Consider the following 288,358-nt stretch of genomic DNA (forward strand, 5'->3'; position numbering starts at 1 on the left):
TTGCACCACATTTTGTAGTCTAATGTACAGTAACTCTATAACCTTAAGATGTTAAGCCCAAACTGTTGATTAAATAAACTACTGCACAAATACCTGAGAACATAAAATTGGATGCGTTAAAAGGCAACGTACATTTTATCAAAAGTCTTCGGCCATGTTCTGCAGATCTAGTCCAGTGCTGTAATGATAGCTGATTTGTTGCATGTTATCAAGGGTTTCTCAGTCTGGGTGGGTTTGCACCATCTGAGACCCTGCTGCTCATACTGGTGATAGACTATTAGCAAACAGGCTGGAGGGGACAGATCAACAAAGTTGCTGTATGCAGATGATGTGGCATTGCAGACAGATACTGAGGCAAGAACTTCAGCAAAGGATAGGGGAGTGGACAGCAAAAACCAAAGGAACATGGGATGAAACTGAGTAGAGATAAGACAGTTGAGGTAGCAGCAAATGGGGGAAATCAGAAGAAGTTGAGAATTGAGACAGAAGGGAAAATAGTGGAACAGGCTAACAGCTTCATGTATCTGGTAGGGGTGATTGAGGAGAAGAGAAGTCTGAATGAGGAGGTCAAAACTAGAATCAGAGGGGCCGTAGCCAACTGGCACAGAGTGTCAGGGGTAGTGTATGGATGAAGTATGCTGAAAAGTAAGATGTACAAAATAGTGGCATAACCAGTATTATACCATGACCCCCCCAAAACGTGCACGCTGATTGGCCAGCGTGCACATTGTAAATTGAGTTATACTAATAGAAAAAGGTCCGGTCGCCCGGACTTTTTTCCATTAGTATAACTCTACTTTAAACATTGTTAAATGGGTTTAACATAGCGAGACAGCTTTAAAATAAGCAACGGAGATCTCCGTTGCTTAGTTTAAAGCTGTCTCGCTATGCTAAACCCATTTAACATAGCAGGTTTAAAAGCAACAGAGAAAGCAAGATCTCCGTTGCTTTTTGCCTGTTCTATGTTAAATGGGTTTAACATAGCGAGACAGTTTAAAATAAGCAACGTCTCCATTGCTTATTACTGTCTCACTATGTTAAACCCATTTAACATAGCGAAACAGTAAAAAGCAACGGAGATCTTGCGTTCTCCGTTGCTCATCTGATGTACTGCGCAGGCGCGGTACATCAGAACTGCCGGATGCCAGACATCTGCGGAAGGGCAGTAAACAGGCATTATACTATGCCATTATTTAAGAAAAGTAATAGTTTCTTTTCTTAAATAATGTCATGGTATAATAGCAATAACCCACTTCTGGGTGTGGGTAACGCTGTATTTACCCACGGTTGGCTTTGTTTGGTCCCTTGGGCTTCGCCCTCGGGACCAAACCACGCCAACCATGGGTAAATCCAGCATAACCCACACCCAGGAGTGGGTTATTGCTATACTACTGCATAGTACAGAAACCTGGGCAGTAAAAACATAGCAGTTGAGGCAGCTAGAGGTGATGAAGATAAAGTGCCTGAGATGTGTGGTAGGACGTACACTGTGACAGATGAAGAAATGAGGATATCGTAGCAGAAGACAAAGTAGCTCCAACTGCAGAAAAGGTGAAAGAGAACACATTATGGTGGTTTGGGCACATTTGCTGAAAAGCAGAAGACAATTTGGTGAAGAAGATTTGGAAAAAGACAGGAAGAAGGCAAGAGAAAACAAGGGCATCCAGCAAAGAAGTGGATGGATTGTGTGAGAGATGAACTGTAACTGTTAGGCATGAGTGCCAAAGAAGGTGGGAGAGTGGCATTGAATAAAGACAGATGGTAACAGTTAACACAATACCTAAAGACCATGTAGAAAGTGGAAAAAAAGGGGGCGGTTAATGATGATGATGTCAATGGTCAGACAGAAATGAAAGAGAATTATCAATTGTTGCATAGTGCAATCAAGTGATAATTCCTGATGTGTTACCATTTATTTAGGCATACAGGAAACTGTTGTATTTCTTGAACCAGAAAGTCATACAGGTAGGAGAAGCTAATGCATTGTGCAAGTGCTAGAAAAAGGGTTTATACAGAAATCATTACACAACCAAGCAATTCAGATTTAGGTTAGGTAAGGGGAAGCAAAGTAGAGGTGGACGGGGTGGGTGGTATGGCAGTGTGTGTGTGTGTGTGTGTGTGTGTGTGTGTGTGTGTGTGTGTGTGTGTGTGTGTGTGTGTGTGTGTGTGTGTGTGTGTGTGTGTGTGTGTGTGTGTAAATTCATCACAGGAGTCACTGGCTACAAACTTCTAACCAAGCAAAACTAAACATTATCACATCTCAATCTACCCATTTCTTCTCTACTTCTATCTTCCTCCTTTTTATCCTATCCATTCTCTTTCTGCTAGCATTATCCAAGCTAATCAACTCAACCTCCAGCCATCATCTTCTAAACTATTACCTTACTTTCCTCTTCTATATCATGGTTCACTAAGCCTACAATGGTTGAAGAGGTGGGGAACTGTGAATAACTAGCTTTTCATCAAAAAGGAAAGATAATTAAATTATTTTAATTATTTCAAGTTCTGCTTAAATATTTAAGTTGCACTTATAGTGACCTGTGCGGTGATGCTTCTTTGTACATTTCTGCTCTGTTACATGTTTTAGCCAAAAAAAGTTTTCTGATTGCATTTCTTAGTTTGTTGTGGGACCTTAGTCTGGTATTTTAATTAGTAGTTGTGGGAAGACTGTTTTTCTACATTTTTCTGTACTTCTATTTCCACAACTAGAATTACTTGTAAAAGCTGTTTGCATTTTAAACCCAGCTAGGCCATAGTCCTGTAGTTTAATTCATAGTTGTGACAGGGACTGTGTACTACTACTTCCAGATTTCAGCCTTAATCATCTATTACTGAATTTCTCCATAAACAGTGTTAATATTACATTTCTACATAGTCTGGTGCCTTAAACTTTAGTAGAAGTTCAAATAGTGACAGAATTGTCTCTTCTCCAGTTTGTGGTTCGGTGCTTTAATATTCTCCTTATCATTTAGCTGCTTAAATTTGCATTCTGTATCTGCCATATCCCCCGCTAGCACATTAAGCTAAAGTTTCCTAAAGAGTTATAATATTGCATATATTTGCATTTATTTCATTAAATGCTTCCCTAGCTTGTCTGTTTGTTCCTTGAAAAACTTTCCCAACCCTCCCATCCTTTTGCTATGATTGTTTTATACAGTGGTGTCTCTCATCTCCATCCCTTATGGTAATCTGATTTCCAAACTTCCTCCCCTCTTTCATTGCTATTGTCTGTTGTATAAGCTATTTATGTACTCTTCCCACACATTGTTTTCCACAGATCCATAATACTGAGTCCCCACCCAGCAAACCAGTATTGCTCTTGAGTAAACCTCCTTTATTATGCACTGTCTCCTGCTCATTTCCTAGACCTCAGCAAAGCTTGGAGTCCTGGCCTGCATTCCAGAAGTGTTTTACATGTATCCACTGCCATCCAGGTAGAGTTAGGTACCTTTGATTGCTAAATTGTACTTACTTAAGTTATTTTGAGTGGTCGCTATTGTTTCCTGCTTTTATGTCTATACATTTCCCTGAATTTTTTTGGAAAAAAAATACTGTTCCTCTCACTGTTACTGCTGTAAGACTGTCTTGAAATTGATTTCAGCAAGGGATTTCCAGCTATCTGTTTAATTTGTTTTTGGTAGCATTGCACTTGTGGGTCTCTTGTACTGTGTTTTAACAATGGGAGGGTTAGATTTTACTCATCTTGCAGCAGAAGGTATTTGCCTGGTCTATCTGAGTTGGGAAAAACACAAAAGGCCTCATATTGTAGTCATTTTATTGGCCACAGGGTTCATTGGGCAGTTTTCTGTTCATCCTGTGCCACTATAAATTGTGCACTTTTGAGTGGGTTAGCAGTGCCCTGTACAGTAGCAAGCACCTAGAAAATAAATTTCTCCTGTAGAATGGTCCATAAAACTGCACCCTATAAAGCAGCAATATAGAGCAAATACCTTGTGTGCTGACAACCTTAGAGCAGCTAGATGGACATCAAATAGTAACACTTACAGATTTAGTAGAATTCAGTATTGTGTAAACATTAAAGTTAGTATAATTTATACTGTTTAGCATAATCTGCCCCAACAAAGCACCCTTATTACTATACACCAACAAAGCACTCCTAATAGCCTTCTAACCCCAATACACCACCCCCTTGTAGCTCACCAATGAAAGGACTGGACAGTATGGATATGCAGTTTCCTAACTTCTCTGTAGCCAGCTTGGCTGATATGGGCACCTTCAGACAATGTAGCAATTGTCTCATGTTTACTGATGATGACTTATTCCTTATAGAAGCAGACACAGTATGCAAGAGGTGTACTTACATAATGACACTGGAGGCTAACCTCTTGCATACAAATGCATATCAGGTGTTGGAAATTATTCATAGAGCACCAACCTCACATAGAACACACCATACACATAGACAGCAAAGACTGCCAAGACCACTTGTTGTTAACACTATGCCTTAGCAAGCCCAAAGGAACTCAAAAAAGAACACCAAACACCACACATACTGTCACTGTCAGTAGAGCCTCAAACACTAAGCACCTCCTAAGGCAAGAAAACACACTTTACAGGACTCTTATCATAGGGGACTCCATTGTAAGATATACTGATGCCCCTCTAACCAGGCTGAACAAGGAGAAGATAACTGTTAGTTGCTTATCTGGAGCCAGGATCAACTAATCATGCACACATGCACACAAGTCATTACATCACAGGTACCAGAATGATTCCATCATAGTCCATGAAGATGTAAATTACCTGAGATGTACTTATCTGAACTATGTGACGTGAGAGACATTTTGGAGCTTTCAGACTGGTATGACTCTACCATTGAGCAGCATATTACCATCACTAAGGATGAAGCCACAATATGAGCAGAAAATGATTGATTTCAACAACTGGCTGTATTTCTAGTGTCATTGTAAGGGGATCCAATATTTGTTAGCTTGGGAGGACCTGGTTAACAGACTACATTGCCTTGCCAGGATGGCCTGCACCTTTCTCCTCTAGGCTTTTAAAGACTGGCTAAAACTTTTCCTACTCCCATAATGCCTTTTTTATACAATGCCAAATTGACAAATCTACCGACATAGCAAAATCAACTCAAATGAAACTCATGGTGTTACTGTTCAATGCAAGAGCCTAAATAAAAAAAACACACCCCCTCCAAGCCCTCCTCACACTCGAAAATATAGACATTTTTGCAGTTACCGAGACATAGTTTAAAGCATCAGAAACTATCCTGGCAGTGCAAGGTTTCAGTGCCTTCCACACTTTTAGAACAGTAGCTGCACAGACAAGTGTTAAAGGTGGAGCTGTCTCAATATAAATCAATAACAAGTATACTTCTAGGGTGGTCAAACAGGATGACTTGTTGGAGTTTCTTCACATGCAGATCACCATAGACAAAATCCCTTACCATATCCTAGCCAAATACGGGTCACCCTCTATATCCCAAGAAGCTCACAATGCATACTTGGACCTACTGGGGACATTTACCATACAACCTAACACCCTACTCATGGGAGACTTTAATTACCCCTCTAGGCTAGGAATCCTACACAACCTCAAATCTGCAGGCACAAAGATTCCTGGACTTCATAAATACAAACACCCTTGACCAAACAGTGAACACACCCACTAGAGGATCTAACATAATGGACATCATGCTCACAAATATGGGGGAATGGTGCCCCCCAATATCTCGTCCTCTCTGGTAAGGTCTTACCATATAGCTGTATCCTTCAAAATCAAAATTAACTCAATAATATCATTAAAACCAGTAATAGTTGGGAACTATTACAAGACAAATTACCTTCTATTAAGTGATAGTTTGTCAAAATTCAATGCCCCTTCTAACCCTGAGAGCACAGCAGCCCAAGCTGAATTTCTCTCAGAAATTCTGTGCAACCATACCAATGGCTGAATAAAGGCTGCTGTACACAGCAGAAGTAAGCCCAGGACTAGCCCTTGAAACAAACCACCTAGGTGACATCCCAAATTAAACAGGATATACACCAAAAGAAAAAAAATGGCAAAAATCAGGAAGGCTAATTCCTATAAAGATAAAAACTTTCTCATTAAAATAAATAGGCAACTAAGAAGGCTAATTAGGTCAAGCAAAGCTGTCTCTTAGGTTAAGATAGCCTCCCAGGTGAACGATAACCATAAGACCTTCTACAGCTAAGTCAGAAACCTCAAAGGCACCACATAGCAATGTGCTGAAATAGTGGTTAATGGTGCTACATTCATCCAGTCTGGAGGTATAGTAAACCTGTTAGTGGACAAATTTCAGTTCCAACTTTACCCCCCTCTAACCCCCAACAATCCCCACAAAGATGCCATCAGATGTAACCCATCCAACTATAACTAGGACACATCTACTGGTTGCACTCACTAACGCCATGGAAACTGCCTCAACGGGCCTAAATAACGGGTCAATATTAGTTCACCAAAATGGCTGAAGTTCGAACACCATATATTCGAATTTCAAGCCACGAATTGCACAAACATCGAAGTCTTAGAACAGTGATTTTTTTTCCCAGAGAAAAAAATCGTTCCAACACACACAACACAAGCACACCAAAAAAACATCAATCCACACACATACACTTAAAATCCTACATCTAACCCTACACTAAAATGTACATACACTACTACTGATCCACTTACCTTAACCCAAACCCTAACCCTAAGGTCTGGTACTATTGCACACTCACCTGACCCGCGCCCTAACCCTAACTCACCTATCCCACCCTAACCCTAAAGCCTGTCACTATCGCACACCCACTTCACTCATGCCCTAACCCTAACTCACCTAACCCATGCCCTAACCCTAACATCCACACAATTGCACACTTACCTGAACCCGACCCATAACTTCCCACCACAGTCCTGATAATTGGGAAACCACAGAAATGGCCCAGCGAATTCTTTCCCTGAGAAATAATTTGGTGTTCTGTGGCTTCACGATAATCAGTGTTTGAACTTTACAGTTCGAACATCTGGTATTCAGTCGTCAGCCATTTCGAAGGACTGATATAGACCCTAAATAACATGCCAGGATGCCTCCTGAACAGTCAGAAATATGACTTAGCAGAACCCCTGGAGTCATTGTTTAACTATAGTCTTAAAACGACTTTGTGCCACATGAATGGAGGACTGTGATGTTCATCCCTCTTTATAATGGAGGACCTTCAACAGATCCTGGAAACTACTGACCCATTAGTTGGACTAGTCTTATTTGAAAAGTCATGGAAAGAATTATCATTGAAATTATCAACAAAGATGTAGCAGATCATCAGTCACTGGATCCATCCCAGTTTGGCTTTGTCAAATGAAGGTCATCCTTACTGAATCTTGTGGTCTTCTTTGAAAAGATCACTAAGGCAATGGATGAGGGGAAAATGGTACATACTGCCTACATACAGCTGTATTTCATGCAATACCCCATTCAGGCATTGTCGATAACTTATGGAATCATGTATAAACCCCTTTATAACATGCAGGAGGTTAGAATTGGTGAGGCCACTTCCATAAAGAGGCTGGTCAACAGTGGAATACCCCATGGTTCTGTGCTAGGCCCACTCCTCTTTGTCATCTAATTCTCAGATATCAAAACCAATGTCAAAGGCCACTGGTTAACCAAGTTTGCAGATGATTGCAAACTGGAAGCAGTCATTGAATCCCTTCAAGAAGAGAACACCCTTCAGGAAGGACTAACACAGACAAATGCTTGGTGCCAAAAACATGTCTTAAATCTCAGTACCGAGAAATGCATTATAGCACCTTTCAGGAAGTCTGCCATCCCTGGTAACTATGTCCTCAATAAAATCCCTTAAAAGTTGATTCATTAGTCAGGGATTGGGGAACTCATGTCGATAGTAAACTAGCCTTTGACCAATATGTGTTCGAGATAGTAAGAAAATCCTTCTACATTTTTCAACTTATAAACAATGGCATGGCATCTAGGTCCAGAGAAGTCATCATACCACTGTACTAGGCCGTCATCAGACCCATCCTAGAGTATAATGCTCTCTTTCGTATGTACAGGAGTAGACAGATGCAGCAAATGGAATGTCCACAAAGTTTCCTTACAAAAAGAATACAGGGAGTAAATACAATATCCTACACTGATTGCCTCAAAGTCCTGTCTCTTTACTTGGTATTATACAGACTTCTGAGATGTGATCTTTGCCTGGCGTACAAGGCATCCCTGGACCCCATTTTGCTGAACCATTTGCACAACATAAAACAAACAACATCAGAACTACTAGATTAAAATAGCTAAATTTTGCTTGCAACAAAAATAGGACATGTTGGAGAGACAGATATGTGTCTCAGAGATTTTTCATTCTCTGGAGCATGTTCAGCATCCATGTTAAGCACAGTTCTTCCCTATCCATATTTAAGCTCAACTTGGACCATTAGATGGGTAATCAGAAACCTACCCCTGGTCTGGCACCTATGTCTCTCAAATCAAATTTGTGGGTCACATCTGGGTTATACGGTTAGGCTTATAAGAGCCCTAGTGGTCGTTAGTCTAGCATACACCTATGAACCTGTGAAAGCATTGACTTAGTATAGACCTCTGAACCTATGATAGATTACTAAATAGAGGAAACCCCCTAAGCTAAATGACCAAGCACCAACACAAAATGTGATGTTTTTGTATTTTAGAACAGGAACTATTTAGTTTCGGTTGGACCATCTTGTTATTGGGATTAAAAACACTTAAAGAACATTTCTTTTCTATCTTCTGACCTGCTACAAGACACTGTGATGGTCTGAAGAATGTTATTATGTGCATTGGTCTCTGTTCCTTTATGGTTTTGAATTTTGTAAGTTTCTTTATAGGTCCAGCATGAAGTCTTGTTCTTTCTTTCACAACAGGGAAAGAAAAATAGGGAGCACTTGTAGATGGGCATATTTTACCACTTAGCCAAGCAAAAATACTTGATGATAACAAGGAAAGAATAAAGGTGTGCTCCATGTAAAAAGGGAGAGTAATACTTACAAGGAATATAAACCATTTTTAGATCACATGGGGATATTCCAACTTCCATAGTCGATAAGGACCTAGACAGAGCTGAAGTACTAGTTGTATTTATTATTTTACTTATTTATTTGTTTTTTACCAGAAAAGTCCAACTGGGTAATACCCATGTTCATTGGAGGCTCAGGGAGAAAAGCTCCATTTGCTTACATTGCATTATACTAAGTGGCAACCAAACACAAAAGCAATTACTAGAAAATGGAAATCAAAATCTAAACCAACTATAATAGAAGTAGTGAATATAGTAACAGAAATAAAACAACTGGAAATGGGATCTTTAGTAAAGGGTTGAGGCAAACTACCTAGGAAAAAAATGGGAATTGGGGGAACAATACATACAGGGGAGGCATGAGGTTTAAAAGAAGGCAGGACTTAAATGAGCTATGTAATGCTTGACTGAAAATGACTGGGTAGATTATAACTGATATGTAATGTTTGCAACTGGGAGTATGTCAGTATGATTTGTGATGTAAAATGCTTGCAACTAGGATTGTGTTAGTGTGGTTTGTTTTCATTTATATACTGTAAATGTATGATTACCTATGTCATAAGTGATGGTTTAATAAAGACGTTTCTTCTTTAAAAAAGGCAGGAATTGAATAATTCATGTAATGTTGCTTGGTTTATATTATATATAGCATTATATGTGAAGTATAATGTTTGTAAACATAAACTTGTTCATATAGTTTGATTACTTTTATATAAATGTAAATTTGCCTATGTCTTAAGTGATAATTCAATAAAGGTGCTAAAAACAGAGTAGTTACATTTCTATTTACATTTATACACAAACAGTAGTTTTATCTCTATTAATATTTATATACAAACAGTAGCTACATTTCTAGTTACATTTATACACAAACAGTAGTTGCAGTTATACATATACATTCTAAAATTTTACAGAGGTGGAAGTAACTAAAGAGAAAGCACACATGCAACTTAGTGGATTATACGGGCAACAGTTATGTATAAAAATTGTTTTTGTCATTTCAGTAAAAAGTTGAGAATATTATGTATAAGGTGAATATTTGAATAGTATTGTACAGTGAAAAAGTTTTACCCTGTGATGAGCATGTACAGGACCAGGATTGGTTAAGATGTTGTTTAAGCAGTGGTTTAAACCTCCCGAGTTTGTCAGTTTTATTTGCATGGGGATACTATTACATTAGCAAAGTATTGGGAGTAGAGCGAGTCTCCTGCAACAAGATGACACTGATTTCAGGGAAAAGCCATGGAATGCAGAAAAAAGAAGATTCTAGATGTAGTCCTAAAGAAGGGGGATAGACACAATTGAATCAAGACGAAAGAATCACAGATGAATAGTGACCATGTAAGAAAATGGCTTACTTGTACACTGATCTGGGGGCATACAGGCAGACAATTACAAGTGAAAAACATTTGTTCAAACATAGTAATACAAGCTAAAAAAGGATATAGAGTGACAAAAGTCAGTATTACAATTTGGGTCTATATTGAATGTTCGAACATTCAAAATTCCGAATCTCATATGGTCGACACCATATGATCGGACTTTTGAATGTTTGAACATTGTAACAGAGATCTCTGTACAGCACGAAATGGGAAGATTTCCCTTTTCTGCACTGTAGTGCGATCTTGGAGTTGATATATTTAAAGAGTGGGGGGTGTAGGGGTGCTGGGGGGGCTTGCCCCACTGCTTAGAGTGTTCAGGTAGGTATTTTTTTGTAATTTATTTATTTTTTATTAGATATTTGAACTTTTGCAAGTTCAATCGTATGGTGTCGACCATATGGTGGTCGAACTTTCAAACGTTCGCGTATCTAATATAGACCCTTACATTTGAAGGGGAGTATCTTGTTTTGTTTTCTACTTACACTTGTTAATCAGGAAGGTACACTGGTCCAAAGACCCTTTTCTAGTAGAACTCAAGGCATACAGACAGAAAACATTTGGTCGCAAGCAGTAAAACATGATTAAAAGAGACAAAGAGTGATAAAAGCCAATATCACACTTTTAAACAGCGAATGAGCTATAGTATTATAATGTCATCAAATACAGTAATAATAATCATCAAATATTAGTGAATCATAAGCTAAGCTTTGCTAAACTACAGTAAAAATCAAACAAGAAAAAATAAATTACCATTTGAATTAGATTTCAGTAGGTATAGCACATCACAATTAATGGCATGAAATACGTAAGAAGAGGTACAATATGTAAATCAATTGAGAAGACGGGCCAGTAGAATTTCAAAAACAGCGATAATCTGAATGACTGAATGAAATATAGTAGAGGGAACAGTGAGTTTACAACCAGCTAGGTAATGTTGGGCCAAGAGATACTGATGTATGGGGGACAAGTGCAGAAGTCAGCTAAGATAATCAAATTGGACTCATTGTGATGTTTGTTTGAGGTGGTTTTAAATAATTCTTTCTTGAGGAGATGTTGTCTGTTTGATTTTTAATTGATGGGCTTCCATGATGTGAGTTAAAGTTTAAAAAATTAGTTTTCTAGTGTGGATAGAGTATATGGATACCTAATCAGGAGGTAGTCCTCATGGTTTCTTGGGTTGTAGGATTTATTACAAAAGTGTAACAGGTTACTTAAGGAATGACAATAGCTGCTGTTGATAAGTCTGAATGTGAGAGTGTTGAGGAGAATTGGAATTTTGTCATGAACTGGTAGTTACTTTTAGTGATAACTGTACAGCAGTGCTCCTTATAGAGGGTTAGCTGAATGAATCTAAGAAGTAGCAGCCACTTCAAGCTAATCAGAGTTGTACAATTATACTCTTTACACAGGCTTAGCTGAATGACTCTGAGGATTTTGTTCTGTTTTCAATAGGATATCTTGGTTATGTGCTGGGTAGCACATTGGCATAGCAGAAAGCATTTTTCATTTCACAGCAAGAAGTTCCCAGGTTTGATTTTCAGCTGGGATGCCTAGCGTGGGTTTCCTCTGGGTGCTTCAGTTTCCTCCCACATTCCAAAGACATGCAGTACATGGACTGGACACTCTAAATCGGCCTTAGTTGTGAGTGTGCATGCAATTGTGTGATGTGGAATAACTATCCTGACAGGACAAGCCACCTGGTGGTGTAAACCTTGGCTCTAGATAATTTATTGATGTGACACCCCAATCCCATGTGCAAAAAAGGGGATCTGGATGTATGGATGGAGCTAGGTTTTCTGCTGAATTCAGGGCATATACTGACAAACAGTATTCTAGCCTGGGAAGTAATACCTTTATGTCAATGGCTTGTCTAGCTTCCTTTGTTAGTAGGTAGAGATTATGTAGACCACGAACTTGGGATGAGGACTTTTTATTACTATCATTCAATGTGGGGGAGGGAAGATACGGGGGGGGGGGGCAAAAGTTAACCTAAGGTATTTCTTAAGTGTAACAACTGGGAAGAAGTGTCGCAGCAAGTCATAAAACTTGGAGGTACGATTCATGACAATCTTTTGTTGGTAAAAAATAATAACTGTACTTTTATTTATATTGAATATGATCTTGTTTACTACTAAAGAGTTCTTCCATTAATGTTCAAATTCATTTTTGAGGGCCATGTTTTTGTTGTGAAGTGATCTGTTCTAGTAATGAGTGTGTCATCAGCATAGATTAGGCTGTTAAGATAGTAGAGGTTGCAGGGAAGGCCATTGATTAAAGAGGGAGAATATCAAGTAAAAAAGTGATGAGTGCACCATGGACTGTAGCACAAACTCCAATTGAATGAATTCCAACGAAATCTTCTTGCTGAGCAAAATCCACATTTATTGTTAAAAATAAAGAAACTGCAGAAAATTGTGAGCGCTTTCGCGTTGTTATCCAACGCTTCATCAGACATAAAAACAGTTAAAAGATGGCTCATTATAAACACCTGCATATCATGACATCATAGCACTCTTGAAGGAACCAACATATAAAAAGACACAATCATAAAAAACAAGATAAGAATTAAAAATACATAACATCACTTGTAATAGCGTAAGTTGCATGATGCTTAATGTTTCAAAGGTCTGGAAGCTAAGAACGGCTTAATAGTAAGCCTATCATTAAGCCCAAATCTATGGGCTTGTAGCTTCAAGATCCATTTGCCTTCCCTCTCTTCAACCCTATTCTTGATGTTACCTAATCTACCATCAGTACTAACCATTTCAAGAACCAGGAACCTGAACATGTGTGTATCACCTTGCTCCACAACATGTTTCGCCAGTGCATTCAAAATATTTCTTTTCGCTATGGCGTATATATGCTCTCTAATACGTTCGCGTAGCGATCTAGTCGTCATCCCTACATAAAATTTCTGACAGAGTTGGCAATCAGCTAAATATACTAAATTCATAGATTTGCAAGTGGCAAAATGTTTAAATGTGTATGTCCTCTTAGTCTCAGGGTGTATATAAATATTGGTATTAGCGATGTGTCTACATTGGTTGCAAGTATGACAGGCAAAAGTGCCTGTTTTGTGACTCTTCTGAGCTGGAGTTTGTGTCCTATCATAACAAAGTAACCTGTTCAATGAAAGCATGTTCTTGTATGCTACTCTGGGTTTTGTATCTACCAGGGAACTAATGTTTTCATCTATCATGAGCAGATTCCAATGTTTGTTGAAAATATCAAGGACATGATTATTTCTATTGGTGTACGGAATAACAATCCTATTGGTGCTGGATGTATGTCTGGTCCTCGGTTGAATAGGTTGAGCGCTGGATCTTTTTATTAACGGAGCCCCCTCATTGGTTCTAGTAGAATCACCTTCAGAAATAGCCTCAAATACTACTTTCTTATCATAGCCCCTGGATATGAAATCCCTAGCTAAACATGCTTTCTGTTTATGATACGCTGTTTGTTTGGATGTCAATCTAGAAACCCTAGTGGTTTGATTCTTGATGATGTTTCTGTATATATGTTGAGGGTGCATGCTCTCACGATGTAACAGATTGTTCTTTCAGCAAGTCTTTCTAAAGAGTTCAGTATCAAAGCCATGAGTACTCTTGATGATCTTAACATCTAAAAAATCAATGTTGTCTGTAGACTGAGTGCAATCAAAGCTAAGGAATTCTTTGGAGGCATTAAGATATGTAACAAAACTTAAAAGTTGTTCAACAGTTCCTCCCCATAGGAGAAACACATCATCCACAAATCTATTGTAAAACTTTAAATGATTGATGAATTCAGAGTCACCATTCAACACAAATGTGTATTCCCAATGTGCCAACACCAAATTGGCATAGGCGTCGGCACATGGGGTACCCATCGCTACTCCTTTGATTTGTAAAAAATAATTATTCTGATAACATAAGACATTGTTCTCAAGAATGATCTCAAGTAGTGACATACATCTGTTAATCATGTGAGGTGTTAACTTATTGTGTACAAGCATAGCTCTGACAAATTCCAAACCTTTGTCGTTGGGAATAGATGTAAACAAAGATTTCACATCGAGGGTGACTAATATATAATCACGATGAAAAGAGGGTGAATGACTGAAAATTGCCAAATTATCTAAAAAATTAGTTGTGTCCTTCAGAATGTGTTTAACTTCAGAGACGATAGGTTTCAATATTTTATCAAGGTAAATAGATAAAGGTTCAGTGAGCCAACCTCGACTGGACACAATGGGGCGCAAAGGTGGATCAGAGGCGTCCATGTGTATTTTAGGGAGACCCCTGAAAGATGGAACCAAAGGCTTATCAATCAAGAAATAGGAATACAGCTCTTTATCAATAATGCCTGTCAGCATCAGATCATAAAGCATAGCATGTACATCTTTTATGAGATTGTTCAAACTGTAGTTGGGTAAAGGTAAATATGTATCATTGTCAGAAAGCATCAATTGCATCTTATCAACATACTGAGAGCTGTCCATAACAACAACAGCGCCCCCTTTGTCCGCTTGTCTAATGACAATAATGTTGTTGTTTCTTAAGCTGTCAAGAGCATGTTTCTCATTCAATGTTAAATTAAAAAATTGTGGTTTCGCATTTACATCATTATATAATTTAAACAAGTCTTTTTCTACAGCCTGCTCAAATGCTTCCAAAAGTGGATGCTGCTGAGGTATGAATGTAGATGGCTTTTTAAAGGATGTATGAATATTCATGGGTTGTTCCTCTTGCTGTCCATAAAACAGTTTTAGAGCTAAATGTCTTGTAAATAGCCTAACATCCACAATGATGTCCGTAACATCATTGCAACTTGATGGAATGAAACCAAGTCCCTTGTTAAGGACAGAAATCTCAAATGCATTTAAAGTATAATTTGATATATTGACAACCAAGTTGTCTACTAATGCGTCATCATTAAGAAAACAAGAATCAATTAAGTTTTCGATCTCCATACCTTCTTTGTTGACGGCATGTTGTCTTCTACATTTTTCCTCTTGGTTGCTCTTCCTTGCGGTGACCAAGTCCTTTTCTCGTGTGGTCTGTAAGGCAAGGGAAAAGAAGGTAAACCATCACCCAGGCCGAATAATTCCTCCTCGGCTTGGATAACAAACGAATCAATGGAGAGCTGTTTGCTTCATAGATCATGCCCTCTATTTCTTAGTGAACTATCATTTCCAGGATGTATAGCTACATCAGAATTGGAGTCAACATGTACTTGTGCCTCTATTACAACAGTATTAGAACGAGAAACTGTTGTATCGTCATGTGTATCCAATACAGGAGCCATGCCTAGATTCACGCTAGCAGCGTCTTCTGATGACGTCTTCAATGTAGGAGTATCCAGGGCAACTCCGCAAGATTGCTCAATGGTTATGGATGACTTCTGCGAATTGTCCGATGTCTTGTACGAGTTGTCAGTTCTCAAGTGTGTGTTGTCCTTGGGCCAAGAAAAGACCTGAGATTTGCTAAAATCGAGAAAGTCCCTCTGTAGTTTGCGTTTCTTATCATGCAGACATTTGATGTCTAAAGAAGAGACCATGTGTTTCAAATCATTGAACAATGTATTTAGATGCTCCATGCTTAATAACTCAGTTAGCTCCTTTTGTATAGCCTTAATTTCTTTTTTTAATTCACAAATGCATGTGTCATAATGTTCAATTAGAATACGTATATATGAAAAGCTAGTCTCTAAGTTGCATTTCTGCCACCTAGCTAAAAGTCCCGGTTGAGAGTCGCCGAATGTTGGCATTTTGAGAACTCTCAAGCCTCTCGGGACTAATTTAAACTTGAGACAAGCTTCCATATGCAATCTCTGCCATTGCGTGTTACGTAATTTATGGAGCTTGTTCTCAAGTTTTCTAGTGACCAGCGTTATCTCCATGTTGTTCCTCGAAGTTTGCGCCGCATCTCCGGCTCCATTGAAGTCTGAAATAGTCAATTTAAGTAATGGGTTGACATCGAAGTCAACAATTCCATCCAGATTAAAGGGTTCAACAGCTTCAAAGTTCAATGCTTGTTCATTAGGCATAACGGCCATGTCCTGGCAGAGATGTAACTACGAAACAGTAATGAAACAAAGAAAAACAACGCTGCCAGATAAAGCACTCTCCTTAGGTAAAACAGTATCAAGTAAAAAAGTGATGAGTGCACCATGGACTGTAGCACAAACTCCAATTGAATGAATTCCAACGAAATCTTCTTGCTGAGCAAAATCCACATTTATTGTTAAAAATAAAGAAACTGCAGAAAATTGTGAGCGCTTTCGCGTTTTTATCCAACGCTTCATCAGACATAAAAACAGTTAAAAGATGGCTCATTATAAACACCTGCATATCATGACATCATAGCACTCTTAAAGGAACCAACATATAAAAAGACACAATCATAAAAAACAAAATAAGAATTAAAAATACATAACATCACTTGTAATAGCATAGGTTGCATGATGCGTAATGTTTCAAAGGTCTGGAAGCTAAGAACGGCTTAATAGTAAGCCTATCATTAAGCCCAAATCTATGGGCTTGTAGCTTCAAGATCCATTTGCCTTCCCTCTCTTCAACCCTATTCTTGATGTTACCTAATCTACCATCAGTACTAACCATTTCAAGAACCAGGAACCTGGCATATACTGACAAACAGTATTCTAGCCTGGGAAGTAATACCTTTATGTCAATGGCTTGTCTAGCTTCCTTTGTTAGTAGGTAGAGATTATGTAGACCACGAACTTGGGATGAGGACTTTTTATTACTATCATTCAATGTGGGGGAGGGAAGATACGGGGGGGGGCAAAAGTTAACCTAAGGTATTTCTTAAGTGTAACAACTGGGAAGAAGTGTCGCAGCAGGTCATAAAACTTGGAGGTACGATTCATGCTAATCTTTTGTTGGTAAAAAATAATAACTGTACTTTTATTTATATTGAATATGATCTTGTTTACTACTAAAGAGTTCTTCCATTAATGTTCAAATTCATTTTTGAGGGCCATGTTTTTGTTGTGAAGTGATCTGTTCTAGTAATGAGTGTGTCATCAGCATAGATTAGGCTGTTAAGATAGTAGAGGTTGCAGAGAAGGCCATTGATTAAAGAGGGAGAATAGTAAAGGACTGAGAACACAGCCTTGGAGGATGCCGGATTAAGTTTACACAAACTATAGTTGGGAGCTTACAATCCTTGGGAAAATCAGAGACAAGGAAACAAAAGCTGAAATACAGGGTTATAGGGAAATGCAGTGTTACAAAGATACAAAAGTTTAGTGCCTACACAGTGCTCACTTATTGCCTCTTCTCACATCTTATCACACAGATCAGTAGTTCAGTGAAATGATATGAATGTATACAGATCTCCCTCCTATGTTCTCAAATAGGAAGCCACCTTCTAGCTTGAAGCAGACTACTGTTAGCAATAATTCTTCTAAACAGAAGTAAAGCTATGTTGCAAAACTAGGCATGTTACATGAAGATCACTGTCCTGTTACTGTTAAGGTTGGATTTTTATGGAAAATGTTACAAGTGTACCTTTCATCTGTTCCTCATCATGGTGAACAGTACTACTCATTTTGAGTCTTTAACAATTTCCTGTTCTACACTGAAACGGTGTCCCATGTATTCCTAAAGATTTTTTTTTATCAATACTCATGATAAATTACACTGAAGTGTATCAGCTTAACAAAAGAACTTATTACAGCAAGTATAAAATAGCACATTTTAGGCATGCTGTGATCTTCCTAGTTAAAGTTGTTAGAATGTGTTCCACATTATGAGAAGTAGTAGTCCACATTCTGGATATTGGAGGTTGAGGGGTATGGTTAAAGAATACCTCTCATATGTCCCTTTATTTATTTATTTTCTGGTAAATCACTTAATATTACAGTCAGTCAATAATGCCAAACACTAAAGGTTCCTAGTTATTGTTGGAAAAATGCAAGTAATGCAAAACTTGTTGTTCCATTAGTTTTTAAACTGTCTCTGATTTTGACCCATTGTTCTCACCATAACTTTGTTTAACCTTTGTCCAGATTTCTCGAGCAAACAAGATAAAAATGCCATATATGTCGATGTCGTAGTGTACTGGCTCACCAGATGCACAGTAGCAAGTGCTGCCGTAGCTGGTTGATGTCAAACAGTACTAATGAATATTCATTATGATGTGGTTCTCACCCATATGAATATTCATTCTTCATCTAGTACACTTCAACATTGCAGTAAGGAAATGTATGTTGGGGTAAAGATATACACAAGCCATTCTACTGTAGCCACATGAATTAAATAGTCCAAAAAGCTAAATGTTTAGTTAATGTTTTAATACGTGCATCTATTTAAAAGAAAAGGCTTCTGGAGAGAAAGAGAAAACAAAAATGCAGTCATATTATAATGGACAAATGAAATCTGTATAAGGTGCCACTTATAAATGCACATAAAGCAGTAATGTGGGATATCACAGTAGAACAGTGGCAATTATTGCTGTGCTGTTCCTTAGTTTAGTGTTCTTCTGGGGTACTGTGTGTTTTTAGTGTGCATGTTCTCCCTGTATCTTCATTGGTCTTTTATGGGTGCTTTCACACCTCGGAGACAAGCTAGCTACAAGTCAGTTTTCAGTCATGCTACCACGTATTATTCTATATACAGACAGGTTAGATTCTGTGGATCCCTTCTGTACCAGCACTTTTTCTATTAACTCTAGTTTTTGCAGGGCATGTTTAATACACTTGGGGGGGTGCGAGCTATTAATCCTCCTCATTCCTTTGCAAGCTTGTTGTTCCAGAAGCTCATATACCTGCAGTTATGGCTTAAAAGATGGGGGAAAACAATAATAAATACATGAATGACTGCAACCATGTACTCCAAGAAACAGTTTTTGGGCAAAAGTGTAATTCTTTACTGTCCTATCCACTTATACTAGCTAGGCAGCAATTTTAATACATTTAACCAGGATTGGTAGTGAAAAGAAAACATATGCAAGGGTGCAGGATAGTAAAGGAAGGTCGGCTTTTAGGGAAAAGAAATGGCATGTTTGAAAGTGCAGTACAATACGGGGGCAAACAGTAATATAGGAAGACTGAGATATGAAGCAGCGTATGTGACAGGGTTAGCAAGAAAGATGTAGGCAGGACCTTTTTCTGCTTCAGAATCAACCTGTTCAAGTCCTTGACATGCCTAAGAAAGATAGTTGCGAGGCTAAGTTACATTACAGCTTTTGGTAGAACAAGCTTGCAAAGGAATGACGAGGATTAATAGCCCCCCACCCCCCCCCAAGTTTGTTAAACATGCCCTGCAAAAACTAGGGTTAATAGAAAAAGTACTGGTACAGAAGGAATCCACAGAAGCTAACCTGCTGGTATGTAGAATAATACCTAGTAGCATGACCATACCTTTCAACCTCTTAGTGCAATAAATCTGGACAAAGTCAGAAAGAATGGTGGGGAAAGGCCCAAAAATAGTGGCAGAATTTAAATATTGTTCCTCTAAATGTAGAAAGTTGCTAGTATACAAGGTTTTGTATTATTACGCGTTTTCTGAAGGATATAAAGTCTGAAACTCAAATGTCTGTCTTTATTTAGTATTATTTAGTAACTTCAATAGTCAATAATTTACCAGAAAACCACAAATTTTATGAGGAACAGACAGGTATTATTGCATGACTAATAACTGACTTGTAGCTAGCTTGTCTCTGAGGTGTGGAAGCATCCATGAAAGACCAATGAAGATACAGGGAGAACATGCACACTAAAAACACATAGTACCTCAGAAGGGCACTAAACCAAGGAACAGCACAACAATTGCCACTATACTACTGTGCTATGAGTGACGCATACATATATCATTTGTCCATTATAATATGACTGCTACTTTCTTTTCTCTTTCTCTCCAGAAGCCTTTTCTTTTAATTAGATGTACATATTAAAAAATTAGCTACACATTTAGCTGTTTAGACTATTTAATTCATGTGGCTACGGTAGAATGGCTAGTCATAGTTCTCAACCTTCCATCTCCATAGCCGGCCTTAGGCATAGGCCAACTAGGCGTCCGCCTAGGGCACCGCTCTAGTAGGAGCACTTTTCCAGTACTTATTTGGTGTAGATAGACCAGGATGGGGGCACGGTGTGGTGTGGTGGGGGGCGCCGTGGAGCCCTTTTGCCTAGGGCACCAGTCAGGGTTACCAGATGTCCCTATTTGGGCGGGACTGTCCCTAGATCAGCAGCCTGATCCTGCATCCCGCCCTGCCGGTTTAAATCCCGGGCAGCCTCCGCTTTGTTTTTTTTTTTTGATTGGCCCGTATACCGGCATACGGGCCAATCAAAAATCGCTAAACACGGAGCTTCTTGTGTTTAATGCGGAAGTTCCGCATTAAACGAAACTCTGTGTTTAGCGATTTTTGATTGGCCCGTATGCTGGTTTTTTTTTTTTTTTTCAGTCCCTACCTGGCCAGTCGGAAATCTGGCAACCCTGGCACCAGTTGACCTAAGGCCGCCAAAATGAGGAACACTGGTCCTCATAATGTGGAACAAATAGGCAAAATGTGGAACATGTACTAATGGCTTACTCACAACTTCACCGAGGAAGGCCATATGGTGGTTAAAATATGCTGGTTTTACTTATACATAAGATCTTTTAATGAATTAATACGATTTATTTGTAATTACCATGGATTTCACTTAAAAAAATCCAAACACTGAATGTGTTACAGACCCTTTCAATGTGGAACATGAACTTTTTAAGACCCCAAATGAGGTACGTTCCTCGTAACGAGGTACAGTTGAGAGGCATGAGCCTCGTTTATCTTTACTCCAACATACTTTTCCGTATTGCGATGTTGAAGCGTACTAGATGGAGAATGAATTATTCACACGGGTGAGAAGGAACGACATTATAATGAATATTCATTAGTACAGTTTGACGTCAACCAGCTGGGGCGGGGTTCGGGTAGTGTTTGCTACCGCGCATCTGGTGAGCTAGTACACTACAACATCGCCAAAAAAATGTAGTGACCTAAAACAGTTGTTGTAACGTAACGTCCGGGACTCTATCTCTCTTTGTTTTTCCTCCAGCCTCTATGATTTCCGGAAGTTATGTCATTATTTTCAAACACTTGGTAGGAGTGAAGAATGAGAAGTTGATATGGAGAGTGTAATTGAAAGCACAGAAAGAGATACAAAGAAAGAAAAACAACCTGAATGTGAGAGTTGCTCATCGATACAGGGGGCTGTAGAAAAATCTGAAGCAGCTGCGGTGAGTGAATGGTTGAATTAAACAGATGCCACTGAGTAAGGTATTAAACTATAAGTTATATTCTGTCTTGTCACTGTCAGTGCTTTGGTGGCTTCAGGGTGAGTACAGATCTGATGAATCGTTAGTACTATACGCTTACTCTCAATTCTGCACCATACTATTCATTAATTGTATGCATACCTAGCAATTGTCCCTGATTCTGACTCAAAATTTAGCAGTGTTTCTCTTATTCACTCCTAAAACTGGTGACTTTTGGAGAAAACGTGGTGGATTTCACTTAAATAATGACAATTAATTAAAACTGTGGACCTCTTTTACTTCAGAAAATATGTATTAATTCACGTCTTCTTATTCTGTTAATGTATTAAACTAGTAATATTAATGTTTTAAAAAGTGTCCCAACTGTTTCTGGATTTGACCCTGATTCTGCTGAGATTTGTCCCACGTTCGTTGAGAGCTGTGGCTTTAAGCCAACTAGTTGACCACCTTTTAAGGAAGATGAAATAGTAGTCCTCACCAATGAAGGTGTTTGGGGACATACAAAATGTTCATTAGCTACTGCAGTGTAATGGCCATAATAAATAATATTGCACATTTCCCTTCAGAGGAAATCGTTGCTTTTATTTGTATTGAAGTGTTTAATTGCTTATGCTTCACCATATAATAGGTCTGCTATTGTTATAAAGACTTGGACTTAATTTGCATGCTGCAGTTGGGTGTAGAATGAGTTGTTACGCTGTCCTTACCTGTACTGTATACACGTGTCTTGAGGCACGCGAATGTGAGCTATGTAGAAACCCTTGAAATATGCTTATGCGTGTAAAACTGTTGATTTTGGACTTGTGATTTTTTACCTTGGTTGTGGCTGAGAAAGGGCTTATACTGCTACACACCCAATAACATGTGCATGGCTGAGAAAGGGCTTACATTGCTACACCCCCCATAACATGTGCATGGCTGTGTGCATACTGGAATGAACTTGATGGTTAAAAACACACACTCATATACGTATATACACAGTCACACACTCTCACTAATTTGCACACTATCTCAAACTCTTGTATCTGCAGATAAAACTATATATGATCAAGTGGATGATGTTGTGTACATTATACTATGCAGCTATTTTTTTTGAGTGAAAATGGGTCATAAGTACAAGTTGTGATGGTGCATCTCACCATACTCCTGTACTGAATATTACTTTGTCACTTGTAAAACTTTTGCATACAGAGAATTGACCAATAAGCATGACTCTGAATTGTCAGATACTGTTAGTTCTAAGACTGGGAAACTTTCTTTGATCTAATTTATAAGGAGACTTCTTGAAATCTTGATTTTTGATGACAGCACATTATCTTTCAAGACTGAAAACTATGGACTGTCCTGCTGAAGAAGAAGACGATAAACGTTTCTGGAAAAATGTATTTATTTATTTATTGTGGGATTTATTTGGCAGCATGACATTAAGCTGTATTTGTAGGAATCCTAGGAATTTTAAGGATGCTGAATGCTGCAACCATTACTGCTTGCCAGGTCCTACCCTAGACTTTATTTTCCTTCTCATGGAGGTCTGTGCCATTCATGTCTGTGGTAAATTTATGAATAACTATCCAAGTCTGGTTTGAAGGAAGATTGTCACACTGCTTTACCTGCAGGGGGAATCTATTTCAGAGGTAAGGTAGATGCTGAGTAACAAAAATCTCTCTCACTTGTTTTATTGATCTACAGAACTAGGTTTCTTGTTCTGGTATGTGTGGGACTGTTTGATTTATGAAGGTACAAGTTATCCAGAACTACTAGATCCCTGGTTGCTGACCCTTTGAGGACCCTATAAGACAGAGAAAAGTGTGCTTCTAGTCTTTTCCAGTAGTTTAGGTATTAGCCTGTCAAGGATTGACATAATAGTTAGGGTTTTACCTTGCTGATACAGTGTTCACATTTTGATTCTGACCACTGGCTCTTGGCTAGGCATGTAATAGTCTGCAGACTGATTGGCCCTATTTTTCAGGAACTTCTGGAATCTTTGCAGTTGTTTGGTATGTCTGGTGATGTGTATCCCAAATGGAGTATTGTGCTTTATAATTGGTCTAATCAGTGTTTAATACTAGTGGAAAAATACCTTTTTTGATCTGTATGATATTCCCTTGGTGATCAGCTGTGGCAAGCAGAAGGACTTTTTGGCAATTGTTGCTACATGGAGGTCAAAGGAGAAGGAATTATGAACATAGGCTCCTGGGTCTCTAAATTTTAATTTTGAAGTGGGGCGTTGTTAATGCTGGTTATTGTGGTAATGGTTTGCTGCCAAATGCAACATTGTTGCATTTTGTATCATTTAGTTTAAACCCATTTTCCACACACAAGGCTTTTAAGTGTAAGTTCCTGCTAGAAAGCGTCTGTGTTGGATGGGGTTTTGACAGTTACTCCCGGTTTGTATATCTTGGTTTTCATTCTTTCAGTTAGAGGAGAGTTGTGTGGGTCACCACTGGTCAACTTCATGTACTCTGATGCTGCCCCTGCCACCCACACCTTATGTGTTCTGGCTTTCTTTTAGCCAATTTGGTATCCATCTTACTATACAAGATCGATTTGTAATGCATATAGTTTAATTATGTTAGTATGGTGTTAAATGCCTTTGCCAAATCAAGGTAAGTTATGTGTACAGTATTTACATTGTCAAAGAAGTTAATCAGGTTCATTTGAAAGGATTCACCTTTTATGAAACCAGATTGTTGTGAATCTAGCCTGATGAGATTTTTAATGTCCATGTTAATCAAGTCTGTTATAATGTGTGCACATCTCCTTACAAATGAGATTCCTAAGGCTGATGGGCCTATAGTTTCTGTAGTCGAGAGTAAGCCCATTAGAGTGGCATCATTAGTGCTGTATGCCAAGCTTCCGTGACTAAGCCGGTCAGGTTAAATAGCTTGTGTAGAGGCTCCACCAGAGCATGCTTGTTGCTGTATATCAGGCAGCTAGGTATTTTAGCTGGTCCCATGGAGAACATGCTCTTTGGTTATTATGGCATTGGGACTGAGAGCTGCAGGGATCGTAGGGCTTTGGATAGTTCTTATGGGTGAAATTTTCACTGACTATTGCTAGAACATTGGTGTTGTCAACCAGTTCAGAGTAGTTTTTTCTTGTTAGTATGACTTTGGTATATTGAGTGTTGTATCTTAGTTTTATAACATAACATAACCAAAGAAGGTTTTGTAATTGTCCTTGGCTTGAGGTGCCAGCCTGAGTTCATGGGGTGCCTTTTCTAGATCTATCCGTTTAAAAAATGTTTTAATAAACATCTTTATTAAAATATTGTGACACAATCTTATATTTATATAAATGAAAAAGAAACATTGACATCACTTTAGTTGCAAATATTATACATCACAGCCAGCATTGAAACAATTGTAGTTGCATACATTGTGCATCACTTGTCAACTATCCAGTCATTGTCAGTTAAGCATTATATGGCTCACCCAAATCATGCCTCTTAAACCTTGTTCCTTCTCTGCATATATTGTTCCAACAATTCTTATTTTTTTCTCTGTAGTTTGTTCTGTCCCTTTTCCAAAGATTTCAATTTCAGTTGTTGTATTTCTGTTACTATATTTAATACTTCTAGTAAAGCTGGTCTAGACTTTGATTTCTGTTTTCTAGTAATTGCTTATTTGTCAGCCACAATTTATTACACTCAGCAAGGCTTTACTTTGTCTAGGAATTCCGATTGTATCTCGTAGCTCAAAAATATTATCTCCCCCAGTCAATTCAGTCTGCTCACCCAGCGTCTCCGACAGAGCAGTTTGCAGGGAATCCCTGAAGTCGGCCAGCTCATTACACACTCAAAAAATATGTTCCCGCCACTTCTTTCTTGCCCATCACATCGCCAGCATTTGCTATCCAGCTGAGGAAAAATTCTTTGGAGTCTACTTTGGGTATAAAAATACCTCTGTACAAGCAAGGATCCCAAGTCTTACAGACTATGTTGTATATTTGGGAGATATACTTGTATCCCCACATTGTCTCTGTGTGAATTGCTTATCCAGTCTTTCTTCCCAATCCTTTCTAAGCTTCTTTGATTAATTCTTATAATTATCATGCAATATTTTATATGCTCTACTAATTGTTCCTTTTTTTTAATGGTAGCTTCTGTTTTAGATTCTATTAAAAACTGTGCCAGTGCTGGCCTTTCATTTAGGCCCCATTCTTAGTAAATTCCTAATATTTTCTTGACTTGGGGGATCCGCTGTACACTCTTGATTTTTATCCCTTTTATTATAGATTTTATGTATGTTGATGGACCACCTGGGTGGCTTTCTTTTAAATTTCCCATATTATCTGGATCTGGATGGGACTGACAGTTTGTGGGTATAAAACTGTTTTGTGAATCTGTCTGTTGAGGCAGTGCCTGGGGTGATGGTATACATGAATTTTGAGAATTTGTCATATAATTTGAAGATATCTGTGTGCCTGAAGTCTTTGAAGACTGTTAAATTGGTTTCAGCGGGTTTATTTAGATAATTTGAGAGAGGATAATATCTGTCATATATATTTCTTAGTGGAGTGGAACCAAACAGTCCTGGGGTTGTTTATAGCAGTGTTTCTGGTAAAATGTCTAGTAGCAGTAGTAGGAAAGTTGTTTTGTTATCTTCAATGAAAGGCAAGAATTGCAAGGTAAAAACATGTATTACAAAAGTGAAGTTAGTCGGTGTGTTATTCTGATTGTGTAACCATTGTCCTCCTTGGTGTTTTCAGTCAGCAGGCTCACTGTTTTCCCCTTTCTTTTCGTAACACAAAGAAAAAGATTTTTTTGTTTGCAACAGAATAAATTCTTACAGGGACTGTAAAAGACCCAAATGTTTTATAGGATCATTCTGTAGGGACGAACATTTACTGAAAGACAAGAAAATGTATTATAGGTTGTAAGTGCTCTTTAAAAGGGGTTAATATTGAGAGTAATGTTTGACGATTAAGGTTGAATTTGTGTTATGCACAATATTTGATAGAAGAGTGCATAATAGTGTAGAAACTGGAAAGTCCAAGCCATAGGTTTTTTAGTCATTACCTAGCTCTTATTTTGGAATTTATTTATGATATTAGAAGTCAGTGTGTGCACATTTGTATTAGAAGTGAGCTTATCCAACATTCAGGAAGGCCAGGTAGTAATTATTAATATTGTACTCTGAAGTTATTCAGCAGAAAAAAAATTAATTCCTTTCTTTATAAGTGCTTCTGTTGTGTAATGGTAATTGTACTTGTTTCATCTAGTTCCTGTTTTGTGAGTGAATGGTAAAATATTGACCGTGTGCACAAAAGATCTCTGTGAGGAGAGAAAAAGCTAATTTCCCAAGGGAAATCGAATCTGCTCCAAGTTACAGCACAACGACATGAAAATTACAGAACCAACTGATATCGCCAACATCCTGGAAGATAGGTTCAGTGCTAACTTTACCCCCCTCTCATCCTCTAAAGGGCCCATATCTAAACAGGAAGAATGCAGAGTCCCTGTAATCACATCAATGTGAAAAGCTGCATTCTCTAAAACCAAAAACACAGCATCCAGGGGACCGGACAACATCCCAGGTTGCGTTTTACACGAACTTCAGAATAAACTGGCTCCCCACCTAAGCACCATGTTCAAGTCATAGTCTCACATCTGGCTTTGTGCCCACTGAATGGCGCACAGCAACAGTTATCCCACTCCACAAAGGGGGAGCCACCACTGATCCTGGTAACTATCGCCCTATTAGCCTGACGAGCCTGGTCTGCAAGGCCAAGGAACGTATCATCATGGAACTCATAAACAAAGACATTGGTAACCTCCAGACTCTGGACCCCATGTGGTTCGGGTTTGTGAAAGGCAGATCATGCCTTCTGAACCTGATCAACTTCTTTGAAGCAGTCACCAAAGCCGTAGAAGAGGGTAAGGTGGTTCACACAGCCTATCTTGACCTCGCCTAGCTTTCAACACCATTCCCCATTTTGGCGTTATAGCTAAACTAGGTATAAATCCCTACGTCACAAGATGGGTTGCCAACTGGCTCACTGACGGATCCCACACTGTAAAAGTTGCAGACTCCAAATCTGACTTCAAACCAATGACAAGTTGAGTACCACAGGGTTCAGTCCTGGGACCTCTCCCGTTTGGTATATACTTCACTGAAGTACAGGCTAACACAGAAGGCCTCTGGCTAATGAAGTTCGCAGATGACTGCAAACTAGGAGCCATAGTCGAGTTCCCAAATGATGTGGACGTCCTACAGAAGAACCTCACTGAGACAGATGCTTGGTGTCAGAGGCATGGCCTCAAGCTCAATGCCAAAAAGTGCATTGTCATCCCCTTTGGTAAAAACTCTGTACCCATGAACTACCATGTAAACGGCAGTCTACTTAACACCGAATGTGTGATGAGGGACCTTGAGACTCAGGTGGACAGTAGTCTCTCGTTTGATAATCACATCGCCACAGTAGTCAGGAAATCCTATGTGGCACACCTCATCACAAAAGGGTTCTCATCCAGGAAAAAAGAGGTCATTGTTCCCCTCTACTCGACACTCATTAAACCCGTTATAGAGTACAATGCCCCTTTTGGAATGTACCTCACAAGACATCTGCAGCAGCTGGAAAGGCCACAGAAGTACCTCACAAAGAGGATTACTGGCCTCAAACAGATGTCCTATACTGACCGTCTCAAAAAAATCCAGCTTTACTCTGTAGCAGATTGCCTACTCCGAGGAGATCTCTGCCTAACATATAAAGATATGTTAAACCCAGAGCTGTTGGACATGCTACACCTGAAGAAATCCCAATCCCTCCGAGCTACATGCTCTAGGGACCTAAACCTTGCCACCACAATAAACAGGACATGCTGGAGGGATAGATTCCTGTCCCAGAGACTTCCCATACTCTGGAACAAGCTACCCATCTATGTTGAGCAACGTTCCTCATTAGCACTCTTCAAGAAAAATCTTGATGAGTGGATGGGAAATAGCAAATACACCCCAGGGATCACGTCTGTGGCTCTGCTCGACAGGGGCACAGGAAATTAACTTTCTTGGGTGGTGTAAGCCAGGGAACCATGTTGGCTAGGCTTACTTAAGCCCTTGGGCTGATAGCCTAGTACCTACTTATGAACCTGCTAGATCTGGTCCCCAATCCTGTTCTCAAGGTAAAGGGCAGGAACTGATCTGAGCAGCAGGTGTTCAGAAATTTTAGACACCACAACAAATTTACCTAAGAGGTGGTCCAGTACTACTTTAACATGTAGAGCTATTTCCATCCATGTGAAATAAAGTGAAAGGTTTATCCCAGCTCCCAGTCACAGACATATAACCAAGCCAGACATAGCAGGATCCAGGGCATAAGGGCCTTAATCAGGTAACAAGAGAATTGGAAGTTATCCTGGAGGGGCAGGATATCCCTGATTTTGCCCAGCGATGACTTCCAGAGCTGACCCAGTGGAGGAGCAATTTACATGAGGACTGACTGCAAAAATACTGTCCAAATTCAGTAATGGGATGTGAAATGTAGTGGAGAATGCGGCCAGCTTCTTCTTTTTGTACTGTTTTGTCGCAGGAGAAGAGAGTTGGTATGCCATGTTCCCAGATGAAGCAGACAGAACTGACCCCTGAGGAGTGACCCACCCCTACCACATCCTTAGTAGGTCTCCAGCATCAGAATAGGAAGAATGGGTTGACTATGGAAAGGAGGAGAAGAAACTCTCCTTGAGGGTAGGAGACCTACATGTCCCACCCCCCCACTCCTCATCCCAGCAGGGAGCCATGTAACAGACCACTTGCTGACAGAAGAATGTGAAGACTTCTGCAGAAAATGGCTGCATGGCAGAGTAAGGCAGCATGTGGATTGTTGTGCATTCCGGTAGCACTGACTACTAAAGGCCACAGTAGAAACTACGTCATCAGAAATGTAAAAAGCCAAATGTAATAACAAGCCCTAAAGGACATTGTCTGATGTCACATCCCATATCTTCTTGAAAACTGTTTTTTGTTTACTAATTTTAAAGAATATTGTGAGTTAAGATGGTTGGATGATGAGATACATACATTGTGCTGGTTGATGTTCAAGGCTTTGCTGAAGATTAATTTCAATCCCTTAGTCAGATGACTCTATACTGAAGTCTCTTGGAGGAATATTTGATCAATTATGTTCACATAAGTGTGTTGACAGCACCAAGATGTCTATCAGAGAGAGTTCAGTGTTGCTTAATCCCTGACTTGCCAAGTTAAAACAATATTGAGGATAATATACCCATTTAGGAATTGTAATGATTTGTAAGGTTACATAGTGAGGAAGCCTGAAGTGTTATTGGCAGCAGTAACAGAACATCAAAAATATAAGATAACAAAGCTCACCCAAATGTTTTTGTCAGAGGGTTTGCCCCCCCCCACCTCTAATCTCTAAGTATAGCAACTTTGAGACCTCATCACTTTGGAATACACTGAAAAGCTGGACTTCCTTATAGACTTTTGCACTGGTGGTCTAAACTGGTACAATTTCAAAGCTAGTATATTTAGAGATGGGGGATATGGGGGCACAGCACCTCTACAAAAAAGTATTTCTTTAAGTCACATCCATTATATAGATTGTCATGTAACACGTATTACTGTTTGTAGTTCTAGATTCCATTTGCTACTTATTCCCAATAGTTTTTGACAGTTACTGGCATAAAGGGATAAAGCCGTAGGTATGCTACAGGCAACTCAAATTCAGATAGCACCTTGGGTGACTGTAGAAATTAGTGGGGTTGGATGGTAGTGAGCAGCCATTGCAGAGTCATCCTTCCTGATAGGGGGGAGGGTGGCAGCGCTGGCTTGCTGCATGTGTGACTTCTAGTGGGACTGTGTGTTCACTCTGTAGAGCTTGAGTTTAGCAAGCCTACCCTGCAGTCTGCAAGTGGCACCGTAAGCCAGAGAGAATTCAGCATGCAGGGGCACACTTTCCTTCAGTGGGCAGCTATGTTAGAGCTCAGAAGAGCTCCCACAGGGGGTTTGGGATGCTTCAGAGAGACAGGAATAGCTTACCCTGCAGGACTATTAAGCTGACCTGCTTCCTACCACCATCCTCACCACAGAGCAGATTGGGGATTGCTAAGCTGGAGTGAGTGAGCAATGAGGTTGTCCCCTCACCTGGGAACAAAGGGCTGATTGAAGCCAATGGTTCCTCTGTCCGTACCAGGTCCTGCAATTTTGGGGGGGGGTGGGATTAAAAAATAAACTTTCTATCTCTTTTTAACTTTGCTTTTGCATACATATGGATGAAAAAACAAATATCAGGTGATACATGCTACACAAGAAATTGTTTGCATTAACAGCTTGTCTCTAATTCTGCAGATCTGACAGTTCTGTTTTATCAACTAATCATCTACCCTACAAACAAATTGCTAGTAGGCCAAAGCAATGAGTAGAACTAAAGGGAGGAGTGATAAAAGTTATAAACAGTGGGAGCACAGTGATTTGTTGGGGAAACTGTCACTTTTTTAGTTTGTTTCTATAAAACAACTATATCAGGTTGTTCTTATATACAGATGTGATTTTAGGACTGATTGTTTTTATGTTCATGTTTAACTTGCAAGCTTCCTTCCTTGTCTGTTAAAGTCAAGGGGAGTAACTGTTTCATTGAGTAAATGTCTACAGTCTGCTCTAATACTACATGTACAAAAGGAGAAACTTTATGCTTTTTTGCCTTGCCTGGCTAGATAGGAAGGTAACAGAACATACTTACTGTGGTTGGCTGTCTGTATCACTGTTAGCAACAGAAAACGTGACAAGATTGTTCCTACGGCCTCTGTGACTCATTCCACTAGCACAGTTTGTACCTCTAACTTTTTTGCCATAACAATGCCTTGGGTAGCATCTGTGTTACGGCTGTCTGATAATACTTAAAACACCTTTGCAAAGCTGTACAAGTTGGAATTCACCCGCAGGTCCTGGTTTTCCTTTGCAGCAACTGTTATGGAAGACATAATCTGATAGGGGACCATCCTCCATAACAGCAGGACTGATGTCACTGATGTTAAGACTGCTTGGCAGATGAACCTTTCTCGGACTGTCTTGTGCCCTCCCCTTTCCCATCATGCCCAGTGGATACCTATCTTCACATATTTTCTTTACCATTCTTTTGTTCACTAAGGGAAAACTGCATTGTGTTGAATTGTTGTGAGTACAATTTATTCCATTTTTTGCTTTTCTCTTCACTTGGATTGAGACTTTTGACCATATTTCCCCTGTCAGATTGTTCTTTTGTCTTTTAATTTGGGCATAACCCCCCCCCCACACACACACACACACACACACAGACGCACACAATTAACAGCATCTCACAAGTCACTCCACGGGTGGCCTGCTGTAGAGTAGTTCTGTTTGTGGAGTATGTTTATTGTATAGGTGAGACTCTCAACCTTCAAAGATGTAAGTTGAGTAAGGATTTTAATAGAGCTGCTGTTAGACACTGCAGATATGATCTACTGACTCATCTCATTGCCAAATCTTTGTCAGCTGAAGTAGAATCAAGAGAACTGCCTGATGCCTCTTTCTATAGGAGATCTAAGGTATCCTCGACTACAGAAGATTGCTTTTTCCTTTCCTAAAATTATAAGGAAGACTGTCCAGGGTGGACTGAAATGTTGTCAAGAGCCCACATATTTGCCTGTTGTTGTTGTCGAGCTTAGGACTAAGGGGATTTCTCCCACTCAGCCATGTATTTCCAGAACAGTTACACAGAAGTCTGACTTGCCTGTCATCAGTTATTACAGGTTTGGAAGAGGCTACTGTTTCAGCCGTTGACTGGTGCTTATTCCACTGCTGTCTATATCCTGGGGCAGCAGGGATTATTTGGGACCCTTCACCCCAGCCCATCTTTCTTGTTTGTTGGTGTTGTAGCTATAGCCAGTGCTACAGTTTTGCCAGACGTTCACCTTGTGACTGCTAGTTCTAGTGCAGCAAGGGTCTGCTCTGGTGTCAGTCTTTTATGTGACACTCTTGTTTCCAGCATTGATAATTGTCCACCCCTGTGATGTTAAAGGTTTATGCAGATGGTCAGGTGTCCCTGCAGTTGTGCCACTGGCCTTAGTGACAGTTTTGTTTGTGACAGGAATATCTAGATTAATGCTGGATGCTGGGCTCCTATAACTGATGTCTTGTTGGCCTTAATTGGTATTGGTGATAATAGCTATTCCCTCTGACTCCTCAGTTGTCAAAGGTCATCATGCTGGTATGGCTTCTAGATACCATGGTATGGAATTTTTGGTGCTGTCTGACTTGTCTGCGGCTGTACACACACTAGATAGATCTGCTTTGAGGGATGCATTGTCTCAAGCAGTATTAAAAATTCATTGTTTATAGTCTTAATAGGTCTCATTTTTTACATCAGCTTGTGTATGTAAGTGTGAGAAATTTTATGTAGACAGTAGTTGCTCAAGCTTGTAACAATTCTGGTATAAGTAGCAATGAGTGGAACTTTTGAAAGTCAACATTTTGTGACCAGCTAAACAAGAAAGTAAATCAATTCTGCAGTACAAAAATAAAAGTAACACAAGCCTGAGATCTTCTTTCAAAGTCTGTCAACTTCAGATATGCATGTAGTCGACAGTCACTTTAGTGATGAGGTGCCTCCACTACACACAGTTCTCTTGCCAAGTCTAATTGAACAGCACTTCCCTTGTCATTTGATTACAGCACAAGCAGGTAACGGTTTGCAGTAACAAAACAATTTGCTTGGTCTCTCTCAGCGTTGCTGCAGACCATCATTCCAGATAGAATAACTTGGGGCCGATGGCTCATGCCAAGGAGTCAAAAGGTCTTCCTTTTCCTCACCACTTTTATATGAAATGAGTTTTTCAATCTTCTCACTCATTTGAGGTACACTTCTCCCAACATTTCTTTTTTCCCCCAAACACTCATCCAGAGTGCACTCATGTAGTCTGTTGGACTCTAATTTCTGCAGTGTTCATTTTGACCACTGTTTACAGAGGTAGCTCCCTTTCCAGCAAGTTCTGTAACTGTCTAACAGGTGAGGGCTTAGAAAACAGCTAAATACCATATCCTAATCAAGTCCTAACAACTGTAAAAGTGCAAAAAAAATCCCTAACGTTTCAGGATCTTATTTGCGTATCTGTTCTTTACTTTTTTTGTTAGTATTACCTGCCAAGCACCTCCAGGTAGCAGCTTCAAAATAGGTTATACTAGGCTTTGACTGATTGAAAAGGGGCCATAGCTTCCGTTCAATTCACTGCTGAATTGGTAAATAAATGTCCCTCACTATTGGACCTACAGACCTGCAGACTTCTTCAGTAAGGTAGTTGGTCCTCAGACCTTGTGTAGTCTCTTCTTCAAAAGTAGTTAACAAAAAAAATCATATTTGGAGTTTTCAAGTCTGATAAAGGATGAGTACAAGGGAGTTGTAACCTCTTTTGCTCTTGAGGTGATGCCCTTGCTAATCAGGCAAGCAATGTAGAATAACTTACCACAGTAGTTGAGGTCACAGTCAACTTGTGTTCCCTGGTCTGCCACTACAGAATTGGCACTTAGGATATTATTATTATTGTTTATTTTATAGTCAGTAAGAACAGTGTTTTTTTTTTTTAAGGGAATGATGATGCATTTTTTAGCATTTAGTTTAGGACCATGGCTTTGGCACCAATCACTGGGCGGTGTAAGCCTCTTTGAAGAATGCTGATGCTAGGGGATTCAGTGATGGCACCTAATTTGCAGTCATCTGCAAACTTGGTTAGCCACAGCCCCTCTGTTTTGGCCTGTTGTTCTCAGAAGTATATGTCAAACAAGAGGGGGCCTAACACTGACCCTTGGGGGCCCCCCACTGGTGACAAATCAGCTGGTAAAGTTGAAATCTCCCACTTTGAGTGTTGTCTATCTGTGAGCCAGTTTGCAAACCGTCTGACAACATACGAGTTGATATTCAACTGGATTAGTTTGTCAATGATACCCAAATGTGGAACTGTGAAGGCCTTGGCTAAGTCAAGATAGGCTGTGTGCACAGCTTTGCCTTCGACTATGGCTCTGGTCACATTCTCAAAGAAGTCTACCAGGTTTAGCAAATACAATCTACCCTTGACAAAACTGAACTGGAATGGATCTAGGGTTTGGAGGTCACCTGTAGCCTTATTTACGAGATCCATGATGATGCATTCCATTACTTTACAGATGAGGCTGGTTAAACTTATTGGTCTATAGTTACCCAGGTCTGTTGCTAAGCCGCCCTTGTAGAGGGGGATAACAGTCACTGTTATCCATTCATTGGGAACAAAGCCAGTACTCGGGCTGTGGTTGTATAGGGTGCATAGTGGAGTAGCTATCTCTTGTTTAAGAACATTAAGAACACAGCCCGGAATGCTATCTGGTCCCATGAAAGCTGTGTTCTTAGTACTGGAGAGAGCGTTGATGACTTGCTCTTTGGAGGTGCAGGGAGGAGGTGATGTTGGAAGACATGGTTTGTGGTATGCTTGGGGGGGCAGGGGTGTATATGTCTTGTGTGTATTACAGGTTTGTATGAATTTATGGGCATTTCTATTTACGTGTTATAGATATTTGAGCACACACACACACACACACACACACACACACACACACACACAGAAACAAACACACACACACACACACACCATACGAGGCCTAAGGGCACAAACATACACTGCGGTGCAGGTTGTCACTCTTGCAGCCACAGTATTTTCCTGGAAACATATGAGGATATTTAATTTCTTTTATATTAGAACAGCAGTAACACAAGTGAGTCAAAGACTTCTGGTTCTTTCACATGTGCATCCATACTAGGTGTGTCCCACACTATGCTGGTGTCACTAGACCAGCTTCCATACCTACACCACCTCCTGATGTGGGCATTCCCTCCCTTTCCCTGGGCATGGGTAAGCAACTCCACTATGACCCTGAGGCTTTTCTGCATATGTGTTCATTCCTTGTGGCCTTTCTGTCCATGACAGTTACCCATACCTTTTGTGCGAGGAGGACCATATTGGCCACGTTGCAGTGCACCTGTTATAAATTTGTATTCATGCCACCTACAGCATTCCTTCCCCACATCATTTCATAGCACAGCAAGTCGTAAAAGGCTTGGCTGCCCTGCTATTCTCCTGGTATACTTGCTGTGAGCTTTTAATGTCAGTAGGAGCAACTCCCATCTCTGCTGCATTGAACATTTCCGGCTTGCAGCTGCTTTGATCCTGTGATAGTACTGGTACCCATGTGGTTACAGCAGTGAATCGGAGCATGTATGCAGAGGTGGCCCATGGCCCTTGTCAGCATCCCTAGCCCCATGTAGAGTGATTGTTGTATTGTATTTAGCACTGGATTTGTCACAAGAGTGAGCTGTTTGTTAATACTTGCCTACTAAGCTGGCATTGTACTTGTGGAACATAGGCAGTATCGATCCTGTAGCATGTCTTGTAGGTTGTGTGCTGCTGGTATACCACGGGAGACTGTGCACAGATGGGCACATTATAAGCCTAACCTGTTACCATTGCCATGTAACCTGCTGCCCTGTCCTATATATAATATGTCCTGTTGATTTCTGATCTCCCTTAATAATGCTACCTGCCACTGCACAACAGGTCTGCAGACAACCCTTCCCTGTATTCTGTACCTTGTCACTGTTCCCCAGATCTCCTGTCAGTCTCGTGGCATGTCCATCCATTGTGGCACATGTCCCTATTGCACTAGTTATTTTTGCAGTCAGTTTGTCTGTATAGCTAAATGGGTCTACCTGAAAATGCCGAAATCGCAAAACGCCGACACCGGAAGATCCACAACGGAGAAGACCGACAGTTGAGAATCCCGATGCTGAGAACACCGACATGTTAAGGTAAGCGTGCGATAGGGACGGACGTTAGGGTCAGGGTGTGGGTAAGGTAAGTGTGTGATAGTGATGGACTTGAGGGTTAGGGTGGGTTAAGTGAGTTAGGGTTAGGGTGCGGGTAAGGTAAGTGTGCAATAGTGATGGAGTTGAGGGTTAGGGTTTGGGTTAAGGTTAGTGCATAGATAGCTGTGTATGTAAGGTTTAGTGTAGGTTTGTAAGGTTTTTGGTGTGCTTGTGTTGTGTGTGTGTTTTTGGGAAAGGTATTTGTTTTGTTGTTTGTCGGGCATGTGAAGTTTCGTGTTTTTGAACTTTTTTTTTTCATGTTGGTTATTTCGTTGTTGGTGTTTTGATGTGTCAGTGTTTTCAGGAAGACCCGGCTAAATACAGTGTACTCTTATAACAGTATTTCATCTGTTGCTCGCATTAACGTTGTTCACCACAGCAGTAACTGAGGTTTCTATGAAGTTGAAATGGGCCCTGTAGCACCTTACTCATGCAGATGATGGGATGTAACATGTACGTTTCATATTCACACCTTTAAAGCCATGCAGGGCCACCCCTAGTCATGCCTGACTGTTAACTAACTTGTAGGCCTTGCTTACTAAGCTATTCTTTATTGCATTGCACAGCTCTATGGGCTGGCTGTGCTACTGCGTGGTTTGGCCCCTCTCAGTGGCACCCCACTGTTATGTGGGGCAGCTGTGTTATTGCCCAGTAGTATGTGCCTGTGCACAAAAGCCTTCCATTTTTAATCAGATTCAGACGTGGAGTTTACTTGGCTTTTTCAGGCACTGATGATGGGAAAGCAGTATCTGCTGCAACAGGTGTATTAGGTTCATATTTTTTCCAGGATTTTAGGCTCATAGGGTAGCCGCATTTTATTTTCATTAGTCTAGTTTACAAGAGTATTTTTATTATTTGCAGTCTAATAATTTTAAACTTGCTTTTTAGAACAAACAGTGTAGCAGACTTGATCCACAGGAAGAAAAGACAAAAGCTGCCTTTGTATCTAACAAACGGGACTTCAGTGATCCAGTTTATAAAGAAATTGCTGCTTCCAATGGCTATATTAACCGAATGTCTAAAGAGGAGTTAAGAGCTAAACTGGCTAGCCTGAAGCTGGAAACTAGGTGAGAAATATGCAGTCATCTTTACAGTTTGTAAAGTCAGATTTTTCCAGATTTTTAAGCATTTTAGAGCACTTGTGATTAAACATTGTTACAGTTTTGTTAAATGTTGTTGTATCTTTCGGCTTTTCCTGGTTAGGGGTCGCCACAGCGGAACTCCGGTCCGCTAATGATTGGCAGCATATTTTTACGTACCAAGTTGCCAGCCCTGACGTACAACCTTCAACGAAGGTACGCCCATTCACGCATGTCTCCACACAGAAGACGCTTTAGCTGAGAATCGAACGGGACAATGCCTTGCTGTGAGGCGACAACGCTACCGCAGCACTACCACCGCAGTGTGGTTTTGTTAAATGTTGTAAGGGAAATAATTATGTTTTTTGAGTATTCCATGGTAATGATTACAGATTCACACACCCAGAACAGACTTCTGGATTTTTGTTTGGCTTCTTTGTGTGCATAAGGTTGAAAAACATTTGTTGTAACTGACAATTAAGGTCTGTATTAATTCCATTAAAATACAGTCTGTGAGCTTTAGTCACAATAATTTGTCAGCATGCATTCATACTATAAAAAATAATGTTCTCAGTTGTGACAAACTGCTTATGAAGACCGGTGTTTCAGAATATAACTCTTACATTTTTGTTTTGGTCTAGAGTAAACTTGACTACTTAATATCAAGTGAACTAAATGCTGTTTTTTGTTTCTTGCTGTTTGGTATCAAGTAGTTTGGCATTTAAATATTTAGTTAAAATGCATTTTTTTTAAGTTCTGGTAATGTGCTGTTGGTAACTTTTTGGTGTGTGTGGCTGCTGATGCTTCAGAGGAAACAGGCAGCTGGTTCCAGCACATTTATGCACTGACATACCTTGCTGCATTTTACTACCTTCTCTAATGACGCTGTAGAGATGTTCATCGATTATACCATTCAAAAAAACTGTGCTGTTTTCTGCCTAAAATTGTCAAACATCCATAGGGCAAGAAGGAGACAGGACAAGTCTGTTTCAGCATCTGGGGTGACATTCAAATTTCTCAATGTCCTTTTTCCAGGATTCAACCCAGATGAAGCCATTTTTGTGAAACTCATGCAACCGGAACACACTGTAAATGGACTGGATTTTTTTTGTCCCAGTCAGCCAAGTCCTAATGGCCATGGTTGATTACAGTCTTAGTATGGTCATGGCCCATCTAAGGGGTTTCATGACTGTCATGATTTCTACTCCACCTCCTTCATTTCAGGCAGAGCTGAGTCATGATCAAATAAGGCCCTAGTCAGGACAATGTTCTACCTCCCCAACTGTCCTTGTGTCCTTTTACTTGGTCGTTTCTTCCCTAGTTATGATTCGTGATCAGTGGCTGAACAGCAGTGATCAGATATTAAACAGCTGTGGATGATAAACTAAGCTGCTTTTTACGTTTAATATCAACTACCTAAATGGGCGTAGACGCCATTCAGTTTTTGGAAGATTTCTTCAAACGTCTTTGTTTTTCATTCATTGTTTCTTTACATTTAAACTAGAAGGCATCCTTGCACATCTAAGTTTGGTTGTGCTGGTGGTAGTACACAGAGGCATAAAGGTGAAATTGTCACCAGTAGGGAAGGTTAGGTTTTCATTGAGTTTTGCTGTGTTCACGTTTGGAATGAGTCTGACTCAACAGCTATTTTTATTCTTGCAGTGCTTCTATGAAACAACATCATTGTTTTTGATTTATCCACACACCTGTGTAATATGCTTTTTGCATAATTACTGTCCTGTGCTCCAAGTGATGAACTGCATTGTACTGTTGGTGACCAGTTTGCCACAGAGAGGATTGGAAGCTTTTTGTGAAAGTAGACAGTGGTCCATGTCCCCCAAAACTGATTTTTTGCAGATGATGTTTACTGGAAACACTCTATAAAGGAGATTAGATGTTAATAAAGGGGATTAGAAGTTAATGTGTCCTCAAAGAAAGTATCCTGATTTTTGACAAGATCTTGAATATGTGTGGGAGGAACAAATTTACCAATAATATTGAGGATAAACTCTTAACAACAGACCCACTGTGTACGCATAGAGATATCTACCACTACACACATTCACACCCCTACCTGTTGATGTTTATGATGTGGTTCTAAAGACTACATCTACAAAAAATGCAGCTGTATCTTAAAGACTACATCTACAAAAAATGCAGCTGTATCTTAAACTGTAAGCAATAAAACTGGGCCTTCATAGACATAACATAGTATACAGACCCCCCCCACCTACCTCCGCAAATAATAGTTACCATACCTTGGCATGAAGTGAGTCCATTGTAAGAAAATGTCCAGTGTTAACACTGAAGTAAACAGACTCAAAAGATCATTACAACATGACAACCCCAGAAACATTTTGGTAATTGTATCTATTCTACATTTATTTGTAATTTGTTACCAGTGCAGAGCACTGATTGACTGTGACCGATTTCAGGCTCAGCCTAGTTAAAAGTAAAAAACTAATCAGAACTTGGGAGCCCATAAATGTGAATAAATAGTCTACAGTGGAAATACAAATTACAAATAGTATGCAGTGGAAAGACAAATGAAATGCAGTAGCTTTGATTTTGAGACTAAGAAATGACTACTAAAGGTAATATAGAATAGGTGTAAAACAGGCATATATCTCATTCGACTTTTAAGAAGCTTATGACAATATTCTGTGTACATGTGGCCAATATCAGAGAGATCTTGACTGGGTTAAAAAGGATTATTGTTCATATTAGACCAAACAATCTAAGAAAGCACTCCTCCATGGATGTGCAAAAGGGCCTAGTGGGATTACTAATTGTCCTAGCAGGCATCGTAAAACGCATCTGTTTATTGAAGTATTTCCATCATCTGATATGCAGCTAAAAGTAATGACAATTTATTTTGACATTCAGCCATTGGCTAAGAATATGGTGATCTAGACAGGGGATTTACTGTCTTTTGTCTTGGAGAGTGGTTTCTGCTGGAATGCTTTTACTTCTCTTGGGCCTCATCTTTCTACTCTGAGAATAAAAGTACTGAATAGGAATTACCTCTTTAAATTCCAAGACAAGTGGAAATAAAAAAATGCACAAGGTAAAAATCTTCAAATTTCAAGAAAAAAGGAAATAAAATAATATGCAAAGTTAAGAAACAAAATAAAAAAAATCAGGGATTAAGGTGGCTGTGCTAAAATACCAGACGCTTGAGCAGTAAAATGAGTGAGTTGAAGTTTTCCTCTGTTTGCAAGATGTTTACATCTGTAGCATTATGGAAATATTGTTTTAAGACCCAAAATATCTGTAGATCCAGGGGAAGAGATGGCTGATATTTTACTCTTTGTCAAACAGTACCTAAATAGAGAAATCAAAAAATGTCCCAAGACTAGAAATTGTGTATGATATCAGTGGTACTGAATATTGTATTATAGAAACCTCAGAGCCGTAGTCTAAAGGAGAAGGAATCTGGGTAGAATAAGCAAGGGATTCATCATCGGAATCCACCTCTTCATCAGAAGAATTCAATACTCTGGGCCTTTTAAAGGCAAAAGAGGACCAAGGAGGAACAAGAACCAAAACCCCTTGAGGAGGCCGTAACGACAGTAAAGCACTAAACCACCCCCGAGTAAAGGCCTGCCACTCACTTTGTGGGTCTCTAGGAGCAGAATAAACATGATTAGTTTTTTGTTTCTTTTTTAAGGGGACACCTGTCCTAGAAACCTGAGAAGGCCCAGATTCAGGACGGCATTCCACAACTGTAGTTGGAACCTCTTCTCTAAAGAGTAACTGCGGAACCCCTCTGGACCCCTCAGAAACAGTTAACCATATTTCCTCCTGAACACCCGAAACAGACTCCTGCAAAGCCTCGTTGGACGTGCTGCCCACCAGATCCTCACCTGCTTCCAACCCAGATGCAGTAGAGGAATCTGACAAAACAACTGGGCGAGCCTCCAGGCTCATAATAACCTCGGGAGAAACGTCTGACAGAGGCTGGATAGCAGAAGATTGGGGCAGGAAGTTCCATCCACAGTGTCTTTAGCAAGAAGCTTAAGGTGCTGGTTCTCAAGATACAATGAAAGGGAAGAAATCCTTCTATGAAGGGTTTTAGGGACAAACACCTGACAGATCCTTCTATGAAGGGTTTTAGGGACAAACACCTGACAGATCCTTCTATGAAGGGTTTTAGGGACAAACGCCTGACAGATCCTTCTATGAAGGGTTTTAGGGACAAACGCCTGACAGATCCTTCTATGAAGGGTTTTAGGGACAAATCCTTCTATGAAGGGTTTTAGGGACAAATCCTTCTATGAAGGGTTTTAGGGACAGATCCTTCTATGAAGGGTTTTAGGGACAGAGCCTTCTATGAAGGCTTTTAGGGACAAACACCTGACAGATCCTTCTATGAAGGGTTTTAGGGACAAACACCTGAAAAATTGAACAAGTCGTATGGTCATGAGCAGCACCTAGGCAAAAAGACACTTATCGTAGTGGTCTTTATGGGGAATCATTCTCCCACACTGGCATTTACCCTTCCTGGATGACATTAAGCCCAAACAGCACAAAACAATTAAAAAAGAACAAAAACACCCAACAGGGTACTTATCTGCAAAGGAGAGGACTTCAGCAAACAGGACAATGTACCTCAAAGCAACGGTAGACTTTGGTAAACTGGCCGGATGGTGGGCTTCATGGCAGGGAATCCCATTTGTAATAAATACGGCAGCGGTAAATGTAAGGATGTCTGATGAGAAACAGCAGCTTACACCTGTTTACTTTTCTGACTTACCAGCTACAGTACTGAAGAGATCAAATTTCTGCAATCCATGCTTTCCAGTCTTCTGCTAAACTGCTCAACAGAATCATTTCTGCTAATGGTGAGAGTGCTAAATTTGCTTACACATTTGTATTTTACTGACTTCTTACTTGACTTTTGTTTATGTTCTGTAGATTAGAAATTAGACCCCCCCTTAACAAAGGCAGGAACACTAAGTTTGCTCTTAGCTATAGTTTATTATGGTGTGTTGCATTGTACTTACTATTTGGTTGATTTAAAAAGAAATGGTGATGAAATGTCCCGCTTGGGCACTTTACGTGTACTGTGTTTCTTTGATTGAATCATTTTGTAAAAAAAGTTCTGCATTTTTAATCTGTCATTTAGTCACTGAAACATGATTAATTAAAAAAAAAAAAAAAAAAAAAAAAAGCAGCCATTACTGGTGTAAACCGAATAAAAAGTGTTATTACCACATACATCCAAGTGCTCCATTTATTTTGTTCTGCACTGAAATTGTTGTGTCTGCTGAAGATCGTTTTCTTTTTCTATACAAAGTTAGTTAGCAGACTGGGTGGCATACTCTTAGTAAAGTTGAATAGTGGCCATAACATACCCTTTTACACTTATTTGTTATTATGCTGTGCTGTATTGTAACCAAGGTAATGCTTCTGTTATCACATGTCACAAATAGGAATAATTTTTGAAACCCATTTGAATGATAAAATCTGGGGCAGTTGCTCCAGTTTGGTGGCCACAAAATTAACTGTAGGCTAGGGCTGCTGTGTTGATAGTCTTGTGGTTTAGATGGGACACTGGAACAGGAAAGGGACTACACTTGTTGACATGAGGACAAACTATAATCTTTCTCTTGATTTAGATGTATGCTCATTTTGTTTTCCAGACTTTTTGTAGACATATGATCGTTTTGTTTTTCACACTTTCTGTAGACATATGATTGTGCTGGTATTTTGTTTTTAAAGTGGTGTAAGGGAGATAGTCAGATCTTACTGGCTGTCATTACAAATGTCTCCATTGCTTTAACAATAACTTGTATTAAAATTTTTAGTTAACACACTTTTTCTCCTTGCTTTCAGAGGTGTAAAAGATGTCCTGAAAAAACGTTTAAAAAGTCACTATAAGAAGCAGAAACTGTTACAAGCAGCACAAACAGAGGCTAGCAGCACAGATACATATTATGATTTTATCTGTGTCATTGATTTTGAAGCAACATGTGAGGAAAACAACCCAAATGACTTTCTACATGAAATTATTGAATTTCCAATTGTACTGATCAACACACGGACACTGGAAGTGGTAAATTTTAATTTTGCAATACAAAATTATTTGACATTTTTTGGTGTGGCCTTAGCTTCACTGAAACATCTTAAAATAGTTTTAAAAGTGTGTATTTTTCTCTGGTTGCTGCATGGTAAAGGGCTAAATATGAAAAGAATAGTGTGTGGCTGTTGTGTAAGCAACAACACTTTTGTTTTGGTGGCATCACACTGATTTGGAGATATAGTCACCGGAATTTCATTCCTTAAGGTGACTATTTGGAAAGTGATATAGTTGCTCAGTATTTGCCCTATTTCAGACTTAATTAAAGCAAAAAGTGCTTCAACAAAGTATGAGTTTAAGGGTGTGCACACTTATGCAACAATCTTATTGCATATTTTTTATTTTTTATATTTTCCCCTAACAGATTTGTTTGTTTTTCAATTGAATTGTACAGGTTATAGATCACATTAAAGGTGGGAAAAGTTTTGATATGATTTATTGTAGTCTCATTTTTTATATCACAAAAATCTGGCATTTTAACAGGGGTGTGTACACTTTTTATATCCACTGTAAGAGGTTACATCCTTTCAAGGGGCCTTTGGTGGATGGCAGGATACTGCAATGTGGGAACGACCTTACCCACATTCAAGCATCCAGAGCATACTACAGTCTCTTGAGTTCCTTGGAGCTTTCTCCTCATTTTAATTTGCCAAATTGTAGCTACCGTTCCACCTTTATCCTTGCATGTACTTAGCCTTTTGTTTCTTCTCTCTTCGTTAGTCCTGGAGTAATATCTTTCTTTAATCTGGACTTTACAAGTAAATCTTTCAATGTTTGTAGACCTTTGGAAGGGAATTCTCATTCCAAAATCATGTCTTCTTCTCTCGCTTGTGGTTTTCCTTAAAACCAAAACTTTACCTCTGTAAAACCAAAACTGTTCCTCCTCCTCGTAGCTAAATTTTAATTTTCACTTTCTCACCTAACAGTAGTCCATTCTGTATCATTTTTGTTGTTTAAGTATACTGTCAGTCACGCAGACATGCAGTGTATATGATCCTTTCTGTGTATAACTTGGAATTTTGACCTCACTTTGTACATGTCCTAGCTCTATGGCTGAATGGGGTCTGTTGTATTTCAATTTTAGTGTATGACATAATATAATATTATAGGGTTGCAGTGTAAAATCTGGATGTCTGAAATTAGTGCACAATCTTAATTACCTTCATTTCTTGAAAAGAGTGAAGAGCCTATGTTTTAGTAGTTACAGATATATATATATATATATATATATATATATATATATATATATATATATATATATATAGAAATGTATGTCTTTCTAACTTCAATAAAGTGTAATATTTGTCTCTTCCTTTAGGAAGACACCTTTCAGAAGTATGTAAAGCCTGAAGTTAATATCCAGCTGTCTACATTTTGTACCAGATTAACAGGAATTACTCAGGTAAGAAGTTACAATTGTCCATGCTCCTTTCAGTCATCCTGCTGTATTCTAAGTACAAAGGATCTAAGTTTTTTGCATCTGCCTGGCAGATGTCTTTCTAAAAGTAGTTGCAGTGTTTGCTGATGTAATTTATTGACCACATCAAATCTCCCACAGCCAAATAGCCTTTTCCAGGAGAGAACAGAGGAATACAGATTCAAAATAGTGGTATAATAATTACAAATGCTGGCATGAATTAAAGGTAATTTTGAAGGTACAGCAAAACAGTAAGTTACAGCTCCAAGAGGGAAAAAGCACAGTTGTGGAAACAAAGGTTAATGTGGCAATAAGTCTTGGTCACCTACAGACCAAATGGCATATATTTACAATATGTACAGTAAACACAAACAAGTATGTACAACAGACAGAAGATAGTTTTTCTAAAGGAAAATAAGAAGTAATAGAAAGTATGTGAAATGTGTTGCAGTAAAATCTTTATGGGGAAATGTCTGGGGAGTGAACTTCCACCCTTTCCTCTTAACTTTCATTACTTTTCAGATGTGTCCCTGGCAGATATATCAAGACCTCCCTTTCCCAAGATGTCTGCCCAGTGTATGGCTGAAAGATGGAGTAGCCTGTGCCATCTTTGGTTACCCTGTAGCATGCTTTGCTTAGGGCAAACTTTGACCACAGTCCTTGATTAGCAAAGTTGTCAAGGGCTTGCAGCATAATGTAACAGCCTTATCTTTGCCTTGGAAAGGACATATTTATATTTATAGACTCTCTTTATGGGACAGTTATGGAAGTATTGGTTATGTACATCACTGTTGAAGAGGATGATAACGGATAGCTTCCCTCCTACTTTTTTTTTTCTTTGCATACAAGTAGTAATTTTCTAACCCCTCTGTAGACTGACCATGAGCTAGAGGTCAATAGGTCCTGTAGATCACTAGTAATGGTGCCCCTAAGTTCTGAGGAAGGATGATGGGAGCCTGTGTTGCCACAGTCATCCCCACGCTTTCTCTTGTGAGTGGATTCATAATGGTTGTACTGTGTTTGCCATAGTGATCACTGCTGTTGCAGAATTCTAAATTCAGGGCAAAACTACTAAAGCAATCACATGTTCCACTGGATGGAGTATTCATAACATTCTTTGCAGAAAAGCAGTTGCAAAATCTGCTCTTATTATAGACTGGCTTTCTGGCCTATAGTGCTTGGAAAAAATGTGTACATTTTTCAGGTAGCTGCTTTGCATGTGCACAGATTTTGATGAAGACTGTAGTGGTGGTTGCTGTCCTAGTAGAGTAGGATGTTCACCCCCACCCCAAATGTTTTGGCAATTTTTTCTTCACAGACGATGTTGTCCTTTAACCACTTCGGTAAGGCTTATTTGGAGAATGACGTGTCTTGTTTGCCTTTCATATAGGGTACATGTAGTTGGTCTTCTCATCTATTTAACTTTTCAGTTGTACTGTAGTATTATCTGAGATTTTCATCGTATGGATATTGGTACAGCATTATTTATGATAAATGGGATTTAACCATAGATAGGTGTCTACCCATCCTGCTTCACCTCCAGAGCATCAGATAACCCAAGAGTGGGCTGGCCTCCCCACACCGGAGATCAACAGGATGTCAGGTTGACTTGTGCCATCTTCACTTCTTTTTTGAGGTCTCGAGTACATTCAGTAATTGATGTGTTGGTCTCAACGAGGTGACATTCGGAATGATAAGAACCCATTCTGAGATTTTGACTTTCATTACATTCTACGTTGTATTTTTCTGCCTGTGGTAATATTTTGCAGAGCACTACTATTTGTGTGTTGTTGGTTTTCAAAGGCTGATGATGTCTGCATAAAAAGAACACCAACAAATGTGCCTATGGTCAGAATATCCCCATCAAGGGGCTTCCACTGTCTGTGGTTGTTCTGTTACAAGAAGGATAGGATCATCCTGTTGCCTTGTTTCCACCTGCAGAGCGGTCTCATTTTTAAATTGAGACTGCAAAGAGTAGAGAGAAATCTTGAGGCTTTCCTGACACACTAAATCTCGTTTATTTCAGTCAAGTTATGCCATTCCCTTTGACATCTGCAGCAAGGTTGTCTTCCCCAGAAGAGTCAAAGAAGCTCAAAGTAAAGTACTACAGTAAGATGAGCACTGTGGTCGGAGTCCCCTTCATTCCTATGAAAACCTGTGAGTTCTGGTTGGGTAGGTGCCTTTGGGCATCACCTTGGCTGCATTACATTTTGTGTTGGCATAGCCATCTGTCAAACCCGTTTGGAAACCAGCACTAAGGTAGTTCTTACAAGCTGCCACCAGGCCTCCCCAGAACCTGTGATGAATCACAGCAGGATACCAGTCTCCAGGCAGTTATTGGCAGGCATGTGGTTCAAGCCCAAGGGAAGGTCCTGCTATTGATATATCCCTGCTATTTTTTATACAGTGGCCACCTTTTCCTAGCCATAACAAGGTTATTTCTGAATGTATAGGGAAAGTCTACCTTCACTTCCAATTTAACTTGATCCTGAGCTCTTTTCTCCATACAGTTTGGTTATTGGATCTTTTAATTATATGGAAGCAGCCTGTATTTTATAAAAATTTAATTTTCTTTCCTTGGGATCAAAGGAAGAGAAGCAGTCCTTTTTTTAAGCTTGACCTCTTGCATACTTTGACATAGGAACTTGTCTCCATCTACATGCCCTGCTACAAACATAGGGAAATCTGTTGATCTGATGTTGTCCTTTTCATTCTTCCTCACTATTGGGTTACGGATCCGACTCTGCTGCATTTTTTTAGACCTTGATCCTAGGCTCGAGCTCCTCCCTCTACCCATAATGGCCTTCTGTAACTTCCTCATATTTCGTTTGCCGCCTAGCAGGTATGACACAGATTCCTGGTTTCTTTCTTGGGTGACGATAAGTCTAGTTGTTTGGCTTATTATAGTTATTCTTTCTTTACTTCTTGAATTTGTTGGTATTAGTTTCCTCCCCTCCCTTTCCGATTCGCAGGCGTTTGGGACTAGGTGGTGTGTTTACCCTTCCGTCCTGCTTCTCCCTCTGCACTGTTGGCATTTCTACCTTTCCATTTTTCTCTTTTTCCCACTATCCTGAAGTTTTCATGAATTAAAAGAAGAGGTGGGGGTTATACTCATACTTGTATTTTATTATTTGTAGTTGCTAGTTAAAGGGTTGTTGTATTTTTGAAGTGTGATTATTTAGTGTGCAGTTAGAATTCTAGTTAAACTTGTAGCTATAGTTGTAGTTATAGTTTTTTTATGTATAATGTTGCATGAGCCTACAGGATTCAAGCTCTCCTCTGAATGTGGGCATAAGATTCCCCATTCCAATGCACACAGCTAATGTGTGTATTGTTTAGGGGAAGATTACCTGTGGTCAGATTTACGAGTAATTCAACCCCAGAGCCATTGCTTACCGCAGGAGCAAACTTATTCTAAAAGGTTTTTTGCCTGCTTCATCCTCATCTTCAGGGGCTCAAATCCCCTCAGCTAGCATTACTGGGTCTTTGGAGCCAAGAAAACACTCCCATAAGACTTTGAAAGCTTCTTCTGAGCCTCTGGCTTAGTCTCCAAAGACCTCAGAACCAAATTTTCTGGATCTAAGACCCACTCCTGCCCCTTCGGATGCAAATCGCTCTTTGGATCTGACAGGCATTTCTCATGTGACTGCCTTTCCTAAGTTAGCTTCTTCCACTTCAGATCCAAACACCTCGGATCTGAGCATTAGACCCTGAACCCCAGAGTTCGCCATCAGCACAGTTTCCCCAACACTGCCCTCAAAACTGCTCCAAACCCCATCCAGACACTCCAGACCTACTTTGGTTGCTTCCTGTAGGCCCTCCAGGAGTTTATTGGATGTTGATATGGACAGGAAGATGCAGAGGTTTCTCAAAACTCAAATCCAGATGGGGGTGTTGTTGGTTCTATCCCCAATCGAATCAGTGAGTGTCTCTGCTGCTTTGATCCAGTCTCCTTCTCCGATCTGACCAGTGACTTTGAAGTCCATGGATCCTAGTTCCGAGAGAGTCTGCTTCTGATCCAAGGAAGCTCCCTTCCTCAACTCTGGCTACCTGACTAGCTCTCCTCTGTGATCATCTGATCAGACTGGGTCTCTGATCCGAGGGGTCAGCCTCAGATCTGGGGGGAGGAATTCTGTTCCGACCTTTTTAGACCCATCCCTTCCTCTCTCTGCTTCCTTTTCTTCTGATACCTTCCCTGAACATCCCACAGAGGAAATGCCTCAGAAGAAAACATGCAAAAAGAGGCACATTGACTCCCCAATGGAGTCGCTCGCAGAAGACACTAACTTTGAGGGAGAAGGATCCCTTCGATCGCCACCTGATGTCTCCTCTGGAGACATATTAGAGATCCTTTAGGCAGAAAGGTGGCTGGTTGGCTCACCCTTCTCCTTCTGAAGAGTCTGTGCTCTTGGATGCTTTCGGGGCAGGCCCGTCTACGTCTTGGGTGACCCTCGACTTTATTGACTTAAGTCTCCCGCCAGGCTTGGAAGTAGTTGGACAGTATAGAACCAATCCCCAAATGCGTGGACAGGTTTCTGGTTCTCCCAAAGACTGACTTCATTGGTCCAAGGGTGTCCCTGTTGATGCCATTGTTGTAGCAGGAGCTAGCTAAATAGAGCTCCTCTGTCCATCCTGCAGGGAGTGTGGAGCGATCAACAGATTTGTAAGTGCCTTTACGCTGAGATCATTAAGTTTCTTGGCACATTTCACTCATTTGCAGAGGGATTTGGTCAAGAAGCTGTGCAATTCTGTTGCAGAGACCATGTCGGATGAGGACTTCAAGAAATTATCTCCCCAACTGGCTACTTTTACTTCTGTGACCAACTCTTCCATGAGGCTCATCTCCCATTCAGTGAAGGGTACCTCAAGGGCAGCTGGCTCGGGTATTGCAGTCGGAAGGCATGCCTGGATGAGGCTTTGTGACTGTGGAATCTTTTAAGGCACCCTTTGTCAATGCCTCCTCCCTGTTTGCCAGTGGGATCAAGTTTTTTTACCCTTCAGTGCACTTTCTTCAGAAATCAGCGAGGGGGTAAGAAGACTTGTTTAAAAAATCAAGGCTGTTTTCAGGATCAGTGTGGGGATTTTTCCTTCAGAGGTAGAGATGGAAATTTCAATGGTAGATGCCGCCCCATAGGTGGGGGGGTCTGCAGAATCAGAGCTTCAGAGAACCTTTCTCTGGCCAGCCCTAGTCTAGGGGTCATAGGGCCCAGCAACTAGATGCTTGGACCAGTCTGACAGCAAATACCTGGGTGCTAAGCATTTTATCCAGAGGCTGTTGCATTTCCTTTTCCCTTCAGCCTCCGGAGGACCAAAAGAAACTCCCTGACGTTCCACCCAATTAGAGGGAGCATACAGTACCGGAAATTCAAAAATTACTGCAAAAAAGAGTCATCCAAACAGTCCCAACCAAACAAAGAGAATTAGGAACTTGCTCCTGCTTCTTTTTACTGCTAAAAAAAAAAAACTGGGACCTGAGACCCATTCTAGATCTGAGCAATCTAAATCAGCATGTAAAGAAGTCAAAGTTCTGGATGGTTATGGTTCAGTCCACTCTCCTCCTATTGTCCAAGGATGATTGGATGTGCTCCTGAAGGTCTGTCACATCAGAATAGACAGATGCTCCAGAAGTCCATTTGCGCTTCAGGCTGGGAGCCAGTCATTACCAGTTCAGAGCTCTGCCCGTTGGACTCGCCACAGCCCCCAGGATGTTTATGAAATTTATGGCAGTCGTGGCAGCTCACCTGAGACTGAAAGGATTCCAGGTGCTCCTGTATCTGGATGACTGGCTTCTCATTACTCCAACCCGGCATCAACTACTTCAGGCCAGGGACTATTTGCTCCAGTTCTTCAGCTACCTGGGCATTTCCATAAATCTTGCCAAATCGAACCTCTCCTCTGTTAGAGCTTGGAATTCATTGTTGTTGTTCTGGATACAACGCACAGATAGCTTCTTTGTCTCCTCGTCGCATAGTGTCCTTGAGACACCAAGTATGGGAAATAATTTCTTTACCGTCTCCCTTGGTGAGATTGACACTTCAAGCCCTTGGCTCTGTCGGCTGCCATCATCCTAGTGCCTTTAACAAGGTTCTTTATGTGAGGCTTCCAATGAATCTTGGCTGTCCAGTGGTGTATTCTTTACCAACAATTATCTGTTCCTATCAAGTAGACTACGATTTGTAGATGTCATCTTCAGTGGTGGATTCATTCAGATGATCAGTCCCTGGGTAGGCCGTTCCTTCTTCCTCCCCCTACTGCCACAGTGACCACAGACTCTTCCTAGCTAGAATGGGAGGAGGGGGGCATTTTGAGGGAAGGTTGGTCCAAGGCACGTGGTCTTCCTTGGAGACCAGATTGCATATCAACGTCCTAGAGATGAGAACAGTTCTTCTAATGTTGCAAGTCTTTCAGGACAGCCTCCCCCTGTGGGACAATTGCTATACACCCCCAGAACATGTCAGTAGTCTGGTATAGCAACAAACTAGGAGGAACCCGTTCTTACCTAGTTATGAGGAGAGCCCATGGGAATGGGCAACATCTTCAAACCGCTTTCTAGTTACAGCATATATACCGGGGTAAACCAACATTCTTGCAGACAAACTGAGCAGGTCCATTTTGACCCATCACAAGTGGTCCCTCAAGCAGTCAGTGGCGAAACTGATTTTCAGCCATTGGGGCCCACCTTGCTGCAACCTCTTTGCTTCCCTCAAAACAACAAATGCAGCAAATACTTTTCTCTGCTTCCCCCTCTAGGGAAATCTCCGAGGGATGCTCTAGTTTACAATTTGCTCTCCGGTCTCCTTTATGCTCATCCCCCTCTACCATTGATCCTGAAGTTTCTGCAGAAAGCCAGATGGCTGAAGAGGTCAGTAATCCTTATTGCCACCTACTGGCCTCTTTTTGGGTATGGTTCCACTTTCTCTGGTCTCATCTGAAATATCTCCCATGGATTCTGGAGTCCAGACAGGACCTCCTCTCTCATCCATTAGGGATTCAACACCCCAATGTGCTCGTCCTCAAACTGACTGCTTGGTATCTCTAATTCCAGTAATTCTACAAAGGTCCAGGCTTGCTTCCCCTGTTCGAAACTTAGTTTTAGCTTCCCAAAAAGCTTCTACTAAAAAAGTGTGTCAAAGCAAATGGAAAAGGTTTGCCGTTTGGGCTTCCAAAGAGAATATCGATCCTTTCTCTGCCCCAGTTTCAGCCATCCTGCTATTTCTTTCTTCTCCCTTCAGTTTTCATGCTGGAGATGTTTCTGGCTCCCTTTCTATGTCTAAATTATGCAAAGCCTTCATGAAAGGGAGTTTTGTACTTAGACCCCCAGTGAAAGATCCTACTCCACCATGGGATCTAACATTATTCAAGGACTAACTCAAAAGCCCTTTGAACCTGCTAGTGATTGTGAAATGAAATTCCTTTCATGGAAAGCCATCTTGTTGGTAGCTGTTACTTCAGCAAGAAGAATTTCTGAACTTCAGGCCTTATCATTAAAACCGCTTTGCATAAGTTTTCACAAAGATAGTATTTCTCTCTGTATCAGTCCATCCTTTATGCCTAAGGTAGCCAGAGAGACTAATATAAACCAGTCTGTACAGTTGCCAGTCTTCTTTCCAAAAATTTCTAAGAAGAGCAAATATATTTTGCATTTTCTTGATGTTCATAGACAACTATGGTTCTACCTTCTTAGAGCAAAACAGTGCAGAAAGTCTGACCATCTATTTGTTTCTTTCTCACCTAACCGTGAAGGTCAAGCAGTTTCCAAAGTTACATTGGCTAAATGGATTACTGACTGCACCTCACTAATTTTATTCAAAAAATGGATTGAAATTGCATTATCCTCCTATAGCCCATTCTACTAGATCTATAGCTACATCATCTGTTTTCTCCTGCAGGGTGTCGGTTGATGATAATTGTGCAGCAACCACTTGTCAGAGACTCATACCTTTGTGACACATTATAAATTGGACATTGTCTCCAGAAGTAGGGCTTCTTTTGGTTCGACAGTGCTCCAGCATGTCCTTCTTGAGGCCACCCAAGACTGTGACCAATAGTGACGAAGAATGAAAAGGACAACATCAGTTTAAAAGTTATGTACTTTTCATAATTTGGCATTTGTGCTATCCATTTTCATTCTTCTTCGCTTTCCCTCCCAGCCATCCCCCATCCTATTAGCTCCTGAGGACCTGTTGGATTTATAGGAACATTTACGTTCCTGGTTTGAGCCTCTGATTTCCTTCCATCTGTTATGTCTTTTTATTTGGTAGGCAGTAAGGCAGGAAACTTGGTCTGAGAAGCTACAGGGATTGTAGGACATTATGAGTAGAGGGAGGAGCTCAAGACTAGAATCCAAGCCTAAAAATTGTGGCTGAGATGGATCTGAGGGTCAGATCCGTAACCCAGTAGTGAGGAAGAATGAAATGGACAACGTAGATACCAAGTTCTGGTAAGTACATAACTTTTAATTTTCTCTGTTGGGTACTGGGTACTTCCCACAAGCTGATGTCACCAGGTGTTAGGGAATATGCCAATAAATTTTTGGTAGTTTGGTAGGCAACTTTTTATGTAGTCCTTTTTTTTTTGTTTGTTAATCTTATGAACTTTTAGCCCAAAGGTTCAGGTTTCACTAGCTTAGGGAGGGATACATGTACTTCAAGAAATACTAACAGCTTCTTTTGTTCGTGCTTCATTTATTTACAGACCCTTGCTGATGTGACCTGTAGTAAACTAGTGGTTACGTAACTTTTTTTTTAATATAAGTGAGTCATTCTTTTACTTTGCGAACCAATGCAAGTATGAATTTTTTGTAACATAGGTGTTTTGATTTAGTGAATATGATCTGCAGGAGTGCTATTAACTGACATGTCCATTTTAAGTCTTTTGCTGCAATTGCATTTATAAAGGGGCAGAACAGTGATGAAAGATGTCCTTTTACGGGTAGTACAGCAAGCATTACTGCTGATTTTGAAGAGTAACCAGAATATGACCCCCCCCCCCCCCAAAAAAAAAAAAAAATTACAATAAGAAAAAGTTGAGAATGTCTGCTATAGTTTGTAGAGTTGCAGAATAGTGGAATGTTATATCAGGGAGGGGGGAGGGGGACATAAGAGTCAAGTATTTTTTTTGCAACTAACAAAACTGATTTTTAATTTTACAACATTCAGGAGGAAAAAAACATGGATCTTCCCACTGCAAGCACTGGGAAATAGCAAAATTAATTTCATGGTAACTGTTGTCACTTGCACACGATCTAGCAAGTTTCATTCACTTCCATGTCACCTCAGGAAGAGTGAAGGGAAGACACTGTCACTTGTTGAAGGGCTACAATTTTTGGCCTTCTAAAAGAGAGCAGTGGAGCTAAATTATTACTACATCATAAAACAGGCTCTGAAAGGAACAAAACTGAAGATCAGTCAAGAAGAAAAAAAAAAGAATTTCACCTTAATATGGCAAGCCCAATGCCTGCTATTTTATGTGGAATAATATTACATTTTTTTAAGAAACACTTAGTGACTTTGGTGTATTAAAACTAATCAGAAAACAGATGCAATGTGTTCTGAGGTGGAATGTTCCTTTTGCTCTTTTAACTAACTATATTTGCAGGCCTCTAGACTTGGAGGCTTTTGCTTGTTTTGATCTTTCTGGCCTGAGACATCACTTTTCTCAGTAGAAAATAAGCTGCAGAATACATTCTGCAGTGTGACAAAGGGCTATTGCTACCTTACCAGTGTCCATCAAGCCTTGTTCTATCTTGTATGTCTGCCCTTGTCAAGAGAGTGAGTTCCCAAATCTTACCCTGCATACATCTACGATGAAAACATTCAGAAGATGACATGTGCTATATGCACTCTTCTGTTATGTGACACAAATTAAGGTTAATATTTGTTTTTGGCATCCTCAACAGAGGAAGTCTTCTTTAGTGAAACCTTGATTTGTGATATGAGTACATGGCGGTTTTAAGGAGAAATTGTGGATCCCCACAAGAGGTACCTGGAGTTGTTGGAATTAGCTGATCCCAAGCCAGATAAATGCCCCTATCTCCTGTCTTCCAAGCCTTATCTCTCATGTGAAATGTGATTTTGTATATTGTATAAATTATTAATCTGATATAAATCTTTTGTTCGTACATTGCAGATAGGACCTCTGTTCTGTCCTCGGAACTGATACGGCCGTTTTCCAGCTCGTGCAAGCCAAAAACTCTTGATTAAGAACCTAGCCACAACGCCCCTCTCCTAGATACTCCAGATCTCATTTGCCACGTTCTTAGTCAGACGTGTTGGCCATCTCTCTCAAAGCTAAGTAGTAAATTGTTGATTTTATGACAGTTTTTTCTTCTAGGTTATTAAATTATTAGTCAAGTTAGCCTTTTTTCCTACCCTTTTCCTTGGTAATTTAATTTTTTATTCTTTTTGTTACTGTCCCTCTTTCCTGTCTTTGACAGGCCTCCCCTTTTTACTAGTGGTATTCCTTATCTAACATCACTGGTATTTTATTATTTTATCTTTATATTTTAAAGATTTTTATTGACATATATATATATATATATATATATATATATATATATATATATATATATATATATATATATATATATATAATTTTATTTTATTCTTTAAATAGGGTAGCATTGTTTTCCTTACCATGTCAGACAAAACTAAGTTGGGTGACAAGTGTGGACGTAAGATGCCTAATTCGGATACGCATGTCCGTTGTCTCTACTGTTTAGGCGTGGATCATATTAAAACTGATTGTAACATTTGTGCTAGTTTTAGTAATCGGACACTAACAGAATGCAAGAATAAACTTATTTTAAAAGGGTTACTCAAGCCACCTTTCTCAGAGGCTCTATCTGGGTCGGAAGTCTCACCCCCTCCTAAGACCAAAAAATGTAAGGAAAAACGGAGTCGCTCGGTTCCTGCATCCCGGTCAGTTACGGGACCGAGTCAGCTCCATGCTTCGCCAGCGCCCTCGTCGCAGACCTCCTCGGCACCAGGATCTGTGTCCTATCCCTCGGTGCCATCCGAGGCTCCAGTATTTCAAAAAAGATTGTCACCTTAAAACAAATCATAGTTGGAGAATTTACTCAGAGTTTTATTGCACGTGATCTCCTGCGTAGTGGTGATTCAAAAAACAGAACAAGGAAAAGACACAATTTGGAAAAACATCTATGAAGATCCCATGGATCATAAAGATGATGAATGAATAGAAGAAGTACTAGAAAGAATAAGAAGTTCAAATGTACAGGATATGAAATAGGATGAAGTAAAGGCCAGAGGTATTGAAACAAAATTAAGAAAAGTTCCTAATTGAAAAAACCCAAGCCCAGGTGCAGTAGCTAACTTTTGGCTAAAAGTCTTAACATCTTTACAGAAGATTTAGCCCTGAGTAAGAGCCATTTATATGTCCACCCCCAATAGATGCCAACCTGGTTAATAACAGGAAAAACAATACTTCTCCTTGAGAGTGAACCTGCAAGATATCCTAAAAACTATAGACTAATAACTTCCAATGATGTACAAACTATAAAAACCACCAAAGGAACAGAGGACGATGAAGCAATTCAACTGGCAACAGTTCCAAAAGTTTATTAAATAAACTTTAGTTTCTCTGCCAATACAGCCTTCAAGAAGTAACTAATCATTCAGATAAATTCCCCTTATATACACACATCAGTAAAACAATAAATCAATAAAACCTTAATTAAATCAAATACCTCCAGTTAATTTCATAATTTAAACCATGAGGTACAAGAGTGATGCACAAGTATAAAAACAGATTCTTTAAATAATAAACCTGTATAGTCTGTTACAATTAGTGTAGCACCTGTGAAATGTATCTCTGAGTGGGGTTCTAGTTGATTTAAACTATTTACAAATCTGGTGCGCTTAATTTGCGTGCTGTCTCTACCTCCTTTATATGGCCGTTTTTATCATGTTTAAGGGGGTTAGACAATTGATTAGGTCACTATTACATTATTTTTTTTCCTGCTTGCTAAACTTGTGTTATTTCATGAGTTTGCTTCTTTTTTCTCTTAGCTAAGTCGACTATATCATTGGGCATTGAGTATTGCTTTAGCGTATGCCCATCAAACCTAAGTATCTGTAGCAAGTTTTACACTGATACTAATAAAGTTTGTAGCGACCTTGTTTAGTTAATGTTAAGTACTGCCCTAATTATCTCTGACCGTTACCTAGCAAGTTGATAATTCCTGTTGAGCCAAAATAGGATTGCTAGCTACATTTCTTTCTTTTGTGGAATATTTTATAAGAAAGGGATCACCTGCGGAAGCAACTCTTATTGTCTGTGTGTATTGAATTTAATTGTATGTATCCCTATTTCCTGAACTGCTAGCCTCATCTCTCTTTTATTTTCCTTTGTTTCTTACATATATCAGCATTGTGTTTCTGCCTGCCCCAGCTTTAATCTACCTGAATGTACCCTGCTGGAAGCCAAAGAATTTGAGTCCTGAATAGTGACAAAATTGACCTGCTCCCTGAGTATTTATTCCCTGGAAAGAATACAGTGAAAGTATGTCTTCAAATGGTACTATTGCCTGTTGACTAATACTGCTAGGTAAAAATGCACCCAGTCAGGTTAGCTAGCAGCCAATCTTCCCCTGTTAACCTTCTCAACCTGTACTTTCAACATATATCCCCTTATTCCTAAGTAGGATTTCTCCCTGCTCTAACCCAGTCTCTTATCCCCCTTAGGGGACCTTTTTCTCTTTCGCCTGTTGCAATTATGTAACTGGCTACAAGGTGGTAGTCTAAAAACAACTAACTTCCCTGTATTTCTTCACCTTCTTCTCTAGTGTTTTCTTCCTTATTTGAGCTCCTAGCTTTTCCTGCTTTCTTCTTTACCCTATAATTTGTCCCAATAGATTCTTATTCCATACAACTCTCTTCTAATTAGGCTAATCTATCCCTGCTACCCTCTTTACTATTCTCCTTAACTCTACACGCTTACTCCCTTACTTTCACACTGTACTGATTGTTCTCCTTGAACTTTTTTCCCCCCTCTGGCTCTACCCACTCCGTTCGCCCTGCGGGCTCACTCCACTCCCCTACCCCCAATTCCCACCCCCAGTGGTCCTACACTTATACATCACAAGCCACACCCCTCCCCTAATTATCCACTTACCAATCCAATTTTTCTCCTGGAACGTCATTTACATAAGGACCTATACTATCACTCTTCATAATATCTACCCAAATATCTTATTCTTACTCCAGTCTGAATCCATCCTACCTCATTAATTAGCCCTACTTCATACTGATAAAATACCCATATCTTACCACTGTAAACTAACAAATCCTGTACACCTACTTGCTGCTTTATCTGTTCTATTTATATCCTTTGTTCTGACCGCATATGAAAATCTACATTTTAAGGAATTATTACATCCCCTAAGACAAACACAACCTCTAAATCAACTGAGCTCTCATAGCCATGCTAACATCACCTCTACCTCACACTACTTCTCCCCTAAGTATCATAGGTTAGTCCATATTTCCTTGCAACAAACTAGAAAGTCTCAAAATAATCTCTACAAATTCCTAAACTTCTTACTTAGCCCTCAACAATACCTTTTACTTCACGGTGACATTCATCCTAACCCTGGTCCATACAACACCACCCCACTCAAGCCCCACAAACCCCACTCAAGCCCCACAAACCCCAGGCTACCACCCCTTTCATCTCTACTAAAACTCCAAACGCATTACTCGTAGGTCATTTCAACATCCAGAGCTTAAATAATTAAACCAGCCAACTCCATGCTCTACTAGACACCCACTCCTTTGATATCCTATGTCTAACAGAAACCTGGCTTAAACCAGTAACAAAGCATAATGAAGTTATCCCACCAGGTTATAATATAATAAGATCAGACCGTACTACCAAAAAGGATGCAGGGGTAGCAACCGTGTTTAAGTCCAGACTACAGGTTTCCACAGTAGATGTACAACTACCTATAGATAGTAACACTGAAATCCTTATCTCTAAGCTTCAGATCAATGCTAGTAAGTCCATTTATATAATATGCTCTTACCTACCTCCTGGCAGTAATATCAACATCCTTGAATCTGTCCTCTGCTGGCTTTCCAAATCCTTCCTACAAGAAACCATAGTTCTTGGTGATTTTAATATTGATTGGAATAGCTGTACCTCATCCAAACCTACACTCCATATAAATCTCTTTGGCTTCTCTCAAATTACCACCATCCCTACCAGAATCCATAAGCCTAGTAAAAAAGAAAGTACCTTAGACTGGATCCTAGTAAATAGCCATCCCTTCTCTTACAAAGCAGATAACCTTCCTGATGATATAAGTGATCATTTCCTTACTTACATAATCAGGCAAAAAACCTTAATTCCCCACCAAACTCTCTTTAAAAATATTCAGAACAATAAAGACTTTAATTCAACTAGCTTCCAAGCAGAGCTGCAAGCCTGCAACTGGTTTCCCTTAAAACAACTCCCCTTGAAGAAGCAGTATCCTATTTAAACTCTAAATTTCTACAAATCCTGGAATACCATGCCCCCACTACATCTATAAGAACTAGTAGTAAAGCCGCTCCATGGCTCACTAAAGAGTCTAGACAAAAAATCCTAATAAGAAATAAGATTTGGTCTAAATGGAGAAATACCAAAAACCTAACTGACCACCTGCACTACAAACAGCTAAGAAATGCCAAACAAAAATCAATATTCCATGATAAAAAAAAAACTAGTACTATAAACTCCAGCACAAGCATCAACAAAAACCTCAAACCTTCTGGTCAGCTATAAATAAACTTTTATACCCAGGCCACACCAAGACTCCAACCCCTGCAGGTCTCTCCTTAAACTCCCCTAATGAGATTGCCAATGCCCTAAATACCCTCTTTACAGAAACTGTTTAATCTCTTGCTAACTCCTTACCTCCTGGTAGCTCAACCCTCCCCTCTTCCCTTACTAAAACACCCCCTACCTTTCACTTAAAGACAGTTCCTACATCTCTCATCTTCAAACTACTTACCAAGCTTAAACCTTGTACCCCCTCTGCCGATCACCTACCAGCTGAATACCTACAAATTGCAGCAAAAGTACTGTCCTACCCTGTTTCCATACTAATTAATAGAACTATTACCGAAGGCTCCATCTCTCTGGAAAATCTCTCACATAATCCCACTCCATAAGGGTGGTAACTCAACAGAACTTTCTACCTATCGCCCCAGCCCTACTATCTCCTCTTGCCAAAGTAATGGAAAAATGTATTCATCAACAACTACTTGATCACCTTCTCCAAAATAACCTACTTGCAGACTGTCAACATGGCTTCAGGCCCTTTCATAGTACTACTACTGCTCTCTTATCCTACTCTGATTGCATCAACAAACATCGTGACAATAGTAACCTCTCTGCTGCACTCTTTATTGACCTCTCAAAAGCCTTTGATATGGTGAACCATCAAGTACTTTTAGACGTACTAAAATCACTCACATTCACCTCACAGGCACTTCACTGGTTCAAGTCCTATTTAGGAAACTGATAGCAAGCTGTCATCTGGGACAACAACCTTTCTACTCCTCTTTCTGTTACACTAGGGGTCCCACAAGGCTCAATCCTGGGGCCTCTCCTCTTCTCGATATTCATTAACGATCTACACTTACAGATTCCTCAAGCCACCTACATTCAATATGCAGATGACTCGACACTAGTCTGTACTTGCCCCCTCACCAGCTACGCTTCAAACCATTACTTAAACTGTATTTAACTCTGTTGAAAAATGGTTTCTACAACGATGCCTCCTATTAAATGCCAAAAAAACTAAATCACTGCTTTTCACTCTGACACTAAAGTCCTCTCCTTTTGACCTCACCATCAAGGCCAATAATGGTACTATCATTAAACCAGACCCATCTACTAAACTTTTAGGCATAGCAATTGATCAACACCTTAACTTTGACTCGCATATAAACTCGAATATCAAAACTGTTAACAGAAAACTTGTCTCTCGCTGCAGAATAAAATCTTTCTTAACCCCTGAAACCAGAACCACCATTGCCCATACCCACCTCATCTCTACCCTCTTGTATGCCATACCTATATGTACCAATCTTTCTAAAAGTAACCTTACTAAACTGGCAACCTGCTGTAACAACATTGCCAGATTTGTCACAGGCTCACCTTTTAGAACCCACCACTGTTTAAATCTTAAACAGCTAGGATGGCTAGAGCTACAGAATCAGCTAACATTTCAACAACTTACCATCACTCAGAAGATACTTTTATCAGCCCAGTAATACTCCTATTCTCAGTACTCTTATCACCTCCTTTAGAAATCTTACTACCCTTTGCTCAGCAAATAAATTACTGACAGCTATCCAGAAATCCACTAATAACAGGTGACTCCCTTTTTCCAATTCTGTAGGGAAAATCTGGAACAGGCTTCCCAGCAATCTTCAATTATTGTCATCACTACCACTCTTCAAAAAGCAACTAAAATTACTCCTTAAAGCACAATGGCTATGCCCATGCACTAACCCAGATTAAAACGAATTCTTCAGCATTACTTGTCTTTTACAACCTTTTCTGATCTCTCAGCCTCTTTAATGCTTCATTTTTTGCAAGCCTCATTTTGCCTGCAAGCTTCCTTGTAGTACTTACAATTTATTAACTTACCCCTGCTCCATGCACTCACTTCATAGCTTTGAATGTATGTCATCTATTCCCCTTGAGTGTATAACTTCTAAACAAACCTTTATCTCTCCCTTGTCATTTATCAACCCCTTAACCTGTATATCTTGCGTCTGCAACTACTGTATTTGCTATACAGTATACCCATGATTCTTAGCATGTTGTTTGTATAATGCTAGCCTATATTAATGTTTGTTTCTCTGTGTGTACACACGTCATGTTGTTTCTATAATGTTAGCATGTACTGTAATGTATTTTTTTTGTTTTTTTAGTTTTTATCTGTTCTATGGTGTCTGTCGTTGTGTACTAGTGTTATATTACACAGATTGGAGCTTTTCTCCCCAGGCCTCTACTGAAAATGGACATGTATCTAGCTAGAGTAGCCTGGTCAACAAATGTAAAATAAAATAAATAAAAAATAACTTGTCTTTTAATATATCAGCATCACCCAAGTTCACAAAACACTTTTTCCGGAATAGTTCCTTGTGATAATGTAAAGTCACTATTGTAACATTCCATAAAGTGAACAGCCACTAACTCTCTTTTTTTTTTATGTTATGTCCCTAATGTGTTCCTGTAACCAGGTTCTAAACATTCTTTTACTTTCCCCAATATATTCCAGGTTACAGGGACAACGAAGGGCATATATAATCCCCTCAGTTTCACATGAAGGTAACCCCACAGAATCAAATTTATTATTATTTATCCTCTCAAAACCTTATACTACAATTTGGCACACAATGCAATTCCTACAAGGGTACCTTTAGATCTCAAAACAGAAACCAAATTGTCTTCAGGTAACATAAAATATAGTAATATATTTAATAAACTTTTGGAACTTTTGCTAAATGTATAAACTATACACCAGAATTGATGCCAGCAGAGTGTATATAGTCATTTAGAAGAAAACTCAGTCATGGCAGTAGAACAAAAGGGTAACAAAAGAAAGTTATGGAACAAAGGATCATTTCTTAAGTAAAGTCTCTGTGTAGAATTGTAAAAAAGGGGAAGAATTTTAACATGGTATGGATAGACTACAAATACATTTGACAGCATCCATATTCATGGATAAGAATGCTTACAAATGTGTAATATACTCCCCACATTGATCGATTACATTATACGGACCATGAAATGGTAGCAAATCACTTTGCAGCTAAGCCATGATAAAGGACAAATTATTATCTCTGGGATAAAAATTCATAGGGGGATATTGCAGGGTGTCTTTCTCACCACTGCTCTTTTGTCTTGCCTTTAACCGATTTAAGCTGTCTGTTTAATGGATTAGGTCATTGCTACAGTTTGGCTCCTACAAAACAAAGTAAGATTTCATCTTTTTGTGGATAATTTAAAACTGCATAGCTCATCAGATGAGGACCTGAAAGCACAACTGCAAGTGGCCAAAACTTACTCAGATGATTTGAGAATGTAATTTGGTCTTGATAAAATGTGCAAAAGCAACCTTTAAAGCAGGAAAGCTTATAGCACCAAGAAAATATCAGTCTGGGACAGGAATGTGGTAATAAAAGAAGTGAGTAAGAGGGAGTGTATACATATTTGTGAACTGATGAAGGGTCAACAATAAAAAATGAACAAATATGAATAAAGCTTGTTAAGGAATATTTTAGAAAACTAAAATAAATACTGAAAACAGCTGTGACATCTAGTAACAAAGTCCAAACTATAAAGCAATTTGCCGTTCTTGTTCAAACTTAGTTTTGGGGTGATTGACTAGCCCCAAGAGGTATTGGATCAGTTGGACAGGAAAACAAGAAAAATGCGTCATGTTTATCAAATGATTTATAAAAATTAGTATATACCAAAATTATACGTTTCCCATTCTGAAGGCGGCATGAGCCTCTTTGAAATTGATTACATATATCGATCTGCAGTTGTAGGACTTGCACACATGTATGCTGACCTCATAGGATCCAAGTATAGAGAATGTTTTAAAACATGAGGCGAATAAGTATAATTTCTCTCCTTAGTTTAGCAGAAGCATTTCTGTGTCAATTGGGAATAAATTGAACCGGAAGTAGGTAAAATCAGGTTGCAACTGAATGTGCCAAAACACAAAAGAATACAAGTTAAAGGATCAGATGAGAGGGCAAGAAATGTGGAAAATGCGTAAATATAGTTGCAAGTGCAGAAAACAAATGGAATGTCCTCACATCGATATGGATCTAATGTGGGAATGGTTAAGGAGAGGTGAGTTTAAACCAAAAGGCAAAAGGTTAATACTGGTGACCCAGGATATTGGACTACATACGTGTTGGTTTACAAAGTCTATTGAACATGTTGGAGAAACAGAAAAATGTAGGTTTTGTAAAACATCTTGTTGCCAAGTGTGATACGCTATTGGCAGAAGGCCTGTATACTAAAAAACACAATAATGTGGCAAGACTGTTACATTGGGGATTGTGCATACATTATAATATTGAAATAGCTGAGAAGCATTGAAAATGTAAACTGCAAAGCATTATAGAAAATGATGTTTATATCACGTAGGATCACCTATTACCAACGGCTCAAAAATAGATAAGAGAAAACCAGCTATAGTAGTCTAGGAAAAGAAGACAAAAGTAATACTGATTTATTGAAATTGCTGCACCCATTGATTAGTGTCTTACATTCAAAGAGACACAAAGTCATAAAATATCAGGATTTGCAATAGAAATGAGGGCAATATGGAAGAAAGATACATAGATAGTTCCAGTAGTAGTAGGAGCAATTGGTCTCTTAAATATTTATTTTACAGGTGTATTTAGATGTGCTACCAGTGCATGTAACTCAATATGAATTGCTGGAGGAGTCCATTCTGGCACATTGCTGGTGCTGTTTAGAGCACTTTTGGCTAATATCAAAGATTGAAACAATACTAATTTCATGAACTTTAGTCATACTTGACTTACCATAATGGAAATGGACCCCATTTCTATTAGAAACCCAAAAGTGTTGGAGAAATTAAAGTGATTCTCTTGGTAAGCTTGCACATGACAAGGCTGCAGGTTGTACTGTTGCACATGCACACACCCATCTCTCTGCCACCCTGCATTAAGAAAGAGCTGTTATGGTGGACAGGACAAATTTCTCATAACTGGAGGTATCCTTCTGGATGGAAACAGGTACTCGGACTCAAAACAGACTCCTTGGACACACTACATTGTGAACTCATGCAGGTAAACTGAGAGTGCAGGAGGCTTTTGACAAGGCATACATGGGAAAAAATATAAAGGAGACGATGGCCATATTACTAGCAATCAAAGCCTTCCAATGCAGCTTGCAGCATAGAACCATGCAAATCATGATATGCAATACCACAGGAATGTGGTGTATTTACAAGCAATGGAGGAATCTGTTACCTTCTATGCAAACTATACAGACTTGCAATACATGTGTTGGAAATGGCACAGGAGGCAAGTGTAACCAGACACCGAGCATCCCATCACAGAAGAATATCTTAGCAGGCCATCTGAGTGGAGCAAAACTAGACCCCCCCTCCCCCCAACACCTGCATGTTACAATGGTAAGTTGTGCTGATGTTGGTCCACAACTGGGGTGTGCCAGAATAGATTTTTCTGCTTATCTAGAAAAGACAGCTGAAAAAATATGATTACAGGATATCCTCCATGACAGATGCCTTTTCCATTCCGTAGGCAGATGTATATTGGTGTGCTTTTCCAACCATACCCTTGTTCCCAAGAGTGTTGTAAAGAGGTAATGGAAGAAGGCCCAAAAATGTTACTGACAGCACCATTTTGGCCCAGGCCAGTATTAGCTCTCTCTTCTGCTGAGCCTAGCAGTGGAAGAGTCTGTTTTGTTGTCTCAGCTGGTGGATGTCAGAACAGGAGAGTTGGTCATTTGGTCATTTATTCAAGCTTCTGGACTTTAAGGCTCACCCCTTCCAGGCACATATTCCCTGAAGATGTACTGCACACTGTGAGGGAAATCAGGAAACTCATTACTAGAAAATCTTGAATATCGAAGTGGAAAAGTGTCTCCCACTGGTGCTGTGACAGAAAGATCCAGTAACAGTGCAGATCTGTGTAGTCCTGAGTTAGCTGTGAGACCACCTCATTGCTGGATGCCATTAGTTCCTGTTGCCGTCTTCCACTCTGTCCCAAGTCTTCACCTGATTGTCTTCTGCTTTCTTGCACATATGCCTGAACCACCGTAATCTGTTTCCTTTGACCTGTTATATAATTTGAGCTACTTTGGCTTCTGCCCTTAGGTCCTCATTTCTTCGTTTGTCCCATAGTGTGCATCCTACCACCCATCTCTGGCACTTCATCTCTGTCATCTCTAGCTTCAACTGCTCTTCTTTTACTGCCCAGGTTTCTGTACCATACAGTAGTACTGGTTGCACTACTGTATTGTTCATTTTACTTTTCTGCTTCCTTGGCATTCTTCTGTCATACACTACCCCTGCCACACTGTGCCAGTTGACTGCAGCACTTCTGATTCTGGCTTTGACCTCCTCATTCAGGCTTCCTTTCTTCTCAACCATTCCTCCCAGATATTTGAAGCTATTAACCTGTTCCAGTATTTTTTCTTCTATTTTAATTAATTAGCCTCTGCTGATTTTCACCATTTGCTGCCATTACAACGGTCTTAGCTGTACTTGTTTCATCCCCTGTGCCTTCAGTTTTGCATGCCTATCCCCTCCCCTTTGCTGAAGTTCTTGCTCAGAGTCTGCCTGTAATGCCACATCATCTGCATACAGCAACTTTGCTGACCTGTCCCCTCTGACCTGTTTGCTAATGTAGTCCATCACCAGTATGAACAGTGGTGTGCCCGGAGCTGGACCCTGATGCGCACCCACACCCATTGGGGACCTCTTTGTAAGACCAAACACTTTTTGTACTCAAGTCATTGGGTCCTTGTACATAGCTTGCACTAATTCTACCAGTGTTCTGGGACTCCAAACCACCAGACTGCCCAAATCCGCTTTCTTGGGACCTTGTCATATGCTTTATCCAAGTGTAGGAATGCCCAGTTGGCCTGTTTCCTCATTTCTAGGTTCTTCTCAAGTATCTGTCTCACTGCAAACATTGGGTCTGTTTGTGGTCCATCCTGATCTGAATCCAAACTGCTAATTTCCCATCTTACTTTCTAGTACTATTCTTTTATCAGTCACCCTCACCAGAACTTCCATGCACTGTGACAGGACTTTGATACTTCTATACTGCCCACAGTTGTGAATGTCCTATTTGTTTTTGAACACTGACACTCTTTTTGATTATTCTTAAGTCATTTGAGATGCGTCTTTCTCTCCATACTGCTATGAGTATCCTCAGGAGCCATTTTCCCCCTACTTCTCCTCACATCCTGATCATATCTGCTGTGACCTCATACGAGCATGCTGCTTTCCCTTACTTCATTTTACTTAGTGCTGTTCTTACTTCTAGGGTTAACTCCTCTTCTCCACCGTAGGCTGTGTCTGTGGCAGTACAGCTTCAGTGGAGTTCTCTTTATTCAGAGGCGGCTGAAAGTTCTCCTTTCATCTGCCTTTAATATCCTGTGGAGTGGTGAGCAGGTTTTTGCTCTCGTCACTTATGAAGGATGTCTGATTGTCTTTTTATCTTTCTGTGTTTTCCTTACAGCCCGATAGTTTCTTTGCGCCATCTATTGAGTTACTTTCTAGAAGTTGATAGAGTGCCTCTGATGCCTTGCTTTTTGTTAATGCAACTCTTCTCTCAGCGTCTGTTAGCTAACCAGTATGCCTTCCTAGCCTGTTCTGTCTTTTCTATCTCCCACTTTTTCTTGTATTTATTTTGATGACTTCCTGGACTTCTGCATTCCACCACCAACTTTCCTTATGTACCTTATTTCCATACCTAGCTCATCTGTATATCTGTTCTGTAATCCTCACGCATACTGTTTTGAGGCACTGCCATCGTTCTTAAACTCCACCTATTTCCTCCTTTTCTTGAGGTGCTAGAACCACGAGTAATTCCTTGAACTGTTGTGCTTTCTCTTCAATCAACTTCCAGCTCTCCAGCCTTGTCTCTGTTGATGTTGAAGCCTTTCAATGACCACTGCTTGTAGCTGAGTGTGGCAACCAGTGATTTGTGCTGTAGGTCAACTAGAATGGCTTCACCTCCTTTATTCCTGTTTGCCCCACCCATGTGACCCTGGCAGTCCTCCTATCTTGTTCTGTCTGTCCCAATATATGCTTTCAAGTCACCCATTATCAACAGCAATTCCCATTGTCCTGCTTTATCTAGTAGGTCCTGCAACTGCTGTCTGAATGTACTCTGTTCCTCACTATCACAACCCTGGCATGGGGCATAGGCTGAGACTATGAATACTGCTCTATCATTACATGGGAGTCAGATTGTCATGAGTCTGTTACTACTTCTGATGACATCCCTCACGGTCTTGTGAAGCCTCTCCCTCACCACAATTCCCACACCATTTCTAGTTTGTCCTTCTCCTGAGTATTAACCTCTGGATCCCAAACCAAGTGGCTTTGCTGCAGTGCTCTACTACTGTTGTCTCCTGCATACAAAGAATGTCCAGCCTTCTCCTTACCATCACATCATCCACTTCAAAGTCTTGTCCTGTCAGTGAACCATTGAGTGTGACTGTTCTTAGTCCATGTTTGGCAGGTTGACTGGTTTATGTCCAGCTTTTGATCAATAGAGCTATTCCGGATAACTCAAGCTGAGCAACTGGAGTTCAGACAGCTAATAACTTATTGACTCAGGGCTGCTGGGCTTTATGGCTGGCATTCACTGGCCACTAGGGGCACATGCATCCTTTCCACTGTTAGCATGGGTCCTGGCGTAGGTTTTAGTAGGCTGGGTCCTCAACCTAGTTATCACTGACAAATAGCTATGCCCATTTTGGAGATATTAGATCAACACGACCAGATCACCTAGAGACATAGTTTTACGCTGTTGAATGGCTAGTCCTGCAAATGCGCGAGGCCTGTGATCCGTGTTTTCATATTTTTAAGATACTGAGGGTCAGTCCTGCAATTGCGCGAGGCCTGTGATCCATGTTTTCATATTTGTAAGATACTGAGGGTCATAGTAGATAGCCAAAGTGGTTTGTCTATACAACTTTCCCCCATAGGGTGCCATCTAGCATTGGTGCTACTGCTGCTCACAGCTCCATTCTTAAATTAGTTTGAGACAGAAACACTCAACATGTATATATGGGAGTGGGAGAAACCCTATAGAGACACAGAGAGAACATGCAAACTCTAAACAGGCATTGGTTAGAGGTCAGGATTGAACTTTGTACCTTACGCATAGGAGGTGAACATGTTAAACATTACGCCAATAGTTGGTTTCATTTGCCAACTGGGCACGGGTATGTTTTTGGTTAAAAAAAAATGAGTAGAAGCATCTGGATTGTTAGACAGAGTTTATATATCTTATCTCATTATAATTAATAACACCCACTAATTTCATGTTTCAAAACATAAGGTTTCTTGTGCCTGATTTTTACAGTTCTTACAGGTGTATCCAACTTGATGTTCATTAGTTCAGAGATATTTTAGTGTGAAAAAACATCTTTTTTTCTTGGTGTCTTAGGAATGTAATGATCCCAGCTAGCTTTGAATCATTTGCAAACTTGGATACCCAAAGCTCCTTATCACTAGGCATAGTGGACATAATTACATCAAGCTAAAAATATCACAGATCCCTAGGATACTCCTCGGTGAACCTCAAAGCATCTTTTTTCACACTTGACTATTTTGATGTTAACCATTCAGTAATCCGTTAGATGTCACATGAATTTATGTCCTAAACTTGCAGCGTTTTAACAACTGGGTCATGTGGGACTGTATCAAAAGCTTTACTCACATCCAAAAACAGTACATCCACTAATAGACCACTGTCCATTGCTTCAATGATATTTGAATACAAGTTGGTCAAATTTTAATGGACTATCTTCTGTAAATAAAACCATGTTGTGAAATATCCTCAACAGGGCACTTATCTACCTCAACGTGTTTCCCTAGAGTATAAGCCAAGCTTATTGATCTTTAATTTTCTGGAATGTGCGTGTCCCCCTTTGTCTTCCAAATTAAAGTTGCATGACTTTTAGTTATATTCTTGTTAAATAAATAATGCAGGGGATAACATGGTCCTATAACACGGTCCTTACTTTTATGTGCAAAAAAAAAAAAAAATACCCATTTAATCTGTAGGACCCAGTGTTAGTAGGATTCTTAACTTTATTTATGGGTCCTCCACTCAATCTGAATTTTGTAATGTTTTGGTAAGACAAATTGAAAAAAAAATACCTTATGTTGCCCAACCGCTGTAACATTTTTAGAAAGTACGTTAGCCAAATACTGGCTACTTTTTGCTCGTCTAAAATCAGGACATCACCCTGTTTAAATACTAGTTTGGTTGTGCTGTCATTACCATAACTTATCTGTTTATGGAAAGTTTTTGTCTTTTATCCATCGAATCTTTAGCTAAATGTAATGCGCATGTCCTTTTGTATGTACTAAAAATACCTCTCAATCTCTTGGTGCAAGCATTCTGGACAAATCCAAAAATTAGGGTGGGTGTAAAAGCCCAAAATTGGGGACTTATTTCTTGCTCTTATAAACTAAAAAGTTGAAAGAAAAACAGTTTTTTGCATTAGCATGCATTTTCTGAAGTATCTAAACTCTGAAATTCTCAAATATTTCATAATTTGCTGAGTTCAGTCTTTAATAATTTGCCAGACTACACATACTATGAAGGAACGGACCAAAAATAAGACAAAAATCCATACAGACTGTGAAATTCTCAAGAGCTGAAAGGTATGTACTTGACCAATCCCTTGTATTCCTTCTGAAAAGTGATTATATCTTTGATATTTTGTAGTAATTTGGGGAATCTTAGTATTCACCCAACAGTCTTCTTTCTTCTGGCATATTTCATCAAGCATCTGTTCCACCAGGGGCACATAATTCCCCTAGCTTATGGTCTCTTACTTTGGTACATGTTTACAAATCAGACTTTCCATTTGTTGTAAAATATATTCCAGCATGCATTTGGGTCTTTTTCAGCAAAAGTGGCCTTTCAGTCCCAAACCATTAGATCTGACCTAGTGAATAAATAGTTAGCACCATAGGATTTCCGCACATTCTCTTCATTACAACCCATGGGCCTTGATTCCATCATTAAGCTCTGTGCAGCTCTGGCATGCTTGGGTTGCCCTCAGACTTCAAGGTCCAAAGCAGCTGGTGTCCTCCCATAATCTGAAGGGATTTTAATCCTAAAAGAAATATTTGTCTTCATTCTAGCCCTAAGGGCTTTCTGAATTATTTAGCAGTCAGGAGTCCTGAAAGTAATCACAGGTAATGCTGGGGTGATCTAACAGTTAACAAACAAGATGAGAACCACTTGTACCAGTTTGGGGGTTCCGATGCGATTGCTTGGGACATAACCTGTCATGACCTTTATCTTTAGTTGTCTTGTATACCTATACACCTAAACACAATAGTAAGCTTAGTGAACAGATCCAAGGCTTGAATTTGAGAGGGGAAACTGCTTCCCATGGTTTTCCAGGCCTTGTTTACATAGAAGAAACGATGGATTTGTTTTTTCCTTATAGGAGAACTCACCAAGTGCTGTTTCATTTAATGAAAAGAAACATGAATAGTAAATGTGATCTCTATCACCTGGAAGAGGGGTTCTCTATATTGCTTCCTATCCATCCCCTGATTACCAAAGTGTTGAAAAGTTGAGAAGGTATGGGACAGAACTGTGGTACCCATAGTCTACTACTAGTCCTACTAACCAGCGAAGGACCTCCCACACACTGGTGTGCCCAAGTCTCAAGATCCTAAATCTAGTAGCATTGATGGTCTCCACTTGTTTCTCTTTTTAAGGATGATCCTGCAAAAGACAAGAAGAACTAACACTAGAAAATGTTCTTTCTTTTTGTCATGTACACCAAGGTGTATCCTTCCTACCGAGGATCTTGGATCCAGAAGTTGTAAAGTATCTGTCACAGCTTTTTAGTAATAACCTTTCCTGTACTTCATTTAAAGTGTATCCTTATACCATTGAAACTTTCCCCCATGGACCCTCCCTTCTTAGCCCAAACTGAGGTGAGTCTGCTTAGTCCAGTTCTTACATCTACATTGGAAGCAAGCTCTTCACCTTAGAACCATAATTTCATGCTGGAAAGTTAACTCTTCCACTCTTCTCTTGAGCCCATTTCCATGGTAGTTTTAAGTCCTTGTGATGGAAGACCTTTCTTTTGTTTGCTATTGCCATACCGTGGAAGAGCTCTACGCTTCATGCTGTGGTGTGTAAAGAGCCATACGTAGTTTTTCACAAAGGTGGAATAACCCTCAGAACTAACCTTTTCTGTCATTCTTAAGGTGATATTCAAACTGGCACTTAATCAGATTACCCAGCTTTCAGTCTTCTATCCTAATGCACTAAACAAGTGTAAAAGGATCTTACAGTTCTAGATATTCACAGGCAGATTATGCATTATTTGGAAGAACTGAGGAGTTTAGGTAGTGAAACAACACTTTGCTTGTTGTAGAGGAGGTAAATAGACATTTAGTTACTGTTCAGTTAGACTAACAAACTGCATCGCCTTTTGCTGTGAGAGTAATGTAAAACTCTTGGAGGGGCTGGGCAGAGGCCACTCAGCCAGAGTAGCAGCAACCATGACAACACAACACTTTTTAATAATGTTATGAACTGAAGAGTATCTTTGAGGCAACCTCCTAAACTACAGTGCACATCTCTTCCAGGTATGACCAACTGGATCTTCAGTTACGTTGCAAGATAGGCTTTGCTACAGTCCTTCTGCAATGGATGCTTTAATCTGCTCCTTCCCTTGTAAGCAGCTATTGTTTTAATACTATTCCCATGGATGTTTAGTTTTACTGCACCAATGACTCATAGGATGAACATAGTAAAGTTCTGTGAGTGTTAGCACCATAGCTGTAAGTGTCCAAGCAGAGTCATTGCAACAGCATAGAAGCATAGACTCCCACCCTTCTGTCTTTTTCTTTTGCCAGCTGTGTGCTGTCCTCTGCCATGTGAAGACATGATGCTGGAAAGGCTAGACATTCAGAACAAGCAGTAAGGCTATTAATTATTTGTCTTCAGTGGGTCTTCATCAGTATCTTAGGTGGCCCACTTTGAATGTGCCTGTTAAGGGGGGAAAATATATCTGTCCCCTAGGGTTTTACAGGCCAGGAAAAGGGATGCTTTTGTTTGCCTCATGACAGTGAATACTTGCTGGTAACTGTCCCGTGGACACGGAGCTAAAAACTGTACAGGCTGATCTCCTCTCTTTTACCTGTACTTCAGCTGATATCCATGGCTAGAAGAGGAGTTTAGCCTTGTGCTGCGGAACTTCACAAACTCATTCTGGAAAGTGAATGGTCCACATGTGACTAATTCTAAAGACTGGTGAATTGCACTATAGCAGTGACTGTTAAAATCTGCAGTTGTGGTGAGTATACTTGCACAGCTGCACTCTTACCATGTCATTTACTGTTGAAAGAGGATCCTTCTTGATGGATCAGAGGAGACCAGTGCCCCTAGCCACCTCCAGTGTAGGGTAGGTCGTAAGTCAAGCAAAGTATGAACTTGTGTATCATTTTGTTATGATAGGGATTCAGATCCTCATTCTGATTTCTTGATTTGCAGAAAGGCAGTTGTTGGGAGCACAGGGACAGGGGCAAACTGACAGCTCAAGAAGATGAGCAGTCATGTGAAATGACATGCTTCTTAATATGCACCGTCATCCCCAGGTATGGGAACTCCCAAAAATGATGGGGAGCTCTAATTGTTGGAAAAGGGATTATCTAGCCTTTGACCACTTAAGGAGGGTCCATGTCATATGTCAGGTAATGCTGTAAGAACATATTTGCTATCTTTCATTCCTGTTGTGCAGTGAAGAAGCTAAATAGCTTATGAGTAGTATAGAGCTGCAACAAAAGGGAAAAAATTGCCAGGTAATGGTTTATTTTGTACATGACAGTGAAAGGATCATTTTAGGGAGGAGAATTGTAGTAGTTGTATTTAAGGTGTTATCTTTTAAAATTCGTGCTATTATCCTCACAGTAGTCAAATCACTGGGATTTTTGACTACTGCTTCTGACATCTACAGCAAGTGTTTGTAACTCTTTAGCAAGGTGAAAATTCTACACATCAGGAAGATTTATTCTATTGCTACTCTTCAGGTAGTCTATTCAAGGCATCGTACTTCCAGCATGACTTAAATCAACTCTTCTTTCATCTTTGAGAATGTTAAACTTGATGAAAAATAGACAAACCATGCAGCTCCCCAAATGTTGGTGGGTTTAATGAAAAAAAAAATCTGAGGGGGTAGCTCGTCCTCAGAGCTACTCATTGTAGAAGAGATAACAGTAAAATTGAAGCAAATCTGTAATTTCAGATGTGTATCTGATACTTGTAGAACCTACATACTGTAGAGTACAGAGGAGGCAGAGAACGACTAGTTTGTGAACACACTGCATTTTTATGTACCCCTCAACCATCCCTTTAAGAGACTGTAAGCAGTCTTTGCTCTGATTTATTTTGTTTTTTTGATAGGACATTGTTGACAAAGCTGACACATTTCCTCAGGTGCTGCAGAATGTTATTGACTGGATGAAGAGCAAAGATTTGGGAACCACCTACAAGTATGCTATCCTAACGGATGGGTAAGTGATCAAATGTATTAAAGTTGAATTGTGTTTTACAAGGTGCTCTGATACAAAGTGTTTCTACCCCAAACAAAGCCAGGACATTTGTTTGACTTCACTTATGTGATTTCTGCCATTTGCTTAGAACATTGCAGTGCATAGGTGGTTCACATGCATTTTTCTAAGGTGGGTCTCATTACTGAAACTGTACCATGTTCACTAAACACTGTCAAAACCCATTCTGGATACTTCAAAATTCATAATTTTGGAAATTTGAACAGTACTTGCATCTTATTTTGGCACAACATTCACAGAATAACAAGTACTTCAAGTTTATTAGTGAGCTAGCAAGGACTTTCTAAATATTGATACATGTGCAGCGGTTAGCGTTGTCACCTCACAGCAGGAGGTGCTCCGTTTCGATTCTCGGCTGGGGTACCATCTGTGTGGAGTCTACATGTCCTCCCTGTGCTCATGTGTGTTTCCTGTGGGTGCTCCAGTTTCCTCCCACATTACAAAGACATTCAGTAGGTGGATTAGACACTCTAAACTGGCCGTAGGTGAGAGTGTATGTGCGAGTGGTACAAATGAACTACAGTAGCAGGGCTCGCCACCCGGCAGTGTAAACCTTGGCTCAAGATGATTGTCACTGCTGAAGTGACACCCCGACCCCATGTGCAAAAATGGGAAAAGGGGGTTGAGGATAGAGAAATGGTATAATTATAAAAATGCATGATTCCCCTCATTGTAAACACATTTTGAAAATTAGTAGAATACATTACTTGTATATAGACAGAAATGGAAGTAGTATTAGGTGTGACAGACAGAAAAGGGAATTTTATCTTGTGAGAGAGGCTTGGAACATTTATAGGAAGGACATTTTTCAAGACAATAGCAAAACAAAAGTTTGTGGACATTGACTTGATTGAGAATTGTACGAGTTTGTGAGAGAGAAGGAAATGCATGTTATGCAGAACAACAGTATTCAGAGGTTCACAGCATGATTTTGGGGAAAGATCCCCACAAAAGCACAAGTAGATGATGCAAAGGCCGGAGATAATGCATTGGCTGGAGGTCAGTATCGAACCTTGTGCATGGGAGGCAAATACTTTAACCGCTTCGAAATCTGGTCTCAAATAAACAGCCTCTGCAAGGCTCGAACCTAGGACCCTGTAGAGTACAGTCACAGTAGTTAACCACTAAGCCATCATAGCAGTATACCTGAGAAGTGGGAGAGGTTTTGATAATGAGAGTTCATAGATGCATATCAGAAGAAATTATCTATTCTGTCGCATCCTTGATGACATGTGACCCAGCTGAAACCACCCAAATTGCTGAGAGACGACCCTGATGTAGGTGCAAAGGGTGTCATAACAGTGATGCACATAAGCATAAGCTTGAACTTCATAGTGTCGGATGCTAAATACCAAATATAGTGGTACAGAAGGTACTAAATCTTAAATTGACAGATGCAAAAAAACAGCTGTGACAAAGTGAAACTCACAGGTTAATATAGATAAAAGCTAATATAACTACTGGTATGTTTAACTTGTAGAAAAGTGAGCTGTGCATGTTACTTCCTGTATGTAAATTCATTGTCTACCTGTGTGCATGTTACTTCCTGTATGTAAATTCATTGTTTACCTGCTAGGCATGCAAGAACTGCAAGTCCAGTTTTGCAGTATGCTGCTACAAGCTGAATAGTGCCCCAACCCATAATATTGCAGTCTTGGAGTTTAAGCGGTGTGAAAGGTGCAAACTTCTGCATTCTTTGCTTCAAATGTAGTTAAATAGTGAATGTATAAACCAAAATAATGCAAATAATCTGTGTCATGAACATGAAATTGCTCTTCTAAGAAAAAAGGAAAAGGTGATGATTTTGGGAGTGTTGAAACTGGACTGGGCTAATTGTTAGTGTTTACTAGACAGCTCTGTCTCAAAAAAGAAAGCAGACTGACATTTGGGTATGTTTAAGTTTCCCCTTTGTATTATTGCTTAGCGTGTTGATGATGCACAGATGATCTTAGCAGCGTGATCACTCTAACAGGTTGTGGATATCTTGCATTGTGTATGGTTTTGTTGCGTGTAGTGGAACAAGTTCTTCGAGGTCATGCATCTTGCAGATAAGGTGATTGATATATATATATATATATATACATATATATATATATATAGTTTTTTTATTTTCTCTTTTCTTTGAGTGTGTGATCTCTGAGACGGAAAATTTAGAGTTTGGGGTGGTGTCACCATGTTAATGCTTGTAAGGAGAAGTGTGAAACCCTTGCAAAAGTTATGTATTTGTAGTTGTGGTAAGAGTAGGTTCATTATGGGTAAAACTGTATGACTGGTGTTATTATTACAATGGACTGCCAAGGGTGCTGTCACATAATACACTGCACTGCTGTTCTTCTTCAGAGCTTATGGCCATGCAAAGAACCGAGATGAGTGCTGGATGGTTATAGTGTATTTTTTCAGAAAATAGCTTGCCAAATGGTAATGAGAATTATTTTTGGTATTTTTATACTAGTACAATACAATGCTGTTTACTGCTTTGGTTACTTTGTTCAGCTGTTTTCAGAAACTTCCCTGGCAACATCACGGTCTTTCTTTTTGGGCCTAGTGTCTTAATTTATCATTAATGTCTTGATTTGTGTTAATTGTATCAGCATATGTGTAGTCTTTTATGTCTTCTATTTGTGAGTGATTTTCTCTGTTATTCAGCTGTTACAGTTTCATGTCTCTGATTATGCACTTATTGAAGCATTTCCTGAAACTTTCTAAAGTATGCAATTCATTTATTTGCTTGGTAACCTGTATATATTGCTGGTATTTTTGAAATTGTTGCAGTTTGCTGTATATTTTGGTGGTAGCCTTTGTTTAATGAAGCATAGGTTTTATACGTGTTTCTATGGAAAGTGTTCTCTTCACAGGATGGGAATGTAAGTGCATGAGTTGACTAGCAGCAATCCATATTCCATCTACATTTATGCTACGTTTTTCTGTTATACACTCTCTTATAAGAATGACAGAGTACAAGTTTACTTGCAGAATGAATCTTTTTCAGCTAAAACTTCTGAACCTGAAACTTTAGCTGAACCTGGCTTTAATCATTTGATCCTTCAGTCTTACAGCCAACAAAAGTGTTTGCTGTTGAATCTGTTTAAAAAGTTGTGAGGGTGTATTACATTTATAGAATTAAAAGTTCGAACGTCATATGGTCGAACCCATATGATTGAACTTTTAACAGTTCGAACGTTTCAACAGAGATATCCATACACTGCGGAATGGGAAGATTTCCCTTTCCTGCCCTGTAGTGCGATCTTGGTGTTGATATATTTAAAGAGCCGGCATGTGGGGGGGTGCAGGGGGGCTTGCCCCCCTGATTTAAATGTTCAGGTAGGTTTTTTTTCTGTTAATATTTTTTTTAGCTCTTCGAACTGTTAAAAGTTCGATCATATGGGTTTGACCATATGACGTTCAAACTTTTAACAATTCGATAATGTAATATGAACCCGTCATAAGATATGCAAGCATCTGTACATCTCCCCTCCTCTGTCATAGTTGGCATAAAAATGGAGCTTGTTGTTGGCAACACCTACTATTGGGTAGGTGATTACCTAGAAAGCAACTTAGCAAGTGTGTGCTGTATAGGCCTTTTATTTAACCTGAGACACGTGTGACAGTCATTCTCTGACTAACAGCAGTTGCTGGGTCTGCGAGCTTCCTACAGGGATGGGATTGGAAAACTGGTCTGCCTATAGGATCATAGGAGATTACTAGGCTACTGGCTCTGGGGCCCTTACAAGCCTAGCCAAGAGCTTATCTCTAAAAAAAGAAACCCCAATCAGTACCTGCTGCCTGTTTCAATGAGGGACACAGGTGGAACCCCTGGGACAAATTTGTGCTTACCTATACACTCATCAATTATGCCTAGCTTTTACGTCCCAGGGGAAAGAATGAGGTGATTAAGCATTCTAGATTGGGAATGAATTGTAAAGTTCTAATCCCATCTGAGGATCACCGAGTCACACCCTGTGAGATGATCAGATGAGCAAATGAGATGAGATAGTGAATAAAAACAAAAAAGGGTGATGTTTTTAGGTTGGTAAAAATGCTGTATTGAATTTCATCTGGCACCTGCCTTTGCAAGCCAAGATCGTAGCCTCAGATGGAAACTCTCTCTAGTGCAATATTATGGCAACAAAATGCTATCTGAAACTCTCTATTTATATATGAGGCCATATGACAGTTCCTCTGAGGCAGTTTACAGTAAAAATAATCACAAAATTCCAGTAATATACTTAATGCCATTCTGTGTCTTAATCATGTCATTACGTTTCAGTCCTGCTCTGGACACCAGCACAGTGCTGCAACAGAAAAGTTGCCTAAGCTTGTGAAATAAAAATGTGTTGCAGCTGGAAGATGGTACACAAATATTCTGGACATTAATTTCATCCAACTCTGTAAGCAGTGGTCAGACTGTAATAGGTGGAAACTTGGTATAATGCCAGATACTGATAATTTTGTCAGAAACACTGGATCTGATCTCCTCCATCTGCCTCAACCTGTGGGTTACAGGCCAGCACTTTAGACTCTTGGCTCTGAAGCACAAATTACTGTCCCATAATGCCCTTCACCATCTAATCTCCTCCAATCTCATTTGCTGCACTTGTAGGATATAGTCTCTAGAGCTATACTAAGATAAGTGATTTTTAGTGAATTGAAGCATTTTGTGCTGTTATCTTTGGTTATTCATTTGAGTTCTAAGTCTTCTCCCCTTTCTTTGTAGAGAAGATTAGATGGGAATCTTTCTTGCCTATTTTTCTTGTTTTCATGGCACTTGCACACATAATATGTGTGTCTGTGTGGGTGTTTCTCAAAGGTCTTGACCTGCCCTTTAAGTTACTAGTCATTAATGTCGAGTAGAGTATGTTCCCGGATATCCGCGGTAGTGGTGCCGTGGTAGCGTTGTCGCCTCACAACAAGACGTTGTCCTGTTCGATTCTCAGCTAGAGCGTCTTCTGTGTGGAGGCATGCGTGAATGGGCGCGCCTTCGTTGAAGGTTGTGCGTCAGGGCTGGTAACTCTGCACGTAAAAATCCACTGTCAATCATTAGCGGACTTGAGTTCCGCTGTGGCGATCCCTAGCCGGGATAAGCCGAAAGACACAACAACAACAAGAGTTTGTTCCCGGATGTCTGAGAAGACATCATGTTTTCAGAAGTGTATAGATTGTGGACACAAGTTACCCCCGCAGAACTCTCCCATTATCTAAGTATACTGCCTTAGTGGCACCTCATCTTAATCGGGACTGCAAGTTCTGTGCCTCCTTTGGATCATGGGCCTTGAATGACAGGCATGCCAAGCTTAACTTGAAAAGGCTTCTTTTTGCTTTTTTTCATTTGTGTCCCTGAGAAAGTCAAGAAAGATGGGGACAAGGGTAAAGTAGCAAGACTGACGAAAATGACTAATGTAAAGAAAAATAAGAGATTTGAGAGAAAAGTCAGCTGATTTGTCAGCTTTTGATGAGCTGGTACAGAAGACCACCTAAGCCCTCTTGTTTTCTCAGGTCTTTGGATCCAGTATCGGCATCACTCTGGTACTAGTCCCTGACTTTTGCTGCACTGATGTTGGAAATTGATTAGATTAGACAGTCGGATGGGTGAGTCCTTTTCTGGCTGCAGATCTGGCTTGGTAGTGTTGCCTTACCCTGACTTTTACTCCTGATTAGTGTTTTCTCCAGCGCCATCAGCTTCTTGGCACCAGTCTCCTTCATTTAGGACCCAAGAATTGGATAGATTTTGCACTAGCCCCCTAAGCTGCCTTCGACAGCATCAAGGTGTCCAAGCTCCTTCTAAAGTTTTAAGAGGAAAATTTGGACAAGCTGATGCGGAACATCTTGCGGTCACAGATTGACTTGGGGATCATTCTCTCCCCATGCTTCTCCAAGGATGGAGAGAGCTGGCCCTTCCTTCCCTCCTCTGGTTTCTCTTCTGTTGATTTGCCTTTCCAACCCAGTGAATTTGGATCCAACACCACCTTGCATGATTCCCTTATCTCCAGTAACATGGCTGCCTTCAGCTCTGCCTTTCACTTTGAAGTACTCAGTTCTGTCCATTTTGGAACTGTCTGCATCATGGAACTGAGAGGTCAGGGCTGGGATCGACTACGAGGCTTTAGGAGCAACCCCTGCCCCTTGGGACCTTGGCCTTGGACAGCTGGTCGGGTTGTTGGCTAGTGTGGGTGATTCTAGATCATTTGATCAGATAAGGTCTTTCCCTAGTTGTCCAGCTTCATTGTTGGCATTTGAGGTAATAGTGAATATCCTATCTTGTTCTGAAATTGGGGAATTGTGCTTCATTTCTGCTCAAGCTCAGTTCTGTAGTCTACCCTGGTACCTTGTTTTTCCATCATTTTGTTCAGGGACAGTCTGCACCTTGAGGCCTTGAGCAGTCCCAGAGCCAGGGCTGTCGTATGGCTTCTGTATGTAAGTCAGAGTCCCATTCGCCAGAGAGCAACAGGAAGCACCAGAGTAAGAGGAAATACCTGAATTCTCATCAGTAATCATCAACAGAGCTCGACGATGGGGAGGGTTCCACAATCTTTCCCCATGATGGCACCTGTTTTGGTGATCTACTACAGTTGAAGCAGAGGGGAGTTTGGACAACTGAAGCCCCTTCATCTGAGGAGATTTTTTTAGGGGGGGTGGCCTTTGGTACCAGCCCATCCTTGGCCTAGCTTGTACCCCCAATAGAGTCACTCGTCTGTTTAGTATCTAGGAGGACATGGAGAGAACTGTACATGGTGGAGCTGATTCTCAGAAAGCTGGACAAGATTTAATTTCACAAATAGGACACATTGGAGCAAGGGGCCTGTGGTCAGTGCCATTGTAGTAGCTGCAGCTATCAGAAAGGAACTCTGAGGAGAGTGCATCTGTCTGTCTTCTTGATTTATTGATAGTAGAAAAGGGTTGAAAATTTTCGAGAAGCACAGACAGTGCTTCAGCCTACTGTTCGTGCACTGAACTACATGGCACACATGACAAGACTACAGTGAGTCTTAATTAACTAGGTTTCCAAGTCTATAGCATCCCATACGACAGCCCAGACCTGTTGGTCTAAAGAGGTTCAGTTGGCTACCATACTGTCTGTTTCAAATGTATCCATGCACATATGCCATCCAGTGCAACAGATGATACTGCCAGGGTTGCAGGCACTGGCATAGCAGTTCACTGCTATGCCTGAATGCACCTCTCTAACCTTTCAGAAAGCTTTAAGGTATTCCTATTAAATGCCCCATTTGGCGGAACCATCTTATTTGGATCAAACGTTAAGGATATTCTGACCAGGAGCAAGCAAGACAAGATGTCTGCCATAGGGGTCTGCTTCTCAACTTCTCAATGGACTTTTTCCACAACCAGATGGAGAGGTAAGCAGCTCTTCCAGAAGTCCCAGCCTTTTGCCCAAGATGGTCCTGCTGATATTCTTCGTGTTTCACTGTTGCAGTCATCACATTTGGGTTATCTGCCCGCAGGTAGCTCTCAGCCGGCCCGAATACCAGAGTCTTTGGATTTGTGCGTCAGATGCTGACGCTTCTTCCATGATGTCAGGTCATCAGGGGTATAAAACATGTAGCCGATGGCATTACATCAGTCTTTCTTGCCGGGCAGTGCCCGAAGCAGAAGCATTTCGCAAGTGCTGGTTGGCCGACTCCTGAAATTTTCGTTTTCGAGTTTCAGACCTGAAATCTTCAAAAAGATAAGTACCCCATTGGGGATCCTTTTTTCTTGCTCTAACCGATGTCAGAAAAAATTAACAATTGTCTTTCTTGTGGAAAGCAAATACCTCATAGAGATTTTCATTCTTACTGCGTCACCTATTTAGGCCCTGACCACGACGTCCCTCGCTGTCAATTTTGTGCCTTGTTTACAGCCCAAACTATTCGTTATTGGGCTTTGTTTGTAGCTAAATACTTTCGTTCTGAATCTAAATGGCTTCATTAAGCCATCCGACTACCAATCTCCCAAAAAACGTAAGGATAAAGGCAGAGACGGACCGCATGGGTCCAGAACTGCCGACGATGCTTCCGATAAGCTAGTCACCAGTCCGCCTGTACTCCAGTGAGGTGCTTTCGCAGCCCCTGATACCTGCTACTGCAGATTCACAGGCCTCTACTGAGACCCATTCGGAATCCGGTATGCTGCGAGATGCTTCTTCGACTAAAGAACCTGCGGATGTCTCTATCTTGGATGGTTCTGGAGCTGCTGTGCAGGTACCAGCTTCTGAGGGTGTATTCAGGCCTACCGATTTTCATATGAAACCGACGACTTTGTTTCAAGCTAAAAATACCGAATTCCTCATTCCTAAAGCTCGCACTAAGCCTAGAAAACTGACCAAAGCGCATTCTCTGGCCCATATGCCTCAAAAACAAATGATTAGAATGGCTGAAGACCTTATTGCCTTAATTAGGGGAAGCCACTTTGGCCATTAGGGTTTTAAATTGCCAGTTTTATATGTTAAAGTATCAGCAGCATATTATGGGCTTAATTAAACAGAAAATTATGTTGATTCTTGACTGTGCTGTGCACAAAGATTTACAAGAGTTGATGCATTCTGCTGTCCAAGTAGGTAAACATACTTTGCAATATGGTTTTAATGCTTTAGAAGCATCTTGCAGGGCTGCTGTCGCTGGGTCTGTACTTAGAAGGCATGCTTGACTTAAGGAACAAAACTTGCCAGATCATGTTAAAGCTAAATTACTGGATGCACCCTTACACCAAGAGCGCCTTTTTGGCAACAAAGCAGAAGTAGTCCTCAAAAGGATGGAGGAGAAAGCTAAATCTTTGTAAACTCTTAAAGATTTCTTACAAGTACAGCCACCTAGGTTCAGTAGGCATTGACCTTTAAAGAACTGGTCCTTTTCAGTCCCTTCCAGGCTTTCTCAGTCCAAACCCAGGAGCAGCAGACCACCAAGACTTCAGTCTCAGGTTATGCAGAGATCTAAGCAGTGGGGGCCCCCCACTTCCAAAGCAGGGAGTAGTAAGCCTCCCCCTATGGAAAAATGTCTCAATGACTTATCCTTACCCCTACCAAGCCTTGTTCAACTACTTGCTCCCTTAGGGGGAAAGCTCGCCTGTATGCAAAAAACTGGAATCTCATTACCCAAGACAAATGGGTTTTAAACATAGTTTCCGTAGGATACAGATTCCACTTCCACTCACTCCCAACCCCAAGTGAATGGCCAGACCTTCCCACAAACCAGTGGGCGGAGGCCCAAAAACAAGTGCTCTCTCTCCTCAGTATCAGGGCTATTCAGCCTGTTCCAGCAGAACAAAGGGGACAAGTTTTTTTTTTTTTTCAGGACTGTTAATTCTCAGAAAAGAAAACTCCTGGCGTCCTATCCTGGACCTTTCTGTTCTCGGCACCTTTCTGGTGGTTCCAAAATTCAAAATGCTAACTCTTCAGCAGCTTCTTCCTATGCTAGCCAAGGATGCCTGGCTGGCAACTCTAGACTTAAAAGAAGCTTACCTGCACATCCCAGTAAGGGAATCCTGCAGAAAATTCCTGTGCTTCAGGGCAGGCTCCATGCACTGTCAGTTCTCTGCTCTGCCCTTTGGCTTATCTACTGCACCCAGGGTATTTACAAAGTGCCTAGCTCCTGCCATTGCATTTTGCAGGCAGAGAAATATTCAGATTTACCCATATTTGGACGATTGTCTAATTCAGGCAGAGAGTCAGTACTTTCTATTACAGCACCTGGCATTTGTAAATAAACTTCTAACTTCACTGGGGTACACCATCAGTGAGAAGAAATCACTGCTATTACCCTGCCAACAGATTGTATTCCTGGGAGCAAGCTTGAACACAACTTCCCAGATTGCATTCCTCACTCCAGAGAAACAAGTTAATTTGACAACCTGCTTCAGACTACTGGCCACAAAAACCCAGTTGTCTGCAAGGAAAATCCTGCAAGCCCTGGGGTTCATGGTCTCTTGCATTCTGTTAATTCCATATGCAAGACTGCATATGAGGAAACTTCAGTGGTACCTAAAAAGTCTATGGTGTCAACGTTCTCAGGACCTGGAAACGATGATTCCTATTATCCCTTGTCTAAGGGCAGAGTTCCGTTGGTGGGTAGAGGCCTGCTACCCCAACAAGGGACTCCCTTTCACTCTACAACAGATGCATCAGACTATGCATGAGGGGCTCACATGGCAAGACAGTGTATTCAAGGCAAATGGAACCTAAAACAGATGCACCTGCATATCAATCAGAAAGAAATGTTAGCTGTATAGAATGCTGTGACAGCCCTCAGAGACCTTATTCTTCCAGGACAACTATTGGTAAAGACAGACAACACCACAGTTATGTGGTACATAAACAAGCAGGGGGGAACCCATTCCTACCCACTCTGCAGACTAGCCGTGGCTCTGTAGAACACAGCCTTGAGCTACCAAGTGAACCTACAAGCTCAATTCCTGCCAGGCAAACTAAATTCATTGGCAGATGACTTAAGCAGAAATCTCATGGACCCACACGAATGGAAAGTAGAACCCAAAATAGTCAAGCTCTTGAAGAACAAATGGGGGACTCCAGAGTTAGACCTGTTTGCCTCCCCTCAGAACTACCAATTGAACAAATTCTGCACCAGAACTCCCCACAGTCAAGCTTGGAAAGTGGATGCCAAGTCATTCACCTGGGAAAGCATCTCAGTTTATGCCTTTCCCCCTCTGCCTCTCCTTTCGAAGGTTCTACTAAAAATCAAACAGAACAAGCCAAGGACAATACTGATTGCACCAGACTGGCCACGCCAGCACTGGTACCCCGTTTTGCGCAGTCTGACAGTGCTACAACCTTGGCACCTGCCTCATACCCCTTCCCTGCCGTCCAAGCAGGTGGGCCAGATTCTGCACCTTCAGCTTCAAACCCTAAACCTTGCAGCCTGGCTAATTCCCTGACCTCACCTCCAGCAACCCTCAGTAAGCAGGTGCTGGATGTCATTCTTTAGGCAAGGAGGCCTAGTACTAGAAAATCCTATTCAGAAAAGTGGAAAAGATACTGTTCCTGGAGCCAGGCTCAGGGGATGAGAACAACGGTGCCCATCTTACCTCATATTCTAGATTATTTAACATAAATGCTCCACAAGGGCATATCTTTCTCTTCAATTAAGATTATGCCACTACCATAGCAGCACATTATAATACTGACCCACCCCTCTTCTCTCATCCCCTGCTAAAACAATTCCTTAGAGGGGCCAAAAATTTAAGACCCCCCCCCCCCAGAAGGGCTCCCACTCCAGCCTGGGACCTTAACTTTGTATTGGAAAAACTCACCCCCCCCCCCCCTTTGAACCAGCTGCTACAGCAGAGTTGAAATTCCTTTCTTGGAAAACAGTTTTACTTCTAGCCATCACTTCAGCAAGTACAGGATTTCCCTCAGGACTAATCCATCCTTCATGCCCAAGGTGGTGTCTAGTGTGGCTCTAAACCAGTCCATTCATTTGCCTACTTTTTCCATAATCTTCAGAATAAAGGGGAAAGGATACTGCATTCTCTGGATGTGCACAGACAGCTTAGATTCTGTTTGGACAGGACTAAGTCTCTCAGAAAATCTGTCCAGCTAGTAGTTAGCTTTGCTGCAGGAGCAGAGGGGAAGGCCATTTCAAAGCAAACCATTTCCAAATTGATATTACATTGCATCCATTTCTGCTACCATGGAAAACCTACCCCACAGGGGATAAGAACACATTCCACCAGGGCTGCATCTATCTGTACTGTATTTCTCAGAGGAATCCCTACCAGGGACATCCTGGAAGCTGCAACCTGGAGCTCTGTACATGCATTACCACCTGCCTATCTTTTCTAAATCCACCTGCTTATCTTTTCTAAATCCACCTGCCTATATTTTCTAAATCCAGAGCTGGATTTGCCACAGCAGTTTTACAGGGCCTTATTGCTAGCCGAAATGCTCTTTAACTACCTCCACCCTTCCTTAGCTTTGGGAATCAACCCAAATGTGATAACTGCAACAGTGAAACATGAAGAACATAGTACAGTTGTGTACACTTACCGTAAATGTAGATGTTGGAGTGTATTCACTGTTGCAGTCCTGGTTACCCTCCCTCCAGCCCCCTGACTTCTCTTGACTTTTACCTTTCCTCATTGTTTGGCATATATTATATCATGTGCATTTGTTTTTTGCTGGGGGTGTTCCATACTATATAATTGCTTCCTGTTGTGGGGGCACCTGACATGTGTGGCAAGAAAAACTGATGTATTGGCATCGGCTGCATGTTTTATACTCCTGACGTCATGGAAGAAGCAACAGCATCTGACACACAAATCCGAAGACTCTGGTATTCAGGCTGGCTGAGGGCTACCTGCAGGCAGATAACCCAAATATGATTACTGCAACAGTGAATACACTCGAACATCTACATTTATGTTAAGTGTACACAACTGTATTATAGAGTTCTTCATGGCAGAAGTGTGAACTCTAAAGGGCACTGCCCTAGAAGCATGGGTAGTCAGAAAATCAGAGTTTAGGGGAAGCTTCTCCAGCAATCCTTTTCAGCGCTCTTGAAGATTTGCCGGGCTGTTGCAATCTAGAGGTAGTCTGGGGTACTTGGCCCATCACCATTGATTCTTCAGTGTCGAGTCATTACCAGAGGTTAAATGATTCCCTGTTAGTTTTACCCAAATGTTTACAAAAAATCACTTCCAAACTTCCCACCCCAGCAATGAAGAGAGGCAGCAGGCGAAATTCAAAACTTGCTAGTAAAACGAGTCATCCATGAGGTCCCACTAGATCAGAGAGGATCTGGGGTCCGTTCAGTATCCTTTATTTGTACTTACGAAAAGCAGACCTCAGGCCCATTGTGGATCCAAGCAGACTAAACTTGTTGGTCAAGTTACAGAGGGTGATGTGCAGTCTGTTCTACATGTGTTGAAGGACAACTGGATGTGCTAAGTAGACCTAAAGGAGCTTATCACATAAAGGTAGCCAAACAATCCATGACATTTCTGTGCTTTCGGCTGGGAGCCAATCACCGTCAGTTTCAAGCACTGTCCTTTGGTCTCACTGCAACCCCCCCCTCGCAAGTGTTCACTAAATATGACAGTCTGGCTCAGGTTCCAGGGGTTCCGGGTTTTTCCATTCCTGGGTGAGTGGCTCCTTACAGTGGTGTAGAGAGCATTACTAATTCATGAAGGATACTCCTTACCAAATCTTTGCCTAGTCCTAGGGATCAAGGTAAACTTTGAGAAATCCAAGATAGAACCAATCTAGGTTGTAAGTTGCCATCTGGACATAACCACTGAGATTGCCGGGGTTCCTCTTCCAATGTAGTTCTCTCTATGCCTTTAGGCCCATCAGTTTTTTTTTTTCTCAGAGACCTCCATTTTCCCTAATTTTTCTTCTGAGGTTGATGGCAACTACTGTCTCATTAGTTATTTCATTAGTTATTTCATCGAGGTTTTACATGAGGGTACGTCAGTGGACTCTCTTGGTCCAGTGGTTTTCAACAACTTGTTCTATGCAGTTTCCTGTAAGACTAACAGAGATTTGTCGTTGCCACATTTCTTGGTTGATGATGTCTGACAATGCATCGTCAGGATGTCCTTTTGTGCTTCCCTCTCCCTCTGCTATGGTTACCACAGACTTTTCCCTCCTAGGGTGGGGTGGGGCACTTCAAGGGAAGAATGTCCTGAGGTACCTGGTCCCACTTGGAGGCCAACTTGCATTTCACTGTTTAGGAAATGAGAGCTATCCTCCTGGCATTGCAGTGTTTTCACATGTGCCGCCCCAAAGGTGTGAAATCAGTCCAGACCAAGTCAAGTTTGGTTCCCCTTTCTGTGACCCCACCTGGTTCACCATCCTTGGGTTCTGTATCCAGTCCTGGATGTAACACCCATCCTTCGGTCAGCTCAGATCTCAATTCCGTCAAACTGACTGCTTGGTTCCTCCACTTCCAATGATGGCCAGAGATCCCAAACTGATGGCCAGAGTTGTGGTTATTTCCTCATCTCAGACATCTTAAACCAGAAATATTTCTTGTAGCAAATGGGAAAGATTTAGTATTTGGAATATCTTAAATAGCCTGGACTCTTTTTGTGCTTTCTTAGATGCGATTCTAGCTTTTTTAGCTGGCCTTTTTTAATTGTTGCTATCTATTCTCTTGTCAAGGTTCAGTTATTGGCCTGATTTTCTTGTGGGAAAAAAACACTTTCCTGTAGCCTGTCCTGAGGTTGTCTAAAGCTTTCCTTGAAAAGGGACGTTACTCCTCAGTCCCCCTTTGAGAGATCTCCCCCTCCTTTGGATCTTTCCTTTTTATTGCAAGCTTTAATCAAGGTCCCATTTGAGCCTGCCTGCACTGTGTATCTAATATTTCTAACTTTGGAAACTCTCTTCTTGATTGCAGTGACTTCTACCAGACAAGTCCCAGAATTTCAGGCTTTGTCTTGTAAGCCTCCCAACCTGTTCACAGATCCGTGGTATCTTTATGGACTTATCCAGCCTTTTTGCCTTATGTAACCTCGGAGTCTAATCTGAACAAATCTATTGATTTACCAGTGTTTTCCTGGATGTTTACTAACAAAGGCTAGTATATTCTTCACTGTTTGGATCTGCGTCGACAACTGAGATTTTATTTGCTTAGGACAAAGGATGTCAGGAAATCCAACCAACTTTTTGTGCTCATTTCCAAAGCTAGATTAGGGAAGAGTATCTAAGGTCACTTCGTCCAGATGGCTTACTGCCTGCGTTTTTTTTACGTGTTCAAAGTTAATGGGTTTTCTTTACCATCCAAAGCAAAAGCTCATACTACTAGGTCATTATCTGCCTCAACAGCCTTCTTTAGCCAAACAACTTTGGTTGACATTTGTTTGGCAGCTACATGGCCAAACACTCGTACTTTTGTGACTCTCACTACAAGCTTGATATTCATTCAAGGTCATGGGCTACATTTGACTCCATTATACTTCAGAATGCTCTCTGTCTGTACCACCTAGTACAGCCTGAGCAAGGACTCTGTCCTACAGATTGAGGCTGTCAAAAGAGAACACCTGATACAAAAGTTTTGTACATACTATTAACTATAGATTTATGCTATCTTCCATAAATCTCAACATCCCTTCCCACAGTTCCCCATGCAAATTGTCATATGCATATCTGGACTCTAGGGAATGTTGTAGGCCTTCCTGAAGTCTTCATGTTCTGGGCTTCTTCAGGTCTTGGTTTATAGTTTCCTTCTAGTTGGCTGTGTGTTCTGTGGGATCCACTACAGGAGGGCTAAAGTTGATCGGAGGAGATTAGGTGGTGCAGGGCATTATGGGAGAGAGCTTTGAAACCAGGAGTCTTAAGTGATAGCCTCTGATTGGATCTGGTAATCCACAGGTTGAGATGGGTAAAAGAAGACATCACGGATTTAGCGTTATGGTAAGTACATAACTTTCATTGTTTTTAGCTTTATATAAAAAGCCACATGTCAATTCTTAAGAGGGGTTTCAGTAAAGAATTCAGGTGGTTATAATGAGATGCCTGGGCAGAAAACACAACGAAGAATGCCTTTCTAACCCCAAGGATTTCTCTACACGTCAGTCCTGATTTGCATGCCAGCACACAGCCTTTATTTGATGGAGTTTTGTTTCCTCCTGTGTACAGTAGCACAACTGTTGCCTTAGTTTGTGAAATAAATTACTAGGAGTGCATTGTGCAGTGGCTGATGTGTATTGTTATCACTGCCTACATATCTATCCAGTTTCTCCTAGAAAACCATCCCAGAAGATTGGAGTGTCTGTTGCTTCCAGTATTCTGTAGTCAAGTTACTAGAGATTGCTGGAAAGCAATTGCTTAGAGGTGGTGCAAAAGTTCATGTCATGTGAGGCAGTTGTTAGGGCCAGAATACAGGATAATAAAGTGGTGTTTGAATGTTTTACTTTTAGAGAGAAGTTAATGAGGTGATTGTCTAATTGCTAGGGTGTTGGAACAGTTAACTTTTTAAAGCAGCTTGCATACTAAAATTTCTTTTGACAACTTATCTATGTTCTGGCTCTGCTGGCCATCACAACTGCAGCTTGTTCTTGCAATCCTGGTAGATGACAAAAGTGCCATTTCTCTTCCTGCAGCTTTGTACTCTGCTGGTATAGGACAGAGAAACTTCAGTTCACATAAACCTCAAAGTTACGAGACTGGCTGCATGTATCCTTTCAGCCTGATGCATTTCCAGAGGAGGTCAGCAATGTCCTGCAGGAAGCTGAAAGACAGAGCAGCAAGAGGTCATTGCTGGCTAAATGAAAAACGTTATCAGTATGGTGCTCATCCAAGGGCATTGACCCAGAGCTGTGAACAGAACCAGAAGTCCTCTGGTATTTGTCAGAAATCCAGCCAAGAAAACTGTCTGGTATTTCTGTCAAGTTGCTGCTTTTGGCCATGATAGCATGCCTCGCCATAAATCCTCCTCTTCTCACTATGTGGTTAATCAACTTTTAAAGGGGGCAGTGCACTTGAAGCCTCCCAGGAAACTGGCATTCTTCCTCCTCCCGCATTTCAACAAGTTCCTGTCTTGGTAAACTTTTGTTCTTGGTACTTGTGGCATCAGCCAGGAGAATTTCAGAGTTGTAAGAGCTCATGCTTATGTGCAAGGAGTTGTATAAAGGCTTCCATAAGGACAGGGCATATCTTAGGATTAACCCCTCATTTATGCCTCAAGTGTTCTCTTTGCTGGCTCAAGTAAGCTGCCCTACCTGCCTACCTTCTTCAGACCAAAGTGGAGAGCATCTTAACATCTGTTGGATATCCATGGACAACTCTGGGATTATATTGCTAGAACCAAAGACATAATGCAAATACATGGAATAGCTCTGTGTCTTTCATGATGAGCAAAATGAGTAGGTCAGTCTCCAGTCAGACCCTTTCCAAATGGGTAATGAACTGTATTGAGTGTTTGACTTCAGCATCAAGTCTTGGGGACCCTTTTAGGGTGCATTTCAGTAGGGCAGCAGCCACTTACTGCTGTCTTCTTCAAAAATGTCATTTTAGAGCATTTGTGAGGCAGCTTCTTAGACATCTTTCCATACATTTGCTGTGCATTATAAACAGGATAACCAGTGTAAGAGCAGGTCCAGTTTTGTTTGTGCCACTCTCCAGGGTATGATATAACCTTCCTCTAGAGGAATTCTTTACTACTGCAGTACTACGTTCCCAAAAATAAAGAATACTACTGCAGTGGGGATCTCGGTGATGAATGTAGTATAACTGTGTGAGCAACTTTCCATAACAGTGCTTTCAGGTAGGAGATTGGTACTGCAATATACGTTCTTAGTCTTCTACCCCTAAGTGTTTATGCCTTTTCTCATTATAGTTTCTTGGAACTGTTGGCCTCCTGTGTAGTGCTAGAACTTCTTACACCCCTCTCTTTTTGTGGTGTAATGAGGGCCAGGTTAGTTACTCCCATAGTGTTGCATGTGGGCAAAATGTCCTTGGGGATGGCGGGTGGGGGGCAGATGCACCTCTAGCCTGGAGGGAGCTAAGTAAAGGTACAAACAAGTCATCCTTCAAATGAGGAAGAGCTACACTCACAACAGATATCTATGAAAGCTCTGGACATCCTTAGAAGGACTGATGTATTCCATCAGCTGTTTCCCAAAGACAAGGAGTAATACTGAAGTGCTCTCCCACTTTGACATCTGTTGTTGTAATGAGTTATTTACACAACTGTACTTTACACTCATGTCATATTTTCTAGTTATTGCAGGAGGATCATTTACTTTCCTGAATACCTGTTAAGCTGGCCTCGTCCTGAATGTTTGCTTTTGGTGTGTATTTTCTGTGTGCTTTTTTTTTTCTTTTTTAACCATGTCCCACTTAAGCCTTTGAACTATTTTCAGGGAAGACTCAATGTGTGGTATTCATCCTGACTAGGGGAGAATGTGGCTAGGAGAATTCGCCATTTGTTTTCAGTAAATGTCATGAGGTCTTTTACATCCAGTTGGGCTACCAACTCCTGAAGATGAGACCTCTGTTTAACTTCTCTTCAGAAAGAAGGATGACATACGCAGGATTGAAGCACCAGCCCCCTTTATGTTGTTTTAAAGTGTCAGCATTGGAAAAATAAAGCTAAACACTTGGTGTAGGAATAGAAAGTACAGTTGTGTAAAATCTTACCATAACGGTAGATGTTCTTGCTTTCACCGCTGCAGTATTCCTTACTAATGGGGATTCCCTGCCATGAAGCCCTCTGTCCGTCCAGTTTGCAAAAGTTTACCGTTGCTTTAAGGTACGCTGAACATCACCTCCTTACTCCTTGCGTAAAGTAAGGCATAAAGGTGACGTTCAGGCGTACCATCCTCAGAACAGATTGCCCCAGTAGGAAAAGCAGTCCGAGGAAATCCCAAGAAGAATCTGCACAGCCAGGAAGGGAAAAGACCAGGGGGATGGAGGGAGGGAGTGAATACTGCAGTGATGAAGGCGAGGACATCTACCGTTATGGTAAGATTTTACACAACTGTACTATGTCCTTACATTCACTGCTGCAGTATTCCTTACTAATGGGAGAGAGCCAAAGCTCAAGAAGAAACGTGGGGGGAGGAAGCAGCAGACCCCTCCAAGAAGCCCTGAAGAATGGCAGCAGCAAAACCAGCTCTAGCTCTGGAGATACCATCCAACTGGTAATGTTTGGTAAAGGTATCCACAGAAGTCCAGGTAGCAGCTTCATGAATAGAATTAGCATCTAAGCCTTTGAAAAAGCATCAGAAGAAGCCACAGCTCTAGTGGAAGGAGCCTTTATAGAAGAAGAAGGCTCTCTTCATGAAAAGTGTAACAAAAGGAAATGGCCTTTGAAATACAAGTGGAAATAGTTTGCTTGGAAACCGCCAAACCTAAAGACCTAGGATGAAAGGAAACAAATAACTGGTCAGACTTTCTGATAGCTTTTAGTTTTATCCAAATAAAATCTGAGCTGTCTATGCACATATAAGGTATGTAGCACCCTCTCACTGTCAGATTGTGGAGAGGGAAAAAAAAGGTATGCAAATTAATAGACTGATTAAGTGACAACTCATTAACCCCCTTGGATATAAAAGAAGGATTAGTACACAAGGACACCCTGTCCTCATGAAATATCAAAAAAGTTTGACAAGCCAAAAGGGCTTGCAACTCAGACACCCGTTTGGCAGAACAATGTTGCAAGGAAGCTGAAACAGCAGGCTCAGAAGGAGCCTGAGTGAATTTTTCCAGAACAAAGTTAAGATCCCAGGGAGGAGGAACAGGCTTCCTGGGAGGTCTAATATTAAGGACACCTTTAAGAAACTGCTTGGCTTCAAATCTAGAAGCTAACAGGGGAGTTAAAAGCAGACAAGCAGAAAGAGCTAAGTGGGCCTTAATAGAAAAAAGGAACATCCACAGAAGGTGGGTCTAGGTCACAAGAAAGGCCCCAAATAGAAAACCTCTTCCATTTAGATAAGTAGGATTTCCTTTGTAGTAGGTGTCCTGGCCTCCTTCAGGATCTGCAGCACATCCTCAGAAAAAAGGTGTCTATGAGGACTCAAAACCCAGTCACCCACAGTGTCAGTTGAAGTGTGGACAGGTGGGGATAAATAAGAGACCTCTCGTCTTGTGTGAGGAGATCACCCTATGAGATAACTTGTGATGATTGCCACTAGCGATATGCAGAAGTAGAGGGAACCAGTAGTGTTGCAGCCAAAAGGGAGTCACCAACAAGATTTTGGGACCATCCCGTTAAGTCTTGGACAGGACTGTCAGAATGAGAGGAAGGGGAGGGAATGCATAAAGAAACATCCCCTTCCAAGAAAAGGAGAGGGTTTCCACCTTCCAGACCAGAGGACCTGGGAGTCTGGCACAAAACAGAGGAAATTGTCTATTCAAAGGGGAGGCAAAGAGATCTACTTGAGTACCCCACTGGTCAACAATTTCCAGAAACACATCCCCGTGAAACATCCAGTCATGGGATTGAGTGAAGGACCTGCTCAGATTGTCTGCCACAGCATTCTGATCTGAAGGAATGTAAACTGCCTGAAGAATCGCTCATCAGATAGCCAGATTCCATACCAGACGTGCCAGCCAGCAAAGATGGTAGGATCTCGTACCCCCCTGTTTGTTGATATACCACATGAATGTGGTATTGTCCGTGAATACCGTGAGAGGCCCTGCAGAGAAGAGAGGATGAAAGGCCTGAAAAGCCAGCATAAGCACCCTCTTCTTTTGTTCCTTCCGCTGACGAGGCAGTTACACTCTCTGAACCTTCAGGGAGCCAAACATTGCTCCCCATCCCACATCTGAAGCATCTGTGAACAGATCCTGAGAGGGAAGCAGAGGCTGAAACAGGAGACCTGGATTGAAAGACAACTGCTGAATCCACCACAGAAGTTCAACCTTGAGACATGGGAGAAGAGGAACAGAAAAGTCTAGAGGATGCGCATGCTGAAGCCACACGGACTTCATAAACCATTGGAACTTCCTCATGTGGAGTCTGGCCAGAGGAAGCATCAGAATGGTGGAAGCCATGAACCCCAGAGCACTCGCAAACTCCCTGGCTGAAATGGAGGCCAGGGGGAAGAAGAGTTTGAAAGAAAGAAATGAGAGTTAATGCCTTTGTGGAAGGCAAGGATGCCAACATTGGCACCGTTTAAATCTGTCACCCAGAAAGACATGATCCTGAAAAGGAGTCAGTGAAGACTTGTTGAAGTTTATTTGAACCCCAGGCTCTGAAGAAGAGAAATGGTAACATGAAGACTTTGCAAAAGGACCTCTGGAGAAGATGCCTGAATCAGCAGGTCATCCAAATAAGGAAAGAATTGGATCCCTTGAAGCCTGCAAAAGGCAATCACAGGAGCGAGGCATTTGGTGAACACCCTTGGGGCAGTAGAAAGGCCAAAGGGCAAAGCAAAGAACTGAAATTGCCAGCAAGCAACAGAGAAATGCAAAAATCTTCTGAACAGAGGATGGATCGGTATATGGAGATAAGTGTCTGAGGTCCAGAGACACCAGAAAGGCCTGAGGGAGCAAGTGAGGAAAAAGGGACTGAAGGGACAACATCCGAAAGGAAAGCACCTTCAGAAAGGTGTTCAGATGGGAGAGGTCTAGAGTAGGTCTCCAAGTACCTTCTTTTCTGTGCACTAGAAATGTTCTTGAATAAAACTCTTTCCCCCTTTGGGGACACAGGCATTTCTTGAATAGTACCCTGAGACAAGAGGTCCCGAATAACCTCTGGGGAAAAAAGGAAGCTGTTCCCGAGGAGGCTGAGGAATGCCCATAAAAGGAGGACGGGAAATCCAGACCATGAAATACCCTTGATGAATGATTGACAAAACCCAAGAATCATGGGTGATCTGGAGCCAAACAGGAAGAGAAAGAGAAAAACGAAGAGACAGAGGAATGTGATTGGGAATGGGTGGCTAGCCAGACAGTACCTGGTTTGTCAGGAAAGGAAGGCTTAAGAATCCCTGCAGTATGAGTGGCCTTAGCAGGAGGAGTCCATTTACTACCCTTTTTACCTTTAGAAGGAGTGTGAGACTGCCTACGGACAAAGGCTGGCTTAGAAGGGTAGTTCCATTGAAATTTAGGCACAGGAGAAACAGACATACCTTCCTCTTGTCCTGAAGAAACTTAAATAAACCAGTAGCCACTTCACCAAACAAAAGAGTGGAGCATCCAGCAACTTAGGCTTAATATCATCGGGCAAAGGTTGAAGCCGAAGCCATGAATATCTCCTCAGAACCAAACCAGAATCAGTAGCCCTTGAAGAGGCATCTGCAGCATCATAACTACATTTGATAGAATGATGAACTACCTGAGAGGAAGTCCCAAGCAAGGAAAGAGCAGAAGATTTACCCTCAGAGTCTGGAATATCAGAAAGTCTCTGAAAGAAGAGCCAAGACATACCTAGAAATATGGGTCTGATAATTAATATCCCTAAAAGCCAGGGTAGAGGAACTATCAACTTTCTTACCCAGCCTATCCATGGTCCTACTGTCCTTGTCAGAAGGCAGGAACTTGGACAAAGGAAACAATTGAGATGGCTTATCAGAGGCTAAAGACACCACAGAGGGGTCAGCAGCAGAACATTTAAACAAAAGGAATAATCCTCAGGCACCCTGTAAAACCTATCAGACTTCCTGGGAGCAGGGGGCAGAGAAACCTGGTGCTTTAGAGGCAGTGGAAAAAATGTCCAAAAAAGTATGCAAGACAGGAGAAATGGCCGCAGGTTTAGGAGATTCCATTTGCAGTAACTCATAGTACCTGTTCTGGATATCTGAAACCTGGGCACAATCCCACTTAAAAAGTTCATCATCCTAGAGATTGTGTCACCAAAGTAAATTTCCTCAGAGGGATTATCAAGAGTATGAGAATCCTCCTCCTCAGACATGTAATCTAAAGGAGAAGGAATCTGGGCAGAATAAGCAAGGGAGTCGTCATCAGAATCCATCTCAGAAGAATGGAATTCTCTGGGCCTTTTAGGGGAAGAGGTGGACCAAGGAGAAGCGGGAATTGAAATCTCTTGAGGAGGCTGCAATGACAGTAAAGCATTAAATAACCCCTGAGTAAAGACCTGACACTTACTTTGTGGATCCACAGGAGCAGAAGAGACATGGTTAATTTTCTGTTTCTTCTTCAAAGGAGAAGCCATCCTGGAAACCTGAGAAAGCCCAGAATCCGGATGGCATTCCACAACTGCAGTAGGAACCTCTTCCCTAAAGAGAAACTGTGGAACCCCATTAGACTCCCTCAGAAACAGTCAACTGTGGTTCCCTCTGAATGCCCAAAACGGATGCCTGCAAACCCTCGTCGTACATACTGCCTGCCAGAGCCTCACCGGCCTCCAACTCAGACATGGTAGAAGAATCTGGCAAAACAATCGGGTGAGCCTCCGGGTGCATAATAACCTCAGGAGAAACACCCGGCAGAGGCTGAACAGCAGAAGATTCCAGCCTTACCTTATGCAACTTCTTCCGAGACGGCTGACCCTCGGGGCAGGAAGTTCCATTCATGGTACCCGCAGCAAGACGCTTAAGTCGTCGGTTCTCAAGGTACAAGGAAAGGGAAGAAAGCCTGCTACGAAGAGTTGTTGGGACAAATGCCTGACAAACTGAACAAGACGTATGGTCACGAGCAGCACAAAGGCAAAAAAGGCACTTATCGTGATGGTCTTTATGGGGAATCAGTCTCCCAGACTAGCATTTACCCTTCCTGGATGACATTAACCCCAAACAGCAGTAGACAAACAGAAAAAGTAACCAAAAATTCTACTGGATACTTATCTGCAGCTGTGAGGACTCCAGCAAATGGGAGTAAGCACAGAAAAGCCAATAAACAGAAAAAACGGTTAAAAAAAAAAAAAGGATGTATGCAACAGACTGACAGTTAAACAACATTCGGACTGGCTGCAAAAATGTTCTGAGGATGGTACACCTGAACGTCACCTTTATCCCCTACCTTACACAGGGAGTAAGCAGGTGACGTTCAGAGTACCTTAAAGCAATGGTAAACTTTTGTAAACTAGCCGGACACAGGGCTTCATGTCAGTTAGTCCCATTAGTAAGCAGTACTGCAGCGGTGGATGTAAGGACATCCCACAGTCTACTGGTATTCCAAGATCAAGGTCCCTGGGAGCCACTGACATTGTTAACGATGATAATGGCTGTTTTGCCTTTTTTTTTTTAAGGCAAAACCTGTAAAAATATTGGATTTGAAAGTTATTGATTCATTTTTTTATAGCCTAGATGCAAGGCATGCTTTGCTCTAACCTTCCATACATTAAAGCTAAAAATGTAAATCTGTTTGATCTTGCTGGATTTTTATGGGAAGGTTGTTGGTTAGTAGCTTTAGACATTGTAGCAAAATCCTCTGGTATTTAAGAAGCTAGATGTTAAAATTAATTGCAGATGTTTTTTTACTGATAAATCTACCAAAACATGGCAATTTGCGGCATTTAATTTGGACTGCTTATTATCAAGTAGTGCAATTTTAATTGTGTCTAAAACTTTTTTGCAACATATGCGCTAGTATGTCTTTTCCGAGAACTACCCTGTTTTTTTTTTTTTTTTCTAATAAATATATTGTGATTTTTTTGTTAGTTCATAGGTTAGCAGGTCATGTTAAGCCTAGTCAGTTTCTCTTTTGGCGCTTGAATTAACCTGTCCTGTTTGGTGTTAGACTGGCCTTACCCATCCCATGGTTGATAATTATCCCTAGTTAGAATAGCTGTGATCATACTGTAGATAATTTGAGGAGCTGCATCTGCCCATAAGTATTACAGGGAGCAGTCTTGGGGTAAATTTTCTATTCATCCATAGAGCAAAGTTCCACTTGAATATGGACTGGGATGGGCATTGTTTCACATGGGTGGGGAGTCTGTTCCAGAGCAGTGATATCCTCTGTGAAATCTGTCTCTCCAAACCATTCTGCTAATTTTTCACAAGAAATTCTCTGGACCAAGTGTTTCTGATGTCATTTGACTTGGTGATGTGCATTTGTTTTATCAGTATTGGTTCGGGGGATGCCTTCTATGCCAAGCACAGGTCACACCTTAGCAGACTGTATGATACTGAGTATAGTGACAGGGCTCGTAGGAGGTCCTCATAGGACATATTGTTTTAGGCCTTGTATTCTTTATAGTAAGGTATCTTTATGGGTGTACCAGTTGCTGCATGTGTCTGGAAAGGTACATGCCAAAGGGGTCATTATACTTTGCAGTTGGTCTAATGAGCGAACAATGATCTAGATCTAGTCACAGTCCCTTTGTTTATAAGCTGCGCAATATAGAAGGACTTTCTTAAAACAGTGGATAGATGCTGTTCGAATGTCAGGTTGCTATCCACATGGGTCATCTCTCATGGGCATTTTGTCAGTGTAGTAGTTCCCCTATGTAGATGACTTCCCAAAGGATACAATAATGCATTTTTTGGCATTTAGTTTTCAGTCCATGATTCTGGCACCAGTTACTTGTTTGAGACAATCCTTCCTGCAGGATGGCTTACTCATTTGGTGATTAAGTAACTGCCCCTAGCTTGCATTCATCTGCAAACTTAGTCAGACAGAACCCTTTGGTATTGGCTTCCTTGTGGAAGCAGTATTGTTGATCATATCCTCCCATGCTGGCAAATATTGAACCACCTTTGAATGAAGCCAAAAACTTAGCCAGTTTTTGAAGTCCGTTCTTTGCGTATATTGTGACATTGTTACCTGCCTGGGACACAGTTTGAGAGCTCCATCATGTTTCTGTTCATATAGTCCTGAGAGGTACATGTCAAGTCAGTGACACCTACATGCACTATGACAGGGTCACACACAGACATGCGTGCGTTTTGTGTGTGTGTCTGTTTGTGTGTGTCTGTTTGTGTGTGTCTGTTTGTGTGTGTCTGTTTGTGTGTGTCTGTTTGTGTGTGTCTGTTTGTGTGTGTCTGTCTGTGTCTGTCTGTCTGTGTCTGTCTGTCTGTGTCTGTCTGTCTGTGTCTGTCTGTGTCTGTCTGTGTCTGTGTCTGTCTGTGTCTGTGTCTGTCTGTGTCTGTGTCTGTGTGTGTGTGTGTGTCTGTGTGTGTTGGATCCTGGCACCAGATGAGCGACTAATGATCAGTCTTTCCTTGCTGAGCCTGATAAGGGTTGCATAAGTGTGTCTTACTATGGAGTCACCTATAACTAGAGTGCTTAGATGGATAATTGCTTACCTTATGGGTGCAACATTTGTGACTTTTGAGACTCCATGTGCTATTTGAGGTGGTAGGCTTAACTTCCTGAATGTGAGTTTTGTCTCTGTTATGTTTTGTAAGTCTTTGTTTAGGCAAGTTAATCTTTACAACCTCAGCATATGATGGATTGTGTACCCTGATGGCCTTGGTGAGGGTGCGATGTGTGGTGTACAGCTGACCATGAATTTTACTGTATGTCAGTTTTTTTGCCTCCAAGGACATACATACGTGTATATCTTTCATACACTGTCTTATGTTGTTTGAGTAGTAGATGTTTGTTGGATATGACAAAACAGTTTGTACATTATCTCAAGATACCCATCTCAATCAGGCTGGCTACAGAAACTGTGGGGAAGTGTTGGTTTGTGGATTCAACAGGAGTGGCTGGGGGTACAGGAGTAATTTTAGCTGCTTGGATTTCAGTTTGGTCTGGATACTGTTTAGATGGGCTTACCACTAAGTCATGGGGAAATGCCTACCTATTTGGTCAGTAGTGTACTTCAAGCTGAGGATTTGAATCTCAGACATTTGATTTCTAAGGTTGTATGGATTTTGCAAGTCTCTTGTAGGGGGGAAAGCTCTTACACAGATAACCCACTATAGATAAAGTCCAGTGGCAGCGTTTTTGTTTGCCTTCCTTTTTCGATGAAAATTTCATTTCTCACAGTGCAGTGGCTTTCTATGTTTCTGTGACTTTTAAATAAAATAAAAGACCATGGGTTTGCAGTTCTGTGATGGCTACAGCAGATGAAATAGAGAGGGATCCAGTCTAAGGAAGAGTCTTGGAGTTCTGTGACTTCAGAACCTGTAAGAAATCACAGTTCATTTAGTCGTGTGATTACACAGTAGGTCACTGACCCAAGGTAGGTTAGAATTTCAGAAACTTTATCTTTTACAGTGGAGGCAGAGAAAAACTGTAATTGGTGTACAAAATAGGGAGCAGCTGGAAGTGCAGTACTTAATGTATCAGTATGGGTTGGGAGGGCTTATAACAACGTATCAAACACAAGACTGGGAAAAGCAGTAGCAGTGTAACACAGGCACTAGAATGCAACTTTAAGCAGGAAAATGATAAGCAGGTTAGAATACGCCAATAGCGAACTGGAATATAAACAGCTATGGAAGCACAAAAGAAGAAATCTGCAACGAAAGTTACAATACTACACGTTACAAGAACCCTACAGTTCTCTCATGCACCCCTTTTACTCTGTTTATCCTTCATTATCTCGTCAACCCTTAATTGCCTGTCATTCATCCTACTTCCCTCTTCTCTTTGCATCTCTATCACACTTCTCCTTTCTATTCATCTTCTCTCTGAATGCCTGTCTCACCTTTGCTCTTTGTTTCTATGGTATACTTTCCTGACTTGCCTCTTCTAATGCCTACATGCCTCTCTATATAATGATATGTTGCTATCCCTGTAGTATAAACATCTCAGTCAGTATGGCTTTGTCTTATCCATAAAGCTCTGCTAAGCATAATTCCATTTTTCCATCCATGTTTTCACATTGTAAAGTGCTTCTTGAACTAAATGTTGTAACATATTCTTGCATCTGTAAATATGTATGTGTTTTTAGCATTTCTGACATGATCCTATTCACCCAGGTTGTGCCTTCAAATGGTTCACTGAGATCAGTGCACTACCCCAGTAAATAAGTAATACTGCCACTATTGCAAAGCAGCTGCAGTCTAAGGTACCAGAGTAGGCAGAAATTTACTTGCAACACTGCTGGAAAAATGTAGTAGTAAATGACTAAACAAGGTTGATATTCTGCAATAATTTTTCCTTTTCGTTGCTGCATTATTCAAAAATTACATTTAAATTTAATGTGCTGCCTTTCATTTTGCTGGTTAGTAGACCTCTTCTTAGAAGAGGATGATTTGTTACTTTTTTTTTCTTATTGCTATGGACATTTTTCTTGGCACTTGCTGGCAAATGAAAGACAAGGAACCTTTGGGAAGTTTTCCTTTGAAAAAAAAACAAATTTTTGATGTTTCAAACTTCCTCATTAAGTCTTCACTCTGCCTTTACTAAACAGTTGATCCAGTGTTGTCTCTATTGTCCTTCGCTCAACTGAGTCTCTCCAACTTTGGCGTTATTAGACTTTGGCTGCATAGCATGAGCTCCTCCCCTTACCCATAAGCCTTATCCTCATGAATAACCTCAGATCTTGTTTGCTTCTTTACCGTAGTTCTTGTTCTATAGTTTCTTATTTTTCTTCCTCCCTGTCTTTTGTTAACTTTTTTGTCGTTTTATCTATTTTGTTTTCTAATAGTCATTGGGCCTTGTGCCCTTTGCTTTCGTTGCTACCTGTTGGGTACTTCTTCCATATACCATTGTTGGTATTTCATTATTTTTTTTTTTTGTTTTGTTTTTGTATACCTCTGTGGGTATTGGTATTACCATTGTTGGTATTTCTTTTTTCCGGTTTGTAATAAATACATATATATATTAATATATGTGTGTGTGACCATATGTATATATGTGTGTGTATATATGTAAATATATATATATATATATATATATATATATATATATATTTGTGTGTAGATATATGTCAATATAGGAGCATAGGACACAGGTGGAATTCCAAGGATGTATTTTCTATTTCTCATCCAGTTATCCAGGTTGCGCTTAAAAAGGGGTAAAGAGGTACTCTGCTTGACGTGGTGAGGGAATTTATTCCATAGATGAGGGAGTCTCTGGGACACAAATCTGTCCCACCAACAAGTCCTATTGATGTCAAAGACCTGGTTGAGGCCGCATGTATGGGTTACTCGAGTGGAGCTTGACTTGCAGATATGCAGCAGTCCCATCAAGGCAGGGTCCAAGATCGCCTTGTATGCCAGACAAGAGGTCACCTCTGAGGAGTCTGTATGAAACAGAGTAGAGAGATATGGCTTTTAGCCTATTTTTGTATGGTAGATTTTTGAGGCCCTGGATTTTCCTAGTGAGGAACCTCTGTGATCACTACAGCTGCTGCATGTGCTTTGCGAGGTACATGCCGAATGGGGCATTGAACTCAATAATGGGTTTTATAAGGGAAGAATACAGGGGTATTATGACCTTCTTGTCCCTGGATGAGATACCCTTACTTATGACATGAGCTATGTAGAAAGCTTTCCGTACAATGGAAGCAACATGGTGGTCGAAAGTCAGGTTGCTATCAATATAGATGCTCAAATCCCTCACTACTGACTGTGTGCTTAGGATATTATTAATATGATAATTTGTGGGGACATCACTCTCCCCAAAGGGGATGATGATGCACTTTTTTGTATTCAGCTTGAGGCCACCAGTCATTTGTTTGGGTGAGACCCTCTTTGAGGATGTCCACATCACTAGGGGAGTTAATGATAGCACCCAGCTTGCAGTCATTGCAAACTTATTCAGCCATAGCCCACTGGTTTGACCTGCACCTCAGAAAAGTATATCCCAAATAACAGAGGCCCCTAGACCGAACCCTGGGGTACGCTACTCGTATAGATATATTTATATATAGATAGATATATCAGGAACAAAACAACCACTTTGTGAGCGTTTCTCCCTGCTATAAACTGATAAATGAAAACAAGTGTAGGGAGAGCACTAAAGCAGATTACAGTACCTCGCATAAACAATCCAAAATCCAAAAAGTTTTTCCAGAGTTTTTGTTTCGCTAAATAACAATAGCGACAATGTTCTTTCCAATCAATCCTTCCACACAGCAGTAAATCAGCAATAGCAATCCACAGGCAGTCTTCACTTCACCAGGGATAGACCAAGCATAACTCCAGCATTATTTTACGAACAAAAAGAGCTTTATCTGATAAATAGGCTAGCGCTTTCACCCGTAGGGCTTCCTCAGGCCAATAACATTTTCTTTTATCAAATTTAATACCTTTATATACACACTACTATCCAACTAGTACTGACATCACATCCTGCCATTTAATTAATTAACTTGTGCAACAAGTTATTACATTTCGGCTTCTTACTAATATATCAATGTGATCAATACTATTTCAAGCGCTACGCATCAACATAAGCATAAATATAATATAATAAAATAAATTTATTTAAATTCTTAAAATTCCTAAAAATTCTTAAAACTGCTCTTTTGTTTATTTATTTATATATAAAAACAATTTTTATATCTATATAAAAAAGCTAAATTTAGGTACATAATATTATATACTTCATATAGAATAACATAGAAGTATTTACTTGCATATCCATAAATATTTTTAATTCAAAATATTTAAAAAAAATATATATATAAAAAAAAAAAAATATATATATATATATATATATATATATATATATATATATATATATATATAACATATGTGTGTATATATATATATATATATATATATATATATATATATATATATACACACCCAAAAAAATATATATATGCCCAAAGAAACACATATATGTATATAAAAATTATATGTACATATGTCTCTTGTGTGTACATATATCTTCCATATTTTACATTTCACACCAGGGGGAAGCATACTTCATAACTTTCTACCCTTTAGTACCGGTCTGATAGGAATCCTATCATTTAATCCCGGTGATAGTCTTAATATTGTATAAAGCACATAATAATGCATTATCAAAACATATGCTGGATACCTCTATGGAACATACATTTAAGTTCATGGGTTATCCAGAATAACTATGTAACAATTAGACAAGGAGATGTATCAAATAAAACTGACCAGAATGAAACTAAATGGATTATTAGACTAAGAGCTGATTGTTCACCGGGATTAAATGATAGGATTCCTATCAGACCAGTACTAAAGGGTAGAAAGTTATGAAGTATGCTTCCCCCTGGTGTGAAATGTAAAATATGAAAGACATATGTACACACAAGAGACATATATGTATATATAATTTTTATATACATATGTGTTTCTTTGTGCATATATATATATATATATATATATATATATATATATATATATATATATATATATATATATATATTGTATATATATTTTTTAAATATTTTGAATTAAAAATATTTATGGATATGCAAGTAAATACTTCTATTTTATTCTATATGAAGTATATAATATTATAGGTTCATAGGTTCATACTAGGCTATCTGCCCGAGGGCATTTACAAGCCTAGCCCAATTTATGTATCTAAATTTAGCTTTTGATTCTAAGAAGAGGCTTAGGGGTTTCTTACTCCTGCCCCAACACAGGCCTTTAGCTATCCCCTCTGTACTGAACATTGTTGATGATGCCTTTTCGTAATCTAGCTTGGTCCCTGACTCCTTACCTCCTGCTCCCAGAAAACCAGGTAGATATTACAGGGTTCCTGACTCTCACAAGTTTCTCTTTAAAAATCCTACTACGGATTCTGAGACCATTTCACAGAGTCCCAAGGACATTAAGTCTACTACTGCCAAAAATCCTAAACCCTCTGATAGAGATTCCAGGGCACTGGATAGATGTGGTAAGAAGATGTACACTTCTGTAACCTTGGCCATTAGGGCATTGAACTGCCAGTTTCATATGTTAAAGTATCAGCAGCATATTATTGGATTGCTTTAACAGAAAATGATGGTGATTCCTGACTGTGGTGAAAATAAGGATTTACAGGATTTGATGCATTCTGCTGAACAAGTTGGAAAACGTACTTTGCAATGTGGTTTTGATTCGCTAGAGGCATCTTGCAGGGCTGCTGTCACTGGGTCTGTACTTAGAAGGCATGCTTGACTTAAGGAGCAATCTTTCCCAGACCATGTTAAAGCTACATTGCTGGATGCTCCCTTAAACCAGGACCACCTGTTTGGTAACAAAGCAGAAGAAGTACTTAAAAAGATGGAGGAAAAAGCTAAATCTATGCAAACTGTTAAAAATTTCCTGCAAGTACAGCCTCCAAGATTTAGTAGGCATTGGCCCTCTAAGAATTGGTCCTTTCCTGCCTCTTCCAGGCCTTCTCAGTCCAAACCCAGAACCAGCAGAACACCCAGGCTTCAGTCCCAAGGTATGCACAGGACTAAGCAGTAGGGGCTCCCTCTTCAAAGCAGGGAGTAGTAAGACTCCCCCTATGGTAAATTGTCTCAATGACTTAACTTTAAAACTCCCAAGTCCTTCTCAACTGACTGCTCCTTTGGGGGAAAGATTGCTCTGCAGGCAAAAAACTGGGAACTCATACCCAGGACAAATGGGTTTTAAATATAGTGTCCCAAGGATACAGATTCCACTTCCACACTTTACCAACCCCAAACGGTTGGGCAGAGCTACCCTCAAATCAGTGGGCAGATGCTCAAAAGCAAGTTCAAAAGCAAGTTCTCTCTCTCTTAAATATATAAGGGCTATTCACACTGTCCCAGAAGAGGAAAGGGGACAAGGCTTCTATTCAAGACTTTTCCTGGTGCCCAGAAAAGACAACTCCTGGCGTCCTATCCTGGATCTCTCTATCCTAAACACTTTTTTGGAGATCCCAAAATTCAAGATGCTAACTCTTCCCCAGTTGCTTCTTATGCTACGCAAGAACGCCTGGTTGGCAACACTGGATTTAAAGGAAGCCTACCTGCACATCCCAATCAGGGAATCTTGCAGAAGATACCTACGCTTCAGAGCAGGGTTACATGCACTATCAGTTCTCTGCACTGCCCTTTGGGTTTTCTACTGTGCCCAGGGTATTCACAAAGTGCCTAGCTCCAGTCGTTGCATTTTGCAGTCAAAGAAATATTCAAATATAGCCATACCTGGACTATTGTCTAATTCAGGCAGAAAGCAAGGACATACTTTTGAATCATCTGGCATTTGTACAAAAGGTGCTAACTTGTCTGAGGTACACGATAAACGAAAAGAAATCACATCTTGTACCCTGCCAACAAATTGTATTCCTGGGAGGAAGCTTGAACACAACTTCCAAGATGGCTTTCCTCATGCCAGAGAAACAAGTTCATGTGACAGCAGGGTCTTTGTGGCCATTAGTTTGAAGCAAGTTATCTGCAAGACAAATACTGCAAGCCTTGGGGTTCATGGCCTCATGCATTCTCCTAATTCCATATGCAAGACTGCATATGAGGAAACTACAGTGGTATATAAAAAGCCTTTGGTGTCAACATTCTCAGGATCTAGAAGCTATGATTCCTATCATACGTTGCCTACAGTTAGAGTTCCATTGGTGGGCAGAGGCCTGCCACCAAAACAAGGGACTGCCATTCACTCTATCCCCTGCCACCCAAACCCTAACAACAGACACATCAGACTATGCATGGCGGGCTCACTTGGCAGGGAAGTGCATTCAGGGCAAATGGAACCCAAGTCAAATGCACCTGCATATCAATCAAAAGGAAATGTTAGCTGTACAGAATGCTCTGACAGCCTTCAAGGACCACATTCTTCCAGGACAATTAATGGTAAAGATGGACAACACCACAGGTTATGTGGTACATAAGCAGGGGGGAACCCACGCATACCCTCTCTGCAGACTAGCCATGGCTCTGTGAAACACAGCCTTGAGCTACCAAGTACGCCAACAGGCAAAATTCCTGCCAGGAAAGCTAAATACAGTGGCAGACGAACTAAGCAGAAATCTCATGAACCCACACGAGTGGAAACCGAAAACAGACATTCAACATGTTGATAAACAAATGGGGGAGCCCAGAGATAGACCTGTTTGCCTCCCCCCAGAACTACCAATTGGACAAGTTCTGCACAATGACTCCCCACAAACAAGCTTGGAAAGTGGATGTCCTGTCCTTCTCCTGGAAAAATCTATCAGTTTATGCCTTTCCTCCTCTGCCTCTCCTCTCCCAGGTACTACTAAAGATCAAACAGGACAAACCAAGGACTATACTGATTGCACCAGACTGGCCACACCAACACTGGTACCCCCTCTTGCGCAGTGTGTCATTGCTGGCACCATGGCACCTGCCTCAGACCCCTACCCTGGTATCCCAGCAGGAGGGCCAGATTCTGCACCCTCAGCTTCAAACCCTGAACCTGGCAGCCTGACTAATTACCTGATCTCTCTATTACCATCCCTCAGTAAACAGGTGTTGGATGTCATTTTGGAGGCAAGGAGGCCTAGCACTAGAAAATCTTATGCTGAAAAATGGAAAAGATTCTGTTCCTGGAACCAAACTCAGGGGATGGGCACAGCAGCGCCCAATTTACCTCAGATTCTTCAATATGTAGCTGAGATGCTTCACAAGGGCCTTTCCTTTTCCTCCATTAAAATTCATGCCTCAGCCATTTCAGCTCATTACAACACAGAACCACACCCCTCTTCTCTCATCCACTGCTCAAGCAGTTCCTCAGAGGGACCAATAACTTATGACCACCCAGGAGAGCCCCAACTCCAGCCTAGGACCTTAACTTTGTATTGGAAAAACTCAGTCTACCTCCTTTGGAGCCAGCTGCAAGTGCATAGTTGAAATTCCTTTCTTGGAAAACAGCCTTCCTTTTAGCCATCACTTCAGCAGGAAAGGTGTCTGAATTACAGGCTCTTATGGCAGTGGAGCCTTTCATCATCTTTGATGTGGACAGGGTGTCCCTCAGGGCCAATCCCTCCTTCATGCCCAAGGTAGTATCCAGTGTGGGTCTTAATCAGTCCTTTCATTTGCCAACCTTTTTTTCTAATCCACAGAACAAAGGGGGACGTATACTGCACTCCTTAGATGTGCACAGACAACTTAGATGTGCACAGACAACTTAGATTTTACTTGGACAGGACTAAACCTCTCAGGAAATCTGAACAGCTGCTGGTAGCATTTGCTGCAGGGGCAGAGGGGAAGACCATTTCAAAGCAAACCATTTCTAAATGGATAGGACATTGCATTCATTTCTACTATAAGCACCATGGAAAACCTATCCCACAGGGAATAAGACCAGATTCAACCAGGGCTGCATCTACCTCTACAGCCTTTCTCAGAGGTGTCCCTACCAAGGACATCCTAGAAGCTGCTACCTGGAGTTCTGTACATACTTTCACCAAGCATTACCGTTTGCCAATTTTCTCTAAATCTAGAGCTGGCTTTGCCACTGCAGTCTTGCAGGGCCTTATAGCTGGTCCTAATGCTATCTAATTTCCTCCTCCCATCCTTAGGTTTGGGAATCTACCCAAATGTGATGACTGCAACAATGAAACACGAAGAACATAGTACAGTTGTGTACACTTACCATAAATGTAGATGTTCAAGTGTATTCACTGTTGCAGTCCTTGTTACCCTCCCTCCAGCCCCCTGACTTCTTTTGGCTATACCTCTTTTCCTTTTTACTATGCTTAAAGTTATTTGGTGTATTTGCTTTTTTGTTGGAGGTGTAACCTTGTGTGTGTGTGTGTGTGTGTGTGTGTGTGTATATATATATATATATATATATATATATATATATATATATATATGTGTGTGTATATATATATACACACACAATTGCTTCCCATTGGGGGGCACCTGACATCTGGGGCAAGAAAAACTGATGTAATGGCATTGGCTGCATGCTTTATACCCCTGACTACCTAACGTCATGGAAGATGAGACAGCAACCGATGCAGGACCCAAGACTTTGATAATCAGGCCGACTGAGGGCTACTGCAAGCAGATAACCCAAATGTGATGACTGCAACAGTGAATACACGCAAACAACTACATTTATGTTAAGTGTACACATCTGTACTTTCTGGATGGTGATGATTCAGTCCATTCTGCCGTTGCTGCTGAAGGATGATTGGATGTGTTGTATAGATCTCCAGGATGCATACTACCATATCAAAATAAACAAGAGCTCCAGGGGGTACCTACGCTCCCAACTTGGAGCCAGTCACTCTCAGTTCAGACTACCACCCTTTGGTCTTGCCACTGCCCCCAGGGTGTTCACCAAGTGCATGGCAGTGCTTCCAGATCACTTGAGAGTGTACAAATTTTGCACTTTTCCTTACTTAGACCACTGGCTCCTTTTTGCTTCCACCAAGCCTGTACTGATTCAGGCCAGGGATTACTTACTCCAGATAAGTCTACAACTAGGAATCACAGTCAACTACACCAGGATCATCTCTTGTCTACTCAAGCCCAGGAACTTATTTGGTGCTCCAGCTCTTGCCCACTGAAGCCCTGGAATTTTATTGGTACTCATCTGGGTATGGTGACACAGATCAGAAGCTTGCCACAGACAAGGTTAAGCAAGCTAGAGAAGCAAGCATTACACATTCGATCTCTTCCTTCCCCTCCGGCCAGGTTGGTGTTGCAGCTTCTCAGATCATTGGCTGCTTCAGTAGTTCTGGTGCCTTTAGCAAGATGTAATATGAGGGTACTGCAGTGGACGCTTGTAGTACATTGGCCAGTAGGACATCACCTTCTGACTGCATGTATTTGAATTACAGATATTTGTAAACAACACACAGCCTGGTAGATTCATGCAGGTGTTTCTCCAGGCCCCTTTTTATTTTTCCTGCACCCAAGGCTACACTGGCAATGAATGCCTCTCAAGTAGGTTGGGGGGGTATTAATTGGGATGGATGGTCCAAGACACATGGTCTTGGGTCTGTTTACACATTGATACCCTAGAAATGAGAGCAGTCCTATTGGTGTTGCAGGCATTTCATGATGTTCTCCCTCTAGGGGTGGTTGCTATTATGACAGACATGTCAGTGGTATAGTACATCAACAAACAGTGGGGAACCTGGTCCTATCCCCTATGTCGAGAAGGAGTGAGTGTGGCAGTGGGAGATCTCTTCCATATATCTTCTGTTGGCAGTGCATATTCTGGAGAAGTCCAACGTGATAGCAGGCAAACTGAGTGGGTCCATCTTACTTCAGGAAGATTGTTCAATTTGTCATGAGTTCTCAACCCATACCCTTACTGAGAGGAAGAATAAACTTATCTTAAAGGGACTCCTCAAATCTGATTTCAAAGAGGCCATTTCTGGGTCTAGGACTGAAGGTAGCACATCTTCATCCTCCTGTTCTTCCTCTACCAAGAAAAGACCTTCTTTGCTTACTAGTTCATTGGAGCCATCCAAGAAGGTCTCTAAGCTGTGCTCGAGCTCTTCGGCACCGGAAGGTCTGCCTGGCTACACACCTAAAACTGTACCGGAGCCGACAGCGACTTCTTTGGTACCCTCAGTGCCAACTGTCTCAGCTGCCTTTTCTCCCTTGGACAAGATAGTTACCAAACTTTGATCCTTTTAAAGACAAGCCACCAAGTCCCTTTCTCGAAGCGAGACCTCCTAAGTCTCCTTTGATTGCCTCTATCCGGTCTACTAAGAGTGTCTCAGAAGCTGACATTTTGAGACTGGTGGATCAGCTTTTGAGGGCGAGGGGAATTATCCTTTGTTCCTAGCCACATTGGCATCAGAACAGTTCTATGATACCTTCAATTCCTCCTCCAACTCCTGTTGAGTCTTTAGAGCCCCCAGATGTTCTTCATCTCACATTGCTGCAGTCCTTACTTATGGGTAGTCCGCTGTCCTCGGTCGGCCCGAATACCAAAGTATTAGGCTGACGTCGGTCATGGGCGCCTAGATCTGACATCAGAGCGTCAGGGTATAAAGGCGCATGATCGACGTCATATCCTCAGTCTTTTTTGCCGCATGGTCCGATGCAGAAGCAGCGTTGCAAGTGCCGCTCGTTCTGAAATTTTTCGCTTCGGAGTTTCAGACCGATACCAAGTTGGCTAAGTACCCGTTGGGAATATTTTTGTTTTTCTTGCCTCAGTTACTTACCGGATGTCAGAAAAAGTGAATAATTGTATTTCTTGTGGGAAACAGATACCGCATAGGGATTACCACCGCTTTGTATTCCTTGTTTGGGACCGGAGCACGGCGTGGGTGTCGGTTTTGTGCTAGGTTTAATAAGCGCACTATAAAACGGAGGTTAGATTGCGCTAGGTTAGTCTTTGGCAAGAGGTGTAATTATAATATGCCGCCGGATGTTCCGGCCTGCTTCTACTAAGAAGCGCAAAGACAAATCTTTAAAGCCTAGGCAGGATGATTCGTCTGTTTGACGCTGGACCTTTAGAAGCTACAGCTGAACAGGTGGATCCGGCTGAAGTTTCTGTCGAGTCCCAGGGGGAAACTTTGATTTTACAAGATGTGGCCTCTCAGGAGGCAGGTCAGGCTGAAGGGGCCTCTCAGGTTACTATTCTCCCTTCTATGCCTAAGGTGGTTAGGCCTTCTGCTACTGTTTCTAAGGCTCCTTCTAAGGGCAGGTCTGTTTTGCCTACCTCTGGTGTCAGTTCTGGTTCTTCAGGGTCTGTGCCTAAAAAGCACATGCTTAAAATGGCAGAGGATTTGATTACTTTAATTAGAGGTTCTATGCCCTCCTGATAAGAGGCCCAGGATGGAGCCAGAGTTGGAAAGTTTGGAGCAGGCCTCAGATGATTCAGAGTCTTCTGCTGAAGACATTCAAGATTTCCTCCTTATTCTGATTCTGATGCAGGGATTCCACTCCTTCTGCTTCTCCTCCAGAGGATTTTTCATTTTCAGAAACTCTGCATTCCATGAGGGAGCATTTTAAGTGGGAGGAACAGGATTACTCTGATTCACGGAAGAGGCTTAGGGAGTTCTTGTTTTTACCACAGACCGGACAGGTATTACAGGGTGCCTGAGGCTCATAAATATCTGTATAAGAGTCCTAGGGCGGACCCAGAAACTATTAGTCAGGGGCCTAAGGGTGTTAGAGCCTCTGTTGTTAAGAATCCGGTTCCTCTGGATAAGGAAGCTAGAGCTTTGGATAGATGGGGTAAGAAGGTGTATACCTCTTCTACTTTAGCAATGAGAGCTTTGAACTGCCAGTTTCATATGTTGAAGTATCAGAATTTCCTCCTTTCTCAGCTAAGATCTAAAGTGGATGCTTTGGCAGAGGGCATAGAGTGTAAAGAATTGCAGGATTTAGTGCATGTTTCTGAACAGGTGGGTAAGCACTCTTTGCAAATTGGTTTTGATGCTTTACAGGCTTCTTCTAGGGTGGCTGCCACTAGTTCAGTTATTCGTAGGCACGCCTGGCTTAAGGATCAGAATTTGTCTGAGCATGTTAAGTCTAGAATTCTGGATGCCCCTTTACAGTCTGAAGTTTTGTTTGGTCCTCCTGTGGAGTCAGTCTTAAAGAAAATGGAAGACAAGGCTAAGTCTATGCAGACTGTTAAAGATTTTTTGCAGGTACAACCTCCAAAGTTTAGTAGAAATTGGCCTACTAAGGGTGGACGTGCCTACTTCTGATTCTCAGTCTAGGGGTAGATCTAGGCTTGGTAGGGGCAGAGCTCAGAGTACCTTCAGGCCGAGACAATGGAGTTTGCCTGCTCAATCTGCTGGTGAGGGCAGGGGCCAGTCCTTTTGTAAACAGGCCCAATGACCTGCATTTTCAGCTGCCAGATTCTTCTTGCCGGGCAGCTCCTTTGGGAGGAAAGTTGGCTCTTTTCAAGCAAAATTGGCATTTAGTCACCCAGGACAAATGGGTATTGGACATTATAAACCGAGGTTACAAGTTCTATTTCCACACCATGCCTCCTTTCAAAGGCATGCCAGACGTCCCTCCTCGGCAAAGGATAGAGGCTCACAGACAAATTTCTTTACTTCTTCAAATAGGAGGTATACAGCCAGTTCCTCTGTCAGAAGTGGGCCTAGGATTTTATTCTCGCCTGTTTCTAGTTCCAAAGAAAGGGAACACGTGGAGACCAATTTTGGATTTATCTATCCTCAACACTTACCTGGACATTCCAAAGTTCAAGATGCTGACTTTACAACAACTTTTACCTCTGTTGGGAAAAGATCACTGGATGGTTACTCTGGATCTCAGAGGCTTACCTTCATGTTCCTATCAGGCCCAGTTGCAGGAGGTACCTGCGTTTTCTGGCTGGAAATTTACATTATCAGTTCTCTGCATTGCCCTTTGGCTTATCTACTGCCCAGAGTGTTCACAAAGGTTCTGGCTCCAGTGATAGCATTTTTCAGACTAAGAGGAATACAGATTTATCCTTATTTGGACGACTGCCTGATTATTGCACAAGAAAAGGACAAACTTCTTCATCATCTACAGTATGTGATGGCAGTGTTAAGATGCCTAGGGTATTCTGTGAACGAAACAAAGTCCAGTCTAGTACCCTCTCAGGACATGTGCTTTCTGGGTGTGAGACTGAATACAGCTTCCCAGATGGCCTTTTGACCCCGGACAAACAAAGAAGCCTTTCTCTTTATTTCCAGCAAATGTCTCTACGGTCCAGGCTGACTGCAAGGACAGTCCTTCAAGCCTTGGGGTTCATGGCATCTTGTATTCTGGTGCTTCCCAATGCCAAATTGCATATGAGGAAGCTTCAATGGTATCTCAAAAATGTGTGGACACAGCACTGCCAAGATCTAGACACTGTCATTCAGATAATACCTTGCATTCAGAAGGAGTTTTGTGGTGGGCTCAGGAATGTCACCTAAACAAGGGACTCTCTGTGACCCGGCCAGAGGCGAGTCAGATTCTAACGACAGATGCCTCGGACAAGGCTTGGGAGCACACCTCAATGGAAAATGGGTGCAAAACACGTGGCCTGTCAAACTCCAACATTTGCATATCAACTTGAAGGAAATGTTAGCAGTTCAGTTTGCATTGATGGCTTTCAAAGATTTACTTCACCCAGGGCAGGTGTTGATTCAAACAGACAACACTACTGTCATGTGGTACATCAACAAGCAGGGGGGAACCCATTCTTACCCTCTTTGCAGGCAAACGATGATTCTGTGGGAAACTGCTCTCAATCTACACCTCAATCTTCAGGCAAGGTTTCTACCAGAAGCACAGAACTCCTTAGCAGATGTATTGAGCAGACAAATAGTGGATCCTCACGAGTGGAAATTGGATCCTCATGTATTTCAACAGTTGACAGTGTTATGGGGAACTCCAGACATAGATCTGTTCGCTTCTCCACTAAATTACCAGTTGCCAAAGTTTTGCACAAAATGTTTCATCACTCAGCTTGGAAGGTGGACGCTCTATCATTCAGTTGGAACAATCTGCATGTATATGCCTTTCCACCTCTGCCTCTTCTTCCCAAGGTACTTTTGAAGGCCAGACAAGACAAGCCAACCATGATTTTGATAGCACCGGATTGGCCTCGACAACACTGGTACCCACTACTGAGGAGTTTAGTACGAGAACCTCCATGGCCTCTGCCTTTGATTCCGCACCTTTTGTCACAAGAGGACAGTCACTTCCTCAATATCAAGATTCAGTCTCTGCATCTAACAGCCTGGCATATTCTGTTTTAGACTCTGGAAGGTCTCAGCTTCCACAACAAGTTTTGAATGTTATTTTGGAGGCCAGGAGGCCTAGTACCAGGAAAGTTTACGCGGATAAATGGAGGAGGTTTTTATTTGGAGCAAAGGAAAGGACCTTGATGTCTCCAAACCTGATTTAAGTGTTGCTCTTCAATATCTTACTGAGCTATTGGACAAGGGTTTGTCTTTCTCCTCAATAAAGGTTCATGCTGCAGCCATTTCTGCTCACTATGATTGTGACCCTCCTTTATTCTCTCATCCTTGGTTTAAGCAATTTCTTAGAGGGCAAAGAATATAAGACCCCCACGTAGAGCTCCTACTCCTGCTTGGGATCTCAATTTTGTGTTGGAAAAACTTACTCTACAACCTTTTGAGCCTGCAGCTACTGCCGAGTTAAAGTATTTGTCATGGAAAACTGCTTTTTTGTTGACCATTACCTCTGCAAGAAGGGTTTCTGAATTACAGGCCCTCATGGCAGTGGAGCCTTTCCTGATTTTTCATAAGGATAGGGTATCTTTACGTACTAATCCTTCCTTTATGCCTAAAGTGGTTTCTAGTGTGGCCTTACATCAAACTATTCATTTGCCTACTTTTTATGCAAACCCCCAAAATAAAGGGGAGAAACTTTTGCATACTTTGGATATTCACAGGCAGTTGCGTTTTTATTTGAGCAGAACCAAGGAGTTCAGACAGTCTCAGCAATTGTTTGTTTCTTTTGCTTTGTGTTCACAGGGTAAACCTGTTTCAAAACAAACTATTTCTAAATGGATTGGGTTTTGTATTTCTTTCTGTTATTCCCATCATGGTAAGGAGATTCCTGCTGGAATCAGGCCTCATTCCACTAGGGCTACTACTACTTCTACGGCCTTTCTAAGGGGGGTAGCTACAAAAGATATTTTGGAGGCAGCTTCTTGGAGTTCAGTGCATACCTTTTCTAAACATTACCACCTTCCTCTTTATTCTAAGTCTAGGGCTGGATTTGCCACTGCAATTTTACAGGGCATTTTAGCGGCCCCTAATGCTTTATGATTTTTACCATCCTCCCTTTCCCGTTGCTTTGGGATTCTACCCATAAGTAAGGACTGCAGCAATGTGAGATGAAGAACATAGTACAGTTTTGTACCTACCATAAATGTAGATGTTCGAAGATCCACATTGCTGCAGTCCAATTTACCCTCCCTCCTTCCCCACTGTAGTTTGACTTGGTGCTATGCTTTAGGTGATGGTTGTTGTTGGGCATGTTTTTGGGAGGTATTCTGTTTTTGGCTGTGGCCTTTCTGGTTTGGCCTTCTGACATCTGGGGCAAGAAAAGACTGAGGATATGACGTCGATCATGCGCCTTTATACCCTGACACTCTGATGTCAGATCTAGGCGCCCATGACCGACGTCAGCCTAATACTTTGGTATTCGGGCCGACCGAGGACAGCGGACTACCCATAAGTAAGGACTGCAGCAATGTGGATCTTCGAACATCTACATTTATGGTAGGTACAAAACTGTACTTTTTGACACTTCGGCACTGACTGTCTCAGTTCCAGTAGTATCTTCTTCTCCGGTTCTGAGGGCTGCATTGAGCTCCTCCGAGTTTTCAGCACCAGATGGTTCCCAGGGTAGGGGCACTCTGGTTAGGTTTGTGGTGCATGGATCGGTTTCCTTAGTTTCAGTGCCTCATGTCCTTTGGTGCTTCAGCCCTTGTAGCGTTGACTCAGGCTTCTGCTTCAGGGGCCACATCCTCGGTGTGGGGTGTGACTCTGGTTCTGAAGGAGTCTATTTTGATTCCGGGCTCCCATCCCTCTACAGGGGGTTGGCCTTCCGAGTCATGGAGAAGGCCTTGTCCATTGAGGACTCACAGCCCTTGCCATCCTTGTCTGGACAACTGTCTACATCCCCTCGACCTGAGCTGCCATCCAACTCGTCCCCAGGGCAGAGGGTACAAAAGTCCCAGGTTGCACCCACTTTGTGGTTTCCTCTTTGGACACTTCCCCGGATTATCCCCCGAGGAAATTCCTGTGAAGAGGGAGTGCCAAGAGGAAGCACTTAGACTCCCCGGAAGAGTCTTTCACTGAAGATACTGATTTTGATGAAGGGGAAGGCTCCTCTAGGTCACCCCCTGATGATGTCTCCTTTGGGAACATCCCAGAAATCCTGAAACAGGGGGGTGGCTGGTCCACCATCCACCTTTCCACAGAGGAGTCAGTATACCTGGAGGCTTTTCTTGCCCAGCCCTCTATTAGTTGGATCTCTCCACCTGTTGATGATCTCATCACATTAATCTGTGGGCGTGGAAGATGCCAGATGCTATTGAGCTGATCCCCAAATAGCCTGATCGTATGTTATCCATCCCTAAGGTTGAGCCTCACTGGTCCAAAGGAGTACATGTTGTTGCCATGGTGATAGTGGCGGACACAAAAAGGGAACTTGCCGAGGAAAGTTCGACTATCCATACTCCTAACAAGGACTCTAGGACTTTGGATAGATTTGGGAAGCATGTTTATGTTTCAACGACCTTTGCTCTCAGGTCCTTGAATTATATGGCACACTTCACTAGACTACAGAGGGATCTGATCAAGTAGCTCTTGGATACCCTTGAAGGAGCAGTGGCTGAAGGGGTACGGGATAAAGTTGCCTCTCCGCTAGTAACCCTTGATGCAATTTGTTACTCGTCCATGAGGCTGATTGCTCATGCAGCTGAAGGGACTTCCAGAGCAGCGGGTTCAGGCATAGCCATTAGAAGACATTCCTGGATGTGCTTGTGAGACTTTGTGGAGCCATTCAAAGCGTCATTCATCAGTGCTCCATTTGACGGATCCACCCTTTGTGGTCCTAAGGGTAAAGACACTTCAGCCAGATGTGAAAAGAATGGCAAGACCCATTCTGCCATAGGCGTACATTTCTCCACTTCTCAGAGGGTCCTACTCCAGGAACCAAAGAAGTGGGAGACTATGGTTTAAAAAATCCAAAGGGCCTTTCCAGGATTCACGCAGTAAATACTTTCCTCAGGGCAGAGGGGGAAGTAACGGAAGACAGTGCCCCAGAGGCAGAAATGGACCGCAAAACCAGGGGTCCAGAGAATCTTTCTCTGCTTCTACCAGCACCCCTGAATGAGTGCCAATTGTCCTCCTCTGGAGGCAGTCGGGGGACGACTCTCTCTGCACCAATCTGCCTAGCAAACATTAACTACGGACAGATGGGTGCAGGGAATAATATACAGAGGTTACAAAATACCATCATCAGTTTCACCGTCATCCCAAAAGAAACTCACAGACGTACCACCCAGTCACAGGGAAGCAGTAGGTTTAGAAATTCAAAGACTGCTAGACAAGAGTCATCCAAAAAGTCCCACCAGACCAAACAGGATCCGTTTTTTACTCAAAGTTCTTTTTAGTGCCCAAAAAAGAGGGGACTGGAGACCCATCTTGGATCACAGCCAATTCAACAAGGCAGTTCAGCAAACCAAATTCCAGATGGTCTCGGTACAGTCATTACTTCCATTCTTGGAAAAAAGGCGATTGGATGTGCTCTATAGACCTTCAGGATGCTTATTACCATATAAAAATGGGCAAAAGCTCCAGGAGGTATCTGCACTTCCGGCTGTGAGCCAGTAATTTCCAATTCAGAGCGCTGCCCTTTGGTCTCACCACAGCCTCCAAGGTGTTCATCAAATGCATGATAGTAGTGGCAGCTCATCTCAGACTGTTAGGATTTCGAGTATTTCCTTAACTCGATGACTGGCTCCTTACTGATACAACTAGGCGTCAGAACGGGCAAGAGACTGCACTCTACACCTCTGTATGTCTCTAGGTATAATCATAAATTTCGAGAAATCAAGCTTGCAACCTGCTCGGCAATTAGAGTTTATTGAAGCCCATTTAAACACTTTTTCAGGAGTTGCCTCACTCCCGCCAGAATAATTTCAACGAATCAGATCACAAATCAAGCGAATTTTATGAAACAAAAGGGTTCCAGCAAGACTAGTCCTGCAAACATTGGGCTGCATAGCAGCATCAGTCATTCTTGTTCCCCTTGCAAGGTATCACATGCAAATTTTGCAGTGGCTACTTGCTTCCCAATGGTCTCTGATGCACCGACCAGTGTCTCACCTGATCTTGATTACTGATTGCTGCAAACAGGATCTCATGTGGTGGCTCCACGCCGATCAGATTTTCTTGGGTCAGCCATTCATTCTTCCCCAGCCCCAAGCCATAGTGACCAGGGATGCTTCCCAGATGGGATGGGGGTGCATTATCTGGGGAAAAAAACAGTCCAAGGCACATGATCCCAATTGGAGGCCAACTTGCACATCAATGTTCTAGAGATGAGGGGAGTGCTGTTAGCGTTGCAAGCATTCCAAGACGTCCTTCCTCTAGGGACAGTAGCTATTCAGACGAACAACGTGTCTGTAGTCTGGTACATCAGCAAACAAGGGGGAACCAAATTATACCCAGTGTGTCAAGAAGACCTCACAGTTTGGCAATGGGCAGTTTCTTCCAACCACTTTCTCACAGCAATGCACATTTCGAGGAGCTCCAATATGATAGCAGGCAAACTGAGCAGAACCATTCTTGTGCTTTACAAGTGGTCTCTAAATCCTGTGGTGGTGGACGAGATTTTTCGTCAATGGGGCCAACCTTACTGTGACCTTTTTGCTTCCCTCTAAACAAGTGCAGCAGTTTCTTTGCCCTAATCCCCACCAATTGAGGAGTCACCCAGAGACGCTGTTCTCCACGATTGGCCCCCCCCAGTCTCTTCTATGCCTTTCCCCCCGACTCCCTTGATATCCCAGTTTCTAAAGAAAGCCAAAAGGTCGGAGAACTCAGTTATCCTCATTGCCCCCTTCTGGCCTCGATAAGTTTGGTTTCCCTTCATTTTGCCTCATCTTCTTCAGAAACCATGGATTCTAGACCCAGCTCCAGATCTGCTGTCCCATCCAGAGGGTATGGTTCATCCAAATCTCCAACATCTCAAGCTCACTGCATGGCTTCTCCAATTCCCATGATTGCCAGACATTCTTCCATTACTTCTCCTGTCTGGCAAATTATTGTCGCTCATCACAAACCTTCCACTAGGAAGTTGTATCAATGTAGATGGAAAAAATTTGCTAACTGGGCCCTTGAAAGTGGACTAGACCCTTAAATCAGTCCTATTCATAAGTTCTTCAATTTCCTGTCTACCCTTTACCAGTCTGGTTCCTCTGCTTCAACAATTAAACTTCGCAGTTTCCAACTTTCATATGGGTTTTAATGGTGCATCTTTAATGTCACACAAACTTTGTAAAGCATTTTTAAAGGATCTTCAGTTAAGGAACCCATTCCTCCTTGGGATCTCAGGGCCTTACTATGAATCCTTTCGAACCATCAGTGACTTGTGGCTTAAGATATTTGTCTTGAAAAACTTTATTTTTGGTGGCTATTACATCTGCCAAAAGAGTATCTGAGTTGCAGGCCTTATCCTGCAAACCTCCCTATTTAATATTTCACGACGACAGGGTTGCCCTTAGGACAAATCCAACCTTTTTACCAAAGGTCGTTTCAGAATATAACATTAACCAAACTCTACAACTGCCAGCCTTCTTCCCTAATTTTTCTAATAAAAGGGAGTATGCTGTTCACTCACTAGACGTCCACAGCCAGTTGCGTATCTATCTTCACAGAACAAAAGATTTTAGAAAATCTGACCAATTATTTGTGGCATTCTCTTCTCTTTCATTGGGTAATCCTGTTTCAAAGGTTACCTTGGTCAAATGGTTTAGAGACTGCATAACTTTCATCTCTCATTCTAGAGGACTTCCTTTCACATCCAGTTAAAGCCCATTCAATGAGAGCAACAGCAACTTCCACAGTTTTTCATGTCAGAGCATCTTTGGATGATACATGCGCCACATCAACTTGGTCTTCTCCTCAAACTTTTATTACTCCTTACAAACTGGATCAGGTCTCGAGGGGACGGGCATCATTCAGCTTGATGGTACTTAGAAATATTCTTCCATGAGACCTCCCAAGACTAAAGTAGCTGGGGACTCTGTCCCACTGTCAAGGATTCAGTGAAGATTGACAACATCAGATAAAGAAGTTATGTCTTACCATAATGTTCCAACTATGTTGCTGATCTTCACTAATCCATGACATCCCCACCCTCCTTCCCCCAATCTGAGACTCTTAGTGGACCGGATTTTCCATAGCTTGCTTCATGTAAAGGACACATATCTGGTCTCTGACTATTATATCTATTATTTAACTGTAAATTCTGCGTGTCTGTCTTGTATGTTGGACAAACCGATTTGAGGTAATTTTCAAGAGGAACACTATGGGAAGGGCCTGGCTCGAGAGTTTGGAAGGCGCGAGCTGGAATAAACAGCCAAGTCTGTTCCGAGGCTCGGAAGCGAGCCCACTGTCAAGGATTAGTGAAGGTCGACAACACAGCTGGAACATTGTGGTAAGACATAACTTATTTTTATTGCCAATTGCATCACACCCTTAGGAGATAAGGTAGAGTTCTGCATGAGTGAAACATACTAATACACAAGTTAAATCAATGTTTTTCAAGGCATACAAAGGCATCTGCAGGATAAAGTTTTATTTTCATCCAGCTGTAGGGTTTGCAGTCTTTACTATATATACTAACTAGGAATGTACCGATTCCTGGAGGTTTTACAGACTTTATTTCTCTATTACTCTGACTGTATCGTTGCATAGTATTTTATTGGGGGGGGGTTACACATTTTTCTAAGACTGAATACATAGCTCATTTGTCAGACTTAGTACCCAGTTTCCTTTTTGTAACTTGGACCATTTTCATATTATCCCTGTGCTGTTATTGAACCACTTTTTTATCATTCTGTTGCATGTAATATACACCAAATAAAAGTAATTTGTCCCTTTTTGATGAATCTTTAGTGACATTTATCAGGCAACAGCTATATTAAGGAACTCTAGCATTTTCTTGGGCCCAGTTATAGATGTAGGTGACAAAACTGTGGAAATTCTACCATAAAGAACTAGACTTTGGTATCATATTTGAGGTTGGCAATGCCTTCAGGCAAGCCAACTGCCCTAGCTTTAGGCAAAGTCAAAAAGAAGTGCAAAGCAAGACTGAGCAAGTATTGCACCATAAACCTAAAATAGCTTTAGAAAAACTCGCACTAGTTCATTTCCATGTCACCTAAGGGCCACTGTCATTTAGCTAGATTCTTCAAAAGGCAGAAGACCAGTAAAAGGGTCCTCATATTTCTTGATTCTGTTTCACTTATTTCAAAGCCTGATATTCTTACTATACTGGCGCTTTCAGAAAAAAACTAAAAAACTCCAAGTGGTCTTGTGAGTTTTTCTGCAAAAAGAAGTCTGCAAAATAAAAGTTCTTCAGAAACATGGACTGAAGCTGTTGTCAAATGCACAGAAATGTACTAAGGCCAAACCATAAAGGAATTATAAAAGACAAAGTGATTGTGTAATGTAAAATATGTTGTTGAGAAAAAAAAATCATTGGTTTATTCTAGTTTTTCCTCTTAACTTTGAAATAGTAGCTGAGAGAATAAAACTGACTTCCTGTGATGTAATATCAGGAACTGGAATCTTGGACTTCTGAGCCATCTTCATAGCAGTTATACAGTGGTTGGCAGACTCTAGACTGGCTTTAGCTAGCTGAACTTTAATTGAAAGTCTTAGCATTTTTGAGTGCAGGTGTACATTCACTTAAAATCTGCCTAACAGTACTATTGAAGATATAAATAGGCATTTTTTTCTTGTTGTTGGCTTTTGTAAACTCCTCAAAGTAGCAGTGGGTGCAGTATGGTATCTGACATTATTGATGTAATATGTGTTTGTGTGTATGGATTTTTATTAATGTAAATGTTAGTGATAAGAATTTAGTTAGCATTTCTTTCCAAAAAGATGTGAACAGGAGTTGTCAGATTACTTCAGATGCTTTCAGGAGCAGAAGGAAGACACTGAAAGGCTGAGGAGTGAACGTCCAAACAGGTTGATTTGTACAGCACCGATGAGCCACATATGTAAATAAGTTTAGTCTGTGTTATGAGCTGTAATAATCTTTCTTTGAAAGTAGAAGCCTTGTAGTATGGTAGCCATAATTTGTTTATTGGTTCTTACGTTTGTGTGTATTAAGATAATACAAAATGCTTTATTATGGGGGGGGGGGGCTTTTTGATGCAGTGCTGTAAGGCTGTTCTTCCATACGTCTGACCTTAAGGGCACATGTCAGCCAGTCTCATTCAGTAGCTGTTGTGATCCACTTCTTACCATGCACTAAAGTCATGAGTGGTAAACGGGAATGTTTCATACAGTTGTGTATTTAGTATGATGGTAAATCTGTAGGAGATCCATCCCCTCTAACCTCAAGGACTAAGACCACTCCGCTCTCTGAACTTTACCTTGCTACTACAGTCATTCCCTATTCTGTAATTAACCATGGCAGCTCTTCTTTCCAGATCTGAGGTAGCCATGCTGAGGCACAACCATAAGCCAGTAACGAAGACAAATTGGGATGAACTCTCCTACAAATCTGTTATTGCATTAAGTACCTAACTTTTGTAAGTAATGGGAGAATATCCTGTGCTATTCCTGAGGGAAGTTCTATGCCAAAATATACCGGAGTACAATGACCCCAAAGGGCACTATAGACATGAAGGCTAGCTCCAAGTTGAAGTCCTTTGCAAATTTGTTCAAGGATAAGTAGCAGCACAGCAGATATCAACTAAAGCATTCCCATGGAAGGTGAACCAAACAGCTAAAGCCCAAGAGGCACCTGCCTTGGGAAAAAAAAAACAGCTTGCCATTGGAGACCTAATTTAACTTACTATAGTAAGAAAGCCAAGCCACCTAGCCAACATGAATTTGGATACCTTCTGATCCAGTGATTTGGAATATGAGAAATACCTTAACTGCCCTGTATGTACAGACAGTGCAAGAAGTACTCAACAAAATTAGAAATGAGAGAAAATAGGTCAGGCAGATGAATGGCCTGGTTAAGATTGAACCTCAGTAGCAACCAGCAAGAAAACTGTATTTTTAAAGAAGCACCATCTGTCTTGATGGAAGATCAGGTAAAGAGTATCCACAGAAACTCTGAGATCCACCAGACAGAGGTGAGGGCTTCTAAAAAAGTGGCCTTCAAAGACACAAATTGGAGGTCTACAGAAGTAGCTGGTTTAAATAGAGCTTGATTTCTGATTTAAAGTCTCCAAGATAAAATGTGAGCCTTAAGAAGGCATCAGGCATGTAAAAGTGGCCTTAAAAGGGCAGTGTCCTTCAAAAAGGCCTTAAAATTTTAGCAGTGACAAGCAAGAAGTATCTTGGCTCAGAGAAAATTTGGAATTGATGATCAAGTCAGCTGAGACAGAAGCAAAAGTATTATTTATGTGCAGTTTGTTTCTGAGGTTTCAAACATAAAGCGGGCTTTATGGTTGTCTTTTGTCTAGGTTGGCTATTTTACCTTATGTCAAGCTTTGATTTGATCAGGGAGAAGCATTCCTTAATTGTAGGAAAAGCATTTTTGACATCTTGATAGTTAAATTTATTATTGCGTACAGTGATTATTTTTCTTTTGTTGTGGAGCCTATTTAGATTTGCGTTCCACTATAGGTTTTATTAAACTTGGCATTGTATTTGGTTTTGCGGGAGACAATTGTAGCATTGCAACTATTCACACGTGCATAGAGTATGGCAGTAAAGGATTCTACATATGCACCAGAGTCAAAAGGTAGGAGGGAGAAGTTGAATTTAACCGGGTCATCACTCTTTTTTTGTAGATGAGCCTACCCATAATCTCTGAACACTGAAGTATTTGAGGATGCTTCCAACTTCAGTTTTCTGCTGAGTGTGACTGATTTTATGATCCAGTTTGATGAGAGAAGAAGATGTCCTTCAAGGATGCATCTGCAGTCTTTACAAATGGGTTGTCCTGTCGTCAGGCAGCCCTTCGGTCGGCCGGATTCCAAAGTCTGGGTCTGGCCTCGGCTGGTATCGCACTTCACCCGACGTCATAGCTGCAGTTATTCGGGTATAAAGGCATCAGCCGATGCCATTTTCCTCAGTCTTTCTTGCCGCGTGGCGCCCGAAGCAGAAGCTGTTCGCAAGTGCCGGTCGGTCAGAACCAGAGATTACTACTACCGAATACTACCAAGACTTCTAAAAGCTAAGTACCCGTTGGGGACTCTTTCTTGCCTCAGCCGATGTCAGAAAAAGTGAATAATTGTTTAACTTGTGGGAAACAAATACCTCATAAAGATTTCCACTCTTACTGCTTACTTTGTTTAGGCCCAGACCACGACGTCGCAGCTTGTCTAGCCTGTGGTTCTTTTAACCGACGGACGCTTAGACGTCGGTCTGAATTTGCTGAGCAGTTTTTTGGCTCTGATTTTGCTTATATTATGCCGTCGGATCCTCCGACTTCACAAATATCCAAAAAACGCAAGGAAAAGGACCGACACTCGCGGTCCGCGGTTTCGGCTGAAACTGCGGTTAAGCCAACCGCGAGTGTCTCGGTTTCGGCTGAAACCGAGCAAGCGGTTCTTCCTTCAGTCGAAAACATGCCTTCTACCGAGGCCTCTTCTAACCTGGTGGAATCGGCTTCTGAAATCCAACCTACGGTTGCGGTTTCTCAGGAATTATCTGACACTATTCCCTTGGATATCTCAACTCCTGCACGTGGAGCTGCTAGGCCTCCTGCAGCCATGTCCATTAAGGCCTTTGCCAGGGCTAAAGCAGCTAAAGCTACAAAATCTGTGCCTGTTAAGACCCCTTCTCACAGGCCCAGCTCCAGTTCCCAAATGCTTTCCTTGGCAGAGGATCTTATTTCTTTAATCCGGGGATCCCAACCTCATCCAGACAGGGCCTCGCATCCACCTCCAGAGAAGAGGCCTAGAGCAGAGCCCCCTGAGCCAGTGTCCACAGATGATTCCTTTGATGATTCAGAAAATACAGACCCTCCAGAGGCTCCTTCTTCCCCTTACGAAGACTCTGATGCTGAAGAGTCCATCCCTTCTGCCTCTCCACCTGAGGAATTTTCCTTTGGGGAAACCTTACATGCTATGAGAGAACAATTTCAGTGGCAGGGCCAAGATTTTTCAGACTCCAGAAAAGGCTTAGAACCTTTTGCATTTACCACAACATAGGCCTTTAGCTATACCTCCAGTTCTTTCTGTTGTAGATGATGCATTTAATGATGCTTGTACTGCTCCTGATTCATTACCTCCGGCCCCTGCTAAGCCCGATAGGTACTACAGGGTCCCGGACACGCATCACCATTTATACAAGGCTCCTTTTGCAGATCCCGAGACTATCTCCCAGGCGCCTAAGGCTGTAGCAACTACCTCTGCTAAAATCCCTCCCTCTGAAAGGGAATCCAGGTCCTTAGAGATGGGGTAAAAAAGTTTACACTTCTGCTACTCTGTCAGCTAGGGCCTTGAACTGTCAATTTCATATGATTCAATATCAAGAATTTATGCTTGACCAGTTAACTAAAAAATTGTCCTCTGATGAACCTTTTGATAAGAAGTATGTTCAGGAAATGGTACATAACATTCAGCAAGTTAGTAACCATTTTTTAAAATGCGGCTATGATGCACTGGAGGCTTCCTTTAGATCAGCCATGACTGGCACAGTTATCAGAAGGCATGCATGGTTGAAAGAGCAGGCCTTACCGGACCATGTCAAATCAAAACTGTTAGATGCTCCCATGGACAAGGCCAATTTATTTGGTTCTCCTGCACAACAGGTACTGAAGAAGATGGAGGAAAAGGCAAAATCTGTACAAACAGTGAAAGATTTCTTACAGGTCCAACCTCCAAGGTTTAGCAGGAATTGGCCCTCTAAAACTTGGTCCTTTCCAGACTCCTCTAAAGCACAGAGAGGCAGGAATAGGCGATCAAGAGGCAGAAACCAATCCAGGGGTGCCTACAGGGGACGCCAGTGGCAGGGTAACAACCAGCGAGGCACAGACACAGCCACCACCACTGCAACAGGACAATCACAGTGACTTGGCTCTGGCACCGCCTACCAGGCAGCACCCTTAGGCGGAAAGCTAGCCTTATTCTCAATAAACTGGCATTACATCACAAGAGACAAGTGGATTTTACAGACAATAGACCAAGGCTACAGGTTCCACTTCCATACTCTACCAGGGAAGAGAGGAATGCCAAACCTACTGCCAAATCAAAAGACAGAAGCTCTAAAACAAATATCTCAATTATTAAAGATGAGAGCTTTGGAAAAGGTACCATCTATGGAGCAAGGAAAGGGATTTTACTCCAGGCTCTTCCTGGTACCAAGAAAAGAGAACAAATGGAGGCCTATTCTCGACCTGTCCGCTTTAAACACATTTCTCATTGTTCCAAAATTCAAAATGCTGACTCTACAGCAGCTTCTTCCCATGCTGGGCAAGGAGTCTTGGCTGGTAACTCTAGATCTCAAGGAGGCATACCTGCACGTCCCCATACGACCAAATTGCAGAAGATACCTCAGATTTCTTGCAGGATCAGAGCATTATCAATTCTCAGCATTGCCCTTTGGCTTATCTACTGCGCCCAGAGTGTTCACGAAATGCCTGGCATCAGTAATTGCTCATTGCAGGCTTCAAGGAATCCAAATTTACCCCTACCTGGACGACTGCCTGATACAAGCGGACAACAAAAACAAGCTAACAGAAGACTTACAGAGTCATTTGCCTGCTACAAGCCCTGGGATATACAGTCAATATAAAAAAGTCAAGGCTGATACCATCCCAAAGAATAACCTTCTTGGGCGCAGAGCTGGACACATCAAAGCAAATGGCATTCCTAACTGCAGAAAAGCAAGAGCAACTACCTCTATACTTCTTGGCATTAACCAAGCAGAACCATCTAACAGCAAGAAAAGTACTGCAAGCCCTGGGCTTCATGGCATCCTGCATAATATTGGTCCCTCATGCCAGACTGCATATGAGAAAGCTACAGTGGTACCTAAAAAATTTATGGTCTCAACACAAGCACAGCCTAGAAACCAAAATTCCAATAATCCCATGCCTGAAGCAAGAGTTCCTATGGTGGGCGCAGGCCTGTCAATCAAACACAGGATTGCCCTTCTACAGCATTCAACCAAGCCAAACCATCACGACAGACGCCTCAGACCTCGGTTGGGGGGCCCACATGCTGGACAAGTGCATACAAGGCTGATGGACTCAAGACCAGCTGCACCTACACATAAATCTAAAAGAAATGCTGGCAGTAAAATTGGCAATCCAGGCATTCAGACCATTTCTCCGAGAAGGTCAGTTGATGATAAGGATAGACAACACCACAGTTATGTGGTACATCAACAAACAGGGAGGCACACATTCATACCCTCTATGCCGGATGGCACTGGACCTATGGAATGTGGCTCTGAGCTACAACATTCAGTTACAAGCAATTTTTGTACCAGGAAAAGAAAACATTTTAGCAGACATATTAAGCAGGACTACCACGGATGCCCACGAATGGATGCTGCATCCGGACATCTTCAAAGCCATTACAAGAAAATGGGGACTCCCAGAAATAGACTTATTTGCATCCCCTCGAAATCACCAGCTAAAGAAATTCTGCACAAGGACGTACCACCCACTTGCTTGGAAGGTGGACTCCCTATCTTTCAGTTGGAAAAACCTGACAGCATATGCATTCCCACCACTTCCTTTGATGCACAAGGTGCTATTGAAGATCAAAGAGGACCGTCCAAGGATCATTCTGATAGCTCCAGACTGGCCAAGGCAACATTGGTACCCATTACTAAGGAGCATGTCTCGGGAACAAATATGGACACTACCCCTGGTTCCATTACTGTTAACACAGAACAACTACAACATCCTGCATCCAAGCCTGAAAACTCTGCAGCTGACTGCCTGGAACATTTCATAAGATCAATTAACCCAAATTTATCACAACGGGTTAAAGACATTATCCTTGAGGCTCGCAGGCCCTCAACAAGGAAAAATTATGCAGAAAAATGGAAAAGATATCTCATTTGGAGTACTGCAAAGGGAGAAGATGCATCACTGGTAAACATAGCCAACATCCTGGAATACTTGGCAGAGCTCTTCCACACAGGCCTGTCCTATTCTTCCATCAAGATACATGCACCAGCAATTTCAGAAGAATACAGCTTGGATCCTCTTGTCTTCTCGCATCCTCTGCTCAGGCAGTTTCTGAGAGGAATTAAAAATGTAAAACCTCCAAGGAAACCACCATTGCCAGCATGGGACTTGAACTTTGAGCTAGAAAAATTGACACTTCCTCCTTTCGAACCAGCAGCAACAGCAGAATTACAATACTTACCATGGAAGACTGCTTTCCTGCTGGCAATCACTTCAGCAAGAAGGGTATCTGAACTTCAGGCATTAATGGCAGTACAACCCTTCCTGATCTTCCATCAAGATAGAGTGTCCATGAGAACAAATCCTACTTTTATGCCTAAGGTGGTATCCAGAGTATCTTTAAATCAGGCTATCCACCTACCTACATTCTTTCCCAACCCACAGAACAGGGGAGAAAGACTGTTGCATACCTTGGATGTACATAGACAGTTACGCTACTACCTGGACAGGACCAAGGGCAATAGAAAAACTGACCAGCTACTGGTAGCATATGCAGCAGGAAGGGAAGGAAAAGCAATTTCAAAACAGACAATCTCCAAGTGGATAGGAAATTGCATTAGATTTTGTTATTCCTACCATGGAAAGAAAACTCCAGAGAACATCAGGCCTCACTCTACAAGGGCTACAGCCACTACCACAGCTTTCTTACGAGGAGTGGCTACCAAGGACATTATAGAGGCTGCTACTTGGACCTCCGTGCATACATTTGCCAAGCATTATAACTTACCCTTATACTCCAGATCCCGAGCAGGTTTTGCCACTGCTGTTTTGCAAGGGATCCTAACTACACCGTAATCTCTTCTTTCCTCCTCCCCTAGTTTGGCTATGGTATTCTACCCATTTGTAAAGACTGCAGATGCATCCTTGAAGGACATAGTACAGTTTTGTACCTACCATAAATGTAGATGTCCGATAGGAATGCATCTGCAGTCAGGATTACCCACCTTCCCCTCTGTGGTACTCCTAGGGTATTTGCCCATCTTATAGCTAGCTGGGGGGGGGAATCTATTATGGTGTATTTGTTTGTATATATGTACATACATGCTTATTTTTTGTGTTTGCTCTCTACTATTTGGAATCATTGGCATTTATCCAAATTTAGCCTTCCAAGAGGGCACCTGGCATCTGGGGCAAGAAACACTGAGGAAAATGGCATCGGCTGATGCCTTTATACCTGAATAACTGCAGCTATGACGTCGGGTGAAGTGCGACACCAGCCGAGGCCAGACCCAGACTTTGGAATCCGGCCGACCGAAGGGCTGCCTGACGACAGGACAACCCATTTGTAAAGACTGCAGATGCATTCCTATCGGACATCTACATTTATGGTAGGTACAAAACTGTACTTTACATCTGGTGGTGGGGAATAGAACTGTTCCATACTGGTGATGACCAAGTGCAATATTTTGTCTCCCATAGTTGGGATGTCGACCGTTCTGGAAAGTTTGTATTTATGAAGTTCAGATCTCTCTGGGCATGCATTTTTTGGAGACTAATCTTCAATTAATGGAGGGATAGCTCAAGTCCCCTAGGAAAATGGTGTTTGCCCTAATGCTTAGGAATTCCATACTAGTCAGGTAGGATGTATGGGCCGGGAGGCATAGAATGGGGTCTTGTAATTAGTTATGATGTGATTTTTTTTTTTTTTTTTTTATGATAAGTAAAATATGGAGGAATCCCAGACTGTTATCCTGTCTAAAGAGACTGGAGTTAATATTTTGTTTTATGAATGTAGATACACAGCTGATGTAATGCCTTCACCTAATGCAATGGGTCTGCATGCATAGTAGTTGTTGAAATACAGCATTAATGGGTTGCTCTGAATGGTCTTCAACCAGAAGTCCATGACAGTGGAGTTCAAGGTTATGTGGTGCCTGTAGGGAGTGAAGTCTTTTTTGTTGAGGATTCTGTCATTCAGCAACAGTACCTTTATGTTCAAATTTTATTTCAAGTCCAAAGCTTTTGAAGACTGACATTGCCTAAAAACTGCACTATAGGTGTTGAAAAGGTTTTGAAAAATATATGAAAGCCTTGTGGAGATAGGTGCTGGCCTTACCCAACAGTGCTGTTAGCCTTCTGCATCTCCTCCTGGGCTGATATAAATTGGAATTCCCATGAATGACCCAAAGGCTAAGTCAGGTTGTTGGTCAGTAGTATTTTTGTTTGTATTGTGGCATCATTCTCAGTGATAGTGAAATGCTGAAAAAGGATAAGTTTATACCTGCCTTAGTCACTTATTCCGAGAGCTCCATCATGTCTCTTCATGTAGTCCAGGAAGTTATGTCTCAATCTCAAGTTAACTCTGAAGTGCGTTGTGACTGTCTTATGTGTGTAGTTGTGGTGCAACAGCTTGAGTGCATGTGTGAAGTGATGAATTCCAGCATCCAACAGACAACCAACTGTGACCCTCTCCTTGCTCAACCTGATAAGCAGTGCATTATTGTCTCCCTATGGAGTCACCGTTGACTAGGATAAAAACACGTACAACAGATGGAGTTTGCTGCATACAAGTCTAAATTTAGATAGGGTTGTAATTCCATTGGCAAAAAAAATTCCCTCTTCAGACAGGATTTTTACTTCAGTCATAAGTGACAACTTGGCAAAGAAGCATTCTAGGCCATTATCTGAGCAGAAGTTTAACACTTTCAATGCAAACTGTATCAGACTATGAAAATGAAGGCCTGTTTATCAGTGCATCTGATACTAGAATAGCTTTTATTTGTATCTCAGCCCCTTTGGGATTTCATTATGAAACTTTCAGGTAGTTACGATGGATTGGTCAGTTACAGAATGCAGTTAAGGTTGCTATTTTTCTGTTAGGAATGTCAGTGCACCATAGAGCGAAATTTGAACTTGCCACTTAGGCTGTTTGAAGGCATAATACTGTAGCTATGATGTTAGTTAAAAAATAGCCTTTTTACTCCTATTAAAATGATGATTTAGTGCACACATTTTCTAAACATTAAGTTCATACTATTATTTTAAGATGACGTCAGCTAGCCCATCATTGTAAACTGGTTATAATGCCAAAATGTGGCAACAAAAGTCTTCTAAAGGACTGGATTTGTAATTTATACACATGATGCCTTAAAGAAAGTTTTACGATGGAAGCATTGTACATTCCCCCTCCTAAAGGTCCCAAATATTAGATAATTTCACTTACTTGATCCCTTTTAGTGCATTTATTCTGTAATCAATAAGTGACTATTGAATAACAAATCTCAAAAAGAAAGAAAAAGTGACCTAGGGGTAAAGCGAATGGTCAGAATCAGGACAACTTCTCTGACAATGTGCAAACCACCATGGAATACATAAAAAGGGCAGTAGCTGAAATACAAGAAAAAAATGGATAAAGGTTTTACATAATAGTGAAAATAAGTATTTGGATTACATAAAAAAAACTGATAAGAGTCCAGACGAGGCAGACCCAGCTCTTACTGTCCATGTGTACAAGATTGGTGCTTCACAAACAACTGAAACACAGACTAATTTCATGCTGACCAAGTTAGAATTGTCTGAAAAAAAAATCAAAGAAAACTTGTTGGAAATCAAGAACAGAAGCAGGAGAAAGAACTTAAGATGTTCTTCGTGTTTCACTGTTGCAGTCATTACACTTGGGTTATCCTGCTGGCAGGCTACCCTCAGTCGGCCTGAATTCCAAAGTCTAGGTCCGGCGTCGGTTGCTGTGGCCTCTTCCCTGATGTCAGTGCGCCAGGGGTATAAAATATGCAGCCGACGCCATTTTCTTCAGTCTTTCTTGCCGTGCGGTGCCCGAAGCAGAAGCAGTTCGCAAGTGCCGGTCGGCCGACTCCTGAGATTTTCGTGTTCGAATTTCAGATCTGAAGTCTTCATTAAAAGCTAAGTACCCCATTGGGAAAACTTTTTTCTTGCTACAGACCGATGTCAGAAAAAGTTAATAATTGTATTTCTTGTGGGAAGCAAATACGTCATAAGGATTTTCATTCTTACTGTATTCCTTAACTAGGCCCTGACCACGACGTTGCTTGTTGTCAGTTTTGTGCTAGATTTAACCAGCGCACTATAAAGCGTCGGTACGATTTTGCATTTCACTGTTTTGGCAGAAGAATTAATTACACGATGCCGTCGGATAGCCAACCGACTACCATAATTCACAAGAAACGCAAAGAAAAAAAAAAGGACAGGCATCTGAGGTCTAAAACCAATGACGAGGCTTCTTCTAAGCCAGTTGCCTGTTCGCCGGCTCTCAGTGAGGCGCTTTTGCAGCCACTGACGCCCGCTACTTTGGACCCACAGGCTGCTATAGACTCCCATGTGGAGTTGCCTAGGCCGCGGGAAGCTGAAGGTATTGGACCTTAGAAAACTATTCCCTCAGATGGGTCCGGAGCCGCTGAGCAGGCATCGGCTTCTGAGGGTGTTTTCAGACCTACTCAATTGTACATTAAAGCGACTCCAGCTACAAAGGCAAAGACTAAAGCATCTTTAAAGACAAAGAAACAAGTACAGCAGCTTCATGGTCAGGCCTCCATGCCCAAAAAACAGATGCTCAAAATGGCCAAAGACTTAATTACTTTGATCAGGGGTTCCCATCCCCCTCCTGATAAGAGGCCTAGGCAAGAGACAGAATATGAAACTTCAGATCAGGTTTCCATTTCTTCCAATTCCTCTTCTGATCAGGAATACTCTCTTCCTCCCTATGAGGATTCTGATGCTGAAAAATCTATCCCTTCAGCCTCTCCTCCTGAGGATTACTATTTTGGGGAAACCTTGCATACCATGAGGGAACATTTCCACTGGGAAAGCCAAGATTATTCTGAATCTAAGAAAAGGCTCAGTGACTTCCTTTTACTCCCACAACACAGGCCCCTAGCTATTCCGCCTGTGTTAGACATTGTAGGTGATGTATTTTCAGAGTCCAGTCTGACCGCTGACTCCTTACCTGCAGCTCCTGTTAAGCCGGACAGGTACTACAGGGTGCCTGACTCTCATAAATTCCTTTTCAAGAACCCTGCTGCAGACCCAGAAACTATTTCTCAGGGTCCCAATAGGGTCAAGGCATCCACTGCAAAAAACCCTAACCCCTCCGACAGGGATTCTAGGGCATTAGACAGATGGGGAAAGAAGATTTACACCTCTGCTACCTTGGCTATAAGGGCTTTAAATTGTCAGTTTCATATGCACAAATATCAGCAATATATTATGTCACTGCTTAAACAGAAAATGTTGATAAATTCTGAAGGTGCAGAAAACAAAGAAATGAAGGATTTATTGCATGCAGCTGAGCAAGTTAGAAAGCATACTTTGCAATGTGGTTTTGATTCTTTCAGGGCCGCTGTCACGGGTTCTGTAATTAGGAGGCATGCTTAGTTAAAGGAACAAAATTTACCAGATCATGTTAAAGCAAAATTATTAGATGCTCCATTACAGCATGATACTTTGTTTGGTGTTAAAGAAAATGGGGGACAAAGCTAAATCTAATCAAACAGTCAAGGACTTCTTACAGGTACAGCCTCCAAGATTTAGCAGACACTGGCCTACAAAGAATTGGTCCTTTCCAGTGTCAGACAGACCACAAAGGGGCAGATACAGACGCCCAAGAGGCAGATCCCAGCCCCAAGGTTCATACAGGTCTAAACAATGGGGTGCTTCTACCTCCAAAAGTGGAGAAGACAAATCACAGCCTTACAGGAAACAGTCCCAATGACTTCCCCCTGCCTTCGCCAAGCACTTATCTTCTGGCAGCACCTTTAGGGGGAAAACTAGCACTTTCTTCTCAAAATTGGCACATAATAACCCAGGACAAATGGGTCTTAGACATAGTGTCACAGGGCTACAAGTTTCACTTTCATACCCTGCCAAGGGAAAACGGTTGTCCAGACCTACCAAAAAACCAATGGGCAGAGGCACAAAAACAAGTTTCATCCCTCATGGACATGAGGGCCATTCAACAAGTACCAGAACAAGAGCAGGGACAAGGATTTTATTCAAGACTGTTCTTGGTACCCAGAAAGGACAAAGCCTGGAGACCAATACTGGACCTATCTATTCTAAACACATATCTGGATATACCAAAATTCAAAATGTTGACCTAACAGCAGCTTCTGCCCATGCTGGGCAAGAAGGCTTGGCTTGTGACTTTAGATCTAAAAGAGGCATACCTGTATGTCCCAATCAGACAGTCATGCATACCTAAGATTCAAAGCTTGCTCAACGCACTACCAATTCTCTGCACTGCCCTTTGGCTTATTTACTGCACCCAGGGTCTTCACAAAATGCCTGGCACCACTAATTGCATTCTGCAGACAAAGAGGAATACAAATATATCCTTACTTGGATGACTCATACAAGCAGAGAACAAGGACATTCTATTACAGCATCAGGCATTTGTAAAGAGATTACTACCATGCCTAGGGTACACAGTCAATGAACAAAAATCAAAACTAGTACCCTCTCAAGAGATAATATTCCTGGGTGCAAGCTTAAATACAACTGCCCAGATGGCTTATCTCACGCCAGACAAACAAAGGCAACTGATTACCTATTTCAAACTGTTGGCAACAAAGGCCCAGTTATCTGCAAGAAAAATTCTGCAGGCTTTGGGCTTCATGGCATCCTGCATTCTACTAATTCCATGTGCAAGACTGCATATGAGGAAACTTCAATGGTACCTAAAAAGTGTTTGGACTCAGCATTGCCACATCCTGGAAACAATAATTACTCTCATTCCCTGCCTTCAACAGGAGTTTTGATGGTGACACTAGAACAAGGGACAGCCATTCACCTTACCCCCAGCCAGGCAGACATTGACAACGGATGCATCAGATTATGCCTGGGGGGCACACATGGCAGGAAGATGTATTCAAGGCACATGGTCCTCCAACCAAATGCATCTACATATCAATCAATAAGAGATGCTAGCTGTTCAGAATGCCCTGACCGCTCTCAAGGACCTGCTTCATCTGGGACAGCTACTGATAAAGACGGACAATACCATGGTCATGTGGTATATAAACAAGCAGGGAGGCACTCATTCTTACCCCCTCTGCAGACTAGCCATGACTTTGTGGGGCACAGCATTGACTTACCAAGTACATCCGCAGGCACAATTCCTGCCAGGAAAGATAAATACTCTGGCAGACGAACTAAGCAGAAACCTCATAGATCCCCACGAGTGGAAATTGGATCCACAAGTCTTCAACATGATAACAAGGAAATGGGGATGCCCGGACATTGACCTGTTTGCCTCTCCTCATAACTGCCAACTAAAGAGATTCTGTACAAGGACTTATCACAGACAAGCATGGAAAGTGGATGCCCTATCTTTCAGCTGGAAAAACTCAACAGTATATGCCTTTCCTCCACTGCCTCTCCTACCCAAGGTACTCCAAATGTCATTCAAGAGAAGCCAAAAATGATACTGATTGCCCCAGACTGGCACTGGTATCCAGTCCTAAGGAACTTGTCTCAATGCCCAGCCTGGACCTTACCTCAAATACCTCACCTACTGTCCCAACAAAACAATCAGATCCTACACAGCCAACTCAAGACCTTAAATCTGGCAGCATGGCGGGTAATATAGTTATACAAAACCCACCTCTCACTAAAGCGGTGATGGATGTCATTTTGGAGGCCAGGAGGCCTAGTACTAGAAAATCTTATGCTGAAAAATGGAAGAGATTCTGTGCCTGGAACACAAGGAATTGACACAGCAGTACCAAATATTCCTCAGATTTTGCAATGCTTAACTCAGATGCTGGACAAAGGCCTATCCTTTTCATCAATTAAAATTCATGCCTCTGCAATTTCGGCTCATTACAATACAGAGCCACCGATCTTTTCTCAGCCTTTGTTAAGGCAATACCTCAGAGGAGTCAAAAATTTAAGGCCTCCAAGGAGATCACCAATACCTGCATGGGACCTCAATTATGTTTTGGAAAAACTCACTCTACCCCCTTTTGAGCCAGCCGCTACAGCTGATATAAAGTTTTTATCTTGGAAAACAGCTCTGCTCCTGGCAATAACCTCTGCAAGACAAGTCTCGGAGCTACAGGCACTCATGGCTGTGGAACCTTTTATCATTTTTTATCCAGACAGGGTTTCTCTGAGGACAAACTCGACATTTATGCCTAAGGTAGTGTCCAGTGTGGCCCTTAACCAAACTATTCATCTGCCTACTTTTTATCCAAACCCACAGAATAAGGGGGAGAGAATGCTGCATTCTTTGAACATACACAGACAGCTACGCTTCTACCTCAACAGAACCAAAGCTTTCAGAAAGACTGAGCAACTACTAGTGGCATATGCTGCAGGATCACAAGGAAAGGCTTTCTCAAAGCAGACTATTTCAAAATGGATAGGCCACTGCATTAGTTTCTGCTATTCACAACATGGCAAGCCAGTGCCTAAGGGCATTAGGCCACATTCAACCAGAGCAGCAGCCACTTCAGCAGCCTTCTTCAGGGGAGTACCAACCAAAGACATTTTAAAGGCTGCTACCTGGAGTTCAGTGCACACCTTTACAAAGCACTATCATTTACCACTCTACTCTAAATCCAGGGCAGGCTTTGCCACTGCAGTTCTGCAGGGCCTCATAGACGCTCCTAATGCTATTTAGCTCCATTCTCCCAACCATAGCTTTGGGATTCAACCCAAGTGTAATGACTGCAACAGTGAAACACGAAGAACATAGTACAGTTGTGTACACTTACCATAAATGTAGATGTTCGAGTGTATTCACTGTTGCAGTCCAGGTTACCCACGCACCATCACCCTTCTCTTTTTGCTGGAACTTAGCTGCACTTCTCTAATCTATACAACCTGTGTGGTGTATTTGCTTGTAGATGAAGGTATAATATATATTTTGGTGCATGCATGTTTTATTGGCATATTTTTAGATTACCCTTTTGGGGGCACCTGACATCTGGGGCAAGAAAAACTGAAGAAAATGGCGTCGGCTGCATCTTTTATACCCCTGGCACACTGACGTTAGGGAAGAGGTAACAGCAACCGACGCCGGACCTAGACTTTGGAATTCGGGCTGACTGAGGGTAGCCTGCCAGCAGGATAACCCAAGTGTAATGACTGCAACAGTGAATACACTCGAACATCTACATTTATGTTAAGTGTACACAACTGTACTATTCCTGAATATTCCTAAAGGGAGTGAAGGTCGGGATTGTTTGTCATTTATGTCAGCACAACTTGATAAAGGGACAGATATCCCTGCAGATTAGGTAGCACTTAATGGGGCCCACACTGTATACATGGCTCCGAGGGGGTCACTGAGATTTCCTAGACCAGCTGTAATCAAAGTCCATTCATACTTATGAAAAGAATAAATGTTGAGTAGACTATAGCAGAAGGGAAAAGAACTGAAATTGATCAATAGAATATTTGTGGACCTGTGACTACTTGCTTGGGACTTTCATTAGAAGGAACCAATTCATGCCTCCTAGAAAACTGCCCAAAACTGAAGTTTTGGTTACTATACCCAGCTAAGTTTAAGATTTTCTTTCTGACTAGTGCAAAGACATTTTTGAACACACAAAATGGTATGATGAAACTACAAAGACACGAGTATTTTCTGCAACCTGATGATCCAAACTTTGTGGGTGAATAACATCCCGCAAGGACCATGGGCATTAGCAAATCTCAGGAGAGAGACGGAATGTAACAGTTTCCTATATTTAAAAAGAGGCTGTAACGACTTGGAGAAATGGAAAAACACTCCCAAGAAAATCACGGAGGAAGATGCAGCCAATAGCTGTCATTCGACATAGACGATTATTTGCAGGATGGGACATAAACTCTTTTAATACTGAAAGACTAAAATAGGATCCGTTATCTGCATTGAGAGAGGACATTAAAAGTTTGTAAGTAGTGATTTACAAGTGTACGGAGATGCACTTTGGAGGGTGTGTGTGTGTGTGTGGGTGCGTAAGATTAATTCTTTTCTTTCACAGAAGTTGTCTGACCTCATTTATGAACAGCATCTTGGTGTTTTACATTTGGGGCAGTAGCTTTAATCGGCTTGGTTTGCATTATTGTCTTTGTTAGTGATGGGCAATTAACCTTGGTGGAAATATCATATTAAGTATTGTGTAAGCATATGAGGGCTTTCTTTGTCGATTCCACCCCTTACGGAAGCTTTAACACATGTCTAGTATAAAAGTTGTTAGAGCCAATAGTTGTAGCTCATTAGAGCATTTCATTAGACAGTGGAAGGGAGCAAACAGACATGCTATAACTTGTGTTGTGCCCTGCATTGATTCAGTAGGGAGTGTTTTACAGTAATTTGGGCTGAAACACAAACAGTGGTTGAACAACTTAATCTTTTGTCATAGTTCTTCTGAAATGCCATATCTTTGGAGAAGAGCAACTGAATACTCTGAAAGGCTGTGGGGAGAAAAGGAGGGCCGCAAATGTCATGGGGGGGGGGGGGGGTTGCCCTGCAACTCTGACATATTGCAAGTTGAGCCGTTAACAGTTTATAATAGGACAGAAGATCACTTATTTAAGGTCCATTCTAGACGATATGCTCAATGGGAGCTTCTCCTGTTTTAAATGTGCCATAAAGGGATAGAGTGTTAAGATTTTTTGAGTAGATTATGAATGATGCAAGGGACTTTAAAGGATGGATTTGGTCTGGAGGGTGCAGGCATAAATAAATGTTTTGAATGCTAGTTAAGAGCTTGGGATCAAGAACATGAAAGGAAGCTGAACAGTGATATTTGGGGCTAATTTCTATGTAGTTTGTGTTTAATTCTTATTTTGTTAGATAGATATGGCTTTGATGGGTGCACTTGTGGGAGATTTGAAATTAAGAGATTTCCAAACAAGCTTTCTATTTTGATAAGGTTCATGGACTAGTTCCTTGCCAAAGGGGAGTAAAATTAATGACCAGTACAAAACTATGCCAGAAGAGCCAGACATGTCTTGAGGATATTATCTTGGAATGTCAGTGGCCTTGTAAATGAAGTAAAAATGCAGAAGGTGCTGGAACACGTTGGACAGTCCAAGATAGATTTTGTGATGTTACAAGAAACTCACTTAAATAGAACAGACCATTTTGCTTTATCCCAGAGAGGTTTTCGGGAGAGATTTCATGCTGTGGTGTCGTTAACAAGAGAAAGGGGAGTGGTTAGTGTCAAAAGAAGTGTCTGTCCATTCTGGGTAGAAGATCCCAAAGAGGCTGACTAGGGCAGGTATGTATTCATATGATGGAACTAACTGAGTAAATGATTAATCCTATATAATGTCCATCTACCACCGAAAATTATTAAGAATGACTTAAGAAATCTTTTTTAAATGACATTCCAACAAAGAACAATCATACAAGTGGAAGATTGAAATTTAATTATTTCCACAGATGATGTATGGTGTAAATGGAGGGACCCTAGGATGAGAGAATTGATTTCTGAAGGAAGAGCACGGAGGTATATCCTAAGAGATTGTTGGATGATAGATGTGGGTGACGTCAGATATATTAAAAAGGAATTCACTTTTTTTTTCATCACAGTTTGAGACACAGTCTTGATAGGTTTTACGTGATGAGAACATGGGTTCGTGATAACACATCACAGAATGAAATTGGATCATGTTCCTTTAAAATTATATATTTTGGCTCCAGATCTAGATGGGGTGGGGGAGAACACTGGAAACCCACATGGAAGTGGTTGAAAAGTAAATAGCTGAGAATTAATACTCCCAGAGCTATGAAAGAAAGGTGCAAAATGTCCCAAGGATTGGGGTGGGGGATTCAGGTATGGGAGAAAATTAAAGATGGATTTGAAAATGGGAACACAGAAACAGGAATGTGATCTTAAGAAACAGAGAGAAGAATTCAGACTTTCTAAATTAACCCACATGAAGATGTTACAATTGGACAGGTAACTTAACAAAGAAGGAAACAAAGGAATTAAGTGAACTGGAAAGGAAAACTGATGAATATAGATGAGGCAATAACAAGAAAACAAATTATGCTTAAAGCTTACTATTTTGCTAATAGCAAAGCACAAAAGTTTCTTCAACAAGATTAAGGCAGCAGGTGGTTGAGAGGTGTGTGTACAAAATCAGGAACCTGAGACAGGGTCTTTGCACACAAAGTCAGGAGAACTATCAGAGGTTTTTAAAAAATATTATGAGAAGTTATGTAGTCCTCAAAGAGTAAGCCCGGGATTGGCCTATCAGGTTGAATGAATTTTAAAAAGAGTGGATTCAGTTAAAAAAAGCTATATGAAGAAGAAAGGGTCAGTTTAATTCACCCAATAACAATGCAGGATATAAAGGATCAAATGCACAGGTAAAAGTAATACCTGAGGTCTAGATGGAATTCCCTTCAAATTTTGGAAAGAATCTTGAGATGATATTCTTCCCACTAATATTTTTCTTTATCAGTAGAGCCTTACTGCATAATGAGATGCTGGCCTCCTAGAAGAAAGCTATAATATATTACTGAAGGAGAGAAGACAACCAGTATTGCCCAGTTTGTATTAGCAGATATAAATATTAATTGTTTTATGGCAGTTCTTTGTACATAAACTTGCCCTGATTCTCCCAAGAATTATAGATGTTAATCAGTGTGGCTTTTTAAAAGGAAGACAAACATTTGACAACATTTTAAGAACCCACGTGATACATATGTAGACAGAAAAATTAAATACAGAAATATCATTGTGGGTTTAGACTTGGAGAAAACGTTTGATAGTGTCCATTTGAGAAATTTCTGTGAGATTATGCAGAGTATGCATTTCCAAGTAGCGTTTGTAAAATTAAGGCTATCCTGGTAGTGATGAAGGTTTAATGGTAGATTATCAGAAGACTTGTAGAGGTACTTGTCAGGGCTGTCGTTTTGTCTCCATTGTTACTTGCTTGACATGTGGAGCCTTTAGTGCAAAAGATAAGGCAGTTTATTATTGGAGGTGTATAATTGTGGCGAAAAAATCTGTTTATTTGTGTATGGCATAATTTTACACTTAATCCTGAGATGGATATCCCAAGGCTTTTGGGGATTAAGATATTTTGCCCAACTTTCAGGATGTAAAATAAATCCGGATAAAACTAAAGTCTTAACAGTAAAATATGTTTCCTTTGAGTTAGTGACCAACTTTCCCCAGCTATGGGTCTTCTCAAGGATGAAGTACTTTGGAAAGTGGTTAACCAAAAGGGCTAGTGAAACACCCTCTGTTGCCTGGAAAGAAGTGGGAATGACAGCAAATGAAATATTAATGAAATGGGGGGACAATCAGACTGAATTTAGATTACAAAAAAAAAAGTAAAAGTACTAAAAATGTGAGTGGATCCTCTTGTGCTATATGCAGCCTAAGCCTTTATGGACTATCTGGGCAAGGAGTATTGGGAGAAAATGTGGAGAGCAATTTTGACGTTTATCAGCGAGGATAAAAAGTGGAGGACACATTGGAATAAGTTAAAACGACCGGCGAGTGAAGGTTGGCTTATTTTACCAAATTTGTTAGTTGAGGGAATCTATTTGCAAAACAATTGTTATGATTCGTATTGGAAAGAAGGATGTTCAGGTGTGTCTTTGTGTGTGTGTGTCTTTGTGTGTGTGTGTGTGTGTGTGTGTCTCTGTGTGTGTGTCTCTGTCTCTGTGTGTGTGTGTGTGTGTGTCTCTGTGTGTGTGTGTCTCTGTGTGTGTGTGTGTCTCTGTGTGTGTGCGCGTCTGTGCTTGTCTGTGTCTGTGTGTACGTCTGTGTCTGTGTGTCTGTCTGTGTGTGTGTCTGTCTGTGTGTGCGCCTGTCTGCGTGTGTGTGTGTGTGTCCCAGTGTCTGTGTGTGTGTCTGTCTGTGTGTGTGTCTGTGTGTGCGTGCGTGTCTGTGTCTGCGTGTGTGTGCGTGTCTGTGTGCGCGTGTCTGCGTGTGTGCGTGTCTGTGTGCGTGTCTGCGTGTGTGCGTGTCTGTGTGCGTGTCTGTGTGTGTGCGTGTCTGTGTGTGTGTGTGCGTGTCTGTGTGTGTGTGTGTGTGTGTGTGTGTGTGTGTGTGTGTGTGTGTCTGTGTGTGTGTGTGTGTGTGTGTCTGTGTGTGTGTGTCTGTGTGTGTGCGTGTCTGTGTGTGCGTGTCTGCGTGTCTGTGTGCGTGTCTGTGTGTGTGTGTGCGTGTCTGTGTGTGTACGTGCGTGTCTGTGTGTCTCTGTGTCTGTGTGTGTGTGTCTGTGTGTGTGTGTGTGTGTGTGTGTGTACGTGTGTGTCTGTGTGTGTGTGTGTGTGTGTGTATGTGTGTGTATGTGTGTGTGTGTCTGTCTGTGTGTGGTGGCGGGAATGATTCACAAATGCAGAGATTAAATGTTTGGTTACAAGCAATACAAGTAGCCACAAAGAACGTTATATAGCAATATATACAACAGTATATGTCAGTCACTGAGAGGGAAATTAAGCCCTGGCAGTTTGAGTTATGACTTCAAGGTTTGTGAAAGCAATGTTACTCGCTGGATACAAGAATGACTATCAATTGGTTTAGAAGCAAATTAAACATTTATTATTGGGAACAGCAGAAAGAGAGAAGAATGCTAAAATAAGTTGAGCATCTGTAGTTGGAGAACCTTAATTTAGCTATGAGGGAGTTTGTGTAGTACAGGGGTATCTACGGCATTTTGGTAAAAATAGATTATATTAAAAAATTTTTAATTAGCGATAACCGACTTGATGATAAATACTAATAGAAGCTAGAACTGGGGAAGCTGATAAATAGTAATAAGTAGGAGTTATAAATCACTCTTGAAAGAAAGGTGCAAGACAAATTAAAATGATTTTGAGTTGGCTGGCAATCACTAGTCGGGATATCTCCGATGAAAGGTGGTCAGACATTTGCTTGTTGGCCAGGCTAGCTAGTAGGAAGTTCAAAATATTTGCAGGGAAGTACATCCACTAATATTTTTATGCTCCAAGTAGACTTCATAAAATATTCCCAGATGATTCACCAGCATTATTGAATATATAGAGACACCCAAGAAGGAGAGTGGGCCCATATTTTTGGTCCTGAAGTAGACTTGAGGGCTTTAAAAGGGATCTGCAGGATCTGTTAAGTAGAATTCTTGGAAATGTATGAGAACTTCAAGACAAAACTTAAAACTCAATTGGCTTTGAAATATTGAGGTCAAGAGACATGTTAAGATATTATCTGCTCTAGTTGTGATAGTGGCTAAGAAGGGAATAATGAGATTGGAAAAATAGTCACGAGCCCAATGTAAGGAAAGTATGCGACATAATGGATACAATACAGAGAGAAGAGCAATGAATTATAGTTCTAGTAAAATACACAAAATGAAGTGGGAACTTTGTTGAATATTTCTCTCGACTTTTACTAATCAGAGCACTTGTGATAAAGCTGATTTTATTAAAGGCTGTGTTTGCTGACAGGTATTAAGTGTAGAGTCTATTATTTTTTGAGGCTGAATGTTTTTTGTTTATAACTTTTAGAATTCCTGTAAAACTTGGTATTGGAACTCTGGTCATGTTTGGGGAGATCTGAGAAGTGGATATTTTGACTGTAACACTAGGGAATAAGTTAAGACTGCTGTTTAGAACAGCTACACAATGGAAGCAAGACTTGGCACTCAGAAATTCTATAATGCTTTCTCTTTTTCTATAATACCATTTCAGATGATGTAAAGCATTTCCTTCAAGGACAAAGAAAAATAGTATTCTTCATTATGTTATAAAGACAAAATGTATTTATGAATTTATGTTCTGCCGTGGTGGTGCAGCGGTAGCGTTGTCACATCACAGCAGGAGGTTCTCCCGTTCGATTGTTGGCTGGAGCGCCTTGTGTGTGGAGTCTGCATGTCCTCCTCGCAATTGAGTGGCATTCGAAAGACATGCGTGAATGAGCATGCCTTCGTTGAAGCTGGGCGTCGGGCTGGCACGTCAGCACCGCAAAAATCTATTGCCAATCATTAGAGGACCGAAGTTCCACTCTGGTGACCCCTAACCGGGAAAAGCCGAAAGAAGAACAACTTGTTCGCAAAAGAAAGGAAGAAATGAGCATCTTTGCTGTGAACTGAATCTAAAGACATTTGCATTAGGGAGTCTGTTTTGAAGTAACAGCTTGAAAGCTAAAATGTGAGTTAAGTCTTGATTTCTTTTTTTTAAATAAGTTGCTGCAACCCCTAACAAGACATCTCTGTGAATCGATAAAATAAATGTTGTTGATATTACTCAAGGTCTGTCCCGACAAAAAAAAAACACTTTTTGTATACATTTCTTATGTGTGATTGTGGAGAAAATATAGTAGCCTCAGTAATGATTTTATTCTTTTTGTGCCAAGACATGCACTCACCTAAACAAGACCATATCATTGGTGAATGTAACACTGATCATGTAACTGCCTTGTGCATCTGTGTACCCCTCTGATGTTAGACTGTGAGGAAAGTGAAAGAAACAATTAGTCACAGTAATATATTTGATCTGAAGTAGTTAACTTCATTTATCTACAACCTTTGGGTATTCGGATCCATATCGGATCCGAGCCGGCAACTTTTTCAAGCATCTGCTCCAAGCTCCTCCCCTTACCCATAATCCCTCACATCTCCTACCTTCCCCCAGATCTCATTTGCTGCTTGATGAATCAGCATCGTGATCTCTTTAGCTCCAAGTTGGGTATCGTAAGTGAATAGTTTTTCTTGTGCTTTTAGTGAGTGTGTGGTCATTAGTTTACCTTATCCCTTCGCTGTTCGTCATTTTTTTGTGTTAAAAAAAAAAAAAGAAGTTGTGCTAAAGTAGCATAGCAGGCCTTCTCGACTTTAGTGTATGTGTTGCAGTGTTGGGTTAAGGTTTGGCTGAGTGGGTTTATAGTATGGCTGAGCAGCCTAAACATACTTTTAAAAAATGCACAGAGTGTGGCCATAAGCTTTCACTGGCTGATGGGCACACTCTGTGTGTTATTTGCCTGGGTGTTCCCCATCTTTCCACACAGTGTAATGTGTGTGCAGGGTTCAACCCCAGGGCCCTAAAAGAAAGGAAGGCAAATCTGGTAGCTAAGGGCCTTCTGCCAGTTTCTTCTCTAGACACAGCGACCTTGGCCCTTCCAGTAACTGCTCAACCCCCCCCCCCCATGCTGGGACTCAACCTCCCACTAGGCCTGTTGAAGGGGGGACTAAAGGAAAGGAAAAGGATGACAAAGAGAAGAGAGGGGTTAGACCGTGCAAGCTGTCTCCACAACAGGAGCCTTTCCCTAGCCTGCCTTCCAAAGTGACTAGGACTACATCTCCTCGGCTCCACTCCCCGAGGTTCTCCCTGGAGCCGACGGAGCCCTTGGACCCGAGGCCTTCATCGAGGTCGTTACACCGACCAGCCAGATCCGAGTTGGTCGCCTCCTCACGCTCGACTCGAAGTCTGTTGGAGTTGGATACGGACAGGATGATGAGGAGGTTCATTCGGACCCAAATCCAAATAGGAGTCTTGCCAGGCCCCTCTCCCTCCGGAGGGGGGGACCTCCATGCCCTTCTTTCATCCAATTTCTCCTTCCCTGATCCAGCCTGCAGTTTCTGGGTTTATGTATCCAAGGATCCTCTGAGCTGGGGATTCAGCGCGGACTGTTCCTCCAACCTCTACTCTGGCAATTACCTTGAGTTCCTCGGATCAGACCTGTTCGGATCTGAGCAACTCTCTGGGCTGAGGATGAGGAGTTGGTTCTGAGGGGATGGAGGTGTCTTCGGCTCTGACATTGTCGGATCCAAGCCATTCCTTTGGAACCTCTGCTACTTCTGCCTCAGCCCCGATCCTCACGGCAGAGCCAAGTAGAGCTTCCTCGCGGCAGAGCCGAATAGAGCTTCCTCCTTGTTGGTTGCTAAGGAGGTGCGTGCTCCATTGGCGTTCGACGTGGTGGAGAGGGTTCTCTCCCAAGGATCGAGACCCCAGCCTATTTCCTTGGACTCCACCCTGGCTCCTGTGGATTTGGTTACGACTTCCTTCAGCTTGTCCCAGGGACAGCCTGTGCTAGAGGACCCCCAGGTGGATCCCATAGTGGACCCACCCATGACTCACAAGCCCTCTTCAGAGAGTACCACTGAAGAGGGTCCCTGTAAGGACACGTGTAAAAGAAGGCACCTGGACTCTCCCGAGTCCCTGACAGAAGATACTGACTTTTATGAAGGAGAGGGTTCCCCCTGGTCACCTCCCAAGGATGTCTCCTTTGGAGACATCATGGAGATCCTCCGCCAGAGGGGAGGTTGGTCAGCCCCAAAACCCTCTATGGATGAGTCAGTGTTCCTGGAGGCCTTTGGCATGGGCACATCTACATCCTGGGTGTCCCCTCCTGTGTATCCCTTAGAGGATCTTATTACCACATGGGCATGGAAGGAGCCTGACACCATAGAGCTGATACCAAAACTCCTGGACAGGATCCTCTCTCCTCCCTCAGACAGACAGACAGGCCTGGTACAAGTGATCCCCGGTTGATGCTATGGTGGTTGCAGCTGCCACCAAGAGGGAACTGACACAGGAAAGTTCCTCGTTCCACCCTCCGGACAAGGAGTCTAGGGCGGTGGATCAGTTTGGGAAGTGTGTATTTTCTTCAGCGACATTTTCCATTCGAGCGATTTGGCACACGTCATACGACTTCAGCAAGATCTAGTCACAGAGTTTGTTGTGTCGCCCCCAGAGTCTTTGTTGCAGGAGGAAAAGCGATTATTCTCTGCGAAAATGTCGACTCTCAAATCAGTTTCGAACACGTCCATGCATCTTCTTTCCCCTGCCACGGAAGGAGAGGCTAGGGTGGTTGGGACTGGCGTAGCTATGAGGCGACACGCTTGGCTCAGACTGCATCAATTTGTGCATCCTTTCAAGACATCGTTCACAAATGCTCCCTTCGATGGTTCTTCCCTGATCGGGAAGACAGTACGTGACACTCTAGTCCAGAATGAAAAGGACGGGAAGACTCTGTCTGCTGTCAGAGTCTGCTTCTCTAGCCCTCAAAGATCCTTTTCTAGGAATCAGAGAGGGCAAAAGAAGATGTGGTTCTGAAAATCACAGTTTTCCCGGGACTCTCAGGACAACTCATCCCCTAGAGGCAGAAGGGGATAAGACAGGCGCCACCCCAGAGGCAGAGGGGGCCCTAGGAATTTTGTGTCTCGGGAGACCTTCCTGGATAGACCCACGCAGCAGCCCTGAGGGGGTTGCCCGACTGTCCTACTCTGGAGACAAGTCGGGGGAAGATTATCATTGCACCTAACGGCTTGGGAGTCCATTACTGTGGACCGTTGGGTGCTTCAAATAATATCCAGAGGCTACTCCATCGTGTTCATTACCCCTCCTGTCCAACCACAGCGCCTCCCGGATGTTCCACCCACTCAAAGGGAGACAGGAGCGCAAGAGATTTTAAAGCTGCTTTATAAACGAGCCCATCGAACCGGTCCCCCCAGATTAGTCTGGGTTAGACACTTACTCCAGGTTCTTTTTAGTGCCAAAAAAGACGGGGGACCTCGGGCCCATATTGGACCTGTCAATCCTGAACCTGGCTGTAAACCAGCAGAAATTCTGGATGGTCACCCTGCAGTCCATTCTACCGTATCTCCGAGAATGCGACTGGATGTGCTCGATAGACCTCCAGGACGCTTACTACCATATCAAAATTCGCAGAAGCTCCTGGAGATTCCTTCGCTTCCGGCTGGGAGCCAATCATTTCCATTTCAGAGCCCCACCCCTCGGTCTCACCACAGCCCCCAGGGTGTTTACCAAGATTATGGCAGTCGTAGCGGCTCACCTGAGGCTTCAGGGAATTCAAGTGTTTCCTTACCTAGACGATTGGTTCCTCGCTGCTGCCATCAAGCATCTTCTTTGCATAGGTAGAGACTCCTTCCTGCATCTTGCAGTCAACCTAGGGATTACCATCAATGGCTCCAAGTCCCTCTTGAACCCCGTACAGATCTTGGAATTTATAGGGGCATGGCTAGACACCCTCCAATTGAAAGTCTTTCTAACTCAGGACAGGGTCCAGAGCCTACGGGCCCATGTATCAGCGATCCTGGGTCCCAGGCTGCCAATGGCGGGCGATGGTCTCCAAGCCCTAGGCTCCATGGCCGCAGCAATCTCGATCCTTCCCTGTGCGAGCCTTCACATGCAGGTGCTTCAGTGGACCTTTGCAGTACAGTGATCTTGGCTAGACCTCCCCATGGACTATCCAATTCGAATCAGCAAAGCCTGCAAGGCGTCTCTTCTGTGGTGGCTCCAATCGCTGGAAATCTTGGCAGGGCAACCCTTCATAGCACCCACAGCCCAAGCCACACTGACTACTGATGCCTCCCAGCTTGGGTGGGGGTACACTACTAGGGAAGGACGGTCCAAGGCACGTGGTCCCAGACCGAGACCAGATTGCATATCGGTGTTCTGGAGATGAGGGCAGTGCTTTTAGTGTTGCAAGCCTTTCACGTTGTTCTTCCCCCGGGGACGATTGCAGTTCAGTCAGACAACATGTCTGTTGTCTGGTATATCAACAAACAGGAGGGAACCAGATCTTACCCTCTCTGTCACGAGGCTATGAGAGTGTGGGAGTGGGCGATCTCCACCAGTCTGTTTCCAATTGCAACGCTTATCCCGGGACGCTCTAACATTTTAGCGGACAGATTGAGATGGGCTATTCTAATGCCATATGAGTGGTCTCTGAAACAATCGATAGCGGCGGAGATCTTCCTTGCGTGGGGTCAGCCTTGCTGCGATCTCTCCGCATCTCCTTCCAATGCAAAGTGCAGTGAGTTCTTCGCTCTGATCCCCTCATCAGGGGACTCCCCCAGAGACGCTCTAGTCCATGCTTGGCCTCCCGGGTTACTGTATGCTTACCCCCAGTTACCTCTCATTCTGAAGTTTCTTCAGAAAGCTTGCCGACTGGGGTGCAAAGTGACACTCATTGCCCTGTTCTGGCCTCATCAGGTGTGGTTCCCCTTCCTCTGGTCTCATGCTCTAACTCCTCCTTGGATTCTGGATCCTTGCCTAGATCTCATCTCTCATCCATTGGGCACCTGTCTGCCCGACATGGACAGCCTCAAGCTGACACTTGATTGCTCCAGTTCCCCTGATTGCCAGGACTTCCGGTCTGTCATATTCAGTAAAGACTATTCTGGTGGCATCCCACAAGGCTTCCACTAGGAAGATTTACCGCAGCAAATGGAAACATTTCTCTGTTTTGGCTTCTCAGAGGAATCTAGATCCCTTTACAGCCCTGGTTCCTGTAGTGTTGGAGATTTTGGCCAATTTTTTCCAAGAAGGAGCTAGTTCCTCCACATTTATAAAGTGCAACTGGCGGCCATCTCTAATTTTCATGTCGGTGAAAACATGAATGTTCTGGCCTCTTTGAGACCGTGTAAAGCTTTTCTGAAAGGCACCTTTCTTTTACGCCCTCCGGTCAAGGACTCAGTCCCTCCTTGGGATCTTACCCTAGTTCTGCAGGTATCAGTTGCTCTTTCCTTTGAACCAGCAGCGTCAGTAGATTTGAAGTTCTTATTTTGGAAGACAGCTTTCCTAGTGGCTATTACTTCATCTAGGAGAGTTTTTGAGATTCAAGCTTTGTCTGCCGTGCCCCCTTACTTGATCTTTCATAAAGACAGGGTCTCACTCTGCATGAACCCTTCCTTCTTACCGAAAATTGCTTCTGAATCAAACATTAATCAGACGATTAACCTGCCTGTTTTCTTTCCAAATTTTCAGAACAAAGGTGAATATAAACTGCATTTGCTAGATGTTCATAGACCGCTTTATTTCTGTTTACACAGAACTAAACCCTTTTGTAAGTCTGACCAGTTATCCGTGTCCTTTTCTAGACCCTTTCTTGGCAAAGCCATAGCCAAGGTCTCCTTAGCTAGATGGATTACACAATGTATACTGCAAATCTATAAGGACAAAGTTCTGTCCCTGCCTGGTCCTGTTGAAACTCATTTTACCAGATCTGTGACAACTTCTGCTGCTTTTTGGTCTAGGGTTTCACTGGATGATATCTCTGCGGCAGCAACCTGCACAAGGTCACATACATTCATTTCTCATTAAAAGCTGGATTTGATCTCCAGAGGGAGAGCATTCTTTGGCTCTGCGGTGCTCAGGAATATCCTTCCATGAGGGCCTCCCAGGAGTTTTGGTAGCTGGGGACTCTGTCCCACAGGTTGCAGATAAATGAAGTTAACAACTTCAGATAAAGAAGTTATGAACTCACCATAACGTTCCAACTGAGTAGTTATACTTCATTTTCTGCAACCGTCCTGCCCTCCTTCCCCGAACCTGTTCTAGGTTAGTGATGTTATTGAGTTGCTGATAGTTTGGATAGTGGCAAACTCGATCTGAGGGAAGGTAGGCTATGTGAGGGATTATGGGTAAGGGGAGGAGCTTGGAGCAGATGCTTGAAAAAGTTGCTGGCTCAGATCCTATATGGATCCGAATACCCACAGGTTGCAGAAAATGAAGTATAACTACTCAGATGGAACGTTATGGTGAGTACATAACTTCTTTTTTGTTGCACTTAGACAGGTATATTTGACCCCCACCAATCCACAACAGTTTCATTCTGATTACTTAACTTCCATTTGATTTCATCCATAGTGTGCTCCCCAAGCAGATACCACAGTCACCCACAATGTGTTATTGCCAAAAAGTGGATGAATAAGAAATGGCTACAATGATGCATTTTCAGTTTGTGTTACAGCCTGCCCACCCTACTAAATAAATTGACCGTGATTCAACTGTTCTCTAGGAAGTGTGCACTGTTACTGCCTTTGTGTATAGCTGACATCCCACTGTCATGCAAGTAAAATTACCTGAATGGGAAATCTGAGTCTAGTAAAGGAAGCCGGGATCCTGGTCCTTTTGCGACAACTATCACTTGCATGGACTTTGTATACACATGGCCAATAATGCACCCACTTGCTGCAGTTATTTATTTTTTTCTTTTAATGATGAAATTAATGAAAATGGTCCAAACAACTGTCATTTTCAGCAATAATGTTACCTAAAAGTGATTTGATCAAAACAAAATTGCTTTAAAAATCTCAGACCAGACAAGTCTGCTTGTCCAGATTTATTTTTTTCTCTCTAAAATTAATAAACATCTCCCAAGCATTATTCTCACCTTCCTGACATCAAGCCATTGTTTGTTCTTTTTTTTCTAAGTCTGATAAAAATCCTGCTGGTTTGTCTGTATCCTGCACTAACTCATACTCTGAAGATGTCCACATCTTGGACATCTTGGTAAGCCTGGGTGATTCTGAGACTGATATGCTGCTGCTGATTTATTAAAGCATTTATTGTAGCACTGAAAGCAGTCTCACTGGTGAAGCTGCTTACAAATGTGACAGTCCATGGAGCAGGCAATGCAAATTACCTATGTATTGTCCCCAGAGATGGTACTGGCATCACAGTAGCACTTTGACCCCAGAGATGGTACTGACATCACAGTAGCACTTTGAGTCACTCTACCTTATATTTTTTCCTTGAGAAAAAAAACTTTTTTTTTAACTACTCATTCACCCCATAAAATGGTCTCAACTTATACCATAACCACAGGTAGGTGTTGTGGAGCTATCCCTGTATATATGTCTGCGTGTGTTTGTAGGTGGATGCGTGGGTGTGCCTGTAGGGCCATGAAAGCAGCTGCATGGGTGGGTGTATGTGAGAGTATATCTGTGGGTGCATGCTCATAGGTTCATAGGTTGGTACTAGGCTATCAGCCCTAGGGCCTATACAAGCCTAGCCATAACAATTCCCTGGCTATTTCTTCCCACATTATTTACTTTCCTGGACCCCTGTCTAGCAGGGCGACTGACGTGATCCCTGGGGTGAATTTCCTTTCTCCCATCCAATCGTCAAGGTTCCTCTTGAAGAGGTCCAAAGAGGCACTCTGCTTGACATGTATGGGCAATCTATTCCAGAGTCTGGGGAGTCTCTGGGTCAGGAACCTATCCCTCCAGCATGTTTTGTTTATTGTGATGACAAGGTTTAGATCCCTGGAGCGTGTAGCTCTGAGGGATTGGGATTTCTTTAAGTGTAGCATGTCCAACAGCTCTGGGTTTGACATGGCCTTGTATGTTAAGCAGAGATCGCCTCTGAGTAGACGATATGACAGAGTATAGCTGGAGTTTTTAAGGCGGTCAGCGTGGGGCATCTGCTTTAGGCCTGTGATTCTTTTAGTGAGGTATTTCTGAGGCCTTTCCAGTTGTTGCAGATGTCTTGAGAGGTACATACCAAATGGGGCGTTGTATTCTATAATGGGTCTAATGAGGGATGAGTACAGTGGGACAATGATCTCCTTTTTTCTGGATGAAAAGCCCTTCGTGATGAAGTGTGCCACATAGAAGGATTTCCTGACTGTTGTGGCGATGTGGTTATCGAAGGTGAGACCACTGTCCACCTGTGTCCCTAAGTCTCTTATCACACTTTCTGTGTTTAGTGTACTGCCACCTATATGGTAATTCATGGATACATGTTTTTTCCCAAAGGGGATAACCATACATTTCTTGGCATTGAGCTTGAGCCCATGGCTCTGGCACCAAGCATCTGTTTCTGTAAGGCCCTTTTGTAGAGTATCCACATCATTTGGGGATTCAATAATGGCTCCCAGTTTGCAGTCATCTGCAAACTTTGTTAGCCAGAGTCCCTTAGTGTTGACCTGTACTTCAGAGACGTAGATGCCAAACAAGAGCGGCCCCAGGACTGAACGCTGAGGTACTCCACTTGTCAGTTGTCTGGAGCTGGATTTGGAGTCGGCTACTTTTACAGTGTGGGTTCTATCAGTAAGCCATTTAGCAACCCATTGGGTGACATAGGGATTAATGCCCAACTTAGTAAGTTTATCTATGATTCCAGAGTGGGGGATGGTGTCAAAGGCCTTGGCAAGGTCTAGATAGGCTGTGTGGACCACCTTACCCTTGTCCATGGCTCTGGAGACTGATTCAAAGAAGTCAATCAGGTTTAGGAGACAAGATCGGCCCTTCACAAACCCAAACTGGGTGGGGTCCAGTGTTTGAAGGTTGCCAATGTCTTTGTTTATAAGTTCCATGATAATACGCTCCATGGCCTTGTAGATAAGGCTTGTCAGACTGATGGGACGGTAGTTTCCGGGATCCAAGGTGGATCCCTTCTTGTGGATTGGGATAACTGTAGCTCTGCGCCACTCAGTGGGCACGAAACCTGAGGTGAGGCTATGATTAAACATGACACTTAGGTGAGGTGCCAGTTCATATTGTAGTTCATGTAGTACACAGCCGGGATGTCATCTGGTCCCATGGATGCTGTATTCTTGGCTTTAGAGAGTGCGTTTTGTACCTGTGTGGCCGTTATTACTGGAATTTGGCAATCTTCCGGTATTGAGATGGGCCATTTAGGGGTGAGAGGGGGGTGAAGTTGGCACTGAATCGATCTGCCAGGATATTGGCAATATCCTTCGGATCAGTATATTTAATGCCATTCTGTTTTAGCTCAGAGCAGATCTGAGCATTGCCATTTAGATTCTTGACATAGTTATAGAATGCTTTGTGGTTGTCTTTGGAATCTTTGGCAATTTTATTTTCGTAACTAGCTTTGGAAGATTTTGAGGCATCTCAGTTTCTTACTGAGGCTAGTAAGGGAGTTTTTTGCATCCTGGGATTTTCCTCTTTTCTGCAAAAGTTTCTTCCTTTTGTTGTAAAGTTTGTTTATGGCAGGGGACCACCAGATTGACTTCCTTTTTTTGGATGAGAGCATTTTGGTTCTATTTGGGATGGCACGATTCATGCATGAGTGGATGTGCTCGTACAGTGCCTTAGTGTAGGATTCAGCTGTTGAACTTTCAGTTCCCGTCTGCATGGGTGTCATGAAGTTTGTCACTTCTGACTTGAGTAGCATGAAGTTGGCTTTGGAGAAGTTTTTATGGTGGTTTCTTTACTGGGGGTGGGGAGGGATGTGGATGTTAAGGGTGATTAGCTTATGGTCAGACCTGACTAACGAGGGGGTGACCATAGGTATGGACATTGATTTCCCATGTTGGTAATGACCAGGTCTAGGATATTGGAGCCCCTGGTAGGACTATGGATTAGTTGATCCAGGGCGTTGGAATTTATGAATTCCAAGAACCGTTAGCTTAAAGGTGTTGGGACATGAGTAGTTTTCCCAGTTAATGGCAGGGTAGTTAAAATCACCCAGTATTAGGGTGTTTGGTTCTATCTTAATATTTTCCACTATGTTTAGAAAGGTGTAGTGAGAATCTTGGGGTATGGTGGGGGATCTGTAGCAAGCTACAATTTGGATTGCAGTCTTACCTAGTGTTAGTTGCACTTGGAGAATTTCAGACACATTGTGTTGGCCAACTAGCCTGGTGGTGTGAATATCCTTGGTGAATATTGACACTCCTCCACCTTTAGTGTTTCGGTCCTGGTTTGGTGGCCGAAAAGTGTGGTAAGAGTTGTAGCCTGGTATTGCATGGGTGCTCTCTGGAGCCTTGAACCAGGTCTCAGTTACTGCACAGATATCGATGTTCTCCATTTTTAGGAGTGCCTCGAGAGAGTGCATTTTGAGGTTTAGACTTTTAGCATTGTGTAGCATTACCTTCAGATTTTGCATGCTTGTACCTGTTACGGTGGTGGTTTTGTCCTTTGAAGTTTGCCTAAAAAAGGCACTATAGGGGTGGCAAGAGTCTTAGCCAGTAACCTGAATCCCAGGGGCGACAGGTGCAGACCATCTCTGGCAAAACATCGTGTTCTGTCAATCATGTCGTCCCAGGCAGACAGATAACTGGATCCCCCTTTGAATGACATAATAAGCTTAGCCAATTGTTGAAGTCAATCATTTTATCCTTATATTGTGGTATCATTCTGGGCGAAGGCAGGATGCTACTCAGGGCTAGGGTCATACCTGCCTGGGCCACATGATCCGAGAGCTCTTCCATGTCTCTTTTCATGTAGTCCAGGGAGGTACGTCTCAAGTCATTCACTCCAACATGGACAATGACAGAGTCAGATTGATTGCTTGGATGTCTGCGGGTGTGTGTGTGTGTGCGTGCATTTGTGTGTGTGTATGGGTTGGGAGGGAGTGTGGATGTATGTGTACATGTGTTAGGAGGTGCCTGTGTTATCGAGATCCATAACCTGAAAGGGAGAGCACTAGGGCATTCAGGTCTGATAGTACAGTGTTTGATTGAAAGACAAGGTAATTAACTACTAATGTGGTGTTCCTCTGTGCAACTTTGCTTTGTCTCTGAATCCAAGATTCTCATAGTCATGCTATTTGCCAGACCTGTGTTAGCAAATTAGTCCTTGTGGTGAGAGTGAATCCTGTGGCTTGCTTGAAGTTAATCAGTTTTGTGAAGTGACTTGCACATCTGTAAAATATTTTTTGATGAATGCACTTAAAGTATACTATTAGTAGCAGCAATAACTAACTTAATTTCACTTTAATTAGATGAAGGTAATTTTGGAAAAATTTTGGATATTGTATTTAAAAATCATTGCTTGTATCCAGGACTAAATAAGATTTTTATATTTAGATAACTGATGTGAGTTGAGTTAAGCACTATTTATTTTAATTAACATAAAGTTCTCTTTTAAGTATGTAATTTGTGTTTGGCTGAATACTGTATCCTGTTTAACAAGTTTGCTTTTTAAAAACTTATTCGCATGTAGCGTACTTGATATTGCATTAAGTGAAGGCAGTTTATTTGCTCCATGGTTTTAAATGTTTTTTTAAAAGTATTTAATTACAGTAATCTATTCACAGAGACATGAGATTTGATATACTTCCAGCTGATAATTTGTGCAACAGAGTACAGTTTGAGCTGAGATTTGCTGATGTTTCTTATAAACTCTTGCGTGTGAAGGTTTATATCAGGTTTCTGTGCCATTAGGAACCCAGCTCTCTTTGGTCTCTTGTATCACTGCAAGAACATCTCCACAAGTACTAGAACTGAAGACTTGAGGCTCTAACAACATGTAAAAAAAGACTGCCTAAATGGACACATTTATTACTCAGCATTTACCCCATCTCTGGAAGAAATTACCCACAGATATCAAGCAGAGTGCCACCTTTACATTCTTCATATCCGGCCTTGATGACTGGATGGGTATATCTACAGATTCATCCACAGATGAGCCAGCTTAGCCATAAGGGTTGAAAATTGATGGTGGGCATTGAAAAGAAACCAATGGTTTGTGGACTCGTATACCCTTTAATTCCTAAGGAGACTGTCCTCTGCACATTTCTGGTAATATTATGTACCCTGTTAAAGAACTCGTGTTTTAATGACCTTTGTTAGTCACCGTTCTCTGAGCCATAGTCTTCAAGATGTTCCAAAACTGATTCCATGACTTCCTTAAGATAGGTCAGGCTTGAAAGGTGGATAGTTTCATGCTTTGGTCCTGTTCTCATGCTTTTTTTGAAGGGGAATTCAGCCTCCGAAACCTTGCATCCTTTCTTAATTTGTTTTGAAAGTTCTTGTCCAGTTGCCCCCTTTATTTTTCATCTTTCTTCCACGCAAACTAATTCAGACTTGTATGACTAATTCTGTTAGACCATTTGTAGTGGTCATTATATTTTTGCCCTGTTAATGTAAGCTTTTTATTTATGTATTTTTTAAGATCATGGGATATGAGCAAGTTCTTGAATGTTCAGTGTCGGATAAGTCGAATCAAGTATCCACTGTTTGCCAAGCAATGGATCAATATTCGCAAATCATATGTGAATTTTTACAAGGTATGTACGAAAATGAGCTGAGTAAAAGAGCAATCAGTAAATTGAATCATTAGAAAACAAACTATATGATATAAAGTGTTTAAAATTGTCAAGGTAGTCAAGATTGTATCTGATATGAAACAAAACTGCTAAAGAGAAAGCTACACTGTGCATATCAATTATTTGGCCTGCATGTTAATAGTTACTGAAACTGATAAACTTTTTAACTTGCTTAGAATTGCAAAGATGAAAAATGGAAGTGTCTGGGAATTGTATGTAGTGTTTTGGGTGTAACGTGTAAATCTTTAGCTTGTTGCTTTTTTTTTTTTAGTTATGTGAGGCGAGATCCTTTTTAGTCTGATGCAAGGCTTTTCGCAAATGGTCAGATGTTCTCTTTACTGCAGAATGCAGATAAAGGGAATCAGTTGTTTAGAATACTTTTATGGAAATTTGCAATACGTTATCATTTGTTTAGGCAGAGTTTTAATGCTGTAACATCAAAGATCCCTCTGCAGTGTTACTTTTTAAGATTTCAGTCTGTACACACGATTCTGGCACACATTAAGTTCAACAAAGGACAATCTGCTTAGATGCTTTACTTCTTTGGTCTTCCCTACTGCTTGCCAAGTTCAGATTTTGATCAATGTTCATTGGAAAAGTTAAATACCTTCATTGTAGGAAGCTTTGATGTAGCCTTGCTGTTATTAGATCACTAATTGGGGGCCACAGCAGTTATGCCTTTATTGCATAGGCCAGGAGCATAGTGTGGAAGTGTGCCACAAGTGGTAGCATTCCTCTAATTAGCAGGAGGAGAAGCAGAAAAATAATAATTAGGGTCTGCATGACTTAAGACAGGGTAACAGCATGGTAGCCAGCCTGGAGACTGAACTGATGGTCCATCAGACTGTACCAAGGAAGACTGAGTGTCCAGGGAGATAAAACAGATCAGAAGACCAGTCAGTGGCCCAGGCCTCTTCTTTCAAAGCCCTACTGGTTTCTACCGCTGTGTCCTTTGCTCTCTCCCAGGGCTAGTGAGACATTTAATTTATGTGATAGTTTGCTGTGCCTTCAGGTTTTCCACCTTTTTTGGGGGTGACTCCAACAGTGTTGTACTGTACTCCATGTTTGAGCATTTAAAGCTTCATAGGTTGGTACTGGGCTATCTGCCCGAAGGCAATTATTAGCCCAGCCACGTTGTGCGGTATTCACCGCCCCTTTAGTAGTTCCCTAGACCCTTGTACTAGCAGCTAGTACCCTTGGCTCCTATCTAGTAGTGCTGTTGGTGTGATCCTCGGTGTGAACTTTCTGTTACCCATCCACTCATCAAGGTTCCTCTTGAAGAGTGATAGTGAGGGGCTCTGTCTTATGTAGATTGGGACTCTGTTCCATAGTAAGGGAAGTATCTGCAAAGGGAATCTATCCCTCCAGCATGTTCTATTCATTGTTGTGTTGAGGTTTCTATCCCTAGAGCGTGTAGCTCGAGTAGATTTGGTTTTGCTAAGATGGAGCATGTTCAACAATTCTGGGTTGGACATGACTCTGTACGTTAGACAGAGATCGCCTCTGAGAAAGCGGTATGCAACAGAGAACAGTCTTTGCTTTTTCACTCGTGATTTAATTTTTTTTTAATCGTTCATAATAACTGGACTAGTCGTGTGAAGTGAGTTTCTAGTCTGACAACAAGAACTTCTTATAGAACTTTGGCTCAGGGATTCGACTTACTACATGTCCCCTTGAATGCATGCAGACTTTTCAGGGAGGGCCAAAGAGGACTGTCTTGATTCCTCTACTCATTAGGTCTGTAGTCCTCCTGGTAAATTTAGATGTGATGGTGCTCTGATTTCTGAGAGATGACCTTGTGGGTACAGAAGGCCACCCCTGGGGTTTACAGTACAGCTGTGCAGTCATCTTCAGCCTCTGTACCACCTCAGGATGCACTTCCCTGGATATTGGTAGGTGACATCTTTCCTCACCAGGTGCCTCTTAACTGTCTGCGTATGAGGAAGAGGAGCACTTATATGAAGGTAGAATTTGGAACAATGCTCCTCCCCCTTCAGAACCTGTCTGTAGAGGGCAGTTTTTAGATTACCAAGATGTTCTTCATATTGATCACTGCTGCAGTCGCCTAAGCTGTACAAATTATATCTTGCAAGGGTATAACAACCGTTCAGCTTCCAAGGCTTAAGGGCACCATCCACATGCCAAAAGTATTAGTCAGCTAGAGCTTAGCTGAGTAAAAAGATAGTTTTGGGTACCAAGCCCTTTATAGCTGTCCTGCCTCTGAAGAGGTTTCAAGGATCGACAGCACAAGCCGACTGTTGAACATCGATGGTCTGTTTATGCTCTTCTTTTCCTGGACAATTAAGTTCCTTCTTAAGGGGGAAAAACTAGCAATATAAAAAAAGATAGTTTGTTTGATAGCATTTTCCTGTTCAGGAAGGATAGTTTAAAGCTAGGAGTTTGTGTTTTAACTGATTGTTACGAGACTGTATTGTACTTTTAAATGGGAGTGCTATTTTTTCCTTTCCGTTTAAAAGTTGTTTAAAGTATTTAAATAACTTTTTTTCTTTGTGGAGAAATTGTGTTTATTTTACTACTTTGGGCTGGCAAAGCATTTTAAAACACTTTTTGCTGTTTTCTGTAGAGGAAAAAAGTGACTTTTAAAGACTTCATATTTTATTTTTACCTGCTCTTGCTTTGTGTTTTCATGATCCTTATGGTCCCACTTGCCAGATTTTACATAAGGGTTCTTCAGTGGACTTTAGTGGTAGATTGGTCCCAAAGGTTTCATCGACTTCATGCTGAGGTAAGACTTACTCTGATTTGCAGACAACACATATCCTCGTGGATAACATTGTCTTCTGTAGTAGACAGGTATCCATTCATAATGCACTCCCTTCTGGCAGTAGTGATGGCGGAGGCTTTCCTTCTGAGGGGGGCAAGATAGATCAAGGCATTTGGTCACCTACAGATGTCCACTTTGACCTCTATGTTGTGAAGATGAGTGGTCCTACTAGCAGTCCAGGCTTTTCAGGATAGTTTCTGCAGAGGTGCGATCCATGTGCAGACTGACAATATGTCAGTAGTCTGGTATATCAACAAACAGGAAGGGACCCACTCCTATCCCCTATGATTTAAAGCCATGAGAGTCTGGCAATGGGCAATGTCTTCACACTGCTTTCTGATCGCAGTGCATATCACAGGGTCATCCATTCTTCTGATGGACAAGTTGAACAGATCTATCTTGATGCTTCAAGAGTGGTCTGTCAGTCAACAGTGACAACTTTGATCTTCAGTCACCAGGGCCAGCCTTGCTACAGCCTGTTTGTGTCTTTTCTAAAAACAAGTGCAAGTAGGTACTTTGCCCTGATCCCTCCGCAAGGGTAGTCCCTGAGGGATGCTCTTGTCCACAGTTGGTCCCCAGGTCTCTTCTGTACTTTTCCCCCATTACCTTTAATGAAACGTTCATACAGAAAGCAAGAACATGCAAGGCCGAAGTGTTCTCATTGCCCCTTTCTGGCCTTGTCAAACATGGTTTCCCTTCATGTGGCCTCTTCTAGTGCATCCTCCACTGAAGCTAGATCACTTTCCAAATCTATTAACACACCCAGACGGCTACCCCCTCCAGACCAGAAAGCCATGAAGTTGACCTCTTGGTTCCTCCCATTTCTAACACTAGCCAGAGATGCCAGGCTTTCTTCATTGGTTGTTAAGATCTTGTCAGCATCCCAAAAATGTACCACAGTGAAACTACACAGCAGCAGATGGAAGAGTTTTTCCATTTGGACTGCTTCCAAGGGTTTAGATCCATGTTCAGCTCCTGTTCTTTCATTCTAGAATTTTATCAGAACTTTTTCACAATAGGTCCAGTTACAGCTGTCAAAGTAGAAATGACAGCCATCTCTAGCTTCCATGTATGGCAGCTCTATAGCTTCTTTGAGAATTCTTAAAAGTTTTCCTAAAGGAAACATTTCTTCTTTAGCCCCCTCTATTAGAGACCCTTTCCCACTTAGGATATTACAGTCATGTTGCAAGCATTGACTTGGCCACCTTTTGAGCCAGAAGCATCAGTAGTTTTAAAACTTCTCTCTTGGAAAACAACTTTTCTGGTGGCAGTCATTTCAGCCAAATGAATTTCTGAGATGCAGGCACTTTTCTGCAAACCGTGTTATTTATTTTTTTCATAAGGACAGGGTTTCCTCAAGAACTAATGCATCCTTCCTTCCTAAGGTGGCATCCAAAGTTAATTTAAATCAGTTAATAAATCTGCCAGTCTTTTTTTCCATGGTTTTCAAACAAAGGAGAATACATGCTTCATATGCTGGATGTTCATCACACCTTAGATTTTAACTCGGAGCAGTGGTTAAATTTACCTTGTCCCTATGCTTATTTGAATACGCTTCCATTGTGTACAATAAAAAGGGTTTGTCTTTACAATCTGAAACCCAATGCACATTTCACAAGGGCAGTGCCCACCTTCAACAGCCTTTCCCAGTAGAGTACAGCAGCTGCTTGGTCAGCAGTTTGTTCGTTCAGTTTATAAAGAGATACAAATGTATGATCTGGATCACATTCTTCTTTTGTTTCCACCATCCTCAGAAATGTCATTCCTTGAAATCACATAGGTCTGTGTGTGGGAATCTGTCCCATAGTTGAAATGGACAAAAAATAGACCACATTAGATATAAAAGTTATGTACTTGCTATAACAATGGATCTATTTTGCCTAATTTTCATTTGGTTCAACATCCCTCCCTCTAGCCCCCTGCCTAATTGTCACAAATAGGACTCCAGTGACTGGGTCGACTTTGACATTCCTGGTGTGTGAGCAATCATTACTGCCAGTGTGCTATAACCTTGACATTTATTTTGTATTACGTATTCTGAGCTGGTCTTGAATGGGAGTTATTTCACTAGTATATAATGAAAGTGATCTACTTATGGAGTTAGTATTTCAGGGGGCAAACTTGATCTGATATAAGGTGGAGTTCAGGGAATTTTCAGTAGGGGAGAAGTCAGAGGCCTGGAACAGAAAAACTTCGGATTTGGTTCCGAGATCAGATCCAGTAAGATCTGACAACCCATAGTTGAACCAGATGAAAATCAGACAAAATGGATCTATCTTTATGGTAAGTACATAACTTTTGTTTAACGTGAAAGCTGCGGTGGTACAGCGGTAGCATTGTTGCCTCACAGCAAGAGGTTTTCCTGTCCGATTCTCGGCTGGAGTGCCTTCTGTGTGGAGTCTGCATGTCCTCCCCGTGGACAACTGGCCTCCGAAAAACATGCGTGAATGGGCGCGCCTTCGCTGAAGGTTGGGTGTCGGGCTGGCAACTCGGCACCATAAAAATCTACTTCCAATCATTAGTGGACCGGAGTTCCGCTGTGGCGACCCCTAACCGGGAAAAAGCCGAAAAGACAAACAACATAACTTTTGTTTAACCCTACTGCTGCTAAACATTTAATTCCAATCCTACTCTTTCTGATAAAGATGGAAAGATTATTACTTGGTATGGGGAAAAAAGTGTGTGCTTTCTGCAACTTTGATTTTCAGAATTTTGGATTGTCATGCTCGTATGTTAAGGTTTGTTCTGACTAATTGTGAAAGTATGAGGACTATTTGGTCTGCAGTTACTTCTGCTGAGGAAAAATCAGCTTTAAATAATTTAGTTTCTTGTATTCTAAAAGTCAATAATCATTGTTACAGTATGTGTGTGATTCAGTTGATATATAGCCACTGGTACTGTAGAGGAGGTTTGCTTGACTGCTTTCTCAGAACCTCTCAGATTATATAAATGAGATGTTAAATTCTCCTTTGGATAGAGATTTATTTTTTGGCCCCTCTGCTGCAGAGGTGATCAAAAAGTGTGATGAGGGGAGTAAGTTAATAAAAGGAATCTCTAAGATTTTTCAGCTCTCATTTTTCAATTTTTTAAGGGATTCTCTACCCCGTTCCCATCCACGTTTGGCAAAAAAGCAGAATAAAAAGTCTCAACAAAATGCAGGTAAACAGATTATTAAGAAGAAATGGTAAGAGAGTTCCAAAAAGAATTCAGGAACTCCTCCAAACCCAAGGACAGTCTAACAAGTCAGAATGACCCTGGTTCCCCCCACCCCACCCTGGCAGTCCCTTTTCCCTTCCAGAAAGTCTGAATCTCTACTTTCTCTTTGGAAACGGATAGTTTCAGACAAATGGGTTCTGAAGATCATTCATCAAGGTTACAGATGCCAGGGGTAATCCCTTATCCACGAGACCAGACTCCCTATTCTCACCTGTCCAACACATACTGTCCCAGGGAGTCTTAGAACCAGTTATTTATTTGTCTGACTGAGCCGAAGACCTTTTTCAGTGAGTAAGTATAAACAAGTACAGTGTGAACAGAATAACTTGAATACTCAAAAATAATAAAAGAAAATCATATATAATACATGGTAACATCTCAAAGTATTTACAATAGACATTATAAATGTTCTCCAGTACAATAATTATAGAGAGTGAAGTCCAAATTCAGTTAATGGCTGCTTTGGTAGTAGAGTAGTAATTTAGTCAAGACCTAGTTATGTCACGGCTGATGCACAGTAAGGGGAGTAGATAGTAGAAGAAAAAGATTCATAGGTTCATAGATAGGTACTAGGCTATTGGCCCTAGGGCCTATATAAGCCTAGCCAAACGGTACCCTGGCTTTCGCCACCCAAGAAAATTATTTTCCTGTGCCCCTGTCGAGCAGAGCCACAGAAGTGATCCCCGAGGTGAATTTCCTAGCTCCCATCCAGTCATCAAGATTTTTCTTGAAGAGTGCTAAGGAGCTTTGTTTGATATAGATAGGTAGTTTGTTCCAGAGTATGGGAAGTCTCTGGGACAGGAATCTATCCCTCCAGCATGTTCTGTTTATTGTGGTGATAAGGTTTAGGTCCCTAGAGTGTGTAGCTCGGAGGGAAGTGGAGAATGCCCAACAGCTCTGGGTTTGAATGATGTTGATAATTGATGTTTTGAATGGCCAGTGGAAGTTTCTTCCAAGATTGGGCCAGGGAGTGGCTGTACAGGTTTTGACCTATTTTAATTTTAGGCTTGTAGATAAAGAGAAGGTTTTGTTCAGCACTATAGAGAGATCATGGTGGTGGGTAGGGGGAGATGAGTGTGGAAATGCTGGGGACAGAAGGAGGGAAGATACAGTATAGAATGTATCATTTGAAAAGCTGAGAGAGGAGTAGGTTGTGAGGAAGCTATAGCCAGTTTAACTTTTTAAGAGCTAGGCAGTGGTGTGAGTAGTAGGGGTGGTCTACAGCAATTTTAGCCACTTTGTTGTAGGTGGATTCTAGTTTTGATAGGAGGGTGGTTTGAAGGTTGGAGAGGATTTGTGAGCCATAGAGTAGGCTGGGGAGAAGGTAAGCATGGGATAGTGCAATTTTGGCCTTATTGGATAAGAATTTCTTATTCTGTAAAGGAGTCCCAGTTTTTGGTAGGTTTTCTTAATATTGTTGAGAATGTGCAGGCCAAACTTCAGTTGGTCTTCAATGATGACCCCAATAGTTTGGTCTGTGATTCCACATTGATAGGGGTGTTATTGTGGGATGTGATTGAGAAGGAAGACTTAAGGTTACTCGTATTTTTCGGGATAAATAGCAGGAGTTTTATCTTTTTTGGATTTAGTATTAGCTGGTTTTGGTGAGCCAGTTCTCAATAGATAGGAAGGACACAAGCATCCTCCAAAAAGGTCTCACAGAGACTGATAACTGGTGTCAGAGCCATGGCCTAAAGCTAAATGCCAAAAAGTGCATAGTCATCCCCTTTGGGAAAAACAAAGTGCCCACAAATTACCACATAGGTGGTAATCCATTAAGTACGGAAGAAGTAATTGGGGATTTGGGGACCCAAGTTGACTGCAATCTCTCCTTTGACAATCACATTGCCAAAGTGGTTAGAAAGACATTCTATATAGCCCACCTTATCACGAAGGGGTTCACATCTAGATCAAGAGAGGTCATTGTGCCCCTCTACTCATCACTCATCAGGCCCATAATTGAATACAGTGCCCCATTTGGGATGTACCTTACCCAACACCTGCTACAACTAGAAAGACCCCAAAAGTACCTCACCAAGAGGATCAAGGGACTCAAACAGATGCCCTAAGCAGTTAAGCTAAAGAAACTCCAGCTTTACTCAGTTGCTTACCGCCTACTCAGAGGCGATCTGTGCCTGACGTATAAAGCCATGTCCAACCCAGAATTAATGGACATGCTCCACCTCAAGAAATCCAAATCCATCAGAACTACATGCTCCAGTGACTTAAACCTCAGCAGAGAAATAAATAGAACATGCTGGAGGGACAGATTCATATCCCAAGAGGCTCCCCTCACTCTGGAACAAAATCCCAATCCATGTCAGACAGAACCTCTCAATGACCCTCTTCAAGACGAATCTTGACGTTTGGATGGGAGATCGTAAATTTACCCCTCGGATATTTTCTGTGTCACTGCTAGACAGAGGAACGGTAAACTAACTTTAAATGGGCTATCTTCTGTGACCTACTATACAGAGGCACAGTCAACTAATCTAAGAAGGGTGGCGAAAGCCAAACACACTCTGGCTAGGCTTGTAAATGCCCTAGGGCAGATAGCCTAGTATCAACCTATGAACCTATGCTTGGATAGTTGACTCTAGGTCAGTGAGGGTATCTGCTATGGTAATAGTGGAATCATGTGCGTATTGAACGAGTGATAAGTGTGGGCAGGATTTATACAGCTGGTTGGTGAAGATATTAAATAATAGTGGGCAATAGATTGATTCTTGAGGGGCACCCATCTTAACTGGTAGTACAGGAGAGATTGCAGAAAGCCATTTAACAGACTGGAATCTGTCATTAGGGTAACTAGCAAAACCAAGAGGTTGTGGAGGTGAACAGGTTGAGTTCTGAGATTTGTGTAAGAGGAGGGGGTAGGAGACAGTGTCGAGAGCCTTGGAGAGATCGAGAATCAGACGAGGCAAGTTTGTTTTGATCTCTTGCTTGTGATATGGCTAGTGAAGGAAATTAGGGCAGTGGAGGTGATATTTAGGGCAATAGCCATGTTGAGTGTGGGTAATTAGGTTCTCTTGTGAAAGGTATTGAAGGATTTGCAGGCACATTTCTCCAGAATTTTAGAAAGTGTGGCTAGAATAGTAATGGGTATGAAACTGGAAAGTTCAGAGGAGCTACCTCCTTTATGAACGGGTAAGGTGTAGAATTGTTTCCAGATTGCTGGTACTTTGGCTTCAGTAATAGAGCGGTTAATGTGTATAGAGATGGGGAGGGCTAAAGAGGTGGTTGTTTTTTGGAGAAAGTGTGGAGGAAGGTTGCCCATGGAGGGGGGAGAGCATGGTTTAAGTTTTAGAAGTAGGGATTTAATGTAGTTAGTGAAAACAGTTTTGAGAGAAAAAGCCAGAGAGGGGTTAGTGGGAGATGGAGGGATGTTGGGGAGGGTACTGTTTGTGTTGTGGATTGTTTGGGTAGTTTATTTGTTGATAGTTTCAGTGAAATAGGAGTTGAAGTTTGTGGCAATTTCTAGTGGTGAGTTAAAGGGAAATGTTTGGAGGGGATGATGGGTTGCCTGGGTGTAGAATTTGATTAATAGTGTGCCAGTAAGTCTTGGGATTATGTATATTTGTGGTACGAGGGTTATTATGTAAGTTCCTCTTATCATTCTAAACATATTTCTTGGTGAGGTTGCGAAGTTCTTAGTACTGTATGAGATGGGAGGAAAGTTTGGTTTTGGACCAGAGCTTCCAAGCGTTGTCCCTCTTTAGAATTAGGGAGTGGGTGGTGTGCGTTAGCCAGGGAGATGTTATTGATTTAACCCTAACAGTGCGTAAAGGAGCCAGGGAGTCTAGTAAATTTAGGAATATGGAGTTTAATTTGGTTACTGCTTCATTAAGGGGTAGCTGCCTAAGGAAAGACTAGTTGACAACTGAGTTTGTTAATTTGCGACAAGCTATAAACTTATGTGGTCTGCTGTAGTGTGGGGTGAACCTAAGGACTTTGATAGGACAGTGGTCACTAAGAGAATCTGATTTCGGGGAAATATTTATAAGTGTGCGAGACTCTTATCCAATCAAGGAGACCGTTATAATTGGTTGATTTTGTAGTATAAGTGGGGGTAGTTATTAGTTGGGATAAGCCATGTAGATTAATTTTGGAGGCGGGAGAAACTAATGAGAGAGGTAGTCAAAATATTGACATCACCCATGAGTATTGTTTCATTTGGTAGGTGTTATATGAGCTAGGTGAGAATATTTTCTAGTGTTGTAATATTGTCACTAGGGGGAATATAAATTGCCCCCATGTTAATTGAGGTATGAGCATTAAATTTACAGTTTGTGACTAGTAGGTCTGCTGGAGAGTCGGGGGGGGGTATAGTTAGAGGGGTAACAGTGAGGTGGATGGAGTACATGATAGCAACTCCACTGCCTTATTTCTGAGTTCTGTCTAGTCATAGAATGTTGCAACCTTGGGAAGGAAATCTCTGTCGGGAACATGGGATTTTAACCAGGTTTCACAGAGAGGATGTCGGGAGAGTGATGGGATAACCAGGCATGGAATTCACTTTTGTTAACTATGCTCCTTATGTTCATGGAGTACAGCGCTAGGTGTTTTGGGGATAATGGGATGAGGAGCGGTGGAAAATGTAGGAAAAGGGTTGGAAGACGAGTGGAAATGAGGTCAAAGGCTGGAATGGCTGTCCCCATAAAGAAGCAGGGCAGTGAGAGAGGTAAAAAGTGTGAGGTAGGAGGAGAGGGAGATGTTGTTTCATCTTGCCTCTGGGATAGGTTGAGTAGCTGGGGGGGGTGGAGTTTAATTTTATGAAGGTAGGGTGTTGTAGATGTGGAGAGTGAGGAAGTTATGCCGTGGATATAAAAAGTGTTACACACCCTTGTTAAAATGCCAGATTTTTGTCATATAAAAAAATGAGACCACAATAAATCATTTCAAAATGTTTCCCACATATAATGTGAACTCTAACCTGTACAATTCAATTGAAAAACAAACTCTGTAAGGGGGAAAATATAAAAAATAAAAAAAATACAGTAAACTGGTTGCATAACTGCACATCCTTTAATACTTAGTTGAAGCACCTTTTGATTTAATTAGAGCATTCAGCCTTCTTGGGTAGGAGTGTATCAGCATGGCACATCTTGACTTGGGAATATTTGCCCACTCTTCCTTCCAAAAGCGCTCCAAATCTGTCAGATTACAAGGGCATCTCTTGTGGGTCACTCCACAAATTTTCTATTGGATTTAGGTCTGGGCTGTGGCTGGGCCATTCCAAAACTTTAATTTTCTTTTGGTGAAGCCATTCTTTTGTTGATTTGGATGTATGCTTAGGGTCATTGTCATGTTGAAAGGTGAAATTCCTCTTCATCTTCAGCTTTCTAGCAGATGCCTGAAGGTTTTTGGCCAAAAGTGACTGGGATTTGGAACTGTTCATAATTCCCTCCACCTTGACTAAAGCCCCAGTTCCAGCTGAAGAAAAGCAACCCCAAAGCATGATACTGCCCACGACCATGCTTCACCGTGGGGTTGGTTTTCTTTTGGTGAAACAAAGTGTTGTTTTTGCGCCAAACGTACCTTTTGGAATTGTGGCCAAGATGTTCAACGTTGGTCTCATCAGACCATAACACATTTTCCCACATGCTTTTGGGAGACTTGATGTATTGTTTTGCAAATTTTAGCCCGGCCTGGATTTTTTTCTGTGTAAGAAAAGGTTTCCATCTTGCAACCCTACCCAATAGGCCAGACATATGGAGAATATGAGAGATTGTTGTCACATGTAGTTCACAACCAGTACTTACCAGAAATTCCAGCAGCTCCTTCAGTGTTGCTGTAGGTCTCTTGGCAGCCTTCCTGACCAGTTTTCGTCTTGTCTTTTCATCAGTTTTGGAGGCTGTCCCATTCTTTGCAATGGCACTGTTGTCCTATATTTTCTCCCCTTATTGGTGACTGTCTTCACTGTGTTCCATGGTATATCCAATGCTGTGGAAATTTTTTGTGCCCCTCTCCTGACTGATACCTTGCAACAATGAGATCCCTTTGATGCTTTGTAAGCTGTCTGCGAACTATGGCTTTTGCTGTAACAGGCAACTGAGTAAATGTCAGGAAAATCCTACTAGGACAGCTGAACTTTATTTGGGGTTAATCAGAGTCTCTCTAATTGATGGCAGGTGTGTACCCAAGAGGACTGAATGCTGTAATTAAAGCAAAAGGTGCTTCAACAAAGCATTAGTTTAAGGGTGTGCACACTTATGCAACCAGCTTATTGTGCATTTTTTATTTTTTATATTTTGCCACTAACAGATTTGTTTTTTACTTGAATTGTACAGGTTATAGGTCACATTAAAGGTGGGAAAAGTTTTGAAATGATTTATTGTGGTCTCATGTTTTCATATCACGAAAACCTGACATTTTAACAGGGGTGTGTACACTTTTTATATCCACTGTAAATGTGTGAGGGAGTTGAGGAAAAGCAAGTGGGAAGGTGAAGGTTAGTGATTGGTGGTAAGGTTGCAGTTGATTATTGTAGGTGTAAGGTTATATAAAACAGATGAGGTGGAGGTAGATATGAATGATAACAGGATATGGGTTAGCATGATGGGATATTAGCTTAATTGGTATAGTGTTGTGACTAGTTATAGGAATGGGTATGTTGTCTAGTAGGAAACTGGTGAGTTGAAAAAAGGATGGAGTTAAGATTTAAAGTCTTTATAGTTAACTAGTAAAGTAGTTGTGGAATGGTGTAATGTGAGTTAGTGGAGGCAGGGAGGAGCGTGAGCGTATGGTGGTAGAAGTTAATTGCATGGAAAGGAGGTAGGGGGAGGGTCTGAGGGGGAGTGGTTACAAGGGGGATGAATAAAGAATATGTCAGGGGTGTTTGGGAATGGGGTAGGGTAGGGGAGTGGCGTGAGCCAGAGTGGAGCGGGGCTGATCCACGAAGTGGACCTTGTCAGCATGCCAGTCATTCAGTGGACTTGAGTGAAAAAAAAAAGATCAGTTGTAATTTGGTCAGGGTAAAAGAGACAAAAGTAATTAAGCAGGGATGCAGAAGAGCAGGGAGGCTAACAGGAATGTATAGCCATAGCAGAGATGGGACAATGTAATTGTGAGCTAGTTTAAACGAGCAGACAGGGAGGGAAAGAAGAGCTGTAGAAGAGTGGCGGGGGCCCAGTAGTGTGCAAACGCATGGTCGGCAGGCTAATAATTTATTAGTAGAACACAGGAAGGCCTACGCTAATTAATTTTTGAATATGTGCATCCAGAAGATAATCAGTCTCAGGTGAAATAGCGCATTCCAATGAAGCACATTTGTCGGGAGGGAAGTTTTCAAAGAAGTGGCTGTGGGACTGCAGGCTAAAAATAAGAGAGATAAATAACCATGGTTAGGACATACAGGTGAGGAGGGGGTAAGGAGAGAGAGGGCTAATAAGCACAAATTCTGAAGTAGCCTAAATTGCAGCTAATATAGCAACATAGGAAGATAGAGTCCAAAGCAGCTACATGCGGTTACAATTGCTAGGGTTAAACTGCTAGCTATTTGTAAGATTGTTTGCAGTTAAATGTTCACATTAAAAGTACAATAACAGTTTCTCCTTCACAGGTGGGAAAATATTTTTATTCAGGGATATTTTTAGTGTCAAAGAAAAAAAATGCTTGGAGACCATTTCTGGATCTTTCTTTCCTAAACTAGTTTTGTAATGGTGCCCAAGTTCAAAATTTTGTCACTTTACAAACTTTTACCTCTTCTTCTTTGTTCAAGTTTCCTAGTAACCCTAGATTTAAAAGGTAGATCATCACATCCCTATTCATCCAAACTTCAGGTGCTTAACAGTCTGTTTGGATCACATTATCACTTCTCTGCTTTACCCTTTGGGCTATCCACTGCACCAGTCACTTCTCTGCTTTACCCTTTGGGCTATCCACTGCACCAAGCATGTCAACAAAGTGTCTAGCTCCAGTTGCAGCTCATTGCAGGCTACAGGGTATTCACATTTTTCCATATTTAGACAACTTGCCTTTCTTTGTAGAATCATTTTCAGTGTGTCTATAATCTCTCATTTGGGAGAGAGATCTCTTACACAAGCTGATATTCCAAAAGAACTTTCAAAAGTCTTTTGTAACTCCTGTACACATGATTGTGTTCCTGGGGTGTCAGCTTGACACCACCATTCAAACACCTTTCCTTCCAAAGGATAAAAGTGGATCTACTGTATATCTAAGGTTTTCCATTCAGACTTTGGTCATTGCGAGGGGAATACCTCAGGATTATGAGTCTCATGGAATCTGATTCTCATGATACTGCTGGCAAGACTCCTTATGAGAAAGATACTGTGGTATCTAAAGTCTCTTTGGTGCCAGCACCAACATCCTTTGATGTTCATCGTGTTTCACTGTTGCAGTCATTACTCTTGGGTTATCCTGCCGGCAGGCTACCCACAGTCGGCCTGAATTCCAAAGTCTAGGTCCGGCGTCGGTTGCTATTGCCTCTTCCCTGACGTCAGTGTGCCAGGGGTATAAAAGATGCAGCCGACGCCATTTTCTTTAGTCTTTCTTGCCACGTGGTGCCTGAAGCAAAAGCAGTTCGTAAGTGCCGGTCAGCCGACTCCTGAGATTTTCAAATCCAAATTTCAGAACCGAAGTCTTCATTAAAACTAAGTACCCCATTGGGGAAACTTTTTTTCTTGCTCCAGACCGATGTCAGAAAAAGTTAACAATTGTATTTCTTGTGGGAAGCAAATACCTCATAAGGATTTTCATTCTTACTGTATTCCTTGCTAGGCCCTGATCACAACGTTGCTAGTTGTCGGTTTTGTGCTAGATTTAACCAATGCACTATTAAGCATCTGTTTGATTTTGCATTTCACTACTTTGGCTGAAGATTTAATTATATAATGCCGTCTGAACAGCTGACGACCAGAGTTTACAAAAAACGCAAGGACAAGGAAAAGGATAGGCATCTGAGGTCCAAAACCGACGACGAGGCCTCCGTTAGGCCATTCGCCGGTTCGCCGGTTCTCAGTGAGGCGCTTTCGAAGCCCCTGGCGCCCGCTACCTCAGAGCCACAGGCCGCTTCCGACTCCCACGTGGAGCCGACTGGGCCTCTGGATACTCAAGGTATTGGACACTCAGATGGGTCTGAAGCCGCTGAGCAGACATTGGCTTCTGAGGGTGTCTTCAGACCTACACAATTATATGTTAAACCATCTTCAGCTTCAAAGACTAAAGCACCTCTAAAGACAAAGAAACAAGTACAGCATTCTCCTACTCGGACTTCCATGCCTAAAAAACAGATGCTTAAAATGGCCGAAGACCTAATTACTTTGATCAGGGGTTCCCATCCCCCTGATAAGAGGCCTAGGCAAGAGACAGAATTGATTCTTCTGATCAGGTTTCAATTTCCTCTGATTCCTCTTCTGAACAGGATTATTCCATGTCTCCCTATGAGGACTCTGATGCTGAAGAATCCATTCCTTCAGCCTCTCCTCCTGAGGATTACTCTTTTGGGGAAACCCTGCATACCATGAGGGAGCATTTCCATTGGGAAAGCCAAGATTATTCTGAACCTAAGAAAAGGCTCAGAGATTTTCTGCTGCTTCCTCAGCACAGACTCCTTGCTATTCCACCTGTTCTAGACATTGTAGATGATGTATTTTCAGAGTCCGGCCTGTCCCCCGACACTCTACCCCCTGCACCTCCTAAGCCAGACAGATACTACAGGGTCCCAGATTCTCATAAATTCCTATATAAAAACCCCGCTGCTGACCCAGAAACTATATTTCAGGGTCCCAAAGGGGTCAAAGCTTCCACTGCAAAAAACCCTGTCCCCTCTGATAGGGATTCTAGGGCACTGACAGATGGGGGAAAAAGGTTTACAGTTCTGCTACCTTGGCTGTAAGGGCTTTAAATTGTCAGTTTCATATGCTTAAATATCAGCAATACTTAATGTCACTGCTTAAACAGAAAATGTTAACAAATACTGAATGTTCAGAGAACAAGGAAATGCAGGATTTATTGCATGCAGCTGAACAAGTGGGAAAGCATACTTTGCAATGTGGTTATGATTCACTGGAGGCCTCTTGCAGGGCTGCTGTTACAGGTTCTGTTATTAGAAGGCATGCTTGGTTAAAAGAACAGAACCTGCCTGATCATGTTAAAGCAAAATTATTAGATGCCCCATTACAGCATGATACTTTGTTTGGCGCTAAAGCAGAAGAGGTGGTGAAGAAAATGGAGGATAAAGCGAAGTCCATGCAGACAATTAAGGATTTCTTACAGGTGCAGCCACCCAGATTTAACAGGAACTGGCCTTCAAAAAATTGGTCCTTTCCAGTGTCGGACAGACCACAAAGAGGCAGATACAGGTATCCCAGAGGCAGATCTCAGCCCCAAGGCTCATACAGGCCTAAACAATGGGGTGCACCTACCTCCAAAGGCAGAGAAGACAAATCACAACCTTACAGGAAACAGTCCCAATGACATTCCTCTGCCAGATCCAAGCACTTTTCTCTTGACAGCCCCCTTAGGGGGAAAACTAGCACTTTTTTCATTAAATTGGCAAATGGTTACCCAAGAGAAATGGGTCTTGAACATAGTGTCCCAAGGCTACAGGTTCCATTTTCACACCCTACCAAGGTCAAAAGGTATGACAGACCTGCCACACAATCAATGGGCAGAGGCACAAAAGCAAATTACAGCCCTGGAGACCAATACTGGACCTGTCTATACTAAACACGTTTCTGGAGGTTCCAAAATTCAAGATGTTGACTCTTCAGCAGCTACTGCCCATGCTGGGCAAGAAGGCTTGGCTCATAAATTTGGACCTAAAAGAGGCATACCTGCATGTCCCAATCAGACAATCTTGCAGAAGATACCTCAGATTCATAGCCGGCTCAATGCACTACCAATTCTCTGCACTGCCCTTTGGCTTATCTAGTGCGCCCAGGGTCTTCACAAAATGCCTGGCACCAGTAATTGCATTTTGCAGACAAAGAGGAATTCAAATATATCCCTACTTGGATGACTGCCTTATTCAAACAGAGAACAAAGACATTCTTCTAAAGCATCTGGCATTTGTAAAAAGATTACTAATTTGCCTAGGGTACACAGTAAACGAAAAGAAATCCAAACTAGTGCCCTCTCAAGAGATAATATTCCTGGGTGCAAGCTTAAATACAAGATGGCTTATCTCACACCAGACAAACAAAAACAACTGACTTCTTACTTCAAAAAATTGGCAACAAACACCCAGTTATCTGCAAGGAAAATCCTGCAGGCTTTGGGTTTCATGGCATCCTGCATTCTACTAATTCCATATGCCAGACTGCATATGAGGAAACTACAATGGTATCTAAAAAGTGTTTGGACTCAGCATTGCCACAGCCTGGAGACAGTAATTACCCTCATTCCCTGCCTGCAACAGGAGTTTCGATGGTGGGCAGAGGCCTGTCACCACAACAAGGGTCTGCCATTCAGTTTACCCACAGCCAGACAGACACTGACAACGGATGCATCAGATTATGCTTGAGGGGCCCATATTGCAGGAAAATGTATTCAGGGCACATGGCCTGTAGGACAGATGCATCTTCACATCAATCAAAAAGAGATGCTAGCTGTTCAGAATGCCCTGACAGCTTTCAAGGATCTACTTCATCCAGGACAGCTACTGATAAAGACAGACAATACTACTGTCATGTAGTAGATAAACAAGCAGGGGAGGTACACATTCCTACCCCCTCTGCAGACAAACAATGACCTTAATGGGACACAGCATTGACTTATCAAGTTCACCTGCAAGCACTATTCCTGCCAGGAAAAACAAATACTCCGGCAGACGAATTAAGCAGAAACCTCATGGATCCCCACGAGTGGAAACTGGATCCACAAGTCTTCAGCATAATAACAAGGAAATGGGGATGCCCAGACATAGATCTATTTGTCTCCCCTCACAGCTGCCAATTACAGAGATTTTGCACAAGGACTTATCACAAACAAGCATGGAGAGTGGACACCCTATCCTTCAGCTGGAAAAATCTAACAGTGTATGTCTTTCCTCCACTGCCTCTCCTTCCCAAGGTACTCCTAAAGGTCAGACAAGAGAAGCCAAAAATGATACTGATTGCACCAGACTGGCCACTCCAGCACTGGTACCCAATCCTAAAGAGCTTGTCTCAAGGTCCAGCCTGGATATTGCCTCAAACTTCTCACCTGCTGACCCAACAAAACAATTGGATCCTGCACAGCCAAATCAGGACCTTAAATCTGGCAGCATGGCGGATAATGTAGCCATTCAGAACATTCCTCTTTCAAAAGCTGTTATGGATGTTATCTTGGAGGCCAGGAGGCCCAGTACCAGAAAATCTTATGCAGAAAAATGGAAGAGATTCTGTGCTTGGAACCAGGAACAAGGCATTGACACGTATGTACCAAATATTCCTCAGATTTTACAATACCTAACTGAGATGCTGGACAAAGGCCTTTCTTTTTCATCAATTAAGATTCATGCCTCTGCCATTTCAGCCCATTACAACACAGAACCACCTATCTTTTCTCATCCTTTAATAAGGCAGTACTTCAGAGGGGCCAAAAACATCAGGCCTCCAAGGAGAGCACCAATACCGACATGGGACCTCAATTATTGTCTTGGAGAAACTTACACTGCCGCCTTTTGAGCCTGCCAATACAGCTGAAATAAAGCTCTTATCTTGGAAAACAGCTCTGCTCCTAGCAATAATCTCTGCAAGACGAGTTTCAGAGTTACAGGCTCTCATGGCTGTGGAACCTTTCATCATTTTCCATCCAGACAGGGTTTCTCTGAGGACTAACCCTGCATTTATGCCTAAGGTAGTGTCCAGTGTGGCCCTTAACCAAACCATTTATTTACCTACCTTTTATCCAAACCCACAGAACAAGGGTGAGAAAATTTTGCATTATTTGGCCATACACAGGCAGCTACACTTCTACTTGGACAGAACTAAAGCTTTCAGAAAGACTGAGCAACTTTTAGTGTCTTATGCTGCAGGATCACAAGGAAAGGCTATCTCAAAACAGACTATTTCTAAATGGATAGGCCATTGCATCCATTTCTGCTATTCTCAACTTCTCAACATGGCAAATCAGTGCCTAAGGGCATTAGGCCTCATTCTACCAGAGCAGCAGCCACTTCAGCAGCCTTCCTCAGGGGAGTACCAACCAAAGACATCTTAGAGGCTGCAACTTGGAGTTCAGTGCACACTTTTACAAAGCACTACCACTTACCTCTTTACTCTAAGTCCAGGGCAGGCTTTGCCACTGCAGTTCTGCAGGGCCTCTTACCCTCTCCTAATCCTATGTAGCCCAGCCACCCATCCTCAGCTTTGGGATTTAACCCAAGAGTAATGACTGCAACAGTGAAACACGATGAACATAATACAGTTTTGTACCTGCCATAAATGTAGATGTTTGAGTGTATTCACTGTTGCAGTCCAGGTTACCCACCCACCATCCCCCCCTTTTTTTTTTCTTTGCTGGGACTTCTCTGTACTTCTCTATCCTATACAACCTATGTGGTGTATTTGCTTGTAGATGAAGGAAATGTTTCTTTTTATGCATGCATACTTATTGGCATAATTTTCAGCCTACCAATTTGGGGGCACCTGACATCTGGGGCAAGAAAAACTAAAGAAAATGGTGTCGGCTGCATCTTTTATACCCCTGGCGCACTGACATCAGGGAAGAAGCGACAGCAACAAACACCGGACCTAGACTTTGGAATTCAGGCCGACTGTGGGTAGCCTGCCAGCAGGATAACCCAGGAGTAATGACTGCAACAGTGAATACACTCTAACATCTACATTTACATTTATGGTAGGTACACAACTGTACTTTCTTACAAATCCAAATGCTGGGGTTTGTCAGAAGGGAAATCATTTGATGGAGTTCAAAAATGTCCTTAAATCCAGGTCTCCCCTTCTCCCTCTCTATTGTAAACCAGTCACTCACCACAGATGCCTCGGACTTTGCTTGTGGAACAATTCTAGGAGAGAAGTGGTGCAAGTTGTGTGGGACACAAAGGACAGATGCAAGTACATGTTATAAAAAAGATGCTTACCCTGATCAAGGCACTTCTCTCTGAGTCATCTTTGGTCCCCAGGACATCTTTAACAGTCACATAGTGCATCAACAAGCAAGGGGGAACTAAGTCATACCACCTTTGCAGACTAGCCACGTTAGTTTGGAAATAGCATCACAGCACAATCTCACTCTACACCTTTCCTACATTTAGTAAGAGCAGAATTGTGTCTCAGGCAGACTGAGTAGGACAAGGACAGACCCTCACAAAATAGAAACTAGATCGGGGGGGGGGGGTCTTCCAAAATTTAATCCATCTGTGGAGAGTTTCTCAAGTAGATCAGAGAGGAGCAAAATAGAACAGTCAGCTGGCAAGATTCTGCTGCAGGACTACATGCAAGAAGGCCTGGTTAGATGCTTTTTCCTTTCTTTTGACAGGAATGTTCCTATATGTCTTTCCACTGATATCCAGGGTACTTCTAAAGATTCAAAAGGAATACTCCAAGGTCATTGTGGTGACTCCTTTCTGGCCCAGGCAACAGTGGTTCCCTCTTTTTTTTGAATTAGCCAGGGGCAATTACCACAAACTTCTTCACAGACTGGATCTACTCTGTCCAGATCAAGGTTGCTTGTTAATGCCCGTGCCCAATCATCTTCAGCTGGCTGCCTGGATGATGGGGTCTGAATTACCTTTAGGTACCTGTTTACTGAGGACATGCAGCAGATACTAGTGGAGACAATGCCTGCTACTAGAAAATCGGGGTTTATATGACATGATCGAAATGCAAGAACATCGAACTTATAACCTCGAAAACTGAAAACTCCAAAAGCTGAGAACAGCGATCCCCCCCCCACCCCCCCCCGGGGAAAAAAAATCACTGTTCCAACACAAAACACACAAACACTATGTCTAATGTGGGGGGCTTCACCCCCCACCCCCCTAACGAGGGGGGCTGTGCCTCCCACACCCTCCCTACTTAAATATACCAACTCCGAGATCGCACCACAGTGGAGGAAATAGCGAAGCCGCGGAAATGGCCCACTAAATTCTTTCCCTGGGAAAGAATTCGATGTTCCATGGCCTCTCTGTTCTCAGTCTTCAAGGTTTTGGGTTTGATATCGTAACATTCGAGGTTTTGCAACTTCGATGTTATGATATAGACCTGAAACTCGTATACTAACAGATGGAAAAGTTATCTAGCTTGTGCCAATAACATAACCAGCACCCATTCAGGTAAGTTGTTCTCTTGTTTTACAATATTTGTGTGAGTTACTATCCTGTGACCTTTCTTACTCCTCCATCAAGGTTCATTTATTGGCCATTTCAGCACATTTGCCCATGGGTCCTCCTCATTCAGTGCATTCTCACATTAAAATGTTTTTGAAAGGGATTTTGCATAAGATGCCTCCTAGAAAACCAGTGGCTCTTCCTTGGAATCTTAATTTTGTTTTAAAGAAGCTAACACTTGCTCCATTTGAACCAACTAACTTGGTTAACATGAGGTTCTTAATATGCAAAGACAGTTTTACTGATTGCTTTGACCTCTGCAACAAGGGTATCTCAGTTGCAAGACCTTGTTGTGAGTTAACCCTACCTCATTTTCCACAGAGACAGGGTTTCTTTGAAAACTAATCCTTTCTTTAAAAGTGGTGTTCCTGTCTACTTTAAGCCAAACTATCTGTCTCTTCATTTTCTTTCCTGAACCTAAAATGAGGGAGAGAGGAACCTCCATACTTTGGATGTCCACAGACAACTCCAGCACTATCTTGCTAGAACCAAGTCTTTCAACTTTTTGGATCAATTGTTCATTTATTCTAAAGTTAAGAAGAAGGGACAACCATGTCAAAGTAGACTAACATCTGTAATGAAACTATAATCATGGGAGACACCAACATTAACTGGTCCTCCATTGTATCCCCTACTGACTCCCTCAACATCAACCTATATAACTACTCTCAACTCATCAACTCCGTAACTAGGCCATGCAAAGACCTCACTAGTGGAAACATCTTAGACTGGATTCTAGTCTCCCACCCTCACTACTACCCCAATAGTGGAACACTTCCTGACTCCCTCAGCGACCACCTTCCCATCTTCACAACACGTCTTCCTTCTCCCCTACAAGTTACTCATAACTGCATCACTACCCGATGCCATAAAAACTTTAACCCAGAAGCTTTCTCAGACTCCCTAAAATCCCTTAACTGGTACCCTTTAAAAACTCTACCCCTCAAAAATGCAATCACTCACTTCAATACTACCTTTCTAAATCTTCTAGATACTCACGCTCCCTTAATGACCAAAAGAATAAAAAAGAAATCCACCCCCTGGTTAACAAAAAACACGCTAACCAACATGCGACTTGGAGACAAAGCCTGGACACAATACTAGAGGAACAAATCCACATCTACCCTCAATGAATACAAAACTCTTTGTAACTCAGTTAAAAAGCTTATCTATGCAGACCGTCGAAACTACTTCCAACTTCAAAGCAACCACAAAACCAACCCTCAAAGGTTCTGGAGAGGTATAACTGCCCTCTTAAAACCTGGTACTACAGAAAACCCAATACCTTGCTCAAATGTACAAGACACTGATCTTGCCACACAATTCAACTCGTTTTTCATGGATTCTATTTCCAAACTTACCTCCTCTTTTTCAAATATCAATCCATCGACTACCTCCACTTCTCCTCACCCAACTCCCCATCCATCTTCTTTCTCTCAACCCCCACCCTTCCACATTAAAACTATTCCTACTTCTACCATAAAAAAACTCCTACAGAAACTAAAACCATGCACCAATGCCCCTGATAACATTCCCTCATACTTCCTCAGCATAGCTGCCGAAGCCATTGCCCTCCCTGTCAGTATCCTAATCAACCGCTCTATCCAAGAAGGCATTGTTCCTCAAATCTGGAAAAAAGCTTACATCATTCCTCTGCATAAAGGTGGAACTAATATTAATATTACCACCTTCCATCCCATCGCCATCCTCTCTCCCATTTCTAAAGTCCTAGAGAAATGTATCCATCTTCAACTCCTTCCCCATCTCTTAGATAACAACCTATTAACTCCTACCCAGCATGAATTCAGACCCCATCACAGCACCATGACAACCCTCCTATCCTTCCTAGAAACTGTGAATAAAGCTAGAGATTCTGGCCTCATTGTATCTACCATCCTACTCGATCTCTCTAAGGCCTTTGACACTATCTCTCATAACCTACTTCTTACTAAGCTATCTAAACTAAACCTTTCATTATCATCCCTTACTTGGTTCACCAGCTCTCTCTCCAATAGGCAACAAGCTGTCAAGTGGAAGAAAGCCACCTCCTCCTTTCTCAACACCCCCACAGGTGTCCCACAAGGTTCTATACTGGGCCCCCTCCTCTTCAATATTTTCATTAATGACTTTTTCCACTCTATCCCTCTTGCAAACATTATTCAATATGCAGATGATTCCACAATTATCTGTGCTGCCACATCCATCCCAACTCTTTTAAAACTTACTCAAGATGCCTTCTCCTCCACAGAACAGTGGATGAAAGACAACCATCTAGCACTCAATGCTGCTAAAGCTAAACTAATGATATTTACTCCCTCTAAAACTAATAACTTTGATAGAAATTTATTCTCCATCACCAGCCAAAATAACACACCTCTTGAGCTGGTATCTGAAACCAAACTACTAGGAGTCCAAATCGATGACAAGCTTAAATTCAACTTCCATCTACTGCTAAACAAAAAAAAAAACTACCAAAAACTTGGCATGCTCTACCGACACAATCTGTTCCTCACCTCAACTACAAAACATACTCTTTCTACCACATTTCTCCTTCCCTCCCTTCTCTATGGTGCCCCTCTTCTAACAAACCTACAATCATCTCTCAGAACCAAACTGTCCTCTTGCTACAATAAAATAGCCAGATTTGCCACCAGCAACAAATCATCAACCCATCACTGTGTACCTCTCCACAAACTCAACTGGCTAGAACTTCCCAACTACCTCTCCTATACTCGGCTCACCTATGCTCATAAACTCATATTCGAGCCATACCTCTGTTCCTCCCTCTCAACTACCTTTAAAATGCACCACACCCAAAGACTTCTAAGATCAAACAATCAAAACCTTATTGAGGTTTACAGACCCCACCACCCCCCAGGACAAAACCTCCTGTCCTTCTCACTAGCATGCCTATGGAACTCCCTTCCCCCCTCCATTCGTACAACCACTAGCCTCCCATACTTTAAAAAATTACTTCACTCTCATCTAACATCCACATGGCAATGCTCCTGCTCCCATCCCCCATAACCTACTCTCCACTCTTTCTTCTCTTCCCCTTCTTACAAATCCCAGTTAGTGAATTCATGCTCGCTTGTAGTATACAACTCTTTACTTGTACCTAGCAATCTCTTAGCCTACTGCATCTAACTATCTATCCCACTAGGAAAAAAAAACCACATTCTACTTTTAATATTTTTGCATTTATTACTTTTGATTAAAATGTGTTTGATCTGTCTTATAACCAGAAATTGTACAATGTTAATCTCTGTAATTTTCATGTAATCTATGTGTGGAACTTAATCTTTGCATAATCTGTATGTGGAGCTTTTCTCCCCAGGACTCCATTGAAAATGGGTTATTTAGGCCCAATGGACTATCCTGGTTAAACAACTGCAAATAAAATAAAATAAAATAATAAATATTTCCAAATAGTTGTCTAAGGCTGTTGCCTTTTGTTATACTCGCTACAATAAAACTAATCCAGGCAGTGTCGGGGCCCACTCTGCCAGGGCATTGGCTTCATCTATGGCTTTTTGAAAGGGTCGGATTCTAGAAGTATTCTAGAAGCAGCAGCATGGTCCACTATACATACGTTTACAAAGCACTGTAAGCTTGCTTCTTCCCTAGGTCAAGATCAGACTTTGCTAGAACAATTCTCCAGAGGCTCCTAGACTCTTCTCTTCTCTTCCCTCTCCCAAAATTTGAAAGCTATGATAATCTCCCCATATAGTTTAGGCTACTACAGCAGTGGTCAGTATGAAGAACATAGTACAGTTGTCTAAATAAACTTACCATAACAGTCAATGTTTGAATAATCACTGCTGCAGCAGCAGCTCCCTCCCTTCATCCCTGTTGTTTCTTGATGTGTTGTTTCTGTCAGGGTGTGGACTTTTGTTTTTTGTTCCTAGCATTGTTCTTTCAGAGCTCAGCCTCTGTTTCTTCACTGGCATGAAAGCTATGGAGAGCATGGTGCCCAAACCTGTCCTTTTAGTCAGCTCAGCTAGAGCTGACTAATGGTTTGGGCACATGGAATGTGGCCTGAAGCTTTGGAAGCTTGTTGGCTGCTATATCCTTGAAAGATATAACCCATGTAGATTAGGCTACTGCAGCAGAGATCCTTTGACCATCTACTATTATGGTAAGTTTACTTACGCAACTACTTTCTCTGCTTAACAGACACACTGTAATACATTGCTTGTCTGTATAGTTCTCCCTCCAATGATTCTTCTTCTGGATAAACTTTAGGCTTATGAGATCTTCAGTTGATTGTCATGTAACTTCCATCTTCCTTGGGGCCTTTTTTAATGGATGCCACCTCTAAGGCCAGTCACAAGTGTTTCACTGTTGCAGTCATTACATTTGGGTAATCTGCTGGCAGGTTGCCCTCAGTCGGCCTGAATTCCAAAGTCTTGGGTCCTGCGTCAGTTGCTGACTCCTGTTCCATGACATCAGGTCGTCAGGGGTCTAAAACAAGCAGCCAATGCCATTTTCTTTAGTCTTTCTTGCTGTGCGGTGCCCGAAGCAGAAGCAGTTCGCAAGTGCCGGTTGGCTGTCGGTTTTGTGCTAGATTTAACCAACGCACTATTAAGTGTCGGTATATCTTTGCCTCAAAATATTTTGGAAACGGATTTAACTATCCTGAAATGTCGTTGGATAGTAATCTGACTACCGGAGTACACAAAAAACGCAAAGAAAAGGATAGAGACAGACCGTTGAGGTCCAAAACCGACGACGAAGCTTCTCCTCAGCCAGTCGCCGATTCGCCGTTTCTCACTGAGGTGCTTTCGCAGCCCCTGATACCCGCTACTTTCGAGTCGCAGGCCCCTACCGAGACCCATGCGGAATCCGGCACGCCACGAGATTCTCAAAGTATTGTACCCATGGATGTCTCTCCCTCAGATGGGTCCGGAGCCGCTGAGCAGGCACCGGCTTCTGAGGGTGTATTCAGGCCACAACATTTTTATATAAAAAAGACACCAGCTTCAAAATCAAAGACAAAAACAACTTCTAAAGCTAAAAAAACGACGCATGAGCCATGTGCACAGGCCTCTATGCTCAAAAAACAGATGATCAAAATGGCTGAAGACCTAATTACCTTGATCAGGGGTTCCCAACCCCCTCCTGATGAGGCCTAGGCAAGACACTGATTATGACTCTTAAGATCAGGTTTCTATTTCTTCTGATTCCTCTTCTGATCAGGAATTATCTATACCTCCCTCTGAGGATTCTGATGCAGAGGAATCTATCCCATCTGCATCTCTCCTGAAGATTATTCCTTTGGAGAAACCCTGCATACTTTGAGGGAGCATTTTCACTGGGATAGTCAAGATTTCTCATAATCAAAAAAGAGGCTCCAGGATTTCCTTCTTCTCCCTCAGCATAGGCCTTTAGCCATACCTCCTACTTTAGACATTGTGGATGATGTGTTTTCGGAGTCAAGCTTGACTCCAGAATCCTTACCTCCAGCTCCCAGCAAGCCAGACTGATATTACAGGGTTCCTGACTCGCACAAATTTTTATTTAGAAACCCTGCTGCTGACCCTGAAACTATTTCACAGGGTCCAAAAGTGTTAAGGCCTCAACAGCAAAAAAAAAATCCTACCCCCTCTGACAGAGGTTCAAGGGCACTGCATAGATGGGGAAAGAAGGTTTATACATCTGCAACCTTGGCAATTAGGGCCTTAAACTGCCAGTTTCATATGCTCAAGTATCAGCAATATGTTATGGGATTACTAAAAAAGAAAATGATGTTGATTTCTGAATGTGCAGAAAATAAAGAACTGCAGGAATTATTGCATGCAGCAGAACAAGTTGGAAAGCATACTTTGCAATGTGGTTTTGATTCCTTTGAGGCCTCCTGCAGGGCCGTAGTTACCGGATCTGTGATTAGGAGGCATGCCTGACTAAAAGAGCAAAATTTGCCTGATCATGTTAAAGCTAAATTGCTGGATGCACCTTTACAGCATGATACTCTGTTTGGTATTAAGGCAGAAGATGTTTTAAAGAAAATGGAAGACAAAGCTAAGTCTATGCAAACTGTAAAAGACTTCTTACAAATGCAGCCACCAAGATTCAGCAGACACTGGTCTACATAAAACTGGTCCTTTCCTGTGTCCGACAGAGCTCAACGGGGCAAATCCAGGCACCCTAAAGGTTCTAGATACCAGTCACAGGATTCATACAGGTCAAAGCAATGGGGTGCTTCTACCTCCAAATCTGGAGGAAATAAAGGGAAACCCTGCAGCAAGCAGTCTCAATGACTTCCCTCTGCCATCACCAAGCACTTATCTTTTGGCAGCACCCTTAGGGGGAAAATTAGCACTTTATGCTCAAAATTGGCAGTTAATAACCCAGGACAAGTGGGTGTTAAACATAGTATCTCAGGGATACAGATTCCACTTCCACACTCTGCCAATTGCAAACGGTTGGCCAGATCTGCCAAAAATTCAATGGGCAGAGGCACAGAAACAGGTTACGTCCCTCATAGATATGGGGGCTATTCAGCCAGTACCAGAACAGGAAAAAGGACAAGGTTTTTTTCAGGACTGTTCTTGGTACCCAGAAAAGACCAGGCCTGGTGCCCAATACTGGATTTATCAATTCTGAACACATACCTGGACATTCCAAAATTCAAAATGCTAACTTTGCAGCAGCTTCTGCCCATGCTGGGCAAGAATGCTTGGCTAATTTTTTTACTTTTTTGTATTGTGGTTATTGTCGTTGACATGTTCACATATTTTAATGTGTTTATATACTTAATGTTGTTTTCTTACTGGTTATCAGCAGTTGTCACTTTAATTTTAAAGTGTTTGCTTAAGTAGAACAAAGTGATACAATTGGTGAACGCTGATCACCTGTCTTAGTTATAAGGAAGGCTTTTTATTGCTGTAACTGTTTCTGAAGAAGTTTTCTACCAGGCTGATGAAAAGCGCTTAAAACAGTGGAATAAATAGTGTTAACTGACCCTTCTCGGACTGTGTTGCTGGTTTTTCGAACCTGTTTTTGGATTTATTTAGTTTCTTGCCTTGTTTGTGTTCCCAGTTTGTTATGGCAACTGGTTTGCGATCCAGCAATAGTCCATTTGATCCATGTGATACTCCGGAGGTCTTTAGACCCAACATCATTGCTGCTTATTGTATTCCCAACAGGGTCCGGTCCCCAACAGCGTGTTGGACTCTCTCTACAGTAAAATTGATTCTTTTTTTTTCACGACTGGAGCAGTTGGATGCTGATCAACGTGAACTCTGTCATTCCCTTCCTGCAGTTATCGTAGTATCACAGCAACAGCCTGTTTTAAATACCAGCCATTCAGACGTTAGGACGGCTACACAAGTTGAGGTGTCGATCGGAATTGTTTCACCTTCCTCAAATAGTAAACCTGATAATTCTACAGTTTCTAACTTGAAGCAATCAAATAAAACACAGGAAGTGAGTGAGACTGTTGTACCGGGTAATGCAGAGGTTACCAATGCTCACTTACTGGCTGCTTTGTCTATCCCATTTCTGCCTACTGTTAACTTGCATCCAAATGTTCATATTCACTCATCGGTTCCAAGCAGTCAAAATTTACCGGGCTTGCCGATTCAAGGTCACCCTGCCAATATTCCATCTACTTCACCCTCGGGCCAACATGGGGCAGCTGTACCGAATGAATATGAAGGCAACACCGGTAGTCTGCCTTTAGCAGCGTGGCTGGCTAATGGATTTTGTTTATCAAGTGAATACAACATTGACAACTTTGGTAAACAACCTGAGCAAGGTAATAACTTAGTTTCTGACAATATAATTGAAAAATTTAAATCATTTGATGTATGTCTTGTAAAATTTTGGAAGTTACAACTGGAGATCTCATACTTCCATGAATGCCTTACTCGGAAAGTAGTCCCGAAAGGTCTAAGGCGTTTTTCCCACCCTACGGGGTTGGAGGCTGGTTCTGTTTTCCATACTAAATTGGTCAGGTTATTTGACTGCCAGGGTCTGGAGCTGCTTGAAATTATGGTGAAACACTACAGTTTATGGGTAGAGGAGCTATCCCTGTTTGTGACTTGAACTAGATAAAAGTATACAATCAGATATGGAGTTTGTGAGATACAAGTATGAGTATGGTCGGGTCTTCACCAGTATCGACCAGTACATGCTTAAACTAAAGTCTAACAAGCTGGAAAGGGACTGTAAAGTGTACCATTTAGGTACTGCATACCCGGATCCTTCACCAGCTCAATTCTGGAGAAAAGGTAATGTTTTTCCAGGCCAATCTGATAATTCTGGCGTTAATTATAACGCCATTGTTAATGAGAATGAAAACAAAGTGAATGATGTTGTTAACTGTAGTGACAATAGGATTAGTCCTAATCTACATGCTAATCACAGCTCCACTAGTAACTTGAGCGACCCAGTTGAATCCAGGGGGTCCCTTGGAGTGAGAGACTGCGGAGTGGCCATCCTGGCCGAAATAACTCTCACCAGCAGGAGAATTTTCGGCAGGGCCCCTATTCAGGGGACAGGTCCAAACAGAGAAACTATCAACAGACCCAATACAAGGGCAAGCAGAAATTCAACAAAAACACGATCTAATTGCCCATGACCAGTCTGATTTACCATCTTTTCTATCTCTTTCAAATGATGTTGCCCCTGGCTGTCATCAGGAAACTGTATCGCATGACAATCAGGCTTCTTATGATGACTGCCACACAATTATTGTCAACCAAATTGGTCAACAACATACAGAGATTATCTTGAATAAATCAGGTGACTTTAAGCTCTACAATTTCACTTCTACAGAGTTTAGCACGGACATTGTTGACTTTCTGTCTAAAGGTTTGACCTTTGTTCCTTCTCAAGCATTGAACATAGTAGACACTATTGTGGACATTAAAACATATACTAGGAAGTTGAATTTTAACTTAATTATGGGTGACGTATTGAATACTGGTAACCCTGACAATTTCTATATTCCTAGTACGTATAATCCCCCATTGCACCCTGTATTGGACTTGTTTGAGAAGCTTTGTGAATTGGATAGTAGGCATGCCATAAAGGTCGGGTTTAAACATAGAGCTGCTAATAACACTAATAGGGATGAACGCGAACATTTACAATTCATCAAGTCACAAGGACTGCGTTTTTGTAAACCGGACAAAGGTGGAGGGCTGGTTGTATTTAATAATTTAGACTACCAGCAACGTATGAATGCATTGCTGAATACTGATGCATGCACTACTAGTTCACGTTCAGAGGTAAATAAGTCTTCTAGTTTAATCAAGAACTGTATTGAGGACTTATTTATTGAAGGTAGAATCGACCAGAAGATTTATAATTACTTGACAACTTTGTACCCTAGATACCCATGTATATTTGGCATCCCCAAGATCCATAAGTGTATTGAGAATCCTCCTTTGAGACCACTAGTGGATAGCAGAGGTTCACCAACATACTCGTGTGCTAAAGTGGTAGATGCCATTTTACAAAAGTTCTTATGCCATGAGACTCAAATATGTAAAGACTCATGGTCATTCTTGAAAAAGATTGAGGACTTAGACTTCAACGTGAACTTTAATTGTCTCACTATTGATGTGAGAGATCTCTACGCTTGTATCCCCCACGAGGTAGCTATAGAATGGGTAGCACTTATGTTAAAGAAACAACCGCGGAAATTAGTTTGGTCGTGGAACTTATTGATCTGGTACTCTCTAACAATTATTTTATGTTCCAAGACCATTTTTTTCTGCAAAAATTAGGGGTAGCAATGGGGTCACCGTGCGGAGCTAGCATCGCAAATCTGGTCATGGCTTACTGGGAATCGGAATATGTGTTTAACAGCAATACATGTTGTGATTCCTTTGTTTTCTATACGAGATACCTGGACGACATCTTCATTCTCATCAATGGAGATGAGCGAGATAGTTAGTATGTGCTGGAATATTTCAACAGCACTACGCATTTCCAGCAATTCACTTCTACATTCAACACTGATACTATAGCGTACCTAGATATTTGCCTAGTGAACAGTTACACTATTAATAGTTATGTAGCAAGGATATTCAGAAAAAACACGTACACCAATACGTTTCTCCATTTCACCAGTAGCCATCCCTTTCACCAAAAGAGGTCAGTCATTAAGGGCCAGTTAGTGAGGGCCTCCAGAATGACCAGTTTGGATGAAGATTTTTCTGATGAATGTGCTGTTTTGCACCGTGGATACCCAGAGCCCCTCTTGGATGCCCTTATCCAAGAGGTTACAACTAAGAGAGTGGATAGGGTATACATTCCTTTACTTAGTGCTAAACTCCTACTGACACCGTCTAGTATGCACAGTGTAGTGGATGAATATTCAGACACCACTAGTAGAGCATTGGTTAGTGAGGACAAGAATGCCACATTGTCCTTCATCACTACATTCAGTTCACATAGTTACTTATGTTTGGACATCTTACAGAAAAATTGGGACCTGTTTAAGATGTACCCTAACATTTACGTTAAAGTAGGTGAGACCCCTAGAGTGACATTTAGAAGAAGGAAGAACCTTAAAACCCTCTTAGAACAGCAACACACCCCAGTAGCACGGAATACTGGGATGAATAAATGTCAAAACTGCAACTATTGTAAAGTTGTAGAAGTCACTAATTTGTTTAAGGTTAATGGTGCAACTTATAAATTGAAAGGCAGATTCAACTGTAATTCATCTTTTGTAGTTTACCTGGCTAGGTGTACACTCTGTCCTGCTTTCTGTATAGGAAAGATGGAGTGAAGGCTCCGTGACAGAATTTATGAACACCAATATGCTATGAATAAATGTAAACTGGAAAATGTGCTAGCTAAGCACATTATTTTGAATAAAGAAAATGCTTTTAAATTTATCATCATTGATCAAGCCAAGTATGATAGTAGGGGTGGCCCTAGACCACTCAAACTTGATGCACTTGAATTAGCCTGGCAAGTGAGGCTGAATGCCTACAATTTTCCTGGGTTGAATGATTCATGCTCAATCGGTAGCATTCTCAAATTAAAGAGCTTGCAGAGATGAGTCACATTTTGTTAAAAACATATATTATTTCTGCCAATGATTGAGTTATACAAAACAACTTTTAATAATTTTTTTACTTTTGTGTATTGTGGTTATTGTCGTAGACATGTTCACATACTTTGTGTTTATATATTTTAATGTTGTTTTATTACTGGTTATCAGCAGTTGTCACTTTAATTTTAAAGTGTGTTTGCTTAAGTAGAACAAAGTGATGCAATTGGTGAACGCTGATCACCTGTCTTAGTTATAAGGAAGGTTTTTTTATTGCTGTAACTGTTTCTGAAGAAGTTTGCTACCAGGCTGATGAAAGGCGCTTCAAACAGTGGAGTAAATAGTGTTAACTGACCCTTCTCGGACTGTGTTGCTGGTTTTTCTAACCTGTTTTTGGATTTATTAAGAACACTTGGCTGGTGACATTAGACCTAAAAGAGGCATACCTGCATATCCCAGTAAGGGAATCGTGCAGAAGATACCTCCGTTTCAAGGCTGGCTTTATGCATTACCAATTCTCTGCACTGCCCTTTGGCTTATCTACTGCGCCCAGGGTCTTTACAAAGTGCCTGGCACCAGTAATTGCATTTTGCAGACAAAGAAATATACAAATATATCCTTACTTGGACGACTGTCTCATTCAAGCAGAGAACAAGGACATTCTTCTTCAGCATCTGGCATTTGTGAAAAGGCTTCTAACATGCCTAGGGTGCACAATAAACGAAAAGAAATCACAACTGGTACCCTCTCAAAAGATAACATTCCTGGGTGCAAGCTTGAATACAACTGCCCAGATGGCTTTCCTCACGCCAGACAAACAAAGGCAACTGACTACTTCAAATTGATGGCAACAAAAACCCAGTTATCTGCAAGGCAAACTCTGCTGGCTTTGGGGTTCATGGCATCCTGCATTCTGCTGATTCCATATGCAAGACTGCATATGAGAAAACTACAATGGTACCTAAAAAGTTTATGGAGTCAACATTGTCACAGTCTGGAAAAAAATGATTACTCTCATTCCCTGCCTACAACAGGAGTTTCTATGATGGGCAAAGGCATGTCACCAAAACATGGGATGGGCTTTCACTCTACCCCCAGCCAGCCAAACCTTAACAACAGACCCATCAGATTATGCATGGGGGGCCCACCTGGCGGGAAGATGCATTCAGGGCATATGGACCCCAAAACAAATGCATCTGCATATCAACCAAAAAGAGATGTTAGCTGTTAAAAATGCCCTGACAGCCTTCAAGGACTTACTTCATCCAGGACAACTACTAATAAAGACAGACAACACCACGGTTATGTGGTATATAAACAAGCAGGGGGGTACGCACTCATACCCCATTTACAGACTAGCCATGGCACTGTAGGACACAGCCTTGACTTACCAAGTACATCTTCAAGCTCAATTCCTGCCAGAAAAGCAAAATACTCTGGCAGACTATTTAAGCAGAAACCTTATGGACCCTCACGAGTGGAAACTAGATCCACAAGTCTTCAGCATGATAACAAAGAAATGGGGGAGCCCAGACATAGACCTATTTGCCTCTCCTGGAAATTATCAACTGGAAAAATTCTGCACAAGGACTTATCACAGACAAGCATGGAAAGTGGACGCCCTATCCTTCAGTTGGAAAAACCTATCAGTTTACACCTTTCCTCCTCTGCCTCTTCTTCCCAAGGTCCTACTAAAAGTCAGACAAGAGAAACCAAAGATGATACTAATTGCCACGGACTGACCCCGCCAATACTGGTACCCAATCCTAAGGAACATGTCTCAATTCCCAGCTTGGTACTTGTCTCAAATATTCACTTACTGTCCCAGCAAAACCATCAGATCCTGCACAATCAGCTCCAAACATTGAACCTGGCAGCATGGCTTTCATGTAGTTATTCAAACAACACCTCTCAGTAAAGCTGTGATGGATGTCATTTTGGAAGCCAGAAGGCCTAGTGCTAGAAAATCTTATGCTGATAAATGGAAGAGATTCTGTGCTTGGAACCAAGCACAAGGAACTGATACAGCAGAGCCAAATATTCCACAGATTATACAATACTTGACTGAGATGCTTGACAAGGGCCTATCTTTTTCATCAATAAAAATCCACGCCTCTGCCATCTCGGCTCATTGCAACACAGAGCCACCAATCTTTTCTCATCCTTTACTAAAGCAGCATCTTAGAGGGGCCAAAAATTTAAGGCCTCCCAGAAGATCACCAATTCCTGCATGGGACCTCAGTTATGTGTTGGAAAAGCTCACCCTGCCTCCATTTGAACCAGCTGCTACTGCAGATCTAAAGTTCTTATCATGGAAAACAGCTCTGCTCCTGGCAACTACTTCAGCAAGAAGGGTCTCAGAGCTACAGGCCCTCATGGCTGTGGAGCCTTTTATCATATTTTACCCAGACAGGGTGTCCCTCAGGACCAATCCTTCATTTATGCCTATGGTGGTTTCCAGTGTGGCTCTTAACCAAACTATTCATCTGCCAACTTTTTATCCAAATCCGCAGAACAAGGGGGAGCAGATTCTGCATTCTTTGGACGTACACAGACAACTAAGATTCTACTTGAGCAAGACTAAAGCTCTAAGAAAAACTGAGCAGTTACTAGTGACATTTACTGCAGGATCAGAGGGAAAGACTATTTCAAAGCAGACTATTTCAAAGTGGATAAGCCACTGCATTCATTTCTGCTACTTAGACCATGATAAACCTGTGCCCAAGGGCATTAGGTATCATTCCACCAGGGCTGCAGCTACATCAGCAGCTTTTCTCAGAGCAGTACCACCAAAGAAATTCTAGAGGCTGCTACTTGGAGTTCTTTTCACACTTTTACAAAGCATTATCATTTGCCTCTCTACTCGAAGTCCAGGACAGGCTTTGCCACTGCAGTTCTGCAGGGCCTTATAGCCGCCCCTAATGCAGTTTAGCTCCAGCCTCCCATCCATAGCTTTGGGATTCTACCCAAATGTAATGACTGCAACAGTGAAACACAAAGAACATAGTACAATTGTGTACACTTACCATAAATGTAGATGTTCAGTGTATTCACTGTTGCAGTCCAGGTTACCCGTCCGCCATCCCCCTTTTATTTTATTCTGGAGTTTCTCTTTCCTTCACTATCTTCTACAACCTTTGTGGTATATTTGCTTGTAGATGAAGGTAAAGTTTGTATTGTTGCATGTATATATAGTTATATATATATTTTTGCTACCTATTTGGGGGGCACCTGACATCTGGGGCAAGAAAAACTAAAGAAAATGGCGGCGGCTGCTTGTTTTATACCCCTGACGACCTGACATCATGGAAGAGGAGACAGCAACCGATGCAGGACCCAAGACTTTGGAATTCAGGCTGACTGAGGGCAACCTGCCAGCAGATTACCCAAATGTAATGACTGCGACAGTGAATACACTCGAACATGTACATTTATGGTAAGTGTACACAACTGTACTTTCCACTGTATTTGGCATTCACCAGACCTATCATGGAGTACAGTGCCCCCTTTGGGATGTACCTAACCAGGTATATCCAACAACTGGAATGCCCATAGAAGTTCCTCACTAAAAGAATACAGGGCATAAGTAAAATGTCCTATGCAGACCGCCTCAAGGCCCCCATACCTGTATTCTGTCTCCTACAGACTTTTGAGGGGAGAGCTATGCCTGGCATACAGGGCATTGTCGGACCCCACTCTGATGGACCTACTGTATATCCACAAAACAAACAGCACCAGAGTTACCCATTCTAAAGACTTAAACTTTGCCTGTGATCTAAATAAGACCTGCTGGAAATGTAGGTATGTACCCCAGAGACTGCCAAGTCTATGGAACAGACTCCATCTGCTATGTGAAGCAGAGTTCCTCCCTAACTCAGTTCAAGTGCAACTTAGACAATTGGATGGGAGACCAGAAATTCATCCCTGGTTTGGCAGCTATGTTTCTAATGGACACAGGCAACCTGTAAATGGTTCTACTCCCAGGCCCATGCTTATACTTGTCAAGGATATCAGAACTTGTCAGAGATTTGGAATGCATGGCTAGGCCCATTGTAACCATACAAAAATATCTGGGTACCCTTCTGGATCCCACAGTCTTTCTCAGACCATGCTAATCTCATGGCAAGCAAAGTTTGGGGCCATTTAAGGGTTTTCAGCAGTATAACATGTCTTCTGTCACCAAAAAAAGCAAGACAATAAGTAGCTAAAAATATTCTAATTCCTAAACCTGAACATGCTGTACCCCTTATAAACCTCCATTCTAGTATTAACTCCCAAAAACAATTAGAAAGCAAAAAATATTGCTTTGCACTCTTAGCCAGCCAGTAAGACACATCACTGTGACCTACTAAAGGACTTCCACTGACTTCCAGTTTAAAGCAGAGTATTCTCACTATGTACCCTCATATGTAAAATATTAGTGCTTAGTCACATTGTCCTCCACTGAAATCCAAAATTCCTGTTAGGGATACAACCATGTGAGGGGAGAGACTGCTCCACAAAAGACCTAGATTTGGTACCACTGTTGGGAAAAGAGCCTTCATAACATAGGCCCTAGCTTTAGATACAAGGTCACAGAACTCACTAAAAGAATTCAGAAGGAAACTAAATAAACATAAGAGCAAAGCACAGTGTAGTTGTTATAGAGGCGCGGGATAAGATGTCACACTACTATCTTTTCTAGCTCCACTATGATCGTTTGCAAGTAAATAGAATGATGTGCCAAGTTGTGTATAACGATCACACACATAATTCTAAGTTGTGTATGTGTATACATGTGTGTGTGCGCACACATATATATATATATATATATATATATATATATATATATATATATATATATGTGTGGGTGTGTGGTGTGTGTGTGTGTGTATGTGTGTGTGTGCATGTATATATATATATATATATATATATATATATATATATATATATATATGTGTGTGTGTGTGTGCCAAACGGCACTAATGCACTAATATCAATGTGCATTATCTCAACACCAAATTATTGACATTATGCACATCGACACACCACTGCTCACATGCCCAGAATAAATCTCACACATGCATAAACTGAAAAACAAGAAATGAAAGAAAACGTTTTTTGTGCTCCCACCCCTTGCTAATTATGTATACTAATTCTGAGATTGCACAATTCTCAGGGAAAGAGCAACTTCAGCCATGAGAATCATCCTATCCATACCTCTCAACCTCTTGGAGCAAGAAATCTGAACAAAGCCATAAGTAATGGGAAGACAGAGTCCGAAAAATATGCATATTTTTAAATATTACTTTTAAAAAAATAAAGAAACAGACAAAAAAATAAAAGGCACAAATCTGGACATTCTGTGAAAATCTGGACACTTCAGAGGTATGGTCTGTTCTGTTAGATTTGTCGACCATTTGTTTCATTGGCTAAATAGTATTGACTAAACAGATGTCGACCAAAGTACAATTTGACAAAGGTAGCAGAAATCCATACGTGTGTGTGTGTGTGTGTGTGTGTGTGTGTGTGTGTGTGTGTGTGTGTGTGTGTGTGTGTGTGTCTATATATATATATATATATATATATATATATATACACACACACAGTGGTGTTTTTGAAGCATCTTAAATGCGTGTTGCTAATATTTCTGCCTTTAAGTAATTTATCTTGCCAGTTGTTCCTTTTAAGCTCAGGTATTGGCTGAAAAGGCCCAATTGACCAGTCCACCTAACCAGTTTCCAATGGCAATTAATAAATAAACATGTACCTCTTTAGCAAGTGTACTCCTCCAGTTGCACGTTAGTATGCCAGTTATTTAAATTTTCATAAAAGGAAAAGAATAAAAAAGTTTATGGGAGCCACCGAGTTTGGATGTTTTCAATGGGATTTAGTCTAGAATGGAAAGTTAAATTATGCTGTAAAATTTGTTATTGCAGAGAGTATATATTTATTAATTAACTTATATTTACTTGCATCGACTGAGAAAGTTCAGCAAGAAAATCACTGTTTTTAGTGAAGTCTTAGGGCCCTAGTCTCCAAACCATTCAGTTAGCTTGGTGGTGATATAATAGTATTCAGTGATTTGGATCAGTGCCATGAAGTACAGGAAAAAAAACACAGAAGGGTTACAGGCACCAGTATGTACTGGGCATAACTAAATTATTTTCAGCCTGCAAACACCATTCTGTACCCCTCACAGTTTGGACTACAGTGCAGTGCAGAAACTTGGGAGAAAGAAAAGATTATTGAAAAACTGCCCCCATTCAAGAGACTTGCTCAGTGTGTAAGAAAATTTACTTGGTGACAGTGCATAAAAATGCATGCCTTTGTACACTGCTATACAGTCTGTCATACTTTTAAATGTTCACACTGGTCAGAAGACAAGTCAGAGCGTGACATACCACAAATCCAATAATGCTGATTGTTACCTGGGAAATGGTAGAGTTCTCCTCTTTCTGTCACACAGGTTGATGCCTAGCCCTCTTCCCAGCATGTTTTTGTGCATCTCTAGTGTTTCTCTTCCTGGAATTTTTCTATGAAAAATTGCTCTAATTAAATTAGGGCATTGCAGTCCGTAGCTTCTTGGCAGTTATCTCACATAGTCTGCTGCACAGTGTATCACTCCTGTCAATGAACGCAGTAATGTTATTTATGTGGTTTTATTTAAAAAAAAATGTTCCTGACTCTTGGAAACTGGCTGTTCAGAGTGAGAACTGCTGGAAAATAGACATCGCTGACTATTGCGAATTTAACTTTTCCTCTTACAAAGTTGGATATCTAGCCCTCTTTCTAGTTTCTGGTCGAGCCTTGTTGCTGCTTATCTCCATTGGTTTACATGTAAAAAATTACTCATTTTTCAGTTAAACCTGAGGAAACACTAAGTTCTTTTTTCTTCTTGTCACAGATCATTCACTGATTTGCACAGTACTACTCCTTGTCTTCAGACTAAGGCAGATTTATGTTTCCTGAATTAATAATTTGTGACCTCAAAACTGCTTTTCAGATTTGTGCTTGGGGCATTTTCTGAGATGCCTTGAAGTTTGTGTTATTTCTAGACGTTTGAGAGGTGTGTGTGTGTGTGTGTCTGTCTGTCTTCTGTTTAATTACTTGACGGTATTTTGTTTCGTAATTTCAGTCTTGTATTACTAAAACTGACATAATAAGGAGAGTATTTATTTTGAGTATGTTTGAGGGATTCTAGGATTAGCTGTCCCAAAGGTATTGTAGGTTAATAGTATCATGTACTGACCCCTTTGTGCAACCTTGGTGCCCCATAATATGGACAGTAAATTGCTGCATATTGGCTTTTGAATTGCTCATTAATTTTCTACTTTATCCTTTTACATGGTTAGCAGTATGCTGGAGCCTTTTCCAGTAAGTAGTAAGCATAGGGCGCAAAATCCAGGACTGGTTAGTCCTTGATAGTACACAAATTACTCATAAGGCACATACATACATACAGTCACCCACCTGCAGTCAAGTTAGAGGATTACTACGTGACCTCTTAGTATGTCCTAGGGATGTGAGTATAAAGTGACCAAACATCTTGGTAAACTATGTGTACACTGTGACAGATAAGGCATACAGACTGTGGAGAAAGCAGTCCATCTGAACCCAAACCAGAGCACTAGGAACCTTTAACCACTGTGCTATCCAGTGTGTTAAGTCAGTATGCTTTGTCTGCATTGTGTCTGTTTACTTTTCTGTTGTATCTTCAGGTATCATTCCCATAAGTAGTCACTGTTCAATGTCCTTACTAGTTAAAAGAATAAACAGTTTGTCAGTTCTGAAATTCTATCAATGTATTAGTTATTCATTAGGTATCTATGTCTATTAATAGTTTTGAGAAAGCAGTTTGCTGGTTTACAACTATGTTAATATTGTGCCTCCTATTTGAATTGTTCATTTGCAGGTTCCAAGATCAAGCACCAAGTTAGAAAGTATGCTGGAGAAACTGGGCATGGAATATGAAGGCAGACCTCACTGTGGACTTGATGATTCCAAGAATATAGCCAGAATAGCTATTCGAATGCTTCAAGATGGTTGTGAATTAAGGGTAAACGAGAGGATGCATGCAGGGCAGCTTATGACTGTGGCTTATACAGTGCCAATAGAAGGTGGGCCACCACCTCAGTTTCCTCACAGTAGAGACTAAAAACACAGCCTTGAACTGAACATTGTAGATTGAGGCTTAAAAGATCTTACTGAGGGTATTTCCCTGCAGAGAGAACATTTGATAAGAACTTGCTGTCTCTTTATGGATGAATGCTGCCCTTGGTATGGTTTGTATTGGTGCACTTTGTAATTTAATTTGTAACCACAAAAACTATTAATTATGTTTTTAATGGATTTTAATTTTTATTAAATGTTTCAGCATTGTAATTGTGTTATAGCCAAGTTGCGGTTTGCTTTCTTGGTTCCCTATAACATAATATATTGTTGATAAGGCCAAGGTTTAAAACTGCAGGTAATGTAAGATGAATTTATCGAAGCATGAATAATGACAGTTCTGTGGGAGTTGTGAAATAATGTAAGCTCATTGAGTGTACTGCAGAAGTCATTAACCTTTAAAGGAAATTGCTGTGGTCAAAAGACCCAGAGTATGGGTTAAAAGTTATATATTCAGGCAGATTCCTTCCTTTTTTAATAACTGTAGCTAATTCCCCATCCCCACAAAGATGGCATTCTTCCATGCAGCATTGTGTGACATCACATTTTCTGTTTAATGTATGCACTTTAAACAATGGCTAGCTGCTCATCCCATCACAAATGACTTTCTCCCATACAGTGTTCTGTGACATCACATTTTCCTTTCCTCTTAAAGAATTATGTTCCTGTTAGGCACAGCCACATATTTGTTGAGAAGTTGCATATTTTCATAGAACAGTGCCAATGTAAAATTCACAGACAATTGAAGCCCCTAACCTGGGTGAAATTAATACACTTCTATGTTACCAAAACGTTGTGGCATGCTTATGAGAAAAAAAAAAAATGAACCACAAACTCCCTACTACTTTGAAGGTTAGAGCCCTAACCTATGGTGGAAAATTTCCTACACCTTATGGTTAAATAATTCTGAGATCACACTACCAACAAAAAGGGAGAGCAATAGTCCAAAAGCTACACAAAACACCAAAAGAACAGCGGACTATAGGAAGCGGCAAAACACATGTAGCTATGTAAAACTAACAAAATGTATTAGTATTAATGCAATTCAGGATACATTCACAGCATTTTCGTACACAAAATAGCAGACTTCATCAGATACAATCAATATTTGACTCCATGCGCCAATATATACCCATAAGTCCTGTTAGTTAATCAATCAATTGAATAATTAAAAATTTTAGTTAATATACTTTTTTAAAAGAACCATGAAACTAAAAATGTAGGATGCTAGAAATGCATTAAAATGCTACTAAAAATATTTTATACATAAATAAAAATGTGTTTGATGTTTGCAGACCTAACGATAATATGAACAAATATATACAGCAGTTCATGTGATGAAATACAATAAATCAAGAGAATACCTTGAATACTTAAAAATGTACTAAATGCTAAATAGAAATTAAGTCTCATTCTGAGATCACCATGTCTTGGAACAAAGTGCAAGTATCTTTTTGTTGCAGTTTTGAAAAGCAAGGATGTAGTCAACAGTTGAAATTGACCTTGCTCAACAGAACCTGCTTTGGCCAAACACAGAGCTGGTTTACTGCAAGGATCAAAACTAGTCATTAAGTCTGTAAGATCTCTGGATGATTTTTCTCTACTAGAATATTGTTTATATAGCCGGCTACATTTGAAGTGGCAACTGTATATGAGAAAAAAGCCTTGTTTGGCTTACACGGGTATTGTTTCTATATTTTAGGCACACAGTTGCTCACTTCTTTGATGTATGTGACAAAAAATTATTCTGGAAAATGAGTTTGTGTTTTAGGCATGTTCCTTTCGATTCAGTTCCTAAAAGGCAAATGCGATTGAGACAAGTTTCTGTGAATTAAGTCTTACTTGGCAGTATGAATGCACTGAACTTTTTAGCAGGCTGTTATGATTATTTTTAAAATGTTTGGTCCAGAAGTGAACTATCCAGACATTTAAAGGACAACTGCACTCTTCCTACTGATGTTGTTTATCTCATCTCAGAGTTTCTTTTCTCTGTCTAAAATGTCATCACAATATAGTATCCAGAAACCTTTGTTTTTTCCTTTCCATTTTTTCGTGCCACCGAACATGAAGGGCTCCCCATCCTGTTTGTTAATAATGTCTGATAATTTTTATGAAGGGAGTTTTTCTTAGCTTATATGATGTACAGGTAACATTGTTTCTGAGGATTTCAGTGTTGGTACACATAGATTTACATTCTGAAGGTGTTCCTTATAAGTTCAGCAGTCTTCTAAAGCGCATGCAGAGGTTGTAGTGAATCTCTTTACCTACAGAGTTAGTTGTTGGAAAAGTTTTTTTTATATGAAAACCAGGGATAAGTTGTATTGCAGCATTGCATATTCTGCTTCAGTGCCCTAATCTTTTGACCACTGACTGTTGATAGTTCTCCACATAGTTGTAGAAGAGAGGAATAGAATGCTATAAGTTGCTTAAAGCTGCTTTACAAAGTCTGTGTGATGCCAGCTGTCAGTTACAAATAAGTTGAATGGTTAGACATTTTCAGGTTTTAGAAGCAATGTGGTACTGATATGTAACTTACCAGTAGCCACGGTGTTTACCTCCTTAATTTCTATGAAAAAGTGGGTTGCAGTTAGTAGATGTCTTCCAAATTACTGTTGCAGTATTCCTTACTAAAGGGATCCCCTGCCAAGGATAGCCCAACATCCGGCCAGTATACCAAAGCCTTAGGTGTTTTAAGGACGTTGTATGTTACAGGTATGCTCCCCTCTCATGGCGTAGGGCATAAAGGTGACATACGGCCGTACATACCTCAGAACAGCTTTGCTGCCAGTCCGAACGCCATCTCTATCGGTCTGAACGCTGCTTTATTTCTGCTGGTTGCCAAGCCGTTTTCAGATAAGAGCCCTGTTTGGGTTTTCTTATTTTGTTTTTTGATTTGTTGTGAGGTTACGTCATCCAGAAAAGGAAAATGTCAGTGTGGGAGACAGATTCCCCATAAGGACCATGACAAGTAGTGTTTGTTTCATTTGGGTCATTCTCATAACCGTACTTCATGCCCGATTTTTTTGTCAAGAGTTTGTCCCCAAGACCCTTCATACTTATCTCTCCTCCTTGTCTGTCTACTTAGAGAACCAATGTCTGAAGTTGGTGCAGGGTGTAATGCTGGAATCATCCCAGCAAATGGATCAGCCATCTGCCAAGACCACCAAAAATGTCAAGTCGGATTTGGCTGCTATGCCACTTCCCTGGATGCCTCTCTCTAGGCTGGTGAAAGCCCGGAGGATCGTCTGGCTGTTCTGCTGGATTCCTCTGTCGTGACTCTTTCGGAGGCTGGCATGAATCCGGCTTCTCACTCTTCCTCTGAGGCTCTGCAGACATCCGTTGCAGATGTTGAGGAGGAACCAAGGCTGATCATATCTGAGGGACTGAGATTTTTGTTCTGTAGGAGATTCCCACTACATTGACTGAGTGTCGGCAAGGATCCAAACCTCCTAAGATCTTTAGGGCTGATGTCACTTTAAAAAAGAAGCAGGAAACAAGACATATTTCCCCTACTCCTAAGGATCCCCACCGTGAGTGGTGGGATTTTACACAGCGATTGTTTAATGCACTAATGGCCTTGACCCCCCCCCCCCCTAGAGATTTTCAATTTCCCCTTTGTCAGATGCTCCTATGATGAGGAATTGGACTTTGGAGAAGAGTCTTTGGCTTACTCCTCTCAGATTCCTTCTCCATTGGACTATGGCTCTGAGGAGGAGGACGTCATCAGGCCAGATTCTCTCTTTGAGGAACTTTCCTTTGGAGGATTTGGAGACCAGTTGGCATAATGGTTAAGGTCTTTGCCTCCCATGCATAAGGTACAAGGTTCACTCCTGACCTCCAGCCAGTGCCTGTTTGGGGTTTGAATATTCTCCCTATGTCTCTATGGGGTTCCTCCCACCTTTGAAAAACATTCTGAACATTTCTATCTCAAAACTCACCAATGAATAGAGCTGTGGACAGCAGCACAGACTCTACATGATGCCCTATAGAGGGAAGAGTTGTACAGACCAAACCACTTTGGGCATCTACTGCAGTGTGCAGTATCCTCAGTCACAACCCTGTTGTGGGGCATTGGCTGAGATTATGAATACAGCCTATCCTTACACTGAAGTCTGATTGCCACGTCTCTCAACCCAGGGCTTTCTTTTCATCCCCCAGTCCCATCTCAGGAACTTTTTTCGGATGCCTCAGACATGGAGTGGGGGACTTATTTTGGCCCTCTAAAGGTTCAGGGTCTTTGGCTCATTCATCAGAGGGCAGACCATAACAACATCAAGGAGATGAGAGCTCTCCTTGCTCTTCAGGCATTCCACACACTGTTTCTTCTAGAGCCTCTCAAAATATTTACAGACAATACCACAGTAAGCAGGTGCATAAACACAGACTTACAAGTGGTTGCTTTACAAGGAGGTGTTTCTGGATATTGTCCACCAGTGGAGTACGGTAGAACTTTTTGCCTCCCCTTTGAACAGACAACGTCCTCTGTTTTTGCACCAGAGTTCCACGTTCTCTGGCATGGAAGGTGGACGTCCTCTTTTTCTCTTGGAAGGGGATGTTTCTCTAGTCCTTCCCTCCCCTTCCTGTCACACTGAGACCCCCACACACACACATATCTTGTTGGTGACTCCCTTTGAACCAGACAGCATTGGTCCCTTCCTCTTCTGTATCTAGCCAAGGGCAGTCAACACAAGTTACCTCACAGGTTGGACCTACTCGCACAAGACAAGGGGTTTCTTATCCTTCCTCACTTGTCCACTCTTCTTTGACAATGTGGGTGATTAGGGTTTTGAATCCTTTTAGGCAACTTTTTTCTGAGGACTACTACTGAGTTCTGCAGGAGGCCAGGAAATCACTAGCAGGAAATCTTATTTGTCCAAGTAGAAGAGATTTTCTGTCTGGTGTCTTGCTTGTAACCAGGATCCATTATCTGTGGAGGTTCCTCTGGTTCTGTCTTATTTGTGTGAATTGCTCCATGCTGGGTTACTCCTTATTTGACTTATAGGTTTGAGGTCAAACAATTTCTTAAAGACATCCATCATATTAGGCCTCCCAGGAATCCTATTCCTCCTTCCTGGGACCTTCATTTTGTTCTTGAAAAATTGACTTCGGCTCCTTTTGAGCCTGCAGCTTCACCTTCCTTGCAGCATTGTACATAGAAGACTGTTATTTTGGCCCTTACTTCAGCTAGAAGGGTGTCTGAGCTTCACAGTTTCAGAAGTGTTTAGTAGGCTAATGACCACAAGGGCCTTTTTAAGTCTGGCCATGCATCCCAGACCTCTGACAAGTTCTAGTACCCTTAATAAGTGTGAACAAGGAGCTTGGCTGTCCCTCCTTTTTAGTTTTTCATAGGGACAGGGTATCTCTTTGTACTAATCCTTCTTTTATGCCCAAGGTAGTTAATGAATTGTCCCTTAATCACTCTAATAATTTGCCCACTTTTTCCCTTCTCCTCAGTTTGCTAATGAGAAGTGTTCACACCTGGGATTTACATAGCTCAGATATTATTGAATAAGACTGAGGCCTTTTGCAAGTCTGAGCAGCGTTTTCTTTTCATCTTGAATCTCTAGGTTTAGCTGTTTCTAAATAAATAATTTCTTCTTGTATTTCTAAGGCCATTTCCTTTTGTTACCCCTTTCATGGGAAAAGCGATTTTGCTTCTGTAAAAGCTCATTCTAACAGGGCTGTGGCTTTTTCTGGTGCTTTTTTCAAAGGGTTTGATACCAGTTCCATCCTTGAGAATGCTTACTTGGACTTGTGTCTATACCTTCAGTAGACATTACAAGCTGGATGTGGTTTCCAGGGCTAGATCTGGATTTGTCAAGTCTATCCTGCATGGGTGCCTTGAGGGTCCTGCTGGGCTTTCCTCCTCCCAAATTTCCTCTTTAGCTTTTTTACTTTCCCTTTAGTAAAGAATACTGCAACAGTGATATGGAAGGACATTGGAGAGTTGTGTAAAATCTTACCGTAACAATAGATGTCCTTTCCTTTACTGTTGCAGTATTAGCTTCCTTCCCCCTTTTTTCTCTTTTCCTGTTTTCTTTTTGGATGCACATGTTCCTTTTCTCCATGGACTATTACTCCTGGGGCTTTTCAGATGTTCATCGTGTTACCCTGCTGCAGTCATCACACTTGGGTTATCCTGTTGTCAGGCGGTCCCGCAGTCGGACGGAATTCCAAAGTCTTGGTCTGGCGTCGGTTGCTGTCACCTCTTCCCTGACGTCAGTGTGCCAGGGGTATATATAATGCAACCAACGCCATTTTCTTCAGTCTTTCTTGCCGCGCGGTGCCCGAAGCAGTTTTCAAGTGCCGGTCGGCCGACTCCTGAGATTTTCGAATTCGAATTTCAGACCGAAGTCTTCTATAAAGCTAAGTACCCCGTTGGGGAAACTTTTCTTGCCTCAGACCGATGTCAGAAAAAGTTAACAATTGTATTTCTTGTGGGAGGCAAATACCTCATAAGGATTTTCATTCTTATTGCATACCTTGCCTAGGCCCAGACCACGACGTCACTTCTTGTCGGTTTTGTGCTAGGTTTAATAAGCGTACTATTAAAAGACGCTTTGATTTCGCACGACACTACTTCGGTAGGAAATTTAACTACAACATGCCGTCGGAGCAACCGACTACTGGCGTGCACAAAAAACGCAGGGATAAGGACAGGCAGCCCAGGCCTAAGCCAGATTCCGAGGCCTCGGCTGATCCGGTCTCTGGTTCTCCGGTCCTCAGTGAGGCTCCGACGCAGCCCCTTACTACTGCAGATCTGGAACCCGAGACTGCTATGGAAATTTTGATGGAATGTACCAGCCGACACAGCCTTTTACTTCAGGCCCTTCCGACGACTTTGCTTCAAAAGACGTTGGTGCTACAGAAACGCCATCAGTTTCTGAAGGCGTTTTCAGACCGACGACTCTTACCATTAAAACATTTTCTAAGTCGAAGACTCCTTCTAAAACTAAAAGGACTGCACTTCAGTCTCCTGTTCAATGCCCTATGCCTAAGAAACAGATGCTCAAAATGGCTGAAGATTTGATTTCTTTAATCAGGGGTTCACAGCCCCCTCCTGACAAAAGGCCTAGACAAGAGGAAGATTTTGCTTCCTCTGAGCAAATGTCCATTTCTTCAGACTCCTCTGAGGACCAAGACTATTCCTTCTCTCCTTCTCTCCTTATGAAGATTCTGATGCTGAGGACTCTATTCCCTCAGCTTCTCTTCCTGAAGACTACTCCTTTGGGGAAACTTTACACACTATGAGGGAACATTTTCACTGGGAAGGTCAAGACTACTCTGATTCAAAGAAAAAGCTCAGAGAGTTTCTTTTACTCCCCCAACACAGACCACTTGCCATCCCACCAGTTTTGGACAGTGTGGATGATGTCTATTTAGAATCCAGTTTCAACCCAGACTCTCTACCTCCTGCTCCGGCTAAGCCTGACAGATACTACAGAGTGCCTGATTCCCACAAATTTCTTTACAAAAGCCCAGTAGCTGACCCAGAGACTATCTCCCAGGGTCCCAAGGGGGCTAAGGCTTCTATGGCTAAAAACCCAGTACCTTCTGAGAGGGATTCCAGAGCTCTAGACAGGTGGGGGGAAAAGGTTTACACCTCAGCCACACTAGCTATGAGGGCACTGAATTGTCAATATCATATGCTTACGTATCAGCAATTTCTAATCTCTCAGTTAAAGCAAAGAATAACCACTCTCCTTCAACAATCTGAATTGAAAGAAGTACAGGATCTGTTGCACGCCACTGAGCAGGTGGGCAAACATACCTTACAATGTGGGTTTGATTCTTTGGAGGCCTCCTGCAGAGCAGCTGTCACTGGGTCTGTTATACGTAGGCATGCTTGGTTAAAGGAACAAACTCTGCCTGATCATGTTAAAGCACAACTACTAGATGCTCTCTTACAGCAGGATGTTCTTTTTGGAGTTAAAGCAGAAGAAGTTTTAAAGAAAATGGAAGATGAGGCAAAATCTATGCAGACAGTCAAAGATTTCCTACAAGTACAACCCCCTCGCTTCAGCAGAAACTGGCCAACAAAAAATTGGTCCTTTCCGGCCACTGACAGACCGCAGAGGGGTAAATACAGACGCCCAAGGGGCAGAGGACAACCACAAGCCCAGTATAAACCTCGCCAATGGGGCACTACAACACAGAAGGGAGGAGAAGACAGGTCTCAATCCACCAGAAGGCAAACTCAATGACTTGCACCTCATCTGGCCAAGCAATACTCTCTTGGCAGCCCCTTTGGGGGGAAAACTCGCACTTTTTGCAGACAACTGGCACATTGTCACAAAGGACAAATGGGTCTTAGACATAATTTTACGAGGATACAGATTCCACTTTCACATCTTGCCAATGAAAAGAGGAATGCCAAACCTGCCACAAAATCAATGGGCAGAGGCACAAAAGCAAATTACAGCTCTCATGGACATGAGAGCCATTCAACTGGTACCTACTTAGAGCAAGGCCAAGGATTTTACTCAAGACTCTTTCTAGTGCCCAGAAAGGACAATGCCTGGAGACCAATTCTGGATCTTTCAATTCAAAACACTTACAAGTACCCAAATTCAAGATGCTAACACTACAGAAGCTACTTCCCATGTTGGGCAAGGAAGCATGGCTAGTAACGTTGGACCTCAAGGAGGCATACCTGCATGTCCCTATCAGACAAAGTTGCAGAAGATACCTCCATTTCATTGCAGGTTCAACCCATTACCAATTCTCTGCACTGCCCTTTGGCTTATCTACTGCGCCCAGAGTTTTCATAAAATGCCTGGCACCAGTAATTGCATACTGCAGACAAAGAGGAATTCAAATATATCCATACCTGGACGACTGCCTCATCTAAGCAGAAAGCAAAGACATTCTCTTACAACATCTGGCCTTTGTAAAGCATCTACTAAACTGCCTGGGGTACACAGTAAACGAAAAGAAGTCAAAACTAGTACCCTCACAAAAAATGACATTCCTGGGTGCCAGCTTGAATACAATGGCCCAGAAGGCTTATCTTACGCCAGACAAGCAACTACAACTAACTCAATATTTCAAGACAATGGCAACAAAGACCCAATTAACTGCAAGAAAAATTCTGCAGGCTTTGGGCTTCATGGCATCTTGCATATTAATAATACCATTTGCAAAGCTGCATATGAGGAAATTACAGTGGTACCAAAAAGTGTATGGTCTCAACACAGCCACAGCTTGGACACAATGATACCTCTCATTCCCTGCCTACAACAGGAATTTCGATGGTGGTCACAGGCATGTCACCTCAACAAGGGTCAGCCTTTCACCTTGCCCCCAGCCAGGCAGACTATCACAACAGATGCTTCAGACTATGCCTGGGGGCCACACATGGCAGGACAATGCATTCAAGGCCTATGGACTGCAGATCAAAGAAATCTACACATAAATCAAAAAGAGATGCTAGCTGTACAGAAAGCTCTGACAGCCTTCAAGGATCTATTACATCCAGGACAATTACAATAAAGACGGACAACACCACAGTAATGTGGTACATAAACAAACAAGGGGGTACATATTCCTACCCTCTATGCAGGCAAGCAATGATCTTATGGAACACAGCTCTGGCCTACCAAGTCCAGTTACAAGCTCATTTCCTGCCAGGACAGAGGAACACATTGACAGACTACCTCAGCAGAAACATCAAAGATCCCCACGAGTGGAAACTAGATCCACAGATATTTGCAATGATAACTCAAAAATGGGGCCTTCCAAACATAGACCTGTTTGCCAGTCCTCAAAACTACTAACTGACAAAATTTTGTACAAGGACATTCCACCGTCAAGCTTGGAAAGTGGACTCTCTCTCTTTCAGTTGGAAAAACCTGACAGCATATGCCTTCCCTCCATTACCTCTCCTTACAAAGGTTCTTTTGAAGGTCAAAAAGGAGAGACCATGACTGATCCTCATAGCCCCAGACTGGCCACACCAGCACTGGTACCCGCTATTGAAAAATATGGCCCACAGCCCACCATGAATATTGCCTCAAATACCCCATTTGCTCACACAACAAAACAATCAGATTCTTCACAGCCAGCTCAAAACTTTAAATCTGGCTGCATGGCAAATCAACTAAACATCCAACCAGCCTCTCTTTCACAAGCAGTTCTGGATGTCATTCTGGAAGCCAGGAGGCCAAGCACCAGGAAGGCTTATTCGGACAAATGGAAAAGGTTTTGTGCCTGGAACCAAGCTAAAGGCCAAGACACAATTCAGCCTCACATGCCTCACATTCTACAGTATTTAGCTGAGATGTTGCACAAAGGACTTTCCTTTTCCTCAATTAAAATCCATGCTTCAGCTATTTCAGCTCACTGCAACACGGATCCACCTTTATTTTCACATCCTCTTCTAAGGCAGTTCCTCAGAGGGGCAAAAAACATTAGACCACCCAGGAGAGCTCCTACACCAACATGGGACCTCAACTTTGTTCTGGAAAAACTAACACTACCTCCCTTTGAACCAACTTTCTCTGCAGATCTTCAGTTCCTATCATGGAAGACTGCCCTGCTCCTAGCAATAACTTCAGCTAGGAGAGTCCCAGAGCTGCAGGCACTAATGGCAGTGGAACCTTTCCTCATTTTTCATCAAGACAGAGTTTCTCTACGAACTAATCCTTCCTTTATGCCTAAGGTGGTTTCCAGTGTAGCTTTAAATCAAACCATCCACTTACCCACCTTCTTCACCAATCCACAAAACAAAGGTGAGAGACTCCTGCATTCCTTGGACATTCACAGGCAGCTTCGTTACTACTTGGACAAAACTAAGGCTTTCAGAAAAACTGACCAGCTCTTTGTATCCTATGCTACAGCTTCTCAAGGGAAGGCTATATCTAAGCAAACCATTTCTAAATGGATAGGTCATTGCATACGTTTCTGCTATACCCATCATGGGAAACCAGTTCCTGCTACCATTAGATCCCACTCTACCAGGGCAACAGCTACCTCTACAGCCTTTCTCAGGGGGGTTCCAACCAAGGAAATTTTAGAAGCTGCAACTTGGAGTTCAGTACACACCTTTACCAAACAGTATCACTTACCTCTTTACATAAGTCCAGGACGGGCTTCGCCACTGCAGTTCGGCAGGGCCTTATTGCCTCCACTAACCCTCTATGATACCTCCCCCCTACCTTAGCTTTGGGATTCAACCCAAGTGTGATGACTGCAGCAGGGTAACACGATGAACATAGTACAGTTTTGTACCTACCATAAATGTAGATGTTCGTGTATTCACCCTGCTGCAGTCCAGGTTACCCTCCCTCCATCCCCTCTGATCTACTGGCAAAATCTCTTCTATGCCTTACTGATGTATTTGCTTATAGCTGAAGGGATTTTGTGTTTGTGCAGTGGTCACTCCATTTGGTACTAATTCTAACCACCTTTTTGGGGGCACCTGACATCTGGGGCAAGAAAAACTGAAGAAAATGGTGTCGGTTGCATTATATATACCCCTGGTGCACTGACGTCAGGGAAGAGGTGACAGCAACCGACGCCGGACCAAGACTTTGGAATTCCGGCCGACTGCGGGACCGCCTGACGACAGGATAACCCAAATGTGATGACTGCAGCAGGGTGAACACTCGAACATCTACATTTATGGTAGGTACAAAACTGTACTTTCTGAGGTATGTATGTCCATATGTCACTTTTATGTCATACGCCATGAGTGGGGAGCATACCTGTGATATACAACGTCCTTAAAAAAATGAAGGCATGTTTTGTAGTCCTATCTCGCCTTCATTCTTACATATGGGATCGGCTCCGACTCGACCTGTTTACAAGCTGAAAGTCTTCTAGTTGGCTCGTGGCTAGGTAGGTATCCCATGGTGCACCAGTACAATCCCCAGATCTCATTTGCCGTGTCAACGAGTTTGGTTGTGCTTCTCTTTGGCTCTGGCTAAGTTTTGCATTTATTCAAAATTTATTCAAAAATTTTTTTGACTGTTTTATTCAAAACTGTTATTATATCATTGTTTAGTCATAGTTAGCGTAGTTTGCAATTTAGAATAGTTAGTCTTTATAATTGCGCCATTTGTGTGCAATCTCTTGGTACATTGGCCTCTTGGCCTCATAGTATTGGTATCCTGTGTGCTGGTTTTCATGTTTATTAATAGAGTTAGTATTTGTAGGTGCCTTTTGCGCTCAGTTAGACTGTGTGTTTTAGGCATGTCAAAGTTGTTTGCAGATTCCCGATTGCTAAATTGTTACCGGTGTTATTAACAGAACGAGGTTCTGTTTCCTTGTTGAGTATTTTGATAGTTTACCCTTATTCCTGCTTGAGTGTGTGACTTCTCTGTTTATTGTAACTTTCCCTAGGTCTGTTTTAGTTAGCAGACCTAGTTTTTCCGTTTCCTTTCCTGCCCGGGTTAGGGCCGTTTAAGTTAGAGGACCTAGTCCTCGTGGTGTCTTTCTCTTTCCTGAAGGGCTAGGCCCGTTTAAATTAGAGGACCTAGTCCTCTCCCTTTTTGTGTGTGTGTGTGTGTGTGTGTGTGTGTGTGTGTGTGTGTGTGTGTGTGTGTGTGTGTGTTCATCTCTGTGAGAATGTCTAAAGAAAGTAAGGACCATAAGCCGTCTGGCTTTAAAAAATGTATTAAATGCTCACAGAAGATGTCCATAACGGATGGCCACAGTGACTGCATTTACTGTTTGGGGGCCATCCATTTACAGGAAGCGTCCTTATTTTGCCACTCTTTCAGTGCTAGGGTTTTGCAAGAAAGGAAAAATAAGCTCATCCTAAAAGGTCTTCTTAAACCTTCCTTTGAGTAAGATCTGGCTAGCTGTTCCTCCTCTTCTAGATCTCAGGGATCTAAAAAGGAAAAGTATAAGTCCTCTAAGAGGCCCTCCCCGGCACCGGTTGGTGTCTTGGAGCCACCTCTTAAAATCACTAAATCGGACAAGTCCACTGTCTCATTGGCTCCACAGAGCTCGGTGCCTCTTGAGAGCAGTACTGTGGTTACATGGTCGGCCCCAAGTATCTCGGAAATGACCGCTGAGAGTATCTCATGGAGCCAGTCTATTGATCCTCTACCGGTGCCCCCTATATTGAAGTCTCCAATACTGCAGAGATCCCACTCTCCTACTCTGTCCTTCAGGTCTTCCAGGAGTTTATCAGAAGAAGATGTGGAGAGGGTAGTGCTGAGACTTTTGAAGTCATCTGCTTTACTTAAATTATTGTTGTCTCTGACCCAGTCAGTTCCGAAGCCACTTGAGTCTGTTGAGCCCCGTTCGGTCATTCCTCCTCTGAGCCATGCTGGTCTTTTGGAGCCAGAGTGTTTGGTACCACTGGTGGAACCTTTGGCTCCAGCTCCCCCTGCGGATGTTTCGGAGCCGGGGAGGTCTTTGGAGCCAGAGAGGTCGGCATTCGAGATGATGATGAGTGTGCTGTCCCGATCTTCAGCTCCTACCAGGGGTACTGACACTCTTCCCCTTAAGGCACCTAGTTCTGTCTCAGCTCCTGCTCTCTCCGTGGACAGCAGAGATCCTCAGCCTTAGGAGCCACCGGCCAGTGGCCCCCACTCTTCCGAGACCTCCCCAGAATATCCTTCCGAGGAGCCCTCACGGAAGAGGACATATAAGAGGAAGCATGTAGACTCCCAGGATGAGGCACTGACTTCTGACACTGACCTCGAGGAGTCAGAAGGGTCCCCCAAGTCATCCTCTGATGATGTCTCCTTCGTAGACATCCTGGATATCCTTAAACAGAGGTGCTGCTGGCCCACTGTCACCCCTTCTGATGAGGAGTCAGTGTACCTGAAGGCTTTCGAGTCTCAACCTTCAGCTTCTTGGGTGTCTCCACCCTTTGACGAACTGATGGTGCTAGTTAGTCGAAAGGTGTGGGATTCTCCTGATGCCGTGGAGCCAGTCCCCAGGAGACCGAATAAGTTTCTTTCTGCTCCCCCAGAAAATGATTTTTTGTCTAAAGGTGTTCCTGTAGATGCCATGGTAGTGGCGGCGGCCACTATGAAGTAGCTAGCTGAGACTTCTTCTGTCCAAACTGCCGAATAAGGAGTCTCGTACGATGGACAGATATGAGAAGCATATCTTCTCTTCAGCGGCATTTACCCTTAGATCGCTGAACTACCTTACTCACTTCACAAGGCTTCAGAGAGATCTCCTTAAAGAATAAGGAGATTCTCTACAAGGTATATGTACTGAGGGAGTCCCTGACAAGGTGTCTGCCCAGTTGTCCACCTTGAACTCTATTGTCGACTCGTCCATGTGGCTTATTTCGTATGCAGTCGATGGAGCGAGTAGAGCAGCGGGTTCAGGAATTTCCCTAAGGCATCATTCCTGGATGTATTTGTGTAACTTTGTGGAACTGTCCAAGTCTACCTTTACCAATGCCCCCTTCGACAGTTCCTCATTGTTTGGATCCAAGGTAAAGGACACTCTCACCCGCTGCGAGCAAGAAGGAAAAACACTCTCTGCCATGGGAGTATATTTTACTGTCTCCTCTAGACCATATCCCTAAGGGTCAGAGGTGGTAAAATGTGGTTCAAGAAGTCCCAGAGGTTTTTCCAGGATGTACAGGGTGACGCCTCCTTCAGAGGCAGAGGAGGAGGAGGAAGAGGAAATGGTAGACGTCACCCTAGAGGCAGGGGTGGTCTGCAAATCCAGGGAGGTCGCGATTCCTTTCAGGGACTGCCTTACCAGCGCTCCTGATGTGGGGCCCGACTGTGATTCTGTGGGGCTAGTCGGGGGTCGTATTTCTTTGTATTCAGAAGCCTGGCTGGGTATCACTCAAGATAAGTGGGTACAAAGAATTATTACCAGAGGTTATGTCATACTCTTTTCTCTTCCACCTTTTGTTCCCAGAAGGATCCCGGATGTTCCACCCAATCACAGGTATCAGGCAACTGTGGAGGTCAACAAGTTGCTGTCAAAAAGAGTCATCCAAACCATCCCAACAGACCAAATAGGATCCGGAAGTTACTCCAGATTCTTTTTAGTGCTAAAACGTACAGCCGACTGGAGGCTTATCTTGGACCTCAGCAGATTAAACGAATCAGTAAAGAAAGACAAGTTCCGGATGGTGACACTGCAGTCTATACTCCCGTTATTAGGGAAAGAAAATTGGATGTGCTCAATCTCCAAGACGCCTACTACCGCATAAAAATGGACAGGGCGTCAAGGAGTCATCTACGCTTCCAGCTGGGAGCCAGTCATTACCAGTTTCGTGCTCTGCCCTTTAGTCTCACCACAGCCCCCAGGGTTTTCACCAAGTGTATGGCGGTAGTGACAGCTCACCTGAGACGTAGAGCATTCCAGGTGTTTCCGTAGCTGGACATCTGGCTCTTGACTACCCCCACCAGGCATCTACTTCTTCAGACCAGGGACACTAGCATTCAGCTTTGTGCCCTGCTGGGAATTTCTATAAATTGGGAAAAATCTGCCGTATTGCCTTCTAAATCTGTGATTTTTATAGACGCAGAGATAGACACAGTAGACATGTTGGCTCGTTTTCCTGTAGAAAGGGTGCAGAATCTGGTTCTTCAAATTCAACGTCTTCTCCCCTTATGAAAGGTCAAAGCCAAGACTATTCAATAGCTTGTAGGGACCATGGCTTCCACCATATTACTAGTGCCACTAGCCAGACTACACATGAGGATTCTTCAGTGGCTCCTGTCATCCCAATGATCTTTTCAACACTTGTCATTATCTCATCACATTCTACTGACAGACTCTTGCAAGAGGGACCTTCTTTGGTGGATTCTACCCAATCAGTTAACCACGGACACTTCATTTGTTTCTCCCCAACTCATTGCCACTGTGACCATGGATGCCTCACAGATAGGGTGGGGGGGCATTATCTAAACAGGACTGTCCAAGGCACATAGCAAGATCACGAGGCTCACCTACATATCAACGTTCTAGAGATGAGGGCGGTGCTCCTGGCATTGCAAGCACTTCACGACCTTCTGCCTCTGGGGACTATTGCAATATAATCAGACAACATGTTGGTAGTATGGTATATCAACAAACATGGCGGAACCAGATCTTACCCATACTGTCGAGAGGCCATTCGAGTTTGAAAATGGGCAAATTCTTCCCAGTGTTTTCTGGTGGCAATGCACATTCTGGGGACAACCAACGTGATGGCCAAGAAGCTCAGCCGGGCAATCTTGATACCTCACGAGTGGTCTCTGAAACAGGAAACAGCGGAACAGATTTTCCACAGATGGAGACAGCCTTGCTGCGATCTCTTTGCCAGCCCAATCAGTGCCAAATGCAGCAGCTACTTCTCCCTCATCCCCCCTCCAGGGGAGTCACCGAGAGACGCACTTGTTCATGATTGGCCCCGGGTCTCCTTTATGCTTTTCCTCCCGTTCCTCTCATACCCAAGGTTATTCAGAAAGTGAAACGACTGAAAAGCAAACTGATCCTCATTGCTCCTTACTGTCCTCGTCAGGTTTGGTTCCCTTTCCTCGGGCCACTTCTCCTAGATGATCCTTGGATTCTGGACCCAGTTTTATACCGGTTGACTCAAATGTCAGGTTCTCTTCACACCTCCTTACACACCCTCAATTTGACAGCGTGGCTGCTCCAGTTCCATCCCTAGTCAGGCTTCACGACTTCTGGCCCTCATCATATCCTTACGTCTTCTCATAAACCTTCCATCAGGAGACTTTATTCCAGCAAATGGAGAAGATTATCTATCTGGGCAGAGAAAATAAATGTTGACCCTTACACTGCCTCCATCCTCAGTGGTTTTGGAATTCCTGTCTGAGCTTTTTCACCAGGGATCTGTGGCTGCCACTACCAGAGTTCAATTGGCAGCAATTTCAAATTTTCATCTGGGCTTTCAAGATTCTAATCTGATGTCGCATAGGCTGTTTAAAACTTTCCGAGCTCTTTTGAGTGTGTACCTTTAACCCCTAGTGGGCGTGGCTTCAGCATTTAAAAATTGAAGTTATCACCTTACATTTTTAACAAATACCCATTGACAGAGGTCATATATCAATACAATTGTGTTTGCTATCATGTATGCTTCAAGATAAAATTTTCTGATACCTTGTATGTAACATGGTTTTGGAATTATTAATGCAAATATGAACAGGCAATATTTGACACCTAGAGGAGCAGTAGGGTGTAACTGCAGAAACGCCTGGAGACGTCACTCGGCTGTAATGAGTTAAAGGTGACACCTTATTAAGACCCCCCTTTCAAGAACCTGTTGCCTCATAGGATTTAAATTTTGTGTTATCCAAATTAACCTCTCCGCCCTTTGAGCCTTCTCATTCATCCCCTTTGAAATTCCTGTCTTGGAAGACTTTGTTTCTGGTGGCTATCACATCGGCCAGACGGGTGTCAGAGTTACAAGCATTGTCTGTGAAACCCCCTTACCTGATTTTTCACAAAGACAGTCCCTCCTTAGACTAATCCTTCCTTCCCTGTTGGTCTGTTTCATTTTCCTGCAATCATGAATCAATTCTTTCCTAATCATTCCAGCGCAGCTGAATACAGATTTCATCAGCTGGATGTCCATAGACAATTACATTTTTATTTGCACCGAACTAAGGAAATCAGGAAATCAGATCAGTTATTTATTTCCTTTTCCGAATCTAGGTCAGGCTTACCAGTTTCCAAAGTAACGCGCTCTAATTGGATTTCTAGCTGTATAGCTTACATTTACAACTCTGAGGGTAGACCTTTACCCTTTAAAATCAAGGCTCATTCTACCAGATCTCAGTCTACCTCTGCAGCCTTTCAAGCCAGGGTCCCACTTGATAATTGTGCAGCAGGCAATGTGGGCTACCCCTCACACTTTTATTACTCATTACAAATTGGATTTAACCTCCAGGGGTAGAGCATCTTTTGGTTCCATGGTACTAAGGAGTATTTTTCCTTGAGCCACCCAAGCATAAGGCGCTAGGGATGCTGTCCCATATGTAAGAAAGAAGGCGAGATAGGACTACAGAACATAAAGAAGTTATCACCATAACGTTCCATGTTTGTAGTCCATCTTCCACTTCATTCTTACGAACCCACCCTCCTACCCCCATCCTGGAAGTACCTGGAGACAGAAAAATATTATCTTTTTTATGGAGACCTTTTAGTATTTGCTTCTTTTGTATATTTATTATTTTCTCTCCTAGTTAGCAGCAAACAAGATCTGGGGATTGTACTGGTGCACCATGGGGATACCTACCTAGCCACAAGCCAACTAGAAGACTTCCATCTTGTAAATAGGCCCAGTCAGAGCTGAGGATCGGTCTGACCCCATATGTAAGAATGAAGTACGAGATGGACTATAAACATGGAACATTAAGGTGAGTACATAAATTCTTTTTTGCTATACTGGCCGGACGTTGGGCTACGTTTGGCAGGGCATTCCTTTAGAAAAGAATACTGCAACAGTTATGGTAAAAGTTTACACAACTCTACTTTCATACAGCATATCTAGACCTGGCTAAGGCCTTTAACACTGTTCTCAATGCATATTTTATTGAAAGACTTGTAAATCTGAATATAAATACTTATGTTGTGGGGTGGGCAGCTAGCTGGTTGTCTGATAGAACCCGTGCTGTTAGAGTTTCAGATGCCACTTCTATAAGCAAAGTTACAAGTAGTGTATATAACATTTCCCATTGTTATGCCCTTTCCTGTTGGCATTTATTTCTCAGACCTTCAGGTCAACACTCATGGCCTATGGTGATCAAAGTTTGCAGATTGTAAATTGTGTTTTTGTCCAATCTTCCACTGACTCAGATGCTCCAACATGGGTTAGACCACGTTAACAGTGCAAGGGCAATGGTGTCAAATTTAAATCTGGAAAAAAAAATGTAGCATAGGTTATTTTGGTAAAAGAAACATTGCCACGTACCATATAGATGACTCACTTCTTCAGTCAGGTACTGTTGTAAGGGATTTGGGCATTCTTGTCATTTAATTCCTTTTAGTTTGACCATTATTTGTCCATAATGGTTTGTAAAGCCTTCTACTTGGCTTATCTAATTTCCAAAGGCATGTCCACTAGATCCAGAGAAGTCTTGCTTCCCTTTTTCTCTTCTATCTTTATAGGTAAGTACAAGGCTAGCTTGCCTTGTAGGCCATTTTAAGCCTAGTCGGTTTCCCTTTTTGTCCTTGAATTAACCTATACCTTTTAGTGCTAGAGTGGCCTTCCACATTCATTGGTTGATAATTATATGTTGCCCCTAATGACAATAACTGGGATTATACCATAGATAATTTGAGGGGGATCCATGCAAGGGGTAAAGTATTTAGGAGCTGCCTGTGTTTATTAGTAGTACGGGAAGAGCAGCTCTGGGATAAATTTGCTATAACCCATCCATAGCTGCAAGTTGCGCTTGAATATGGACAAAGGTGGGCTTTGTTTTACATGGAGAGGGAGTCTCTTCCACAGCAGTGGTACCCTGTGCACGATATATGTCTCCCCCACCAAGCTGTTCTTTTGATATTGCAGAAGAGGTTTAGTACAGACCATTTCTGATGCTTTATGTACAGTAGGTACATCAATATTTGGTCAGAGGATACCTTGTATGCCAGACACAGGTCAGTCTGTAGGGTACTGAGTATAGTGGCACGGCTTTGAGATCGTCCACATAAGATATATTGTTTAGGTGTGAGCATGAATGAGCGTGCCTTCTTTGAAGGTTGGGCATCGGGCTGGCAACTTGGCACTGTAAAAATCCACTGCCAATCATGAGCGGACCGGAGTTCTGCTGTGGCGACCCCTAACCGGGAAAAGCTTAAAGTTTTTTTAACGCTTTTAGTAAGGTATCTCTGTGGACAATCCAGTTGTAGCATGTGTCTGGAACTATAATGATTAACCTAATGATGGGCAATGACATCTCTAGATCTTGATATAATACCCTTGTCTGTAAGCTATGCTGTATAGAAGGGCTTTCTTAGAACAATGGACACGTTAGGTGAAGGTTAGTTCATTCTCCACATACGTTCCTAAATCCTAAACAACTGGGTCAACCCTTAGGAGAGTATTGTTAATGTGGTAGTTCCCTAAGTTAGATGACTTCCCAAAGGATACAATAATGTATTTTTTTTGGCATTTAGTTTCATTGATTCTGGCACCATTTTTTGTTTAGGAAAAACCTTCATACAGGATGGCCAAGTAATTTGGAGACTCTCTAATTGCTCTTAGTTTGCAGTCATCTGCAAACTTAGTCGGAATCTTTGGTGTTGGCTTTTACTTCAGAGAAGTAGATGCCAAATGGGAGAGGACCCAGCACCGAATCCTGTGGGTCTCCGCTGGTGACTGGTCGCTTTGTGAAGGTTATTAAGTATAGTACACCTTGTTGCATGTATTTGTCTACATGTATCATTCAATCAGAGACCACAGAGATACATAACTAAAAAGATCAGTGGCCTAAAAATCATAATTATCAGGACAGACTGACAGCCCTCTCGTTGTACTGTACTTTATAGACCCCTCTGTGGAGGATCTGTGTCTAGCCTTTCAAGCCATGAAAGATCCATCCCTGTCTGACCCTCTATTCCGTTACAGAGTAAATGGTACCTCAGACACCTGGTTAAAGTAACTAAAACATCAACAGATAAAACACGTTAACATAGGTTAGTAGGTTCATATTAGCCTAACTACCCTAATGGACCATTTTAAGACTAGCCAATTATCCCATTTGGTGCTTAAAATTAGCCTACTCTTTTGGAGTTTAGATTCATCTAACCCTTTCCAAGACCTGTATTTAATTTACATACAGTGGCTATAAAAAGTTTACACACCCCTGGTAAAATGCCAGGTTTTTGTGTTATAAAAAAAAAAGAGACCACAATAAATTATTCCAAAACTTTTCCCACCTTTAATGTGACCTATAATCTGTACAATTCAATTGAAAAACAAACAAATCTGGTAGGGGAAAAATATAAAAAATTTGCAATGACCTGGTTGCATAAGTGTGCACAACCTTAAACTAATACTTTGTTGAAGCACCTTTTGATTTAATTACAGCATTCATTCTTCTTGGGTAGGAGTTTATCAGTGTGGCACATGTTGACTTGGCAATATTTGCCCACTCTTCCTTGCAAAAGTGCTCCGAATCTGTCAGATTGCAAGGGCATCTCTTTTGCACAGCCCTCTTCAGGTCGCCCCACAAATATTCTATTAGATTTAGGTTTGGGCTCTGACTGGGCCATTCCAGAACTTTAATTTTCTTCTGGTGAAGCCATTCCTTTGTTGATTTGGATGTATGCTTGGGGTCATTGTTGTGTTGAAAGGTGAAATTCCTCTTCATCTTCAGCTTTCTAGCAGACGCCTGAAGGTTTTTGGCCAAAAGTGACTGGTATTTGGAACTGTTCATAATTCCCTCCACCTTGGCCAAAGCCCCAGTTCCAACTGAAGAAAAGCACCCCCAAAGCATGATACTGCCACCGCCATGTTTCACCGTGGATATGCTGTTCTTTTGGTGATGCGAAGTGCTGTTTTTGCGCCAAACATACCTTTTGGAATTGTGGCCAAAAAGTTCATCCTTTGCTTATCAGATCATAACATATTTTCACACATGCTTTTGGGAGACTTGATGTATTGTTTTGCAAATTTTAGCCAGGCCTGGATGTTTTTCTGTGTAAGAAAAGGCTTCCATCTTGCAACCCTACCCTGTAGGCCAGACATATGGAGAATACGGGAGATTGTTGTCGCGTGTAGTACACGACCAGTACTTGCCAGAAATTCCTGCAGCTCCTTCAGTGTCACTGTAGGTCTCTTGGCAGCCTCCCTGACCAGCTTTTGTCTGGTCTTTTCATCAATTTTGGAGGGATGTCCAGTTCTTTGCAGCGTCACTGTTGTCCCATATTTTCTCCACTTTTTGAAGACTGTCTTTACTGTGTTCCATGGTATATCCAATGCTGTGGAAATTTTTTTGTACCCTTCTCCTGACTGATACCTTTCAACAATGAGATCCCTTTGATGCTTTGTGAGCTCTCTGCGAACCATGGCTTTTGCTGTAGCAGGCAACTGAGTAAATGTCAGGAAAATACTACTAGGACAGCTGAAATTTATTTGGGGTTAATCAGAGTCCCTTTATTTGATGGCAGGTGTGTACCGAAGAAGACTGAATGCTGTAATTAAAGCAAAAGGTGCTACAGCAAAGCATTAGTTTAAGGCTGTGCACACTTATGCAACCAGCTTATTGTATGTTTTTTATATTTTCCCCAACAGATTTATTTTTTTCAGTTGAATTGTACAGGTTATAGGTCACATTAAAGGTGATAAAAAAATTTAAATGATTTATTGTGGTCTCATTTTTTATATCACAAAAACCTGGCATTTTAACAGGGGTGTGTACACTTTTTATATCTACTGTATATAGATATAGATATATAATCTAAAATGTTTATGTATATTATATTTTTTGATAATTGCTATATCAAAACATAGGTATTTGGAGGGGACTCATGCTTTGGGATAAAACATTTAGGAACTGCCTCTCTCCATTAGTAATATATGGGGGAGTCGTGGGATTAATTTCCGATTTCACATCCATTGATCCATGTTATGGTAGAGTCAGGGCTGAGCTTTGTTTAACATGGACGAGAAGTCTGTTTCAAAGCAGTGGTGTCCTCTGCGAGACATGTCCCTCCAAAGTGTTCTGTTAATGTTGGGAAGAGATGTAGGTTTCTAAATTGAGTATTTCTGTTGCCATTTGACTTGATGTGAAGTAAGTCTATCAGTAATGGGTAAGAGAATGCCTTGTAGACAGGTCACCTCTTAGCAATCTGTAAGAGACTGAATATAGTGATAGGGATTTAAAGGAGGTCCATATAGGACATATTGTTTAGGCTTGTATCCTTTTCGTAAGATGTTGTAGTTGTTGTATGTACCTGAACAGATGCATGCCAAAAGGGGTCATCATACTGAATGACTGTCCTATTGAGAGTTGAGTAAAAAGGGACATCATCATCCCTGGATCTAGAAGCAGTCTCCTTGTTTATGAAGTGTGCAATATAGAAGGGCGTCCTTACTGCAGTGGACACATGCTGGTCAAAAGGTAGGTCACTGTCTACATTCCCAAATCCTGAACTACTGGAATCCATTCTTAGGAGTATGTTGTCAATGTGGCAGTTCACCAGGGAGTCAACTTTCCAAAGGAGACGATAATGCATGCTTTCTCATTTAGTGTTAGCCCTTGAATCTGGCACCGGTTATTTGTTTGGGACAAGCCTTCCTTTAGGAAGTCTTTTGTGGATTCAATCACTGTGGCTGGCTTGTAGTCATCTGTAGACTTAGAGCCTTTTTTCATTGGCTTTTACGTCTGATAAGTAGATGCCAAACAGTAGAGGTCCCAGCACTGAACCCTGGGAAATTCAGTTGGTGACTGGTCTTTTTGTGGAGGTAACTTCCCTTATTTTGATTTCCTGCTTCTTATCTGCTCATCCCTTCTCACAGAGCAGCTGTGATAACTATTCTGTCTCTTCCAAAAACACCATCCCATCCCTCCAAACTTGGCAGTCTTCCTCATTGCTCTAGAATAGATGCCACACCCCAGACTTAACCACTCGACTGAAGTTTTTGATTGTTTTGTATAGAGGGGAACATACCACATTTCACATCCATAAAGAAAAAGAGAGTTTCCATCTGTACCAACCTAGGATCATCCCCTCTTGTCTTGGCATAAATGTTGCTGCAAGGAACTGTAGAAACCATTCCATTCTGCCAAGAAAACAAACTGTTTTAATGTTGCTGTCCCTTGTTTCATGAAATAGCAGGTCATGGTGGATGATCCATTTTGGATTTATCAAGACCTCAAAGATTCTTCAGTTTCAAAATTCAAGATGTCGACTGTATAAGCCCTTTTCCCAGGACTTTCAGGCACTGAAGGCAACATTAGATCTCAAGGATGCCTACTCCAACTCCCATTCCCTGTCTTCAAAGGGCATGGACAGTCTTTGAGGTTTGTTGCAGGAAGTTACCATTATCAGCCCTTTGATTTGGCTTTTACATGCAGAGTTTTTACAAAGTGTGTAGTATCAGTCATGGTTCTCTGTTGAAGTGAAAATATCAATATTTATCTCTACTTAGCTGCCTGGTTCAGGCACGATCTCAGAAGGAGATGCAGGGGACTCTGTAGCATACCCTAAACTGGCTCATAAAGTTTTTTTTTACCAAATGAAAGAATTTGAACTTGCATCTAGCTAGAGCAGTGCACCCCCCAACTCAGTAGTGGTTGCCTAATACAGAAAAAAGTGGGAGTGTGGATTTTTAGGACATGTTAGGTAAATCAGTGGTAACATCTTGGGAGTTCCTGAGCATTTTGGGCCACATGGCATCTACCACACCCATGAAAAGTGCAGGGTACTTGGAATCTCAGTAAAGCAAAACTTCACATAAACATAAGAGCATTGTGGGCAGTGGTTCTGGTTCTCAGAACCTTAAAGGACAGTGTAATTATCCAGCCTTTTTAAAGTTCGAATGTCATATGGTCAACACCATATGATCGAACTTGAAAAAGTTTGAAGGTGAAAAGCAATGGCTCTGTATGGCGCAGAATGGGAAAATGTCCTTTTTCTGCACTGAAGTTGGTATATTTAAGTAGGGGGTGTGGGGGGGGAATGCAGGTGGGCTTGCACCCCTGCTCAGAGCGTTGAGGCAGGTTTTTTTTTTTTTAAATTTTCTTTTTATTATATTTTCGAAGTTTCAAACTTCAGTCATATATTGTCGAACATATGAGGTTCGAAGTTTTGAAACTTTGAATATATAATGTAGACCCCGTGAGTAAAGGAGTAAGACACACTACCAAAATACTAACTGGAAGAACTCCATGACAAACCACTTAAGACAATAACTGATCCACGAGTAGGTGCTAGAAAGGGCACAATGTTCTGACCTCCAGAATAGATGGGATGTACCACAGTTAGTTTGTTTTTGCTTTTCTGCATATCACTCTACTGTTAAAATTCTTAACCAGAGCTCAAACAAAAATGCTTGTTCAGTAGAAGACTTCTCCTCAGATCTGATGGTCTTCTTCTCTGTGCTTTTCCCTTTCATACTGTACTTCCCCAGGGTATTTCAGAAGTTGAAAAAAGAGAGGCCAGAAATGCTCATAACTGCTATTTTCTGGCCTAGGTAGCAGTGGCATACTCACTTTATTCAGATGGCAAGGGGGGGGGGGGCCTTCATTGTGTTGAGACAAGTTGTAAAGCTTGTGAAGCAGTGCAGTGGATCCCTAGTACACCCCAGACTGTTCACACCCAGACTAGTAGCTTGGAAGTGATGACTGTTACCCTTTAGCCACCCCTAATTTTTTTTTTTTTTTTAGCGGTCCTGTTAAAAATCATTGTGTTGGAAAAACTGAGCTTCCCACCCTTGGAATAAAATGTTTATTTTTTCATCTTTTACGTTCCTTACTAAAATAGTTGCCCATATAGCTGTCACTTTGCTAGGAGAGTCTCTGAACTGCAAGCCCTCACATGCAAAAAGCTTTTCTTTTTTTCATAAAGGTAGGGACCCTGCTTACTAACCCACCCCCTCATGCTGAAAGTCTTTACAAAACTAGCACTGAATTAAGCATGTTCTTCGTTCCACATTGCTGCAGTCCTTACTATTGGGTAGTCCGCTGTCCAGTCGGCCCGAATACCAGAGTATATGGCTGACGTCGGTCAGGGCGCATTAGACTGACGTCAGTACGTCAGGGTACTAATGCGCATGACCGACGTCATATCCTCAGTCTTTTTTGCCGCATGGTCCGATGCAGAAGCAGTTTTGCGAGTGCAGGTTGGCGTTCTGAAATATTTCCGAAGCCGGAGTTTCAGACCGAATCAGAGTTGGCTAAGTACCCGTTGGGAACATTTTGGTTTTTCTTGCCTCAGTATTTAACCGGATGTCAGAAAAAGTGAATAACTGTATTTCTTGTGGGAAACAGATACCTCATAGGGATTACCATACCTTGTGTATACCTTGTTTAAGGCCTGAGCACGACGTTGTTGGATGCCGCTCTTGTGCTAGGTTTAACAAACGCACTATTAAGAGGCGGTTAGACTGTGCCAGGTTAGTGTTTGGGAAGCGTTGCAATTATAAAATGCCGTCGGATGCTCCGACGCCCGCTTCGTCCAAGAAGCGCAAGGACAAAACAGCGAAGCCTAGGGTTGATGAACCGGCAGTCCCGGACGTCGGTTCTTTAGAAGGCTCAGTGGAGCCAGAGGTTTTGCCAGGAGTTTCTTTGGAGTCTCAGGCAGAGACTTTACTGTTACAGGATGTGCCTTCTCAGGAGGTAGGCCAGGCTGAGGGGCTTCTCAGGTAACTGTTCTTCCCTCTCTTCCCAAGGTAGTTAGAGCCTCTCCTTCTGTTGCCAAAACTTCTTTGAGAGGTAGGCCAAGTTCAGCTTCAGTGGGGTCTCCTAGCATTTCAGGTTCTGTGCCTAAGAAACATATGCTTAAAATGGCAGAAGATTTGATTACTATGATTAGAGGTTCTATGCCCCTCCTGATAAGAGGCCTAGGGTGGAACCGAGTTTGATAGTTTTGAACAGTGTTCAGAGGCTTCTGAGTCTTCTGCGGAAGATTTGCAGGAGTATCCTCCTTATTCTGATTCTGATGTGGATGATTCCACTCCTACAGCTTCTCCTCCTGAGGATTTCTCATTTTCAGAGACTCTGCATTCCATGAGGGAGCACTTTAAATGGGAAGGCCAGGATTACTCTGATTCCAGGAAAAGGCTTAGGGAATTCTTGTTTTGCCCCAGCATAGGCCCTTAGCTATACCTCCTGTGTTGTATGTGGTGGAAGATGTTTTAGCAGAGGCTTCCCTGAACCCTGATTCTTTGCCTCCTGCTCCTGTTAAACCTGATAGGTACTATAGGGTGCCTGAAGCTCATAAGTATCTTTTTAAGAGTCCTAGGGCAGACCCGGAAACTGTTTCTCAGGGACCTAAAGGTGTTAAGGCTTCTGTGGTTAAAAACCCTGTTCCCACTGATAAAGAGGCAAGGGCTTTGGATAGATGGGGAAAGAAAGTGTATACTTCTTCCACTTTAGCCATGAGGGCGTTGAATTGTCAGTTTCACATGCTTAAATATCAAAATTATCTCCTTTCACAACTGAAATCTAAGGTGGATGCTTTGGCGGAAGGTATTGAGTGTAAAGAGTTGCTGGATTTAGTTCATGTGTCTGAACAAGTGGGTAAGCATTCTTTGCAATGTGGTTTTGATGCTGTACAGGCCTCCTCGAGGGTGGCTGCCACTAGTTCTGTTCTTCGCAGGCATGCCTGGTTGAGGGATCAGAATTTAGCTGAGCATGTTAAGACAAGGATTTTGGATGCTCCTTTACAGTCTGATGTGTTGTTTGGTTCGCCTGTGGAAGCAGTTTTAAAGAAAATGGAGGACAAAGCTAAGTCTATGCAAACTGTTAAAGATTTTTGCAGGTGCAGCCACCAAGTTTAGTAGAAATTGGCCTACTAAGGGATGGACATATCCTGCTTATGATTCCCAGTCTAGGGGTAGGTCTAGACGTGGTAGGGGCAGAGCTCAAGGTTCTTTTAGGCCTAGAACAGGGAGTTCACCTGCTCAGACTTCTGGTGAGGGCAGGGGTCAGTCCTTTCGTAAACAGACCCAATGACCTGCCTTTTCAGCTGCCAGTAGATTCTCGTCTGGCAGCTCCTTTGGGAGGAAGACTGTCTCTTTTCAAAGGAAATTGGGATTTAATTACTCAAGACAGATGGGTGTTGGATATCATTCACCACGGTTACAGGTTTTATTTCCATACATTGCCCCTTTCAAAGGCATGCCAGATGTTCCTCCTCCACAAAGGAAAGAGGCTCACAAGCAAATTTCTCTGTTACCCCAAATAGGGCCATTCAGCCAGTCCCTGTATCAGAAAGGGGCCTAGGATTTTATTCTCGCCTGTTCCTAGTACCAAAGAAGGGGAACACGTGGAGACCAATTTTGGATTTATCTATCCTCAACACTTATCTGGACATTCCCAAGTTCAAAATGTTGACGTTACAACAGCTTTTACCTCTGCTGGGCAAAGATCACTGGATGGTAACTTTAGATCTCAAGGAAGCTTACCTTCATGTGCCTATAAGACTAAGTGGCAGGAAGTATCTGCGTTTTCGAGCTGGAAATTCTCATTATCAGTTCTCTGCATTGCCCTTTGGCTTATCTACTGCGCCCAGAGTATTCACAAAGGTTCTGGCTCCAGTGATAGCTTACTTCAGGCTAAATGGAATTCAAATCTATCCTTACTTGGACGACTGCCTGATTCTGGCTCAAGAAAAGGAAGACCTTCTACAGCATCTGGAATATGTTATAGCAGTGCTAAGATGCCTAGGGTATTCTGTGAACGAAATAAAGTCCAGTCTAGTACCCTCTCAAGACATGTGCTTTCTGGGTGTGAGACTGAATACAGCAGCCCAGATGGCCTTTTTAACCCCGGACAAACAAAAGAGTCTATCACTTTACTTCCATCAACTATCTCATCAGTCCGTGCTGACTGCAAGGACAGTCCTTCAAGCATTAGGGTTCATGGCATCTTGTATTCTGGTGCTTCCCAATGCCAAACTGCATATGAGGAAGCTACAATGGTATCTCAAAAATGTATGGGCACAGCACTGCCAGGATTTGGACACTGTCATTCAAATAATACCTTGCCTTCAAAAAGAATTTTTGTGGTGGGCTCAGGAATGTCACCTAAACAAGGGACTCTCTGTGACCCGGCCAGAGGCGAGTCAGATTTTAACGACAGATGCCTCGGACATTGCTTGGGGAGCTCATCTAAATGGAAAGTGGATACAAGACAAGTGGCCTGCCAGACTACAGCATCTACATATCAACATGAAGGAGATGTTAGCAGTCCAGTTTGCATTAATGGCTTTCAAGGAGTTACTTCTTCCAGGGCAGGTGTTGATTCTAACAGACAACACAACTGTCATGTGGTACATCAACAAGCAAGGGGAACACATTCTTATCCTCTATGCAGGCAAGCAATGATTTTATGGGAGACTGCGCTAAGCTTGCAACTAACTCTTCAGGCAAGGTTTCTGCCGGAGCACAGAACTCCTTAGCAGATGTGTTAAGCAGACAAATCATGGATCCCCACGAGTGGAAACTGGATCTTCATGTATTTCAGAAATTGACAGTGTCATGGGGAACTCCAGACATAGATCTGTTCGCTTCTCCACTAAACCACCAGCTGCCAAAGTTTTGCACAAAGGGGTTTCATCACACAGCTTGGAAAGTGGATGCTCTGTCTTTCAGTTGGAAAAACCTTCATGTGTATGCCTTTCCACCTCTGCCTCTTCTTCCAAAGGTGCTATTAAAAGTCAGACAAGACAAGCCAAGGATGATTTTGATAGCTCCAGATTGGCCTCGGCAACACTGGTACCCACTACTAAGGAGTCTGGTAAGGAAGCCTCCATGGCCTTTACCTTTGATTCCTCATCTGTTATCTCAGAAGGACGGTCATCTGCTCAATGTCAAGCTTCACTCTCTTCATCTAACAGCCTGGCATATTCTGTGTTGAAACACAGCAGGTCTCAACTTCCTCAACAAGTTTTAAATGTGATTATGGAAGCTAGAAGACCTAGTACAAGGAAAGTGTACAGAAAAATGGAAGAGATTTTTATTTTGGAGTACAGCAAAGAATTTGGAGATTTCTGAGCCTGATTTGAGTGTGGCTCTTCAATATCTTACTGAGTTATTGGACAAAGGTTTGTCCTTCTCTTCCATTAAGATTCATGCTGCAGCAATTTCAGCTCACTATGATTGTGACCCACCATTGTTTTCGCATCCTTTGTTCAAGCAGTTTCTTAGAGGGGCAAAGAATATAAGACCCCACGTAGAGCTCCTACTCCTGCTTGGGATCTCAATTTTGTGTTGGAAAACTTACTCTACAACCTTTTGAGCCTGCGGCTACTGCTGAATTGAAATACTTGTCATGGAAGACTGCTTTTCTGTTGGCTATTACTTCTGCAAGAAGGGTGTCTGAGTTGCAGGCCCTTATGGCAGTAGAGCCCTTTTGATTTTCCATAAGGATAGGGTATCATTACGTACTAATCCTTCCTTTATGCCTAAGGTGGTTTCTAGTGTGGCTTTAAACCAAACTATTCATTTGCCTACTTTTATGCAGACCCCAAAATAAAGGGGAAAAGATTTTGCACACTTTAGATGTACACAGGCAATTGCGTTATTATTTAAGCAGGACTAAGGATTTTAGGCAGTCTCAGCAGTTGTTTGTTTCTTTTGCTTTGAGTTCGCAGGGCAAGCCTGTGTCAAAACAAACTATTTCTAGGTGGATTGGGTTTTGCATTGCATTTTGTTATTCCCATCATGGCAAGGAGATTCCAGCTGGGATTAGGCCTCATTCCACTAGGGCTACTGCCACTTCAACAGCATTTCTAAGGGGTGGCAACTAAGGATATTTTGGAGGCAGCTACTTGGAGTTCAGTGCATACTTTCTCTAAGCATTATCACCTTCCTATCTACTCTAAGTCTAGGGCTGGTTTTGCCACAGCTGTTTTGCAAGGCATGTTGTCAGCTCCTACTTCTTTATGATTTGCCAGCCTCCCTTACCTCTGCTTTGGGATTCTACCCAATAGTAAGGACTGCAGCAATGTGGAACGAAGAACATAGTACAGTTTTGTACCTACCATAAATGTAGATGTTCGAGGATCCACATTGCTGCAGTCCAATTTACCCTCCCTCCTTCCCCTCTGTGTTTAGGGGTGGTTGTGTAGGTGAGGTTATATGCTGATATTTTTGTATATATTTTTGTATATATTGTACATATTTTTGGTGCAGGTATTTTGGGCCTTGTCTTTTTAGGGTCTTCTGACATCTGGGGCAAGAAAAGACTGAGGATATGACGTCGGTCATGCGCATTAGTACCCTGACGTACTGACGTCAGTCTAATGCGCCCTGACCGACGTCAGCCATATACTCTTGTATTCGGGCCGACTGGACAGCGGACTACCCAATAGTAAGGACTGCAGCAATGTGGATCCTCGAACATCTACATTTATGGTAGGTACAAAACTGTACTTTTTCAACTTTCATTTTCTTCTTATCTCTAAAATAAGGCAGAAGGATCTTGCGTTCCTTAGATGTGCATAGAGAATTGCACCGAGGAACAGGTGGGTGCTTGTAGTGTATCCTGGATGCTAGTCTCCTTATATTGCAGGGAGGAGCATTTCTGACTTCAGCTGTTGAACTACCATGGAGAAGGAGGGGTATGCGATGGATGATATATAAAACAACTTTTCAGAAAATCACATCAGCTGTGGTCTCCTTTGCTGAAAACAAACAAGTATTGCCAGTAGCAAAACGGACTCAGAGTGGCTAGTCTACTGACCTTTCATGAAAAAGTCAGGCCCCATTGCACTGCAGTGACCACCACGTTCCTGAAAGTGGATAGTGCTGAGGACCAGGTCGGATATGATATCAAGGGCAGTGGCTTGATTTGACTTTGCTACCCTGTAGGGCATCCTGCAGTCATAATCTGAACAGTGGGCCAGCCGCCCAACCTTGATTCTTGATTGAGAATCTGCCCTATAAATTATGATGCAATTGTGACTCACAAAGTTGTGAAGGCTGCATGCATTAATTATAGATGTAGTGTGGCCACTGTTGCACTCTTTTCTCCCTCTTTCCTTTACTCTCTACTGCAGTAGTGGGCAGGTTAAACCCCTGGAGTAAACCAAGCTGGCAGACCTTAATATAATCATATCTCTGCCTTGCTGAGGGGGCAAAAAAGCATCATAGATGGTCTGTTCAGAGGCCTTCTGTATACCAGATGTGTTAAGGCAATATCAGCCTGGGTATGGAGGAAGGGCAGTCAGCAATGAAAGTCATGCTAAACACTGGATTAAGCCAGAAACGGACATCCATATAAGTTGTGAATGCATATAGGGTTGGGCTGTATTCTTGTCCCACCCCATGTCTGATTGACTGGAGCTTGCAGTGACCAGCTTGATCCCAGAAAATCGGTGCTTTGTGTCACCTGAATACAAATTGGAAGTACTGTGGTCTAAGGACTGTCCTGGATCCAGCCTTAGGCCTGTGTGGCTATGCTGGCCCATTTGAGGCGAGCCAATTCAGCCACCTTGTTCTAGGACTGTCGTGTCAGTGCCTGAACATCAAGTAGATATCTAGTGGGTACTGTAGTAGCATGTGATGAAGTATACCATTAGAGAGTTCTGTCTGAAGCATGTGCCATGTTTGGTGCAGGCTTGTCTTAATACTGCATTTCTTTTGGCTATCTCCTGGTCCAGTGTTAGTTCCCCATTGTCTCTCACATGGTTCCTCCTGTGTGACCCCATACTCATGGATAATGATAGTTATGAAATTATATAGCTCTTTGAAAGCTGTAAGAATTCAGAGGCTCTTAAGACCAGAGTCGAGCATATTGAATTCACTCCATACATCTCAACTGTACAGATTTTTGCTGAATGTCCAGATTTTTGCTCCATATTTATTTGGTCTGTTCCTTATAAAATTGTTGGTTTTCTGGCAAATAACTGAGGATTGAAATCACTAAATGATGTCATGCATTTGAGTTTCAAACTTCATTTCCTTTGGAAGATGTATGCTAACACAAATCCAGTTATTCTAGCAACTTTTTAAGTTTATAAGAGCAACATTTGAAATCTGGCTCTATTTTTGGACCTTTGTCCCCCCATTATTTTAGGCTTTGTCCAGATTTTTCGTGTTAAGAGGTTGAAAAGTATGGTTCACTTTTCTGTATGTCCTCTGATTGACCCTGCTTTGCAAATGCAATCAAGCTAACGAGGTGGAACTTAAGACTAGTATCTGGACCCTCTCCTTTTTTTTCTTAATCCCAATCATTCATGACATTTTTGAGGAAGAAGCCTTGTGAGACTTGGGTCATTCTGTTCTTTCCAGTCATTATGGATGATTTTTTTTCCAAATCTTGGAGACACCCTGACTCTGCCGTCTGACTCAACCCTGAGAAAGACTAGTGCTGTTTACACTTTGCTACCTGTGTGGGGAGATTTCCTCACTGCACATCCTTCCTCACTGCACATCCTGATAGGAATTCCTTTACAATCTCTCTGGTTCAGCATATATTCCAGAAACCATATTTTACCACCAACCAAAGTGTCCAGTGTACTGAACAGGTATGGCAAGAATGTTAATTCTGCACCATGTTGAAGTTCAGGATATGCATTTATTCATGTCACCTGTCATAATTCCAAACCTACTTAATGAGGATGATGGTGCTTGGAGAACTCCCAAAGTCTCTTCTCAAGGATCCTTCAGATGCCATCCACAAACTCCACAGTGGAATAGCATGCATCATCAGGACCTTACCCAAATTGAAAGTGCATCCTTGTTGTCTATTGAAAGCCCATAAATTTGGCATGATCTTGGCCTTTCTTATGCCACTGAAGTTGCTAATCATAACTCTTTTAGAGGCTGTGCCAAAGGTTTGTTAGTCTGAAACAGCTTTTGTAAAGGGCCAGTTCAGGATATGCAAGTATTCATGTCACCTGTCATAATTCCAAGCCTACTTAATGAGGATGAAGGTGCTTGGTTTTGATTAACAGCTTGGATGATTGTTGGAGCAGCATGGAAGGATGGGTATGCACATTAATGGGGTGGTGGTCCTGTTTACATTCCCTGTGACAATCTTTGATGGAGCCTGGAAATGTCATAATAAGGGAGCTTGTTTCAAAGAGGTGAAAGGGTGGTGGACATGGCTGAGCTATTGTGGATGCACATGCTCCACTGCATGCCTGCCCTTCAGACATAACCATGGATGCTGTATTGGGAGGTGGTAGTAATGGGGTAGACTCTTAATGTAAATACCCCTGGCTGAATGGAGGATGCCCTCAGGATTTGTGCCAGCCCCAGGTACATCGGAGCAAGTTCAGTGGGCACAAAAGAAGCTGGTTGACCCAAAGATAGATATGGGACACTGAGTAAAGGCCATAGGTTGACATGGGAGCAAAAAGTGCTTCAAAATGTTCTTGAGAAAGGGATTCCTGGTGTTTATGTACATAAGCAATTTACTGCTGGCTTACCTCATCAAGAGATTGCTTAGGTGTCCCTTCTCTGCACACTTCCATGGATGCTGTCCTTGGGCTCACCATTAATTATAAGAATTCCCCTCTGATCCTAGTTTATATGAATTATTTCATCATGGCAGATTTGGACACTGTCTATTGTTTGCAGTTCCCCTTTCTGGAAAGTATTTGTTAGGTTATTGCATTGACCACCTGAGTGATGGTGCAGTCCAGAGTCCAAACTGAAAATCTGCTGCATCTTCTGAGTTTGATGGCTGCCATGATCTTCATGGTATGTTCGCATGCTTTTAGATGTTGGTACTGCAGTGCCCAAAGGTGTCTTTTACTTCAGACTCACCATGCACTTGTGAACCTACTTTTTATATTGGACAGGGTCCCAGAGTGGTAGGCAGTCCCCAGGAATCTTCTGGTGAGGTTCTTTTTCTGCAGCTCGGCTCTTTATACTTTAGTGGTAGGTACTTCACCTACGATTGAGGAGCTCACCTAGATTCCGTCACACAGATTTCAGCTATTTAGAGTTCAGAGCATTGCTTCTGGCTCTGAAAGCCCTCTGTCTTTTTCTCATTTCAAATGAAGCCTTTGTACATTCCTAAACAAGTAAGTGAACATGACATCATATCCCTTTGTGGAGAGCAAGTGGTCATCTGGCAGTGAGACATAGCCAATGACCACTCAATTCACACCCTTGGGAATATGAATGAGCTGCTAGATAGTGTTAGTTGGGTCGCTGCTCTTTTTCTAGATTTCTGAATTCAGAATCTATGCCTTAATAAGTTGTACACTTATGCCTTGAGATAGTGCAGTCCTCCACTTCTTATCCACAATATGGCAGGGCAAGGTTGGTTGTGATGGGTGCTTTCTGTCTTGTAGCAGTGGAAATGCCTAGATACCTTACTGGTATTCTGGCAGGTTCCAAACTTCATCCCATAGTTCAAGATAGAAAGACCAAAACTCATTCTCTTTGCCCCTTGGTGGACTTAGAAGGGTGTTGTTTCAGGTTCTTGGGTACAGGAAATTCTTCTGATCCCAGCTAATGATGCCCTTCATGGCTGGGAGAATATCCAGCATCACTTTGGGCCTGCCTCCCAATGTGTAGCATGGGTCTTACTGGTGAATGAGGCTGCCAGAAAAGACATACATCTGTCAGTCGTATGCTGTTAAGTGAAAAAGTTCTATGTTTGGACACAGTGGTATTGTACACCACCCTGACTACCCAGATTGGTCAGTTTGCAGGTGATTGTAGCACCTGTATATTTTATGCCTCCATTATCCCATGTTCATGATATATGTGCCTGCTGTTTTTGCAAGTCATGACTGTCTGGCAGGTGAATTATTGCCTAGCACTAGCTGCTCTCCCTTGAGAAAAAAAGGACTTTTCTGTGGAACGTAAACTTCATGGTAGACAGGCTTGCCTGGCAAAGATGGTTAGTTGATTCAAAAATACTGTTCTTGGTGGTCATTTCTGTGCTGTACATCCCCAGTGCATCACACCCTCATGCTTAGAAGGGGATCATATCTGACCTTTCAAAAGGATAATATGATGATCTTCCATATCACTGTTACAGTATACTTTATAATAGGGTTCCTTTGCGAAGGGTAGCCGACATCTGGGCAGTATACCAAAGCCTTTAGGCTGTAATAGGTATGCTGTACATCACACTTATGCTCCCTGCACATGGTGTAGGGCATAAAGGTGATGCACAGACAATGCTATCTTCAGAATGTTTTTGCTGCCAGTCCGAATGCAATTTTCAATTGTCGGTCTGAATTGTTCATTTGTCTGCTGGTTACCAAGCCACTTTTGAGGTAAGGGACACACTGTGGGGGTTTTTTTTCACCTTGTCTCCTTTTATTTTTTGGTCATTGGTTTCATGTCATCCAGAAAGGGGAAATGCCAGTGTGGGAAACAGATTCCCTGTAAGGATCGTCACAAGCTGTTTGTTTTGCTTGGGTGCTTCTCACGACCACTCGTCTTGTACCATTTATCAGGCATTTGTTCCGAAAACCTTGCATAGCCATCTCTCTCTACTTTAGCAATTCATTTAGAAAACTTAAATTGTTGACTAAAGATGCTATTGAGGAATCTTCCTGGCTCGAAGGTCAGCTGTCCACAAAGAAGAAGACCAAGAAAGCTCAGTCAGATTACTCAGCAGCACTGCATCCGCTGGAAGTCTCTCTTGAGGCTCGTGAAAGCCCAGAAGACCATGTGTTTTTGTCAGCCAGCTTCCTCTGCTGCGACTGTTTGGAGGCCGGCATGGATCTGGCTTTTTGCACATCCATGGAGGCCTTGCAGACGTCCCCTTTGGATGTTCAGGGAGAAAAGCGGCTGATTATTTCAAAAGACCTAGGTGTGTTCCTCAAATTTTGATTAGAGAAGAGATTCCTACTACCCTTAGATCCTAAGATCTTTTGGGCTGACGTTTCCTTGAAAAAGAAGCAGAAAACTAAGCACCTTTCTCCTTCTCCCAAAGATCCTCAAAGTGAATGGCAAAATTTCACACAGGGTCTGTTTAATGCCCTTATGGCTCTGAAGCCTCCTCAGGGAATTTCTTTTCCTGCTCCTCCTTGGTCTTCTACCCCATTTAAGAGGCCTAGGGAGCAGGTTTCATCTGATAAGGGTGTGGATTCTCATTAAAAATCCTTCACTTATTCTTCACAGTTTCCCTCTCCATTGGATTATGGCTCCGAGGAGGAGGAAACTATTAGTCCTGAGTCTCCTTTTGAACAGATTTCTTTCTTTTCTTTTCTTTTTTTTTTCAAGTGGGATTGTGCTAAGGTCTCTGATGTTCAAAAGGTACTATGAGTTTCTTCAAATGGGGTCTTCTAAACCCTCTGTTTTTCCTCCTGTTCTGGCTGCCTTGTTTGATGCTGTTTCCACAGGTTCTCTGCTCCTAAAAAAATTATAGGTTTTTATAAGGTGCCTGAGAATTGCAAATTCCTTTTGTAAGTGCCCCTCTGCTATAATCCTTCTTTTGCTTCTGATAAACCATCTAAACTTCTGCCTTCTACAAAACTGCTTCCCTCTGACAAGGACAGCAGAGCTATGGAGAGGTTGGGAAAGAAAGTGTATACTTTTATTACCTTGGCTTTTAGAGCTGTGAATTACCAGACCCATATGATCAGGTATATTTTAACTCTTCTCTCGCAAGCCATTTGTTTTTTTTTTCCAGAAATTCCCGACTCTGAGGGGTAGTCTTCAGCTCTCTTTATTAAGGACATCTTCTCAGGTTAATTGCCATTCCATTAAATGCAGCTGATGCCTCATTTAGAGCTGCTGCTTTTGGTTATGTGTTGAGGGGGTATTTCTGGCTTTGACTACAACCTTTACCTGATGATATTAAGGCTATGTTGATTGATGATCCTCTAGATAACAAACATCTTTTTGGTGCTGCTGCTGCTCCAGCTGTTTAAGTCCCTTCAGGCAAAGGTTAAGTCTTTACAGAATTTGAAACATATTTTTGTTTCATCTGTTCCCAAGTTTCAAATGAATTGCCCTAATAAACTTGCCTTTGTCTATAGCCAGTCTCATCCTCCCCCCAAAGGTAAGATGGATGGTAGAAGGGCTCATCCTGCCAAGTTTGTTCAAACACCTTCAAGTCGAAAGCCTCTTTTTTCCAGACAAGCCAGGTGCTCTCCGACTATCCTTGCCCTTCTCTTAGTCACATTCCTCTCTCTTTTTCTTCATTTTTCCCTATCTCTTTCCTATTTTGGTTATAGATCACTCGGAATGCTTGGGTTCGATCCATAATCTGCCAATGGTATTATAAAGTTTGGAAATCTCTTCCCCCTTTTTGGGCATTACTCTGCTTCCTCAGGAACAGCTGCCCTTTTTTCCAGAGATGCTTAGAGTCCTGTTGTCTCAAGGAAAAATTCAAGAAGTTCCAATTCCTCAAAGGGGAGGAAGGGATTTTATTCCATAATGTTTTTGGTCCCCAGGATAAAAGGCATCTGGAGATCCATTCCGGATCTCTGTTAGCTACCTTTTTGAACATGCCTTCCTTTTGGATGCTATCCCTTCAAACCTTATTTCTTCTTCTTCTTCTTCAGGCTTTTCTAGTTCCCTGGACTTCAAGGATGCCCATCACCATATCCCATTTCATCCCCTTTTCAGGAAGTTTTTTGTTTCTCTGTTGCATCCTTGCATTTTCAGTTCTCTGCTTTGCCCTTTGGCATCTCTACTGCCCCAAGGATCATCACCAAATGCCTTACTCCTCTAACTGCGTTTTTGCAGATTAAGGGGAATACAGATCTTTTCTTTCCTGGACAACCTACTTATTCAGGCTTCTTCGTCAGAGATCTTCTTTCAGCATCTTCATTTTTGCTATTTGTCTCCTGCAGAGTCTAGGGTTTACAGTGAATTTCCAAAAATCATTCCAGAATCCCTCTCATGATCATGTTTTTCCTATGGTGCAGGCTCCAGACTCTTACAATGCTGGCATCTCTGCCTCTTCTCAAGGCTTTAACTTTGCATTCTTTCACTCCCATCTTCCTCTGGACTCCATTCCAGACAGGGAGTTTCTAATGGTTCTGGTATACAAGGCTGTCACATTCCTATGCTTCCTCTGGACAAGGTTCATATGAGAAAGCTCCAGTGGTTCTTAAAGTATGTCTGGCTTCAACATTCTCATCCTTTTGATTTTCCAATTCGTCTTCCATCAGTCCAGGGCTTCCTCTTCAGCCTCCAGTCATCTCTCAGGAGCTCTTTACAGATGCCTCATACGTGAGATGATGGACCTCATTCAGTCCTCTGAAAGTGCAGGGCCTTTGGTCCCTTCAACAAAGGAAAGACCACATCCATATCAAAGAGATGAGAGCCCTTTTACAGGCTCTTCAGACTTTCCATTCTCTTCTTCCAGGGACCTCATAGTCTACACAGACAATACAGTGATGTGGTATATGAACAAGTAAGGGGGCACAAGATCTTGTCTCCTGTGCAGACTGGCTGTTTAGGTTTGGGATCTAGCTGTCAAGTATCAGGTGACCCTTCAGGCGGTTTACATTCCTTCAGATCAGAACATTGTGACAGGTTCTGTGAGCAGCTCTGTAATGCAGTCTCATGAGTAGATGCTTCACAGAGATGTTTTTCTGGACATTGCCCACCAGTGAGGTACTTCTCATGTAGATCTTTTTACCTCTCCACTGAACAGTCAACTTCCTCTCTTTTGCACCAGAGTACCATGTCTTCTGGCCTGGAAGGTGGACACCTTCTTGTTTTCTTGGAAAGGGATGACTTTTTATGCCTTTCCTCCACTTCGTCTCATACGAGGGTCCTGTTTAAGGTAGAACAGGATACTTCATAATCTTGTGACTCCCTTTTGGCCCAGACAGCATTGGCTGCCTCTTCCGCATTAGCCAAGGGCAGTCATGACAAGTTACCTCACAGGGTGGACCTACTCACACAAAACAAGGGGGTTTTTATCCATCCCCACTTGTCCACTCTTCAACTGACATTGTGGGTTATAAGGTTTTGGTACCTTTTAGACACCTTTTTACTGAGGAAGTGCTTCAGGTCCTGCAGGAGTCCAGGAAACCCACTACTAGGAAATCTTATTTATCCAAATGGAAGAGATTTTCCATCTGGTGTCTTTCTCATAACCTACATCTACTTACTGTGGAAGGTCTTTTGATTCTCTCTTATTTGTGTGAATTGTTCAAAGGTGAGTTGGCATAATCTTCTGATGTAATGTGATCCTATCTTGCCTACATTCTCTACAGATGGGTTCGGAGCCGATCCTCGGCTCCAACTCGGCCGCTATACAATAGAACGCAGTCTCTTATTGGCTGAGTTACCTCGTATCCCAGGATGCACCACTACTGCTTCCCCAGATCTCGTTTGCCGCTTCTGAAGCATAGACGTGGTCTCGGACTTGGCTGAGCTAAGTGCCTCTTAGTCAGATTTTTTCTGTCTAGTTTTGTGCTAAAACTTACCCAAAAGCTGTTTAACAGCTACTTATTGTTGTGTGACTGTGTATTTAAATTTTTTTTGTGGTAAAATTGTATTTTTTGTGGTACTTAAGTGATCCCGTTTAAGTTAGAGGGGCCTTGCCCTATCCTAGGCGTTTTAGTTAGAGTCTAGGCTGTCCTAGTGTAGTTTTTGTAGTTTAGTGCGTTTGTAGTTAGATAGCCATGTCGAAGGAACATAGACCATCAGGTTTTAAGAAATGTTCAAAATGTAATTATAAAATGTCCATTACGGATGACCATTCATTGTGTGTCTACTGTCTGGGCCCGAAGCACCTCCAAGAATCCTGTAGCGTTTGCCACGCTTTTTCCTCTCGCGTCCTCCAAGAGAGGAAAAATAAGTTAATTTTGAAAGGGCTTATTACCCCTTCCTTTGAGGAAGCCCTATCTTCTTCTTCTTCCCCTTCGAGGAAGAAAAAGTCTTTGGCTCCGACCAGCCCGTCGGATCCGGCAGCTAAAAAGTCGCGGCAGGCTTCTCCGTCGGCTCCACGGACTTCGGAGCCGAGGGCGGAACGGTCTGTCTCGATGTCTCCAGCCTCGACTCCTCTGGCTTTGGAGTCGGCGTCGAGAGGCGAGTCATCTCCATCGGCTCCACTGCCTTCGGAGCCGATGGAGGTTGCCCGCTCAGACTCTTCCCCTTCGGTGCCGAAGTCCACATCGGCTCCGAGGGAAATTGCAGTGGTAGTGGAATCTCCCTCGGCGCCGATACTTCTTGAACCCATACGGAGCCGGTCCCCCAGTCTTTCGGAGCCGGCGGAGAAGTCGACTCGGACCCGGTCGGTCTCTTGGTCGTCGAGGATGTCTGATTCGGATTTAGACAGGGTGCTTCAAAGGCTTTTTCAGTCTCCGGTCTTTGCAAAATTGATCTCGGCTCCAGCCCAGTCGGCTCCGGAGCCGATTTCCCATCCTGTTATCTCGGTTCCTCCTCCAACAGCTTCGGCGCCGTTGGAGTCAGTGTTGGTGGAGCTGGTGGAGGTTGTTGGGTCGGTTCCGACCCTAACTCCAACCCCGCCCTCTGGGTCGGGGTTCGGTACGCGGACCTCCTCTGTCGGCCCTGGGGGGGACGCTTCGGGACCGATCCTTTCGGTTCTGAGCCTCCATCTTGGTGCGTCGGCTGCGGGAGTTCCGACTGCTGTTGTGGCCTCGGGGGTTGAACCATCCAAGGACTCTGGGGGTCCCGCCTTCGAGGCCATGAGGAGTGCCTTGGCCAAATCCTCTCTGGCCACTTCTACCATCTCACCACCACCTTCCCTTGGCACGGAGACTGGCTCCTTTGCAATCCCCCTGTCTCACGACAGCGGAGCCCTTGGGCCTGAGGTTACCCCCCATTGGGGGTTCCTTTCTTCCTGGAGGTCCCTCCGAAATGCTTTCGGAGGAACCTCCGAGGAAGAAACAGTGTAAGAGGAAGCACGTCGACTCCCCTGATGAGTCTCTCACCTCGGATACCGACCTCGATGATGCGGAAGGGTTCCCAAAGTCGTCCTCGGATGATGTATCCTTTGCGGACATCTTGGAGATCCTTAAGCAACGAGGCGACTGGCAGTCCAAACCCCCTTCTGCTGAGGAGTCGGTTTTCCTCAAGGCCTTCGGGGCTCAGCCCTCCGCCTCCTGGGTGTCTCCGCCTTTCGATGAGCTTCTGGATTTGATCTCTCGAAGGGCGTGGGAACACCCGGATTCTGTTGAACCGGTGCCAGCTCGCCCCAATAAATTCCTTTCGGCTCCCCCTGATAAGGACTTTCTTTCAAAAGGTGTGGCTGTAGATGCCATGGTGGTGGCATCTGCCACCCAGCAAGATGTGGCAGAGGCTTCAACGTCCGGCCATCCTCCTAATAAGGAGTTTAGGAGCATGGATCGGTATGGGAAGCGTACCCTTTCTTCAGCGACCTTTACATTAAGGTCTCTGAACTACTTAACGCATTTCACGAGACTGCAGAGGGATCTGGTCAAGGAGCTTTCGGATACCCTCTCCGGTAACTTACCTGAGCAGTTGGCCCAGACGGTTAACTCCCAGTTGGCTACCCTGTCCTCGTTATCCAACTCGTCCATGAGGCTCATTTCTTATGCAGCCGAAGGAGGCGAGCAGAGCGGCGGGAACAGGTGTTGCTCTACGGAGACAAGCCTGGCTACGCCTGTGTCACTTTGCGGAGGCCTTTAAGTCTTCCTTTGCCGACGCCCCCTTTGATGGGTCCTCACTGTTTGGACCCAAGGTAAAGGACACTTTGACTCACTGCGAACAGGAGGGTAAGACTTTAACTGCCGTAGGGACCCAGTTTTCCACTCCCTTCAGACCTTATCCCAAGACTCGAAGATGAGAGAAAATGTGGTTCCGCAAGTCTCAAAAGCCTTACTCGTCGCAGCAGAGCGATTCCCCTTCTAGAGGCAGAGGAGGGGGAAATTTTTCAGGGAGACGCCGTCCCAGAGGTGGCGGAGGCCCCCGCAACACTGGAGACTGCGAGTCCTTTCGTGGCTCCTCCTCCTTCCAGCATCCCTGAAGGAGTACCCGACTGTGCAGCTCCGGAGCCAGTCGGGGGTCGTTTTTCGAGACACCTAAAGGCCTGGGAAAATATCACTCAGGACCAATGGGTGCTCCGAATCATCGCCGGAGGTTACACCATTCCCTTCTCTCAACCCCCCCCACCATCCCAAAGAATCCCGGACCCGCCACCCAGTCAACGGGATCATGCAGCCAGCGAAATATCGAAGCTGCTTCAAAAAGGAGTCATCCAACCTGTCCCCGCAGATCAGGCCGGATCAGGGACTTACTCAAGATTCTTTTTGGTACCAAAAAAGACCGGGGACTTGAGGCCCATTTTGGATCTCAGCAAGTTAAACCGATTAGTGAAAAAGTCCAAATTCCGGATGGTCACCTTGCAATCCATTCTCCCGCTTTTGGAGAAAGGTGTTTGGATGTGCTCCATAGTTCTCAAAGATGCCTATTATCACATTCTGATAGATCAGGCGTCGAGGAGACACTTGCGCTTCAGCCTAGGAGACAGTCATTTCCAGTTCCGAGCACTGCCCTTTGGTCTCACCACAGCCCCCAGGGTGTTCACCAAATGTTTGGCGGTGGTGACTGCTCACCTGAGAAGTCTAGGATTCCAGGTGTTTCCATACCTAGACGACTGGCTCCTAACTGCCACCTCCAGGCATTTACTCTTGAAAACTCTAGCAGCCACTATCTCTCTAGGCAACTCCTTAGGAATCACCTTCAATTGGACAAAATCTGTATTGCTGCCATCTCAGCGTATTCTGTTTATTGGTGCAGAAATAGACTCAAGGCAGATGCGAGTCTATCTTCCTGCGGAAAGGATAGCAACGCTGCAGTCTCAGGTTCGGGCATTACTCCTCAGACGTCGTGCTCCAGCGAGAATGGTCCTGCAGCTGTTGGGTTCCATGTCAGCCACCATTCTTCTGGTCCCCTTGGCAAGGTTGCATATGAGGATACTCCAGTGGCTCCTATCAGTCCAGTGGTCTTATCAAGACCTTCCCCTCAGTCACCACATATTGATCACAGAGACGTGCAAACAGGATCTTCGTTGGTGGCTTCTTTCCTCCAACCTGAATCTAGGGCGACCCTTCGTTCCCCCATTCCCCTCGGCCACGTTGACTACGGACGCCTCCCAGACAGGGTGGGGGGGACATTATCTGGACAGGTCAGTCCAAGGCATGTGGCACACCGACGAGAGTCTTCTCCACATCAATATCCTGGAAATGAGGGCGGTGCTTTTAACGTTGCAAGCACTGAACGATCACCTCCCCCAGGGTACGATTGCCATTCAGTCCGACAACATGTCATTAGTCTGGTAACTTAAACAAGCAAGGGACCAGGTCTTACCCCCTTTGCAGAGAGGCCATGAAGGTATGGGATTGGGCGATTGCTACCAAACGTTTCCTAGTGGCAACACACATTCCGGGGAGATCCAACGTGATAGCCGACAGACTGAGCAGAACTATTCTCTCCCCTCACAAGTGGTCCTTGAACGACAGAGTGGTAGCACAGATTTTCACGAGATGGAGAGCTCCTTGTTGCGATCTCTTCGCAACTCCCCTCAACGCGAAATGCCAGCAGTTCTTCTCTCTCACCCCACTTCCGGGGGAGATCCCCAAGGATGCTCTAGTCCAAGTTTGGCCCCCCGGTCTGCTATACGCTTTTCCACCGGTTCCCCTTCTCCCCAAGGTGATTCAGAAGGCGATTCGCTTGGGAAGCAAAATGATTCTAATCGCCCCATACTGGCCTCGTCAAGTCTGGTTCCCCTTTCTTCACAAATATGCATTGGAGGGTCCCTGGTTCCTGGACCAAGTTCCGGACCTTGACGCGTCAGTCAGGACAGCTCCATCAGTCCTTCCATTCATTGAAGTTAGTAGCTTGGCTACTCCTCTTCCGACCATAGTTAGGAGCCATTCTTTCGACCCTGAAGTCATGCATATTTTGTCCTCGGCCCACAAGACTTTTACTAAAAAGATGTATAGCAATAAATGGAAGAGGTTTGCTATTTGGGCCCAACTCCGAGGATTAGACCCTATGACAGCCTCGGTGTCAGAGGTACTGAAGTTTTTAGCTTCCCTGTTCAACCAAGGTTGTTCGGTGTCTACCATCAAAGTTCAGTTGGCTGCTATTTCCAATTTTCACGAGAGCGTAGAACCACCTTTAATGAGCAACAAATTGTGCAAAGCTTTTATTAAAGGAGCTTGGCTTCTACGGCCCCCTATATCTCATCCTGCACTACCGTGGGACCTTAACGTGGTGTTAGGTGCATTAACCTCATCTCCCTTTGAGCCGGCAGCAACCTGTGACAAAATTTCTTTCTTGGAAGACTGCTCTTCTAGTTGCTATTACATCAGCCAGGCGAGTTTCAGAACTTCAAGCCCTATGTGTCAAACCACCATACCTGGTATTTCACAAGGATAGAGTATCTCTTAGACCAAACCCATCCTTTATACCAAAGGTTTGTTCTAACTTTTGTGTGCAACAATCACTGGAATTACTGGTCTTTTTCCCTAAGTATTCAAACAGAGCTGAATATACCTTTCACAGCTTAGACGTGCACAGACAATTACGTTTCTATTTGGATAGGACACACCAAGCACGAAAATTAGATCAACTGTTTGTGTCCTTTTCGGATAGTAAATTAGGCAAAGCCGAAACAAAAGTCACTATTGCCAAGTGGATCAGAGACTGTATCAGTCATATTTATCTCATTTCAAATAAGGAGCTTATAGTTCCAGTGAAAGCTCATTCTACCAGGGCTATGGCCACTTCGGCAGCCTTTCATTCCAAGCTCTCTATTAGTGACATTTGTGCGGCTGCTACGTGGTCTTCTCTACACACCTTTATTTCTCACTACAAATTGGATGTGGCATCTAGGGGTCGAGCTTCCTTCGGTTCCACGGTTCTCAGGAGCGTTTTCCAGTGAGCCACCCAGGAATTAGGTGCTAGGGACGCTGTCCCATCTGTAGAGAATGTAGGCGAGATAGGATCACATTACATCTTTTAGTTATGTACTTACCATAACTTTAGATGTATGGGATCCATCTCGCCTACATTCCTAATAACCCACCCTCCTTCCCCCTGCCTCGTAGACCAAAAGAGACCGGATGATCCGAATTCAACTTCTTCCTCTCTTGAAACACCTGGGAATGTTATAACAATAGTCTATGTGTGTGTGCATGTGTGCGGACAAACAAGATCTGGGGAAGCAGTAGTGGTGCATCCTGGGATACGAGGTAACTCAGCCAATAAGAGACTGCGTTCTATTGTATAGTGGCCGAGTCAGAGCCGAGGATCGGCTCCGAACCCATCTGTAGAGAATGTAGGCGAGATGGATCCCATACATCTAAAGTTATGGTAAGTACATAACTAAAAGTTAAAGCCCACCTTTCGGCTATTTCTGCTGGTCTTCCTTTGACTCCCCCTTTGGCTTCTAGATTCAAGGTCAAACAATTTTTTAAAGGCGTCCTTCATATTAGGATTCCCAGAAAGCCCATTCCTCCTTCCTGGGACCTAAATTTTGTTTTGGAAAAATTGACTTGGGCTCCTTTTGAACCAGTGGCTTCAAGTTATTTACAACGTTGTTCTTCAAAGACTGTTCTTTTGGACCTTACTTCAGCCAGACTGGTGTCTGAGCTGTAAGCCCTTATAGTTGTTTCTTTTTTGTTTTTTTCATAGGGACAGGGTGTCTCTTCGTACTAATCCTTTTTTATGCCCAAAGTGGTTAATGAGTTGTCTCTCAGTCTATTCATTTGCCCACCTTTTTCCCCTTCTTCAAATCTGCTAGTGAGAAGGTTCTTCACCCCTTGGACTTGCATGGGTGTACTTGTTACCTCTTTGTATCCTTAGACTGTAATTCTTACTTGGGCTTTTCAGTTCTGAGGATGGTACATCCATATGTCACTCTCTTTATTTCTCCAAATCGTTGGGTTTCTAATAATATGATGGCAGTGGACCCCATTCCTAAGTCAAAGTGCGATTAAAGTTCACAAAATTAGTATTGTTTCAATCTTTGATGTTAGCCAAAAGTGCTCTTTGCAGCACCTGCAATGTGCCCAGTAGTGACTCCTGCAATTTGTGTGGGGTTACATGGCTTGGTGACATACTTAAATAGAATTGTAGATTTTTTTTTTATAAGACCTGTTGCTCCTACTACTATTGGACCTGTCTGGATATCTTTCTTCTACATTGCTCTCCTTTCTGTCTGGAGAGCCTGATATTTTATGACTTTGTCTCTCTCTGTATGCAGTATACTGTAGTCACTGGGTGTAGCGATTTCAGTGATCAATGCTACTTTTGTCTTCTTTTCTTGGACCACTGTATCCATTTTTTCTAGCATCTATCATTTAAACTATGATTCTTTGTGGCTCATGTTTCCAGTGTTTTTCAGCCACTTTAATACCATAATGTTTGCACAATCCCCAGTGCAGCAGAGCTTTTAATACCCTGGTTATGAATGTCAGCTTGAATAATATCTGTGGAGGACACTTGAATTTAAGGTGGACTAGTTAATCATTCCCTTGTCCCAAAATTGGGAAGGGCTTGCAGTTGTTAGTTATTTTCAAAGCGAGTTGCCAACTGCATTATTTTTACCATCATTCATCCAGCCATCCATTAGGAAATGCTGCTGCAAAGCCCACTGTTCCACAGTTGTGACTACTGTCAGTGCGTGCTTCAGGAATGCCTCTTTTGCAGGCATTTGAGTTGCTGCGGTTGATCCTCAGTAAGCGTGCACTTTTACTAAGCATTGTTGTCTTAACCATGACTTGAGTAGTGCCACATTTGGGTATTATTTCTCCAGACTCTATCTAAGATCAGCCTACGGTGGTAACCATGTTTCCTCTCCTGTGATGGTATTTTTGATTAATCCCAACTAGGGCCCATCAGAGAGGATTGTTAACTTTAGTTGTAAGAGACGCATTCTTACCATGAGTTTTTGAACTGCCAAAGGGGAGGAAGCGTGTCTTTATTTTGTATTACTAGGTGAGGAGACTGACAGTGCCTTAAAATGAGCCACAGTGTTTTCTTTATGAAGCTTCTTATTGAATCTGAACAAGAGATCTGTATCTATCTATATATTTATTTTTATTTATCCTTTGTTGACCAGGTTAGTCCCACAAGGCTATCAGCCTCTTTTTAGGGGAGACCTGAAGTGATATTTATACTGTTAAGGTAAATTTGGCCAGGGCATAGGGGAAATTTCCCATCTCTTGCAATTGGTACTCATGTTGTTGTTTGAATACTAGTATGTGCAGACATCCCATTCCTAGTGCGGTACAGGTTGGGAGGACAGTGCACAAGATGGAACAGCAGCAGCAGAAGGGAGTGGAGGTGAATGCCAGCTCAGATGTAATATGTAGTGTGAAGATGGAGGATTTAGAGGAGGTGTTCCAGCTAAAAGTTGTTTGAACGAACTGAGGAGACAGCAGCGGAAGAATGTGTAGTTACAACCCTCCAATCTGGAGAGTTGTGGGATAATATATTACAGGATTTAATAAACCAGAGTGAACTGGAACATGAGGTTTCATGGGGAAATGCTAGAGAAAATAAATTAAGGAAATGAAGAGATGCCGGAAGGAAGCAGTGGAAAAAAAGAAGACATATGCAGAGACGATAGCAGCTACATGAGAAGGAGCGAGGGATAGAAAGAATGATCGTGTGAAAAGAAGATTTGTATTAAGATTACAGAGCAAAATGGTAAAAGAGCTAAACAGATGCAAGTTATGTTGCAATATAATTTTACCTTTGGGGACAAAAGTACAAGAGGCAAGAACATTTAATTAACAAAGAATCATTTTGTGACTTTTTTAGACTGTACAAGCTATTGAGAGATTTCTGTGTGAATATGAAAAAAGGCAATCCTTAGAATTAATGCATAGTACAAGTATGTTTTCAAGAGACTAAAAAGAAAGTAGCTATACAGTTTAGAATGGAGGTGGAAAGAGAGAAAAATAATTAAAAATTATATGTAAAGACATAATAGACAAGTCGTAAGGTGTATGGACTGAAGCATGGGATTGTAATGTTATTCTGAAAATGGAAATGGATAAAATTGCACATATTACAATTGTTATAAATGTGGATGGTACCAGGGGTATTGTGAAATATTGGGGACAAGCAAATGCATTTTTTTGTGTGTGGAAAAGGGCATTTAATTAATAGTTATGATTAGAAAAGTTATATATGTGGTAAAGCAGGGCATGATGCAAAAAAAATGCAAACTTGAATTTTATAAATGTAAAAAAGTGGCATTTATGGATGGATGGATTGTAAAGAAAAGTAGATGGGCTAAGTGTAGAGAGAAATGATTGAAGATGAGATAGTAATAGAAAAAATATTAGAAAAAAGGGAGATACTGAAAAAGATAATGGAGAAGAATTAGAGATGGAATCAGCAGTTAGTGATAAAGAAGATAGTTGGAAAATGGTAGGAAGAAAGAAGTTATTGATAAAGAAAATATCAATTGGAAAATGGTAGGAAGAAAAATTCTAGTCATAGAAGAGTTAAAAAATAGAAAATTTAAAGCTACTAGTATAAATGAAAAGAAGAAAGGAAATGGATGAAGCCTATCTTTTAATTTTAAGAAGCCATACGGATAAAATTCTAAGCTAAGAATTAGGAAAGGGAATAATTTAAGAACTCTTTCTGTGAATGCTAATAGTATGAAAAATATTACTAAAAGGAAGAGAATTTTAGGATGGTGTAATAAATCCAATGTCAAAATAATTATTTTGGAAGAGAAGGATTTTGACACAGGAAGAAAGACTACAGACAATTATGGAATGGGGGTATTATGTGGAGCATAGAGAGTGAACAATGTTCAGGAGTAGCAATTGTATGTATGAGTAGTAAAAATCCTGGATATTAAGTCAAAATGCAAAGAATAACTGTTATAGATTTCAGATGACAAGAAAAAGTGTACAGAGTCATTGCTATATATGCTATATATGCTTATGTATCTAGTGAAGAAAGGGAGACGTTTTTCAGAAAATGTTGGCTTATGTGATTGTAAACCTAGAAAAAATTATAGGAGATTTCAACTGTGATTTTGGGGGAAAATAAAAAGAAAAGCGGAAGGGATGTTAAAAAGATAATCAAAGTAATAAAATATAGAAAATTAATTGTATGGAACAAAAATATGGAGGTACTATAAAACTGAAATAGACTCTGATATCAGTGAGAATTTTTGTAATGGGAAAAAAAATATTAAAACCAAGTTTTTCAAATCATTTGTCTATATGCTTGGAAGTACATCACAATAAGGAGTATATAAAGATAGGAAAATGTATAAAAAGAATAAGAAATGGAATGAAAAAGGAAAAAAGATATTAAGCAATTATGGAAAGATCACATTACTGTGAAAGCCTTTTATGTTTACTAGTTGGAATGGTGTATTGCTTTTAAAAGAAAATATAAAGATGGCTATTTATCCTGGTAAAATAAAGGGGGAAAAAGCAGGAACATACTATCATATATAAAGATGCAGTGAACAGCTTAAAATACAATAATAGAGATTATTACGAGACAGAACAAGAGATTTATAAGAAAAACATATGAGAAAATTAGAGAACTGTTGTATGAACAAAATAATTTTTTTTTAAAGGGAGAAACGTTATTTCACCTTATTTAAGTAAGATAGTAAAGGAGGATATTAGGATAATGAGAGAAATGAAAGATAAAGAAAAGTCAGTAGCAAATTATGGAAATCATTGTAAGCTATGTAGAAGAAATTCTTAGTAAAAAAATGTATAAAGAAAAAGGAAGTAAAAAATTCTGAGCAGAATAACAGCTTGGAAACGAGATTACATTATATGAATTAGAAAAAGTATTTAAACAGTTAAATTTAGAATCGTTATCAGGGTCAGATAGTATTGGGTTTGAAGTGTAAAAAATTCTAGAAAGATGGCAGAAAAACTAATATGTATATTTAATGAGTGGTTGAATGAAGGATTAAAATATAATGGATTGTGTAGGGGTGTATTGAAATTTTTATGGAAAAGGGAGAAAGAGAAGATATAAAAACTGGAGGCCAGTAGTTTTAAATGATACAGACAACAAGATATTTATGAAAGTAATGCAGAGGAGATTGAAAATAAGGTGCAGTACATAATGGAGAAAAGTGTGTATGGTATAAAAGAAACGGATATAAAGAATTACTAATTATAGTGAGCAAAATTATAGATGACATAAGTAGAAATATATAAAACTTATGGTAGGTGATATTAATAAGGGATTTTATTCAATACAATATGAATATTGTGGAAAATGATGGGCATGTACAATATTTATAGTAAAGTCACATTTACAATATTAATAATAAAGTCAGCCAAGTGTGTAGAGCTGCTTATAAGAATAATTAAGGGTTTTAATTAATGGATGGACAAGTAAAGAAATAGATATAAATAATGATAATAATACTATAAGACGAGCGTGTCCCATGAGTAGTATTTTATTTGCTTTGGTTAAGAATACCGTAGAGAGCTGAACCAGAAAATGAAGAATGCAGATTATAAAATTCAAACAGAAGTTGAAATTTCAGTTATATCATCATGACCATCTATGGGGGTTGTAAGATGTGTAGATTGGTGGAGGTTGGTAGTACCTTCCTCATTAATGGCAACAAATTTAACATCAGGTTTAAACTTAATTGTAATTCTAGACTTGTGGTATACATAGCAAGATGTGTATGCTGTCCCGCTTTCTACATGGGTAAAAGCGAACGTAGATTGCGGAACAGGATATATGAGCATACCTATGCTGTCTCTATAAATAAATTGGATAACTCGTTGGCTAAACATGTTTCTCAGAATGTAGGTCATAAATTCATGTTTAAAGCCATAGACCAAATTCAGTTCAATATGAGAGGTGGCCCTATGAATTTACTTCTTGAGGAACATGAACTTGAATGGCAAATTCGCTTAAATGCATTTGCCCCTCTAGGGTTAAATGACTCGTGTAACATTGCATGTTTGCTTAAACTTAGAAGTCTGGTACGGTACATACTGATTGTTGGGATTATATTATATATATATATATATATATATAAGTTTTAGTCATATTATTAGTGTATTATTGTTTATTTTAATATAATACAATATAGTATTTTTTATTATTATGATGTATGTATAACTTACCTTTAATATAATATGGATAGCTAGGTTTGTCTAGTATAGTTTTGCGTAATGTCTTTTTAAATATGTGATAGGAAAGAGGTGTGCCTAATTAAGCGATTGCTTCCAATCATTTAAATAACATTGTTTTTCACTGTGTACTTTTTTTCTGAGGAAGTTGCTTTATTTTAGCAATGAAAAGCGCTTCAATAAATCATTCTTCATTTACTTGTGGGTCTGCTGTTCTGGTTTACTGCTGACTTGTGGTTTTCTTTGCTTTATTCGTATTTCCCTAGTTTTGTTTGGAGTATGGCGTCCGGTGTCAGCAGTAACCCGAGCAGTCCTACATTATTTGGTTCACAACTCCAGTCTGAGTTAGTGAACTTAACCATGCTAATTAACGCTATGAATCAGCGTATGGATGGATTTTCTTCTCGACTTGAGAAGGTGGACATTACGTTATCCCAACAACAGCGTTTGTCTGAAAATGCAATTCCACAGATGGCTTTGAGTGGTTTGTTATCCAGTAGCTGTAACTTGACTTCATTTAACAACAACAGCCCAGTAGACGGTACACTAGGTGTCTCTATTATGCCAGGGCAGCATACACCAACCGAGGCTTCATTATCGGATAATATGAACATGGACCAGCATAACACATCTGGGAATAATATTGGAAGGCTTATTGGCACTCCTGACTTTTCTGTTTGGATTAAGGATACCTCTACGTTTTCTTTTAAGTCATGGTCCGACCAGGAGCGACCGGCCAATATGTGCAGTGAACAACAGGTTGGTGTAGCTACTTTAAATGAAAAACTTAAATCTCTGGACAACAAACTATTGAAATTAAAGAAGTTGCAGTTAGAAGTCATGTATTTCAACGAATGTCTGGACCAACACGTTGTCCCAAAGGGATTACGTTTACACCGGTATCCGACCGGCTTGGTACCAGACTCCTTGTTCCATTTAGAACTTAATTCTTTATTTGACCAACAAGGCTACGATCTTATGAAGCTTATGATTAAACATTATCTTTTGCAGATTGAAGTTTTGACTAGTGATGTTTCGGCTTTGAACAATGACATTGTTTCTAGTAGCGATTTTACTAGATACAAATATGATTATGACCGTACATTTTCTAGTATTAATCAATTACTTGAAAAATTGAAAGGGAACAAATTTAAAAAAATGAGAAGGGACCGTATGGCTTTTGATACTGGTTCTGCTTATCCTAAACCGTCATTCGCACAGGTCTCTAACACTATTAAAACATCTACGGTTGCACAACAACAACAAAATAGTAATATGGATCAAGTTAGTGTACCAAATGACGACAACCAGGGTACAATTAGACACAGTGAACGGATTCGGAATTATAACAGTAATAACCTTGCATGCCAACAACATAATGAAAGTAACAACTGTGGCGGCCCCAATAACAGTGAGACTGGAAATTTTCAGAAGGGCAATTATACAGGAGCGATCCCAAAGAACAAGCAATTCAAGCAGAACCAGAAGAACAACCAATGGTATTCCAAGCGCAGGAAATAGCAGGGAATGACATTCCCGCATTGAACATTGTAAAAAATACCGATGGTGATTTTAATATTTTTAATTTTTCTTCGGTCCCAATCGACCCTATTTTAGTCAACTTGTTAGCTAAAGGTTCTACCTTTGTGCCTGATAAACCCTTGAATTTTGTTAAAACAGTCATAGACTTGAAGCTTTATGTGAGGAAGCTGAATTTTAATTTGTTATTTAGTAGTAACAACTCAGGGGATGACAGACTGAGGGTAGCCAGTACTTTTAGCCCCCCCTTACACCCTACTTTGAAAATGTTTGAACACGTTTGTGAGCTTGATCTCAGACATTTATTGTATTCTCATAACATTTTTCCAGGCAGAAAGAAAAATAATGTGAGTTTTGATGAAAACTCTGCTTTGCAAGCTTTGGTTTCTGCTAGTGTACGGGTAGTTAAACCTGATAAGGGTGGGGGATTGGTCATATTCGACCAACACGACTATATTAAGAGAATGCGTGGACTACTTGATACAGAGGCATACCTTAAAGTCTCATTAAATGAAGTTAATATAGCCTATCAGTGGACTAAAGGCTATTTTAATGACCTCTTTATAGATGCCATCATTGATATAGATACATTTAATTTTATTTCTTTGGCTTGGCCTAAAACTCCAATTTTGTTTGGGATACCTAAAATTCACAAGGATGTGTTGAACCCCCCCTATGAGACTATTGATTGATGGGAGGGGGTCTATAACATATCCTTGTGCTAAAGTTGTGGATAATATATTGAAAAAATATCTTGTATCTGAATCCCAAATATGTAAAGACTCTTGGTCTTTTTTGGAGAGCCTCAACAACTTGGAGTTTGATGTCAGCCATAAATTCTTAACTATTGACATCAAAGATCTTTATACGTCTATCCCCCACCTTGAAGGAATAGAATGGGTTAGCCTTTTGCTTAGATCTAAGAATGTTCCAGCTAATGAAATCAACTTAGTAGAAATTCTATTAGATATTATTCTTACAAACAATTAATTCTTTTTTGACAAAGAATTTTATTTACAAAAACAAGGTGTAGCTATGGGGTCGCCTTGTGGTGCCAGTTTTGCTAATTTGGTAATGGCATACTGGGAGAGGACTTTTGTCCTGAATATACCTCACCACAAGGCGAACCACATTTTTTACACACGGTTTTTAGATGATATTTTTATCTTATTTAAAGGTGATAATATACAGGCTAACACACTTATTTCCTATTTGAATACTACTACTACTGAATTCTTGGTATTTACGTCAACTTTCCACACAGATACCATAGACTATCTTGATAAATTACCCAAAGACGGGGTTAACAAAGGATATGTCTCGAAGATTTTTAGGAAGCATACATACTGTAATTCCTTCTTGCATTTTTCTAGCTGCCATCCATTTCATCAAAAGCGGTCAATTGTCAAAGGACAATTAATCAGGGCAGCTAGGATGACTACTTTAGAGGTGGATTTTCAAATGGAATGTGACTTGCTGAGCAATATGTTTAAGCAATGTGGGTACCCCTGTTATTTGATACAATTGGTTAATGACGTTTCTGAAAAAAGAAGAACTGGATTAGTTAACCCCATTCTCCATTTTAGTAGTTCAGAGAATAATATAACAACTTCCCCTTCCGATGGAGGTTCTATTATAACACAAGGTACATTACAATTACAAGATTCTAATTTTAAAGATAGGTTTATCACCACTTTTTGCACAGACAGCATTAGGGTGAAATTTATTCTGTACAAGAATTGGCAGTTCATTTTGAATGACAGTTTATTATTGGATAAACTGGGTCCACTTCCTAAGACAGTATTTCGTAGAGGATATAACCTTAAGAATCTCCTGGATAGTGGTAGCCACCATAATATACCTAGACATGCAGGGATGACCATCTGTGGGGGTTGTAAGATGTGTAATTTGGTGGAGGTTGGTAGTACCTTCCTCATTAATGGCAACAAATTTAACATCAGGTTTAAACTTAATTGTAATTCTAGACTTGTGGTATATATAGCAAGGTGTGTATGCTGTCCCGCTTTCTACGTGGGTAAAACCGAACATAGATTGCGGGACAGGATCTATGAGCATACCTACGCTATCTCTATAAATAAATTGGATAACTCGTTGGCTAAACATGTTTCCCAGAATGTAGGTCATAAATTCATGTTTAAAGCCATAGACCAAATTCAATTCAATATGAGAGGTGGCCCTATGAATTTACTTCTTGAGGAATATTAACTTGTATGGCAAATTCGCTTAAATGCATTTGGCCCTCCAGGGTTAAATGACTCGTGTAACATTGCATGTTTGCTTAAACTTAGAAGTCTGGTACGGTAAATACTGATTGTTGGGATTATATTATATGTATAAGTTTTAGTCATATTTTTAGTGTATTATTGTTTATTTTAATATAATACAATATAGTATTTTTTATTATTATGATGTATGTATAACTTACCTTTAATATAATATGGATAGCTAGGTTTGTCTAGTATAGTTTTGCGTAATGTCTTTTTAAATATGTGATAGGAAAGAGGTGTGCCTAATTAAGCGATTGCTTCCAATCATTTAAATAACACTGTTTTTCACCGTGTACATTTTTCTGAGGAAGTTGCTTTATTTTAGCAACGAAAAGTGCTTTAATAAATCATTCTTCATTTACTTGTGGGTCTGCTGTTCTGGTTTACTGCTGACTTGTGGTTTTCTTTGGTTTATTCGTATTTCCCTAGTTTTATTTAAAAATAACAGTTATACTATTTTCTATGAAGAAACCATCTGTTTTGGGAATAAATTTTGATAAGACCATAAGAAGCGATGGGATGTAATAATAAAAGAAATAAAAAAATATTTTTATATTGTGGAAAACATACAGGTTAGCATGTAAGAAAAAAGTGTATTTGGCTAATTCAGTGTTAGGAAAGATAGCATAATTGTCCAGTGTCATGATTCCTAGAGGATATGAAAACATTTTATTAGAAATAATTTGTCCCTTTGTATGGGGATTAGGATCAAAACTAAATCCTGTTAAGAGGGTTGTTTTATATATGAACTAGGAAAGATGAGGATTTGATATGATAAATCGAATAGTTTATGCTGCTTCATTAAACGTATATATGGTTTTCAAATGGTTAAATGAAAAGAATGACAAATTAGTAACAAATATATTGAAGGTATAAGTAGTATTGAAAAAGTATAAAACATAGCAAAAGAATATCTAAATAAAATAGAGAATTATCAACAAAAGATAAGAATGTGGGAAATAAAAAAAAAAATAATGACATGGAAGAAGAAGATAGATAGATAGAAAGGTATGGTAAAATAATATTATGATAAAATATTATTGCATTAATCCATGGAAAGATGTCTCAGAAATAAAGATTAAAGCAATTAAAGAAAGAAATAAGTAGTGTAGATATAATGTTGAATCTCAAGATTTTTTATGATATTGGGAATAAAGAAATTACCTGTTAAGGCAAATGTGTCTTATAAAAAGAAAAATGAAAGAATATGCTTGTAACATGGAGAAAAGAAACAATGTGTTTTTTTATGTGAAAGGGTTAAAAAAAATTGTGGAGTAAATTATGTATAGAATTTTTTGAAAATATCAGAAATTAGGAAGAGTGCTGCGGTAGCATTGTCGCCTCACAATAAGACGTTGTACTGTTCGATTCTCAGCTAAAGCGTCTTCTGTGTGGAGACATGCGTGAATGGGCGTACCTTCGTTGAAGGTTGTGCGTCAGGGCTGGCAACTCTGTACGTAAAAATCTACTGCCAATCATTAGCGGACCAGAGTTCCACTGTGGCGACCCCTAACCGGGAAAAGCCGAAAGTTACAACATCAGAAATTATGAAGATATAAAACTGGACCTGATTGTAGCTCAGGCAGGTATGACCCTTGCCCTGAGTAGCATCCTGCCATCGCCCCGAATGATACCACAGTACAAGGACAAAATGATTGACTTCAACCATTGGCTAAGTGTCTGGTGTCATTCTAAGGGGATCCAGTGTCTGTTTGCCTGGGACGACATGGTCGATAGACCACGATGCTTTGCCAGAAATGGCCTGCACCTGTCACCCCTGGGATTCCGGATACTGGCTAAGGCTCTTGCCGCCCCAATATTGCCTTTTTTTAGGCAAGGTTCAAATGACAAATTCACTACCGTATAACAGGAACAGGCAAGCAAAAACTGAGGGTAATGCTACTCAATGCTAGAAGTCTAAATCTCAAAATGCACTCCCTCAAGGCACTCCTTTAAATGGAGAATATCGATATCTGTGCAGTGACTGAGACCTGGTTCAAGGCTCCAGAGAACACCCCTGCATTACCAGGCTATAACTCATACCACACTTTTCGGCCACCTAACCTGGACCGGAACACCAAAGGTGGAGGTGTGTCCATATTCATTAAGGATATCCACACCTCCAGGCTAGTTGCTCAGAATAATGCATCCGAAGTTATCCAAGTGCAAGTAACTCTGGGCAAAACTGAAATCCAAATTGTAGGTTGCTACAGATCCTCCACCGTGCCCCAGGATTCCTAGTCCTCTTTTCTTGATATACTGAAAAATATTAGGGTTAAACCAAACACCCTAATAATGGGTGATTTCAACTACCCCACCATTAACTGGGAAACCTACTCGTGCCAACTCCTTCGCTCAATGGTTTCTGGAATTCATAAATTGCAATTCCCTGGATCAACCTATCCACACCCCCACCAGGGGCAACAATATCCTAGACCTAGTCATTACCAACATGAGTGACCGGTGTTCCACACCTGAAGTCAACTCCTTGTTGGTCAGATCCGACCATAAGCTAATTGTCCTAGATATCCACATCCTGCCCCCACACCTCCATTAAGGAAACCACTGTAAAACATTTCTGCAAAGCCAACTTCATGCTTTTTAAGACAGAAGTGGCAAACTTCATGACACCCATGCAGATGGATAATACAGTTACAACTGCCGAATCCTACACAAATGCACTCTATAAGCACTTTCACCAGTGCATGGTTCATGCTATTCCAAACAAAACCAAGATGCTATCCCCCCAAAAAAGGAAGCCAATCTGGTGGTCCCCTGCCATAAACAAACTGTACAACAGAAGGAAGAAACTGTTGCAAAAGAGAGTAAAATCCCATGAGTGGAGGAGCTCCCTGGTCAGCCTAAGTGAGAAGCTGAAATCCCTTATAAGATCCTCCAAAGCTAGCTATGAAAACAAAATCGCCACTGATTCTAAGGACAGTCACAAAGCATTCTATAGCTATGTCAAGAATCTCAATGGCAACATCCAGATCTGCTCTGAGTTGCAGCACAACGGCATGAAAATTACAGAACCAACTGATATTGCCAATATCATGGCAGATAGGTTCAGTGTTAACTTTACCCCCCTCTCACCCCCTAAAGGGCCCATATCTATACAGGAAGAACGCTGAGTCCCTGTAATCACAACTACGCAGGTAAAAGCTGCACTCTCTAAAGCCAAAAACACAGCATCCATGGGACCAGACAGCATTCCAGGCTACATTTTACACAAACTTCAGAATGAACTGGCTCCCCACCTAAGCACCATGTTCAATCATAGCCTCACATCAGGCTTTGTGCCCACTGAATGGCGCACGGCAACAGTTATCCCACTCCACAAAGGGGGAGCCGCCACTGATCCCTGTAACTATCGCCCTATTAGCCTGGTTTGTAAGGCCATGGAAAGTATCATCATGGAACTCGTAAACAAAGGCATTGGTAACCTCCAAACTCTGGATCCCACCTTTGTGAAAGGCAGATCATGCCTCCTGAATCTGATCGACTTCTTTGAGGCAGTCACCAAAGCTATAGACGAGGGTAAGGTGGTTCACACAGCCTATCTTGACCTCACCAAGACTTTCGACGTCACCTCCCATTCTGGAATTATAGCTAAACTCACTAATCTAGGTGCAAATGCCTACGTCACAAGATGGGTTGCCAACTGGCTCACTGACAGAACCCACACTGTAAAAGTTGCAGACTCCAAATCTGACTTCAAACCAGTGACAAGTATAGTACCACAGGGTTCAGCCCTGGGACCTCTCCTGTCTGGTATCTACTTCTGTGAAGTACAGTACACAGAAGGCCTTTGGCTAACAAAGTTTGCAGGTGACTGCAAACTAGGAGCCATAGTCAAGTCCCCAAATGATGTAGGATTTCTACAGAAGGGCCTCACTGAGACAGATGCCTGGTGTCAGAGCCATGACCTCAAGCTCAATGCTAAAAAGTGCATTGTCATCCCCTTTGGTAAAAACTCTCTACTCATGAACTACCACATAGGCGGCAGTCTACTTAACACCGAATTTATGATAAGAGACCCTGGGACCCAGGTGCACAGTAGTCTATCCTTTGATAATCACATCGCCACAGTAGTCAGGAAATCCTTCTACATGGCACACCTCATCACAAAAGGGTTCTCATCCAGGAAAAAAAGAGGTAATTGTTCCCCTCTACTCCACACTCATTAGACCCATTATAGAGTACAACGCTCCTTTTGGAATGTACCTCATAAGACATCTGCAGCAGCTGGAAACGCTACAGAAGTACCTCACAGTGAGGATTACCGGCCTCATACAGATGCCCTACACTGACCGTCTCAAAAAACTCCAACTTTACTCCATAGCATATCGCCTACTCTGAGGTGATATCTGTCTAACATATGTCCAACCCAGAGCTGTTGGGCATGCTACACCTAAAGAAATTCCAATCCCTCCGAGCTACCTGCTCTAGGGACCTAAACCTTGTCACCACAATAAACAGGACATGCTGGATTGATAGATTCCTGTCCCAGAGACTTCCCATATTCTGGAACAAGCTACCCATCTATGTCAAGCAAAATTCTTCATTAGGATTCTTCAAGAAAAGTTTTGATGAGTGGATGGGTAATAGGAAATACACCCCGGGGATCATTTCTGTGGCTCTGCTTGACAGGGGCACAGGAAAATAACTTTCTTGGGTGGCGTAAGCCAGGGAACCTTGTTTGTTAGGCTTACTTAGACCCTTGGGCTGATAGCCTAGTACCTACCTATGAACCTATGCGAACAGACAAGAATTTGAAGACAGATTTAGATAAAGTATTTTATGTAACTTGCTTGTTATGGAATGAAAGAATTAATGAAATTATGTTTAATGGAAATGGGTATTGTCACTAATACTAAAGCAAATCAGATTATGGTTATGGAAAAAGGAGTTGGGGTCAATATGAAAAATGTAGAAAGGGCAAGTTTTGGTGTTTAAAGTTTGAAAATGAATTAAAGTGATTGTATGGATATGTATATATAAATAAAGAACCCCTACTATTTTCATTAGGTGCCATGGGATCTTTTATAACCACATGAGCTACCACAAAGTCAAGCAGATGAAGCCTCAGTTTAATGTCTTGTCTGTAGGATGACACCCTCAGAATTACAGCACCCCATTATTTTGCACTGCAGTGTCAGTGATTGAGCTACCTGGTGTGGGAACAGAACCCACAGCCGTCTACACCAAAGGTAGGTGTGCTACCTGTTGTGCCACTGACACTGCATACTGGTCTATATTTTTTTCTTTTCTCTTTTCCACTCCATATTGCAAAATGCCTCTTCTTCTGTGCCATGAGATAAGAAAATAGAAGTGAGCACTGATTTGGAAAAAAAAATGAACTGTGTAGTCGCATGGTAAATAGCCATTCCTATTAAACAAATCTTTTTGAATGATAAAGTATGCTTTTCACCAACTCTACAGTAGCATTTTTTTGCAACTAATGTGAAAACAGATGTAGTCGCAGATGCTTAACAACTCTGAAAGTGCACTGAAACATTCCTGCTCCATTTCAGCACACTTTTGCAAGCTCCTGTGGAACTGAAACAGTATGCTGGTGCCAACTGACTTGATTCAACAGATTCATCCATTCTGCTGCTGTTCCATTTTGGAGTTCCCTTATTCAAGAACTACATCATATTTCCTCATGGTATGGATGGGTGGAGTGTACAAAAAAGATTATTTCATACTGTACACATCATATGACCATGTTTACCTAATAATGATATACAGGCACCATTCCTTAGTTTGTAACTCAGCAGTATGAAAAATAATGTTGTATAGCATTTACTTTCTTCTTCTTTGACAGTTACATCCATAGTACTATGGGAACATCGTTTTTCATCTGTATTTTGTGCTGTAAATCAGAGCACAGAACTGAGAGGTCACGTTCTTCCTCATACTTAAGAACAAATCCTGAAGAACGTAAAGGTGAGGCAAATTTAAAGAAAGCTAATTCCTTTTTTTATTATGTCTTGATATATTTTAGTTGCTCTCTGGGCCACTGCTATCTGTAAAATGGATCTGATTACTATAATAGTAAGTTATTTACATATCCTGAAACACTCCCTTCCAAATATGGTTCTCAATAATGATTGTCCTTGTCACCTTTGCTAAGGAGGAACATAAGTGTCTGAAAGGCCTGCAGCAGCACATTATTCTCATGACTAGAGAACTTTTCAAGCCATTGTCTTCCTTGGATGCCTATGTCAGTCCAAGTGTATCTGTTGGCAAAATGTGTCTTTTTTTTTCGAACCACATCAAAAAAGGACAAGGAAATCCACTGACAGGACATACAGTTCTTTATTACATCCATTCTGGTACCTCGGCTTCTCGCCTTCTGTTGGAACATTTTCAAATTCCAAATATGTCCCCTTATATACCAATCCTAACCAACAATAAATCAATTAAACTTTCCCAATTACATTAATTACATCCTTAATTGAATACTTCACCACAAAACCAGTTTTTTTTTAAAAAATAGCAAACACACTGAAAACGAATGCTGTTCAGCCTGTAAACAATACCCCTGTTAAATACAAATTCATTCAAAGAAATATGTGCATACAGCTGTAATACTTTTATTATACAGATGAATATCTCCTTTAATATATAAATATACGAACATATGGTGAAGTATTCAATTAAGGATGTAACTGGGAAAGTTTAATTGATTTATTTTTGTTTAGGACTGGTATATAAAGGGACATATTTGGAATCTGAAAATGTTCCAACAGAAGGCGAAAAGCCGAGGTGCCAGAACGGATGTAATAAAGAACTGCATGTCCTGTCAGTGAATTTCCTTGTCCTTTTTTGATGTGGTTTGAAAATTTGGCTGTCTTATGTTTTTGTGAACACAAAATGTGTCTGTCATTGGGTGTGTAGGGTATGTTGTGTGATGTACATGTTATGTCTGCAGTGACCTTCCCCTTTATGCAGCTGTTTATCAGTTGCATGCAGTGCAGTATATGGCCTCCACCCACTTACCTACCATAGTCATGGCTGCCATCTCTGCCCCATTATGCACCTGTTTATTTACTTCATGTAGTGGTATGCACAGCCTGCCCATACACCTACAATAGCCACAGCCACAACCTCTCCCCAGTCAAAAAATAATGGCATACTTTCATGGCACTGTTATAGGTTCCCAATTACACACACACAGCACAGCAGCTACCTGATTGTCCCTTACAGCCACCTTAGGGTTTGTTGTCCTGATCATGTTATTTTACCAGCCAGGACTCCATCCGTCACACTGTGTAGTTCCAGGAACACACAAACTACAGAAATTCATTTGTTTTACAGTTGTAGAGTTATAGGCATTATTGCACAAGATGGCACTGACACTTTATATTATGCTAAGCAGGGCATTTTAGTGTGGTTGTTATGCTAATTAAGCCAGTTAGTGTCACTATATGTGAACCACTGCCATTGCACAATGCAATACCACAACGTGGTAAGTGCTATATGTGCATATCACAGTAACCCCAAAGCATGATCACTATGCTTATGCATACAGCATAGTCTGCCCATAATGCCATCTTGCAATCCTATGGCCATTTGTTAGTATTATAGTGCAGTGCTACTTTGCATGGCGTGTGATGTCCAAATTTGCATCTGTGCACATGGGACTATTATTTTGCCCCCTTGTGTGGACCTGAATGAGCCACCATGGCTACTTCAGGCACTGAGGAATGCAAGGCTCCAGCTTGGTGTGCCAGGAAGAGTGCTCACTTTTGCAAGGAACACATCCAGCAAGCAGTCCCACCCCCATTTTCTCTCACATGGAAATGGTTTCTCCAGTTTCCACCACAGGCATCACTTCTCTGTGTGCTCCCCAAATGGCCCACTACCCTGCTCACCCTTCTTTGGCCTCAGTGAGGTGTTTCATTGTTGGTAGTCTATCTACTATGGTGGACCTGTTCCATGCTTTGTCCTTTGTATGGCTTATTATGTCAGTAACTCCTTGTTGCACCGGTTATTAAGAATGGGCTATCTTTGGCAGCATGTTCATCTGCTTATATTGTACAGACACAGGAGCAACTAAAATCATTAGGTTTATTTTTCGCTTAATTGTTGTACCTCCTTGACATTGTCTACCTCATTTTGAACCTTTACCCCCTCCCCTGTTTAAAACAAATACTGCTTATTTTACCTATCATCTGCCTTGTGTGTGTGTGTGTGTGTGTGTATTGTATACATACCGAGAAAAAGATTTATATTTACACACACAGTCATATATATGACCAAATGTTCATGACTAGTGACTGGCTGTTCCTCTTTACATTTCAGATGGAAAAGAATTATAGGAAAAAGGCCTCTGGCTTTAAAAAAAATGCCACCAGTGCAGACCCAAATGAACTGTGGTGCAACTTTGGGTCAGACACCTTCTGTTTGTAAAACTTTTAATGTTAAGATTCTGCTAGATAACAGGATTACGCTTGTGCTGAAAGGGCTGTTGAAGAATGATCATGTTAAAAAAAATAGAAGGTGGAGAAATTGGAAAAGTGGAAAGAGAGGCATACAGAGGAAACCAAACGGCTAATTGTGGAAAGCTATCCCCAACCAAAGTACTTGATGGTAGCATCCTCTTCTCCAGGGCCAGAACCTTTGAGCCTACTAAACATTCCTTCTTGCCCCCACTTCTGTTTTTAACCAGAACACATCCATGCAAGTAGACTGTACTCTGAGGAGCACTTCTTATTGGAGAAAGAACTGTCGAGATAACTTATACCAGCAGAATTCAGCTGTCCCCATCAGCTCCTCCAGATTTCTTTGAAGGCCCACTCAGTTGGACTGGGATAAGGTAATGGTTGCCCTCATAAAAGCTCAACTTCCATTTGGTAAACTCTTGGGCCCCTCTGTTTCTTGGAATGTGTGTAAGAACCCTGTCTACCCACTATTGCAATTGCTTCCCCCGGCTTAGTTTTGGCACCAGGAGTTTCGGAACTGGTGGGAAACCCATTCTGACTTTCTCAGCACTTTTGGATGTATCTTTCTCAGTGCCAGTGGGGGCATTGGAATTGACTATGTTGATACTGACTTCCCCAGTAGGCCTGACAGGATCAGTGCTAATGGCTATGGGTCCTTTGTTGGTGTTGATGCAACTGGTGTTCAGCCCTTTGGTGCAGAAGCTTGCCTTGGTAGTCTCTGTGCCAGGGTTGCTGGTGCTAATGGTTGGTGCCAAGTCTCTGCCATTCACCATAGTGTTGGTGCAGATCTCGGTGCTGATGCAGTTGACGTTGGCAGCTTTTACCCTGAGCACATCTGCGGCATCATAGAGGATTGATTAACTGGAAAAGGCACCTGCTCCATTGGTTCCTCCCTTATACCCCACTGAGTTGTGACCCAGTAGTCGATAATACATCTTAGCTGTTCAGGAACAAGGACAAGAAAAGTTCACATGGTATTTACAGTCTGAATTAGGCTCTTCCCAAGGAAACTTGGATGTCATTCTCAAGTATTTTGAAGAATAAACCACGTAAGAGGAAATGCATTGACTCTGTCTGGAGTCTCCCTTCCCAGAGATGGTTCTCCTTGAAGGGGAGGCATCATCCCAGTACCCTGCAGAGGATCCCCTGTTCAGGGAAATTTAAAAATGATACTTAAAGGTGGTAATAGCCCATTGTCCCTCACATGCCTGGCAGAAGAAATCATTTGGGAACCTTTTAAATCCTCTACCTCAGCAGTCTCGGTGGTTGCTCCACCTGACAAATTAATTCATATGGTCCGCAACAGAGTATGGAGGGAATCTGATATTGTTGACCCCATTTCCAGGAAGCCTGATAAGAGTGCTGCAGCTCTTAAAGGATAAGTCCTATTGGAATAAAGGACCACTTGTGGTCTCTATTGTGGTGTTAGCAGCTACCAGATGTGAGCTGCCTGAGGATGCCTAAGCTATTCATTCTCTAAGCAAGAATTCATGAATGATGGCTAGGTTAAAAAAAAGTGTATTCATGCATTAAGCACATTCTTGATCAGTGCCATGAACTACCTGGTGCATATTATTCATTTTCAAACAGAACTGGTGAACAAGATGCTAGAAAAATGTAATTAGTTGTCACCCAACGAACCCACAAAAACATTTGGATACCCAGGTGACAAACATGAATTCAAGAGTATCCCTCTCTGTGTACCTTCATAGTGCTGCAGTTAGAACAGCTTGTGCCACAGGTAGAGGCAGTGCTGTGAGGCATTAGACCTAATTGGATTTGCAGGGAATTTCAAGGTGGCCTTTGTGAATGCCCCTTTGATGGTACTACCTAAATTAAGCAAAGGGTAAAGGACAAATCGCAGCACTGAGCAATAGGGCAAGATGCTCACTGCTGTTGGGAGTTATGTTCTTCACTCCGCAATGATCCTTCCAGAGGAACCACAATAGAACCAAGCACATTTGGTATAGAAAATCCCAGCAGCAGCTGTAGAAACAGTTTGACTGAAATTCCCAAGGCAGAAGAAATTTCTCCAACAGCCGCCATCCCAGAGGCAGGAGTGACCCAAAAAGGGGGTTCTGCATTCCTTTTCCTGGGAGTAGACTGTATAACCCCTCTGCAGGTGCCCAACTATTTCTGTCTGGAGGCAGTTGGGGACATCTCATTGCTTCCAACCACATGCCAGGCCATCACTCAAGATAAATGGATTAGAGATTATATCCAGAAACGGTATCATACAATTTTCCAAATTCCCAATAAAACAACCAGCTCATTGACCTGTGGTACCATCCTGACAATGAATGGTAGCAAAGTAGGAGGTGGCTAACCATCTGTCCAAGAAAGCCATCCAAGAGGTCCCAACAGACCAAAGAGGATCTGGATTCTCTTCATAATTCTTTTTCATGCTCAGAACTCTGGGTTTCGGTCTAATTTTGGTCCTCAGATGTGTAAATCAACATGTAAAAAAGACACTTCAAGGATGGTCAAGATATAATCCATCTACTCAGTCTTTGTTGCAAGAAGGCGATTGGATATTTTATCTTCAGGACACATAGCTCTGCCTTAAAATAGCAAAAGCATTCAGAAGATTCTTATACTTTAAAGCAGGAACCAGTCATTATCAGTTTAGAGCCTGCTGTTTTGTTTTGCACAGCCACACCAATATTCACCAGATGTAAGACTGTAGTAGTTGCCCACATGTGGCTGTTATTGATAAGAATTTTTCTTTATTTGGATGACTATCATAGCTGCCTCCACATAAAGCGTATCTAATTCTAGCAATGGAATACTTAATCCAAGTGTACCAATCCTTGAAGATCACCAACAACATAGTCAAGTCTCAAATGCAGCCTTCCTAAAACCGTTTTATAATTTGCCAGTTAGATACCATTTATCCAAAGGCAGAATAGCCAGTTGTCAGAGATCTACCCATAATACATAACTTGTCACAGTCCATACACAAATGTTTCCATGTTCTCAGAACCTAGGACTGATGGTGACTAGCAAGTCAATCCATCCTGCATGCAAAATTTCATGTGAGAGTTCTGCAGTGAACAGTCTAGGTCCAATAGCAAAGATGTGTGTTTAAAGCACCTGTCTTAGTGGCCATATCCCGACAGTCTTATCACAGGCCATCCATTTCTGCAGCCCTTATAAGAAACCACTCTGATCACAGATGTTTCCACTCTGGGGTGTTGAGGTACTATTTACACAGGGCAGACCAAGGAATGTGGATAGTATTCAATGCCAAACAGCACATAAATATATTAGTGATGAGGGTAGTTTACCTAGCATTGCAGACTTTTCAAGCTCTACTTCTCCGAAATGCAGTATCTGTCCATTCATTCAATATTGTGATGGTGTGGTACATATACAAGGCAGAACAAGATCCTACCTACTCTACTAAAAATCTATGAGGGGTTTGGAGTAGGTCATATCTTCACATCTCTTTTGAATGGTGCTGCATATTTCTGGAAGAGCCAATGCCATTTTGGACAGAGCAAGAAAATACTGCTCCCATATGAATAGTGTCTCAAACTGACCCCAAAGAGTTTCCCTTGATGGGGGAAATCTTGCTGTGATCTCTGCTTCATCTTTCAAACAAATGCAAAACCTCGCTTTTCCATTCTCCCACATTAGGAACACATAGCCAGAGATGCTTTTGTTCACATTTATACTTGTTTGTTTAACATTTGTTTACTGTGAATGTCCATCTGGGACAGAGACCATTTTCAGTGGAGGCCCTGGGAAAAATGCTCCAGGTGCATATATTTGGAATGTGGGAGGAAACTGGAGCACCAGGAGGAAACCCCCGCGAATGCAAGGAGGACATGCAGACTCAACACAAAAGGCACCTCAGCTGAGAATTGAACTGGAGAACCTCTTACTGTGAGGTGACAATGCTAACTGCTGCACCACTGTGCTGTCCAATAAGCTCCTCTGTGATTTTCCTCCAGTTCCACTCAGCTTTAAGATTCATACAGAAAGCCAATATGTGCAAAGCAAAGGTAATAGTCATAGCCCTATTCTAGGCATGCCAGATGTGGCTTCCCCTGCTTAATAAAGAAACCTTTCCTGAGACAGCATCCTGACTGCTGTCCCATCAATGCATTCAGCCTTACCTGGACATACAGTCCTTACAGCTAACTGCATGGCTTCTCCACTTCCAGTAATTGCTAGGGACCCTTTGTTCCATAACAAAGTGATACAGCTTATTATAGTTTCTAAAAAGCTACCACCAGGAAGAGTTATTGAAAAAAATGCGCAAATGTTCACTGTGGGCAACCAAACAAGGATTAAACCATTTATCAGCTCCTATCCTTCTTATCAGAAATCTGTGATTCAGGATCCATTTTTTCTCCATTAAATTTATTTAGCACCTATTTTATCTTTTCACCAGTGGTTTTTCATCATCCTCTCTGACCTCTCATAAATTATGTAAAGCTTTTTTGAATGGAGTGTTTTACTCTATCTCATTCATCAGTGAACTCCACCATGGCATGTTGTTTTAGAAAGGCTCAGAGAGCCTTCATTTTAATCAAACTGTACTGCAGACCTTAAGTTTTTGTCTTGGAAGACGTTATTCCTGCTGGCTAGTACATCAGCATGACAGATATCCAAATTGCTTGCCATTTCTTTGAAATTTTGCCAGAAGCTGAAGTTCAGCCTAACTTCAACCAGTCAGTTGGTTGTTCACAAATATTCCAATAAAGGAGAATACATTTTGGAATGTTTGGCTGTACATGCACAACTTGGATATTATTTGGAAAGCAAGACTAGAAAATGATAGTACAGTTGTATAAAATGTTGCTGTAATGGTAGATGTCCTTGCCTTCACTGCTGCAGTGTTCTTAAAAGATGGGATTCCCTGCCATGGAAGCCCTAACATCTGGCCAGTTTACCAAAGACTGCTTGTTGCTTTTAAAAGGTAGGTCGAACTTCACCCTAATGTTCCTTGCATAGCATAGGACTTAAAGGTGACATTCAGGCCTATCATAAAATCGAATGCCCCAGTAGGAACACAGTCCAAGAAACCGAAGCAGTAACTTCTACATCCAGGAAGGCAAAAGACTAGGGAGGGAGCGAATACTGCAGCAGTGAAGGCAAGGACATTTACTGTTATGATAAGATTTTACGCAACTGTACAATATCCTTTTATTCACTGCTGCAGTATTCTTAACAGATGGGAGAGTGCCAAAGCTTAAGAAGAAACTTGGGAGTGGAAGTTGTAGAAGAGCCCCCTAAAAGCCATGAAGAACAGCACTAAGTCTAGAGGTACTATCCAACTTGTAGTGCTTTGTAAAGGTATGCACAGAAGTCTAGGTAGCTGCTTTAAGAATAGAATTAGTACCTAAGCCCTTGGAAAAAAGCACGCAAAGAAGCCACAGCTCTAGTAGAATGAGTCTTAACTGAAGAAGGAAGGCTCTTGCCATGAAAGTGTGTAACAAAAGGAAATAGCCTTGAGCCTTAACTGAAGAAGGAAGACTTTTGCCATGAAAAGTGTAACAAAAGGAAATAGCCTTAGAAATCCAATAAGAAATAGTTTGCTTAGATACAGCAAGTCCCAAAGATCTAGGATGAAAAGAAACAAATAACTGATCAGATTTTCTAATAGCCTTCATGTTATCCAAATAAAACCTGAGTTGCTTTTGTATGTCTAAAGTAAGCAGCACCCTCTCACTGTCAGATTGCACACAGGGGAAATAAGTAAGCAGAGTAATAGACTGATTCAGTGATAGCTTATTAACCACCTTAGGTATAAAAGAAGGGTTAGTGCGCAAGGACACCCTGTCCTCGTGAAAGACCAAAAAAAAAGGATGAGCTATAAGGGCCTGCAACTCAGACACCTGTCTGGCAGAAGTAAGAGCTAACAGAGAACAGTTTTCCAGGAACAATATAGCAAGGAAACTGAAGCAGCAGGCTCAAAAGGAGCCTGAGTCAACTTCTCCAAAACAAAATTAAGATCCCAGGGAGAAGGAACAGGCTTCCTGGGAGGTCTAATGTTAAGGACACCTTTAAGAAATTGTTCAACTTCAAATCTAGAATCTAAAGGAGGAGAAAAAGTCAGACAAGCAGACAGCTGTTAAGTGGGTCTTGGTAGAAGAATAGACCAAACCAGCACTGAGCAACTCACAAATAAGAGAGAACCAAAGAAACATCCACAGTAAGTAGGTCCAGGTTACGAGAGAGACACTAAATAGAAAGCCTCTTCCATTTGGATAAGTAGTAGGTTACCTGGCCTCCTGTAGGACTTGCAGTAAGTCCTCATATAAAAGGTGTCTGTGAGAAATCGAAATCCTATTGCCCAAAGTGTCAGTTGAAGCATAGACAGGTGGGGATGAATGAGAGATCCCTTGTCTTGTGTTATTAGATCCACCCAGTGAGGTAACTTGCAATGATTGCCCCTGGCTAGATACAGATGTAGAGGGAACCAGCGCTGTCGCGGCCAAATGTGAGTCACCAACAGGATTTTGGGAGCATCCTGTTGAATCTTCAACAGGACTTTCAGAATGAGAGGAAGGGGAGGGAATGCATAAAGAAACATCCCCTTTCAAGAAAATGGGAGGGCATCCACCTTCCACACCAGAGGACCTGGGACTCTGGCACAAAATAGAGGAAGTTGTCTGTTTTGAGGGGAGGCAAAAAGATCCACTTGAGGAGTACTCCATGGGTGGATAATGTCCTGAAACACATCCCTGTGAAACATCCATTCATGGGACTGAGTTAAGGACCTGCTCAGAGTGTCTGCCACAGTGTTCTGCCAGGGGCGGATATAAACTGCCTGAAAGAGTCACTTGATATTTGACAGCAAAATCCAATACTAGAAGTGCCTACTGGCAAAGTAGATGAGCTATCATTCCTCCCTGTTTGTTGATATACCACATCACTGTGGTATTGTCTGTGAACACCTTGAGAGGCCCTGGAATGAAAAGAGGATGAAAGGCCTGAAGAGCCAGCAGAAGAGCTTTCATCTGCTTGACATTGATGTGCTCCTTCTTCTGATGAGGCGACCATACCCTCTATACTTTTAGAGAGCCAAATTTCACCCCCCCAGGTTGATGCCTAAGCCAAGAAGATCTCCTCATCACTGAACCAAAAACAGCAGCCCTAGAAGAGGCATCTGCTGCATCATAACTATAGGATGTTATGTAGTCCAATTTCGCCTTCATTCTTACTCCTGGGTTCGGAGCCAAACCTCGGCTCCGACTCGTCCATACTCTAGCTCAAAGTCTTCAACTGGCTTGTGGCTAACAGGTATCCCATCATAAGGCCCATTCCCAGATCTCATTTGCCGCTCGTTACGCTCAGACGTGGTCTCGCTTTTGGCCGTGGCTAAGTATACTTTTTCTAAAGTTTTGGATATTTGTTGACCATAAAAAGCTATTTTCATAGCTAGTGTGTGTGTGTGTCTCTCTTGCTGGTTGTGTGGCCTTTTTCATTGGCCATTTTTTGGTATCCCTTTCACTCCCCTTTCTTCTCATGGGCTATGCCTGTTTCAGTTAGAGGACCTAGTCCTCCCCATTGTTTTCCTTGTGGTCTCTTTGTGTTATGCTTCCTGTTACTTGTAGCTTATTTAGTGTTTTTGATATCTGATAGTGGTGCTATCCTGCCTTTTTTTTTTCCCGGGCTAGGCCCATTTAAATTAGAGGACCTAGCCCTCCCTGTAGTTTTGTTCCCGTCGGTTACTAGGCCGTTTTTAGTTAGAGGCTCTAGTTTCCTGCATGGGGTTTAGTTAGGTCTTTTGTGTGTACATGTGGTTTTCCAGCTTGTCCCTGTGTGTGTACTCCTTATACAGCATGTCTAAGGATTCTAAGGAACACAGGCCTTCGGGCTTTAAGAAGTGTATTGAATGCAACATTAAAATGTCTTTGACTGATTGGCCCTCCGTGTGCGTGTACTGCTTGGGGGCTATTCACCTCCAAGAGTCCTGCTTGTTTTGTCATTCCTTCAGTCCCCGCATGCTACAGGAGAGGAAGAACAAGCTAATTCTGAAAGGACTGCTTAAACACTCCTTCGAGGAAGAATTGGCTAAGTCTTCCAGTGCCATATCCTTTTCAGCTAAAAAGGACAAAAAGACTGCTAAGAAGCGCTCTCCGGCTCCGTCTGTTTCTTCGGAGCCGCCAGAGAAAGTTGCTAGAACAGCTTCTCCTTCATTGGCTCCATTGGCTTCGGGGCCGACAGAAAGTAGTGTATTGACTAAGTCTGTATCGGCTCCCAGCCTTTCGAAGCCGGTCACGGATATTTTGGTTCGGAGCCGGTCTCCAGTTGTTCTACCGGGTTCTCCTTCATGTCAGTCTCCCTCTGTAGGGAGATCCAGATCTTCAACTATGTCCTCCAGGTTCTCGAGGTCCCTTTCCAATGAGGACGTTGATAGAGTGGTGAAGAAACTGCTTCAGTCAGTGCTGGCCAAATTGATTTCTGCTCTGACCCAGTCAGCTCCGGAGATCATGGCCCCTTCATCATTTGTTGTTCCTCCTCTGAGCCTTTCTCAGCCCACGGAGCCAGAGTTGTCGGCTCCATTGTGTGCCCTTAGGTTGGTTCCAGTAGCTTCGCCTGGCCTCTCTGTTCCGATTTCCACTACAACCCCGTTGGTTCCGTCCACGGGGTCGAGGGTCCACAGTTCCCTGGTCGGACCCAAAGGGGAGGGCTCGGATCAATCTTCATCGGTTCCGAGCCTTCCTCTTAGTACTTCGGCTCAGGTGAGCTTGGACCCGACATCTGCTTTGCACCTCATCTCCTCTGCACCAAGGGCTACTACCATATCCTCTACTGTTAGTTGGCCTTCGGAGCTGGGGGGAATCAGCCTTCGAGGTTATGAGGAACGTGCTGGCCAGGTCGTCAGCTGCATCCTACGGCACTGACACTCTGCCCCCTCCTGCACCGGTGTCAGTTTCAGATCACCCTCTATCCATGGACAGTGGAGACCCAAGGCCTCAAGATACCTCCATGAGTGGTCCCCAACTTTCTGACATCTCCCCAGAGTTTTTGCCTGAGGAGCCCATCAGAAAGAGGTTGTGTAGGTGGAAACACGTTGATTCCCCGGATGAGTCTCTCACGTTGGACACCGACCTCGAGGAGTCAGAGGAGTCCCCCAGGTCGTCTTCTGAAGATATCTCTTTTTCAGATATCCTGGAGATCTTGAAGCAGAGAGGCGGCTGGCCCTCCAAATCCCATTCTGATGAGGAGTTGGTGTTCCTGAAGGCTTTCGGGTCTCAACCTTCCGCCTCTTGGGTGTCTCCCCCTTTTGATGAGCTACTAGATCTCGTCTGTCGAAAGGTGTGGGAAACTTCTGACACTGTGGAACTGGTCCCTAGGAGACCCAATAAGTTTTTGTCCGCTCCCACAGACAAGGAATATCTGACAAAAGGCGTTCCAGTAGATGCCATGGTGGTGACAGCAGCCACTAAGAAGGAACTTGCTGAAAATTCGTCTACCGTCCATCCGCCTAACAAGGAGTCCCGGGCCATGGACAGGTATGGGAAGTGTGTGTTTACCTCAGCGGTCTTTACTCTGCAGTCGCTGACCAACTTGACGCATTTTACAAGGCTCCAGAGAGATTCTCTACAGGGTAACGTTTCTGATGCCGTTGCACAGAAGGTCAGTGCACAGATGTCTACCCTAAATTCCCTTACCAACTCCTCCATGAGGCTGATCTCATACGCAGGTGACGGAGCAAACAGGGCAGCAGGTTCTGGAGTCGCTCTTAGGAGACACTCCTGGATGCGCCTGTGTAATTTCGCAGAGGCCTTCAAGTCTACGTTCACCAATGCCCCATTTGATGGTTCATCGTTATTCGGAGACAAGGTGAAGGACACTATCACTAGGTGCGAGCAGGAAGGAAAAACCCCGACTGCTGTGGGCGTCCATTTTTCCATGCCTTCTAGACCTTACCCCAAGGGCCAGAAGGGTGGGAAAATGTGCTTCAGGAAGTCGCAGAGGTTTTTTCAGGCTGCATAAAGTGATTTCCCCTTCAGAGGCAGGGGAGGGGGTGGAAACTCAAGTAGACGCCACCCTAGAGGCAGTGGAGGCCCGCGTAACAAGGGGGACCGTGATTCCTTTCGCGGTTCTCCCTACCAGCGCTCCTGAAATGATGCCCGACTGTGCGTCTCTAGAGCCGGTCGGGGGTCGCATTTCTTTATTCCCAGAAGCCTGGCAAGGCGTCACCCAAGACGAGTGGGTATTAAAGATAATTTCCAGAGGTTATCATATTCCCTTCTCTTCTCCTCCCCCGCCAACCAAGAGAATTCCAGACGTTCCACCCAGTCACAGGGATTCTGCAACTTTAGAAATAAAAAAGTTGCTTTCAAAGAGAGCCATCCAGCCTGTCCCCACAGACCAAGTAGGATTAGGGACTTACTCCAGATTCTTTTTGGTGCCGAAAAGAACTGGTGACCTGAAACCCATCTTGGATCTCAGCTGATTGAACCTACATGTACAAAAGCCCAAGTTCCGCATGGTCATCTTACAGTCAATACTACCTCTTTTAGGGAAAGATGTGTGGATGTGCTGCATCGACCTCAAAGATGCTTACTACCATATCAAGATGGACAGGGCATCGAGAAGTCATCTACGCTTCCGGCTGGGAGCCAGTCATTTTCACTTTTGCGCCCTGCCCTTTGGTCTCACCACAGCCCCCAGGGTGTTCACCAAATGCATGGCAGTGGTAACGGCTCACTTGAGACATCAGGGATTCCAAGTGTTTCCATACCTGGATGACTAGATCCCTTCTGCCACCACCAGGCATCTACTGTTACAGACCAGGGGGCCACCATTACACTGTGCCAAAGGTTATGAATTGCTCTAAATTTTGAAAAATCTGCCTTGTTGCCCTCGCAGTGTAAAACTTTTATCGGCGCCGAACTAGGTATGGTGCTCATGAGGGCCTTCTTACTAGAAGAGAGAATTCAGGCTCTACAACAGCAGGTCTACGCCTTACTACCATTGAGGAAGGTCAAGGCAAAAGTGGTCCTCAAGTTATTAGGGACCATGGCTACCACGATCATGCTAGTTCCCCTTGCCAGACTACACATGATGGTTCTTCAGTGGCTGCTTTTCACTCAATGGTCACTTCAACATCTTCCACTCTCCCATTCTATTCTGATTACAGACATGTGCAGGCAGGATCTACGCTGGTGGCTTCAGGCCAGCAGTCTCAACGTGGGCAAACCTTTTGTCCCATCTTCTCCAGTTGTCACGGTGACCACGGATGCCTCCCAGATCGGGTGGGGGGGGCATTATCTCGGCAGGACAGTCCGAGGCACATGGCAGGATCACGAGACCCATTTGCATATCAATGTCTTGGAGATGAGAGCAGTGCTATTAGCGTTGCAAGCACTTCAGAGCTTCCTCCCTCTAGGGACAATTGCAATCCACTCAGACAACATGTCAGTGGTATGGTATCGGAACAAGCAGGAAGGAACCAAATCATACCCCCTTTGCAGAGAGGCACTTCGAGTTTGCCAGTGGGCGGTGTCTTCCCAATGCTTTCTAGTTGCAGCGCATATACCGGGGAAGTCCAACGTGATTGCCGACAGGCTGAGCAGAGCTATCCTAATGCCTCATGAGTGGTCCCTGAACAAATATGTTGCGGAGAAGATATTCCACAGATGGGGTCAGCCTTGCTGCAATCTATTTGCCAGCCCCTTCAATGCCAAATGCAGCAGCTATTTCACCCTTATCCCCCCAGAGGGGGAGACACCCAGGGACTCTCTGGTTCACGATTGATCCTCCGGTCTTCTCTATGCTTTTCCACCATTTCCTCTAATATCAACGGTCATTCAGAAAGCACAGTCTTTGGGAAGCAAGATGATACTGATTGCCCCACACTGGCCTCATCAAATTTGGTTTCCCTTCCTTCAACCCTATCTAATGGACGATCCCTGGATTCTGGACTCAGATCTACTAACTCCTATGTCAGGACAGTTCCATCCCTCCATCCAGACCCTCAAGTTGACAGCTTGGCTACTCCAGTTCCGTCCCTAGTCAGGCTTCATGATTTTTCCCCGGATGTGGTCCACATTTTGTCTTCTTCCCACAACCCTTCTACAAGGAAGATTTATTCCAGTAAGTGGAAGAGATTCTCTATTTGGGCCGGTGAAAGACATATTGATCCTTATACAGCTCCTGTTTCGGCAATGTTAGAATTTCTTTCTCAACTGTTCAGTCAGGGATCAGCTGCAGCTACCATTAAAGTGCAATTGGCAGCGATTTCTACCTTTCACATTGCTAATGAGCCCAACCTTATGGCTCATAGGCTTTGTAGGGCCTTTCTGAAAGGGACAATGTTACTCCGACCTCCAGTCTTTGATCCAGAAATACCATAGGGCCTCAATTTTGTATTACAGAAGCTCACCTCGGCTCCCTTTGAGCCCGCAGCTACGTGTGACCTAAAATTCTTGTCATGGAAGACAGTATTTCAGATAGCCATAACTTCAGCTAGGCAGGTCTCTGAGCTCCAAGCTTTATCAATTAAGCCACCTTATTTGGTGTTTCACAAAGACAGGGTCTCCTTAAGAACCAATCCTTCCTTTATTCCAAAGGTTGCTTCTGTTGTCAATATCAACCAATCCATTGAGTTGCCGGTGTTTTTTCCTGAATTTTCTAACAAGGCAGAATTTAAGTTTCATCAGCTAGACGTTCATAGACAGTTGCATTTCTGTTTACATAGGACAAAAGATTTCAGGAAATCAGATCAATTGTTTGTCTCATTTTCAGACACTAGACTTGGGGTTCCTGTTTCTAAAGTAACCTTGTCTCGCTGGATTTCCAATTGCATCTCATTTATTTATGGTTCCAATGGCAAAGAATTACCCTTTAAAGTGAAGGCTCATTCTACACGATCTGTGGCTACCTCTACTGCATTTCAGGCTAGGATGTCTATGGATGATATTTGTGCTGCAGCAACATGGGCTTCGCCTCATACTTTTATTAGTCACTACAAATTAGAACTGGTCTCTAGAGGCAGATTTTACTTTGTTTCCACAGTGCTCAAGAGTATTTTTCACTGAGCCCCCCCAAGGTCAAGGTGCTAGGGATGCTGCCCCAGGGGTAAGAAAGAAGGCGAGATTGGACTACATAACATTAAGAAGCTATGTACTCACCATAACGTTCGATGTATGTAGTCCATCTCGCCTTACATTCTTACAAACCCCCCCTACTACCCCCTCCTTGAGGACCTGGAGGTATAGTCTTTAGGTGTCAGTAGCCCTTTCGGTTGGGGTTGTTCTTCTTCTCAGTGTGTGTGTGTGTGTGTGTGTGTGTGTGTGTGTGTGTGTTTGCAGCAAACAAAATCTGGGGAATGGGCCTGTTCCATGATGGGATACCTCTTAGCTACGAGGCAGTTGAAGACTTTGAGCTAGTGTATGGCCGAGTCGGAGCCGAGGTTTGGCTCTGAACCCAGGGGTAAGAATGTAAGGAGAGATGGACTACATACATCGAACGTTATGGTGAGTACATAACTTCTTGTTCATAGATGTTTACTAGGCTAACGACCGCAAGGGCCATTTTAAGCCTAGCCATGCATCCCAAATCTCTGACGAGTTCTGATACCCTTGATAAGTGTAACCATGGGCCTGGGACATGAACCATTTACAGGTTACCTGTTTGCATCAGAGACATAGGTGTCAAACCAGGGATGAATTTCCGGTTTCCCATCCAGTTGTCCAAGTTGCACTTAAATTGGATTAGGGAGAAACTCTGCTTTACATGGATGGGGAGCCTGTTTCATCGACAGGGTAGTCTCTGGGATACATACCTATCTCTCCAGCAGGTCCTGTTTATATCACAGGCAAGGTTTAAGTCTTTAGAATAGGTAATTCTGGTACTGCTTGTTTTGTGGATATGCAGGAGGCCCATCAGAGTGGGGTCTGACAATGTCCTGTACGCCAGGCATAGATCTCTCCTCAAAAGGCTGTAGGAGACAGAATACAGGAATAGGGCCTTGAGGCAGTATGCATAGGACATATTACTTATGCCCTGTATTCTTTTAGTGAGGAATTTCAGTGGACGTTCCAGTTGTTGGATATGCCTGATAATGATAGGTCTGATGAATGCCAAATACAGTGGAACAAAGTCTTCCTTGGACTTCGATGCCATACCTTTGTTTATAAGTTGCGCAACATAGAATGATTTCCTCACTACTGTAGACACGCAATGATCAAAGGCTAGAGTACTATCTATATGTGCCCCTAAGTCCTTGACTGCTGGGTCATATATAAGGGGTGTGTTGTCAATATGATAGTTACCAGGGATGGATGACTTCCCAAAGAATACTATTATGGATTTCTTGGCATTTAGTTTTATTCCATGACTCTTACACCAGTTGTTCGTCTGTGTCAGCCCCTCCTGGAGAACATTTGTGTCAGTGTGAGATTCAGTGACAGCTTCTAATTTGCAATCATCTGCAGATTTAGTCAGCCAAAGACCACTGACATTGGCCTTGACTTCTGAGAAGTAAATGCCAAAGAGGAGCGGTGCAAGGACTGATCCCTGAGGGACTCTACTTGTGACTAGTCTCTTAGTAAAGTTGGACTCCCCAATTCTAACTTCCTGGGACCTGTGAGCCAGTTGGCTATCCCCTGGGTGACATACGGGTTTGTACCTAACCTCTTGAGTTTGTCAACAATGCCCGTGTTGGGTATTGTGTCAATTGCCTCGGCCAGGTCAAGGTAGACAGTGTGAACGATTTTGCCCTCATGCATTGCTTTGGTGACCTACTCAAAGAAGTCCACCAGGTTGAGTAGACATGATCTGCCCTTTACGAAACCAAACTGGGTTGGGTCCAGTGTCTGGAGGTTTACTATATCTCTATTGATAATCTCCATGATAATTCTTTCCATGGCTTTACATATAAGATTAGCGAGACTTATGGGTCTGTAGTTTCCAGGATCTGTAGATGGCCCACCTTTGTGCAGAGGGGTTGACTGTTGCCTTTCTCCATTCATGAGGCACAAAGCCTGTTTGGAGTCTACAGTTAAATAGTAATTCCAGAGGCCCTGATAGGTCATGTTTCATGCTATTTAGAAGGCATCCTGGGATATTGTCTGGGCCCATTGATGCAGTGTTCTTGGTCTTAGAGAGAGCGTTAAGGACCTGTTCTGTAGTGATAGTAGGGGGAGTTAAAGTTGATGATATTTCCTGAGGGAAATTACATTACTACATGTAATAGAATGACAAATGACTTGAGAGGAAGTCCCTAGCAAGGAAAGATGGAGTGTGAAAAATCAGAAATAAGTTGACGGACCTGAGAAAGATGAAGCCCACACATACCTGGACATATGGGTTATTAATAGCCCTAAAAGCTAGGGTAGCAGCTGTGTTAAACCTTCTTACCCAACCTTTCCATAGTTTTGCTGTCCTTGTCAGAAGGCAATAACTTGGGCGAAGGAAGCAATTGAGACAGCTTATCAGAGGCTACAGACACGACAGAGAGGGTCAACACCAGGACATGTATATAGGAAGGAACAATCTTCAAGCACCGTGTAAAACCTGTTAGGTTTCTTGGGAGCAGGGGGCAAAGAATCAGGTGCATGAGAGGCATTGATAAAAGCAATAACCAGACAAAACAGGAGGAATAGCAGGTTTAGGGGATTCCAACTGCAGCAACTCATAGTACTTATAATGGATATCAGAGACCTCAGCACAATCCCACTTAAAAAATCCATTATCCTAAAGTGTGTGTCCCCAAAGGCAATTTCCTCAAAAGGAACATCTGGACTAATAGATTCCTCTCCTCCTCTGACCCTTAGTCTAAAGGAGAGAATTTGAGAAGAATAAGTTAGGGATTCATTATCCAAGTCTGACTAATCCGCAGACAAAGTCTGTTCTCTCGACCTTTTAAGGAGAGTAGAGGATCAAGGAGGAGCAGGAACCGAAATCAAATAGTCCCTGAATGAAGGCCTGCTACTCACTTTGTGGATACGTAGGAGCAGAAGAAACATGTTTAAGTTTTTGCTTTTTTTTTAAGGGAATGTCCCCTCCAAAAACTGGGAAGGCTCAGACCCATGACAGCAGTCGAGAACTGTAGTAAGAGCTTCTTCCCCAACCAAAAACAGAGGAACTCCTGTAATCCCCACGGAAGAAATCAACCATGATTCCCTTTGAACGACTGAGACAGACACCTGCAAAGCCTCTCTGGGCATGCTGCCAGCCGGACCCTCATCAGCCTCTGACACGGTTGTTGCAGAGAAATCTGACAACACAGCCGGGTGAGCCTACGGGTTTATAACGACCTCTGGAGAAACACCTGGCAGAGGCTGGACAGCGGAAGATTCCAGCTGTACATTTCACCTTCTTTTTCCCTAACAGCTGACCCTTGGGGCAGGAGATTCCTACCATTGTATCTTTAGCGAGAAGCTTAAGACTTCGGTTCTCAAGATGCAAGGAAAGGGAAGAAAGTTTACTGTGAAAGGTTTTCGGAACAAACGCCTGACAAACAGAACAAGACGTATGGTCAGGAGAAGTTCCTAGACAAAAAGACACTTATCGTGGCTGTCTTTATGGAGAATCTGTCTCCCAGACTGGCATCTGCCCTTCCTGGATGACATTAACCCCCCCCCCCCCAGGTGCACAAAAAATTGAGAAAAAACAAAATCCCCAGCGGGGCACTTATTTGCAACTGCAATAGAACTCGGCAAACGGGAGTAGGTAGTCACTGGAGAATGAAAATGTGTTCAACTGGCACGAAACAGACTGATGGTAAAAAGATAGATTCCAACTGGCGGCAAATAGGTTCTGTTTATGGTAGACCTGAATGTCACTTTTATGCTGTATGCTACGCAAAGAACATTTGGGTGACATTCGTGTACCTTTTAAAAGCAACAAGTAGTCTTTGTGACTGGCCGGAAGATTGGGCTTCCATGGCAGGGAATCCCATCTGTTAAGAATACCGCAGCAGTGAATATAAGGACATCAACTATTCATTTCCTTATCAACAAATTAGAAAAGTCAGAAAGTAATCAAACTGCCTCTTTCAAAATGGCTCAGATTGCAGCTTTTTTGCTGTATGTTCAGTATTATTGTCCTGCCAATCTAGAGTACATGCTGTGAGGGCCAAGGCACCTTCTACTGCTTTCCTCAGGAAACTTCCATTAAATGGAATTTTTTGCAGCTCCTGCATGGTCTTCCTTGCATACCTTTACCAAGGATTACATTTTGATTCCCTATCAGGGGCTGATATCAGAGTATAGGCAAAGAGAAAGGGATAGGGAAATGCTAAGTGAAAGACCTGCTTTGGTAGAAGTTTCAACTGAATCTAGAACATATGCTGCTAAGAAAAGGGATAAATAGTAGGGCATGTAAAATATTACATGCTAACAATAGGAATCAATTAGCAGAGGTTAGAAAATATTGAGAAGAGAGATTGGATAAGCATTTCACAAGGAAACAATGGGTAGACCTGTATGGATCCCAAATATATATATATATATATATATATATATATATATCAGCATCTAGAATATTTAGGTTGGAAACAACTGCATAGATATTTTTATACCACAAGCAGACTCCAAAGAATTTTACTAGGTAGATGGCAAATGTTGTGATGGGGAAGAAAGAGGTAACTGGGAACGTATGTTTTGGGAGTGTAATGAACTGGCAGTCTTTAAGAATTCCCTACACTGTATTCTATCAGAAATATTGGGTGAGCAAATGAGTGTTACTAAGGAAATGATTTTTTTGAACTGGCATACAGGATCTAAATTGCCTAGGCATAGTAAAGTCTTGTAAAATTTAATTCTAGTAGCTGCTGAAAAAACATTTGCTAAAAATGTAACTCAAAGTCTAAACCAACTGTATTTGAAGTAGTGAATGTTGTAAAAGAGATAAAAAAAAAAACTGGAACTGGGACCTTTAGAAAATGGTAGGAGCAAATTACATATAAAAAAATCGAAATTGTGGGAACAATAGATGTAGAAAATGTTTTGGAGGAGGAGTGAGGTTTAAGGGGAAAGCAGGAATTTATGTAATGCTGGATTGATGATTTGTATAAAAGAAAATACGGGAAGTATAATGTTTGTAACTGTGAATGTGTTCACTTGGTTTTTCTTTTATATAAATGTACGTTTGCCTATGTCGTAATTGATAATTCAGTAAAGGTGTTAAAAAATAATTACAGTTTGGATGTGCTTTCCAGGTCTAGAGCCTCCTCCTTGGCTTTGTTCCTAAAAGGAACTTTGTCTTAGTTCCACCCAAGCTCTGCTTGGGATTTGGTCTATCTGTTTACAGTCTGCAGACAAGTCTAGCCTAAATATATAAGTTACGTCCTCACCAAAACTCATCTAGTTGGTCTTTGTCTGTAAACTGTGAACACCTCCCCCCACCCTGTCCAAACTGCCATTAATTTGCAGAGACCTGGAGAAGCACCAAAGGCCTGCATTGGCTATAAAGATGTTCATTTTCTCTAGTTACGTTTGCTCCAGTACTCGTGTAAGTTATACTAAGATATGAGTATGTTCCATACAGTAATCCTTGGCTACATTCAATCTGAAGAGGCTAGCTAGAGTAAAGGGAGGAGTTCAAGCAGGTGAAATATTCATTGTTGCTGAGAAGGGGCTGTCTTTAGTGACTAGTCCTTCCATTTAGATTGTACTGACAGAGTGACAGAGACCAACTAGATTCATCATTCTTAAGTTCATAACTTCTGTGTTAACTGCATAACTTCAGATTTAACTGTCCACCTTTGCTGAACAGTTCAATACTTCTATTCCAGCTATATGTTCTGTCCAGCAAGTAGTATCTCCATCCATCCATTACATTCAAATTTTATCCAATTCCTATAAGCAAACCCATGAGCAGCTGCCACTATCCTAAAATTTATCAGGGAAGTAATGAAAGTACACTGTTAGGCAGTTCTTCCTTATCGGTCCCAAACACCTTCAGATAGCTTAGTCATCGATCCACTACTGCATATCTTTGAGGTGTAGGAGGAAACTATTTCAGCAAAATTTAAAACTTAAAAGAAAGACGTTTCACATCTTCAGCTTAAAGCAATTGACCTGGAGCATTTCCCAGCTATATTTGTGCACAATATGCTGTTCCAGTTTTTCTTCAACATTTTTATTTTAGTGCAGTAGTCTGTTAAGCTGGGCATTGTTGACATTCATAAGATTTTTACAAAATGGTCATTGTTAAATGTGCTTCGTTATCTTACAAAAAAATATAATGCTTTTATTAAATAATAAAACAAAGAAATTAATACAGCCTTCTTTCAAATATTTCAAGTTTTTTGGAACATATTAAAAAGGTAGAAGTTTGCCAAACAGCCCTGTGATGCAGAGAGAGAAACCCTTTCTGTGTCCCAGATGACCCCTGTTTAAGTAGTGGCACAGGTGCTGGAGGGGCCACAGGGGGGGATGGGTGTGAGTGGCCAATGTTAGCTTGCCTATCCTGGGAGTGAAGCAACCTTGGCTCACTTCTGTAAGTGGCATATGAGCCTGACAAGCATGCTGCATACGTGGTTAACCATTTAGTTGGGAGGTTGTCATATATGGAACCATGAATACACTTCTTTAGGACAGTGACTACTGAGCTGGCAAGGCTGCCACTAAGTGGCAGACGTTAGGCCACACTTCCTGGCAACAGTATGCTGCTGCACCAGCATCCTCAATCTCCTTATATTGTATGTTGTATACATGTTTTTTGGATGACATTTTTATTGTATGGAATGATGACCCAGAAAAATTTAATACGTTTTTCGACTACATTAATACAACAAACTTTTTAAACTTCACTTGTGAGACCAATACATCTAGTGTTGAATACCTAGACATACTTCTATCTAAAGACAACAAGAGAGCCCAATTCTCCCCCCCAGATTTATCGAAAACCCAGCTTTTCAAACACTTACTTGCATTTTTCAAGCTCACATCCCCCCACCAAAAATGTGATGTAGTAAAGGGTCAGTTTGGAAGGGCAGTGTGGATAGTATCGGGGTTTGATCATTTTTTAGATGAATGTGAAAAAATAGAGTATATTTCTGGCTAGAAGTTACCCCCTTGGTATGGTAATGTAAGAAGTGATAAGAGAAAGGGGCTTTTTTAATCCAATTTTAGGTCATAGTGAAACACCAAGACCTGAAACTTATGTACCAGCAAGTGATTTTATGGCTAACAATATTACCCCTTCTAGTGAACTTAACATCCCTGTACCCGTACATCATTAGCACAAAATACAACCTTTACTAGATCCTTTATCACAACTTATAATGCTGACAGTGAGACTATTAGGAGCATTATCCAGTGGACCTGGACTATTCTAAGGGAAGACAGACATTCTTGAGAAAGTGGGGGATACACTGCACATAATATACAGAAGGGGTTGTAATTTTAAAAACACTGTGGAACATTTTAACAGAACATCCACACATAAGAGTAACAAAATTAATCATATGTCTAAATGTGGATGCTGTTCCATCTGCCCATACATTTTGATGGGTGAACAGTTTGTTATAAAGAACTTTACATGTTATATAAAGTGAGCATTTAACTGTCTGACAGGAGCAGTAGTATACGCTGCACTCTGTCAACACTGCCCTGTTTTCTACATAGGCAAAACAGAGTATAACTTCAAAGAAAGAATTGCTGAACATCTATACGACATTAAGAAAAGGAAAACAATGCCCTAGCCAAGCACTTAATGGAATGGCCAGAACATGTTTTTAAATTTGCAGTTATGGAAAAGGTAACCCCTAGTGAACATGGTGGCCCATGGAAACTTAAGTTGGAAGAGCGTGAGTTATATTGGCAGCTCACACTTAATGCAAGTTCTTGGTCAGGGATTAATGACCAGATTTCTATTAGCTGTCCTTTAAAACTAAGAGCTTTAGAAATATGATATCACTACCTTTTTTATCAGACAGATTTTCTCAGTATAACATTTACTATTCAATGATTACTGTTACATAAAACTATTTATTATTGTATGATAAAAGAAAGTTTTACAGGTTGATGTAATCAGATATTCCGCCTTTTGATTTTTGTTTGCTTCATTTTTAAACTTATTGAATATGTTGCCTTAATGCAGTATTTGTTCAGCGGATTCGGCTGTCACATGATTTTAAAGGTTTTTGGCTGTCACGTGATTTTAAAAAAGTTGCCACATGACCATTTAGAATTGTGTATAAACTGTGCGTGTTTGGTTCACTTCATCTAAAGAAGTTTTATTATAAAATAAAACAAAAACGCTATTATTACATTTTAAGTTGTCAAGCTGGATTTGTTGGAATCACTGTGGCCTTGCATGTGTTTTTTTGTATCAGTTTGTCTTCTGTTTTGGTTTGGTTTGATCCTCCCTTTCCTTACTGACCCAGGAAGACTAGTCCCTGGGAAGGCTAAGTTTGGTCCAGTATACCCAGTAAGTAGATAAGAGGAACTGGTGACAGCTGATGGTCAGCTGTGGAGTAAGACCTTTGCTCCCAGAGGAAGCTTACTGCGGCAATTTCTTTATTTTAAGTTTTAGTTGTAAAATTGATTATTTTATTCATTTTCTGACATCCTTAATTTTAATCAGTGTTTGGCTTCATAAATTTCCTGTATTTCCAAACTATTCTCATGTATATTTTAAAATACAAAATATTTCATTTTTATTGTACTTCACATTTTACTTCCTTACTTTCTAGCATTGAAATTCTATAACCACACTTCCTTCTAAAATTGAGATTGTGAAGTTTCCAGATTCCATTAATCAGGCACACCTACAGATTGAATACAATAATTTACCTTTAAAAGAGATGTTAAAACTGGAAAAGAATTGACAGCATTTAACTTAATGAAATGATGTTGCATTCCTTGGTGTTCAAAGTTTTCCAATATCTATTTAAGATTATTTTTATATATTTTTTCTTACTTCTATTAGGTGTTATGAGTTTAAACTTTGTTATAATGTAATGATGTTCTTCGTGTTTCACTGTTGCAGTCATTACATTTGGGTAATCTGCTGGCAGGTTGCCCTCAATCGGCCTGAATATCAAAGTCTTGGGTCCTGCGTCGGTTGCTGTCTCCTCTTCCATGACGTCAGGGGTATAAAACTTGCAGCCGATGCCATTTTATTCAGTCTTTCTTGCCACGCGGTGCCCAAAGCAGAAGCAGTTCACAAGTGCCGGTCGGCCGACTCCTGAAGTTTTCGCATTCGAGTTTCAGAACCGAAGTCTTCAATTAAAGCTAAGTACCCCATTGGGGAATCTTTTTCTTGCTCCTTACCAATGTCAGTAAAAGTTAATAATTGCATTACTTGTGAGAAGCAAATACCTCATAAGGATTTTCATTTGTACTGTATTCCTTGCCTAGGCCCAGAACATAATGTGCCTTGCTGTCGGTTTTGTGCTAGATTTAACCAATGCACTATTAAGCGTCAGTATATTTTTGCTTCAAAATATTTTGGATCCATATTTAATTACCCTGAAATGTCATCGGATAGCAATCCGACTACCTGAGTTCACAAAAAACGCAAAGAAAAAGACAGAGACAGGCCGTCGAGGTCCAAAACCGACAAAGAAACTTCTCATAAGCCAGTCGCCGGTTGCTGGTACTCAGTGATGCGCTTTCGCAGCCCCTGATACCCGCTACTTTTGAGTCGCAGGCCTCTACTGCAACCCATGTGGAGTCTGGTATGCCACGAGATTCTCAAAGTATTGTACCCGTGGATGTCTCTCCCTCGGTTGGGTCCAGAGCCGCTGAGCAGGCACCGGCTTCTGAGGGTGTTTTCAGGCCTTAACATTTCTGTATAAAACCGACGCCAACTTCAAAAACAAAGACAAAAACAACATCTAAGTCTAAAAAACCGACGCATGAGCTACATGCTCAGGCCCCTCTGCCTAAAAAAACATATGATCAAAATGGCTGAGGACTTAATTACCGTGATCAGGGGTTCCCAACCCCCCGCCCCCCTGCTAAGAGGCGTAGGCAAGACACTGATTATGAATCTTCAAATCAGGTTTCTATTTCTTCTGATTCCTCTTCTGATCAGGAATTTTCTATACCACCCTATGAGGATTCAGATACAGAAGAGTCCATTCCATCTGCATCTCCTCCTGAGGATTATTCTTTTGGAGAAACCTTGCATACTTTAAGGGAACATTTTCATTGGGAGAGTCAGGATTTCTCTGAATCAAAAAAGAGGCTTAGGGATTTTCTTCTTCTTCCTCAGCATAGGCCTTTGGCTATACCTCCTGTATTAGACATTGTTGATGATGTGTTTTCAGAATCAAGCATGGCTCCTGATTCCCTACCTCCGGCTCCTAGTAAGCCAGACAGATATTACAGGGTTCCTGACTCCCACAAATTTTTATTCAAAAATCCTGCTGCTGATCCTGAAACTGTCTCACAGGGTCCCAAAGGTGTAAAGGCCTCTACAGCCAAAAATCCTACCCCCTCTGATAGAGATTCCAGGGCGCTGGATAGATGGGGAAACAAGGTTTATACGTCTGCAACCTTGGCAATTAGGGCCTTAAACTGCCAGTTTCATATGCTTAAATATCAACAGCATGTTATGGGCTTATTGAAACAGAAAATATTGTTGATTTCTGATTGCGTGGAAAATAACGAATTCCAGGAATTATTGCATGCAGCAGAACAGGTTGGAAAGCATACTTTGCAATGTGGTTTTGATTCCTTGGAGGCTTCTTGCAGGGCCACAGTTACTGGATCTGTGATTAGAAGGTATGCCTGGCTCAAGGAGCAAAATTTGCTTGATCATGTTAAGGCTAAATTGTTGGCTGCACCTTTACAGCATGATACTTTGTTTGGTAATAAGGCAGAAGAGGTTTTAAAGAAAATGGAAGACAAAGCTAAATATATGCAAACTGTAAAATATTTCTTACAAGTGGAGCCACCCAGATTCAGTAGGCACTGGCCTACTAAAAATTGGTCCTTTCCTGTGTCCAACAGAGCCTCACAAGGTAAATCCAGGTGCTCAAAAGGCTCTAGATACCAATCACAGAGTTCTTACAGGTCAAAGCAATGGGGTGCCTCTACCTTCAAATCTGGAGGAAACAAAGCACAATCCTACAGTAAGCAGTCTCAATGACTTCCCTCTACAATTACCAAGCACTTATCTTTTGGCAGCCCCATTGGGGAGAAAATTAGCACTTCAAAATTGGCAGTTAATTACCCAGGACAAGTGGGTATTAAACATAGTATCCCAGGGGTACATATTTCATTTCCATACTTTGACAATTCCAAATGGTTGGCCAGATCTGCCACAAAATCAATGGGCAGAGGATCAGAAACAAGTGACGTCCCTTATGGATATGGGGGCCATTCAACCAGTACCAGAAAAGGAAAAAGGACATGGGTTTTATTCAAGACTGTTCCTGGTACCCAGAAAAGACAATACCTGGCGTCCAATACTGGACTTATCGATTTTGAACACGTTCTTGGACATCCCAAAATTCAAAATGCTGACTTTGCAACAACTACTGCCCATGTTGGGCAAGAACATTTGGTTAGTGACTCTAGACTTAAAAGAGGCATACCTGCATATCCCAATAAGGAAATCATGCAGAAGATACCTCCGCTTCAAGGCAGGTTTTCTGCATTACCAATTCTCTGCACTGCCCTTTGGCTTATCTACTGCGCCCAGAGTCTTTACAAAGTGCCTGGCACCAGTAATTGCATTTTGCAGACGAAGGATACAACTCTATCCTTACTTGGATGACTGTCTCATTCAAGCAGAAAACAAGGACATTCTTCTTCAACATCTGGCGTATGTAAAAAGGCTTCTAACATGCCTAGGGTACACAGTAAACGAAAATAAATCACAACTGGTACCCTCTCAAAAAATTACATTCCTGGGTGGAAGCTTGAATACAACTGCCCAGATGGTTTACCTTACGCCAGACAAACAAAGACAACTGACTATATACTTCAGACAGATGGCAACAAAAATCCAGTTATCTGCAAGACAAATTCTGCAGGCTTTGGGGTTCATGGCATCCTGCATTCTACTAATTCCATATGCAAGACTGCATATGAGGAAACTTCAATGGTACCTAAAAAGTTTATGGAGTCAACATTGTCACAGTCTGGAAACAATGATTCCTCTCATTCCCTGCCTACAACAGGAGTCTCTTTGGTGGGCAGAGACATGTCACCAAAACAAGGGTCTGTCATTCACTCTACCCCCTGCTACCCAAACCCTAACTACAGACACATCAGACTACGCTAGGGGGGCCCACCTGGCGGAGATGCATTCAGGGCATAAGGAGCCCAAAACAAATGCATCTGCATATCAACCAGGAAGAGATGCTAGCTGTTCAGAACGCCCTGACAGCCTTCAAGGACTTACTTCATCCAGGACAACTACTGATAAAGATGGACAATACCACAGTTATGTGGTACATAAACAAGCAGGGGGGTACACATTCCTATCCCCTTTGCAGACTAGCCATGGCATTGTGGGACAAAGCCTTGACTTACCAAGTACATCTTCAAACTCAATTCCTGCCAGGAAAACAAAATACTCTGGCAGATGACCTAAGCAGAAATCTTATGGATCCTCACGAGTGGAAACTGGATCCACTAGTCTTCAGCATGATAACACAGAAATGGGGGAGCCCAGACATGGATCTATTTGCCTCTCCTCAAAATCATCAACTGGACAAATTCTGCACAAGGACTTATCACAGACAAGCATGGAAAGTGGATGCCCTATCCTTCAGTTGGAAAAACCTATCAGTCTACGCCTTTCCTCCTCTGCCTCTTCTCCCCAAGGTCTTGCTAAAGATCAGGCAGGAAAAACCAAAAATGATCCTAATTGCCCCGGACTGTCCTCGCCAGCACTGGTACCCAATTCTAAGGAATATGTCTCAACTCCCTCCTTGGTACTTGCCTCAAATACCTCATCTACTGTCTCAGCAGAGCAATCAAATTCTGCACACTCAGCTCCAAATTTTGAACCTG

The 288,358-nt window shown here is 41.9% G+C and overlaps 1 protein-coding gene across 1 annotated transcript; it reads left to right on the top strand.

The window, feature by feature from the left end:
• Positions 1–21,384: 21,384 nt before the first annotated feature.
• On the top strand, positions 21,385–200,636 carry ERI1 (exoribonuclease 1). The gene is made up of 7 exons (XM_044060940.1): positions 21,385–21,656; positions 37,446–37,624; positions 43,475–43,694; positions 45,037–45,120; positions 74,352–74,461; positions 157,993–158,107; positions 198,351–200,636. Exons 1-7 carry the CDS (start codon positions 21,546–21,548, stop codon positions 198,591–198,593), a joined length of 1,062 nt encoding a protein of 353 aa, XP_043916875.1. The 5' UTR covers positions 21,385–21,545; the 3' UTR covers positions 198,594–200,636.
• Positions 200,637–288,358: the final 87,722 nt, after the last annotated feature.

Source organism: Protopterus annectens, chromosome 2.part0, assembly GCF_019279795.1.
Source record: "Protopterus annectens isolate FY-2018-M chromosome 2.part0, PAN1.0, whole genome shotgun sequence".
In the NCBI taxonomy this organism is placed as follows: domain Eukaryota; kingdom Metazoa; phylum Chordata; order Ceratodontiformes; family Protopteridae; genus Protopterus; species Protopterus annectens.

What these genes read in the sequence shown, in the direction of transcription:
- ERI1 (XM_044060940.1), top strand. Translation starts at nt 21,546, where the DNA reads ATGGAGAGTGTAATTGAAAGCACAGAAAGAGATACAAAGAAAGAAAAA. An exon ending in AAAAATCTGAAGCAGCTGCG is followed by an intron (nt 21,657 to 37,445) that starts GTGAGTGAATGG and finishes CTTGCTTTTTAG; the next exon opens with AACAAACAGTGTAGCAGACT. An exon ending in GATTAACAGGAATTACTCAG is followed by an intron (nt 45,121 to 74,351) that starts GTAAGAAGTTAC and finishes TTTTTTTGATAG; the next exon opens with GACATTGTTGACAAAGCTGA.